Source organism: Mustela nigripes, chromosome 15 (genome assembly GCF_022355385.1).
Source record: "Mustela nigripes isolate SB6536 chromosome 15, MUSNIG.SB6536, whole genome shotgun sequence".
In the NCBI taxonomy this organism is placed as follows: domain Eukaryota; kingdom Metazoa; phylum Chordata; class Mammalia; order Carnivora; family Mustelidae; genus Mustela; species Mustela nigripes.
Window position 1 is genome coordinate 70,304,878 of NC_081571.1, and position 223,629 is coordinate 70,528,506.

Consider the following 223,629-nt stretch of genomic DNA (forward strand, 5'->3'; position numbering starts at 1 on the left):
TGGAGACCACCCTTCTCCTTTAGGGCTCTATGTATTTGACCATTCTGGGTGCTTCATGTTGGGGGGAATCCTATAGTATTTGTCCTTTTTTTTTTTTTTTTTTTTTAAAGATTATTTATTTATTTATTTATTTGGCAGACAGAGATCACAAGTAGGCAGAGAGGCAGGCAGAGAGAAAGGAGGAAGCAGGCTCCCCGCTGAGCAGAGAGCCCAGATGTGGGGCTTGATCCCAGAACCCTGGGATCATGACCTGAGCTGAAGGCAGAGCTTAAACCCACTGAGTCACCCAGGCACCCCAGTATTTGTCCTTTTGCATCTGCCTTATTTCACTCCAAGTACGTCCTCAAGGTCCACTCAAGCTGTAGCGTGAGACTCCACAGATTTTTCCGTCATCCTTTTGACATTTTTCTGGGCTTTCTCCTTTCCTCCATGTTCATCCAGTTGTGCTAACCATGGATGACTCTGTTGATTAAGAAGTTTATTCATGGGGGGCCTGGGTGGCTCAGTCAATTGAGCATCTGACTCTTGGTTTCAGCTCAGGCCATGAACTCAGGGTTGTGAGATCGAGCCCCACATGGGGCTTCACACTCAGCGCAGAACCTGCTTGAGATTCTCTCTCTCCCTCTGCCTCTGCCCTTCTCCCCAGCCTTGTGAGCATGTGCTCTCGCTCTCTCTCTAAAAAAAAAAAAAGCTGATTCTTTTCAAAGGGGGAAGCAAGAGAATTGAAGATAAAAAGGTATATTGAGGTCTGAAAGCATTGATGCATCAGCGGAAATAGGATGGAGAGGGAATGGCAACACAGTACAATTGGGGGTGACAGAAAGAGACACGCGTCACCATGGCCCCAAGAACCTTCTGAAGGGAGAATCGTCTTTGTCACCTGTTCTGCCTCCAAGTAAAAAAATGGCCTTTTAATTTATTTTTATTTTTAAAATATTTTAAAGGAATCTCTATGCCTAATGTGGGGCTCAAACCCACAACCCTTGGGTCAAGAGTTGCATGCTCTACTGACTGAGCCAGCCAGGCCCCCCACGAAATTACATTTTTAAACTGATCTGTTCAACCTCTAATAATTCTGTAGTATTTTCAATTACTACCTCTCTCAGATGATAAAAACCTACTATTTTTGTTGCTGATAAAATGTTACAGACTCAAAAAACAAAAACAAAAGGCCCAGTCCAGGGTGTCCAGCATTATATCAGAAAGGGCCATGCTCCAGGGCTGGCCACAACAAATCGCAATATTGCCCTTCTTTTACTTAGTCCAAAGCTGACCCTGTGTTTGTTAATACGTTGGGTGTTAGGAAACGGGTTTTTGTTGGCCTCTTATTTCTAGTGATGGATATTAGAAAGTTGCTACAGCTTGGGGATATTAAAGGAGTCTCATGTGTGTGCACCAGCTGAGACAGCTGGAAAACACCACCTGTACATCTACCTGCCTTACGTGAACGTAGGAAAAGTATCCGCGGAAACCTCCAGTTTGCAGCTCTAATGGACAGGGCTGGTGGCTCCCTATGTGCAGCCATCCCAAAGAAAAGGCCAGCAGTGTTGCCTTGGCAAAGTTGTTCAAGTGAGGGGTGCCTGGGTGGCTCAGTGGGTTAAGGCCTCTGCCTTCAACATGGGTCGTGATCCCGGGGTCCTGGGATCAAGCTCTCTTCTCAGCAGGGAGCCTGCTTCCTCCTCTCTCTCTCTCTGCCTGCCTCTCTGCCTACTTGTGATCTCTGTCTGTCAAATAAATAAATAAAATCTTTAAAAAAAAAAAAAAAAAAGTTGTCCAAGCGAATTCTTCACAGAATTGCAAGAATATGTAAGTTGGAATTCCTATGTATGGGTAACCCTCAGCCAGCTCATGCTGTGTTATAAATAGTTTCCTGACTTTCCGTGACTTACAGTGATCAAGGCTTGAGGTATATTGTCTGTAGGTCAACTGAGGTTCTGCTCTTCCTTCCACAAGCATTCCTCTCTGGGATATACTGGTCTCAAGGCAGATGGCAAAGAATGATGGAGGAACCAGGGGAAGGATCTTAAAACTTACTCTACTTAGAAGCAATACATATTGCTTCGACTCACCTTTCATTGGCCAGAAACCATATATGTCCAAGCTGGAGCTTGCTGGCCAGTAGTAAGGAACAGAGACAGAAATGCAACCGAGTAATCCCACAAGGTCAGAGAATGGGGAGTGGATTGAGCTGCAAAAGTGGCCGCATGAACTATGTTGTACCTTCTTTGCTAAAAACTGTTTACCCAGTAAATATCTGTATCATTTTTTTTAAAGATTTTATTTATTTATTTGTCAGAGAATGAGAGAGGGAGAGAGAGTGTGAATGTACAAGCAGGGGGAGTGGCAGGCAGAGGGAGAAGCAGGCCCCCTGCCAAGCAGGGAGCCCAATGTGCAGCTCAATCCCAGGACCCCAGGATCATGACCTGAACCGAAGGTAGACGCTTCACTGACTAAGCCACCCAGGTGGCCCAATATCTGTAACTTTCATCCTAATTTTGCAATGAGGCAGTGTGGTGGGGAGTAGGGGGTTAGGAAGTTACAAAGTACAAAAAGTACAAACTTCTGGTGCTGAGATAGATCAATCCCAGGGATGTGAAGTGCGGCACAACGACTATGGCTAACCGTACTGTGTTGTGTATCTGAAGGCTTCCAAGAGGGAAGATCTTAAAAGCTCTTACTGCAAGAAAACAAATTTGTAACTATGCGTGGTGATGGAGTCTTGTTGGCTTTCTTCTCTCCCCCATCTCTTCTAGCCCATTTCCAAGCCCAGAAGTTTCTACTGGCAAACTGCTTCTCGACTCTACCTCCCCCTCTCTCACACCACGTAATCTGGGCTGCCATCATCTTCTGCCTATGGAACCAAACCGTCTTCTCAAAAAAGCCTTGTTTCGCCGTTAGTTGAAAGAGGATCTTGAAAACCCCAAGAGATCTGTTTTTGGCCATAATTTGAAGAGCTTAAAATGTCACTATTTGGAATTTGTGATTTGAAGGAAGAAAGGATTAAACACGGTCATGCTTTACTCAATAATTCCAAGTTAAGTTCCTGTAAAACATTTTAAATACACAAACACACACAAAGATGCATAAACACAGCTGGGCGCTGAGGGTGTAGTTTTCACTGGACCAACTGTTTAAGGGGGGTGTTCTGGGTCTGCTGCATTGGAAGGGAGAGGAAGTAGTTCTGGGCTTTCCCGGGTGACCTGGGGGGGGGGGGGCCACTCCCACCCCAGAGGGTGTCTTGGGATTCTGGTTCTGGTATCCTCCAGAACCTGAAGCAAACTAGAGAGTGGAATTCTCTTCATCCATCATCTGCCCGGTAATTCTCAAACAAAACCCAGAGTACCCTCAGCAGAGACAATGAAGCATAAACAGATTTCTTTTCTTCCTGCCTCAATGATTGCAATTTGATACCACTTTTCTCTTGCCTTCAGCAGACAGACAAGACCATGTCAAGCAGTGTAGCAGGCATTAGAGTAAATGAACATCTCAAAGTATAAAAATTGTTGCCTTTGGGTGGCTCAGTGGGTTAAGCCTTTGCCTTCAGCTCAGGTCATGATCTCAGGGTCCTGGGATCGAGCCCCGCATTGGGCTCTCTGCTCAGCAGGGAGCCTGCTCCCCACCCCCACCCGCCTGCCTCACTGCCTACTTGTAATCTCTGTCTGTCAAATAAATAAATAAAATCTTAAAAAACAAAAACAAAAAAAGAAAAAAATTGTTGCCTTTTTATTGTTGAAAAAATGTAAACCATGCAAACGAAACCATCACTTTCATTCTAAATGAATGGCATATCACAAGTCAACCAAATGATAGCCAGGATTAATTTTTCTTCAGGGTCCCTATTTCTGATCATTATTACAGCCTACAATACTGTTCAGTTGTTAATGGAAACAAAAATGTTTAAAAATTAATTTTAAAATATGAAAGGGATCTATAAGTGGTCCATGCTGCAAAGCCAATTGCTTTTTTGCTTTTATCAGCATATATAAAGAAAGGAAAAAAGAAAAAGCCGAGTCATGCTGAGTACCACTCATGAACTTCCTTTTCTTTCTCCTTTTCCTTCCTCTTTTTCAAAATAAATACATCATTAAACTGATAACCTGAAACAACCCCCATCAAGCACCTCCCTATCCTCTTTAATGCGTGTTAATCAGGGGCATTTTGTCCGGGGACAGGAGAGCAAAATCCAGTGCTAGCGATCCTGGGTGCTTGCTGGGGAATGAGCTCTTGTCTGGGCATTACTGCTCCGGCAGCATATCTGACAGGTACAGACAGAACAGAGAGGAGCGGAACGTTTCAAGGGCTTTATGAACTAGCTGTGGGTAAGTCAGTTCAACAGTTCAAGAGATTATGCCTTCAGTTTCCCCTTTCTACAAAATGAGAAGTATTAGAGATAACTGGGTGACCGGTCCTTTGTGGAGCAGAATCAGACAGACCTAGAAGCACAGAGAACAAACTGATGGTGTCTAGAGGGGGATGGGCTGCGGAATGAACAAAATGGGCGAAGGGGAGTGGGAGATACAGGCTTCCAGTTGTGGAATGGCTAAGTTATAGGAACAAAAGGTCCAGCATAGGGAACATCATCAATGACATTGTCAGTGCTGATGGTGACAGATGGTAGCTACACTTTAGTGAGCACAGCATAAGATATAGAGAAGCGGCTTTTTTTAAAAATTGTATTTAATTAATTAGCATATAGTGTATTATTAGTTTCAGGGGTAGAGTTTAGTGATTCATCAGTTGCATAGAACACCCAGTGCTTGTTACATCATGTGCCCTCCTTAATGCCTGTCACCCAGTTACCCCATCTCCCATGCCCCTCCCCTCCAGCAACCCTATTTTTTCCCTAGAGTTGAGAGTCTCTTATGCTTTGTCTCCCTCTCTGATTTCATATAGAGAAGATGAATAACAATGTTGTATACACATGAAACTAATGTAACATCGTGTGTCAACCATATTCAAATTTTTTTTAAATTAAACGACCTTTTAAAAAAACTTTTTTGTGTATGCAAAGTCTCCTTGGTGTTCCCTTCTTCTTCTTCTTCTTTTTTTTTTTTAAGCAATCTCCACCCCCAATGTGTGGCTTAAACTCACAACCCCAAGATCAAGCGTGGCGTGCTCTACCTGCTGAACCAGCCAGATGCCGCACCTGCAGTTATTCGTATTTTCTTTCTTTCTTTCTTTAAAAGATTTTATTTATTTGACAGACAGAGATCACAAGTAGGCAGAGAGGCAGGCAGAGAGGGAAGCAGGCTCCCTGCTGAGCAGAGAGTCCAATGCGGGGCTCGATCCCTGGACGCTGGGATCATGACCTGAGCTGAAGGCAGCGGCTTAACCCACTGAGCCACCCAGGCGCCCCTCCTCTTATTTTCTCCATAAGAAAACTCAAGTGTCTGTGGCTTCAGGGCTAGGGAAGTGGCAGAACCCTGGTTGGAAAGTAAGTTATGTGATCCCAAAGTCTGCATTATTAACCTCTACTCTTTACATTGCCTCCCTGTTCTCAGCCTTCATTCACTTCCTTGCGTCATCATTCTGTCGGTGTTCCTTCTCAGGGTCCCCAGCCCTCCGTCGCTACCTTTCTGCTGCCAACCCAAGCTTGCAGAAGAGCGGGACTGAGCGACAGCCCGTGGTGTCTTACTGGTGCGTGCTGCCACCTGGTGGCCGAACAGGGCAACTGTACGGACCAACGGTACCTCTCTTTGGGAGGCTTAGTGCTTTATTTGGGGGTAACAACAGAGCTCTCTAGCCGATTTTTTTTTTCTTTTATTTAAAGAGAGTAACATCAATATGAATTTTCTCAACTAAAGTTGTGTTCCCGAATTCACATGTCAGTGGAAATAGAAAAGGGGAGATCGGAGGAGCCAAAACATGGCCAGGAGCATTTTATCATTCACATAAGACTGATGCCTCTTTTCCTGGCATTAATCAGGGACACAGAAGTACAATCATGCTTGAGGTATTGGGATATAAGCAATTCTTCTATTTTTTTTTTTTTAAGATTTTATTTATTTATTTGAGAGAGAGAGACAGTGAGAGAGAGCATGAGTGAGGGGAAGGTCAGAGGGAGAAGCAGACTCCCCGTGGAGCTGGGAGCCCGATGCGGGACTTGATCGCGAGATTCCGGGATCATGACCTGAGCTGAAGGCAGTCATCCAACCAACTGAGCCACCCAGGCGTCCTGATAGTAGTAATCTTAGAAGAACGTAGCATTGTGAGAATAAATCTCCGTGGGTATGTATATTCCCAATTTCAGTAAACGCCAAACCTAAGACAGGACTATGGAAACCCAGTTACAAATGTGCTTATCCTTCCTAGCACATTGGATAGTGTTCCGTGACTCTTCCATGGGAGTCGTGGCCTCTGCCTGGGGCGATGATTTCAGGACAGTAGGAAGGTGCTTTGTTCTCTCCAAACCTTTGGTATGTGATTGTGAATGCTAGGAATGCCTTTGATGGAGACCAAAGCTGTCTGTCATGATGTGTGTTTGCTATATTATTTGGTCACAGTCCCTTCTGCTACAGAAGACAAGACAAACAAGCAAGATGCACAAACCTCCCATGTGCTAGGTATGGATAGTACACAAGAAAGTCACTTGTGAAGTATTAACAAAATGAATGGGATATATTGAATATAGCTGGTAAGCTGGCAATCTGAAAGCTAGGCTGAAGATACATAGAATAAAAAGAATATATAATAGGGGTGCCTGGGTGGCTCAGTGAGTTAAAGCCTCTGTCTTCGGCTCAGGTCATGATCCCAGGGTCCTGGGATCGAGCCCCGCACCGGGCTCTCTGCTCAGCAGGGAATCTGCCCCCCCCATCTACTTGTGATCTCTGTCTGTCAAATAAATAAATAAAATCTTTTTAAAAAGAATATATAATAGAACAAACAATATTCATCATAGATAGAAAGACAGAAAAATCAAGTTACCATGCTTGCTCTAAGCTGCCAGCTGTGATGTGTTCATGTTGACCACACACCAGGGATGCCCAGGATTGTCCCACTGTGGCCCCATATGTGGCGGAGACAAAGTGCAGTGCTGTTCAACAGGCTAACTGGCGGCTTCCGCTGGGGCTGGGTGCGCATGCCCCGGTGTTTCTGATCCAGCAGGTGGCATATGGTCCCTTGCACCTGCTCTCTGTTGGGCCGCTTGCTCTAGTGGCAACCCTGGTCCTCACATCTATGCTTCCAGGAGGCTGACGCAGACCAAGGGTGGGTGGGTGGAGAGAGAGAGAAAGGCAGGTGCAGGAGCGCAGAGGAACTTTGCGTGAGCCGGGATTCAGGCAGTGTCGTCCATATATCCCCTTACACACTGTCCCGCGCCTCTTGACTTTTCAGACCATGAGTCTGTCTCCTGGCCCCTAGGGCAGCTCACCTCAGAGGCACTCTTGGAGGCTACCACCACATTCCAGGTAATTACCTACACAACTAGTACAAGTAAGGGTTAACCTGTCGGAGCACCAGAATTTCTACACAGGAGGAACAACAGGATAACAATTTGTCGGGGAAAAGAGGCCAAGGGACCGTCTTGAAGGTGCATTTATTGGCAGATGCACTTTTTTATCCAGAGTGGTGGCGGGACGTGGGACAGCTTTAAATCACTGAGTCACTGAGCTTGAAAACCTTTATCCCTGGGAGGGGCGCCCCCAGACTTAAATCCACGCAAATCCACAGAAGATAACAGGTTCCCCCACCCCCTGGAGAGCAGCTTGGGGCTGGCGGGGAGAAGAAGAAAAGAAGGTGTAGGAGGGTGTTGATGATGGGAAAAGCCACGAAGGAGAAAGGAAAGGGTAAGGGGAAAAGCCCATCGTGAGGCTCGCACATGACTCGGACGTTTATCAGATGAGAGGTTGCCCTGACGGCTCTGGGCTCACAGGACCCTGGTGACATCTCGAGCTTCCCGCCAGATGGGACCGCGTTTGAAGACAGAGATGAGGCTGTGGATAGGGTATGACTGACTAGGGGGGCGCGGGGGAGGGGAGCAAACCATTGCTGATTGTCATATGAGCCAAGCGCCCCGCTTGCTTTCCACACGCCCTTAGAAAGGACACTGGGCAGGGGATTGTATCTGCCTGGTTCGCAGCGCCCGGGACAACCAGGCATCACTCCGAGAGCCTCACTGAATCGTCTCGACAGCCCTGAGAAGATCGGCTTTTCCTTCCCCGTTTTTAACAGTTTAAATAATTTTGATTATGAAATGAATCTGTGTTGCTGAAAGCTGGGCGGGGGGCGCTGAGGGTGATGTGGGGGAGAGGCCGGGAGATCGGGACAGGTGGTGCCCGCGGGGTGCTCGTCCTCTTCCTGTGACCCAGTGCCCAGCTCGGGGAAACTCCACAAACGGCACACCTCTGTTCGTTTTCGGATAGTCTGCTCTGCTTTCATAATAAGCTACAAATAGCCTCGGACAATGAAGTGTTGAATTACCGTTGGGTGCAGCAACGCCTCTTTGGGCTACATACACCCAGAAGGATGGAAAGTGGGGGCGTTCCTGGAAGCATCACCCATCGGGGCTGAAGCATGGAAGCAAGCCAGGTGGGCACTGACGGACAAACAGATAAACAAAATGGGCCACATCCAGACCATGGAATAGTACTCAGCCCCAAAAAGGAAGGAAACTCGGACATATAACATGGATGAACCTTGAGGATGTTATGCTTGATGAAGTAAGCCAGACCCACAAGGACAAATATGGTGTATTTTCTCCCTCTCTTTCTAGAAGATTTTATCTATTCACTTGAGAGAGAGAGAGAGAAAGCAGGGGGAGAGGCAGGAAGAGAGGAAGAAGCAGACTCCCCGCTGAGCTAGAAGCCTGACATGGGGGCTCGATCCCAGGACCCCAGGATCATGACTCAAGCCCAAGGCAGACACTTAGCCATTGGAGCTACCCAGGCGCCCCGGTGTATTTTCTCCTATGAGGGGTGACCAGAGCAGTCAAATTCGAGCCAGAAAGTAGAATGGTGGTTGCCAGCAGCTGGAGGGGAGACACTTACGGTTTAGTGGGCAGAGTTTCAGTTTGGGAAGACGGAGCCTCTCGCTTATAGTGCATTGCTGCCCACGGCTTGACAGTGGGACCTGCATCAAATGCTAATCCATCTCCGTTTAATATAAAATTATGTTTTTAGCTTCTAGGCTGAGAGTTGATTCACTACAAACTAATCAAGAAAAGACAGTTCCAACACCAAATGATGATATGGTTATGAAATTATCATCCAAAATCCTGTCTAGAATTTACTCAAATCCGTATTAATTTAGAAAGCTGTGTGGAGAGAGGATGAGGTTTTGACAAGTCGCTTGGAGATGACGATTCATTTTTCGGAAGGAGCTGTCCAGGGGTACAAAATATTGAACTAGCTTCACATTTGCTTTGAAGGAACTTTAATCTTCTTAAAGAAGCCAGGAAGTTTCTTAGGGGAAGTTAGGGAGGTTTGCTGTGAGGTAGCAGGTTGACAGAATTCACGCCGCAACTCACTTTGCTTCTTCGTCGGTGCTGGGAGGTGTAGACACTGCGTATAGTTCTGGAGTAATCTTACCAGGGTTCAGTCCTAATGGGATGCGTTGGAGGGGTCAGCCCGAAGTAAGTAAGGTCCAGAGATGTGCTAACCAAAGAAGAAGGAAAGAGGTCTGGAAGGTGATTTTTAAAAAAGTTGGGGGGCACCTGGGTGGCTCAGTGGGTTGAGCCTCTGCCTTCAGCTCAGGTCATGATCCCAGGGTCCTGGGATCAAGTCCTGCATCAGGCTCTCTGCTCAGTGGGGAGCCTGCTTTCCCCTCTCTCTCTGCCTGCCTCTCTGCCTACTTGTGATCTCTGTCTGTCAAATAAATAAACCATTAAAAAAAAAGTTGGGGGCACCTGGGTGGCTTGGTACGTTGAGTGTCCAACTCTCAGTTTCAACTCAAGTCATGATCTTTGGTTCATGAGAAGGAACCCCGGGGCGGGCTCCACATTCCCCATGGAGTCTGCTTGGGATTCTCAGCTTCTCCCTCTCCCCACGCCCCTCCCCCTGCTTGCACACTCACTCACTTGCTCGCTCACTTTCTAAAATAAATAAATAACATAACATAACATAACATTATATATATTTTTTGAAGTTAATCCCAGACCCATATAGACAAACAGAGTCAGACACCCGGGCCAGGTAACTGATAGCCACCAAGAATGCCAGTTTGGAGAGAGATGTGGAACCACAAGGAAGGGCTGAATACAAACCTTTGGGCCACTGGTGCGTGTCAGAGCAGAGCCCAAATGGGGACAGCCGGACCTTCCCTTCGTAGCCTGTCTGAGCTACTCGTGATCGGACCCCGAGGTTCCGTGCGAGGCCCTCTCCTGCTGTGCGTGTCCGTTTCACAATAAAGAGAAGGGAGAGTGCACCGTCTGTGCGCGAGGCCTGGGGCTTGCCGTGTTGTCTGTAATTGTTCCTGCCGTGGCCGATCTTCAGCGTGTTGTGTTTCAGGTAGGAGCTGGAGGGGACACCGGTTACTGCCTCAAGCTCTGCCTCTTCTGACGTTGCCGGGTGCGTGCGGCAATGCGTGGTTTGGGGACAGAAGCCGGCTGAGTTGGCGCCCCTCTGCTCCGCACCCACCCTCCTGGGGACGTGCAGGGGGAATGTACCCAAAGGGTCTCCGGGTTGTGTCTCCCAGGGCAGATTCGGGCAACAACCAACGTCAAGAGAACCAGCCCCACTCATGCTTGTCTGGACCTAGAAGGATCTTCCCTGACTTTATGGCCAAGGAGCATCCTCAGAAAAACTCCTAATTTTCTTTGTTTATTTACAGGTAGAAAGGCCTGAATCTTTGTGTCTTGGGTAAAGGCCAGATCAAACGTTTGAGTCGCTACTCATGGTGGCAACATGCCAACTTGAAAGCGGGAAGCCCTGGGCAAAGCCGCGGGCTGTTTGGAGAACCCCGTTCAGGGCTATAAATCTGGTTCTTTCTGTGGAGGCCTCAGACTTACCGAATAAAGTGACAAATAATCCAATAACACTTTTTAAAATAAGCCACTACAATTCCAGATGACGGTGCTTTGTTAATTGACCCCCGTGCTGATGGCTTTAGCTGACGCCCATCCAATTTCCCACCTAGAATGGGGCCATGATATCCGCTGGAAAGCCACTTTAAACGAGGGTGGCCAAGTGAAAACACAGTTGGCCGGACAATACATTTTACGATTTCCTGCAATAAAACCATAATCGTGGCTTGTGATCACATTACTATGAAATCAGAGAGATAGATACGGGACATCTACCTCCTGATTTTAGATAATTTTCAGTGACACAGAACAAGAAATACAGTTATTATCGACCACGAGTTTCGCTAAGGGATTTGTCCAGAACATGCAAAACACCTCCTTTTCTCCCCGTATCTGCGCCGGGTCAGCATCTCAGCCTTTCTCAACCTGACTTTCTTACGAACATCTGCTGGCAGTGGTATCGTGAGCAAAGGGCTTAAGAGCTTGATTTTTACCAAAGTCCAAGTAGAGAAAAAATTTTTCCAGGTAATTCAAGACCTAAAAATGAAAGTCTCTGTCTAGAGATCCGCTTTCTTTCCGTTTGCAAAGTCCTCTTCTCTTACCGATGCCGAAGAACACTGACATTTTATTGCACTACGATGCCGTGAAGAATTGATAAACTTACTCTGAAATGCATGTAAGGAAATAAAGGTCCACCGGAATCAAAGGTTTTATGGTTCTGAGAGCTTTCTTGAAGAAATTAGGTGTGGCAGTGAATATTTTTAAAAATGAGAAAAGAAAGCACAACAAAATACTGGGAATAATAGAAATGTAGGTCCCTTTCTTGTAAAATGTTTTTTTCTCTTTTTAGATTATATTTATTTTTATTTATTTGGGAGAGAGAGAGACAGAGCAGGTAGGGTGGGTGAGAGGCAGAGGGAGAGGGAGACTGAGGGGCTCGATAGGGTGGGAAGGGGCTCCCAGGGAGGGGCTCTACACGGGGCTGGATCCCAGGATCCTGGGATCATGACCTGAGCCAAAAGGACACACTTAACCATCTGAGCCACCCAGACATCCCCCAAAATCAATCCTTAAAAAGGGACGGTGGGGATGTTTGGGCCACTGAGGCAGGCTCTGGGGCGCGGGACTTGGGTTTCTTTCCTATGCAGACCTGGTGGCTGGGGAGAGTCTGACGGACTGCTTTGTTCCGAGGACGTGAATGTCTTGACACCCAATTCTCCGTAGGCATTGCTACTGTTTCTATGATTTCCTATTTCTTCTCCCCCAATATTTTACTTTGAAAATTTTCAGGCCAGAGAAGTTGAAATTATAACAGAAAGAACACCCAGACACCCCAACCCTCCTCATCAAATATCCACATTTTCTTTTCCCCCACTTAAAAAAAATTAAATTCATTTAATTAACGTATAATGGATTATTGGTTCAGAGGTAGAGGTTAACAATTCCTTATTCCTTAGATAACACCCAGTGCTCTTGACCTCACGTGCCCTCCTTAATGCCCGTCACCCCCGCCCCGCTCCTCTCCAGCAGCCCTCAGTTTTTTTTCTTCCTATGAGTAAGAGTCTTTCATGGTTTGTCCCCCTTTGATTTCATCTTGTTTTCCTCTCTTCCCGTATGATCCTATGTTTTGTTTCTTAAGTTCACATTTCAGTGAGATCATATGATAATTCTCTTTCTCTGATTGACTTATATCACTTAGCAAAATACGCTATAGTTCCATCCGCGTCGTTGGAATGGCACGATTTCATTCTTGTGGTGTGCAATAGTCCATTATATATACCACATCTTCTTATCCATTCGTCTACCGATGGACATCTGGGCTCTTTCCGCAGTGTGGCTATTGTGGCCATTGCTGCTATAAATATTGGGGTGCAGGTGCCCCTTGGGATCATTGCATTCATATCCTTGGGGTAAACACTCAGTAATGCAGTTACTGGGACGTAGAACAGTTCTATTTTCAACTTTTTGAGGAACCTCCATGCTGTTTTCCAGAGTGGCTGCACCAGCTTGCATTCCCACCAACAGTGTAGGAAGGGTCCCCTTTCTCCACATCCTCGCCAACACCCGTCGTTCCCTGACTGGTTAAGTTTAGCCATTCCATCAACAACATCTTGCCTCCTTAGCTTTATATACTAATTTTTGGAACCATGGGAAATTAAGCTGCAGATGCACATTTCATTCCTAAATACTTCCATCCACCTAAGAACAAGGACATTTTTGTATGTGACACACGGACACTATCACACCCGGGGAACCTACCACTGCCATGCTAATGGTGTCAATATAGCCTAGCATCGGATTTTCTGGATTACCCCATAAGGTCATGTGCGGCTTTAAAAAAAGAAAAAAAAAAATCCAATTCTTGATCTAGTCAAGGATTCACATCATGTTTAGTTTTCATGACTTTTTTTTTTTGAATTTTTTAAAAAGATTATTTATTTATTTATTTATTTGATAGAGATCACAAGTAGGCAGAGAGGCAGACAGAGAGAGGGGGGGAAACAGGCTCCCCACTCAGCAGAGAGCCCAACATGGGGCTCCATCCCAGGACTCTGGGATCATGACCCCGGCCGAAGGCAGAGGTTCAACCCACTGAGTCACCCAGGTGCCCCATGACTTTTTTTTTTAAAGATTTTATTTATTTATTTGACACAGAGAGAGAGACAGCGAGAAAGGGAACACAAGCAGGGGGAGAGGGAGAAGAAGGCTTCCCACGGAGCAGGGAGCCTGATGCAGGGCTCAATCCCAGGACCCTGGGATCATGACCTGAGCCAAAGGCAGACGCTTAACTGACTGAGCCACCCACGTGCCCCATGACTTTTTCTTTTTTTTAAGATTTTACTCATTTATTTGAGAGAGAGTGTGCATAAAAGAGTGGGGGAGGGGCAGAGGGAGAAGCAGACTCTGCTGAGTGGGACCCCTGACATCATGACCCGAGCTGATGTCAGATGCTTAGCAAGCTGAGCCACCCAGGGGACCCTAGTTCTCATGACTCTTAAGCCCACTTTCACTCCGACAGCCCTTCTGCCTCAGCCTCACACACACGTACGTGATGTTTGATCTGCTAGAATTTAAATTAATTTTATATCTTCAGAAACCAAAGACAAGCAGTAGGTCCCACCTAAAGATTGAAAATTTTTAAGGTATGAGCCCGTGTGTTTCATATTAAAGACTTTTTATAATATACAATTTACCATTTTTTAATAAAACTGATGTGCTCTAAGATGCTTTATTGAAGGTTAGCTTTTAAAAAAATTTTTTTCCAAAAAACTCACCACCGACCCCCAAAATACATCTGGCTTTATTAAAATTTGTCCAAAACCATCATGTTTTTTTTATCTATTAAAAATATATATGTATATACAAAGTCTTTCTGATAAAACAATAAAAATTATTTTCTATTTAAAAAAAAAACACACACACAGAGAGGGGACTTTCCTACCAGATGTTAGGATACATATAGAAGCAGAAGTGATAAAAACAGGGTAGTGCCTACAGAAGGATACACACCCGGAGCAGTAAATTAGAGAAATGGGCCCACGTGCAGACAGAAGAACTTAATATGGGATGAAAATCACAACAATCATGAAAAAAGGTGTGGATGCCAGGTTGGGAGAAGAGAGAGGAAATGTCTCAAACCGGTAAAAGGGGTGTCTCTCCAGAGTGTACCAGGAATGCCTGCAAAATCAAAAGGAATCCTAAAGGAAAAATGGGCCAAGTCAGAAGAGGAAAAACTAAAAGGAAACAAAAAGTTAAAAGCGTGCGAGAGATGCTCAAACTCAGGTTTCAAATGAATGCAAATTGAAACAGGGGCTCCCTTTACACCCTCATCTGGCAAAAACGTGGACATTGCATAATGCTAAGCGTGGGCGGGGATGTAGGGACACATAGAAACTCCCGTGTCATAGACAAGAGGAATGGGGATTAAAAAAATAAAATAAAATCAGCTAGAGAGCAGCTTCCTAGAGGGTAAAGAAGATGTTACCTACACCCGTGAAGGTGTAGGACTAGCCCAACGTTTCATCTAGTAAGAAAGCAAAGGGAATCCTTAGAGGCCAAAAAAAAAAAAAAAATGGGAAGAAGTCACAAACACAGAAAGGCCAGTCAGCTACCCTGAAGCTCCTTGGTTACTGAGATTTTAAGTCCCAGTTGGCCATACCTGGGGATCCTAGCACTATGTAATACTGTAGTCAGGATCAGAGAACTCTGCGTAAACTTGTTCCCACCCCAAAGTAATAACTATAGGGGAAAAAATTAAAAAGCATTGCTTCACCATCTCCATCATCATCTCCATCACTGCCCTCCTGGGTCATGGTAAGGGAATGTCCTGTCTCAACCATGGGTCTGAGAATAGGGGCAAACAGAAGTTACTTGAGAAGTCAGCCAACATTCACTTGCATGAGGGACTAGAATTCACACTTACTGAATGGCTAGTCAAAGATGATAATTTAAAGTACTCCTGGGGCACCTGGATGGCTCAGTTGATTAAGCATCTGCCTTTGGCTCAGGTCCTGATCTCGGGGTCCTGGGATCCAACCTGCTTCTTCCTCTCCCTCTCCCTGCTGCTCCCCCTGTGTGTTCCCTCCCTCTCCCTCTCTCTGTCAAATAAATAAATAAAATCTTTTAAAAATAGTAACAAATAAAGTAGTCCTGGGTTGGGGTGACTTAGTGGCTCTGTTGGTTGTCTGCCTTCAGCTCAGGTCATGATCCTGGAGTCCTGGGATGGAGCCCCCACGTCAGACCCCCTGCTCAATAGAGAGCCTGCTTCTCTCTCTCCCTCTGCCCCTCACACCCCTGCTCATTCTCTCTCTCTCTCTCTCTCTCTTTCTCCTCTCAAATAAAAAAAAAAAAATAGTCCTGGGTTGATAGCTCACCTAAACAACAGGAAAAAGCAAATATAAATTCTATCAGAGGGAAAAAACAGCCAACTCAGGCCTCAAAACATGTCCATGAAAAAGTTGCCAGGAACATAAGCTTATAATCATAAATCACAAAACATGTGTTTTTAACAAACCACCATGAGTGAGAAGGTCAGTAGAAAAAAAAAAAAAAAAAGACCAACCTCCCAAAACTATAGATATGAGAATAACGAGATACAGAATATAACTTAAGTATCTGGCATTTGAATTATGACTAAAGAACAAGAGATTAGAAAAAGGAATCAGGAAGATACAAAAAGGATAACATAGAAACTCCAGACTTTTTTTAAAGGATAGTATTAGAAATTAGAAACTCTGAATCAATTAACAGCAAATTACATGCAGCATGGAGAGATAAAGTCATCAAAAATTTTAAAGAGAAGTTAAGAAATAGGACAAACAAACAAAATCTTATCAAAGTTACAGAAGGAAATAGAGAAATAGTAGTGGCAGAAGTAAGATCTGCAGAAGGAAGGAACCAAGAGTTTTCCAGAATTGATGAAAGATAAGAGTCATTAGATTTAAGAAGTTCAGTAAATGCCACAGGAGAGTACCAAAAAGTTCATACTTAGAAAGTCAAACCAAAACTGCTAAAACCAAAGAGAATCTTAGAATCAGCCAAAGGGAAAATAAGAATTAATTTACAAAGAAATGACAAATCCAATTCAGGATTTCTCTACAACAAAAATGGAAGCCAGATGAAAATGGCATTCTATCTTCAAAGTTCTGAGTCAAAAAAAAAAAAAAAAAAAAAGTCAACTTATAGCCGTATACCCAGAAAAATTATCTACCAACTCCAGCACAGAAGATATATTATCTGACAAACAAAACTAAGGTAACTACCAACAGCTCCTCTCTAAGAAAACCTCCCCAGGATAGACCTTAGGAAGGAGAAAAATAGTAAACTCACAAGGAAGTTTTGAGAAGCAAAATGGAATAGCAAGCAAAAAAAGAAAAATGACATATACAGTACTAAGTGTGGGGCTAACATATGAGGAGATAAAACTCTAATTTATGGAACTAAAAATCAAACAACATAGAAATAAATAACGTAGCCCAGAAGAGGAGTTATTAATATTAAAATGTCTTAAGGTCCTTATATTATTCAGTAGGAGAGTAAAGACAATGATTGATTTTATTTATATGTATGCACTAAAATTTCTAGAGTAACTCTTAAACAGTACAAATAATGTGTAACTTTCAATTTAATAGAGTGGAAAAATTGAAATGTGGAAAAAACTCAAAAAAAAAAAAAGAAAGAAGAAAAACAGTATGTACAGTTGATCTTTGATCAACAAGGGTTTGAACTGAGCAGGTCCACTTACCTGTGGATTTTTTAAATAAATACAGTAGCAGTATTATAAATGTATTTTCTGTTCCTTATGATTTTATTAATAATGCTTTCTTTTCTCTCGCTTACTTCATTGTAAGAATACAGTATATGATACATATAGCATAAGAAATATGTGTTAACTGTTTATGTTATCAGTAAGGCTTCTGGTCAACAGTAGACTATTATTTACATTTTGGAGGAATCAAAAGTTTTATATGGATTTTTGACTGTGTGGAGGCTGACACCCCTAGTGACCATGCTGTTCAAGGATCAACTGTGTACATCAGAAGAAAATCAGAAAAATCATATATTAGGTAAAATAGGTGTTAGATTGAGTCCTAAGTTCAAGAATAAATCTAGCATGGGGCACCTGGCTGGCTTCAGTTGTTGGAGCACGTGGCCCTTGATCTTAGGGTTGTAGGTTTGAGCCCCATGGCGGGTGTAAAGATTACTTAAAAATAAGAACTTAAAAAAAAAATCAAGCAAAAACTGTAACAAGACTTAAAGTATATAATTTTACTGAAAGACACTAAAAATGGGTTAAATGAAGAGACATATGATACTCATTGTGAGGAAGACTCAACTTTATAAAGTTATTTACTTTCTTCCAACAAACGTCCCAGTAAGCATATACATGTATAACTTTTTTTTTTTAAGATTTTATTTATTTATTTGACAGAGAGAGAGAGAGATCACAAGTAGTCAGAGAGGCAGACAGAGGGGGAGGGGGAAGCAGGCTCCCTGCCAACAGCTCCTCTCTAAGAAAACCTCCCCAGGATAGACCTTAGGAAGGAGAAAAACAGTAAACTCACAAAGAAGTTTTGAGAAGCAAAATGGAATAGCAAGCAAAAAAAGAAAAATGACATATACAGTACTAAGTGTGGGGCTAACATATGAGGAGAGAAAACTCTAATTTATGGAACTAAAAATCAAACAACATAGAAATAAATAACGTAGGCCAGAAGAGGAGTTATTAATATTAAAATGTCTTAAGGTCCTTATATTATTCAGTAGTCTCCCCAAGCAGGGAGCCTGATGCGGGGCTCGATCCCAGGACCATAAGATCATGACCCAAGCCAAAGGCAGAGGCTTTAACTCACTGAGCCACCCAGGTGCCCCATACATGTATAACTTGATAAATTTATTCTAAAATATGAAAGGCACAGCGGAGGTAAAAAAAACAAAAAAACAAAACAAAACAAACAAACAAACAAAAAAAACAAAGGCTCACTCTTGAAAAAGAAGAGCAAAGTAAGAAACATCAACAAGACCTCAAGAAACTTTTATAGAATTAGAGTAATTAAGGGATTATCGTGTGGTACAGGAACAGACAAAATAGATGGAACAGATTAGAGAATCCAAAAACAGGTCATGCAATTGCTGTTATCTGATATGGCTACAAATCTGTAGAGAAAAATGAGACTGTTTAGTAGGGACAGAGAAACTGGGTTCCCATATTAAAAAATGAAATAGGTCCTTAAATCATAAAACAGAAAAATCAATTCTGGATGATTTAAGAACTTAAATGTAAAAGCTGAAACTTTGAAATAGGAGTAGAGGATAATGAATTTGGTATCTCTGAGGGGTATTTCTGAATCAAGATCTCAGACGTAAAAATCATTTAGTGAGAGCTTGATAAATTCGACTACATTAAAATTCAGAGTTTTATTAAGTAGCCAAATAAAGACAAAACACAAACTGGGGGAAGATATTTGCAACATGAGTAATCAGTGAAAGATTACAATCCAGGAGCACCTGGGTGGCTCCGTTGGTTATGTATCTGACTTCGGCTCAGGTCATGATGTCAGGATTCTGGGATTCCTCCCACTGAGCATGGAGTCTCTCTCTCCCTCTGCCCATCTTCCACTCCCCGACTCATGCTTTTGCTCTAATAAAGAAAATCTTCTTCTTTTTTTTTAAGTTTACTATCCAGGATATATAGAGAACTAAAAATAAATTATAGGGGCGCCTGGGTGACTTAGCTGGTTAAGCATCTGCCTTCCACTCAGGTCATGATCCCGGGTCCTGGGATCGAGCTCTACATCCGGCTCCCTGCTCAGCGGGGAATCTGCTTCTCCCTCTCCCTCTGCCTGCTGTTCCTGTGGCTTGGGCTCTCTCTCCTTCTGTCAAGTAAAAAAATAAAATATTTTGAAAAATTATAAAAAGCCATGCAACTCAAAGAATTACGTGAGTGAAAATGACAAATGTCTTTGTAGACGAAAACACAAGAACCGAGAAATACATGACAACATACTCAGCTTCATCATTAATCCACAAATACAAAAGTCATCCTAATGTGATACCTTTACACTCATCAAAGTGACCAACCCCGCCCCCAAAAGCCCAGCAATTCTAAGAACATCCCAATACCACATGTTATGAAGTAAGGCAATGGGACTCACCTACATTGGTAGTGGGATGGTAACCTGCTAGAATTTCTCAGTAGGGCAATTTAGTACTGTCTATAAAATTGGAGGACTAGTTCCCTCTTATTTCCGACTCCCTAACAGTTCTGTCTTTAAGATTACCCTGGATAAATTCTTGTGCAGGTGCATAAAGAGAAATTCAGGGGTACCTGGGTGACTCAGTGGGTTAGAGCCTTTGCCTTTGGCTCAGGTCATGATTCCAGGGTTCTGGGATCGAGCCCTGAGTCAGGCTCTCTGCTCCTCGGGTATCTTGCTTCCCCTCCTCTCTCTCTGCCTGCCTCTCTACTTGTGATCTCTGTCTGTTAAATAAATAAAAATAAAGTCTTAGGGCGCCTGGGTGGCTCAGTGGGTTGGGCCGCTGCCTTCGGCTCAGGTCATGATCTTGGGGTCCTGGGATCAAGTCCCGAGTCGGGCTCTCTGCTCAGCAGGGAGCCTGATTCCTCCTCTTTCTCTCTCTGCCTGCCTCTCTGCCTACTTGTGATGTCTCTCTGTCAAATAAATAAAATAAAAAATCTTTAAAAAAAATAAAGTCTTAAAAAAAAAAAGAGAGAGAGAACCTTTACACCTTTTCCAACCACTGTTGAGGGGAAGCAAATGGAGGTTCATCTCCAGGAAAATGGATAAATTGTAGTGTATCTGTTTAATGAAGTGCTATTTTTCAGCTGTACTATTTAATGAGCGACAGCTACATTCTCACGGACATAATGTGTGCAAAAACAAGGTTACAGAATCCGTGCGATATGATTGCATTTGTATGAAGATTCAGAAGCATGCGAGACTAAAGCAATTGGTCAAATAAGCCTTCACTGTTACTGTATAATTTGTACTTTGTAATATCTGGTTATTGCATGGTTCGTTAAGCTTCAGGCTAACAGAAAATTAAGCATTAACTATGGTGCCAGGGGGAAAAAATCTGCGAAGTCAAAACGTTTAAAAATCCATCTGCAAGTTTTTAGTATATCTCCGTGTAGGAAATTGGAGAGATCATCTTAGGTTATCTTTAAAATGCCGTCGGGGATGCCGACTTCATCCTGAATTCCGTCCTCCCGCGGGCCACCCGAGCCTGACATGCGGTCCCCTATGCGCGTTAACTGGCCGTGACACCTGTCTGAGCGCCAGGCGCCCGCTGCATGCCTAGGCCACCAAAGTGTGCTGTGTGGACGCTGTCACTGCAGAAGGCAGAGCGACATGTCCAGGGCGCAGATCTCAGCGCTGGTGTTCGGCGTCGGAGGGTTTGGAGCTCTCGTCGCGGCCACCGCCTCCAATGAGTGGAAAGTGACCACGCGAGCATCCTCGGTGATAACGGCCACTTGGGTTTACCAGGGTCTGTGGATGAACTGCGCAGGTAACGCGTTGGGTTCTTTCCATTGCCGACCGCACTTTACTATCTTCAAAGTAGAAGGTAAATATAATGGCTTTGTTTGGGGGTGCAAGTAAACTGTCACTTTTGCCCTCGCTGTGCCGAAGCGGCTGCATCCGGCCGGCTGTTAACTCTGTGAACACTGAGCGTCTCAGTCAAGGGCCGGGCATGGCCTGGGAGGGGGTGACCAGTCTGAACGTGGCCCGAAGGGACGTCATCCCCGGGAAAGGGGATCAGGCCACGGCTCTTCTGCAGATAACGACTGCGTTGAGGGATAGACTCCAAGGGACAGGCTACAAGTGGCTGTTTTATGCGTCTATTCTTAAAGATTCATTGATTTATTTTAGAGAGAGAGTGTGTGTGTGTGTGTGAGTGTGCAGGGAGGGGGGACAGAAGGAGAGAGAGAGAGAGAGAGAGAGAGAGAATCTCAAGCCGACTCCCTGTTGAACCCCTGAGCACAGAGCCTGGAGCCTAACGTGGGGCTCGATCTCACCACCCCGAGATCATGACATGAGATGAAATCAAGAGTCGGCTGCTTAACCAACTGAGCCCCCAGGCGCCCCGCAGAAATGACTCTTTTAAAAGCTCTTTTCAGTTTCATGGAGGGTTTTATAGACAGGTATGTGCACATCTAATACACACACATATACACATGTACACATACCTATTATCAGTGAATCCTATGTTATCCCATATTCCTATATTTCCTTGGCCGACTGAGCATGAGGTACTTACACACACGAGCAGAAGCGTAGACGAATATTCATGTACATATTTAGGGCATTAGGAGCTTATGACTGGAAAGACAGTGCTGAGGAAAGAATTCTGTTTACAGAGGGGTTTCTATTTTTTTTTAATCATATTGAATGATAACATAGCAGAGCAAGAAGAATTTCAAAAGTAGCTCATGAACTTTACCTTTTTGTTACTTGGTATTATTTATTTTAAAAAAATGTGTAAGCAAGCATTCATCATTTCACCTGTTAGAAACTCTATTACAAGTATATGCTTCTTAGAGAGGGAGTTTTTTTTTCTTTAAAGGCATTTTCATACCTCAGGATACCTCCAGGGAAACAACTGTTTGCTTTCATGTCGTTATAAGAATCACTATCTGCCTCTGCTTTCTGTCTTTTCGATGTGTTTGCAAATCTGCCGTAAGCTGTGGGTTTATTAGGTTAAAAATCGCCCATTGATATTTTATGAAATAGAGTCTTTTCGCAGCCAAATGGCAAAACTGTACCTTGGCCCCAGTAAAGAAAATGAAAGAAAATGTTAACTAGGAAGTTACTAAAGCATAATGTTTTATGGGATTTTGTGTAAAGTATTCACGTCATTAGAGCACAATTCATGCTAAAGAATGAAGAGAGAATATTTAGTTAAAGTCAGGAGAATTCTAAAGATAAGCAATGGACGGGGCGCGTGGGTGGCTCAGTGGGTTAAAGCCTCTGCCTTCGGCTCAGATCATGATCCCAGGGTCTAGGAAATAGAGCCCCGCATCGGGCTCTCTGCTCAGCGGGGAGCCTTCTTCCCTTCCTCTCTCTCTGCCTGCCTCTCTGCCTGCTTGTAAATTCTGTCTGTCAAATAAATAAATAAGATCTTTAAAAAAAAAGAAAAGACAGGGCGCCTGGGTGGCTCAGTGGGTTAAGCCGCTGCCTTCGGCTCAGGTCATGATCTCAGGGTCCTGGGATCGAGTCCCGCATCAGGCTCTCTGCTCAGCAGGGGCCCTGCTTCCCTTCCTTCTCTCTCTGCCTGCCTCTCTGCCTACTGTGATCTCTCTGTGTCAAATAAATAAATAAAATCTTTAAAAAAAAAAAAAAGAAAAGACAAGCAATGGACATGTTCAGGCTCAGAGAGCCCACTTAGGCGCTCAAATAACAAACTTTCCTGAACAGCCAATCAAAGAATCAGGGTTATATTTCTTATAAATATTTATATTTATATTGTAAATATTTATGTTTATATATATGTATTTATATTCTAAATATTTATATTTACGAGTCCCAACGTGTAAACTTACTTTGGGCTATTTCAGAACTGCTCCTTCTCCTCTGGAAGGTTTCGCTAGGTACAAAGGAAAATTGTAGAAGGAGAGGAGGGTTGTGGGGACCATGGCGCTGTTCCGCACATCTCTGTGGTTCTTCCTTCTCCATGGCCTCTGTGGCCCACTCCCATCTTGGGCAGCACGTGAAAGTTATGTCACGTGGGTAAGTGTAGTTCTTTGTTCTTTACTAGGTTCATTTTTTTTTTAAGGAGAAAAAAATTTTTTTTAAGTAATCTCCATATCCAATGTGGGGCTCAAACCCACAACCCTGAGGTCAAGAGTCACATGCTTTACTGACTGAGCCAGCGAGGCACCCCTACCGGGTTCATCTTTTTTTTTTTTTTTTAATATTCTAAATCTTTTTTTAAGTTTTTTTAAGATTTTATTTATTTATTTGACAGACAGAAATCACAAGCAGGCAGAGAGGCAGGCAGAGAGAGAGAGAGGAGGAAGCAGGCTCCCTGCTGAGCAGAGAGCCCAATGCAGGGCTTGATCCCAGGACCCTGAGATCATGGCCTGAGCCGAAAGCAGAGGCTTAACCCACTGAGCCACTCAGGCGCCCCTTTAATTTTTTTTAAAGGAATTTATTTATTTGGGAGAATGAGCAAGAGAGGGAACACGAGCAGGGAGAGGGAGAAGTTGACTCCTCTGCCAAACAGGGAGCCTGAAGCAGGGCTCGATCCCAAGCCCCTGGGATCATGACCTGAGCCGAAGGAAGACACTTAACGTACTGAGCCATCCAGGCTCAGCCCCTTGGTTCATCTTTTAAAAAAAAATTTTTTTTGTCTTATTACCCTTTGTTCTGTATTCCTTAATGAAACCCAGCTATTTGAAAAATTGACATTCAAAGTTAGCTCCAAAATGGCTAAAGAACAGTGGTAAATTTCCGTAGGACTCCAATAGCTGCTTCCCCAAATGTATCTTAGAAAACAGGGAGTAACATATTCCAGTTACTATATAGTTCCCCCCTTAAAATTTTATCCACCTTGATTCTGCTTTTCTAGATTAAAGATAATGCGTTCTCTATCTGCTGTGTCCCCTGCACACAAGAGGTAATTTGAAAATACGGTCCACGGACAATGCTGTGATGAGAACATGTAAAATTAATTTAACATAATCTCTCCCTGTTCTTCATCCTGAATCAAAATCTTTATAAAACAAATAAGTTGCTACAGAAATCTATTTTCAATACCAGGAACACTGATTCATGTTTCCAAAGGAAACAGGGGCTCACATCGGGGTTTCCTCATTCACATGGAATTGTTGCTGCTGATTTTCCTTGACTCTTGTTGGAAAACAGAGCAAGGGGGGTGTTGGGACAGCGTGCCAGTGGGCTCTCTGAGGTCACAATCATTCCAAATCAAGAACAGAACTCAGAGCCAGTGAGGAATGAAAATGGATATATCGCGTTGGAAAATAAGGAACTACTTAAGCCTGCGATGTCAGTCTGAGACAAATCTTCTTAGACTTAGGTGAGATTAAGTCTCCTCGAAGAAAGAAAAACAGAAAATCTTTGAGCTGCCAGGGTTTTCGTTTGTTTGTTTGTTTTGGGCCTTGCTGTTACGTAACCTCACTGCCGGCGTCATACCTTCTTGCTACGACCCCTCTCGGATGTCTCAGTACAGCTGTGGCGTTTTAGGGACTCGTGTAGGTTAATAGTGACTAGAGTCTTGAAAGATTGGCTGTGAGCCAGACGGTCTCTGACAAGAAGCATTTACAGTTACAGTGAAAAATACAGGCCTCTTTGACGATCGTTCTGTGGAATGAATTTGAGGAAAACACCCCAGGGACACTTTTAATTCTGTCCCCCTTGTGGCCTGCCAGCTGCTTGACTTGATTTCATAAAGCCTGTCCGTGTCCTGAGGTACAGGACCCACCACGGGCTATATCTCTAGTTCTGTCATGTTTTGTCCTTCTCTCGTGTCACCGTTAATAGCGGAATTTCAACTGTGAAAGCCAAATGTCTCTCCGAGGGAGGGAAGCAGTCATTTCTGACAGGGAACGCTGGGTTCAGAAAGCATGGCTACAAGGAGCGGCACTGGGGTCACCTCGAAGACAGGGACCCAGACCATGAGGTTCTCCTTGTGCTCCTGTCACCCAGGGGGCTCTGGATATTTGCAACATGGCTGAACAACAAAATAGTGAATGAGACAGATGGTTCCTGATGAGGGCAAAACTGTACTCATGGAGTGGTGTGACTGGAGTGATTTAGGATATGGACTCAGGCAACAAAAAGGAAGATCACTGAATTGTGATTCAGCAGACCAAACTTCAAACTCTGACTTTTTTTTTTAAGATTTTACTTATTTGACAGAGAGAGAGCACAAGCCGGGGAGCAGCAGAGGGAGAAGCAGGCTCCCCACTGAGAGGGAACCCAACATGGGGCTCGATCCCAAGACCCTGGGATCGATCAAGGCAGATGCTTAACCAACTGAGCCACCCAGATGCCCCAAACTCTGACTCTTTCATTAACTAGCTGCAAGACCTTGACTTTGCCAATGAATCTCCGTGTCTCATTCATAAATTTCTTTCTCCATAAATTGAGAGCTGGACTCCCAGAGCCCCTCGAAGTATCTTCCAACCTGAAGTTCAATTCCAGGGCTTTGCAGGGCTTCACCACCTTGCGGTAGTTCACGGAAGAATTACAACTGTAAAAGGCTCCTTTGATGTAATTTCTCATGAGATTAGTCCTTCTTTTTCTCCCGTTATCTATTATCTTAGCTGGCTTCCTGTGTTCCTGTTTAGAATCTTATCTGCATCTGGGTGGAGATAAGTTTAAATGACCTCAAATGACTCAGTGAGTAATGACCAAGTAGAGATGCCAGGATTTCAGTGGAATGAAACCAAGCGCTGTTCTAGAAGCCGGCAGTCAAATGCTGGCTGCCTGCAGGAGCGTGGACCTTCTCTCCTCCCTACCTGTCTCCTCTACCTCTCTCCCCCCCACCCCCATCCCCTTAACAGTCGTGCCATAGAAGTGGGGGTAAAAAGAGCACCTGGGTAGTTCAATTGGTTAAGCGTCTACCTTCGGCTCAGGCCATGGTCCCTGGTCCTGGGTTCGAGCCCCGCATTGGGCTCCCAGCTCAGGGGAGAGCCTGTTTCTCCCCCTGCTTCTCCCCTGAGCATGGTCTATGTCAATAAATAAATAAAATCTTAAAAAAAAAAAAAAAAAAGAATGGGGGGGATAAAGGAATGGCATGTGCTAGGGAAGTTTTCCGAGGATGTTTATGCACATATAGAGAACAGCTGGGAGCCATCCGAGGTCCTAACCAGATTTCTTGCTGGTTGACATGTGTGACTTAGTCTATGATTAGGTAACAGTAAACACAATGCAAACAGTGGTAATAAATAGATGAAAACTAATTACCTTACCAGTGAGGGAAAACTGACTTCAGTAATTTAAATCCTTCCAAAATATTTCACAAATAACATGTTTCATAGATCTCCGCACTCTTGGAAGGCATTTCCCTTTCATCTCAGGAGAGGTATCCGTTTGCTAAGATTCTGACTGCTTTCTGAGATTCAGTTTCATTCGTTAAAGCTGAAGCTGGGGAGCCTGGGTGGCTCAGTAGATTAAGGGTCCTGGGATCAAGTCCCATATCGGGCTCCTGGCTCCTCGAAGGAGGCGGAGAGCCTCCTTCTCCCTCTGCCTGCCCCACCCCCGCTTCTGTTCACTCTCTCCATCTCTCTCTCTGACAAACGAATAAATAAACAAAATCTTTAAAAAAGTAAAATAAAACTAAAGTTAATTTTAATTTCCAGTTTATTTTCTTGCCATATTCCAAGTGCATATACAGTTATTTAAAATCGTATAGAAAAACTCAAGTTTCGTCTTTGGCAGTTTTTACCCCCGAAATAAGCCCAAGAAACATTTGACATGTTTTGGCCCCAACAAAAAAATGACATAATTTCATATGCATACTGATGATGAGATAGGTGAATTGTATTTTCACAGTAGAATCTGGCACCATGAGCCACCATAAAATTGTCTCTCTGCCAAGAGCAATGGAATGCGTAGTGCCGGTAGGTGCCCATGTTGTGGTGAAGATGGCCCTGGAGCCAAAGCAGCCAGGATTCGAGAATTCTACGTCCCTAGGGTGCAGGGTGTTCCTTCCTGGAAGCCACGGAGATTTCCGAACACTGAATCTCCATTAATAGTCTCCCTGGGGCCAGAACCTTATCTGATCCATCTCAGTGTCCTTGGTGCCTACCGCTGGGGCTGGGTCCTAGAGGCCCTCGAGAAAGGTTTGTGGATGGAACAAATGGAAGACGTTGTTCATGGAGTTAAATTGCAACATTTAATAGATGCAGAGGGAATCTCCTATCGTGTCACCAACTCTGCCAGAGGGAGAAGGCCCTAGGGAGGTGCTTGAATGGAGAAGAGCCCTGCATGTTTTTTATGAGATGCAAGAGGCATTTTTCAAGACACATACTGATTTTTTTTTAACGATTTTATTTATTTGATAGAGAAAGAGCCCGAGCACACAAGCAGGGGAGGGGCAGAGGAAGGAGAAGCAGGCTCCTTCCCTGAGCAGGGAGCCCAACACATGGCTCGATCCCAGGACCCCAGGATCATGACCTGAGCAACAGCACTAAATTGACTGAGTCACCCAGGCGCCCCAAGACACATACTGATTTAGAGCCTTGCTTCTTCAACGATGGTCCTCAGACTAGCCGCATCTGCATTACTTGAGAGCTTACTAGAAACATGGGATCTTGGCTCTGCACAGACCTACTGAATCAAAACCTGCATTTGAACAACATCTCCAGGTGTCTCTTATCAGATTAAAATTTTGAGAAATCCTTCCTCTTTAGGGCTTGGACTTTGGATTTAATGGACTCACTATTTACTAAATAAGGGTTTTAATTTCCCTGGGCTTCAATTTTCTTACCTGCTAGATGGTGATTAACCAAGATAGCAGAGGAAAATGCGTTGTTCAATGCCAGGCAGAGACGCTCAGCAGAGGGTAGCATTCATCCCTGTGAGTAGGTCTTTCAGCGCCGAGAGACGCCAAGAGAGCTCACATCTCGATCGTGGTGGGGGTGACTATTACTTTTGTTCCATCAATTTGTTTCCAGCCAGAACCACTGTAGCTGCTTCCTGGGATCTGAAGCCTGGAAGACGGGAGCCTCTGAACCCTAGGTCGTATTTATGATATTGCAAAGAACACTGTGCTCACCAGACACACACTGTTTATGCTTAGGATTTATTAGACCCCATAGGGTGAGACCGGGCTGCATTCCGAAGTCAGGTTCTCCCTACGCATGTGGGGATCTGTTCGTTACAACTGTCACAGGTTGCACCTGCTGGAAATGCAGAGAAAAAAAATCCACTTTCTGCTCGCCTCATTGAGAAAGAGCTGCACCAAACCAAGGCTAGGCAGCCAAAAAAAGGATAAAGATTTACTCAAATATTGCTAGCCTCAAAGACTGGGAAAAACTCTGTGACAGTTTAATATATTGATTTGAATCACATTCACATTTTACAAAGTGCTTTCACGTAATTATGTTTTTTCAAAAGATGGCAGTCTGTAGCCCCCATTATGTGGGCAAAATCACTGAGGCTCACAGGGGAACGTATTTATAGCTTTGTATGGTCGTCTACAGATTTTTGAGGGAAATATTCAGCATTTTGTACTAGCTCCCAAACCGGTTTGAGTCCCAGATCTGCTGCTAATTTTTTTTAAAGCATTTATACAGGTTTTTGGAAAATAAATCAGTTTATCATATACTCAAATGTATGCATGACTTTCTCATAGGACTTCTTTCTTGGTCTTCTGTAGTTTTTGTTTTCTAATAGAGCGTCTCCTGCCCTCTTTAGTCCAGATTTTATAACTGCATTTAGGAAAGAGATCTAATTCTATAGCATTCTATTGCTTGGTGAAAATAGGTCATTATTGCCATTTCTGGCAGAGACGGTTGACAGGAAACAGGACAGGAAATGATGTAATGATTCCAGAATTGTGTATTTCCCCTATGCCCTGCTGTTTGGGGAATGACCTTACAGCTAACCAGGAACTTGCCACGAATCCTTGTATGACCTTGTGTAAGTCACTGAAATTCACTTTGTTCCCCTTTCTTACCTACAGGATGAGGAGGACGGGATGGAGGACATCTAGTTAATACCTCAAAAGTTTGTGGAATGATCAAGAAACATAGTCCTATTACACGAAATAGACTTTTGTTGTTGTTGTTGTTGTTAAGATTTACTTGTTTATTGGAGGGAAAGAGAGAGAGAGAGCACGAGCAGGGGGAGCAGCAGAGGGTGAGGGAGAAGCAGACCCCCTGCTGAGATCATGCCCTGAGCTGAAGGCAGACCCTTAACCATCTGAACCACTCAGACACAGACTAGAATGTTTTAAAATGTACCTGGGGGCGCCTGGGGGGCTCAGTGGGTTAGGTGTCTGCCTTCAGCTCCGGTCAAGATCCCAGGGTCCTGGGGTCGAGCCCCGAATCTGGTTCCTTGCTGGGCATGGGAGTCTGCTTCTCCCACTTCCCCTGCCTGTGTGCTCACACATACACTCTCTCTCTCTCCTCTCTGTCAAATAAACACTAAAATATTTTATGAATAGATAGATAGATAGATAGATAAAATGTTGGGATCTGTTTTAGTCCAGGACAGTAAGACACACAGACCCAGAATGCTGTCATGAAGGAAGAAGTTTTTAAACTCACAGACCCCTAGAAGCTGGAGGCCGGTTCCCCACACCGGGCCACTGGGGAAACCCCAGAGCCAGTGGGGGTGGCAGGAGTGAGAGGAAACCCTGGCCAACACCTTCACTGTGGTTTTCCCTGGGAAGGCTCAGCAGGTTCGGGACTGGCTAGCCTGAACCACCTCAGCGGGCTCTGGGGTAGGGGCTACATGGTCTGTACCCGGCCCGGGCGAGGGAGGGGGGGTGGGATTGGGGAAAGGGGGGTTTGGGACCCAGGAAGAGGCTCTCGTTGTGTGCAGGCTTGACAGAGAAGGTAGTTGATAGGTGTGGGTGTTGGGTGTGTTGATTTGCATTTGAAAGGTGACGTGATCATTAGCCCTGGGCTGGGGGGCAGTCTGGGGATGCCCAGAGCACAGCGTGAATTCTCCTTTGGTGTTTGCACAGGTAGGGGAGCGAGGCGAGTGCTGGGTTCTTCCACATCTCCTTAAGGCTTCACTTGCTCGTCTAATCTTCAGGATTTGTTTTCTCCTGTAAATATTTTGTGTGGAAAGGGGTCGGGTTTATTTTTCACAGGGTTCACTGCTCCTTGGTCGGCTTGTTGCCCAGCGGACCATACGTACCACAGATCAGCTCTCTCCAGTGTCCTCTGTCCCTGCCTTCGACGACCTCCCCTCCCCGGGGAGACACACTCAGAGGACCCTTTCTGGGGACACCCTCTGCTGGAGCTGGTGATTTCAGAGCTCCCTGCTGCTCTGCCTTTTTCGGCCATTCCAGAACATTCAGAAAGCTCTACTGCTCTTCAATGAACTCGGGATAATTAAGCTGCCTTTCGGGGAGCCAGCTGGTTTCCCAGTTAGGCTTTGGCCAGGTTTTTTGTATGTATTACAGGAAAAATTGATTACCAAAGGTTGACAATTTGGCAAATGGCTGTGATGTTGTATTACAGCTACAAAGGAAGCCTGTGGGTAGTTAATTCAGTTAGTCACTAATGAGTGCCTTCATCAAAGCATTCATTAGGTTCCTGGCACAGAATATAGGTCTGGGGACGCAGTGAGGAAAAGGAAAGAAGCCTGTCCTCCGTGGGTGTGCTGACAATCATTTAGCGGACAATCAGCTCGGCGTGGTAAGTGCTACCTGGTGGTAAAGTTCAGGGAGCAGGCGGGCTTCCCAGGAGAACTAGCGCGGGGTCTGTCTGGAAAGACGGGTGGAAGTTGGCCAAAGAGAGAGACAGGGAGGGCGTTTCAGGCTCCGGGACTCATGCGGCTCGCACTTATTAACTGCCTGACTCTGGGCAAAATGTTTGACCCAGGAGCTCCTCCATCTGTAAAATGGGAATAATATCATCTCCTTCAGAGGGCGGTGGTGAGAATTAAGTGAGTCCCTCTGTGTAGAGCGTGTAGAGCCGTGTCTGGCCCGAAAGGTAAAGGTCTCAGAGCAGGAGGGGACCGAGGGCCTGAGCACCCGAGGGAACGGCATTGTGTAGGGGCTCAGAGTTGTGTGGGGAGATGGGAAAGATCAGCCTGCAGGTGTCGGGAAAGGGGAGCTTGCCAAGGGACCTTTAAGCTCTATGAAGAAGTGTTGACACTGTCTTGGAGGAGCTGGTGGCCCGCGTTTTCGAGAGATCCTGCTGTATTTCGTGTCAGAGCCAGAACCAGCGGGGCAGCAGGGGAACAGCCAAGGAAGATGGTTAGAGGCAGAACTGGTGAGCTCGCAGTGGAGTGACCTGTGAGGGATGAGAGGCATCAAGGTCGGCGCTGAGCGCCCCTTGCTGGAGACTTGATGAGCGCTGACAGAAAGTTCCTTGCAGAGCAGGTGGGAAGGTTAATTCCATCTAAGGTACCATTAATCGTATGAGAATGTCAGAATGAGGAGGGCAGTAAGCCCCTGCCTCCTATATTCTGTACTTAAATTGCATAGTGCTGGTGTCGGGCACCATATTTTAAGGGATGTGGACATAAACCACATTTGCTGATTCTAGAGGACGGTGACGTGGAGGATGAGGGGTTCTTGAGTTAAATTCACATGGGCAGTTATTTTTACTTGGAAAACAAAGAGGAAGACTGTGCTCAGGAGGGGGAGTGGGAAAGAGACAAGTAGCACCATTGGGTAAACTTTGCTATGGAATCAGATTTAGGGGCACTATGAAAAAGAAACTTCTTTGAGAGCGGCCCCAGAATGGAGGAGGTTGTCTCAGAAAGAACCGCCTAGAGGGGCGCATACGTGGCTTAGTGGGTTAAGCGTCTGACTCTTAGTCTGGGCTCAGGTCATGATCTCCGAGTCCTGAGATCAAGTCTCATGTTGGGCTCTGTGCTCAGCAGGAGTCTTCTTGAAAGTCTCTCTCCCTCTCCCCCAACTCTTGCACAGGCTCTCTCTTAAAAAAAAAAAAAAAAGAAGAAGAAGAAGAAAAAGAAAAAGAACTGGCTAGACGTATCCAGGGGAGGCTAATGATTCTCTGCTAAAACGGTAGTCCCAGAACTGGTTGGGAAGATAGAATAGGTCATCTCTAAAGCCATTTCTAGTTTGAAATCTGAGTTCTGTGAATGTGTCAAAAGAGAAATATTTCAGCACCAATCTTCCTGATTTGCTATTGACTTAAATACTTTTGGGCAATGCTCGGGCTCTGTGCTGAGCACTTGGGAACACAGCAATAAAGAAGAGACTTTGTCTTTGCCCTAGAACAGAACACTGTTTAAAGTAGGAAATGTTATATATGTTGTATTAATGTTATTGTATTTAAACCAACGTATTAATATATGTTAGAGTGAATTTAATTAATATATAATTCACCATCTAAATTGATGTTTTAAATGGTCCTGAGCAAACCCAAGGGATGCCACCTAACCCTTGCCAGGGAAGGAATGACTTCTAAGTCCAGGCATAAAGCTAGAGTGATGGAGGCTGGGGGATAGGAGAGATCAAGTCCTTCCTTTAATTAAATTTCTTTGGATCAATATTTTTGGTTCCCATGTACCAAATATAGTCCCTGTATAAAAACTAGACCAGCCATCCTGTTGGGAGACTGATTTTCTCCAGAACACAATATGTGGACTTTTGGCAAGAGAGGCAGAGGGAAATTAAGGCTGTTTTCTATCTTACTATAACCAGATGTTCTCATTTAATCCACCAGCAAATACTGAGCCAGTTTTATCTGGGAGTTTCAGCCCGCTCTGCAGGACTCCTACGACTGTCCCTACTAAACTGATTCTCTGCTGCGCGAGACCCTTCCTTGGCTCTGCGCCCTGGCTCTGCTTTGCTCGGCTCCCAAGTTCCTGGAGATCAGCTGATGCCCGCTCTCCTGTTTGAACTTGGACCTCAGACCCCTCGCTCTGTTCTGCGGGCTAATGTTTGGGTTCCAGGCAGTGGATCTGTCTTAGTCATGACCTTCCTGCCTGCTCTTTCCAGCCTGCCTGGCTGCTCAGTCCTGACCCACTGTCTTTCCTGATCCCCAAGCCCTGGACTCAGTTGATCTTCCTCCTGGTTCTGCTCCCTCCCCAGAACGTGCCCTTCTCCCACCCTCTTCCCCAGGAAGAACTACTGCAGTAGGTCTGCAAGCTCCTAGTCAGCAAACGGGCGTGCAACCGTTGGGCGTGGCCTTGGTAGGGGGTGGAGCCGCCAAGAGGGACCAGCAGACGCTATTCTAGAATTATCTGGGATCCATTTAGATCATCCGGGGAAATACCCATGTCATCCTACTGACAACCAGCCTCTCTCCCCGATTCAAGTTGGGACCGGCGGAGTTCTGAGCCTGACCCGTAGGTAGTGCTCTTCCCCTTGAACGTCCTATGCCGGCTGCAGCTCCGACTCTTTCCTGCAGGGGGCGCGCGGGTTCTCGTGGGGGCAGGGACGGCGCCTCCGCTTTGCGCTGCTCTTCCTGCTTCTGCTTCCCGCGCCTTTATTAAGGCTTCCTAGGACGGGTGGGGGTGGGGAGGGGTCGGCCCTTGCCCAGGGCGGCGAGCCATCCAGCCTGTGGTCCAGCTCCACTGGGGTTCTCAAGCCGATGCCCACTAGAGGGCTCACACCGCGTGGGCGCCCCCGTGCGGACGCCGCTGGTTCTGCAGGTGACCTCGCGTCTGCGCCATCCTCGCCAGGCAGGCACCTCTGCACATCCTCGCTCACGCGCACAGACTCACGTTCACCGTGCAGGGACACACGCACGGCGACACCCCTACGCCCAGGGGCAACCGCAGGCCCCGCACCAAACGCCACCCCCACCCCCGCTCACCATGCAGGACGCGGCACATACCAGCCGCCGCCGCTGGCAGAGTCCGAGGCCGGACTTGGAGACCAGGGTCTTCACGGACAGAAATGCGGGTCCGCAGGGCCGTGGTGGAGGGTGGGGGGCTCCGTGGGTTAGGGCTCCCACTCTTGATTTCGGTTACGTCATGATCTTGGGGTCGTGCGATGCCGCGCTGCGTGGGGCTCTGCACTCGGTGTGGAGTCCGGCTCAGATTCTCTCTCCCTCTCTCTGTCCCCCTCTCTCTGCTTACGCGCGTGTGTGTGTGTGTGTGTGTGTGTGTGCACGCGCACAGGCTCTTTCTCTCTCAAAAACAAAAAACAAAAAATGTGGATCTCCTGCACAGAAACGGTTGAAGATTTCTGCTCCTCAACACCAGAATAAGGAGCATTTCACCCTGGAACAGGGTCAGCAGAGAACATTTAGTTTCTGCCCTTGTCCTTACACAGCCCGGGAATACGAACACCCGCCATCACACGGTCCTCTTTGTCCACTAGGTGGACTCGAAACCGCCCTGCCTTCTTCCACATCTTCTCTGCTTGCTGAGTGTTCCCTCAGGTGACCTCTGGGGTCTGGCGCACACGGAGTCCTCCATCCCTCCTTTCCTGGCCTTCCCCCTCCCCTTTCCCCCCATCTTTTCAGAGCGCTGACCTTGAAGCTTGACTTCTTGGCCAAATCCCGGATCTGCCCTTAGTAGCTGTGTGACCTTGGTCTATTACTTAACCTCTCTGTTTCAGTTTCTGTATCTTTAAAATGAAGCTGATGATAGTATCTTCCCTATGAGAAAGGTTAGAGGAGGTGATATATGAGTTAGCTGTTATTGTCATGTGCTCCAAGCTACAATTCTAGCCTTCTATTTATTTTTTATTTTTAAATTTCATTGAAATCCTTATTTCTTTTTTTTTTTTTCTTTTTAAAGATTTTTATTTTTTTTTTTCAAGGAGGGGGGGGGGGGGGGGGGTGGGGGGAGCACAAGCAGGGGGAGTGAGAGAGGGAGAAGAAGGCTTCCCGCAGAGCAGGGAGCTGGATGTGGGGCTCCCTCCTGGGACCCTGGGATCATGACCTGAGCTGAAGGCAGAGGCTTAATTCTAGCCTTTTAAGACTGTTTGGAATCCTGACTTGGTCATCTTCATATTAGTCACTCTCCCAGCTTAGCATCTTCTAAAAACCTGCAGCATATTCCCTGTGGTCTCTGTGGGATTCCTTCTGTAGAGATGAAGACACCCGCCACCCTCCCCCTGCCCTAGAATTCCAAATTTGGGAGGATGACCGCACAGCCTCACTTCCTTGCTTTTTCCAAACTGTGGACTCCAGGCTTTCACGGAGCCTGCCTCTTTGGAATTCCGTGTCACTTCCCTTGTATGTTTCCGAGACCCTCCCTCCTCCTGACTTTCTCGCTTGTTTGGAGGAGACCACCACTCAGCTGGCCCCCTAGGCTGAAAGCCTGGGGTCACAGAACGCTCGCCTGCTGCTTCTTCAGAGCTCACATCGGGTCAGTTGCCGAGTTCTGTAGATCCCACCTGCACCGCTCTCCTCTTCTCCTGGTGGGGAGGAGCTCCTTTTTTTTTTTTTTTTTTTAAGATTTTATTTATTTATTTGACAAAGAGAGAGATCGCAAGTAGGCAGAGCAGCAGGCAGAGAGAGAGGCGGAAGCAGACTCCCTGCTGAGCAGAGAGCCCAATGCAGGGCTCGATCCCAGGACCCGGAGATCATGACCTGAACTAAAGGCAGAGGCTTAACCCACTGAGCCACCTAGGTGCCCTGGGAGGTGCTTCTCGTCTGGGCCTCAGCCTCCAGGGACTCCCTGCTGAACTAGATTGGGACCAGACATTAGAAAGACATGACTTTCTGCTCTGCCACTTGCTATAAGCAAGGCGATCCCAGGCTGCCCCAGAAAACCTGCAGAGGCCGAGCTTGGCCAGCTTCATCCTGGGCTTTATTCAGGTTCCTTCACGGAGCGCTTAATCTATGCCAAGCCTCACACTACACAGCACCTCATTTAACCCCCAGAGTGACCCTCTGAGGTAGGCTCTATAGTCACATTCATTCTAGAGCGGAAGTGACCAGAGTTTAGAGAAGTTCCGGAACTTGCTCAATTTCACGGCTAAGGCGGCGGCGGTGGCAGAATTCAAATGTCCGTCTGTGGCTCCTGAAGCCAGCAGACTGCCTACCCACCAAGGACCTCGTGGCGGGTTCCTGGCGAGAGGAACGCCCCACAGCCGTGCTCACGTCCTTCCCAGTCTCCCTGCTGCAACCAGATTGGACTTTATGCGGAATCTTTTTCCTCGTCTGTGCCTCTGCTCACGCTGTTTGTGGCTAATGCCTTTCCTCCCTACCCTCTGTGTCCTCCCTCTAATCTCCACCTCAGAGGCCACCTCTCATGCAAAGCCTTTTTCATCTTCTAACCAGAAGGGGCCTTTGTCTCCGTCCACGCATGTGGCACTTGGTACTTCCCTTGTTGTGATGTTGTCTCTCTGGCTTGTGTTGCCGTCACTCATGCACTTGTCCTCTCCCACCACGAGCTTATAAACCCCCCGAAAACAGAGACCGAGCAGTGTTTCTCTATCCCTTGCCTAGAAGGGGGCCCTGCACTAAATCTCCACTGTCTAGGTGCATGCTGAAAGAGGGAATATTTTGTTGGCTTGAATGAATTGCAAGCCTAGGACCACAGGGGCTGGTTCACCAACCCTGGTGTCGTAACTGAGTCTATCTGGATGGTTGCCAGGCCCACATTTCTCCTTCCTGTCTACAAGCACAGCGTGGGAGAAGTTGTAAAGCATCTTAGTAAACTGCTCCAAAATGACTGGGTCCAGTACGGTGCTTCTCGCTCTCAGGAATCATGCTGGCTCCTGGTGGGGGCTTCTTTGCTTAGGAAGCACTTGAACCCATCTCTTCAGTGATCTATTTTAGAATTTACCAGGCTGTTGCTACCCAGCTCACGGGGGCAATTTCTGGCATGTACCGTTTTGAAATCTGGGACCTTTCCTTAATCCCTAGGCTTCTCTCCGGTCTTGTTTTCCTTCCTTCTAAGATCACATCTGGCCCTTTCCTTCCGATGTTCACATCATGAAAACTCTTGGGACCATTCCCAGTGTTTCTCCTGGACCGTAGAAAACAGCCTCCCTTGGAGAGGTGAGCTGAGAAATCAGAATGTGATAAAAATGACTCTGATTATTCTGATCACTTGAAGGATTTTCTGTCCTCTGAGTGGTTCTGGGCTGAGTCCGCCTCTCGGTAATTAATGACTTTGAGATATGGATGTGGCTGCTGGTCTTGTCCATAAGTCATTCAGCCATGCATGACCACAGTCAGCAGAAAAAAACAGCCTCTCTAGCTCTCATCGGCCGGATTCCGAAGAGGGGCCAGACCGCTGGCCATTTCTGCTAGGGCTCAAGTCTCTGTGTTACGGGCTATGCAGTAGAAAGTGCAAGGTTGACATAACGTGCCATTCCCTGAAAGGAGCCTAAATTATAAGCACCAACTTTCTCTAGATAGCCGAGTGCCATTTGGGTTATCTGTGTTACAAAACAGGTCTGAGGATGATTGCTTTGGAAAAAGTCCTGCTTTTAGGTGTCTTACTTTAAGTCGCGACGAGGAGTGGAAATCATTTTCTAACAATAAGTTATTTCCTTCCTGGGATTTTTTTTTTTTTCCTGTCAGGATTTTCCCCAACCACACCACACCCCCAGTTTCACTGCCCCTCCTTAGCTTCTTAAAATACTTGGGACGATCTTTTATTACTAACTTAGCTCACGGGTCTTCTCTTCCAGTGTATAAATCTTGACTCTTCCCGTAATCGGTATGCATGTATGCAGGTATGTTATTTCTTACTCTGTAACCTCTCTTAGCTCTCATATCTTTGGTTTTATTTTTCCCATGTGTAAAAGTTGTGCTCTGTACTACAGCAAGCTGTGCAGACCGATGCTATCATTTAATGTTTATGCCCCAGTTCAAGTGCAGCCCAGGCAGGAACCAGACTTTTTCAGGGGCCCCGCTCTCCATATTTCTGACGGTTCCTGCTGATACTGACAATGATCTTCTCAGCTACCTGCTGTTATCCTATGTTTGCTATGGGGATATGGCTTCTAGAAGAGCCCCCCCCCCCCCCCCGCCCACCTCTCCCAACAACGCTGCGGGGCATAGGCTCCTCCCACTTAGAATTCCAGGGTTAGCCGTTCTCCCTCAAGGTCATATTTCCACTACTGCTGGCCTTGGATGTCCCTGTCTCTATGCTGTCTCCTTCTCTCCTCCTTGTGTTAACTGCAGAGAGACTGTCCCAAGGATCCCAAGCCTGGTTGCAATTTCAGTTCACCTGTGGGTAGGTGTTTCCCACAATATGCGAACTCAGCCAGGATGGTGAAGTCAGGATAATAGTGGGCCAGGACCCCGCAGTCCTCTCTGATACTTCAAAGAAGGCTGATCCTGGGACCGGGTCATGGCCTCAGGCTCCTCTCTCTCTCTCTCTCTCTCTCTCAATCTCTCTCCCCACCCTTTTTGGGGATTGATTGCAGGCTGGGAAGGAAAATAGTGCCCATTCTGCAGTCTGGCCTCATCTCAGAGGTTCAGGGATGATGGTAGTAGAGGGGCGGTGTGGGCATGTGGACAGACAAGAGGGGGTGTGGGGATGTAAGAAGGCGGTCCGGTGCCAGTTCCTTTCAGAAAACTCAACTCCAGTGAGAATTTGAGAATGCGAATAGGTATTGATGGCAAAGATGTTATCCAGCTCTGTAGGCACTATGCAATTTTCTTTTTTATTTTATTTTAAAGATTGTATGTATTTATTTGACAGACAGAGATCACAAGTAGGCAGAGAGGCAGGCAGGGGTCGGGGGCATGCTCCCTGCTGAGCAGAGAGCCCGATGCGGAACTTGATTCCGGGACCCTGAGATCACAACCTGAGCGGAAGGCAGAGGCTTAACCCACTGAGCCACCCAGGTGCCCCTCCACTATGTGATTTTCAAGTGCAAAGGGATATTTGGGGGGCAGGTGTGGTACCTAATTCCATCCCCCCCTCACAATAAAAGTTTGAATTCTAAGCCTTCAACTTCAGTTTAAAAAAAAAAAAAGTCCTTTTACAGAAATCCCTGGCTAGCTGATTTTTTCTGCTGGTGGGACTTTCCTGCTGTCCCTGCCATTTGCTCTGAACTGCCTAGTCCGTGGAGCCACCCAAGAAGTTGAATATTCTTTGAGGCACCAGGAGGGCTCAGTCAATTAAGCAACTGACTCTAGGTTTCAGCTTAGGTCATGATCTCAGGGTCATGAGATCGAGCCCCACATTGGGCTCCACACTCAGTGGGGAGTCTGCTTAAGATTCTCTCTCTGCCTCTCCCTCTATAATAAACAAATATATATATTTTTTTAAGATTTTATTTATTTATGTGACACAGAGAAAGAGATCAGAAGTAGGCAGAGAGGCAGGCAGAGAGAGAGGGGGAAGCAGGCTGCCTGCTGAGCCGAGAGCCCGATGTGGGGCTCGATCCCAGGACCCTGAGATCATGACCTGAGCCGAAGGCAGAGGCTTAACCCACTGACCCACCCAAGTGCCCCAATAAATAAATATATCTTAAACAAGTTGAATATTCCCATTTCTGGAGGCTTTGATGATTCCTGGGCTCCCCCGTATCTTCCATACATCCTTTTATGGTTCTTGGACCCTGTGTTCCATGCTGGTTCCTGGGAAGTAAACCAGAGGCCCCAGCTCAGGCAGGCAGTGGCCTCATTAATACTAGACAGGTAATTCCTCCCCACCCCCCAGGGACCAGCAAAGCCAAGGGGCTGCAAGAACATGGTTCCCTTGATTTCCTCTGCCCTGGGCCTCCGCTAGTTCTCATCCCCACCATGAAGCCTGCGATCTCCTAGGACACCTGCTCCCCTCCCCCATGCTTTCACTTCTTTGCTGTATTTGACAATAATTCTGACTATTAAAGGAATAGCGCCACAATTTTTTGTGCTCTTCACAGTACAATGACTATAGAAATGACAAGCTCTTAAGTTTGATCTGCATTTTTAACCTTTTCTCCATCATTTTCTTAAGACTAGAAAATAAAAACAATGAACTAAGCCTTGGTTTGTAGCATTTGCCAATGTCGGTGGTATAAATGGTATAAATACTCCTCTTGGGGCAGTTTCAAGCTACCACAGGACGTCCCTGAACATGGAGTTGGAAAGATACATCTACTGGCACACAGGTGTGTGGATATAACAGACCTAAAATCCTCAAGAGCATAGAGAATGATTTAGGAAGAGGAGTTTTTAGTATTTCAATATAATTTATTTCATTGTATGTTCAATATAATTTATTTGTCTTCAACACAATTTATTTCATTGTATGTTCACGTATTTCTTTTTTTTTTTTTAATGGCTGTGTTTCAAAACAGGCATGCAAAATTCCTGAAAATGTAACAATTGGCTCTCAGAGCTCGTATGAGCCATTCCAAGTCAGCCCCAGCATAGGGCTGGTCACGGGTGCACGTGTTCTAGCTCGCCTGCTAGACCGCAGATCGAGGAGGCAGGTTCCAGCCTCTAATTGCCTTTGTTTTCACTTCGGTGTCTTACACGTGTCAGGTACAATATGACAACAGGGAAGCCAGCGAGAGAAAATATGCTTCCTCCTTTGATTCAGCCTCATAGGTGACCAGACGTTTCCTATGGCTTCAGACTCTCTCCTATCCCTAGTAGATTCGCTTCGTTTCTCCTGCTACGTTTTAACTTCTTAAAGCTTGGAACTCAATCTTACTCGTGGTCCTGGACCGCCGGACCGTAGGCCATACTAGATCTCATCATTTCTTGATCTTTTCAACGGTGGAGAGTTCACCTTTGTCCAGCCAAAATTCACCTCACTGGCTGGGGGTCTTTCAGATTCTTCCCTGTCCAGACAGCCCACTCTTTCTGTGTTTCACATTTGGGAAGTATCTGTTCCCTTCTCTTCTCACCTTTCCTCAGACCCCTCTCTTAGAACTCAGGTCGTGCTCTCCTTGAGAGCTTGGACCTTATTCTTTCTATCTTTATAATTCCAACAAGTAACCGAGTACCAGAAGAACAAGACTGATCTTGTGCAAAGTGCTGGCTGGATGGATGGATGGACAGCACTGAGGGGGGCGTCAGAGCTCACCAGTCACTGATGAAGCAAGGACTTTCTCTCTTTTTGGTCCTTAGCACTGGATCCAATATTTCTCTTAGCCAGTGCAGGAGAAACATTAATCTGTTCATTCATTCAACAATATTCATTGTTCAAGGCACTGGAGATGCAGCAGGAAACAAGACCAAGTCTTTGTCTTCATGGAGCTTAGGTTCTAGTGGGCACAGGAGGACACGAGGAGGGTGCAGTGGGCTGAATGTTTGTGTCCCTCACCCCCAGATTCATATGTGGAATCCTAACCCCCAGCGTGATGGTATTCGGAGGTCAGACCTTTGAAAGGTGGTTAGGGAAGAGATTTGAAGGGATTGGTGCCCTTACATGCCAGGAGCTCTCTGCTCTCCTCCATGTGAGAAGTCTGCAAACTGGAAGAAAATTCTCACCAGAACCGACCGTGCTGGCTCCCTGACCTCAGAATTCCAGCCTTTTTTTTTTTTTTAAGATTTTTTTTTTTATTTATTTGACAGATAGGGATCACAAGTAGGCAGAGAGGCAGGCAGAGAGAGAGAGGAGGAAGCAGGCTCCCTGCTGAGCAGAGAGCCTGATGCAGGGCTCGATCCCAGAACCCTGGGATCATGACCTGAGCCGAAGGCAGAGGCTTTAACCCCCTGAGCCACCCACTGAATTCCAGCCTTTAGAACGATGTGGTATTTCTGTTTATAATCCATCCTGCATGTGGCACTTGGTTAAAGCAGTGGAAATGGACTAAGACATAGTGACAGCAGAACAGCCCGTTACATGCCATGGAGGCCCTAATCATCCTGTCCGCATGGGTGTTTGCCGGCCTTCCCTACCTTAACCTTTTCGGGAACATTCCATCATGGCCTTTTGCTTTCTGTACTGTGTTTCATTGAATCTTAAAGAACTACAGTCCGACAAACAAGGAGCCAAGTTTGGGGCAGTGATGGATTAAATGGAGATTTTCTCAATGTATTTCCGGACTATAGGAACATTTGGTTCTCCTGGTCCATTAGTTTTTACTAAAGGTAATTCTTCCTAAAGCTACATAGGCTCGTGGCAATGCTCAAAGGAAAATATATACTTGTTCTACTGTACTGAGGGTGATTTCCTACGGCCCCTAATGGAAACATATGTCTTAAACATTCTCTTCTGTAGCCTACTTTGGCTAGTGGCCATGGATTCAATCCAACCAAACACACATACTCACCCAGCGATGCCGTGTCATCTGTTAGCCTTTCCCTTCACAGAATATTCAACATCTTCTTAAAGGTGCAAGGAAATTGTTCATGTCTATTTCTTTGTGAAGTCTTTTTTTTTTTTTTGAAGTTTTTTTTATTAGATTAAACACTAATATACGTGGAATTTAAACTAATGATAAATTTTTAATAAAAAATAAAATTCTAAGCTTCTGGAAGACAGAAACAGCAACTTATTTTTCTCCTCTATTGCACGGTACTTCTCTAGCTCAGAGCATAGCAAAATAAGGGCTCTGTAAGTTCATTTGTTGGATGAATGAATTTATTTATTCATGAATAAATTCTTTATTCATGAATGAACTTATTTATTCACTCATTACTTTTCTCCCTTTCCTTGCATTTTATCTGCTGTTTTCTTTATTCTTTTGACTCAGTAATACTTTTCATATCATTTTCAATAAGGGAGTTGAATAAATTCATATTGACCTGAATTGAAAAGAGAAATGGAAACAGACAGAAAATCTTTAGCAAATTGGACCAAACCTCTCCCAGGGAGTTGCAAATTAATCCAGTGAAATGTTCCGGATGTTTTGGATGAGGGAATTCTCTCCCAGACAGGTCACACTCTCTCACTAACCTCGGGTCTGGTTGAAGGAAGATCCCTCTAATCCAAAACATCCTGCGACTTTAATTTAATTATGAAACAACATGTGAAGTTGGACTCCAAGATGACTTGTAGAAAGTCTCTGGCTTGATACCTAAAACAGATGCCATTTAACAAAATAGGAAGGACATCGTCAGGCCAGACCGTCTGAGACAGGTGCAAACAAGCTAGAGGAGGCTGATTTTTACATGATGTTAGGAGCGATGAAAGTGTGTGTCATCTGGGGTTAAACTTTAATTTCACATCCTTTAAATATAAACTACACTTGCTGGTAGGCAGACCATCTAGCAGGTAGATCATCAAGCCATCTCTACTCACTTGCCTTAATTTTTTTGGTGGGGGCGGGGCAGAGGGAGGGGGAGAATCCCAAGCAGGCTCCATGGCCAGCACGGAGCCCCAGGCGGGGCTCGATCTCACGATGCTGAGATCATGACCTGAGCCCAAATCAGGAGTCAGATGTTTAACAAACTGAGCCACCCAGGCACCCCTCAATTGCCTTACTTTTTGAAATGCAACTTGTTTTTAGGTTCCGCCAACTCTTTTTTCTTATCATTTACATTTCTCTAAGTGTCTTAAATTTGAAGGCAGGACAGAAGCAGAAGGGCAGGCACATAAAGACGGAGCGGACGTCCGTGCTTGCAAGCCATGCAGAGGCCTGACCAGGCCACAAACAGCAGGTCCCAAACCAAACACATCATGTTCCCGCACAAAAACACGTCCTGTGTTTGTGCTGCTGTATACCTGCTCCTGCCTCTCGGGAGCATTTCAACGTACCCGTCTTGTCCAGCTCTATTGTTGGCATTCGTGTGTTTGCCTAGTTCTTTTTTTTTTTTTTTTTAAAGGTTTATTTATTTATTTATTTATTTGTCTGAGAAACAGAGAGCACAAGCAGGGGGAGCAGCAGGCAAAGCAGGCAGAGGGAGAAGCAGGCTCCCCACTGAGCAGGGAGCCTGATGCAGGGCTCGATCCCAGGACTCTGGGATCAGGACCTGAGCGAAGGCAGCTGCTTAACTGACTGAGTCACCCAGGCGTCGTGAAGACTCGAGGAAGACTCCATCCTGAACCTGGAAGAGGACAGCAGATTCCTGGGGATTACTCTGGTTTCCTGCTTAAATGGGGGCTCAAAACATATTTGTTGAGCTAGATTAAATCCTTATAGTTTCACAAAACTTACAAAATCTGCTTCTGATAAAAAACCACCTTGTGCCTTCTGGAGTTAGTTTTGAGGCAAATCCTCTTCTTCTAAAAGGACAGCTGTGCAGTTCAGGGAAGACCAAAACAAAGGTGTCTGGGGCTCTGTGTTTTGCACCTTTTTAAAAAAGATTTTATTTTTAAAATTTTTAATGTAATCTCTACCCCGAATGTGGGACTTGAACTCATGACCCCCAAGATCAAGAGTGGCGTGCTCCACGACTGAGCCAGCCTGGCACCCCTCTGTACGTCCTTCATAACATTCCTGACCTTGGACTTGGTCAAGCGCATACAGATGTAGGGGGATTTCCTGTTGCTACCACTGTTTGTTCTATTCTACTCTGGCTTCAAATACTCTGCAGGTGGAGATTACCCTGGCTCCCTGGGGATGCCACTAGCCTGGAATTTGAATGGTTTCCCAATAAAAATCCCTCCCAAACAGGAAAGGTAGCCTGGATTTGTAGTCATGGTCTCTGACCCTTTTCTCTCCTGATGACCTCGTAGGAAGCCAAGCGCCCTAGACTGAAGCCATTAATGTAGAATATTCATGGAGATCTCTCTCATCTCATAAGGGTCTGATAAAAATGGGACAGTGTATGAGTTAGCCATGGTCAGAAAATCACTGTGTAACAAACAACCATAGATCCTCTTGGTCAACAACCACAAAGATTTATTTTCTGCATCTGTGAAGTTTTAGCTGGTCTAAGCTGGGCTCATTTGGACGGCTCTGCTGATCTCTACTGGGTATCTCATGCATGTGGGGGTCTCCTGAGGGTTGGCTGATCTTAGGTGGGATTGGTTAGGGTAACTTAGTTTTTCCTCTACTTGCCCACCCCCTAGGACCAGTGGGCTACCTGGGCATATCTTTTTCATGGCAAAAGCACAGCAGATGTCTGGATCCCATAGGTGGTTTTATAAGCCTCTCCTTGCATCGTGTCTTCCAGTATCCTATTGTCTGAAGCAAGGCACATGACTGAACTCAGAGTGATAGGATGGAGAATTGCACTCCCCATTTTGATGGAAGGAACTGCAAAATGAGGCATCCAAGGGCTTGATTATAAGAAGTCACAAACTGGGGATGTCTGGGTGGCTCAGTGGGTTGGGCACCTGCCTTAGGCTCAGGTCATGATCCCAGGATCCTGGGATCAAGTCCCGCATGGGGCTCCTTGCTCAGTGGGAAGCCTGCTTCTCTCTCTCTGTCTCTGCCTGCCGCTCTGCCTGCTTATGCTCTCTCTCTCTGACAAATGAATAAACAAAACCTTTAAAAAATTAAAAAAAAAAAAAAAAAGAAGAAGTCACAAACTGGAGCCAACCATGCAACATGTCACAGTTGGAATATTACTTGGGCAGTGACTTCCATTCAGCTCCTCTCCTTTCCGGATATTTTGCACAGAACACTTTTACATGTGGGACTTAAACTCTCTTACCCGGCTGGGCCCTTTCCCCTCCACATCCTTGTAAAATGGTCACAAGCTCCCCAACATTTTCATGTCATCCATGATAAACATAGAAAACATTTACCCAGGCCTGGGATTTCTTATGGGTTGGGGAAGGATGCCAGAGGAGCTGGGGAGACCTTACAGATGATCGCAGCTGGGGAAACAGTTGGGAAGGGAATTGCAAGGGCAGGAGGGTCACCAAATATCTCTTCAGGGGACTATTGGATTATGGTCCTTTGCAAGACTGGGTTTTCCTGCAGGGGCGAAAGCCCTTGTGCTTCTAGGCTATTCTACAGTTCTGGGAAGGCAGAAATTAACTTGCGGAAAACTGACAATAATGCTGGCGATTCTTGCCCTTAGCAATACAAGCAACCCCTGCTCAAGGCAACAGAAAAGAATTCTGTCGCGTAAAGACTATGAAAACCAGTCTTAACATCTTACCAATTTCTCCACACACTAATAACAATAATAATAAAAAAAAAAAACTCACGGGTTAATGATGGCCATTTAATATTAGCTTGAGAGTCCCGATTTGACCTTTTTAAAAATTACCGTTGAATACGACATTGCCGAGTTGTTTCAGGTTCCCATCCTTGTAGTCACTTCCAATAATTTCGTTCATTCAGCCTGTAAAGCAGTGTGTTTAACTTTACCAACCCCATAACTGGCTTTCTTGGATCTTTCTCTAAGTATTTTTTAATGAGTAAATAGCTTTCTTAAAGGTGGAGGCTTTGGCATCATAGGAAACCAAGAGGCTGAGAATGAGTCTGTCGGTAGCCCCGAGGGCCGAGATCCGGATGGTTCCCTCACACACTCTGCTTCACAGAGGGCTGGGGGCTGCTCCCGAGACGGATCAGTGCCCACTGATGGCTCAGCGCAGGAGTCGGCTTCTAGGTCAGGACACCGGGAAGTATTTGAGGCATTAAATGCTCGGAAGAGAAGATGCAAAAACCAATAGTGCTCAAATAGGCCGAGACAGCAGCCAAACTGTAGCTAGAGGAGAAGAGAGGAGGGTTTGAGAAGCAGGGGAAGGCCACCAGGAACGGGGGAAATGGAAGCAACTTGGAAGATTCTGTGAGCTCACGATTCAGAGCGTTTAACCCTTCGGTTCCTGCGAGGTGTGCCTCTGACTGAACGGAAAAAAACAATGCATGGGTTCGGGGATACAAAAGGGAAATTCCTAATCGATGCCTGTTGCCCTAATCATGGAGGGTGGACTGCCTGCTGAGGATGGGGCCTCCCCAGTCTTTTTGTCTGGCTAGCTGGTGCTTCTGAAATGATGGGACTCAAAATGGTCTTCACGGGCGCCTGGGTGGCTCAGTGGGTTAAGCCACTGCTTTCAGCTCGGGTCATGATCTCGGGGTCCTGGGATCGAGTCCCGCATCGGGCTCTCTGCTCAGCGGGGAGCCTGCTTCCTCCTCTCTCTCTGCCTGCCTCACTGCCACTTGTGATCTCTCTCTGTCATATAAATAAATAAAATCTTAAAAAAAAAAAATGGTCTTCAGACAGGCCATGGCCTCCAATAATAGGCCCCTCTCTGTACTAGCCCGCACTGCCTCCCTCGGCTCTTTTGTCCATGGAAGCATCTGAGTTCGCATCCTTGACTCATAATTGTATCTCCAAGCACTTTTTGAAACCAGCGGCACAGATTTAATGCTGTAACATTATTTACAGCAGTTAGCCGGCGCTGAATTGAGTTCAAACCCTGCTCCTGTCTCAACAGTCACCCTTTGGCAGTGACCCCAGAATACAGGCCAATGACTTATTCTGCTAAATCCTTTATTTTGGCAACTCCCACACAGCACTGTCTTTGCTTTGTGCCATCTATATGTTTACTTTTTTTTTTTTTAAGATTTTATTTATTTTGTGAGAGAGAGCACGCGCACGTGAGTGGGGGCAGAGGGAGAGAGAGAGAATCTCCAGCAGACTCCACGTTGAGCGTGGAGCCCCCAACACGGGGCTCACTCCCAGAACCCTGAGATGACAACCTGAGCTGACGAGCCATCCAGTCCCCACTCTATGTTTACCCTAGATGCACAACGGCTGAAGTTGTCCGAATGACATTTCATTCTGCTGCTGTTTTCAACAACAAATCCAGCTCTTAAAAGAGAATATTTGTCCCTTTAACTTGGTTATATGAAATCCTTTAGAGGCAAATCCTTTGCCTGTAAGTGACAAACATAATAGTCGAAAGACAGACCCCATGATTTACCAGTCTCGGACGTCGTTTGAGATGGTTAATACTTCCGTGGCCCATGCACCGTGCTACATACGTCATAGGTATTATCTTCTAAAATTCTCATCCTATGTGTTGGGTTCCTAATTTCAGAGGTGAAAAAACTAACACTCCCAAGACTTAAAGTTTTAAGAACTTGCCTACAATCACACAGCTAGTATTAAGTCGAAGTCTGAGACATTTTCCCTCAACTTCCAAACCATCCAAAGGCTTCTGAAATATGTCACCAAAATACTCATTAATGATGTAGCAGGTGAATGATTATAGACTTTATAGGCAGCAAAGAAGGAACACATACACGTCCTAACTTCAAGAGTTTACTCTCAACACTCCTCTAAGATCTTGGTAAAGTCATTCTTTCTGTCATTGTTCATGATCAAGGCAGATTCAAGGAGACGCTGGCAGATTCAGGAAAACATTCTTCCCAGTCTCAAACCCTGGGATCCACTCACCTTCTAGCCTAAGGGTCTTCCTTCTCTACTGTTTGTCATCAGCTATGGTCAGAAACCATCTAGAACAGGTGTTCTTTTTTATTATTTATTATTTATGTTTTAATATAATGGGCATGTAGCCTAACAGGGGTTTGAACTCATGATCCTGAGATTAAGACCTGAGCTGAGATCAGGAGTCAGATGTTCAAATGACTGAGTCACCCAGGTGCCTGTAGAACAGGTGTTCTTAATCTGGGGTCCATGAATGTGGATTTTGTCAAATGCTTTTTCTGCATCTACTGAGGTGATAATGTGATTTTCGTCTTTCATTCTGCTGATAAAATGCGTTACGTCAGTTGATTTTCTGATGTTATACCACCGTCGCATCCCTGAGATAAATCCTTTTGGTCATGGTGTGTAATTCTTTTTATTATTTTACTATGTTTAAATTGTGGCAAAATGTATCTCATACAACATTTGCCACGTTTAAGCTTATAAGTCTTATACATTAGCTGGATTCAACTTGCTAGTATTTTGTTGAAAATTTGGGGATCCATTGAATATAGATATTGGTCTCTAGCTTTCTTCTTTCTGTGATGTCTTTGTATAGTTTTGGTATCTGGCTGTATAAAATGGGTTGAGATGGGTTTCCTCCCTTTTGGTTTTTGGAACAGTTCATGTGACAGGTGGGGTGGAACTTGATTATGATGGGCTTAAGGTGTCAAAGCAGGGTGTCTCCGCGTTTTACCCCAAGGTGATGAAGAGCCATGGGACCTTATATTACCGAATATGCATTTCAATAATTATTTTTTAAAAATCACTACCAGTAAGGAAATACGACTTTAAACAAATGGGAACCCTCTTCATGAGATAGAGGAGGAGAGCTAAAATCTTGTAGTTTAGGAGCAAATGGAAATGCATTTGTAATAGACAAAAAGGGATATGGGCACCTTGAAAATAAGGCTAGGGCACCTGGCTGCCTTGAACCTGTGACTCTTGGTCTCAGGGTTGTGAGTTTGAGCCCCGTGAGGATGTAGAGATTACTTTAAAATAAAACTTAAAAAAAAATATATATATATATATTATATATATACATATATATATATAATATATATATATATCTCCAAGGTAGAGATCACATTTGAAAAAAGCACTTACTTATAAAAAAAAACTTATTATGAAAATAGTATACAAAGTGGAGAAAATAGGATAATGAGACCCCATGTTCTAATGATCTATTTTTCAACAGTTATCAATACAGGACTACTTTATTTCTTCTGTGCTCTCTCTGCTCCTCAGTCTTACTGCAATCCCTACTAAATTTTTTTTCTTTTTTTTAGAGAAAGGGGTGGGGAGAAAGGGGGGGGAGAAAGGCAGAGGGTGTGGGAAAGTGAATCTCAAGCAGGTTCCATGCGCAGTATGGAGCCCAACATGGGGCTCGATCCCCTGACCCTGAGGTCACCACCTGAACCAAAATCAAAAGTCAGACACTCAACTGACTAAGCCACCCAGATGCCCTCTGCTAAATTATTTTTAAGCATCAGATATTGGAATTATTTTATTCATAAGTATTTCAACCTCTATGTGAAAAAAATAAGGACTTTTAAAAGCGCCTTCACATTTATAGTATTTTTCCATAACACTATAAAATATCCAGGTAATGTTCTGAATAGAGCTAGTTCCCTCATGAAAGTGGTTTGGTTTTTTTTTTTTTTTTATAGGTAGTTTGTCTAAATCAGGATCCAGATAAATCTCCTATATTGCATTTAGTTACTATATCTCTTAAATCTCTTTTAATCTACAGGTTCCCCATCCTTCCTTCTTCTTTATGCAATTTATTTGTTGCAGAAAAATAATTTCTACCAGCCTGTAGAATGTCCCATACTCTTTTTTGTTGTTGATGATGCTATTTCTGTGGGGAGGTATTTCCTAAAACCATTTGCCTTGATCCATTATTTCACTAGAGTTTGCAAAATAGAGCTTTTCCAATTCTAGTATCCCTCTGTACTTATTAGTTTGAATTCTTCTTCTTTTAAAAAATGTTTAAAGATTTATTTATTTATTTGACAGAGAGAGAGAGAGATCACAAGTAGGCAGAGCAGCAGGCAGAGAGAGAGAGGAAAGCAGGCTCCCCGCTGAGCAGAGAGCCCGATGTGGGGCTCGATCCCAGGACCCTGTGATCATGACCTGAGCTAAAGGCAGATGCTTAACCAACTGAGCCACCCAGGTGCCCTTCACATAATTATTTTGTCTTTCTTTTTCTTTACCAGTTTTTAAATTTTTTATTTATTTTTTAAAGTATTCTCTTTTTAAAAATTAAAAAAAAAAAATTTAACTAATCTCTATACCCAACGTGGGACATGAACTCACCATCCTGTCAGGACTGTGAGATCAAGATCTCTACCAACTGGGCAGCCAGGTGCCCCTCCCAGTTTTCAGAATAATGAGTTGGATTCCCAGTTTCCTTCAAAGCGGTGTGTGTTGTAATTGTATGAACTCACAGATGTGTTTCACTCTTTTGCAGTCATTATTCTTTTTGGTGCTGAAATCATGTATTCTCTGGCCTATGGTCTCTTCAGCTTGGTTCCTAAGTCTTTCGGGCATGATTCTGTGGTCTTTGATAACTTCCTTGCTTGCTGGAATGACAAGATAGTCCAGGCTCCTCCCTGACCCTAAGGCACCCATTTCTCCAAGGAGCTCTGTTCTGTCTCGTGAAATGGTATTTAGAAAACACTGTCTGGGTGCTAAGGGTGTTCATTGTTATGAGTTAGTCAAGTCATCTAGGTCTTTTCAACAGACAGAGCTAAGAAATAATTTTTTAAAACTACAAGTACATATATATTCTTACTAATATTTCTAATTCAAACTTAGAATAAAGGGTTCTGATCTGGGGTTTTATAACTAAAGGGCTTTATATCTTTGTCCCCCCTCACTGAAAATCTTGGCACCTAATTTAAAAATACTTAATTTCTTTTGCTACTAAATCTATTCTTCTTTCATAATAACATACCTTATTATCCAAAAATATCATAATATCAGGAGGGAATCATGTTAAAAAGTAACTACTGAAAATCATTTGTGATTTCTTTGCAGTTTGGGGGGTTGTTTCTTTTTTTCTTTGGTATATGCCCTACTAGGACTGTACAGTCCCATCGCTGCGGTTTAAAAATAGAAATATTTTAGAAGTCCAGATTCAGCAGACAGCCAGGGAGTTTTAGCCAATACTGAAGGCAGAAATGAGAGCTTATGAGCTGAGTGCTGTAGCCAACTATTAACTCAAGTTTCTATTTATCCGGGGAAGGATAGGTACATAATTATATTTACAATAATTCCTTTAACTTAACCATCAGTATTTAAGAGGAGTTTGACCTTTGCTAATGATCAATTACCCAGCTGACTGAGAGTTAATTTCACTCATGAGGCTGGTCTTTAGGAGGAAAGAGCAAAGTCCTACAGCCAAGGAGTGTTAGTGTGCTACTGAACCTTACAGGTCACCTGATTCAGTCACCTCTGTTTGCAGAGGAGGAAACCAAGATCCACAGAGTCTGGTAATCTGGCTAACGTGGCACAGCTGGTTAGTAGCAGGGTGCGACTGGAAACCATCTGCCATCCCAAATCCGTGACGCTGCACCCCGCTCCCTTGCTCTCCTGTGTGAATGCCGAAGGTTATGGTCATTGCTGCAATAAGCAAGGGAGATCTAGTCTGAACGTTTAGCCTCAAGACTCAAGATACTCAATAAATGTTTGAGAATTTGCTCAGTCATTTGGTAAATAAATATTCAGTAATCGGGTCGGAGTACATAGTGAGACAGAATTTATGGTCCCCTTTTTGTTTTTGCTTTTTCACTTGTCCAGTAATAAACTGATGAGAACATGTATCTGCATGTATCTGGTACAACGTGAAGACTGAAGACAATGTCAAACATTTAAAATGATTTTCCCACAATCTTTTATCAAAAAACAACACATTACCTTAACATAATTTCTACTGTCCTGATTATTAATGTTCCTTTGGATTTATTTATCTAATTCCATAAACCACGACCACATACAGAGCACTGGGCTTAAGAGGATTTTCCAACAATTGGAATCCAATGTTGTTACTGTGTTGTGAATTGTTATCAGAGATCTACAGAGGGAATTCCTGCAGAGGTCAGAGAAGGGGATGCATTGATATCCAGTGTCCTTTCTAACCCTGAGATTGGATGAGAAATTTTCTTCTGTAATTTGTGTGATGTCCCAATGACCATGGCTTGTTTTGGGGTAGAGAGTAGTAACCATTTATACAAAGACACACAACCTGTGTTTCCCTCCAAGCTCAGTTCTGTTTACAACATTGCCCACAGAGACAACATATCAGAGAATAAGAGGAAGTGGGCCCTTTGGGGAGAGTCTCCATGCCATTCTCATCTTGGGGGCCCTCCTCACAAATGAAAGGAGAGGCTTTGTGGGAATCACAGCAACTTGCCGTTAGCCATGCACTTCCTGAGCTGCCAAGTTCTCTTCCTTCTCTCTCCAGCTGTCTTCTGTTGAAATCATACACGTCTCTTCCATACCCTCCTTCCCCCTGAGTTTTATTAGCTCAAGGATAGTTCCTAGCCCAAGGATAAAAGAAGCAAGTGGACTCATTTGGAACTTGGAAAGTTATTTGCCTAAAGCTGGCGAGTTTTCAAATTTCTCCAGCAAATACTTGAGTCCCTACTGTGTGCCTCGCTCCGAGATAGGTGCTGGGGGTCCAAGAAGGAGACTCTGGGGTGTTCTTCCAGGCTAGCAGGGGAAGGAAGAGGGAAACGGAGCAGATGAAGGAAAATTGGTGAGGGGGAGGTCAGGGAAAGGGAGGCTCCTCATCTCATGGAGGAGGAGGAGGAGTCTTGCTGGGCAAAGGGGTATTTCCCTTTCCTCCCAAAAGGCGAAGAAAGAATTAGTCAATAAAAAGCAGAAGAGGGGCGCCTGGGTGGCTCAGTGGGTTAAGCCGCTGCCTTCGGCTCAGGTCATGATCCCAGGGTCCTGGGATCGAGCCCCGCATCGGGCTCCCTGCTCAGCCGGGAGCCTGCTTCCCCCTCTCTCTCTCTGCCTGCCTCTCTGCCTACTTGTGATCTCTGTCTGTCAAATAAATAAATAAAATCCTTAAAAAAAAAAAAAAGCAGAAGAGAGGGCTGCATGGGTGGCTCTGTCCATTAAGTGACTGACTCTTGATTTCGGCTCAGGTCTCAGGGACCTGGGATCGAGTCCCAGGACAAGCCCCATAATGGGCCCCACACGCAGCTTGGAATCTGTTTCTTTCTCTGCTTCTTCTTCCCCCAATAATGCGCTCTCTCTCACTCGCTCGCTTGCGCGCTCTCTCTCTCTCTCTCTCTCTCTCTTGCGCTCACTCTCAAATAAATAAAGTCTTTGGGGAGAAAAAAAGGTGAGGGAAACTTCCCAAGCAGGGCAAAGTCTAGTCCAAGGGTCCAGAACAAAAGAAAGCTTGGTAAATTCAAGGACCTGAAAGAGGCTGAGACCTGTTGAGCGTAGGCTGGAGAGGGAGAGTGTCTTGAGGAGAGGGAAGCAGGCACCAGGTGGTGGAGGGGCTTCTCCCAGCACCTCTCAGCGTGTTCACAGCATTTCCAACCTGACCTGTGGATATATTCTTCAGTCCTAAAGGAAGTCTTTTCCAGCTTCTTAAATGGTGTATCAAGGTTTCTTATTGAGAAGTTAAAAACCAACATTTGATGGGATGCCTGAGTGGCTCAGATGATTAAGCGTCCGACTCTTGATTTGGGGTCGGGTCATGATCTTAGGATCTTGAGATCAAGCCCCATGTGAGGTTCTGTGCTGAGCGTGGAGCCTGCTTGGAGTTCTCTCTCTCCCTCTGCCCCTCCCCCACTCATGCTCTTTCTCTCTCTTTAAAAATACACACACACACACACACACACACACATCCAAGAATCAAGAGACAAAAGATTAAAGGCTAAAAACCCCTCACATCGTTAACTTCTTCAGACTAAATTTTAAAAAGATAGGATACTCATTACTACAGGTAATATGGTAAATCTGAAGCAATGGGGTTCTAATTCCGTTGACAGAATGCTTATTTTTAAATATTGAGATGTAACTGACATGTAATATGTTTCTGGTATGAAACATAACAATTCAGTATTGGTATATATTGTGAAATGATCATCACCATGAGTCTTATTAACATGTACCATCACACAGGTACACAATTTTTTATGGTAAGAATTTTTAAGATCTTAGCAACGTTCAAATACACCCCATTTGCCCAACCCCACCTTTAGCAACCACCAAACCTCTCTGTATCCACAAGTTTTGTTTTGATCTTTGGCTTTTTTTTTCCCCCCCCTGGGTGGGAAGTTAACAAAATGTTTTTAAGTTAAGAATGCGAGGAGAGAAAACCGGGCACCATGACCACAAGAATTGAGCCTGACAATGGTAATCATGGTGCTTGGAAGCCCAGGCTTCCTGTGTGCCTTGGGCTTCTGCTTGGGACACTCCTGAGACATTAGTATGTATTCCCACGGCCCCCTCCCCCCAGAAGGGGATCTAACAGAACACATTAGAACAAGGGCTGAGGGAGAGGTGGACAACGGGCACCCCAGGCTGCCATAACGCCCAGGGATTCCCAGTGATGAGGAACCATCAGCCCTCCTGTCGCGATTCAGTCTAGGTTGAATAATAATACCAAATTCCATACATATCCTGTTTCACTACGTTCTCATTTTTAAATTCCGTTGATCGCAAACTTGAGTGTCTATCAGAATCCTCTGGAAGGTGTGTGAAACCTGGACCCCACCCCCCTGAGTTTCTGACTCAGGAGGCCCGGGCGGAGGCCAATGTCTGCATTCGTGATGAGCCCCCAGGTGACACTGCTGCCGCCGGTCCAAGGACCGCACTTTGAAAACTCCTGATGAATTCATCCCACAAACACTGTTGAAGGGTCTGCTCTGTGCTGTTCAGCTTTGGAGGACACAAGTTCCTGCCCTCAACGGGCTCACCCATTCATGGAGAAAACAAAGGAAAAGAAAGAATGATGACATAATGTGACAGAAACTGTCTCCAGTGGAAGGTAGCAGGGTTTCCGATGGACACTCGGAAGACGAAGGGGTAGGTGAGGGCAGGTTAGCTGGCACAGAGGGGCATGGGCGAGAACCAGGGGGAAGGAGCCACTTGTTCACAAAAGGAAGCAGCCCCCCCCCGGGGCTGTGTCTCGGTGGAACTGGAGAGGGAGGTGCGAGTAGACAGCAAGCAGGGATGAGAAGGAAAGAGATCAGAGACCCGTGCAGGACTCTGGGCTGGGGTGAGACCCTATCGGATTGCCTTTGGGAAGAGCATTCTGGTGGTGGAGGGGATAAGGAGTTGGGGGACAGGGTGGTGTGGAGACCATTTGGTGGCGCAGTTGTGAGAGAAGTCCTGGCCGGGCAGGAGCAGGCAGGTGGAGACGGTAAGGCTGCTGGTCTCCTGGGGAAGTATTATGGGGGTAAATCCCAAGGCCTGGTAGAGAAGAACATTGGCTTGTAGGACACCTGAGTTTTGGGCTAAGCGGTCCAGGACACACACCCCGCAGCCCATTCCCTGCTCTTTCACGTTCTCCAGCTTCATAGGGACAGGCGACAGGGACTATCCAAGTGATTATGGAAACTCCTAGTGGGAGAAGTAACCCGGTTAGAAAGACGGAGTGTCTGTAGCTTGGCGGGCGCTCCAGCCTGGGCTTCTGGGAGGCTGAATGTATTAGTTTCCTATGGCTGCCATAACAAACGCCACAGACGGGGTGGCATCAGCGACAGGAATGTGTTTTCTCCATCCTGGAGACCCGGAGTCTGAAGTTCCGGAGACCAGTTCTCCGGGAGGGCTGCGAAGATGCGCTGCTCTGTGCCTTTCTCCCAGGGTCCGCTGGTCTGTCGACGCCCTGGTGTTCCCTGGCTTGTAGACCCAGCACCGCCGTCTCTGCGATCCTCCTCACATGGGGGTCACCCCGTGTCCAAATCCCCCCCTTTTTTTGAATTTGTTTATTAGAGAAAGAGAGAGTTAATGAGCAGGGGGAGTGGTAGAGGGAGAAGCAGGCTCCCCACTAAGCAGGGACCCCAATGCCGGGACTCGATCCCAGGACCCTGAGATCATGACCGGAACTGAAGGCAGATGCTTAACAGACTGAGCCCCCCGGGCGCCCCAAATTTCCCTGTTTTATAAGGACACCAGCCATACTGGGTTAGGGTCTGGCTAATGACCTGATCTTAACTTATGACATCTGCATCACTCAAGGTCACATTCTGAGGCAACAATGATTGGCAATTCAACGTTTGAATCTGGGGGCGGGGAACACAAGGCATCCTATAAGGGGAGCTGACACATGGGCTGATTCCGCCCTCTGCAGAGCGGCTAACAGTTAGGAGGGCCTGAGCCTCCGCGATCGCCATCAGACCCCCCAGCCGTTCACAGGGATGGGGGCCAGAACCCGGGCCAGGCCCATCTCAGCTGTCCCTCTGCACAAGTGTCCTCCTTGGGCTTCCCTGCTCCTCTGGGAGCCCAGGGGAGGGGCCGGCAGGGTTTGAAAGGGTTTGGATGCCCTTTGCCCCCAAAGGTCTCGTGGCCTCTGTGAGGCTGTGCTGCTTGCTGCCCTGTAGGGCAGGGGCACCCCGACGGGAGCTCCAGAAGGTGGCCCCTTGTCCATCTCACGTCTTCCAGTGCCATTTCTGTGGGTGGGGTCTCGGCTCACTGTCCTCGCGCGCTCCCGCCAGCCCAAACCCACTCGTCCAGATCAGGGGAGGCTGATTTTTTGTTTGTTTGTTTTGCCTGCCAGGGAGTGGGGGGAAGAAATGCCGTACCTCACTGTAGCTTGACTAATGTTGGATGCCTGACGTTCTGAGGGGGGTGATTGGTCTTCTCTGCTCACTGCAAATGTCTGCCAGCTTATCCCGGGCCCCAGCCACCCACCTTCGGTCACCTCTCCCCATCTCTGCGTGTCCCTCCCCTTCTGGGAGTTGATGGCAGGAAGATAGAGGAGAGAAGGCAGTGTCTTGGGAGATGCAAAGGAATGATAAAGTGACTTGTCCCAGGTAAATATGGCATGTGGATGGGTCCACACGCTGGACACACAGGAATCCTGCAGGATTCCTGCAGGAAATGCAGGCATTTGGTGGGACTTTCGGAGCGCAAGAGGGAAGTCTGAGTTGGGGGTCAGGATAGGGAGGTTCGGAAAGCTAGGCTTTTCCAGGGAGTGTGTGAGGGGCAGGGCTGCCCCCCCCAACAATGGTGACAATGTGAGACCGAGAATGGAGGATGCCAGCCACCGTGTTGGTGAAAAGGAGCTTTAACGCCGAGTCTCTCCTTGGTCCTCACGGTGACACGACAAGGTCAGTGAAGCAGGTCAAGTGACGGAGTCTCAGGGAGGCCGAACCTTGGGCAAGCGCTCCTAGCTTCTGGGTGGCAGAGCCTAGTCTTCAACGCCAAGTTCCGACCATTTCTCACTCCACTGGTTCATTGATCCCTCCTGGAGTCACACACGGGGTTTTTTTTGCGAGTGTGCAGGGTCTCGGTCCACACCGCGGGCAGCGTGGTGGGGACCCGAGTGGAGGGACGCCAGGATGGGAGATGAAGCCAGCCCCTCTTCCCGCTGCAGCAGGAAAGGCGGAGAAGGGACACAGGGAACAGTGGCCAAGGCCCATGAGCAGAAAGAGGCCGCGGTCCCACCGACCCTGAGGCAGGTCGTCCGTGCACCAGCAGGGCCAGCACCTGGGAGCGCACTTAGATGCGCAGAATCTCAGTGAATGTGAATCTGCTGGGGACCAGTACCCCCAGGGGACCCGTATCCTGTGCAGATATGAGCAGCGCCGGCACCACCTGCAGACAGACTCTGGACAGATGGAGAAGAACGTGTGGCTCCTTAGGCACAAGGCTTCTTGGAGGCAGCCTCTGGCAAGGAAAGCCAGCGGCCACTTGGGAAGCAATGAGATCTTTTGTCCACAATAGCGGTTCTCAGGGTGGGCTGCGGGTGGGGGGAATCACCTGTGGTGCTTAAAAAAAAAAAAAAAAAAAAATTGATCCCTGGGGCGCCTGGCTGGCTCAGCTGGTGGAGCATGCGATTCTGGATCTCAGAGCCCTGAGTTCAAGCCCCATGTGGGGCGTGGACCCTACTTAAAGAAGTGCAAATAAAGATGAAGGCACTAAGATTTAAAAAAAAAAAAAAAATTTTTTTTTGAAAGTGCTGATTTCTGCCTCCCCGCGCCCGAGACTCTGACTTGGTGGAGAGAACAGGGCGCTGGGATTTTACAGAGCTCCCGGGGGACTCACGTGCGCAGCCAGGGGCGACCCCCTGCCTTCCGCCGTGTTTAAGAAGTAACGGACCACACCTGGGCGAGGAAACTAAACAGATCATCGGCGGCTCCAGTGCAGAACCAGGAGCGTGTGTTTGGGTGTTAGAGGGTGGGGCTGGGGGGAAGGGGGCGCTCGCTCCGGCCGCCCTTCCTGCCCTTGGGCTCTCCTGGCGCCTGCACCCCCCCCCCCACACCCCATCCGTCCGCGCTCCTCACGCGACGCCTGGTTTCTGCTTCCCCCTAGTGGTGGTTTTCGGCATGGCACCGCCGGCTCGGGTTTTGTACAAATCGAGGCGGTTCGCAGCAGGACCTGAGCCCGCGGGCGGGACTGCGTGGTCTGCCCCAGCTGCTCCTAGGTCCCCTGCAGGACCCGAGCGGTCTCACCTGCCCAAACCTTTGCACCGTGGCTTCAGCACGAACTCCGTTTGGGTCCAGAGGGCCCCTCCAGGCGCCCCTAGCTCCTTTTGCTCAGCGCTGTGCTTTGACTCCTATACTTTCCTTTGCAGGGCAGCCCTCACGTGTGGCAGGAGGACACCCTTGAACTATTCTAGCGGAATGCTGCTCCCTACAGCCTACAGCGGGATGGGGGCTGGGAGCGGTCTCCTGTCATATTTTGAGGAGCATTTTCACTCCTTCCTCTTGTCTCCCCTGAAGCTTCTGGCTCACTCGGGCCAGCTCCTCTCTGCTCTGTCTTCACTACGAGCGAGCGCTTCTAGAGTTCATGTGTGGATCAGAATCAGCAGGAGGAGCTGGCTGGAATGCAGCATCCCAGACACCAGCCCCAAGATTCTGATTTTGGGGGGCCAGGGGAGGGTTACAAGTGGGGCCTGGGAATCTGAATTTTTTAAACAACCCTGTTGTGGTCCTCAGAGCACACTTGGAGAAGCATTCAGCACAGCTGGCACTGACATTTGTGGGGCCCAGATCAAGAGCATAAAGGAAGGCCCGTACTATATGTTTAAATATTTATAAGTTATACATCAAGCTAACAAAGAGTCAGATGTACCTTCACAATCCTGGCAGGCTAGGATTCCTGGAGTCTGGAGCTCTAAGCCAGAAGGTGGGCAACAGAGAGCCTACCCCAGTGCCTGTTACTCCCCCCATCTCTTCCCCCTCTAGCTCTGACCCTCTTTGTGCTCTGATGAATCTACTGCTTAAGCAAGAGGATGACCAGGTGACCTACCTTCTTCCCACCCCATAAACAGCTGTATTTCAACCACCTATCTGGCAAGAGATGGACCCAGGGAGAAGGTCTGCTTTGGCCCTGGAAGCAGGAATTCGAGAGTTCTAGGTACTCAGAGTATGGCCTAGAGGGGGGAGGGGAGCTCCAGGTAGACACATCTCCTTGTCCTTGGGAGGGTGTGGCCAGAGGACCACCCAAGCAGACCTCTCTAAACCAGTGCTCTTCAAACCTTAATGGGAGTAGGAATCGCATGGGGTCTGAAGATCTTGGATCTGTAGGGTCTGGAGCACAGACCAGGACTGTGTGTTCCTAACGCCTCCAGGCAAAGTCAGTGTTGCTGGCTCATAGGCCACACTGAGAAGAGGAGATTTCTAGGGCAGACTGGGCAAGGTTTTTCTGTAAAGGGCCAGGGAGTAAATCTTTAGGCTTTGTGAGCCCCATGTTCTCTCTGCAGCACAAAGCAGCCATAGTCAAAATGGAAATGAAGGCTCATGGCCATGTTCCAATAAAACCTTATTTATGGCCACTGTAATTTGAATTTCATGTAATTTTCCTACAGCATAAATCCTTCTTCTTTTGACTCTTTCAACCAAAAATGTAAAAACTCTTCTTAGCTCATAGGCTAAACAGATAGTGGGTCAAACTTGGCCCCAAATCTCTGAACGATCATGATGTTTTAAGGTAACCCAACGCCAACATCACACCTAACAACAATTAGCAATGATAATTTAATAATTAAATACCCTTTAAGTGTTCGAATTTATAATTGTCTCATAAAAGAGAGATTCACCACCATTCTTTTTTTTTTTTAAAGATTTATTTATTTATTTGACAGAGAGAGATTACAAGTAGGCAGAGAGGCAGACAGAGAGAGAGAGGAGGAAGCAGGCTCCCTGCTGAGCAGAGAGCCCGATGCGGGACTCGATCCCAGGACCCTGGGATCATGACCTGAGCCGAAGGCAGCGGCTTAACCCACTGAGCCACCCAGGCGCCCCTACCACCATTCTTAAATACAGAATGCCTGTCTGATCTGTCTTTTCACCTTATCTCCCTAGTAACTCCATGGCTTGTACCCATGGTGGTCATACCAAATCTCACCAATAGATGGCACTAATAATTGCAACATTTGCTAACCTCCCTTGACATTTACAAAAGAGAGAAAACATTTGTATGCAATTTACAATTACAGGTGAATAGAAGAACACACACACAAAAATCGAAAATAGGCTGTTTGCTCTGTGTAACCTGTATAAAACCTCAATATATTCCAATTCGAAGGAAAAATCATTGATGTCAAACAAACTCTCAATTTGTTTTAAATGAAGAGCGAACGGCGAGCCCAGGGCTCTATATTGAGGCTTATTGCTACGGTGTCAACATTTTCAGTGTTAAATCATTGAGGCCACTCATGTTTTTATATTCTTCTGCTCACAAAAAAAAGTAAACAATCTATTTGCACAGTCAATCCGTGCATGGAATATTCATTGCCAGTGGGCTACTTGGGTTGTATTAAGTGTGCGCACCTCTGAGCAAAAGAGTTTCTTTCCCAAACTTCCTCTAGAATGTTCTGAAGAACCAGGAATCGGGATGTGCTATGTGGATGGAATGTATAGAGCCCCCTCAGCCGTGCGATCTTACGAGGCAATCACACAGCAATTTGACGGTGTTCTGTGCACACGTGCCGTCATTCCGTCCGCAATCTCCCCTTCTTCCCTCCACCCCTACCTACCCTGCAGGAAGCATAAACTATTAAAAATATCTAACTACTCAGCTCATTCTAATTAACATTTCACTTTAAGGACACAAACCCCAAATTGTGCACTTACTCCTCCCCTTTTCTGTCCTTTCGGTAACTTGGGCACAGTTACTGCAAGATCTCGCCCAACTGGGCCTTCTCTTTGAGGTCACATCTTGTAATTCCCTAGAAAGAAATCAAGACAGGGGCGCCTGGGTGGCTCAGTGGATTAAGGCCTCTGCTGTTGGCTCAGGTCATGATCTCAGGGTCCTGGGATTGAGCCCCACATCAGCCTCCCTGCTCAGTGGGGAGCCTTCTTCCTCCTCTCTCTCTGCCTGCCTCTCCGCCTACTTGTGATCTCTGTCTGTCAAATAAATAAATAAAATATTTAAAAAAAAAAGAAATCAAGACAATGTTAGGACATCCGTCCATATTAAGTTTCTAATGGGCATCACTGATGGCTCTTTCCTGCAGATGATACAATCATTCTGAGATTTATTTGTTTTCCTCTTCTCCTATATTCAAATTTACACAATTTGGTAATGGCCTTTCTGTTCTTAAAGTCAGATCCTCTGTCCAGGGAAGGCCCTAAACTTTTCTCTTGAAAGTTAGCTCTCACCAGATTTACCTGAGAACAACTACCTTGTAGTAGATCTCCCCACTCACCTTCCCCGATGTTTCTGGAATAGCTAGGCTCTTCTTCCTCTTCAAGAGACACTCACGGCCTGCGCTGGATTTCCCATCTTGGTCTGTGCTACTAAACTTTCCCTACACCAGCTGCTTCTTCTTCTTTTAAAGATTTTATTTATTTGACAGAGAGAGAGAGAGACAGCAAGAGAGGGAACACAGCTGGGGGAGTGGGGGAGGGAGAAGCAGGCTCCCCACTAAGCAGGGACCCCGATGCCAGGACTCAATCCCAGGACCCTGAGATCATGACCTTAGACGAAGGCAGACCCTTAACAACTGAGCCCCCCAGGAGCCCCCCTACACCAGCTTCCGACTTCACGGGAAGTTACATTCACCTGGAAACAAGCGCACCATCGTTCCTGAGGCGTTTACCTCAGGAGCACCTTCCAGTGTGTTCTGTGAAGTATTCCTAAGTGGGGGATTTCCATAGTCAATAAAGTCTGAGAAGCAACTGGTTAAACAAATTAAATGAGTTTCTTTGCTGCAGGACTTTCCAGAGCTTGTGATTTCCTGATAGTCATTGTGAGTTCTTTCAGACAGGGAGCAAGTAGAGAACATTTCCCGAATTGATTTGGTTAAGGAGCGCGCTCCCCTGGGTTAGTCAGCTCAGGTCACTCTTACAAAATCTCGCAGACCCAGTGGTTTAAGCAGCTGACACTGATTTCGCAGTTCTGGAGGCCGGGAAGTTCAAAGTCAAAGTGCCAGCAGTTTGGGCTCCCGGTGAAGGCCCACTCTGTCTTCTCAGGGTGTCCTCACAGGACAGCGAGGGGAAGCAAGCCTCCTCAAGGCCTAATTGCTCCCTCGAGCCCCATCTTGAAGGACCTGCACACCAAGCGTTGGGGCTTCAACATGGGAATTTTGAGGGACGTTCAGTCTGTAACACCCGCTTTCATGTTTCTCGCCATGTTGTCTACAGTGGACTGTATGGAGTAAATCCTGGGACACACACTCCCCAGCGAGCTTTGGAATCAGACCCCCGGAGTCAGGAGCCAGGCCACCTGCTTTCCCTCCTGGCTCCACTTCCTAGCTGGGGGCCTTTGGATGAGTTTCTCCAACTCCTCTTATATTATCTTTTTTTTTTAACTTTTTAAAATATTATTTATTTGAGAGAGAAAGAGTATGAGAGAGGAGAGGGTCAGAAGGAGAAGCAGACTCCCCACCGAGCAGGGAACCCCATGCGGGACTCGATTCTGGGACTCCAGGATCATGACCCGAGCTGAAGGTAGTCACTTAACCAACTGAGCCACCCAGGCACCCAATATTATCTTTTTTTTAAGATATATATATATATTTTTTTGGACAGAGAGACACAGAGAGAAAGGGAACACAAGCAGGGGGAGCGGGAGAGGGAGCCAGGATGCGGGACTCCATCCCTGGACCCTGGGATCAGGACCCCAGGCCAAGGCAGATGCTTAACGGACTGAGCCACCCCGGTGCCCCCAATTAATAAACATAACTAATAATGAAGAACAGTTTTTATGAGGCAATATTTGATTTCAGCTTAGGCTGCATGCTGGATTTCACAGTCAAGTCTGGGTCAAGCCTCTACTTTAAATCCCGGGCTCCCAGAGGGCAGTGCTGTGCTGGAGAAACAAGAGGGGCCACCGCACCGTGCCAGGCATCTCAAGTGGAGGGCAGGGAGACGGGGCCACGGATCCTGGGGCCAAGGCTCGGTGCCAGCCGCCACAGCCCTGGCAGGAAACGGAACTGTGAGTCTGCAAAGGACAGGCCGGTGGCACCACGGGGGCAGCAGGCCTGCCCATCACCCCCACCCCATCACCCTCCTGCCCTGTACAGACGCATGGGTCTCGTTGTAAATAACAGGGCCGTTCACGCGTCTTTGATCGGGGACAGCAGTCACCGGCCGTAGGTACCTGACCCGATCGCCCGAGAACAGGGAAACTCCCATGCAAATGTTCCCTCAGAGTCTCAGGGGTGTAAGGGACCCTTTATGTAACAAGGGACTCGTGCCAGCCAGGAAACCCAGTGCTCCAAACCTGTTCAACATTTTTGCTGCCAAAGAGTAAGCTGCCAAACATTTTTTCTCTCAAAAGAAAACAGGCCACCGAATGAATACGGGATGGAGGAGATTCTGGGAGGAAAATCAAGAGAGGGAAGGGATGTCTCTTTTCTTTTTTTTAAAAGAGTTTATAAATAATCTGAGAGAGGGAGAGACAGAGTGCACCAGTGGGGGGAGGGGCCGATGGAGAGAGACAAGCAGACGCCCTGCTGAGCAGGGAGCCGGAGCCTGACCCTGGCTCCGGCGCCTGCTGGATCCCAGGACACTGAGATAGTGACATGAGCTGAAGTCAGATGCTTAACTCGCTGAGCCACCCAGGCACCTCGAGGGAAGCGATATCTTAAGAAAATGTAAACGATGCTGAATTTAAATTGAGAGGATAGTGAACTTGAATATGTTTTTAAAAATCCACCCCAAGAGAGAAACAGAAGGCAAGCTGATTTTTAAAAAACCAACCAAGAGAAAATTTTACAATCTGAAAAAGAGATTCTTTGTTGGAGATCCTGGGAGCACTCAAGGAATTGTGGAGTCAGGCTCTTCCCGGGAAAGAACTTAAAAAGTCAGAGTGATGGTCTGAGGCAGGTACTTCTTTGGAGCTCACAATCCAGCTCTCATTGCCTGACATCATCAGTGCCTCCCCCGCCCCCGACCATTAGTATTTTACTGAAATCTCACCTGTGCACAGAGCCGATCTCGAGATCCTTGATACTTAAATATTCCTTAAGTAGAATCAGAGTAGAAAATGTTCCAGGGGTGCCTGGGTGGCTCAGTGGGTTAAAGCCTCTGCCTTCAGCTCGGGTCATGATTCCAGGGTCCTGGGATTGAGCCCGCATGGGGCTCTCTGCTCAGTGGGGCGCCTGCTTCCTCCTCTCTCTCTCTCTCTGCCTGCCTCTCTGCATACTTATGATCTCTGTCAAATAAATAAATAAAATCTTAAAAAAAAAAATGTTCCAAAGAGAATTTAAGCTTCTTTGATATGTATATGGGTGGTACATTTTTTCCCTTTATATAAAAAAAAAAAAAAATCAGTTGGAGTAAAAAAAGCATGTAAAATTTTAAAATGACCATTTTAAAAGTCATGTTTAAGTGTACAGCTCAGTGGTGCTGAGTATTCATGCCTTTGTGCAACCCAGCTCTACAACTTTTTTTTATCTTGCAAAACTGAAACTCTGTACCCGTTACACCCTCACTCCCCACCCCCGCTTCCCCCAGCTGTGGCAACCACCAATCACCATCTGTAGGTCTCTCTGAATTCGACCGCTCTAGGGACCCCATGCAAGTAGAATCACACTACATCTGCTCTTTCATATATGGCTTCTTTTACTGAGCATAATGTCCTCAAGGTTTATCTGTTCATCTATTTCCTTCCTTCTAAAAGCTGAAAAATATTCCATTGTATGAACACACTTCCCTTCATTTACCCATTCATTGCTCAATGGACTGGGCAGAGCATTTTATTTAACAAGTTCATGAAAATGTGTGCTGTCCTGCTAAGAAGGCATCACAAATCACCATCAGCAGCAGGAGCCCTACGGTGACTATGCACCCTGGAAGGCCCTGACAAGCACACCTGAAACCTGCAGGAAATTTGACATTAGTAAAAAGTTTCCCCGAACCAAATATCTCCTCACCCACCTACCATTCATTCATTCATTGTAACTGACTGCCTACTATGTGCCAGGCACTGTTCTAGGACTTGAGGATACACTGGTGAACAAAACTCATGAGATCCCCATTCTCATGGAGTCTACATTCTAAGGGGAATGGGGAGACACAATAAACGAATAAATGAAAAAGGTATTTGAGGCAATAAGGAAAAGTGTGGAGGTGACAGCACAATGCGTAGTGAGTGAGGAGGTGGGGGGTTGCTGCTTAAGAATGGAAGGTTGCGGAAGGACTCTGTGACGAACAACCTGAATGGCTCAGAGAGGTTACTGTGCAATGAGCAAGGACAGCATGCCTTAAAGAGGGAACAACAAATGCAAAGACCCTAATGTGGTGTATTTGAGGCCAGTGCAGCTGGGGTTCGGTGAGGGAGGGAGGAGGGGGGATAACAGGGGCCAGTTCAGGTACAGTTTGTAGCCAAGTACAAAAGGATGCATAATTGATGTGTGGAGGAAGTGAAAGGAGGGGCTCTTTGACAGGTGGAGGAAGTACGTTCTGAGGGAAAGCATTGTGTGTTCTGGAACAGGAGTAATTGCTGTGAATGGGGTCAAGGTTGAACAATGGTCAGTGAAAGACAAACTGCTGGATAGTTGGGTTGGGACAACTGTAGCAAGCTAAGGAACGGATTTGAACCTTATCCAGCTCAACACTAGGAATGATTAGAGATTTTTAATTAAAGGAGTGATCCTATTTTTGTTTTAAAAGTGAACTTGCAACCAGGATGGATTAGAATGGAAGATAAACATCATCCTGCCAGGGAACCAGAAGAACCAACCTAAGCCAAGAGATAAGATGAAGTGAGGCAGATCCTAACAAGGGCAGATTTAGTTTGTCTTCTTGAGGAATTGACGCTTTATCCTTATAATATGACCCTAATCATCTCTAGTAATTCCCTTTGTCTGGAAACCTTCTTGGTCTGAAATCAATACAGCTACCTTAGCTTTCTTATGATTAGTGTTTGCATGGATTTTTTTCCCCGTATTTACACTTTCAACTTGTCTGTGTATTTATATGTAAAGTGCATCTCTCATAAACAACATATAATTGGGTCTTATTCTTTTTAAAATCTAGTCTAATAACCTCTGCCTTTAATTCAAATGCTTGGTCCATTTACATTTAATGTAATTACTGATATGGTGCGGTATAAGTGTATGTCTTGCTGGAGTTTTCTTGATTTCTTCTGTTTCTTGTTCTTCCTTTCCTATCTCCTTTTTGGTTAATTGAATAGATTTTAGTAGTCTATTCTAATGGCTCTACTGGGTTTTTAGCTATACTTTTTTTTAACACTTATTCTAGGAATTACAGTACATATCCTTAACTTATTACAGTATACTTTTAATTTCTATCACCTAATGTAAGAATATTTATTTATCTATTTATTTATTTAGTGCAAGTAGGAGGAGGGGTGGGGGAGCGAGAGAGAGAATCTCAAGAAGACTTCCAGCTGAATGTGGAGCCCAAAGCTGGTTTTGATCCCATAACCTGAGCAAAATCAAGAGTAGGACACTTAATCAACTGAGCCACCCAGGCACCTGTCACCAAATACAAGAACTCCGTAAGAGTAATCTCTCCCCACTGCATCCTTTGTGCTATAGTATTTTTCTTCTGCAGAAATTATAAAGCATAGATTTACATGGTACTTACCAAATTTCAGAGATGAAGGGAAAGGTGAAGTTTAGCTCAACTCTTGGGTTCCTGACTTGTGCCATTGTCTGCAATTCATCTAGGAAAAAGTGCTTTAAAAAATCATCACTCTGACAGTATAAATGAGATCACAATTACAGTAATATTTCAAATCTCAATATTCTGCTTCCCACCTGCTGGATTATGGAGAGTCTTGTCTTTTGGAAGTTCCCTCTGCTCACCAATTTCAACCCCAGGGAGCATTTTCTTTCTCTAGAAATTTGCCCTGATGCTCATAGTGTGCGCCAGCTTAAGAGCATGTTTTAGGTCAGGGAGATGCATATTTTCCAGTGCACTCTAGTCAGTAAAAGGGGTCTCTCAACAAAGAGCTCATGCTCTTGCACACACACTCTCTCAAATAAATAAATAAGATTTTAAAGAATGTATCTTCATATAGAGGCAAACAAAAGGCCGCTGTAAAAAGGGGTGGTTATGGAAACTGCATGGAATTACAGGAAAATGCACATGTTCAAATACACCTGGGTATAGAAATTGGGAAAACACTTAAAGAAAGGTTATCAAGAAAACCAACAAAGTAAACAAGGAGGGTTCTTGAAGAAGTATGGCCACGAAAGGAGAGAGAGGATTTCCATTTCCAGTTCACGTGTAAAGAGCCTGGAAGTCACCACTCCTCCTAACAAGGAAAAAGCTGAACACACTGAAAAATCAACAATTTTTCTTGGCTCCATAAGAGACGGGACTACACAGGGCAAATCCTATGTCTTGCAAGACTGGAGAGACTAGCAGGCCAATGCGGGGAGTGCCAGCTTCCTGGAACACACACTCAAGGAGCAGAAACCACTTCAGGAACCAGTACTCAGGCAGGAAAATCAGAAATTTAACTGAGGACTTGCTGGAGGCTCAGCGCAGACAAGTCTGAGAGTTGAAAACTCCAGGGGGACCCACTCATGACAGGGCCCCTGCAGTTTTGTGAGATTTACTTCCAGGAGCTTAACCACATTCCCACAGTAAATGTTGGAGAAAAATCCCCTCTTGCTTCCAGTACAGAGAGGGGGAAAGAAGAAGCCATTTTGAAATACATCAGAACACTTAGTCCTTCTCCTTCCTCCTCCTCCTCTTCTTCTCCTTCTTTTTGAAGATTTTTATTAATTTGTCAGAAAGAAAGAAAGAGAGAGCACAAGCATGGGGAGCAGCAGGCAGAGGGAGAAGCAGACTCCACTGAGCAGGGAGCCCGATGCGGAACTCGATCCATGGACCGTAGGATCATGAACTGAGCTGAAGGCAGATACTTAACCGATTGAGCCACCCAGGTGCCCAACATTGAGTTTTTCTTAACAAAGCCTGCACTCAGTGGAAACTAGTTGACCAGAGCCTACCCCACTGGGGCATTATCAGAAAGGGAAATAGAGTGAACTATGTATTATGGTAAGATATGGAAGGCCATATGTGGGCATACTTACAGACAGAAGAGAAAGAGCATTCTCTTCTGTCTGCCTATATTTTTAATTCTCCCACAAATCCTCTGCAAGAAATACTAATCACGTTTACCAGAACACGATGTGATCTTCACACATTCTTTAAAAGCCTCCATTTGTTTATCTGTGTAAATCCCTGTTGAATATTGTTACATCAGATATTCTCACCAATTTCAAGGTGCCAAAAATATAAAATCATATTTTCTGGATTCATTTCTCTAGAAATTTAGCACAACCCATGAATTTGAAAAAGCAGGCATTGTTATAGCCAGGTGGTTTATTCCCAGCTTTGATGCGTAGAAATCTAAACAAGGGATATCTTGTGATGAGCGCTGTGAGGTCTTCTGATCGTTGACTGACTCACTTTCTTCAGTGCATTGTCATCAGCTCATATTAGTATAAATACTGTGGTCTTTGGAAGTTGATTTTGGTTCCAGCCTGGGCCAGTGTCCTTTTTGTGGCTTATCTGAAGGATATTTTTGGTGCTTAGAGAGAAACCAAGATGGCAGTTGGCAGCAAGAGAAGCAGATACCATTCAAAAGCTCTCAACTATTTGTAGATTATAGCCACAACACATTTAACACGCTAATGAGGGAGTGGGCAAAGCACATGTTTGCAAAGTGAGGATGACCGGTATGAATGCTTGAATTAAATATAATTGACACATCTGTGACTTCACTTGTGGCCAGCCCCATCTTTCAAGGCACCCTCTTAAAAGGGGGCTGAGTTCATCCTTGGCAGGGAAGGCACAGGGAACTCGGCCTCACTGCCTAGAGTTTCAAAGGATGTTCTCCCTTGCTAGCCAGCCCAGGGGGTCTCTGTAGCTGCTGGTGTGGGTGTGTGGGTGTGTGTGCACGCACACATGAGGAGCCTACAAAATGTTAGGATAATCTCTGTCCTTCCCCACAAGTCCCTCCTGCCACATTGACCTTCCCTTTCTGAACACACAAGAACTATGACAGAGTTTTCTTCAGAAGGGTCGGCCAGATCTCAAAAGAGCAAGCCCACTCGGTATAGGAAGACTAAAAGGTAGACCTTCGTCCTTGAAAACTCAGGCTTCTGGAAGGAAGGTGTCCTCCTCATGGATGTTTCTCTCTCGCACCCAATCTTTCTTGCGTTAATCTCACTGTTCATCTTATCTCTGAAATCTCAAGTTTTACATCCCATCTGCTGCTTCTCTCAAGAGACTCCACTCCCTTTGCCTCCTGGGGAAGTTCTGCCTTCTCAGCCCCACTTGGTGTCTGAAAAACCCCAAAGTCTCAAGCTTCAGCCCTTGGTTAATAGCGGCTCTTCTTGCTCAGTAAAGAGGAATATGGACCTGGTCCTGTCGGCGAAGACAAGGGTCAGTGGGCCAAGTCCAGTGCAGTCTCCCAGTAGCTGATTTCTTTCCCGTTTTACCCAGGAACAAGAATGTCTTGCTAACAGGAACACTTTTATCTTTTCCAAAGCAAGGAAACACCAGTTTCTTACGAGCTGGGCAGGGAATCTCACATTTCCTTGGCACAGTAAACTGCCTCACTATGATATACTCCCAGGTCCACCATCTCTCCACACCCAGGAGCACTGACATCCAGACCACCCAATGCCAAGCATCATTATGGGAAGAGATGGTCATCGGTCTCATCTTGATGAAAGGCATGGGCTAGGTTCCACCAATCTTGTTAGAAGATCACTGGAGGGATGCCTGAGTGGTTCAGTTGGTTAAGTGTCTGACTCTTGATTTCAGCTTCGATCTTGATCTCAGGGCTATGAGTTCAAGTCCCATGTTGGACTCCATGCTGGGCATGGAGCCTACTTAAAAAAAAAAAAAAAAAAAAAAGGAGAAGCTCACTGGAGAAACCAGGTCAAATCTCCTCTCCCCGCAAAAGGGAGGTGAGGGGAAAGGGAGGGTTTCTATGCCACAAACGCAGCACCCCCCAGAAGGTGACATCTGTGTTCTCTCCCAGCTGTCCTCTCATACAGATGTGTAGGGTCAAGTCTGAGGCCATAGAGCTCTTGAAATGGAGTTTTCCAGCAGGGTGTGGAGGAGGGGGCAGGTCTGTCCGGACAGCGGCGAGTACTCTACTCCTTATTTTCTCCCATGGGCCCCGGACCTGATGCCATCCTGTCACGTATGCTCGCAAACCTCATCACAGCGTTAGTTACCCCAGTGAGCAAGACTGTCCATGCGCATTAAAAACACGTGTATGGGGGGCGCCTGGGTGACTCAGTGGGTAAAGCCTCTGCCTTCAGCTCAGGTCATGATCCCAGGGTCCTGGGATCGAGCCCCACATCGGGCTCTCTGCTCAGCAGGGAGCCTGCTTCCCCCTTCCCTTCTGTCTAGACGCCTCTCTGCCTACTTGTGATCTCTCTCTGTCAAATAAACAAATAAAATCTTAAAAAATAAAAATTTAAAAAAAAAAACTTTCTTCTTTAAAAACAAAACAAACAAACAAACCAAAAAAAACCATGTAGGGAGATGTGTTTGCCTTTGAAAACACCCAAGTCTCTCCATTGGGAAAAAATGCTCCATCAAGCCGGATATGAATCTTAGCAACTATCCTAATTTCTGGCCACCTTCTGTGGACGAATGTTTGAGTCGAGGGAAGGCTAGGGTTGGGGCTCATGTTAAATTCCACCCCCTTTATTCCCACACCCTTTTCTACATCAGTCAGGAGTGTGGTGCAGGGAGGTGTGTGGTCTCACGAGGGAATGAACCAGGGCTTGAACCCAGAGCAGCCGTTAAGAAGGTCTGACTCTGGGGCGCCTGGGTGGCTCAGTGGGTTAACGCTTCGGCCTTCGGCTCAGGTCATGGTCCCAGAGTCCTGGGATCGAGCCCCGCATCGGGCTCTCTGTTCAGCCCGGAGCCTGCTTCCCTTCCTCTCTCTCTGCCTGCCTCTCTGCCTACTTGTGATCTTTGTCTGTCAAATAAATAAGTAAATAAAAATCTTAAAAAAAAAAAAAAAAAAAAGAAGGTCTGACTCTGCATTTGGCATTTGAACCTCCAACTTTTGAAATGCCACCAGAGTATTACTCCCACCTTAAAAGACCACCAGAGACGTGAGTCAAAGCCAAGCAGCAGGGGTCGTTTATTGCAGGTTCGAACCTGGACCTCTGCGCTGCTCGTTGCAGATAACGCTGAGAGGTCTAGAGCTGGGTTGGTACAGGGTTTTTATAGACTGATACAAACAAGTTTCGGGTAAGTGGGGCTGGCCAAGTATGTCTGCTCAGCCCCACAATTGGCTGACAGTTTGCTCTGGCACACCTGGCGCCAGCGGATTGGTTCAGGGGGCCCGCGCGCGCGAAACAAGCAAATGTTCCTACAGAAGCAAAACTAGCTGGTTAACAGGATAAAAATGCACTTCTAGCCAGGGGGGTTCTTTTGGTCTTTCATTCCCCCCTTCTCTCAGGTGCCTGAGGAGCCAATCTTGGGTCCTTGGTTGTCATCAGTGAGGTCGTCATTGTTGCCTAAGTCTAGGGGCTGATACTGCTGTCTTAGGAGCATGATTTGTACTGTCTGAAGGCGTTGATTGATAAAGGCCACCAGACGATTTAAAATACATGGGCCAAAGGTCAGTAACAGGATCAGAATACAAAGGGGTCCTAGGAAGGAGGATATTAAGGTGGTCAGCCAAGGGGATGAATTAAACCGTGACCGGAACCAACCTTGCCCAGCTTCACGGTCCCTTTTCCGTTTTGCCAATCCTTCCCGTACCGTAGCCACCGAGTCTTTAACTACTCCTGAGTGATCTATATAAAAGCAACATTCTTCCTTAAGGGCAGCATATAAGCCACCTTGTTGGAGGAATAGGAGGTCCAATCCCCGTCTATTTTGGAGGACAACTTCTGCTAATGAGCTGACAGACTCCTGAAGTTTAGAAATGGATAATTCTAATTCCTGTATATCTATACCAATGGCTTCTCGTAAGTACTGATAGTGATGTTGTTGTGAGATTAGGGCTGATGCCCCGGTAGCCACCCCGGCGGTACCTAACCCTAGGCCTAGCATAAGTGCCAGGGTTAGGCTCACGGGTTCTCTTTTGGTTCTATGTAACCCTTCTTCCCAATATGACATTAAATCTTCATAAGGATGATAGATTAAGCGAGGAATCAGGTGGACCATCACACAGTAGTCTGCACTTCGGTTTAATGCTCCTGGGTGGATGCATGGAGTTATCCCACTGGCGCAGGCCCACCAGGCATCTTGGGGAGGTATTACATATTGCTCTGTGTTATTTATAGTAAGGTTCTGACTACATAAGTGCATGTGTTCAGGCGGGATCTTTCCTACGCATGTCCCCCGGCCTCGTACGGCTGCTAAGGTGAGGCGGGGGCTTTGACTTGTCCACCGGCACATAGAGGGTGCAGATGATAGATTATAACCTCCTGGAGTGGCCAGTCCCTTGTAAAAAGGGGGCGCTATGTCATAACATAGCCAACAGGACTCAGTGGCATTGAGATTAGTATAATACAGGACTTGAAAGGCATATTGGATCAATTTAAGTAGGTGGTCTTTGGGGTTTCTTGATCTAGGTTTTTCAGTACTTATTATGGGCTGTTTGGTGGGGCTTGTGGGGAGTGGGAAGATTATGGTCCGATTGAGGTCCGTTTGTGTTGCCCCGTAAGTGGCAGGGCTCTGGGTGACAACTGTTGGGCTGGGCCTGGGTGGAGGTGGTGGGGCAAGTACGGGGTTGGGCCCTATGGTAGCTTGGTAACACTCGATTGAGAGTCTTACAGTGAATATTGCCCCTGGGTCTTGGTAATTAAGCCTCGAATTGTCATAGAGCCTTAGACCCCATGTAAGACCTACTGACCATCTGTTATCTGCTCGGCCAGCCTCTGTGAATTTTAGAGTTACCTGAATGCCCCCTCTGTGTCGATCCCAGCCTATGGTTTTGTTCCTCTTAAGGGTAATTAGGTCATCTTTGTAAGGGGGGGTCCACCAGATCTCACCAGTGGAGACACAACTCCAGCTGGCACAATAATAGTAGGCCGGTCCCCCACATTGGTATGCCTTGTGCCCCTTGTGGTATCCTGGGCAGACATAGAAGAATTGTTTGTGTAGTTGTAGTCATGAGTGCCATAGGCTTGTAGGGTTGGGAAATAATTTGGTTAGGTCAAAAGTAAGGTCGGGGTACCAGGTCTCCTGTGGGGCGACTTTTGAGAGGGAATATACAACCTCTGCTGTAGAAAGACTTGTTATTTGCCATGTGAGCTTATAGGGCTGATGGGGATTATCACTGCCATGAGGGGGGTCTATGTTAGCCATAAGGATGTGGGGCAATGATAGGCAAAGTAAGACTACAGATAGGCTCTTCATGGTGATTGCTGAGTGGGAGATTTGCGGCGTAGGGTTAGTTTAAGAGGATTGTCCTTACTGTGGTCCATGGTCCAACTGACGTCCTGGTTGGGTTTTCTGATGAGATCTGACAGTGGGTTGACTGGCTTCGCGTGGGTGTGGTGTATCCAGGTTGCTATGCTGTCTACCTTGATGGCTGTAGGGGTAGTCAGGATAACCTGGAAAGGTACCTTCCAACGAGGCTCGAGGGTCTCGGCTCGGTGTCGCTTGACAAGAACCCAATCTCCAGGGTGGAACTGATGGGGTACAGACGGAGGTCCTGTTGCATATAAGTCCCTTAGTCTTGGCCAAATACGTTTATGGACTCATTTTAAAGCTTGGAGGGAGAATAAAAAGGAGTTATCATGATCTGACTGGATAAGGTCAGTTCTGAGTTTAGGTATGATGGGAGGAGGCCTACCATACATGATCTCATAAGGTGTGAACCCCAGCTTATATGGGGTGTTGCATACTCGATACAGAGCGTAGGGGAGCAGAGCCACCCAGTTAGCGCCAGTCTCCATGGTCAATTTAGCAAGGGTCTCTTTTAAGGTTCTGTTCATTCTTTCTACCTGTCCTGAACTCTGGGGTCTATATGCACAATGTAATTTCCAATTAACCCCAAGTATGAAAGCCAGACCCTGACTTACCTTAGAGACGAAGGCTGGCCCATTGTCTGATCCCATCATAACAGAAAAGCCATACCTGGGCAGAATATCTTCGAGTAGTTTCTTTGCCACTACCTGTGCAGTCTCATGCTTGGTTGGAAAAGCCTCAGTCCATCCTGAAAAGGTATCTATAAACACCAGTAAGTACTTATAGCCATATTTCCCAGGTTTTACCTCTGTAAAGTCTATTTCCCAATAGGCTCCCGGCAGGGTTCCCCTCTCTCGGGATCCGGTTGTAGAGGAGTGTGGGCAGGCGTTTTGAAGTTGGCAAGCTGCACATCCGGTGGAAATTCTTTCTGATTTTTCAACGATGTTTCTGATAGTTAGTTTGGATTGTCGCATAACGTCCAGTAGCCGTCTGGAACCTAAATGAGTTGTTTGGTGAATTCGCTCTAGAACTTCTTGTCCCATGGCTTCGGGGAGGATGATGTTATTTTTCTCATTCTCATCACGCCACTAGCCATCCTTAACCTGGGCCATAGAGAGTTTACTCATCCATGCGATGTCTTTTTCAGAGTATTCCGGATGGGGTGGCAGTTCTCGGGGTCCCGGGTTGGGTAGTTGTATTGGTAGCATCGGGACTTTGCTGCAGGCTACTTGGCAAGCAGTCTGATCAGCAAAATTGTTTCCCCTAGAGACTGGATCGCTTGGTTTTTGGTGTCCAGAACAGTGGACTATGGCCAATTTCTTAGGGGCCCAGATGGCTGCTAGTAAGGCCAGAACTTCGTCCTTGTCTTTGATGTCCTTTCCCTCGGCGGTGAGTGATCCCCTCTCCCTATAGATTGCCCCATGGACGTGGGCCGTAGCGAAGGCCTATCGGCTGTCTGTATATACAGTCATCCGGAGGCCTTGCCCTAATTTGAGGGCCTGTGTCAGGGCGATTAGCTCAGCTTTTTGCACTGAGGTGCCCGGAGGCAATGCACCAGCCCAGATAATTTCTGTCTCTGATGTGACTGCGGCCCCCGCATACCTTTGTCCTTCGCGGATGAAACTGCTGACGTCAGCGAACCAAACGACTTCAGCGTCTGTTAGGGGATAGTCCTGCAGGTCTTCCTGTAGCCCATGGACCTGGGCTAAGATGTCAATACAGTCATGGAGGGGAGCATCCAGGTCTGGGTCAGGCAGTAGTGATGCGGGGTTGAGGGCCTGAGGGGAAGTATAGACTATTCTCGTAGGATTGAGCAATAGTCCCTGGTAGTGGACCATGCGAGCGTTGCTCATCCATCGGTCAGGGGGCTGTTTGAGGATGCTTTCAATGGTGTGTGGAGTGGTCACTCGTAATTCTTGACCCCGTGACAGTTTATCAGCGTCCTTTACCATCAAGGCGGTGGCTGCTATCATTCGGAGGCAGGGGCCATCCTGCTGCTTCCGGGTCTAGTTTCTTTGACAGGTATGCTATGGGTCTAGGCCAGGGACCTAGATGTTGGGTCAACACCGCCTTAGCCATCCCATTATGTTCATCCAAGTATAGGTGGAATGGTTTGGATACATCCGGCAGTCTTAGTGCCGGGGCTGAGAGGAGGGCCTTTTTCACCTGTTGGAAAGGCCGTTCTGCCTCTTCCGTCCATTCAAAAGTCTGCTGAGTTTTAGAGGCTACGTACAGGGGTTTGGCCATCTCAGTGAAGCCCGGTATCCATAATCGACAGTACCCTGCCGTCCCCAAGAATTCTCTTACCTGCCGTGGTATAGCAGGTCGGGGAATGCGGAGTACAGTGCTCTTGCGGGCATCGGTGAGCCCCTTTCAATAAGGTGTCCCCCTTTCAATAAGTATCCCAGGTACATTACCTCAGACTTGCAAATTTGGGCCTTTTTCGCTGAGGCCCGGTACCCCAGGTCGCCGAGAGCCTGGAGGAGGTTTTCAGTTCCTTGGAGGCAGGCCTGTTGGGAATCTGCAGCTATTAAGAGATGATCCACATATTGCAAGAGTGTTATATCAGGGTTTTGCTTTCTATATTCACTTAAATCCTCATGGAGGGCCTCATCAAACAGGGTGGGCGAGTTTTTGAACCCTTGTGGGAGGCGAGTCCATGTCAACTGTCCACATATACCTCTCTCAGGGTCTGTCCATTCAAAGGCGAAAAGATCCTGGCTCTTGGGGGCCAAGGGCAAGCTAAAAAAAAAAGCATCCTTTAAGTCAAGAACTGTTTACCATATTCTGGTGGGCCCCAGGGCACTGAGGAGAGTATAGGGGTTAGGGACAGTAGGGTGTATGTCCATAACCTGTTTATTAACTTCCCTTAGGTCTTGTACAGGTCGGTAGTCCCCGCTATTGGGTTTACGCACCGGTAACAAAGGTGTGTTCCAGGGCAAGTGACAGGGGCGTAGCACCCCTGAGTCCAGGAGATGTCTAATATGTGGGGTGATGCGCGATTTGGCTTCCATGGGCATGGGGTACTGTTTGACTCGGACGGGGTCAGCCCCAGGCTTTAGCGCTATGAAGAGGGCCGGCCGATGCCTAGCCAGCCCCATGCCTCCTGTTTCTGCCCAGGCTTTAGGGAATCGGTGAAGCCAGGACTTGATGTTGAGTTCCTGGGAAGGGGGGGTGGTTTGGTGGAGTAGATGTTCGTCCTCCAAACGCATTGTGAGTATTGATAATAGCAAGGTCTGAGAGCTAGTTACCGTGGGGCCGTCGGGTTGAAAATAAATGTGCGCTCCCATCTTGGTGAGTAAATCTCTTCCCAACAGAGGGCAAGGGCTATCAGTGATGATGAGGAATGAATGAGTTACTCCTCCTGTACCTAAGTTAACAGTCCGTTGAGTTGTCCAAGGGTACATTTTAGTCCTAGTGGCTCCCTGGACCCAGGAAAATTTGTCTGAAACTTCTCCATGGGGTCTGGTCAACACTGAATGTTGGGCTCCGGTGTCAACCAGAAATTGTACAGGATTTCCCTCCACTTGTAGGGTTACCCTGGGCTCGGGGAGGGGATCCGAACCCAGTCCCCTCTATTCTGAATCTCGGGTAACCAGAGTGGGGTTGGGTTTCGTTCCCCATGGTTGAGGTCTACGCTTATTCTTTCTGGGGCAATTACGTGCCCATTGTCCCTTTTCTCTACAATATGCACATTGATCTGGGTCCAGATTGCGTAGGAACCCTTGGGCTTTTTGAGGTTCCCCTCGAGGGGTTGATTCTTCCTGGACAAAGGCAGCTAGGACTTTGGACATTTCTTTTGTTACTTTGAGTTGCTTATCCTCTGGGGTATCTCGGGCATTATAAACCCGTTGTGCAATGCGGAGTAGGTCTTGAATCTGTTTGCCCTCTAGGTCCTCTAGTTTCTGTACTTTCTTTTTAATGTCTGGTGCTGCCTGATTTACAAAAGACATGACTACTGCTGCCTGATTCTCAGGGGCTTCAGGATCCATAGGGGTAAACTGCCTAAAGGCTTCCATTAATATCTCTAGAAATGCTGCTGACTCTCTGTCTTACCTTGCAAAACTGCATATACCTTGGCCAGATTGGTGGGCTTGCCGGCAGCAGCCCTGAGACCCGCCATTAGAGTCTGGCGATAAATGAGTAGCCATCCCCTACCTTCTGCCGTGTTGTAGTCCCAGTTGGGCCTGGTTAAAGGGAAACTCGCATTGATGAGGTCTGGATTCACGGTTGGTCTGCCATCGTCTCCGGGAACCAGCTTCCTTGCTTCCACCTGGATCCTCTCCCTTTCTTCGGTAGTGAATAGGATACGCAAGAGCTGTTGACAATCATCCCAGGTGGGCTGGTGGGTGAACATGACGCTATCTAGAAGGGCTATGAGATCTTTTGGATTATCTGAAAAGCGCGTGTTTTGGGCTTTCCAGTTGTAGAGATCACTAGTTGAGAAGGGCCAATATCGGAGTCGGGGATTACCAGTATCATGGGGGGGGGCCAATCTCTCTAAGGGGCAAAGCCACAGTTGAATCTGCCGGCGAAATGGATTTTCTCTCTGAGTGCGCTCCCTAGTGTGCCCGGCAGGGCCGTCAGTCCCTCCACGAGCGGCAGGGACCGCAGCAATTGCTTCTGGACCTTCTGCTTCAGGGCCCGTCCTGGCGACTTCAACCGGGGCGGGCACAGGGGGAGGAAGCTCAGCCGCAGTGGCGGCTAGGGGAGGGGTTGGATAAGGGGGCGGATCTAGGCTAAGTAAGTCTTGACTATCAGGGAGGATGGGCGGAGGGGGTGCAGAGGGGACACGAGGTCCTCGTGCTTCTGTCCGCCTGGCTGCGAGAACCTTGCAGCTTTCTGGGAACAGAAAGGGGGCCAACCAAGGGGGGGCGGTTTCCACAAGATCCTGCCAGACTGTAATGTAAGGGACTTGGTCTGGATGTCCCTCTTTACCTGGGAGATATACCTGAGCCTTAACCTTAAGAATTATGGGAAGGCAAAAAGTGCCTTGGGTGGGCCATCCTACTCCAAAAGTTGGCCATTCGGAGTGGCAGAAAGGGATAAGTCTTGATCTCTGGATATCCAGGCTCAGGTTATTGCCTCTCGCCCGAACATCCTTAAAGTTAGCTAGGAGGAGGGAGAGCGGGGTACTGAGTTTGCCCCATTAGACTAGGTTGTTCCCAGATCAAGATAATAGTTGAGAAGAAAAGGAAGGCGCCTAGAATAGGCAGAAAGCGACAGAGACACCGGTGTAAGGGGTGCGAGACGAACGAGCAGGTGAGGAATTCGAAAGGGCGAATTGAGGGTGGGTGTTCCAGTTCAACCAGTCCGAAGGGGTGGATGAAAGCTTTTGGTGGCCTGGGGGTAGGAGCTAGGCAAGTTTCATCCTCGGAAGGCGAGAGGAGGAATTCTTTTCCTCTGTCCGCCAGGGTGAACCTGAAAGTGACATGGGTTAGGAGAGTGTGGGCAGGATAATTAGGGAAAGAATTTCCTCCAACCTGGAGGGGCAACTGTTAAGGTACAAGGGACCAGGGGTGTTCAGAACGTTAGGATTCTCATAATTTGTTTACTCTCATATTATTGGCTCATTGAATCTGGTTTTAGCTCTTAATACCTATCTCTTATATTCCCTCCCAATATGTACGATGTCGCAGACAAGGGGAGGGGGACCTTTCAGGTGCTGTCCTGCTCCCGTCCCTCGCGGGAACTTAGGAGCGTCTTAGCTAAGGTCTATCCGTATAAACCCCGGACCAGGCTACTCCATGCAGTAGATGACTGTTACGCCGTATGATGCTCCGTGAGACTCAGGGTGCAGCCCAGTCAGACTCCGTAGCCAAAGGCGGTGGAGCCACACAAACACATTCATACAGTCAGGCATTCCTCAGATTCAAACGGGTTAGACACCCTCCCCTTAAACAGAATGGAACCTTCATAACCAGTACAAGGAACATATAACCACATTTAAAGACATAACATGAAGACATACATGAAGACATACATTGTTGACTTCCGAGGTGGGACTCGAACCCATGATCTCTGAGAGGCCCTGCCGGCCCCCGAGGTGGGACTCAAACCCACGATCTCTGAGGGGCCGTTCCCGCCGCGCACGAGGGACGTCTCCGTCGGCCAGCTGGCAACCCTATAGCGCGTCCGCCAGGGCGTATTTGCCAGTCACCGCCCTGGGACTCTAACCCAGGTCCTGGGATTCTAACCCAGGAATAATCACAGAAAGGACAAAACACACAGTCAGGACATAAGAACAAAGCATACGAAAAACATAGAGACAAAAGACAAAGCCGGCTTTCTTACCGATCGGTGGCAGCGACCCGTTGACTAGTTGTCTGGTGAGCTTGAAGGGGAGATCTCGGTGGGACCTCCAAATGAAATGCCACCAGAGTATTACTCCCACCTTAAAAGACCACCAGAGACGTGAGTCAAAGCCAAGCAGCAGGGGTCGTTTATTGCAGGTTCGAACCTGGATCTCTGCGCTGCTCGTTGCTGATAACGCCCAGAGGTCTAGAGCTGGGTTGGTACAGGGTTTTTATAGACTGATACAAACAAGTTTCGGGTAAGTGGGGCTGGCCAAGTATGTCTGTTCAAACTGTCAACCAATCAGCTCAGCCCCACAATTGGCTGACAGTTTGCTCAGGCACACCTGGCGCCAGCGGATTGGTTCAGGGGGCCCGCGCGCGAAACAAGCAAAGCAGTCTTACAGAAGCAGAAGCGGCCAGTTAGCCCGCGCGTGAAACTAGCTGGTTAACAGGATAAAAATGCACTTCTAGCCAGGGGGGTTCTTTTGGTCTTTCACTTTCGGTGCCCTTGGCAATTATCCTCAGTTTCTTAGAGATAAACCTATTCCATAAAGAGGTTGTGAGAATGACTTAAATGATGTGTGTCAAGCGTCTGGCACACCCAGAACTACAAATGGGCAGCCTCGTCCCCACTTCCTAGCCCCCCAACGTGTTTCATTTCCTCCTGTGAAGCTGCTGGCCTGAAGCCACCACGAACGTGCTTGTGGCTCCGTCCAACCTTACTGCCCCTCTCAGCCTCTTCTCTGCGTCAGGACCATTTGGCTCTTCTCTGCGTCAGGACCATTGATGAAGCAATCGCCATGAAACATGTCATCTTTGTCTTTCCAACCCTGACACTGCAATGCCACACAATTAAGCCAAGTGCTTAATTACACTTAATTACACTCCATATTGTATGCCTCCTGCATCCACACTCAAGCGACCTTCCCCAGCTACAAGGAAAATCAAGTTGAGGACAAATAATTATGCAAATACATTTTCAACATCAACTAAGTGTCAGGGAAAGGAGACACAAGACCAAAGAGGACATGGTTCCTGCCGTGTAATAAGAAATGCTGACGGGGCGGGGCGCCTGGGTGGCTTAGTGGGTTAAAGCCTCTGCCTTTGGCTCAGGTCATTGATCCCAGGCTCCTGGGATCTAGGGCCACATCAGGCTCTCTGCTCAGCAGGGAGCCTGCTTCCTCCTCTCTCTCTGCCTGCCTCTCTGCCTACTTGTGATCTGTCAAATAAATAATAAATCTTTTTAAAAAGAAAGAAAGAAAGAAAGAAATGCTGATGGGTACCCGATTGTATGACAGCACAGTGATTCAAATGTACCCAAGTGCAGAAGCAGGGAGCCCAGAGAGGGGTCGGGAACAGACCCCTGGATCCGTCTGGTGTCATGGACAATTTCTTTTGAGAGGTGATTCTGAGCCATATTCAGAATGAGTAGGATTGAACAAAATCATGAAGCAGGTGCAGAGCTTAGGGGAGTCTGGTGGAGTTCCAGGCTAAGGCACAGGCCGTGCAAATGCACTGGGGCGCAGCACAGGGCGGCAAAGCTGACTGTCCAAAGAGCAGGACTGAAGGGTGGCTGTGCGGGAGCTGAAAGTGTTGTGGTACGGAGTCAACCACCCCTCAATTAGACAGAGAACACTCTCGATAATGCGAGTCACGCAACAAGGTTTATTTCCAACTAGCTGGGGTCCGAGTATCTGCCCGGCGCAGCAGGTTTCAACAAGGACCCTGAGCACTCAAAGCCAAGGGTTTATATAGCATTTTCAAGGCACTTTTTCATAGCGACATACATATCTTGCACCCCACTTTGACAGTTTAACTTTGTTTAACTTTTTGCCACCCCGGCGTCACCCTGGCGGTTAAGTGAGATTCAGGTTTAGAAGAAATTTAACTTTATTTACATTTCCTTCTGCCTCAGTCTCCTTCAGTTTTATGGTGGGGAGGGCGACCTTAGGCCTTGAGGAACTGAGCCATTCGTCTCTGGAAATTGGGCCATTGAAAAAGAGAGCCTTTTTGTTGTAAATCACCAGGACATTTGCAAACCAAGGGAGACTCCGGTCTAGCAGGATTGTGATCTCTGCAAGTGAACTATTTGTTTTTCTTTAACATCTGGTCCCTGTGGCACCATCGCCTACCTGCCCTGGTGGTATATGATTAAGTTGTTTTTTAGGTTTTAGCTAGTTTCTCTTATCTCAAGTCACATAGCCGTGCGGGCTGGTTAGGGATGCTCAGTAAAATTGGCTTCCCGGCCTTCAGGATGGCCATTCTTACGCTAACCCACTCTTACAAGAGAAATCCTGAGACCGGAAGAGTGAAAGAGCCTGTTTGCCGAGGTTCTGCGGACTGATATGAGGAACTTAAACTTTATTGTGAAAAATTCTAGAAAACTTTTGAAGGAATGCGGAAATGACATGATCGGATTTGGGCTTTCTAAATACGACCCCACTGTGGAGCAGAGGTTGGAGAGCAGGCAGGCTAAAGGCCCAGACCCCAGATAGGTAGGAAGTTTCTGTGGGACTCCAGAGAAAAAGGGGTAAGAACCGGATGTAAGGCAGCGGCTGTGGAAATGGGGAACAGGTGCTAATGACAGTAAGTCGACAGATGCGATGTCGACAGTGAGGGAAAGAGAAAGAACCAAGATGATACCTGTAAAGTTCTTTCCCGCGAGACAAACACAACACCAGGCAAAGTGGGTGCAAGGCAAGATTTATTAAAAACACTCTCCGGCGAAGTTTCAGGGCTCAGGAGAAGGGGAGCCAGGAAAGATGTGCCGGGAGGAGGTGGGCACCCTCGGGTGAGGTTCCTCGACTCTGGAAGGCAGAGTGGCGGGAGTCGCGCCCAAGGCAGGGAGGAGGGGGCTTTTAAGGGGTCTCGAGGGGAGCTCAGGGGTCTTTTGAAAGTTTCCCTTATTCGGATATCTCGCCTGCTCCTCGGGATCCCATTGGTCCACTGGAGCCCAGGGCAGGGGTCTCAGATTCCTGCTTGTCAGGGTCCCATTGGTCCATGGGAGCCCAGGGCGGGAGGGTTTTCAGATTCCTGCTTGGATCTTTGTTCTCCTGTCCGAGCTCAGGTCTTGTGGCAGGAACTTTCGCCATCTTAAGTAGCCCTTTCCGCCAGCCCAACAATACCAAAGTTTTTATTTGGGCTAATTACTTAGAGGATGATAAACAAGTTTGGAGTGCAGGAGAAGAGGCAAGGGTTGGGGGAGAGACCACGAAGTCCATACTGGATGGGCTAGGTCTGTCCGATGGTGGCAAGTATATGAAGGTCTGCCACACCTTGTGGCCAGTCAAATCTGGACATGTACACCCTACAGGAATCAGGCTGAGGGGACGCAGCTGACAGCCTTGCTGTCAGGAGTAAGGCAGTAGGAGTAAGGCAGACTATTACCAGATGTTTAAAGAAAATTGAGTGTAATGAGATCATGTCTACCTCAAGACAGAGGGGACCAGCAGGAGTATCTGTAGGCGAGGCCAGAATTCTTTAGGAATTGTTCAGAATCTACTCCAAAGACATATGAACCAAGGGGTCAAGCCACAGAGCAAAACCATAGTAATTTTAGTTTCATAAAAACATTAGGAGTAAGGCAGACTATTACCAGATGTTTAAAGAAATCTTAATTCAACCCCTCTTATAATACACAGCTCTGAGCGACTCTACCCTCACCTGAAGATATAAAGTTCCATGCTTTGTGCAGCCATGGTGCTCTCCTGCTGCTTCCTAGGTCCTGCACGTATCTTTCTGGAAAGTCGTTGTGGGTTTTCAGGTTGGGGGAGAGGGCGTCTGAGCAGTAGCATCTGTCATTTCTGGGGTGTAAAAGCTCCCAGTTGGGCACGTTGCAAACCCCCCCATAAACATGTTGTGAATGGCCTCTCAAAACCCCTAAAATTTTAGCAACAGGAAAGCCTTTGCAGTGGGCTTCAGCTCACAGCTGCCGAAATGGATGGTCTGGCTTACAAGTGACGGCATCTCTCAACAGATGAGGTTGGGAAATTCCTACCCCTTCTGGGGTCGTCCTGCCTCTGAGCAGGTGTGTGAATTCCTTCCTCACTTTGCCGTTTGGCAGATCTTTGTATTTTGCTCCAAGAGTCTAATTCTTGGTGCTATCCTCGATTAGAGAATGTTTGTTCCCTGTCTTCCCAGGTTGGTGGTAAACCTCTTAAGGGTAAGGATCTTATCTCTAAGGGGTGCCTGGGGGGCTCGGTGGGTTTAAGCCTCTGCTTTCAGCTCAGGTCACGGTCTCAGGGTCCTGGGATCGAGCCCCGCGTCGGGCTCTCTGTTTGGCGGGGAGCCTGCTTCCCCCACCCCCCGCCCCGCCTCTGCCTGCCTCTCTGACTACTTGTGATCTGTCTGTCAAATAAGTAAATAAAAATCTTAAAAAAAAAAAAAAAAAGGATCTTATCTCTACACACAACTGATTCTGGAACATTTGATTGACTTTTTATTTGTTAAGCCCTTTCCTGCTTTGCCCTGTCCTAATCTTTACTACGCCCTGCATTTAGAATATTATTTTTGTGGCTTAATAATAATAACAATATGTGTGAGAACGTATACATATTATCTGTGATAGGTTATGAAAATTCAACTATGTTTATAGTAACGTAAAAAGTCTTTACCCAGTCAAGAACTCTTTCAATATTGATAAACTCATAAATTATGCGGCTAGGAAATTTATGTGATAAGATACGCAAGTGTGTTGGAAATGAGCCTCTGTGACCGACTTCCCTGCTCTCAGAGGCAAGTTATTCAAACCTCAGGCCTTTAAGTATAAAACAAGGGTAGTAAGAAAGCTTTCAGGACATTGGAAAGGCCGCATCAGCCAAAAAACTTAAAGCAGTCAAACTCTAAAATAAAAATACCCTATGAGTGTGACGTATTTGTCAAGCCTAAGAATTTTTTAGAAAATAAAGCATTTTGCACTGCACGGTTCACTTTTTAAAGCTCTAAGATTCTTGGAACATCTACAAAATTTAGCATTTGACAACCAGTTTTGCAAGAACCTTGTCCAATCTTTTCATACATCCGAAAGTCAGTCAGCTGTAAAAACCAAAAACAGCATTAAGTAAAATAAGATACTACAAATACAGATTAGTATCATTTGTCCAAGCTACTGGGGGATTTTCTTGAGGTAAAAACAGCAAAACCTACAACAGAGGGGCAGAGAACAAAAAGGAAAGAAAAAAAGACGCCTGAAACAAGATTTAGGTCTTCCAAACCTACGTCTGTTTATTAACAGAAACAAGTGTTGAGAAACTTGCGTCATCTGAAGGGAACTGGCTTCCCAGAGAAGCGTTCCTTTGTGTAGGAGTTTTCTGCCGGAGGCCTGGGTGAGAAGAAGAGCTGAGGATTCCTCTCCGTGGTGTTCAGACCCAGGCCAGGGGTATAAAGAGGAAAAGCCATTTAATGTCAAGATTCTCTCCTTCTCTCCCTCTCTCTTCTTGCTCTCTTGTAAATGGGAGCAATGTGTTGGGTCAACCCATCACAAGGTCTGGAGGAAGAGAGATGGGTAAACCAAGGCCTGGTGAGTGTTTTCCCTTCCTTTGAGGTAGGCGATTTCATCCAAAAACGATCACTTCATTTCTGCCACTCAGATTGCTGTCCTGGAAATATCCCCCCGGGGCCCAGGGCAGCAACAACCCTGTGCCGTCCACTCCCGGACACCTGGTGCCATCTTCTCTCTGCCACCTGTGATTTCAGGTGAGCTGGGACGTGGTGTCCCTACACCTGGGTTTCATGTCCTTACAGGCTTACTTGGAAGAATGTGCTGAACCACAACGCAAAAACTTTAGCTCCCTGCACATCCAGGTTTTTACCAATGCCTCCTTCTCACTCAAGAAATCTTTTATTAACTTGAATTTGGAATTTTTCTGTCATTTGGAATTTCTGTCAATTTGGAATTTTTCTTCAGTAGAAAGACCCTTATAATCCAAAGTCAAGAGCTTCTACGTTGTTCATTACTCAATAAGCATTTGCCTACCCGCTATTTGCCAGGCACTGTGCTGGGCAGTGGGCACACAGCGGGGGGTGGGGGGAAGGAGAAATTTACATTTTACATAACAAAAAGCAGGATCTGCTTATTTTCTAAGTAACACAAAGGCTAGAAATCCTTTCACTGAAGGAGTTCGAGCTATAAACTCATTCCCGTTCGTACCATACCCCGTCCAGCTCTCTCTTCCTCTGTGCCCTCCTTAGCCAATACCTTGTCTCTTTCTTGGCCTTCTGAATTTTAAAAACAGTGCATATGAGGGGGTTTTTTTCCCCCCGAAGTAAGGAAATTAAAACAAAATTTTAAATATAGAAAACCTAAGAAAAGAAAAGGGCTTTGAAAAAGAGAACTCTTGTGTGTGAATGAAGCGCTTACTACTAACTCATAAATACTTTTTAAATTTTTAAAAATTTATTTAAGTAATTTCTGCACCCAGTATGGGACTCAAACTCACAACCCTGAGGTCAAGAGTCACATGTTCTTCTGACTGAACCAGTCAGGCACCACAGCTCATAAATACTTTTTAAAAACTTACTGCACTGTGAGGAATCAGGCTGAGGTTGAGATAGACCATCCCGCATAGACCTGACATTCCGGTCTCTGTCCATACAATTTAGAGACAAACAAAACAACAAATGTACAAACAAATACACACTATTACCGCTTTTCTCGGGTGCCAGACAGCGAACAAGCAGGCATGTGCGACACACAACAACACCCTAGAACCTGGACCAAGCTCAGGTCTGCTGACAGGAGCTGACTGTTGATCTCAGGACTTCTGCCAGCTCCAGCACTCATGCTGGCAGCTGAAAGGAAAGAGAGGAATGTTGTCCTCTTCACACCACAGAAATGAGCAAACACTAGCAGTCAGGGATTCCCTCACTTCCCTCAAGAGCCAGTGGTTGACCAACATCTCGCCATTGATCATGGGGTAGAGGAACTGGGTGATAACATTTAATCGGAAACCTGAAGTTTGAGAAGGGTCCAGTTAAACCCTCCAGACCAAGGTTCAAGAAGTACAAAGGCAGTAAACAGGGGAGCCGAAGAGTCTTCTATCACTTGTCAGCGAGTGAAGAGGGCTAGAGACAAGAGAGTGATGAGGGGCCCAGCCCACGAGGTGCCACGAATCACGTGATCCCGGCAAGGAGGCCATTCCGGTGTCTGAGGTGTGAAGTGTGTCACATGGACTCATGCAGGGGAGGCACCGAGACGAGGGGAGCAGACAGCAGGGGACAGACTGTAGAGGAAGAGTGACAACTTGTACCCATTACAGCACTTTTCAAGAAAGGAAAGGGCCACACACCAGAGCAGAATGGCCACTTTTTGTGGCAGGAACGTGAGTCTCTCCATTGCCTGAAATGAGGCTCTGAGTCAGCATCCCTGAGGAAGAGGAGCCTGGAGAACTGCAGAAGCCTTGGGCTCCCCTCAGAGCTTGTCTTCTCTATTGTGTCAACCAGACCCGTCCTTTGGATTGGAAGCACCCGAGAAGAGGGGGTCCCCGTGTGACTCCTCTGAAGCCAGCTTGTGGGGCACCCACGTGCAGGGGACAGGACCACCCACTGAAGCCCTGGGCCTCGGCCACTTCAGAACAGAAGTTCTTTCTAGTCCTTCACTGAACTCGTGCCCATTTGGCTCCCAGTTAAAAGTCTATGTTCCTTCCAATTTTCTGACAGAAACTCAGTTCTTTTCTTTCTTTTCTTTGAAATGTAGGCACTGACAAGGTGCCCTCAAATCCCCACAGTGAGGAGACTTACTTGCAAAACGGATGTTGAGCGTTTTGCTCCAATAACCGAAGTGATTTCTTTGGCAATTTAATTCTCGTGGTCCTTAGTGGCCATAATGCAGACGACCATGGGTCCTATATTGGTATTTGACCCATTTTTAAATATTCAGCTCAACAGAAGAAAAACAGGTCAAGGAGAGCCTGGAGTTTGATGTTTTTTTGTTGTTTGTTTGTTTTGGGTGAGGAGGGTTTGGCAGGGTGTTTAGGGGAAGATTCTGTAGTGGTGTTTTTATAAGGCTCTTCTTTTCAGGAATACTATGGAGTTTTCTGAGAGTCAGATCAGTGCATTCTTACAAACTATGGGAATAAGTTTGTAAGGTGACAGATGGTAACTACCTTTGACATGGTAAACACATTGTAGTGTGTAGAGTTATCAAATCACTATGTTGTACACCTGAAATTAATATAATATTGTACGCCAACTACACTTCCCATTAAAAATGAAGAAAACAGAACTATTGGATGGAAAGGAACATGGCAGGCATCCCAAGCTGGCCTATTTTTAAAAGTTTTTTAAAAAATGAAGATGTTTTATAATTTCAAAATAATATGTGTCGAACTATCCAAATAAAGAATTGTTGTAAACGTATACAACTAAGCAGTAGGAAAGTTCGAGAACCTCACAGGGATAGGATATTTGTGTTTCAGGCACTGTGTGAGACATGATATTAATACAGTATCATGTGTTGCAATAATATAGTATACTATATACTATATATATACAATAATATAGTATATACAATAATATAATATAGTATTCATGTGTTTCAGGCAGGGTGTGGGACATGATATTAATATAGTATCATCCCAGTCTACACCTTCAGACAGATTAAACAGTATTATATAATGCAGGAAACACTGTGCCGGTCCTCCCCTCTGAGAACTTTAAAGATCATTTAAGGCAGAAAGGATTCACAGAGAAGGAGCAGTAGATCTCAGGTTTGTGTTGCCCAGAGATCTGGATCCAAGCCAGAGAGGACCTTCCAGGAAATGCCTGTGTTTCAAGAGCACATTACTTAGTGAATGCTCTCAAGCTTTCCTTTAAAATCAAAAAACAAACAAACAAACAAACAAAAAAACTTCCTCTGAAATCCGAGAGGATAATGTTTTCACTAAAAATATTTACAAGGAAACGGGGAAACTTCAATGATTGCCGGGAGAAAACCAATTTCCGAAAACCCTGAAAGCCTCTATTATTAGGGAAAACAGATGCTCTACCGAGCTTCTGGTTCCTCTGCCTTCCCAAAGACTTGTTTGGGGTAGGGTGGGGGCAGCAAAACCTGCGCAGCAGGGAACAGAATGACTTTAGATCTCGGTGCATGCATAGGGGGATGATGAGGGAAGCAATCCTATTCTCTTACGGTCTTCACACTTACATCATGAATCCTGTACTACATAAATTAAGAAATTAATCAGGACTTACGGTGGGTGGGGAGGTTTCTTCCTGCCAGATACAGGACTAACCGCATCCACCAACCACTGGCAATGTTTAGGCAGAGTTGCTTGTGCTAAAGCCATTCTCCCTCCCGATCTCCTCCCTCTCTCCTTTCCCAGCTTTTTTCTTGTCTTGCATGGACTTCTGCTGAGCACTTACTCCCATGCTAAGCCAGGGGTTGGAGATACAGATGTAAATGAGGTGACCCTTGCCCTCTGGGGGCTCTTCTCACAACAAACAAATAATAGGAAGGAGGTGGGATGAAAACCTACTGACCTTGGGGATCTGGCCGGGGGAGAAGGGGGCAGGGGAAGATTTTACTCATAGAGTCCTGGATCTAGTCTAACACTCAGAAAAATCAATGAGCTAAGTCCCAAAGCTCTGTCTTAGATCATATTGCTAATTATTGACATGAGCACATTTACCAAACCTGCACTTACTGATTGCAGCCATTAAGGGGAGGGGGCGGGGCGGGGAGTGCTATACATTGAATGTCTGATTTTAGGAAGTACAACTTGCCAAAGACTGCTCTGAGACAAAGTATCCACTCAGCGGAGCCTACGTAACTCAGTTCTACTGATGTTCCCAGAGCTATAGATCTGTCGGCTGATGTTGGTTCCAAGAAAAATATTTGGGTATAGGCTATGCTCTTGTGTCCTATTTCTGACAATAATTAAATAACTTGATCAGGGGTCGAGGCCTCCGAGAGCGTATGACAGCCATCAGTAAAGCCACGTGACCCTGGGAAACCTGGTTAATTTCTCCAGGAGTCAGTTTCCTGGAGAAGGGCTGAGCTGGGGTTGGAGAGTATCACGCATGTCAGGTGCTCCGAGCGGCTCTGGGCCCATCCTGCAAGCTCACTGGAGGGGAAGAGGCTGGGGGAGTTATTTTTCTCTTGCCAAACAAGCAATCTGAAGGTTGGTAGCCCAGGGCTGGTCCAGGGGCTCGAGAAGGCAGAAGCAAGGTCTCGGTGACTCTGGGCCTTTCTCTCATGTCTTGTCCCAAGAGGGTTGCTGCAGCCACTGATCTAGGCTGTTCGCTTTAGGCAGGAACGTCAAAGTCTGGGTTCTGTTAGTTGTGTTTTGTTTTAAGATGTATTTATTTCAGACTAACATTCTGTTAGTCATGTTCCACTTTATCACACCAGATCTTCATAATCGCCCCGGAGGTAGAGAGGGGAGGTATTATCTCCATTTTGCAGATGTGAAAACTGAGGCTAGAGAGGCTAGATTTGTCCGGGGCTGTATGGTAGTGAGGGGCAGAAACAGGCTGCTAAGTCAGGCTACCATGCTTCTTGCTCTTGGTTCATCGCTCTCTCCAGAACACCAACCTGCCACGGGGGACAACAGTTTGTTGGAGGCACATGAATGTGTTTTAAGGTAGAAAATAAAGGGTTAAGAGAAAGCAGTATCATTAAATGTAAATTAAGATAATGTGCTGTAAAATATTCAGAGGATCTCAGTGTCTAGGTGAGATGGAAAGCTGGGGGAAACGTTAGAGAGTAAGAGGGGACGTAAGTAAATAAGAGTGGTGTATGGAAATCCTCTGTGCAAATCAGATATGAAAAGCAGATGAAACTCTAACATGCAAAGAAAGAGTTGCTCTTGGGACGCCTGGGTGGTTCAGTTGGTTAAGCAGCTGCCTTCGGCTCAGGTCATGATCCCAGCGTCCTGGGATCCTGGGATCGAGTCCCATATCAGGCTCCTTGCTCAGCAGGGAGCCTGCTTCTCCCTCTGCCTCTGCCTCCCGTTCTGTCTGCCTGTGCTCGCTCTCTCCCTCTCTCTCTCTGATAAATAAATAAAATCTTTAAAAAAAAAAAAAAAGAAAGTTCCTCTTATAATTATGACTGTGTTTTCCTTCAAGATGTCGTTTGAGGAATATACCATATGAGTGTGTACATACATGAACAGACATGGCTCAGTTGAGTGTATCCTTGTGCCGTGAGAGACACAATAGTTAACAAATTCAGACATGATCCCAGATTAAGCATTCTAGATCAGTAAAAGCTTTCAGACCATGTAGATCAATTTATGTAAAAATTCTGTATTGGGTTTTTCCATATTGTATATTACATATATGCTACATTTGATATAATTTAAACTTTTAATGTTTAAATACCTATTTTCTATCAAAGGACCTGACAATAACAAAACTCATTTTTGTGTATTATTTTATTTTATTTCTTTTCAGTGTTCCAAAATTCATTATTTATGCACCACACCCAGTGCTCCATGCAATACATGCCCTCCTTAATACCCACCACGAGGCATTTAAAATGGAGTGGGAGAGTGGCGCCTGAGTGGCTCAGTGGGTTAAAGCCTCTGCCTTCGGCTCAGGTCATGATCCCAGGGTCCTGGGATCAAGCCCCACATTGGGCTCTCTGCTCGGCGGGGAGCCTGCTTCCTCTGTCTCTCTGCCTACTTGTGATCTCTGTCAAATAAAGAAATAAAATCTTTCTAAAAATAAATAAATAAATAAATAAAGGGGCGGGAGGAAGATGCCCATCATTGTTAGAAATCATCATAAAAATTAATCTTATTAGAAATTAAAGTTTAATTGAAGCATTTCTTCAAAGATAAAAACAACTAGCATGATAGAATTACGGATTTGTAGTCCAAGAGAGCTGCCTGGATCAAAGTCGTGGTTCTCTTCTTTGTTTCCTCATCTGTAAAGTGGGAACATATCAAATTTGATACGGTACTTAAAGTGCTTAACACAATGCCTGACGTGTAGAGAACATGTAGTATTAGTAAATTTTCTTATTTCAGTAACTGGATTTTAGCTTCTTTTATCTTTATTGTATTGGCAAAAAAAAATTTTTTTTTAATATTTTATTTGAGAGAGAGCGAGCATGCGTGCGCACAAACGCACAAACAGGTACAACAGGAGAAGCAGCTCCAGCCCAGTGCAGGGCTCCAACCCAGGACCCTGGGATCATGACCTGAGCCGAAGGCAGACACTTAACGGACTGAACCACCCAGGCACCCGGCAAAAAAAAATTCTAATATCGACATTAGAGTTTTTATTTCAAAGCTTTAACATTTTTATTAAGGTTAAAATTCCAAAGCGTGTACCTTCTTACTCAAACACACAACTACTGAAAGCATGCTAGGCAGAGAAATAATTTCACGGACCTAGCTTATAAAATTAAAGGGCAACATTATTTGTCTAAATTTCAAAATACAATTATTTTAATGTACAGAAAAGGCTTTAGAATTTAAACTTTGTCGTCCATCTTTTAAAAGTAAGAAACCTAGACTCATTCCCATTATGAGACTGAACACCCTATCCCTACCTTGGCTGGCTGCGTCCCAATGCTTGGCTGTGCTTAAACCCAGTGGGCCACCATCTTGACCTCACAGTGGTAGGGTCCCTAAGAAACTTTTCAAACTGAGTGGATGTGAAGCTTCAACCAATTTCTATTACTTTATACAATGGAGGGAATTCTGTTCCAGGGACAGTCACATCTCCAGAGATTTCCTTTAATCTCCATAGTAAACACCAGAGCTTTAAGCTTCCCAAACTACAGAAGCTTTTAGCTCAAACATGAAAGACTTAATTCCTCAAGAACCAGCAGCTGCACAGTTCCTCTTCTTTTGGAAGACTCCTTCCTCTGCGAAGGAAGGGACTGGAAGCGACAGGTTAACCTTAGGCCTTTGAAGATTTGGAAAAGCTGGAGGTAAAGTCTTGGAATAATTTTGACCTAGTTTGGGCTTTACGATACCATACAATTACACATGATTGTCCTACCATTTTATTTTAGCTTTTTAGAAAGTTAATTTATTTTTTGTATCATCCTGACACCATATTCATACATAACAGGATCCAAAGACGTCCACAAACTGCATTTGGTGGATATTCCTCTTAAAGTTTTTTGAACTTATACTCATTTCCCCCACTTTTTTTTTTTTTTTTAATGGCATTCATTTGTTGAATAAGGCCATTTGTCTTTTAGAACATCCCACATTCTGGATTGTTTTGCCATTCACGTAAATTACACAACCCCCTTGGAACTGGTTCATGTGTGTCATGTGGTATGCAGAGCTATTACATTTCTTTCTGCGTGGCTATCCTATTGCCCCAGCAGCATTTATTAAAAGATTTGCTATCTAGGGGCGCCTGGGTGGCTCAGAGGATTAAGCCTCTACCTTCGGCTCAGGTTATGATCTCAGGGTGCTGGGGTGGAGTCCCGCATCGGGCTCTCTGCTCGGCGGGGAGCCTGCTTCCTCCTCTCTCTCTGCCTGCCTCTCTGCCTACTTGTGATCTCTTGTCTGTCATATAAATAAATAAATAAATAAAATATTTTTAATAATAAAATTAAATTAAAGATTTGCTATCTGGAATCAAGAATCAATCAGTCCATCCATCCATCCATCCATCCATCCATCTAACCATCTATCTGATGTGTTTTCTGGAGTAGTGTTGTTGGGGGTGGGAGCTGATGGCCAAGAACGAATTCTTGAGCTGTCTTTGGTCCAAAAAGGTGATTTTATTAAAGCACGGGGACAGGACCCATGGGCAGAAAGAGCGGCTGCCCTGGGATTATGTGGAACAACTCAAATTATATACTTTTTATAACTACAAATGATATACTTTGGGGTTGGGGGGAAGTAAAGACAAAGGGGAAGTTCCAAAAAGATTCTCATACGCTAGAGAAGGCTCACAGGATACTGGAGACCTGGCTATTGGGAAGCTGAGGTAGTTTTTCCCTCTTAGCAAAGCATTAACATTAAGACAGTACGGAGTGAGTTTCCTGGAGGATCCATCTACTCTGCCTGCCTCCAACACTTGTTAATGGGTTGTAGGTTATAATTTGGGGGCACCTGAGTGGCTCAGTGGGTAAAGCCTCTGCCTTCAGCTCAGGTCATGATCCCAGGGTCCTGGGATCGAGCCCCATGTTGGGCTCTCTGCTCGGTGGGGAGCCTGCTTCCCCCTCTCTCTCTGTCTGCCTCTGTGCCTACTTCCGATCTCTGTCAAATAAATAAACAAAATCTTTTAAAAAATTTATAAAAAGTTTTTATTAAAAATTTTATTTAAAAAAAGACATTTTATTTTATTTTATTTTGCCTTTGTTCCCCCCATCATCTCCATCTATCTTTCTCTGTGCAGGACTGTTTTTAGGCTCTGCATTCCTTCCTATTGGACTATTTGTCTAATTCCACTCTGTGCTAATTCCTTTGTATTTATAATGAATATTGTTACCTTGTAGAGTAAGGAGTCCCAGCTTGGGGCTTCTTTAAGAGTATCCCGGCCGTTTTGGACTTCTGTGTTACTATATGCATTTTAGAATCAGCTTGTCAGTTTCCACAACAACCTGTCGGAATTTTTATTGAAGATAGAATTGAATTTATGAAACAATTGGAAATTGCCATCTTTATAATATTGAATTTATTTATATTAATAAATATAAATAAATATTTATAATATTGAATCTTCAAATTAACGAACATGACGTATGAATAAGTATAATCCTCAGACTCAGGGAAATGGGGTCTCTGCCATGGACCCCAGTTTAAGGTTTTCTGTGGATTGTGCCCCTTTCCCATGGACTAGAGTCTGCTGAGTCAACAGGATAGGTCACTCAGAGCTATCCCTCCCTCTCTAGACTACAAACTGGATATCAGGATCCTGAAATTCCCTGCCCGAATGGCTTCAAACCCACTTCTAGGATCTGGACAGCCCTTAGGGTATCCTCCTGAAACCCACCCACATACGCTCATGAAATTCCCCTCCTGGTGCAACATAAGGTGGAGCCAGGGCTGGAAAGAGCCATGGGATTAGGGAGAGAGAATCTCAGTCAGGCTGTGTGCTGAGCACGGAGCCTGACATGGGGCTTGATCTCACAACCCTGAGATCATGACCTGAACTGAAACCTACAGTTGGACACTTAACCAGCGGAGCCACTGAGGCACCCCCGTTTACTAACTTTTTTAGTGGAGTTTTAGGAGGAGATGAATGTAAATATGCCTGTCTATCATATGTGTACCCAGAAGTCTATCTTCTCGTTTCAAGCACTGAGCTAACATGGCCAGTCTGTGGTCAGTGTCTATCACCATATGGCTGTGTGCAATTCTGTGTTTCCAAAGGCAAAGGATATCTTAATCCAGTAGCAGTTCTAGCCATTCACTCTAAGAGGAAAGGGTATTCATAAGGGAAAGTTTGGTGCTCATCAACTGGATTCGAAGTGAATGTGCGCTGAAAGACTGACTTCTAGATTCAGCAGCAACATGGAGATTTTCAGATTCTGTGATCAAGTCCTGTGATCTCAAAGTGTGTTTGAGGGGCGCCTGGGTGGCTCAGTGGGTTAAGCCTCTGCCTTTGGCTCAGGTCATGATCTCAGGGATGGAGCCCTGTATCTCAGCGGGGAACCTGCTTCCCCACCCTCCACCCCCACCCCACCCCACCCCCCCGCCTCTGCCTGTCTCTCTGCCTCCTTGTGATCCCTCTCTCTGTGTCAAATAAATAAATAAAATCTTTAAAATAAAATAAAAGTGTGTTTGGAGGCTCCATGAAGCACTTATTTGCATACTTTGTTCAAAATCTTTTTTCTTCGCCGCCCCCCCCCCGTGTGACCGTTTCTCTCGAGTATCATTATATGCAAATGAGTCACACATTTTGGTGTCCAATATTTCTTGGTTTACACATACAGTATGAGCAAAAATTTAAAAAAAAAAAAAGTACCAGCTAAAGGAAGCCAAGAGCTAGATGAACGAACTACCTGCTAAAAAATTAACTTCAGATAAGATACTGGCAATGAGTAAGATCAAATAGAAATAAATATGAGGACTTGCTTCTCCCAAAGAACTGATATCCAAATTGAGTGACACCAACTCTAAGGAAAGGGAGCATGTCCCCACCAGTCCAGTGTGGAGACTCATGGCAGCAGAAACAAGAACAGACACCATAGCAAAAATCAGTCAATGAGATTTAACTGCGTTCATGGGCCATTTTATTAAATGGGTAGTTGGCAAGAGGAAAAAAGGTTCATTCAAGAAGTTGGTAACTCTGAGTTCAAGAGGGGAATTAGCTGGGTCATTAAGACACCACACACTGATCTCTAGAGCTTGAACATAGCTTGAATTGATTGTTTACAGAGAATTAGAAAAGGTGCCAACATACATGGTTGATTGATGGCCAGTGGATGTTTTGTTTCTTTTTGAAACAAAGCTGGAAACAAAGTTTCCTGCCCTCCCCCCCACACACACACCTTGAATGTGAAACTGGTTGGGTCAGTGAGATATGCCTACCCACACCTAGTTTTTTCTAAGATATATCTTTGTGTGACTATGATCATATAAATCCATGCTATTATCTGTAGGTTTCTAAATCGAAAAATAGTAAAAATAATCAGGAGAAGAACATTCCACTGATGCTATTGCAATCTCTTCTTGCTTTGGGTATGGATTTATTTCTTCTCCCTGTAAGTCAGGAGTACTTTCTTTTCCAGTGATTAGGAACGTTTTCATCAGAGCTCCTGAAATATTTCTCCCATGGCAAGCGAGTTTTCCAACTAATTGAAGTGAATAAACACGCCTCTTTCCAAAGAATGTGCCACGTTACATAGAAAACAGGACTTGAAAGGAATTGTTAAGAACCATTAGCCTTATTAACATGTTTTTTTTTGTTTGTTTGTTTGTTTTTTTTGTCAAGGGCATAGGGAACTAGTCCTTCGCACAGAGTTCTTAGCTTTTAGGTGAGTCTGCCCCCAGGCTTGAATGACTTAGTCACCTGGCTTTCCTGTAACTCTTATTATTTTTGGCTTCATGAGGCGGCATTCATGCGCGAGTGGTCCTTTTCCATTTCCCAAAAGTCTTTTGTAGGACACTGCGAGTCTTTTTTCTTTCTCCACTTCTCTGCATGAAGTGTGCCAAAACCCCTGGTTGTACTCAGGGCTGATATACAAGTAACGGATACATTTGATATTTTTCTATTTTTTTGTTTAACATTATGGTTTCTTGGTTTAGCAAAGATTGCTCTCCCTCAAAACTAACTTCTTATATATCCGATCACTTGATACTGCTTCTAATAATTATGGTAAAGAAACCATTGTAAATTGTCCTAGAGCCAGTCAAACCCAATATAAGTGTTATGGAAAGTCACTTTAGTATTTAAAACACTGAGTTTGTTATACTTAATTTAAAAAAAAAAAAAGATACTCAGAGTATATAAACTTCATGTACTGAAACACCAGGCCACATTCATATAATGATATTTAACGTACACCGACACCAACTAGAAAGAAAGATCGTCACTCTGTTCACATTTCTAAACACTCATACTTGTTTATTCTTGAAACTAGAGGGAGGAGAGAGCATCAAAAAGTTTCCACGATGCCCCATGAATTATTTAAATCCATTTCCTGTGCCGTGAAATCCCTATGACATTTCCAGAGCTGCTGTTTATTTTGGGATGTGAAGGATGTTAAAATTCTTTGTGCTTAAACCACAACATTGATGAGTGGCGTGGGACAAAGACTCAAGGCGGGCAGTAAGTGTCCGGAGGATCCCTACCGGAAGGAAAGAAGCTATTGAATTACCGGGAGCAGGCAAGTTCGCAGGGGTTGGCAAGCTCAGGGGAGGCTGCGAAGAAGACTGACACCCATTGTTCCTCTCACCGGCTTGAGTGGATTTGGTCTACAGCAGCAGTTTTCTCTCTCGCTACCTTCATGAAGTGCACAGACCAAACACCAAATCACACAAAGGAGAATGTTGATACGCTGGTTGTCGGCTTGCCCACCGAGAGGAACACCGGCTTCACAGATGCTCAAGGAAAACACCTTGTGTTTGTCAGCTAGCCCACACCATATATGTTTTGACTGTCTGTTTTTACTGAAGTGTTTCCTTGAAATTCACTAATCTTGACAACATCCTATCGTCATAAAAACAGTCTAAAAATGACTTTTCTTCCTTCTTTCTCTTTTTCTTCCTTGCTTCTTTTTTCACTCAGTTGTATTTGACATGAACATTATGAGAGTTTCAGGTGTACAATGTAATAATTCAATATGTGTTTGTGCAGTTGACCCTTGAACAACAGGAGTTTAAACTGTGCAGGTCCATAAATAGGTAGGATTTTTTCAATAAACACAATATAGTACTGTCAATGTATTTTCTCCCCCCTATGATGCTCTCTCTCTCTCTTTAAGATATCTAGCCATATAAATAGATAGATAAGATTTAATCGATCTATCTATCTATGATCTTGTATATATATATAATCTATCTATCTATATCTTATCTATCTATCTATATCTTATCTAGGTAGATAGATAGAATTAGAAAGAATTAGAATTAGAAGCAGTATCAAGTGATCAACCTGCGCCAGTGGCAGGGCAGGGATGGGGCCGAGGAGAGAAACTCAAGCGGACTCCATGCTGAGGGTAGAGCCTGACTCAGAGCTTGATCTAGGACCCCGCTGACCTCACGACCTGAGTGGAAATCAAGAGTTGTATGCTTAACCAACTGACCCATCCAGGAGTCCCCCTTATGATTCTCTTAACAACGTTTTCATTTCTCTAGCTTATTTTATAAGAATATGGTATATAATATACATAACATACAAAATATGTGTTAATCAACTGTTTTGTTATCAATAAGGCTTCCTGTTAACAGTAGGCTGTGAAGTTTTTCAGGGATCAAAAGTTGTAAACAGATTTTTGACTGCACAGGCATTGGAAACCCTAACTCCAGCATTATTCAAGGGTGAAATTATCACCACAAATCTAGTTAACATTTGCCTCCATAAATGGTTTTCTTTTCTTCTTCTCTTTCATATTTCTCTTTCTTTATGAAATAAATAAGTGAAGGAAGGAAAGCAGGAAGGAAGGAAATCATTAATCTAAGTTCATGTTCTAAAGTCCCTGAAATACCTCTTGCCATTCAGCCACTTTAGACTCCATTAAGAGGAAATGGGTTATCTTTATTAAAATATAGTGAACTTCAAATTGGGATATAATAGCAGTAACATAGCTCTTTATTTTGCACTTTTGAAGCCCCCTTCATGTTCAAATAAGAAATCCAATTTATTCAGGTAGCAAGATAAATGTAAAATCCTTGAAAGAGAGAGAAGTTGATTGATACTTTAAAGTTACAAGTTCTCCTTTTTCCTAATGGGCTATTAGAACCCATTATATCCCATTATATCCTCCTTATGAAAGTCTCATCCAGAGTATGATGTGTAAAGGTTAAATAAGGAGATGATCTTCCAGAAAGAAACTTCTAGGGGCTGCTGGGTGGCTCATTCAGCTAGGCATCTGTCTTCAGTTCAGGTCATGATCCCAGGGTCATGGGATTAAGCCTGGTGTTGGTGTTGGGCTCTCTGTTCAGCAGGGGGTCTGCTTCCCCCTCTCCCTCATTGTGCCTTCTGTCTCTCAAGTAAATGGATACAATTTTTTAAAACAAACAAACAAACAAACAAACAAACTTCTGGATGTCAATTGCTCTGTACTGACATATTTTTTGTCCCGATAGATGGACCTGCACGTACACAAGTGTATATCCAGCAAAGGCACCAATGCAATTTAAGGGGAATTTAAACAAATGGTGCAAAATACCTCAGAGTCTATGAAAAAATGAGCCCTGATCCCTAACTCTCACCAAACACAACATTAATTAGAGGTACATCATCGGCTTAAATATAACAGCTAAAATCATGAAGATTTAGCAGAAGTTATAGGGGCATATTTTCATAACTTGGAGGTTGGCAAAGTTGTTTCAAATAGGTCACAAAAAGCAATAACCAAAGGGAGAGGAGCAAGTAAAATGTTAATGGTAGACTCTAGATGGTGGGTGCAATATACAGGTATATGAGTCAGCTTGTGCTGCTATAACAAAATTCCATATACCAGATGACTTAAGTATCCAAAGTTTATTTTCTAACCATTCTGGAGACTGGAAGTCCAAGATTAGGAGCCAGCATGATCAGTGTTTGTGAGTTCCATCCTTGGGTTGCAGACGGCCACCGTCTCACTGTGTGCTTACATGAAAGAGAGAGAAATCACTCTTCATCTTCTTTTAAGGCCACCAATGCCATCAGATTAGGACCCACTTTTATGACCCCTTTTAAACTTTATTACCACCTAAAAGCCCTTTCTCCAAATAATAGTCACATTGAAGGTGAAAGCTTTAAAATAAATTTTAGAAGGGGACACAATTCAATTCATAGCAAAGGGTGTTCACTATAAAATTCTTGCAACATTGCTCTATATTTATACCTTTTCATAAGAAAATGTGGAGAAAAAGGAAGACATTAAGAGAAAGAGTTGGTCTTCCAGTGATCTTTAGATACACCATTTTCCTAACACTATTTTTCAGAGTTGTTGTCTGCTGGGATTATTTTTAATTTGTTCAATCCATTAAAAAATAAATCAGGTTGGTACTTTTGAGCATCTTCCGGGTACAGAGGTATAAGGTAGAAGGGAAGAGCCTTGGGGTGCCTGGGTGGCTCAGTGGGTTAAAGCCTCTGCTTTCAGCTCAGGTCATGATCCCAGAGTCCTGGAATCGAGCCCCACATCGAGCTCTCTGCTCCGCAGGGAGCCTGCTTCCCCCTCTCTCTCTCTGCCTGTCTCTCTGCCTACTTGTGATCTCTGTCTGTCAAATAAATAAATAAAATCTCAAAAAAAAAAAAAAAAGGAAGAAGAAGGGAAGAGCCTTAGGTCAAAAAAAAAAAAAAAGTATTCATTGAGCACTCATGATCTGTGCACCCTATGAGATACAAAGACATGGAAGACCTAAGTCTCTTTAAAAAGGTCTTACCTGTAGGGGCCATACTGTCTTTGGGCAGCTCCAACAAATGGAGAAAAGTTCAGGTCTATAGGCAATCCAAGTGAAGGATAAATATCCAGGGCCCAGCCATGCTGATGGCGAGCCCCAGTGTGATGCTTCCCTCCATACTCACTTCCCTCTAACTCCCTCCTACTACAGGTCCCTACACAGTCTGCGGGCTGTGTCTGCAAGCCTTTCCCCTTCCACATGCCTGAGTATCCCCCCTCATTCAGCAAGCCCCAGACCCAGCTTCCTTCCTCAGAGACATTCTCCCTGACACGGAGCACAGATCAGCTTCTTTGTTATATAGCTTCAGAGAACAGTAGTTCTTTTTCGTGAGTATGGGATTCGGTTCATAATTATATGGTCACTGGAGGGATCATTTGAATGATGAGTAATCTCTATTAGATTCTAAACTCAATGACACGTAAACTGTGTTTCCTTTTTAATTCCGTTCATATCCCCAGCAATTCACAGCATCTGTTGTGTAAGAGGTAACACAGGAAAACACATAGAAACTGTTAGATTGTTCATTTGGTTTTTTCCATTCTCAATAGGAAAGAAAAAAAAACATATTGCTATAACCACATAAACTACTGCCAGGATAGCTTGTTAATAAAATAAATTTATGAAAGATTTTTTCTAAGTAAAAAGAAGGAAAATGTTTGTAGAATTATAGAATATTGGGTTGGAAAGGAGATTTGGGGTCATCTGGTCTACCTGTTTAGCTATATTGTCAAATTTATGAATGTCTCTAGTAAGTCTCTTAAAAAATAACTATATATATATATATATATATATATATCAAACTGTTAAAGAATTGAAATGAAATCAACTCTGTATTCTTTAGAAGCTGATTATTATATAAAGCATTTAGAAGAATTCTTGATTCACAGTAATAATTACAGTACTTATTATTGGTATGAGCAATGTTACCAGGAAACCTCCAATTGGCAGTGCATTATTTTAAAAGAACACAGACTTCAGACCTAAAAACCCCAGGATTAAGCCACAACTCTGCAACTCACTGGGTACGTGGCTTCGAGCAATTCATTTAATATCTCTAAGCCTTGTTTCTTTTTTTTTTTTTTTCCTCCTGGCATTCAATGAGTGGTAGTCAATATGGTTATAATAAAAACCACAGTGAGGATAAATCAGATTCTATGTTTACTCGCAAAGAGCTCACAGTCCAGTGGAAAAATAGGTGAAAACTCCAATTCTGTGTAGTAGATGCAACAATGGAAGCAGGCCACCAAGAAGAACAGAGAGTAGCTCTCTCACCTGGCCTGCTGGAGGAGGAATGACTTTTGTTTAAAAAGTTAATGAAAAGCAATTCTCCAGACAGATTGAGGAAAAAAGACAATCTGGGCAGGGGAACACTGTGAAGTGGTTTTGGTATGATCCCAACAGAGTATTCCAAAAGTCAGGTGTGGCAGAAGATGGGCAGCAGATCCCGGGGTATGTTGTATGTCATGATGAAATTCATGGGTTTCCCACTCTGGGTGCTGGAGAACAAGTAGAGGGCTTTACAAGAGAAACAATCAGATTCATCTTTTAGGAAATCACCTGGGGAGTCATATGGTGGATGGCCTAGAGGGGCGAGGCGAGAGGCGGGGAGACCAGTTATAAGGCCATTGTGAGAGTGGAAGAAAAGAAGGCCTAAATCAGGAAGAGTCTTGGAGGCAGGAGAAGTGAGAATGATTCAAGAGATGGTTCAGGAATAGAGTCAGCCAGATGGGGTGACGTGGAGTACAGAGATGTGAAGGGTCCAATGTGATTCACCATGAGTCATGACTGGAGCGCCTGGGTGCCTCAGTTGCTTAAGCATCTTGTTCTTGGTTTCAGCTCAGGTCCTGTTCTCAGGGTTGTGAGATCGAGTCCCCGTCAGGCTCCGCACTCATTGTGGAGTCTGCTCAGGAGTCTCTCTCTCCCTCTGCCCCTCCCCACCGAAAAATAATTAAATCTTTAAAAAAAAATAATGACTCGTGACTTGCTGGTAGAGTGGGTAGACAGAGAGATATTCCATCAGCCAGGATGGAGGATATAGAAGGAAGAAGGAGACTCTGGGAAGCAGAGGAAAGAGGAAGTGAAGATGAGCATTTGATTTTGGACATAGTAAGTGTGCGGTACCAAGGAGCTCGCCAAGAGAAAGGAGATATCGAGCAGGGCCTGGGAATTGGGGCTGGGTAAGGGAATTCCATTCGGGAGCCATTCAGGAGAAAAAAGAAGAAAATTTTCAAAATATGCCCCAAGGTATCTTTAAAGATATTTGTGTAGTTCCCTAAATTGGAAAGGAACAAATCCTCTGAGATCTCCTTCATCCAGGCAGAAAGTTCACCCAAGGGACAATCTGTCCCTACCCCTACAAAAATTACAGTCTCAGGAGGAATATAAGTGCTTACTACTGTTGTCTAGAGAAGACTGTTCCTAAGAAGCACTACTTTGTAATCTAACATTGGGCAAAAATCCTAAACAGATTTTGATTTAAAAGGAAACTGTAGATTCCTAACGCTGGGTCTTTCCTATGGCCCTTTTTATGCCTCTCGGTGGCAAAATCTTTGCTTTGCCGCTTCCTAGTATTATCTTTACCATGCCTCTAACATCTGTTCTTTTGCCTTCTTTCCCACGGTCTTTAAAACAAAACTGCATTTATTTTTGAGCCATCGACTACATTTTTTTAAAGTTCACACTGAAATGTCTTGACAATTGTTATCCAAAAGAGGGCGCAAATTTCTCATGAAATATAGTGCCGTATTTCACAAAATGTGCTGGCTCCTAGTAGTATTTAAATTTCACAGCTGCTGTAATTTAATGCAGAAACATTATTTCTGTGGCATATGCACATGAATTAAGTCCCATTGTGTGAGTGCTAATTAAGAACCTTTGGCGTCTTCAAGAGCCGTTTCAGAAAAGAGCCAAGCTAAGTTGGAGCCAACATTTTTCTATTTTGGGTAGCCAAATCAAATCAAGATAGGCATTTTAAAATTAAACATTCAATGGAATTTAAAAAACCCAGTTTGTTTACAACCTTCTAATTTTAGGGTGTATTTCCATTCTACCCCGGCTCAAAGAACAATTCGTGAGGAATACAGTTCAGACCTTGTTTGTGGGCGGTTAATAGTGAATCTGCGTTTTTTGTCTTGTTTTGATCACAGCTGGAATTGTTCGCATTTTTTTAAAGATTTTATTTATTTATTTGACAGAGATCACAAGTAGGCAAAGAGGCAGGCAGAGAGAGAGGGGGAAGCAGGCTCCCTGCTGAGCAGAGAGCTCAATGAGGGGCTTGATCCCAAGACCCCGGGATCATGACCTGAGTCGAAGGCAGAGGCTTTAACCCACTGAGCCACCCAGGAGCCCCATGGTACATGACTCTTAAAGACTTGCCACATTCACTGGTATAAAACCCATGATGAAATCAATTAGTTTAGAAAATGGATCTGATTTTATGAAAGTTTTTAAAAATTTCAGTCAGAAACATGTAGCTGGAAGAAAGCTATCGCATTAGACAAGGACTTTAATAATATATAAAGGGAAATGGGCAATAAGGCTAACCACGAGACAGCTTAATTTTATTGATGTTATATTTTCTATTTTTCCGGTATATTATCATAACAACACTTGCATATTCCTTTTTTTTTTTTTTTTTTAAGGAAAACTGTGAAAATAAGGCACTCATTGTTTTGAGCTCAAGTGTTTATGATTCTTTTGGTTCTTATTCAGCTTTCAAAGGATAATCTGATTGTTTAATAAACATTTATCTTTAAGAATTGTCTACCACTGAAATCCAGCAGGATACATATTAAGTTACGAGAGAGTACCTCTTAGTTGTTAGTCTGGATTAGATGGGAAACACGTGGCATATTTGAAAATATCAGAAAAAGCTAAACAAAAATTAGGTGCTGGCTAGTGCTTCTGCGTGAGAAATGATATTAATTATTAAAGTTGGCTCCCTTTGTTACCTGTAAAAATATCATCAACCATAACTTAAGAGTGTGAGTAATTGAGTTAAACTTTGTGTTTGCTGGAATATTGCTTTCCATAGACACTAACAATATCAGTTTACTACCTATGACACTTTTTATTTAGAACTGAAAGTGATATGCAGTCCTTCTAAATGTTGAAGGTTTTCTCTCTCTCAAATAAATAAATAAAATCTTTAAAAAAAAAAAAAGTAAAGTTTGGAGGTTTTGGCACCTAGGCTTTTTTTTAAAGATTCTTTTAAGTTTATTTATTCATGAGAGAGAGAGAGGCAGAGGCAGAGGGAGAAAATGCAGGACTCGATCCCAGGATCGCGGGATCGTGACCTGAGCCAAAAGCAGATGCTTAACCCACTGAGCCACCCAGGTGCCCCACTTGGGCTCTTTTGAATGTTATGTTTAATAAGGCTTGTTCACAACCATGGGCATAGGAAGCTCCTTGCAGTTGACAAGTGTGGGATTTGGAACACCCATTGGAAAGGCCCCATGGCCCTGTGGCCCCGCCCTCACAGTGGGAACTCAGCAGCTGTCCATGATAAACCTGGTTCCAGCGGTAATCTGCTGTGGGACCTTCCGCAGGTTGCTTAATTCCAGCCTCGAGAATAAACACTGACACATACCCAGCATAGATCTAAGGGAATCGGGCTGTTTGCCCATAAAACTGAAAACTCGCTCTGTCTTTCCTTCCTAACATCTGGGACAGGGAAGAGCTTGGAATGATGGGGCTGTTGACTACTGTTCTTTGCTTCCAACTAAAAGAGGCAAATATAAGCTAGTGGCCATGAGTAGGAGGGAGTGGGGCAACTGGGGTAGGGATGAGCAAAAGGTAAGCAAGATTGGAGAAAGAAGAGTAAATCTCTGGAGGTGGTGAGGGGGATTTCTCGGTGTTTCTAACTCACCTGCGGGTTCCCGGTGTGGATGGACCACATTACACTCCAGTCACTTGGGTTCCGTTCGAACCTTCCTTTCTCTCCTTATCCCTCTTTCCCTCTGCCTCTCCCGTTCCTTCCTGTTTCCCCTTTGCCAACACTGTTGGAAGGGGAGGAGGAAACAATATCCTCCTCTTGAATTTTTTATTTCCTCCTTCTAAGTTTAGAGCCAGGAACAATTCTACAGAATCTCTTCAACCCATTCACAATGGGCCAAAGTAAACGTAAATTAACAAAGTAGTCACAGCTGGTACTGGGGGCCAGGTCCTTGAAATGCCACTCCCAGGCTACTTCCATACCTCGCACCCAAATTTGAGGACAAAAAAACAAAACATGACCAAAAAATTTCCAACACTGCACTGACTTTCCGTTTTTCATATGTAAGAATGATATTCTATGTTTGTTACTTTACAATCATGGGAATTCAGACAGGAGGAAGACGTGATTGTGTTTCAACTCCATTATTTCATCTACGCAAGGATTATTTGATTTAGAATATGAATGTATGTGCTTTAAAAGTTAGTTTTAAAATGTGGTCACAGGGATGCCTGGGTGGCTCAGTCGGCTAAGTGTCTACCATCAAATCAGGTCATGACCTCGGGGTCTTGAGATCAAGTCCTACATTGGGCTTCCTGCTCAGCAAGGAGCCTTCTTCTCCCTCTGCCTGCTTCTCCCCCTGCTTATGCTCTCTCTCTCTGGCAAATAAATAAATAAAATCTTTAAAAGATAAATAAAATAAATGTAGTCACAAATGTGGTTCATCTTTGGCCCTACTTGGCCTGAAATAAAATACCGTACTCCTTGAAGTATGCATATTATATTCTGTCAATAATGAAAAAAAGTTGTAAACTTAAGAGTCATAATCATAACCATAGTTTTTTTGGATTTTTTAGAAACCATAATCGCTAAGGACCCCCTACACATCTGTTCACTGGTTAGGTTAAACAAGCACTAGCATATATGTAAGGGGGTCTCATATCCACTCTTTGGAGAAGTCTCCTGCCCTGAGACCAAGAGTCAGCCAGAGCTTCCCAGGTGGTGAGAAGAGTGCCATTTCAACTGGGGAGGATTGTGGAGATGTATGCTACTTAGAGCTGAGCTTGGTTTTCCCTAAATCAGTAAAACCAAGTGTCATGAAAGTCAAAATTAATTGGGTGTTGGGAACAAGGATACAAGAAAGTGGTGATTCTGATCTGTGGGTCAAGTTGCTAAGTGGCAATTCCTACTACACTACAGGTAGTTAACTCAGCTTACAAACAGAGCAAAGCAAGGGCACGTTGGGGGCTCAGTTGGTAGAGCACGCAACTCTTCTTTTCCAAGATTTAAAAAAATTTTTTTAAGATGTTATTTATTTACTTGACAGACAGAGATCACAAGTAGGCAGAGAGAAAGGGGGAAGCAGCTCCCTACTGAGCAGAGAGCCCGATGTGGGGCTCTATCCCAGGACCCTGAGATTATGACCTTGGCTAAAGGCAGAGGCTTAACCCACTGAGCCACCCAGCTACCCCAAGATTTTTACATTTTTAAAGAAGATTTTATTTATTTGAGAGTGAGAGAGAGAGAGAGCACCAGCTAGGGGGAGAGGTATGAGGGGAGGGAGAAGTAGACTCCCCATTGGGCAGGGAGCCTGAGATGCTGGGCTCAATCCCAGAACCCTGAGTTCAGGACCTGAGCTGAAGGCAGAGGCTCAACTGACTGAGCCACCCAGGTGCCCCAAGATTTTTTCATTCTTAAGTAATCTCTGTACGCAACGTGGGGTTTGAACTTACAACCCCAAGATCAAGAGTCACATGCTCGGGGCACCTGGGTGGCTCAGAGGATTAAGCCTCTGCCTTCGGCTCAGGTCATGATCTCAGGGTCCTGGGATGGAGCCCCACATCGGGCTCTCTGTTCTGCAGGGAACCTACTTTCCCCTCCCCCTCTGCCTGCCTTTCTGCCCACTTGTGATCACTTGTGATCTCTCTCTCTCTCTCTCTGTCAAGTAAATAAATAAAATCTTTAAAAAAAAAAAAAAGAGTCACATGCTCTGCAGACTGAGCCAGCCAGACTCTCCAGGCATGTGACTCTTGATCTTGCGGCTGTGAGTTTGAGTCCCATGTTGGGTGTAGAGATTACTTTAAAAAAGCAAAACCAAAAAAAACAGCAAAACAAATGAAAAAAACATACTGCATTTTCCTAATTTCATATTGTGTGCTTCCAAACGCTGTATAGGAAAATTTTTTAATGACGAATATATTATCTATATATGTATGTACAAATGGGTTTTGAGAGACAAAAAGATCAATCATTTGAGAATTAATTTGATCATTTGAAGTATAAACTAAGGCCCCATATTTGCTGCAAGAGTATAATTTGAAGGAATATGACTTTCTCTTCATTTAAAGATTATTTAGTTGAAAGAATAAATAAAAAGTTAGACATTTACAGGTAGTTGAGAGTATGCTTAACATTCCATCCAATATTGTAAGTTGTCCTTTTTGAATATAAATTCAATGACTATTTATCAAATGTCCATAGTATTGTATATACAGTTTTATAACATCAGTGCTTTTTAAAAAATTAAGTAATTTTTTTTATTTTTTCAATTAACATGTGACGTATTATTTGTTTCAGGGGTACAGGTCTGTGATGCATCAGTCTTACACAGTTCACAGTGCTCCGCATAGCACAGACCCTCCCCAGTGTCCATCACCCGCCACCCCCTCCTTCCCACCCCTTCCACTCCAGCAACCCTCGGTTTGTTTCCTGAGATTAAGAGTCTCATAGTTTGTCTCCCTCTCTGGTTTCATCTTGTTTCATTCTTCCTTCCCTTCCCTTATGATCCTGTCTTGTTTCTCAAATTCCCCATATCAGTGAGATCATATGATAATTATCTTTCTCCAGTTGACTTATTTTGCTTAGCATAATAACCTCTAGTTCCATCCACGTCATTGCAAATGGCAAGATTTCAATTTTTATGGCTGCATAATATTCCATCATATATATACATATATATGTATATATAATCTTCTTTATCCATTCATTTATTGATGAACATAGTTCATCATAGTTCATCTTTCCATCGTTTGGCTATTGTGGACATTGCTGCTATAAACATTGGGGTGCATGTGTCCCTTTGTATCACTACATCTGAAACTTTGGGGTAAATACTCAGTAGTGCAATTGCTGGGTCATAGGGTAGCTCTATTTTCAATTTTTTGAAAATTGAAAATTGATCCTCCATACTGTTTTCCAGAGTGGCTGCACCAGCTTGCATTCCCACCAGCAGTGGAGGAGGGTTCCCCTTTCTTCACCTCCTTGTCAGTCTGTCATTTTCTGACTTGTTAAGTTTAGCCATTCTGAGTGGTGTGAGGTGGTATCTCATTGTGGTTTTGATTTGTATTTCCTTGATGCCGAGTGATGTTGAACACTTCTTCATGTGTCTGTTGGCCATTTGGATGTCTTCCTTGCAGAAATGTCTGTTCATGTCTTCTTTATAACATTAGTGCTTTAATTTATTTGATCTTATCCCTTTCACCTGGAAATTAACATGAAAATAATGGGAATTTTTATTATTTGCTTTTCTCCTCAACGGTATACAAAATCTAGAAACTAAACAGAATATCATTCATGTTACTTAACCAAATTTCATTGGCTGCTTTATGTAACATGTCAAAAAATTACAATATAATCTTTCATGTAGTGTTTTGATTGGGAAACAAAACATTGGTTAACTCTATAGGATTGCATGTGTGGATGAATTGCATGGTGGGGAAGGAGTTGACTTAGGGCATATTTGTTTGTCAGAAAGATTTATGTCCCAAATCCTAGAGGTGTGGCAGTTTGTAATAATTGCAGGCAAAACATGACATCAACTTTGTTCTTTAGATCTTTTTATTAATTCTTTACAAACCCTAAATCAACATAGAAACATCTATAGCTTTGAACCACGAAAAGAGGTGTGTCTGTTAGGTCTGCCGTATTATCAGCATCAATTCAATTGTTACTTCCTTTCTTTTCATGTTACTATTCAAAAGTCATTTATAAAGATGACGCTGCATTAACCTGAAACGAAAACCTCCTAGCAATATACTCGTAAATATTTTATCGGCACAGATACATCTTGGAGGAAAACCTGTATTGAATATGACAGTTTTCAACTTCTAAGTAGTCAAACCATGCTTGTAATTTCGATTTTTCTTCTGCACTAAACTTGGATGCTTTTTCAAATTTACTATTTTTGAAGAGGAGCATGCACAAAATGTTATTCCCATTGCTACGGGTACTGCAATATTCACTTTATACTCAACATACATTAAGAAATCCCTTATGGATTCTGATTTCGTCCTCTACAAAATGTTGAATTAAGTAAGTTTTAAGTGCTTTCTAACTCCAGCATTTTAGAACTATAAAACATGTGTGCCATCGTTTTTAAATGATACCAAACTAATTATTTTAGTACAAAGTAAAATAGACATAAATATAGAAGAACTATATTGTTATAGAATTTTTTAAAAAGGTTTTATTTGAGAGAGAGAGAGAGAGAGCAAGAGCTGGGGGGAGGGGCAGTAGAGGGAGAAGGATGAGCAGACTCCCCGCTAAGCAGGGAGACCAACATGGGGCTGGATCCCAGGACCCTGGGATCATGACCTGAGCCGAAGGCAGAGGCTTTAACCCACTGAGCCACCCAGGCACCCCCAAAGCGTCCTTTTTTTTTTTTTTTTAAGATTTTATTTATTTATTTGACAGACAGAGATCACAAGTAGGCAGAGAGGCAGAGAGAGAGGGAGGAGGAAGCAGGCTCCCTGCTGAGCAGAGAGCCCGATGCGGGACTCGATCCCGGGACCCCGAGATCATGACCTGAGCCGAAGGCAGCAGCCTAACCCACTGAGCCACCCAGGCGCCCCAAAGCGTACTTTTTAAGCCTGAAGCTCTCCCTCAGCTCTGGACTTATATATCCAACTTGGCTCCTCCTCCTCCTGGAGGTCTGCTGCGCGTTGGAACTCAGGGTCTGTGATACTGAACTCTTGTTTCCACCGCTCAATCTGCTCCCTAAGAGCTTTCCTCATCTCAGGAAACAATCTGCCCTTCCAGTGCCTGAGGCCAAAGCCCTGATGTCTTCCTTGACTTCTACTTTTCTGTCATACTTCCCAGCCCGTCAGCAGCAAATCTCACCAGTTCTAGCTTCAAAGGAGACCCAAAATGCAAAGTCTGAGCGTCTCTCACCACTGCACTTCTACCCTCTTGGTCAAAGCCACCGCCGTCACCCAGCAGGGTTATGGCACTAGCCTCCCAATCGGCACCCTCGTTCCTCTACAGACCTCCCAGTTCTGACCGATCCCAGAACGGAGATTGGATACTTCTTCTCACAAAACCGGCCGACGTCTCCTCTTTGCAGTCAGAGTAAAAGCCAAATTTGTTAGGATTTACAGAGCCCTGCATGAACTGTTGACACCCCACGCGTATACACATTCCCAAACACATCAAGAGGCATGCGCACACACAGACCCACAAAGACACATGAACACACAGATAAGCACACAGTAGAGACAGACACAGACCCTCAGATGCACACATGGGCCTACAGCGTCACACACACAGACCCGGTTCTCTCTCTGTCCTCATGTCCCACCACGCTCCCCTTTGCTCCCCCTGCCGCAGCCGGGCGGACCCCTCCACTGTTGCTCAGACAAGTCCCAAGTGCTCCCTGCTCCGGGAGTGCTCTGCAGAAAACCAGCCAGATGGCTAGCTCCCTCTTTCCTTCAGGTCTTTACCCAAAAGTCATCTTCTCAGGGAGCCCTCCTCTGGCCATCTAACTAAAATTTAAAAGCCAGCCCCCCCCCCCCCCCCCACACGTGGTAGAATGCCCCCGGGCGCACTGTCTTAATGTCTTTCTCCCTAGCATCTATCGTCTGATACACTAACCATTTCTCTTACTTACTCTTGCCCCCACCGATGGAAGGTGCGCTGTGTTCCGGTGGAGATTCGGAGATTCTGTCCATTTCACTCGCCGCATCTACAGGAAAGGACACCTGGAGTGTGATAGGCCCCCAATAACTACACTTTGAATTGTTTCAATGAATGCATAATGCCGTGCTCACCATGAAAGCAAAAACTGAGCCAACCATATAGCTGTTTGAGCTTCTCGAGGCAGGGAATCCTCAGCTCTTACAATGGCTTCCCCCAAGCGCTTGGAATCCCCAAATGTCAAACCGGCCGCCTGGCTGTAACTTTTTCTAGCCACTGTTCCCGCAACAATCATTGGTTCCTCCCAGGTTTCAGGGATGTTCCGCAGTTGCTGGCTGCCTCTGCTTTCTCAGTCATATCCTCAAAGGGGCGTTCCACAAGTTCTGTGGCCATTGGGGATGCCCTCAAGCATATGGGAGAGGAAATGCAGCACAAAGATCAATGGGCAAGAGAACTTGCCTTTGGGGCACATCAAGCAAATAAAACATAATGTTGGGGCGCCTGGGTGGCTCAGTGGGTTAAGCCTCTGCCTTCAGCTCAGGTCATGATCTCAGGGTCCTGGTTTTGAGCCCGGCATCAGGCTCTCTGCTCCGCAGGAAGCCTGCTTCCCCCTCTCTCTGCCTGCCTCTCTGCCTACTTGTGAGATCTGTCTGTCAAATAAATAAATAAAATCTTTTAAAAAAATTTAAAAATTAAAAAAAAAACAAAAAACAAAAAAACCAAAGGGGCGCCTGGGTGGCTCAGTGGGTTAAAGCCTCTGCCTTTGGCTCAGGTCATGATCTCAGGGTCCTGGGATCGAGTCCCGCATCCGGCTCTCTGCTCAGCAGGGAGCCTGTTTCCTCCTCTCTCTCTCTGCCAGCATCTCTGCCTGCTGTGATCTCTGTCAAATAAATAAATAAAATCTTAAAAAAATAATAACGTTTGGTTATAAGGTGCTTCTCGTTACAAGTTTGTTTTGCTTCCCTCCTCATTCCACACATACATATAAGCTCATCTGAAAAATTCTTTGTCATCTTTCTTTTTTTTTGAAGATTTTATTTATTTGACAAACGGAGATCACAAGGAGACAGAGAGGCAGGCAGAGAGAGAGGGGGAAGCAGGGTACCCACTGAGCAGAGAGCCCGATGTGGGGCTCGATGCCAGGACCCTGGGATCATGACCTGAGCCGGAGGCAGAGGCTTCACCCACTGAGCCACCCAGGTGCCACCCAATCCAGGTTTTAAAGAGAAAACATCTGAGGCGCCCGGGTGGCTCAGTCAGTTAAACATCTGACTCTCGATTTCAGCTCAGGTCGTGATCTCTGCGTTGTGGGGTTGAGCTGCAGGTCGTGGGGTTCATGCTCAGCAAGGAGTCTGCTTGGGATTCCTTCCGCTCCCCCCCAACTTGCATGTGCGCATGCGCAAGCTCTCCCCGAACTCAATATATCTCCAAAAAAATGAGAGAGAACACATCTTCCTCTGTTATTACACATTACTCTGGTTTCCCTTTTACTTCCGTCTCTTTGTTTCTCTGATACACACACATCTGCCTCCCTGATATCTCAGTGCAATATTCCAAACTTCTCTCATCATCAGGTAAGAGGAGGTAATGTCTGGAATTTTTTTAGTTACGTTTTTTTTTCTTTTTCTTGTCTTTTTTTTTTTTAACATGGAACGCTTCGAGAATTTGTACGTCATCCTCACACAGGGGCCATGCTAATCTTCTCTGTATCCTTCCAATTTTAGTATCTGTGCTGCTGACGTGAGCACTTACGTTTTATTTAAACAATCTCTATACCCAACGTGGGGCTTGAACTTATAACCCCGAGGATCAAGAGTCACGTACTCTTCCGACTGAGCCAGCCAGGTGCCCCTGGAATGTTTCAGTATTTGTATTTTTTTTTTTTAAATTTTTAAGCACATATCTTTAAACGGCTTCAGAATTTGAATGACTAGGATATCATTTAAACAAATAAGAACGTGAACTTTGGAAATGAAGAAACTTGGGTTTCAGAGTAATATAATAATTATATAGTCAGATGGAACAAGTATTGCGGATGTGAAAAAACAAAAACAAAAAACAAAAAACATCCCGCCCTGCTGTCGGTGAGCCCATGGGATCTAACCCTTCCAGAAACAACTCAGAAGTACCTAGTGAAAAAGGGAAAAAAGCAAAACCAAAAACAAAACCCTTGCATTTTACATCTGAATGGGACCCTTTTCCTTTGTTTTATTGCAGCGCACTGTTCTTTAGCTAAGATGGGTCCCAAACGTCATTAGAAAACAAAATAAACATAAGAAAGACAGTCCAGAGCAAGGGGAATTCCTTACACCACAGAAAACCCCCAATTCAGGACAGTGAGAGAAAAGGGCTGTAAGGGAAAATTCTTGAATTCTAACGAGCGTGGCACAGGACCCAAAGCATGGAATAGACAGAACAGAGTACTCCAATGAACTTTTTATAATGTGTGTGTGCACATGCATAGACGTACATACACATGCGTGTACATTTCTTCATCTACACATGCACAAACACGCGTACATTTCAAGAAAAGTGTTGCAGAAACCAACTGTGATACAATGAATCAGCATTGCCTGGGACATCATTAAACAGCATGTGATGAACTCCAGTTCATCTCTTAAAAGACTTATCGCACGATGAAATTAAATAAGGAAATTATTATTAAATAAGGAAATTAGGTATCCTGTTCAAATACCTCTGACTATAAAAGCCACTCTCTGAAAAATAAAGATAAAAACAAAGCATCTAGAATTGTGTTGATTCATTTTATGTCTGTATTTGGTCATATACCCAGGGATTTTTTTTTTAAGATTTTATTTATTTATTTGACAGAGAGATCACAAGTGGGCAGAGAGGCAGGCAGAGAGAGAGAGAAGGGTTAGGAAGCAGGCTCTCCACCGGGCAGAGAGCTTGATGCAGGGCTTGATCCCAGGACCCTGAGACCATGACCGGTGCTGAAGGCAGAGGCTTTAAACCCTCTGAGCCACCCAGGCGCCTCTACCCAGTGGATATTGATGGAATACACAACTTCACAGAGTTGTGTTGGTAGGAGGCAACATAGTACAAAAGACTGTGACTCTAGGACCAAGCCTGGCTTCCACCACCTCCTAGAGTAAGTGACTTCACCTGTCTTTTGTTTGGTTTCCTCATCTCTATCTACAAGGGAATGATAACAACCCACTTCATGGGGTTGTTACTAATTGGGTGACTGTACCTAAAAGGTACCCATACAAGTTTTAGTAGATAAAAGTAGAAGAAAGCCTACATTTTGGAAGGAATCATCATCAATTATTTGCTTCTGGGTATGTTTCTGTAAGAATTTGCATTTTTGACCCTTAAAGAATTCGTTGTAAACATCCAATAATGTTTGCCATGAAGCAAGCCAAACAGTAAACATGGAGCTCCTGTGTACTTTGGAATACATTCTCACCAGTTGTATCTAGAGGACCGCAGAGAGGGAAAATCTCTTCCTATGTAACGGTCACTGGAATGTTCTGCTTCCCCCCTTACACACACTCGTGGGAAGGCGAGGGCTGTGGACGCAATCTCCATCCTCTCTTGTGCCCATCCGTCTCCTTTTTCACTGCAAAGATTCTCTTCCCAACCACTGTTTGGTGGTCCCCTGGCCCCCTCCCCTACGTTTCTGTTCCCCTTCTTCTGTCATGTAACTGTCCATCCTGACTTTCAACTGTTGTCTAGTTAAATTTCCTACCGTTGCCACACTTCCCTTTGGACAACCCCCCCCCCCCCCCCCCTTCTTTCCCTTGGATTAATCTCCCTCTTGCTTCCTGGCTTTTCTCCCTCTGCTCCTGCATCAACCTCTTCTTTGTTGACACGCTACCAAATACTTTCTCTTGCCTGATTCCTCGTTTGCCTTCTGTCCCCTACATCACCCCGCTTCATTAGCGAATCCAACTACCCTGCTTTAATCACGTTTTTCATAAGCAAAAATAAGAATTGAAAATAAAATAAAATAAAATCATATTATCTTCATGCCCAACCCCTCCCCCGCAACACACACACCTGTACATATACAGTCCTTTCAATAAAGCAAAGGAGCGAGAGCGATGGCAGGAAATGGTTGATAGAAAAGAAAGCATGGGGGCACCTGGGGGGCTCAGGGGGTTAAAGCCTCTGCCTTCGGCTCAGGTCATGATCCCAGGGTCCTGGGATGGAGCCCCGAGTCGTCGGGCTCTCTGCTCTGCAGGGAGCCTGCTTCCTCATCTCTCTCTGCCTGCCTCTCTGCCTACTTGTGATCTCTGTCAGATAAATAAAACTAAAAAAAAAGAAAAGAAAGCATGGAAGACAGCAAAGGAAAATGCTTGCCTTTCTTCTCTCCTTGTTGATTTGGTCTATGGCTGGTCAAGATCATTAGGAATGAGACTCAGAGACTTTCAGAGCTCCAAGTGGTCTTGGAGACCATCAGAATAACTCCTTCATTTTATTAATTAGGAAGCTGCAACTCAGAGGAAAAAAAAAAAAAAAAAAAACAACCTGACTTGTCCTAAACATACAGATTTACTTGCTGCCCAATCGGAGTGGGTAGGACTTATTAGGATTCATGAGATGCTTATTGACTCGCGAAATACAACCAACCGATCTGCAAGCACGCACGGGAAGATTCTAGCATCCCTGAGTGAGAGTCCTTTCTGGCTGGAGGGGTATTCATCAGGACAGCTGTGAGCTACTGGGGGCCAAAACTTACCCCTCCAGAGGATCAAGAGGAATCTAGATGGCCCCAAGTACCTCAGAATTGGGAATGAAAGCATTTTTTATATTTAAATTCAATTAATTAACATAGAGTATTATTAGTTCCAGAGGTATTCAGTCATTCATCAGTCTTTTACATCACGTGTCCTCCTTAATGTCCAACACCCAGTTACCCTCCCCTCTCCCTCCCCTCCTGCAACTCTCCGTTTGTTTCCCATGATTAAGAGTCTCTTGTGGTTTGTCTCCTTCTCTGATTCTGTCTCGTTTCATTTTTCCTCCCTTCCCCGACGATCCTGTTTTGTTTCTTAAATTCCACATACAAGTGAGATCATATGATAATTGTCTTTCTCTGACTGACTTATTTCACTTAGCTTAACACTCTCTAGTTCCATCCCTGTGGTTGCAAATGGCGAGATTTCATTTTTTTTGATGGCTGAGTAGTATTCCATTGTCTATATATATCACATCTTCTTTATCCATTCATCTGTCGATGAACATCTGGGCTCTTTCCATAGTTTGGCTATTGTGGACATTGCTGCTATAAACATTCAGGTGCACATGTCCCTTCGGATCACTACATTTGTATCTTTAGGGTAAATACCCAGTAGTGCGATTGCTGGGTCGTAGGATAGCTCTATTTTCAACTTTTTGAGGAACCTCCATGCCATTTCCCAGAATGACTGCACCAGCTTGCATTCCCACTAACGGTGTAGGAGGGTTCCCCTTTCTCCACATCCTCACCAACACCTGTTGTTTCCTGACTTGTTACATTTAGCCAGGGATTTAGTGCATTTTAAATGTAATGCAGGAAAAACAAGTCCACAAAACACATGTCACCAACTTGCAACAAGTCCATTGAAACATTCTTCTTCTTTTTTTTTTTTTTAGATTTTATTTATTTATTTGTCAGAGAGAGAGAGCACAAGTGGAGGGAGCAGCACACAGAGGGAGAAGCATGCTCCCCAAAGAGCAAGGAGCCGGATGCAGGACTCGATCCCAGAACCCTTGGATCTTGACTCGAGCTGAAGGCAGAGGCTTAACAGACTGAGCCACCCAGGCGCCCCCCCACCCCGTGAACTGTTCTGATACAGTACAGCCTTAGACAATACCAAATGCCAAAATAAAAATACTGTTTCCTCATAATTTGCAGAAAAATTATATATATATACATACATACATATATACACACAAATATATGATTAATGATGCAATGATAAACATGAGTGTTCATTCCCATAATACTCCTATCACTCTGTAGTAGCTTTCCTGCTAAGCAGATTATAAATATCATAGAATTTGCCTCGATAGAATTAGTGTAGAGCATTAAGATAAACAGAGTCTTAGGGAAAATAGAAGGAAAAAGAACACAGATATGCTATTTTACTCTCTTAGTATCGGCATTAATGTCTTCTCTAACATGGTGTAACAGTATTTGGCTTCTGGGTAGTTGTTTTAGTTAATACTACTTTATCAGAACTTAGTTTCTTCCCAGCTGATTAGCAGCACCCACCTCCCTTGCGTCTAGAAAGGAGCTAATGTCTACTGAAACCAAATTTGATGCCTAGAAAATCCTTGAGTTAAGAGGCACACCTGTGTTGTTTGGCAGGTGAGTTGAATCTCAAGAATTTCTCCAAATCTCCTGTTAAGTCGGCTAAACTGGTTTCACTCCTATTAAACAACCCTGGGGCAGGGGGTGGGGGGAGTCCTCTATTTATCCTTAATAAGCATAATAATGCCAAAGAAATAACTTCCAATGCTAATCTCAGTGGTGTAGGTCTCAAAAGGGGAAAAGTTCAGAATATCTTTCAGGACATTCGATGGCTCCTTGTCAAATTTATTAATTTATAGATAAATTAGTATCATCATATTGGAAAAAAATCCACGGTTTTTTGTAAAGACCAGAATACTGTTAGTTAATTAAGATGTTACTTTGAATAACTTGGAGAAACAACTTTTTAGCTGTATTCACACAATATTCAAAGAATGGGGGCACCGGGGTGGCTCAGTGGGTTAAAGCCTCTGCCTTCAGCTCAGGTCATCATCCCAGGGTCCTGGGATCTCAAGCCCCACATTGGGCCCTCTGCTCAGCAGGGAGCCTGCTTCCCCCTTTGTCTCTGCCTACTTGTGATCTCTGTTTGTCAAGTAAATAAATAAAATCTTTAAAAAAAAATTAAGGATAGATCATCATGAATAAGTAAATAAAAATTTCAGTGAACTGAATCCTGAAGAAAATAAGGAAGCATTTATCAACGGAAAGGTACTCTGTAAATAGGTTTGCAGATTAACTGCAAAGGTTATCTGGGAATCTATAATCTTAAAGTGAAATAGACCATTTATTTAGAGATTTTTTAAAAATTTCTATCCAGTCTTTTTTTATTTTTTAGATATTCTTATGTTGAAGTATGTTGTTGCCTAGTCTGAGGTTTCTTCTGACTGAACAGGTTTTGAAATATATAGAATATAAGACGTTTTAAAATAGATGCTTGATTCATTACATAATGCTCTTTAGGTACTGAAGGAAGTTAACATTTTCATCTTTTGGTCAGGCACTTGTGGGTTCTAAAATAAAACTCTTTGGCAATTATGCAGGACGTGCCAGGGAAGAAAAAGAAAGAGTTTAGGCTCTCTAACCTCATACAACGGACAAAGGATAAAAGTAAAAGAAATGAATCAAATCCACAGGCGTGACGACCCTAGTCTGTTTCAGCAGGCAAAGGAGCTAATAGCATTGCCATCCAGGTCTTAATTTATGGATCCCTTGAGGTATTTTCAACTGCTTTGAAGTTGAAATTGTGGGCCACAGTCTCTTTTTTACTCTTTTACAGAGTAAAAGAATATTTCTTTTTTCAAAGTTTTCAACCAAGAGATTCATTTTCTTTCTCTCTATAATGCACACCATCTGTTTTACTAAACTAACAGTTTATAGCCATATATATATATATATATATATATATATATATATATGATATATATATATATATCTCAACCAGTCAGAGCTGTGGTTCCCAGCCTGGTTATACACTTATACACTAGAAGCTTTGGAAAACTCACTCCCGGCATTACCCCTAGAGATTCTGGGCTTCAATAAGTGGTCTGGTGATGCAGCAGAGAGAAAGAAAGTCTTTCTTGGAGTTCCAAGTTGGAATTCTTGGAGGATTTTTTTTTTTCCCCTCTGGAAACTATGTTGAAATGGTGATCCAGATTCATGGATTCTTTTTTTAAGATTTACTTATTTACTTATTAGGGGCACCTGGGTGGCTCAGTTGGTTGAGCCTTCAGCTCAGGTCATGATCCTGGAGTCCTGGGATTGAGTCCCCCATCGGGCTCCAGCTCCACAGGGAGTCTGCTTCACCCTCTGACCTTCTTCTCTCTCATGCTCTCTCTCTATCTCAAATAAAAATAAACAAAATTAAAAAAAAATTTACTTATTTATTTTAGAGAGAGACGGAGAGAGTGAGCCCACATGAGTAGGAGGAGGGGCAGAGGGTGAGAGAGAAACCACAAGCATGTCCACCGAGCATGAAGCCTACACAGGGGCTCGATCCCAGGACCCTGAAATCATGACCTGAACGGAAATCAAGAGTCCACCACTTAACGGACTGAGCCACCCAGGCACCCCTGGGTTTATGGATTTTTTTTTAAAAAGATTTATTTATTTATTTATTTATTTGACAGACAGAGATCACAACACAAGTAGGCAGAGAGGCAGGCAGAGAGTGAGAGGAGGAAGCAGGCTCTCGGCTAAGCAGAGAGCCCAATGCGGGGCTCGATCCTAGGACCCTGAGATCATGACTTGAGCAGAAGTCAGAGGCTTTAACCCACTGAGCCACCCAGGGGCCCCTTATGGATGTTTTTTAAAGTACAATAGGGAAAGCTACATAATCGGTTAAGTAAACATTCAGGGGCTGGTCTAAAACACCAAACCATTCTTCATAGTTCTTTTCTTTAAAACACACAATGAGCTTTGATTCCAAACAATGAAATCTAGAACCAACCTATTATTAAATTAGGAACTGCTTGAGTCTTCAGAGCACAATACTATACATTTTTGTGTGTCAAATGACTCAGGGTTTTTTCTGGAAGAAAAAAAAAAAAGAAAGAAAGAATCAATAAATTTAGTACCTGCCAGGAGGAAGACACGAAGAGACTGTCAAACAAGGCTAGAAATAAAGTACAAAACCCAAATACATGCAATTTTGAATTTTAGGAAACGCCATAGGGAATGTCCTGGTTCATGATTTTTTGTGTTTTCTGAATAGTAAACTGGGTTAGAAATAGATCAGTCAGAAAACAATATGGCGGAGAGACCCTAATGGAAATACACTGGAGAGCAAGAAAGAAGGTGATAAAAGCTCATTAAAAGGCAAATCATACAAAAGAATAGTGGACAGTTTGTAGTCAATAGAGAAAGGTGATCTATTCGAACAGCAGCAAAGATGAGAAGGATGAGGGGTACCAGGTGCTTCCCAAACTCTTTTGAAGCTTGACACACCGGAACAAGGTGGGACCAAGAGCAGTACAGAAGTGGAACCATGTGTGCGTCCCACCGTGTACACACCATCTTCACCCTTATTCCCATTCGTACAAAGCATGACACGACCGTGCACACACAACACAGCTGCCGGGGCTGCTGCCTGGCTCCAGGGTAGGACTTACCTTGTATTGTCTCAGCACAGATGATGGCATTTAGGTGGAAGAAAAAGAGACAGGGTTGAGGCGCTTGAGTGGCTCAGTCCATTAAACATCTGCCTTCTGCTTGCGTCATGATCCTGGAGTCCTTGGTTTGAGCCCTGCATCAGGCTCTCTGCTCAGCAGGGAGTCTGCTTCTCCCTCTCCCTGTGTGCCCTCTCTCTCTCTCAAGTAAATAAATAAAATCTTAAAAAAAAAAAAAAAAAAAGGAAAAGAGGTTTGAGCTCATTACACAGAAAAACTTTCTAAAGGGCTGTCAAACCAATACACAACAAAACCAGAACATATGCACTGAACCCCATCGGCCTGAAATTGTAGCATGAACCAAATACTATCTCAAGAAATAGACTAATTGGGCTGAGCCTGGAATGTATCCTAATGGTCTCCAGCATCCTTCCTAATGTAAATTTCGATGATTCTATAGTCCAAACTTCTCTTTTCTTCACAGACATCTAATCACTTCTACTTTCATTCTGTACCAATTTGGTTGAAACAAAAAGTGACAAGAGCACACTTATGGTGATGAGCACTGAGCAATGTATAGTGTAGTCGAATTCTATACTGTATAACTGAAACTAATATTAACACTATATGTTAATTATACTGGAATTAAAATTTAAAAAGATATTAAAAGACAGTGACAAAGAGGAATTGAGAAACTCTTCACAATGAGTGAAAGTGTGACACAGAGGGTTAGCAACCAGCTTTATTGTAGAGGACTGATTTACAGGTTTTTAGACCTTTGGTTACTTTTGGCAAGAAGTGAATCTTGAAAGCTCATACCAAGAACCGCAAGAACTTTAAAGGGACAAATAGCCCCATAATAAAGCCAGCGTCTTTGTTCTCTTATTTATGCCCAGATTCGTGACCTCAGAAACTGAAAGGACAACTTGATCTTTATGTTTAATTCGATACAGCAATGAAGACACGAATGAGTTTATTTTTCATTCAGGTGCAAAAGGTGGCAGTCCCAAAAAATAAAGTAAAACAAGATATGGAACAGTGTTCACTGTGACAGAGCCATCCGCTGATAGAACAGACTCGCAGAACTGGGAGCAAGACCGGACGTCCAGGGAAAATGTCTTAACTGCTTCTCCTACGCGTACTGCTCGGGCACAAGCAGGCCAGCCTTGAGGCTGGAACATTCAAGATCAAAATGGCAAGGAAGGCTGCTGCCACTGAGCTTGCGCGCTCCACGTCCTGCGGTCTTGAATTTAAGCCTGTGCCCCACACATCTTAGGATGACTTTTTGCATATCGCGGGGCCAAAAAAGAACTGCAGAGATTTAAGGGCAAGGCCTATTTCAAGCCCAGAACTGCAGTGGTCCCTCCGTGACAGGCTGAACAGGGTCACGCAGAGGAGCGTAGCATGAAAACCTTTAGAGTTCAGCAAGCCTAGGGCTGCGGCGTGATCTGGCAGGCCGTGTCCTTTCCGAAGGCTTTTTCTGCTCTGCTTTTGCACTCCAGAAGCCGAGCTATTTGCCAGGGGTAGGACGGGGGAGGGGGAGGAGGATGGAGGGGGAGGAGATGGAGGGGGAGAGGGAGGGGGATGGAGGGAGAGAGGGAGGGGGAGGAGGGAGGGAGAGGAGGGAGGTGGGGGGGCACGAAGCGGGCTGTCCACATCCTGCTGCCAGTCTGTCCAACAGGATCGCCGCTCTCCAGGGTCCCGGCCCCGAGATACCAGGGCTGGGGGCGAGGGGAGCGCAGGCCACGTTTCCCCCAGAACCCCCGACCCTGGGCGCCGGGTCAGCTGGCTGGAGAGAACCCAGGCAGCGAGCCTAAGAGCTCCCCGCCAGCCCTCTCCGCCCCGGAGGGAGCGTCCTGTCCTCGGGCCCGTGCGCGCCCCCTAGCGCCGGTCCGCGGACGGGGCGGGGCGGGGCGGGGCGGGGCGGAGCCCCGGGGCCGGGAGCGCGGGGGGCCGTGGCACCCAGTGGAGGCGCGAGCGCGAGCGCGAGCGCGGCTGCAGCGGGCGGCATGGCGAGCACGGCCTCGGAGATCATCGCCTTCATGGTTTCCATCTCCGGCTGGGTGCTGGTGTCCTCCACGCTGCCCACCGACTACTGGAAGGTGTCCACCATCGACGGCACGGTCATCACCACCGCCACCTATTGGGCCAACCTGTGGAAGACGTGCGTTACCGACTCCACGGGCGTCTCCAACTGCAAGGACTTCCCCTCCATGCTGGCGCTGGACGGTCTGCATCCCCTCGGCCCCTGCCCCCGGCCCTCGCTCCAGCCCGGCGGGGCCGCGGGGCGCCCTCTTGGCCCTCTGACCACCCCCTCCCCGGCCGGACTCCCTCGGAGGCCCGGGTCCGCTTTACCCCCAGGGCCTGGGGGAGCCGCGGAGAGCCCCATGCCCTTCGCCGCCGTGTCCGGACGCGTGTCCCGCGGGGGCGCCTGCCGGAGCCCGGCGCCCTGGGGCGGGAGAGGGGGACACTCCTGGGGGGGAGGGTGGGCGACTCAGGAGTCCGGAGGGGGGTGCGGAGGGAAGCACCTTTGCAGTCCCGAGAGTCGAGGACACGGTTGCGGGATCCCCATCTCTCGGGGACTGTTAGGACACGGAGTGACGCTGGTCCCCTGCACCCAGCACTCCCCGAAAGAGCTGGATCCTGAGTAAAGTGGTATCATCCACATGTCAACGCCAAATTTGCTTGTCCTCAACTCCCTTTAACCGTTTTGTCAGTTCTTTTAAAAATAGGCAAGGGGAAATAAACATATTGCGGGGAGTGTCAACCGGTTCCCGCCTCTCCCCAACGGAGAAAGAAAACAACCCCACGCTTCAACAAATGTGTCCTCCTGGGCTTTAATGCTTCCTCCAAGTTTTAGACAAATAAATAGCCCTTGCCTGTGCCGCATTGGTAGAGAATCCTGGCTAGCAAGAATCTTGTGCCAGAGACTGCCAAGGACTGTGTCGGTGCCTCCCTCATTTGCTCTCCGGGTCTCTCTCCTGCGGTTCTTTTGTAGATCGTTTGTTTTCAGTTGTGTTCTCTATTGTATTGACTTAGAGCAACAGGTAGATGGTCACATAGAAAACTGGTGTTTTCGTTTATTTTTTATTTTCTTGAAGATTTTATTTATTTGACAGATAGATCACAAGTAGGCAGAGAGGCAGGCAGAGAGGGGGAAAGAGGCTCCCTGCTGAGCAGAGAGCCTAATGGGGGGCTTGAACCCAGGACCCTAAGATCATGACCTGAGCAGAAGGCAGAGGCTTAACCCACTAAGCCACCCAGGTGCCTCTCTGTTTTAGTTTTGGGAGGAGTGGCTGTCAGCCCAGTTACCATGACTGCTCAAGTTCTAGGTTCGACAGGACTCAGTAGATCCAGGCACAAATTGAAAGATAGTCATTTGCATTACCTCTAGTTTCGAGGTGTTTTCTTTCCTTCTTTAAAAAAAAAAAAAAAGGGTTTTGTTTTATTATTCCATGACAGGTTTTTATTTGCATAACTGACTCCATAAAAGACAATAATTAATTCCCCTAACACAGTGTTTGCCACGAAAAGCAAACTGTTGCTCAATGTGGTATTTGATGGAACCTCCACAGACAGGCGTACGTGCCTGGTTTTAGATGGGTGACACCCAGGTCTTGGTCTGTTGTGTAAAAGTAGTAGCTGGGACACTGTTGAGGCCCTAGAATTACTGGTGAATTTCCCATGCTCTGTACAGCACACATTCAGGTAGATGCTTTGAACAGGCAGGCTCTTGTTTCTGTGGTTTACATTCGGGAATTGGGGATTGATGGTTACTGTCCTAAGTGCATCCTTCTGCTGTTAACTGTGCTGTTACCTGAGATAGTGAGCCAGATCCGATCCCAACAATGGTGTTGTCGCCTTATGAGAGTGCACTTAGCATGGAGACTTGGGGGGCAGGTTGGGTAGAGAGGAGGGAGGGGGGTATAGCCCTCAGTTGTGAGGTTTTGGAGAGAGTTGAGGTTGGAGAAAAAAAAGGAGTGACATTAATGTACAACCCGACTTGCAAAATGGCCTTTCATGTGTGCTCACGTGTCTAGGAAATGGCTTAAAAAAAACACAAATGACTTCGTACTCCCTGTTGTTCTGCAGTATTCTAAAATTAATAGCATACCCTTCCCAGCCAGCACATATAGAAGTAACTCTTTCTAACAACTGCATAGGGTGCATAAGTCTGGACAGACTGGTTTGCCTAACTACTTTCTCCTTGTCAGACAACGGGCCCTTTCCAGCGTGTCGTTGGTGGTGGTGCTGCACTGAAAATCTTAATATTCATCTCGTTGTGCACTTGTGTATTTCTGTAAAGTAGATACTGAGAAATGGTACTGTCAGGGGGTAGATGATAACATTTTAATGTTCGGTTTATAGTGCCAAATCGCAGTCCACCAACAACATATGAGGATGCCTGTTTCTCTGCATTCTCACCACTACGTTTTTCATCCAGCATCATAGGTGACCTAGTATCCTGTTATCATTTTCATCAGTATTTCCCAAGTTTTTGCCAATGATTTTTACCACTTTATCATGTATTTATTGACCACTTTCTTTCTTTCTCTTTCATACATTGCCTGTCTATATCTTATGCCTACAGTCTCTTGTTTCCTCTCGATATAAATGATTGGGTTTTTTGTTTTTATTTTATTTTTATTTTATTTCTTTTTAGTGTTTCAAAATTCATTGTTCATGCACCACACCCAGTGCTCCATGCAATACGTGCCCTCCTTAATACTCACTACCAGGCTCACCCATCCCCCCACCCCCCTTCCATCCAAAACCCTCAGTTTGTTTCTCAGAGTCCACAGTCTCTCATGGGTTGTCTCCCCATCCGATTTCCCCCATCTCACTTCTCCTCTCTATCTCCCCATGTCTTCTGTGTTATTCCTTATGCTCCACAAGTAAGTGAAACCATAGGATAATTAGCTTTCTCTGCTTGACTTATTTCACTTATTTCCCGTCCATGTTGATACAAATTTGGGTATTCATCCTTTCTGATGGAGGCATAATACTCCATTGTATATATGGACTGTATCTTCTTTATCCATTTGTCCGTTGAAGGACATCTTGATTCTTTTCACAGTTTGGCAACTGTAGCCATTGCTGCTATGAACATTGGGGCGCATGTGGCCCTTCTTATCACTACATCAGTATCTTTGGGATAAATACCCAGTAGTGCAATTGCAGGGTCATAGGGTAGCTCTATTTTTAATTTTTTAAGGAATCTCCACACTGTTTTCCAAAGTGGCTGCACCAACTTGCATTCCCACCAACAGTGTAAGAGGGTTCCCCTTTCTCCACATCCTCTCCAACACTTGTTGTTTACTGTCTTGTTAATTTTGGCCATTCTAACTGGTGTAAGGTGGTATCTCAATGTGGTTTTGATTTGAATCTCCCTGATGGCTAGTGATGATGAACATTTTTTCATCTGTCTGTTAGCCATTTGTATTGTATGTCTTCTTTGGAGAAGTGTCTGTTCATGTCTTCTGCCCATTTTTTGATATGACTATCTGTTTTGTGTGTGTTGAGTTTGAGGAGTTCTTTATAGATCTTGGATATCAGCCCTTTGTCTGTAGTGTCATTTGCAAATATCTCCCTCCATTCCATGGAAAGTGATTGTTTTTAAGATTTTATTTTTAAGTAATCTCTACACCCAATGTGGGGCTCAAACATACAACGCCAAGGTCAAGAGTCATAGGCTCTACCAACGGAGCCAGCCACGCACCCCTAAATAATTGTTTTTTAACTTTATTTCTTTATCCACACAGTTTCTACACCCAGTGTGGGGATCAAACTCACAACCCCAAAGATCAAGAGTCTTCTGACTGAGCCAGGCTAGTGCCCATAAATGATTTTTTTTTTTAAATTTTGGAGGTCACTCCTGGACTTGTTATATACGTTACGATCTCAGCCCATTGCTTGGCTTTACATTTATGACACCTTTTCTTATACAAAGCTTTGAAATGTGTACTATGATCAAATTTGTAAATTTCTTCCTGCCACCTCTGTCTTCTGTGGCTTAAGACAGCATTGCCAGAGTGTCTAGCCTTACTTTTCTGTGTCTCTCAGAATAACATCTTGGGGGGTTTGATCACACAGCTTTGTTTTCACGTAGAGGAGTCGATCTCCCCCATCCTACAAGCTGACCTTCCCGGAGCAGGCCCCGCCATAAGGTGTCTGCGCAGTATTCCCCAGGGCAGCTGCATCTGGTGGAGGCTGGTTCTGAGAGGTCCAGCCAACATCGCACGGCCCATTGGACTCCCTGACACTCCTTTGAAGGGGCAGAGAAGGCTGCATTACCGTAGACCTTGGTGACCGCAGGCCTGAGCAAGCCAGTCCTCCCCTTCAACCAGGCAGAGGCTCTAGATTGAAAAAAGAATCCAAGAAGGAAAAGAGAAGGCCCACAACTCTCTCCAGGCAAAGAAGGAGCTTCTTAGGCGGAAGAAGGAGCTTCTTGGGTATAGATGATGGTGACGTTTTCCCCAGTATCATCCCTGTAAGGAAAATCAGACCCAGAAAAGCTCAATGTGTAGATTCAAGTTTACATTAAGACGCCAACTCCACGTTCTGGTTAGTGCGATGGAAGGGAAGCTTTGGTGAGTTTCGTAAAACTCACCAGACGCTGTTTGTACCGTTCATCTTGCGAAGGAAGTGCTCTTAGCCCTGTTTTACAGCTGAGAACACTGAGGCTCCAGAGAGATAAGGTCATGTAATCAAGTCGCACAGAAGGTACATAAGTAGAAGATCCAGAGCGGAGCCTCGGGCTCCCTGCCTTCCTCCCATTTCACTCTTTTTGCAGAGGATTTGCAAAAGCCACACAAAGCTACCCACATGAGGAAAGCTCATTGTTTTTTCTCCCCCATCTCTATCAGCTCACAAGAGTGCTACCAGGGCGTTGTCTCCACCAGGTAGATGTTTTCACTTTTGCTCGTTTGAAATGGAAAATAAGGCACACGTCATTTGGAAATCACTTAACTTTTAAGGGACACCTTGAAGGTTTCCTCCAGCGGAATTCGTGAACTTAAAGTCTCTGTATTTTACTAACTGAAAATTTCACGATGGAACAAGCTGGTGATTTCTGTTTATCTCCAGCTCCCATGCCTCTCAAAGCGCCGCACGGTCTTCATCTAAGAATCATTTTCAGCAAAGTTGTTTTTAGTACCTGCCATCTATTTGTGTTAGTGGGAATGTCTGCCATTTCTTCCGAGAGAGTTAACTATAAATTATACGGCAGAGAACTTCTAAGTAAATATGTTCATGCCTCAGCACTTTAATGTGTTAATTAGCTATTAAAGGTGTCAGTAAATTAGACCTGTCAAAAATAATGGCCTCCTTGACTGGGTTTTACTACCACTTCACTTACTTGCAAGTTTTGCCCTCTGGAACTGTTAATAAGCAAAGCTGCAGAGGTTAGCCTTGCGAAAGATAAACTCTGGAGTTTGTTGGAACTCACCTGAGGCCTGCGTCTGTGGGTGTTTTAAGGACTGGTAGCCCCAAATTTACACAACCCAGGCTTACCAACACCTGGAATCCATCTACAGCCAGCAGCCAGGGTGGTCTTTATCCTGCGGAGAATCTCGGTCCCTATTCTTTGTTCCCTCTAGCCAATGATTGTATGGTCAGGTGCCTTCCTTTGTTCATACAGCAAATTAGCAGTTTCCCCACTGCTGTTGGAGGCTGGAGACAGCTACCTTTCCCTCCAGGTCAGGGTTCTTCTGGTGGTTACTGAGCAAGGACCCAAGCTCATCAGGGATAGTATTTCTCCTCTCTTGCTTGTGCCAGGAGACCAGTCCTGCTGCAGACCTGAGGGCCGAGACAGGAGAACAGGAAGAGAACCTCAGAAAGAAGTTCTAGGAGGAAACGGTTGAATACAGTTTAAAGACTCATGGTGTTTTCATATGAAGTCAGATGAAGGATAGAATGCACCACCAGAGATTCTTGCCCCCCACCTACATCTGGGAAAACTCATCCTGTGTTCTAAATGATCAGATTGTAGATTTCGCCTTTTGCCAGCCTCCTGCTTCTGCTCATCAAGCCCGTATGATTGCGAAAGTAAATGAAGTTTTCTAAGATAATATTTATGCATATCTTATGGAGGCTACCTCTCATACAGACTGTTTTCTCTGCTTCTTGATTGCAGCTAGTCAGCTAACATAACTCTAGACCAGAGATTGTAATAAATCTCCGGAAAAGAAAAATGAAACCACACTGTCCCAGGAGCTCCGGTGGTAAATGATGAGCCAGTTGTGCTTATCCTGATAGATGTTCTCCAGTCTTATGAGGGGCTAAGGGCCTTCCTCTCCATCTGTGCTTCTGCCTGCCTCTCCGCTCCCCAACGCCCCCCCCCCCAGGTCTGGCTGGGGGACTAAGGGTGGAAATTAAAAAAAAAAAAAAAAAAAAAAAAAACCTGGCTCAGTCTTATGCAGCAGAGACCCAGATAGCCTTGCAGCATTATAATTGCTACCCAAATAAGCCTCCTTTGTCCTGTTGTGCTAATAATAAATTTGTTTTGCTGTTTTTGATAACCTCACTACCAGCAGAACTATTTTGTCTGTGGAGTTAGTTCACATTATAAAATAGAACGTTGTCACTGCTGTCTACCTTCATGGAGGTCTAAATTTGTTGGAATTAAATGGAGCACTTTCAGAGTACTCTTCAAAACAGATCCTAGCAATGGAATTGAGGCTTAAAATTTCATTTCAAAGCAACGTGAGCTGGAAGTGACCTGTCAGCCTCATTTCTTGAATTTATAATTACCGCGGTCTTAGAATTATTACTTACCGTAGGCTTTCCCTGGGTACTACCAATAAATGACTTGCTGTATTTATGAATCTTTTCAAATTAGAAAACTTAATTCCATATGTAAGCCTGACGTACTCCTATGTTCATTTACCCAACAAGCATTTACTCACACCTGGTATATGCCATCGCTATTTCAGGTTGAAGTATGGCCCTGTTTCAGGCTGAAATGAAAATGACCTTCTGTGCTTAAAATGTATGGGTTTAAATTCTGTTAATTTAAAATTTGTTAGTGTCTGGACAAAAGCCACGTCGAAGTTGACCCCCACCGTGGCTCTGCAAGTAAGAACAGGTGGTTAAGAAAATGGGTGGTGCCAGGAAATGATCAGGCAACCCAATAGAATGAGGTTTTGGGGGGCTTGGAAAGCATCTATTTATATGTATGTAGTTAACTTCATAATGATGGAGTATTCTTTTAGTAAACAACTCTGCTTTAAAAAAATTTTTTTAAATTTTATTATGTTATGTTATTCACCATACAGTACATCATTAATTTTTGATGTCACATTCTGTGATTCATTATTTGTGTATAACACCCAGTGCTCCATGCAACCCACGCCCTCCTACATCTGTAGGGCGTGGGTATGAATGCCTGGTGGGTATGAACCCACCACTGGGCCAACCTATCCCACCTCTCTGAAACCCTTAGTCTGTTTCCCAGAGCCCATAGTCTCTCATGGTTCCTCTCCCCGTCTCGATTCCACCCCCCCTTCATTTTTCCCTACCTTCTCCTAATGTCCCCCATGCTGTTCCTTATGTTGCACAAGTAAGTGAAACCATATAATTGTCTTTCTCTGCCTGACTTACTTCACTCAGCAGAATCTCCTCTAGTTCCATCCGTGTCGATGCAAATGGTGGACATTCATCCTTTCTTATGGCCGCGTAATATTCCATTGTGTACATGAACCACATCTTCTTTATCCATTCGTCTGTTGTAGGGCATCTCAGCTCTTTCCACAGTTTGGCTATTGTGGACATTGCTGCAGTGAACATTGCGGTGCATGTGGCCCTTCTTTTCACTACATCTGTATCTTGGGGTAAATACCCAGTAGCACAATTGCTGAGTCATAGGGGAGCTTTATTTTGAACTTTTGAGGAAACTCCACACTGTTGTCCAAAGTGGCTGCACCAGCTTGCATTCCCACCAACAGTGTAAGAGAACAATCCTGCTTTTCTTTTCTTTTTTTAAATTTTTTATAAACATATAATATATTTTTATCCCCAGGGGTACAGGTCTCTGAATTGCCAGGTTTACACACTTCACAGCACTCACCAACAATCCTGCTTTTCTAAACCCGGTTTTCCTCTGTGTGCACCGAAAATAATAAAATGTCATTAAAATACTTCTTGATTTAGACTCATCGTGGTTTCTGATGGGATTCCAGTTGGTCTCCTTTATGGGGTCCCACTAATATCAGAATACCATGCTGCCCAATTATAAATTTTTATAATCTCAAAACCATGAAAACATCCATCTCAAAGGTCAAATGTGCAAAGGAGGAGAAGGGTTGAGACAGTGGCAGACGATGTTTCTTACAGAGAAGGATTTTGTAGTCAGAACAGGGTGGAATCTGTTTTTGTCTCTTCCTGACTCCTCTCTGGCGTATCCTGTAACCTCTGGTGCCTCTGTGTCCTCACCTGTGAAAGTGGGAATACCAGCGCTCAGGGGCTCTCTCCTGAGGATTGTGCACACCCTGATCCTGGAAGTGTGCTTTCCTGGCTTGCTTGTTTTATGATGATGTTTTGTTTGTTTGTTTGTTTTTCTTTTTGTTTTTGTTTTTGTTTTTTCCAGAAAACAGAGCGATCACTCAGAAGGACAGTGCAAAATGGGGATTTCTCCCTGGACAGCCACATGTTTTCTGTTAACGGAGATGTGACCTATTCTAATTGCAGGTTATATCCAGGCATGTAGAGGCCTTATGATTGCTGCTGTCAGCCTGGGCTTTTTTGGTTCCATATTTGCTCTGTTTGGAATGAAGTGTACCAAAGTCGGAGGCTCAGATAAAGCCAAAGCTAAGATTGCTTGTTTGGCTGGGATTGTATTCATACTGTCAGGTAAATAGTAACTTTCTCCCAAACGAGGTACTTCACGATGTTAATGAGAGGACACTAACCACAATTCTTTCTTCTGATACTTTGTAGGGTTGTGCTCAATGACTGGTTGTTCCCTGTATGCAAACAAAATCACAACGGAATTCTTTGATCCTCTCTATGTTGAGCAGAAGTAAGTACTCTTCTCAGTCTGTCTGTTTCTAGCTGGCAGGAAATGTACGCAGATTTATCTTCTAAATTAAGTTACATAAATTCCTTACGTGGTGCCTGAAAGGGAGACAGGCTGATCAGCAGTGTTCGATGACATCATTGCAAGAGTAAACACGTTCTGTGCTGCATTGGCAAAAGATGCATCTAATCACTGCATGGATGTCACGTAGGGTCTTGTCTCTAAAGAGCTCAAGGCATAGGATTTAAAATTCTAAACGTCATCCACTGGACATCATTCATCTGGGGTCAAGTAGAGGGAAAGTGGAAGAGATGTGGGGGCAGGGGAGGAAGAACTAGGTTGTGTGCTCACAGGAAATGAAGAGCTGGCTTTGACCGATAGCCATCCCGATTATAGCTGCCAGCTGCTGGCATCTGGGCCAGGGGCCACCACGGTTTCCGATGCTCATCTGGAAACCGCGACCATGCTCCTGAAGATTAGGGGTCTGTGAAGGAAGTATCACTTTTTTCATTTTTACTTAACCTTTTATTATTATTTATTTTTTTAAAAGATTTTATTTATTTATTTGACAGAGAGAGAGACCAAGCAGGCAGAGAGGCAGGCAGAGAGAGACAGAGGAGGAAGCAGGCTCCCCGCCAAGCAGAGAGCCCAATGCAGGGCTCGATCCCAGGACCATGAGATCATGACCTGAGCCGAAGGCAGAGGCTTAACCCACTGAGCCACCCAGGCGCCCCTTTTCTTAGCCTTTTAAACTAGCTCCTTGATGAGCTGCAATTAATCAGCCTTTATTTTAAAAAATGTACATGATGCAGGGTTTAAAAAAAAAAAAATGCTCCTGTAGTGGTTAGACACCACCCAGTTGTGACCGGTCTGGGTTGCAGGTGAGTGGTTTGGCATTTACAGATGAGTTTGTGGGAGGGGGTTGGCTTTTAACTATGGGCTATTGGTTTTTATAGTTTCCCTAGGCTTAATTCTTTGCCTTGGGAAAACCCCAGGGATACCAAATTAGAAACAATGATATATGCAGTATTTTGTCTCCCACAAGAATATGCCCACAGCTGGGCTGGTGATGCTTTCAGTCTTCAGGTCAACCGTTACTGAATTTTCCAAAAAAGTTACTAAAATTGCTGGCTAGGTGTGCATTCCTTTTTTCTGGTGGGTTTAGAATCTTCAGGGAATTGATTTGTTAGTTCTGTCTTTAGTGTCTGTCTTTTATTCATAAATAACAGGTGCTTAGATAATGAAATAGAATGAAAATAGTCACTAATACCTGTTGAGCCCCTACCATGCACCAAGCAGAGCATTGCAAATATTCTCTTATTTTATTCTTGCAACAATCTTAAAAGTAGGTTCTCTTGGTGCGACCTTTTTGAAAATGGATGTGTGCAGTTAATGTGTACAAGGGAATCTGGACTAAACAAGTACTGTCTGATTGAACTAGGATTGAACTAGGAGTCAGACCACACAGGCTTGCTCTAAGACGCGTGGTTTACAATACTTGATTTCATAATTTTGGTGACCGTATCCTATACATATTTTTTCATCATGGGAGTTTCTTTTCGTATGATTTTAATAACTATTTTAAATTTTATTAAATGGGAAACAAAATAACTGTTTTGGACCCCAATATAATTTTTACACTTCTGCCTCTGTTGGAAAAATGGGTTCTGATTTATAAATTTTCTCCTAACTAATATTTGATCATGAGATTTGTACAAGTGTGTGTGACACCAGACATTGAGACGAAAACTCAGACCGTGCTCCTGGAGATAGGAAGCATGTTAATGATATTTAAATGAAATATAATTTTCCTCAAATGATAGATTTTTATTTCAGGCTTTGGTATCCTAAATATATAACAAATTTCTCATGATTTACTGTATTAAAGAAGTTGCTCGTGTTTTTGGACTAACCGTTCTAATTGTTCTCTTTGTTTCCCTGACAATAATTAAGGATGTCTTTTTCAGAATCTTAAAAATCATTTTCGTCCTTTCTCAGAAGGTCAGGACTAATTCATATATACCCTGTAATTTAAGTCTGTCCTTTGTGCGATTTTTCTTTCCAGTACTTGCTATATACTCAGTCACCTGGTTTTGTGCCATCGGAATTTCTGATTTTCTTTTAGATTTTGGTTAAACTCTGTTCAGTGATTATGGCCTCTGAGATGTTTTCTTTATTTCCACATTCTTGGTGCAACCTTGAACGACCCCATTCCCTGTAATAATCTGTCGGCATTCCTCTCTCTACCTGCGCCTGCTCTGTCTACACGCTCACCTGTAAAACCAGGATAATAATGGCACTCTGCTCGTAGAGTTAATGTGGGAATTTGGACAGTGTGTGTATATGCTTAGAACTGATTAGAACACAGGAAACCCCGGGTACCCTATTACTGTAAGGCGTTAGCTATTATTAAGATTGCTTTTAAAATTATGTGTAGTATTTAAGATGTGACTTGTCTTTATAGATGCTTTGATTAGCTCTCTTCTGAAGTGACTTAAAAATATAACACCTGCATTTGGCAATTTACCTCACGTAATTAAAAACACAAGAGCGAGGCACTTTTTGAAAAGCAACAGGGCTTATAAACCGGTAATATTTACAAATAACAGCCCCTTCACACAACACACTGAGAGAAAATATAAACTTTACTAATTATAACCGCTGCATATTGAGAACATGTTAGCTCCTTGAGATAAGAGCTCGCTCACGTCTGTATCTCCGACAGTGCCTTGCGCAAAGGCAGATAGTCCATTCAGATGAAGGAATGACAAAGCCCTGAGAATTGTAAATGTGACCAGATTCTGATTACCCATCATGGTAGAAAAGAGGCATAAAGGACAGGTGACATCTTCAGGAATTCACAGGCGTCTCTGAAACAAACTCCCTTCTCGAAAAGCTGGCAAATCAACCCTCTTGGCTTCATCTGTTTTCCTCTTATCAACAGCTTGAGTAGAGGACAGAGAGTTGAAAATGAGAAAGATTAAGAAGCTAGAAATTGGCTCTCCACACGAAATTCTTTTTTTAAATTAATTATTTTTATTAACATATAATGTATTATTAGCCCCCGGGGTGCAGGTCTGTGAATCGCCAGGTTTACACACTTCACAGCACGCACCACAGCACATACCCTCCCCAATGCCCGTAACCCAACCGCCCTCTCCCTAACTCCCTCCCCCCAGCAACCCTCAGTTTGTTTTGTGAGATTAAGTCTCTTATGGTTTGTCTCCCTCCCAATCCCATCTTGTTCCATTTTCTCCTTCCCTGCTCCCCACAACCCTCCACCCTGCCTCTCAAATTCCTTATATCAGGGAGATCATATGATAATTATCTTTTTCTGATAGACTTACTTCACTCAGCATAATGCCTTCTAGTTCTATCCACATCATTGCAAAGTGGCCAGATTTCATTTCTTTTGATGGCTGTTTAGTATTCCATCACATTAATATACCACATTTTCTTTATCCATTCGTCTGTGGATGGACAACAAAGTTCTTTCCATAGTTTGGCTATTGTGGACATTTTTGCTATAAACATTCGGGTGCACGTGCCCCTTCGGATCACTACATTTGTATCTTTGGGGTAAATACCCGGTAGTGCGATTGCTGGGTCATAGGGTAGCTCTATTTTCAAATTTTTGAGGAGCCTCTATACTGTTTTCCAGAGTGGCTGCACCAGCTTGCAATCCCACCAACACTGTAGGAGGGTTCCCCTTTCTCAGCATCTTCTCCAACAACTGTTGTTTCCTGACTTGTTAATTTTAAGCCATTCTGACTGGTATGAGGTGATATCTCATTGTGGTTTTGATTTGTATTTCCCTGATGCCGAGTGATGTGGAGCACTTTTTCATGTGTCTGTTGGCCATCTGGATGTCTTCTTTGCAGAAATGTCTGTTCATGTCCTTTCTTGATTGGATTATTTGTTCTTTGGGTGTTGAGTTTAAGTTCGTTATAGAATTTGAATACTACCCCTTTATCTGATATGTCATTTGCAAATATCTTTTCCCATTCTGTCAGTTGTCTTTTGGTTTTGTTAACTGTTTCCTTGGCTATCCACACAAAATTATTTTTTTTTTTTTAAAGATTTTATTTATTTATTTGACAGACAGAGATCACAGGTAGGCAGAGAGGCAGGCAGACAGAGAGGGGGAAGCAGGCTCCTCGCTGAGCAGAGAGCCTGATGCGGGGCTCGATCCCAGAACCCTGGGATCACAACCCGAGCTGAAGGCAGAGGCGTTAACCCACTGAGCCACCCAGGCGCCCCTCCACACAAAATTCTTAAAGTAGAATCTTTAAAGCAAGATTTTGATTTGGCCTCAGCCGGCATTTGCTAGAATTTCATCACCGGGGCCGGTGACTTAGTTTGTGCATGAACTTAGGGATGTATTGGAGAATCGAGGCTAAAGGCAGGGCAGCCCTAGGTGGGCTGGGGTTTGGAGAGTATGGCTGCAGGAAGGTTCTGACTTTCGCTGGCAAGAGTAAGTTCCTTGAGTTCAGAAAACATGTATCCCCTCACTGCCTAGCACCGGGCCTGGTGAGTGGAATTCTGATCTGTAGAACTGATCCTTTCAGGATCAGGGGGAAAGCTTGCCGTGGTCTCCCCCCACGGTGGAGAGGAGGGAGGAAAGCAAGAAGACAGGCACGCTCACTCCGCTTCCCTTCCTTATCTCATACCCTTCTTCCTAAAACCAGTTACCTCCAAGTCACCGCTCCCCCCACAGCCCTAGAAGGCATGGCTGAGGCACAGGTGTGCGTGTGTGTGTTTGATCTTCAGCTAGGCGGTGAGCTCTAGTTTCCATCTCCGGTGAGCAAATCGTAGCCCTCCCACACCTACCCCCTAAAACGCACTGGGAAATGGTCCGGGCTCAGAACCTAGTTGTGTTGTTGTTTGGATTTCCTTAGGATGCTGTGCTATATTAATTGAATCCTCTGTGGATTTCCAGGACATTCCTATGTATGGTCTACCCTGGTGGCCTAGTTAGAAACACATACCTAAGCTCATCAACAAAGTTCCTACTCCATTCCTACTGTGTGCGAGGAACTCAGTAGGCACTTTATGGATGAGAGAAAACGAGTGGCTTCAAGTGTAGCTGGAGAAAAGATCAAGGCGGTAGCCATGCCCCCCGCATCCTGCTGTCTGTTCTGTGGCTTTGCATTCCGAAACCTGTCCTTGTTGGGAAGTTCTTCCTCCCAGGCTCCCACACTTGACACATGGCAGTGTTTAAAAGAGTTACATCTGACTGTGGTCATGTTCTGCTTTTCCCCCCTTTCCCCCCTTTTGTTTGGCTTCTTTGCTCTCATTCAAGTTGTAATTATGTTTCATGACATGACAGGCTGGACTCCCACAAAGCCTTGAAAACGATTTCCCAACTCTCTCCTTTGGGCTATTTCAAACCAACTTCCTCCTTTTTATTAAAATAAAGCCTAACAAATCCAAAAAAAGTCTACCTTCCTGCAAGGTTATGGTAACTGGTACCCCTAGCATGATTCATCCTACTAGGGCATGAAATTTAAATCAGTTATTCCCCCCACCACTTTGTCGTCCAAACCATGAACTTCCTAAAGGTCTTGATTTGTTTTCTTAAATAAACTGTTCCAAGAAAGAATTTATGGACACAAAGAAACTTCTTTTCAAATCCCTGCAAGGTTGGAGCATTGAACCATTGCCCTAATTGAGGAAACAGGGCGTTGTAATCTTAGATTTATTCTCTTTTAGTACACGAGATTTATTGTTAATATTTTGGCTCAGATAGTCTCACATTTGGGCCTTATCCTCCGGGCTTTCTTATTATTTTCAGAGTATTTAAAACCATAGATGTATTTATCCCTTGCACTCACTTTTGGCATACATTACGTTTCCACCTTAGGGCTTAAGCTTTACTCAGGTCCAGGCTTTTCACCACTGTGGTTATTTAGTCGTTAGAAGTGAACAGCTGTCTACGCTCTGGTCAATTCTCTCTTCTTGTTATCTGTCCCGTTCAACGAACAAGCGACAACTCAAGGAGTCCCTCTCTAAATTACACATTTCCCCGGGTGTGTTTCAAAGGAATATCGATCTCACTACGTGACCTTGCCAAGATATTTGACTTCTCTCTTTTGTCCTCATTATAACTTAATGAATTATGGATGTTTGTTTATTTAAGCATACTCCACTCATGAGATTATCTGGAGAGTGGATTAATATCGGTAAGCAGCTCACAGATTCTCGGACAAGGGGTTCCATGGATGTGTCAGATACCACGAACAGAAACAATTCAGCAGTTAAATATGAAGAAGGGTGATTCCATGCCTTCCCTGCGTTTAGGAGGAGCCCAGGCCGCTTCAGATCGCCACAATGGCTCTGATGCTTTTGGCAGGCTAGTATGACTTAAAAATACACTTGGAAACCAAATGGGTTTTGTTTTCACCAACCTGCACCTAAAGTCATGAACCCTGCCAGCTTGCTGTGGTTTCGGATGACTCTGCTTTCTGCACCACCACCCAACCCCCCAACTCCCAGGACCCCTTCCCTCTCCTCACATACTGGCTAGTTCCTGCTTATCCTGCATGACCTGTGTCCTGGGGAGGTGCCCCCCTGTGTGCTTTTGTTCATCGCCCACACTTGCTGCTCCCTCCCCCAGGCCAGACCAGAGCACCTCCAAGCAGAGACCACCTCTTGCTGATTTTGGAATCTCTTGTGCCTAGCCCATGCTCCGTGACATTTGTAGCAAGGATGGGCCGACAGCAGTGGTGTATGACTGTCTGTCTGCCTGCATCTCTCCTGCAGTGGAAAGACCGAGTACGTTTGTGGAGCTAGGCCGAAGGGAGTGGGGATAGGATGCACGTACTGTTTCAGTGTGAGGACCTGGATCCCGTCCTTCGGGCTGCCTGGGAGTAAACCCCAGCTCTGCCACTTATGCGTCGTGTAACCTTGAAGAAGAGCCTAATCTTTTCTGGGCCCCGTGTTCCTCGTCAGTAATGCGGGGATAATAAATAAATATTCAGTGATTTAGAACCGTGCATCAGCGCACAGTAAGGACTCAGTAAATGTTAACTCTGATTTTTAAGGATACTGATGCTTAGGCCGAGTACCTTAATGTCACTATTCCTTACTTTATGTGGTATGTTGAGGTTAGCCACAGAGAGATGGGTCTTAAACGCTGGAGACATTGAAATGATATCATTGAAGTGGTAACGCTTGGCTCTCAGATAGAAGGCATTTGGAAGGGGACCTAGCATGGAACCATTTAAAAGAAATAAGGGTTGAATAATTTCTTCTTTCTTCCTGATCACCTTGGTCATAGCATTGAGTTAGAGACGGGCAACTGCTTGAAACTGTCCAGTGCACAGACGTTCTGGAGGCCCTCCTCATGAGATCTGTCCTGCATACTTCTCCCCCAACACCCGGCTGATTCTAAACTGCTTCCAGGCAGCCTGTGGACAATTCTGAATAAAATGTGGGATACGTGTTCTGTTGACTCAGGCTTTTTGCTGCAAGTTCATCTATGTATTTTTTTCTCAACCCAAACAAATACACATACCCATCTGTGCACACACAGATTCTTGACCTGTGCTCAGTGACGGGGGCCGTGCCCTCAGGGGTCCCAAGGCAGCGTCAATTGTTTTAGGAATTTCCTGTCTGGAATCACAGCCCCTTCTGCCCTGTCCGTTATGCAGACTTCATGGTTGGTGTGCAAAGTTGTTACTGTACCGGCTTGAGCAGTAGGACTCAATACATCATTTCTCACCTGAAATCAAAGAAAACCCAGTAGACCCCACACTTGTCCATATGCATGGAGCTCAATGGCATAGATATTGCCAAACAATAGATTTGGGGGTTTTTGTTTTTGAAAGATTTTATTTAATTATTTGTCAGAGAGAGAGAGAGAGCACAAGCAGGGCGAGCAGCAGGCAGAGACAGAGGGAGAAGCAGGCTTCTCTCTGAGCAAGGACCCTGATGCGGGACTCGATCCCAGGACCCCGGGATCATAACCTGAGCCAAAGGCAGACGCTTAACCCACTGAGCCACCCATCCTTCCCAACAGATTTGTTTTTGAAGTGAAATATAAAACTTTGGAGACAGGAGTTACTTCTAGATTGTAAGTTAATTTGGCTAATATTAGATTAAGTTACACTGTGGATTTTTTTTTTTAATTTCCCTGAATACTTGGCAAGAATTGGACTTCTGTAGAGATACTCACTGTGCACTTCACAGGATGTTGGAAGGGGAAGGCAGCAGAGAGGCGAAGAGGCAGTTTGCAGGCCAGCTCCTGGTCTCATCCTTGCTCCTCTGGGATCTTTAGGGAGATGAAGTTGTCTGTCTGGTTAAGAGCTCTACTCCCTCCTGCTTCTCCATGTTAAGAGGATTGAAGAAGAAACATATATTCACCACAGTAGCATGTGGTATGTCACCAATAAGTGTTACCCGTTGTTAATATATGCCATTTGTAGGATTCTGAACAACCTTGTTGGTGAGTCATAATACAGAGAAAGATAATGCATGCTTGTCTGTTTTAATCTGGCCATAGAAGAACAATTTAGAATTGGCATCCCCCCCCAAAAAAATCAGTCTTTATTTTGTGTTTCCTAAATATAAGGATTCTCCATGAAGTTTCCATGCTAGTGGATGCTTATTATTTAAGTTACCCCTTCCTATTTTAGCCAGCATTTGGAAGGCACCTGCTACTACTTTGTAAGCCTCCTGGGAAGCCATGGGTGACGAATCCTGTGGCATCTCACAGGCCGTGGGAAGGAACTGTTCTCTGAGGGGTTTGTGGAAGGGAAACCAGACTGGGCCCAAGGCGGGGAGACGCATAGGCTGGGTGGGCACCCCACAGCCCATCCCAGTAGCTGGCCCCCAGAAGAAGAGTGTGGAATAATGGGTGTGTGTATGTGTGTGTTTGTAGATCATACCTCTAGAATACTTCTTTCATATAAAATCTATTCATGTATTTATATAGACCTTGGATTATATAAGCCTTTGAGCTGAAGGAAGTTTACGTGAGGTGGTCATCTTTAATTTAATTTAATTTAATCTTTAATTTAATTTAATTCCATACCGATGGAATTCAATTTTAAAATATTTACATTGATAATATATGGTATACTTTCTAAACTCTAAACACAAGGAGAGAGAGAGAGAGTGTGTGTGTGTTATTTTCAGGTAACTGGAATATTTATTTTGGCTGCTACCACTCCTGGTGAAAATGAGGAGTAGGACAATATATTTGAAGAAACACATTATCTTAGGTGTCAAGGGCTTGGACCCTAGCTCTGTGACTTTCAGCAAGGTCATGTCACTCGTCTGGGGGTCTTAAAGGAGAAGACTTTTTTTTTCATTCACTACCCAGTTTTTGTTTTGCCGGAGCTGCTGCGTTTTCTTTTTTTTTTTTTTCCAGTCCAACATGCCCTGATTTTCATTACTACACTCACCTCTTTTTGTGTGGGGTGAGAAGACAGCCTGAGGGGAATTCAGAAGAAATTCCATACCCTGGAGCTTGTGAGCCACGGAGAAGGCAGTGAGCCGGGGAGAGAGAAAACACCCTCCTCTCTGGAATGACAACTAGAAAAGTACATTGCTCTGATTGTATTTTCTCAGATTGATAAAATCTTTTATTTAGCTAAAGTATACTGTAAAGGGAAGAAAGAGAGGTGGTGAAGGGCTCAAGCTTTGGAATCATGGTTCTGGGCTTTAAATCCTGGTTTGACTGTTTACTGAGCTGAGGCCCGAGGCATGTGGTTTCATCTCCCTGAGCTTCAGTTTCCTCATTTGTAGAATGGGGTAGCAATACCTCTCTCTCAGAATTAGAGTGAAGATCGAATGTAATTATGGGAAGAACGAAATGTTGACACACACACACACACACACACACACAAATCCTAGTACAGTGAGCTGATGCTAATCGTTGCTATTGTTGTGGGCGTTTACTTGAACCACATCTCTGGATCTGAGAGAACAGATAATGTTTACTGGGCAAAAGCATGCTGTTCTGATGCTGCTGTTAAATTTCATTCCACTCTGCTGCTGCTGTTTGCTTAATATCTGCCTATCCTTGCGGGACTTGGAGATCCTTGAGAGCACAGCTGTATCTCTCTCGTCCACCTCGAAATACAGGATGAGCACAATGCCTGGCATGTTGTTTCTGTGCTGGTGACCCCAGTAGGCTACACGAGCACTCTGGGGGTGGCCGATAAGTCATGACAGGGGTTTGGATCCAAGGAAAATGGAAAGTGGAGGTGCCAATAAGAGATGTTCTCCATTCCATGCCTTTAGATTACCATGAAGGTTACAGGGCTGAAATATGAGTTGAAGTGTGAGATGATCAGAATTAAGGCCTCCAGTGTGCTACCAGGCACAGCCAGGTGTGTGAGAATAATTTCACCCAGTAGTGTGGAGGACATCTGAATGTGTTCAATCTTTGGGGGGAGTTTTTAAGGAATTAGTCTGTGGTTTCATTTCTCTGGATGGAAGTAAAGTTTTTCCCTGTTTACTAAATTTACATTCCATGGCATACATGAATTGAAGTCAGGCAATTACATACATGAATTGAGTAGTCCTGTCAACTGAGTGGATTTTTTTTTTTAAGATTATTTATTTATTTATTTATTTGACAGAGAGAGAGAGAGATCACAAGTAGGCAGAGAGGCAAGCAGAGAGAGAGAGAGGAGGAAGCAGGCTCCCTGCTGAGCAGAGAGCCCAATGTGGGACTCGATCCCAGGACCCTGAGATCATGACCTGAGCCGAAGGCAGCGGCTTAACCCACTGAGCCACCCAGGTGCCCAACTGAGTGGATTATTTGAGGTACTCCAAAAACAATGTTTTGATCCATGAAACGAAATTCTGTCCTCTCCTTGACAATCATGGATCTGTCTGGTGCTAAGCAGATTTATAGCTTTCCAGAATAATGAGAAAACATCCACAATCGTGGCAGCCCAATAAAGAGAGCATGCTCTGAGTGGGGAAGCTGCTCTGGGGCCAGGAGGGCATGGTTAAAAAAAGAAAGACCCACAATAGAGCACCTGAAATTTGCTGATCTTCTGAGTTGTAAGAGTCAGCTTCTTAGCATTACCCAAAAAAATGAAGAAAGATTTCTAGGCAGAGACTAAGCTTCCCAGTGAGTGTCAAAGGAGACAAGCTCTGGAACGAATCTGAGTGAATATTATATTGCTCTCCCTCAATCCTGTCTCTCAGTAATACCAGCCAGTTTTTGCCAGATCACGCACACTGATAGGTGTGAATTTGAGTCCCTGCTGAGTTAGTCAGCTCTACGTGTCTTTTCACAGAAGGAAGAAGAAAAAGTCTCTGCGAGAGAAAGGACCAAATCACAAAAGCCAGCTTGTTAAAAATTGCTGGTGTAGACATGGAGTCTCTCAGAGACTTCCGCTCTGAGCTGGTACTATTTATTGTTTGTCTCTGACAGAACTCACAAGGAACTCAAGTGGAAATGATATTTTTCTTGGAATAGAGTCTATATCTACAGATTTAAAGAAAAATGAAAATATATTTAAAAATAGGAATACACAGACCAGTTTTTTTAGCCTAAGACAAACCCATGATTCCTCAGGAAGTTTCCAGATGAGCGTAAATGAATATAAAGGCATGTTGCGACATTTGACCTGCCTGAGTAATTTATCTTCTGATTTGTGACAACACTGTATACACGTTTGCATGCTCCTTTGAGTGAATTCACAGTGCTGAGCCATGGCTTATGATTTCTATCACCTTTGCCGTTGATTGACTATTATTAATAATTAGAAGCTTGTTTTTAATCAATTGTGGTAGCCAGCACTGGAATCCTATTTTAGAAAGCTAAATATATTTTTAAGAAAAACCTCTGGCTATAGCTTCAGGGGCTAGTTGCAGGAAGAGTAATATTAAGGCGTAGTATCAGGAGTGAAGACTTGCCTGAACTCTAGGAGGACAAAAAAGAGAGAAAAACAGAAAGTATCATTAAACGGTAATCCCACGATAATGTTCTCCAAGTAGAAATGTTCAGTGTGCTCACTTGTGACTGTTTTTGCATGACAAGGGGCGTTTGGTACCAGCTTACTACTGTAGCACTTGCAGAATTTTGTTTGTTTCTTCATTTTAAGATTTTACTTACTTATTTTGAGAGAGAGCATGCGCACACTTGGAAGGGCAGACGGGGAGGGAGAGGGAAAGAATCTCAAGCAGACTCCACTTGGAGTGCAGAGCCTGACATGGGGTCAGTCTCGTGACCTTGAAGCCATGACCTGAATGGAAACCAAGAGTCAGACACTCAACCGAGTGTGCCATCTGGGCTCCCTAGGACTTTCGGATGTTTTAAAGAGGTCGGATGACCCGCGCTTAACAACCTGGAAGGCACTCTTCTTTTTTTATGTGCATGACTGTGTTCAAACATCGTAAAAGGGCTGATTGTGGAAATTCAGGATATTGTTTAATGAAGGCACAGAACAGAACTCACAGAACTGTGGATTTCACGCTCTTGGCCTGGTCAGCTCTTTTAACCAGTGCATCTGAGTCCTTTGGGGCCAGTTTTTGTGTGCAGTTTGAGGGTGTTTTGTTCCCCTTTATAGCAATCTTCTGTTCTTGGGAGCATTTCTTGGTTTCCAGAACATAGTTAGTGCTCTACTACAGGGTGAGGTCTTATCCCCTGATTGTTCTGCTGAGGCTCTGCCTTGCTTCAGTGACCCCCTGGGTTTCCCAGAAAAGGCAACACAAGAGTGAGAAAAGAAGGGACCCCGGGGCAGCAAATGCAGGCTGTGAAAATGCCACCGTAGCCAGATCTGCAAATGAGCAAGTAGACCCAACATTCCTAATCTTCAGTGAGTGTTGCTCCTAACTTCTCCCAGCTGGCAGTCAGGGCCACTCTTCCGTCACTGCTGTGATTCACACCAGAGAGCCTACCCCTGCCCGGCCAGGAGTTCAGGTCAGTGACATGGCATGTAGAAACAAACGAGGCAAAACTCAGGATGGGCCCAGGCAGGACATGCCTCCTGCTTTCAATGGTGCAGTATGGCCTTGAGACCTAAGCCTGACCCTCCGCGCCTGGCTCAGGGGACTGGCTGTGGAGGGAGCCTGCCTTGGCCCTGCCTTGGCCCTTGTCACCCTCACTTCTGACTTTCCTGTCTCAGCCCTTCTGCAGATTCTACGTGACCAAAAGCGACCCCTTCCACTTGGGGTCTCCACTTCTTTTTATCGCCATTAGGTTGGGGGTAGCGTCCATCAGTCGTTGCCTTGAGACAGAAATCTATGGGCCAAAAAAACTTGAGAATCACTTCTTTATTTAAAAAAATCCCTATTCTTCAGAATAAGGATAGGCAAACATGAAAACGCACAGCCCTAACACTTTGGTATACTTTTGTCATTCCTTATTTGTTTTTCTGGGTGAGTGCTCTTCCCCTAAAAAGATTTCCTCTAGTCCTCCACAGCAAAAAGTGATTTCCTTTTTTGTTCTCCATAGCATCATTTGTATCCTTGGGTGGGGACCTGTCCAGTGCAGGAGCTGACTTGTGTATCAGGTGGATCTTTGCATCTGCTCAAGGCATCAGCAGAGTGCTGTGGATAGCCAGATGGCAATCTGTCGCTAAATGATGTTATTGATAAGATAGTTCTGTATCTAACACTGACTTTGTATGGTCTCTGTAGAGGAAGAACGTAACTTTCTCCCCCCTCTACTCTCCTGGGCCCTATAAATTAGACTGACAAAAGACAGATTAACGGGAGAAAAATAGAGTTGGTTAACACCCACATCATGGAGACCTGTAGGAGTACTCAGTGATGAGTAACTCAAAGGGCTGGTTAGAACTTGGGCTTATATGGCATCTAAATAAAAGAACACAAGTTCAGAGAGAGGTGACAAGACCAGAGAAAAGGACTTTGACCTTCTGGGGCAGCAGACTGTGGGAAGGCAGATCTATGGGGGAACTAATGGAAGATATGGATGGTTAGTTGAGTTTGTTATGAAGATCCCCCTGGTGTCTTTGTGTGTCCGCCTGGGTGGTACTGTTGTCTCTGGTGATTAACTTCTGTCCTTCCTGCTAGGCAGGGTAGGGGGGCTGGGAGGGACATCTTTACAAATCCATGTCCTGCTTTAAAACAAATGGGGAGGGGCGGAGAGCTTTTCTGGTATCTGCTTCTCCGCTGCTGCCTTCAGCTCAAAATAACCCTCATGCCCCAGTGGCCTGTTTGGGGGTGGCATATTCTGCCGTCCTTCAACACCTCATACATGATTTGCAAAGAAATGTTTATTGAATTGAATTAAACTGAAAGCAAAGGGAACCCACCATTTTCTGACCAGACTCTGCAAAATAATTTACCCTGCGCAGTGGACCAGCTAGATGGAACATTCTGGGAGCTTCAGACGGGCCTAGAGAGAAGGTACCAGCTGAGCCGGGAGGCCTGGGCTCCTCAGCTGGCTTTGCTTCTGCTTTGCCTGCAGGGGTCATCTCTTCTTCCTTTCGGGAAGTCAGAAAGATATAATCAAGAGGTGGCTAGAAAAACACGTCAAGGGAAGTTTAAAGTGTTATAAAGATATAAGGTGTTGGTACTTAATGTACTAGCTGCGGTAATAAATGTTTGCGATGAGCATTTAGACAATCTTGGCTCCTTGGTCTTAAATACTGCTTATGCCCCGCATACGTCCACCGTAACACCTGTACGCACTCCCTCGCAGGTACGAATTAGGAGCAGCTCTGTTTATCGGATGGGCAGGAGCCTCGCTCTGCATCATTGGTGGAGTCATATTTTGCTTTTCAATATCTGACAACACCAAACCTCCCAGGTATGGAAAAGAGACAGGAATGACCTGTTAAAATTATTGCTGGTGGGGCAAGTTAGAGATCGTTCACATGATTCTCAGAAATGTCCCAAAACTAGGATTGGTAAAAGTTTGGGACATATAGTGAAGGTAATATTAAATAAAATCAATACAGTGAATAGAATATACAGTTAAAGTGAATTTAAAGAAAAAACAAACCAAAAAACCCAGAGCTTTACCTTCTTACACTCCAGAGCCATTTCTGTGAGCAGAACTATAGGGCTTCCTGCGTAAACTTCACCGTTTTTATAATTTACATATAATTTATATATTATATATATTATATTTTATAATTAATATATAATTAAAAGCCTCATCACTTTCACATAGAGAATCCTGACGAAGGTCCTTCCAATCCCCAGGGTCCAGGAAGATGGGTTTTAAAAGAGAAAAACTGAGCAGATGAACAAGCCATGCGTTTCTTCTGCTGAATTCGCACTAACTGTTCAGAAATGACAGTGAGACAGTTGGGTGGGTGGGGAGTGGCGGCGCGAGAGAGGAAGAGAGAAAGCCCACTCCCGAGTCATCAGGGTAGGTCTGAAACTGCTGGGACAGAAGCAGGGGGTGATGGTTTCTGCTCTCCGTGTACAGGAGGATCTACCAGACTATGTTTTGCTTTGCAGGATGGGATACTCCTACAACGGGGCCACGTCCGTCCTGTCTTCTCGGACAAAGTATCATGGCGCAGAAGGAGATTTTAAAACCACAAACCCCTCCAAACAGTTTGATAAAAATGCGTACGTCTGAAAAGCACTGCTGTGAGCTGTCTCGAGTTATTGTACAAGTGAACTGTTCACAGAATGAGCCCCCTCTTCGAGGCTCTCCTCTAATTCACACTCCAAACTATTTTTAAAAACATGAATTTGGAGAATTTGCTGATTGTGTGGATGTCTATGTTCTAATCATTTTCTGTTGTGGCTTTCTATAAAAAAATAAACAGGTTATTTACAGGATTTGTACATATTTTGTACATTTATAGAACGTGAGGAGAATTTAGCACCAGCGGATCAAGTATGTGTAACGGAGCCTTCTCGACCATTCAGACGTGACATGCTTTGTCCCCCATTCCTGGTTTCTCTTCCTTCCTATATGAAACAGAAGGTGTGTAAGGAGCAGTGTCTTATGAGCAGTGTGGGGGAAGTCTGAGGCTGTTCCTCAAAAGATGTTTGGGTTGAATGATCAGGTTACTGGTTGTGTCGTGACGACTTCTAGTTTCTTACACCTGTTTGTCACTACTGTGATTCTCAGTGACCGCTCAAGGAAAGGCTAATGGGGCCAGGACATTGCCTGGCACGTCCACCTTAAAGAACCGCTTAGGCTTCTCTGATACAGAAAGCAGATTGAGGGCTGGAGTGTCAGCATGAACCTGGCTAGAGACGCTGGTCATGGTTGACTCGGGGAAGGATTCCAGAGCCTGCGTGGCGCCTGCCTTGCTCACAGTGACGGGTGAGTTCCGACGTGTCTCTCAGGCCCTGTGTGCACAGCCACTCTGGGTAATGGAGAGACCTACCCTTTTTCAGAGCACGTAAGTTGCCCCAAGGGGTCTCTGAACAGCGTGAAAGACTTAAAAGGGAAAAATCACGTTATTTGGAAGATGCTCAGTGGGAAGAAGAGGAAATGAACAAGTTTGTTACTAAAAAAATGATCTCTGTATTACATATATACATATATAATATGTAAAAATATATGTGAAAATATATAAATATGTAATATATAATTAAAATAATATGAATATAAGATATATATTATATATAATATTTATAAATATCTCTTCTAGGGATACAAATGCAATGAAAGCCACAAGGGGGTATATTAGGTGCTACAGGCCAATGTGGGGGGCAGGATTTTATGGGTGTGTGTTTAGAACCAAGTTTTTTTATTTCAAAGATGTGCTGAAGGTACTAAAGGTAATGTTTAGATTGTACTGAAGTGTTCTAGCTCCTGAAGAATTTAGGGAGAGGAGGGGGTGGTGAAAACACAGAAAAGCTCTGTTGGGAACCACTAGCGTGTTAGCTGTGCATCGGTGAAGGGAAACACAGGATGCAAAGACAACTGAAAGGAACCACATCTCCGAGGACAGCAGGGTAGGTTGAAAGAGAGGAGCTCAAGGAGTGGCTTTTGCAAAACAGACGGGCCGACTTAATTTAAATACTGGGTTTGCATAGCAGAGCTCAGCCCATTTCCGCACCCCTTTCCACTGAGTGTGGAGACGCGGAGCAGAGACCCGGGTAAAGCTTGCTCTTTTCACCTTCTAGTTGTATGGCTTTGGGCAAGTTACTTAATAATTCTACATTTCTCACACCTTCAGGATGAGGATTATGATAAATACTGTTTCCCAAAGTTGTTCTGATTAAATGAACAAATGATGCATGTTAAAAAAGCAAAATAGGGGCGCCTGGGTGGCTCAGTGGTTAAGCCGCTGCCTTCGGCTCAGGTCGTGATCTCAGGGTTCTGGGATCGAGTCCCACATCGGGCTCTCTGCTAGGCGGGGAGCCTGCTTCCCCCTCTCTCTCTCTGCCTGCCTCTCCGTCTACTTGTGATTTCTCTCTGTCAAATAAATAAATAAAATCTTTAAAAAAAATAAAAATAAAAAATAAAAAAGCAAAATAGGGGTGCCTGGGTGGCTCAGTCTGTTGGGTCAGGGCTTGGGTCGTGATCTCAGGGTCCGGGGATCGGGTCCCATGTCAGGCTCCAGCTCAGCGGGGAGTTTGCTTCTCCCTCTCCCTCTATCCCTCCCCTGCTCATGTACTCGCTCTCACTCTGTCTCAAATAAATAAAATCTTAAAAAAAAAAAAAAACACAAAATAGACCCATATACATCAATAAATATCTGTTGGAAAAGTGACTGAAAGAGTCCAGTGGCCTGTCTTCTCAGGCACGGTGTAGCTCTGGTGTGTTGCTCATTTCTCTCCTCCTATATGGAAATTTGATTTGGCATTTATTAAAGTGCTTACATAGAAAGTGAGTGCATGTCCATCAAACGGCCCCTGTGGGAAGTGCTGAAAATGTGCAAGTGGACAAGTGAAAAGGCCCCTTGGGGGAGGCGGGGGAGGGGCAGAAACACAAATGATTGTGGCTTCAGATCAGGACGTCGTGTGGCACAGCTAACAGGGCGAGCCGGACCTCCCAACAAGGTAAGTTTAGCTCCGAACTCATCCTTAGTAACTCAGCCGCAGTCCCAGTGAGGTAAGGGAGGGCTTTACTTGAAAGGTTGGCGAACTGAAAAGAGATCCAAGACCCAACAGACTGTTAGTTAAAATGTTACTTTTGGAGTGTGGGGGGTGGTGGGGACAGAGTACAGACAGTACCACAAAGTAAAAAAAAACAAAAAACAAAAGACAGCTTCTATGAACTTTCTGACCACTGACAATTGTTAGGAACAGAACTAATTAGTTTTGAGGTATTTTATAATATGGGTGGGCATTTGAAGAGTGGGGAAAAAACCCGACATACACGTATGAGTCCAGTAATGTCTCAATCTTTGCATATTCTGATAAATTAATTGACATTGAAAACAGCTACATTTTATTCATAAAATATCCAAGGTAAAGACTATACTGCAGAAATGGTATTTAACGTTCTAAAATAATTGTTTAATAACAACATGCTTACAAGGGCTCAAGTCGGAGTATGGTGCACATACTTCTGGAAAATGTATTTAACTTAGCCCAGCTCTATTTTTATAATTCTAAACTTATTTCTATATGAAAAATAACCAATCTACTCTTAAGATTTCACCGATTCCACTAATTCAATTTTAAGCGTACTAATGGAATTTTATAATAAAACACTTCCAGTGTGAAATGGACATAAGATATATTAAATAAAAAGTTTTAATTCAAACCGAAACCTGCTATAAGTTTTAAAAAAATTCACTTAATAATTAGTTGAAAAAATACACTTAAACACTAGAGTACTGTTCTGAAGAAAAAACTTTTTATGACTTCAAATGACATATTAATTTTAAGCAGCAGAAGTCAAACACCTCTATATGCTTCAAAATACTGTTGACAATTTTTGTGTTCCGATACTGAGTTAGGTGCTGTTATAGAGACCCTTGTTCTTGGAATCAGCTTCCGTGTCCTTGTGGGAAATACTGTAAGGCAGGAGCGGGGGGGTGGGGGTCTTGTGGGCAGGTCGCTGGGAACCTGCCGGTGTCTTCACCTTGACCCCCTTGAGGTGGTGGTTACACATCTGAAGAGTCGCTCCAGTCGGTCACTGTCACTAAGCTGCTTTTCAGGGTGCTGGATTCATCTTGAAGTCCTGTGGAAGGAGAGAGAGGAGGAGGAAGAGGAGCTCCAGTGATCAGACAAGCCTGTAAAAATCCGTCATTTGTTCCTCAGTGTCCAGGTCTGTTGGCTAATCCTCACGCCCCCGACTCCCACAGGCTTGGAGGAGGCTACAGGGCCACGAAATGGCCACATCTCCAGGGAACCACGAGGGACCCTTGTCTAGAGGCTTCCACTCAGCATCTCTCCTCTGTATCCAGCCCAGGGTCAGGATCCTTAACCGCGCTCAGGAACGTTCTGTTGCTACTGACTCTTGAGTGACAGGTGTGAAGAAAGAAGGAGAAAATTATAATAAGCCAAGGAGGAACTAAATGGTAGATATGGGTTTCCCAGGGTCGATGGGCTTCACTAGGAAGCACAGATAAGCTAGTGATGGGCACCATGTGAGAGCAAAGGCCCGGCTCACATTCTGGGGGAGAGGAAAGATGACTTGGAGAGCAGACGCAGCAATGGCTCGGCTTACAAAGTGATGTGGCGAGAGATCTCGCTGAAAATGGGAAGGACAGGGAGGTTTGCGCATATAATTTAAAGTAACAGATGGGGCGGGGCGCCGGGGTGGCTCAGTAGGTTAAGCCTCTGCCTTCGGCTCAGGTCATGATCTCAGGATCCTTGGATTGAGTCCTACATCGGGCTCTCTGCTCGGCGGGGAGCCTGCTTCCTCCTCTCTCTCTGCCTGCCTCTCTGCCTACTTGAGATCTCTCTCTGTCATATAAATAAATAAAAATCTTAAAAAAAAAAAAAAAAGTAACAGATGGGGACAGGAAAACACCGAACAGGAGTCCTGAGAGCTGTCCTGAGAGCAGAAAATGAGCCACAACCCCATCTGTCTTAGCAAGACATCAAGAGTTCAAGTCTAGGGGCACTTGGGTGGCTCAGTCATTAAGCATCTGCCTTCGCTCAGGTCATGATCCCAGGGTCCTGGGATTGAGGCCCAAATCGGGCTCCCTGCTCAGTGGGAGGCCTGCTCCTCCCTCCCCCACTCCCCCTGCTTGTGTTCCCTCTCTTGCGGTCTCTCTCTCTCTGTGTCAAATAAATAAACAAAATCTTTAAAAAAAACAGTTCATTTCTAAAGTTGATGAGCCTGGAATCTGTAGTCTGACTTACTACCAAGAGACGTGGTGGACCTCGGGGTGCCACACAGACCCGAGGGCGGGCGCTGCAGCTAGGGGAAGGGCGCAGACAAGCCCTTCTAGATGACCTTTCACCACGTGCAAGAATTACTTTGACAAAAATTACAAATCACATTTTATAATTTTAAAAACGAACTATACTGGGAGTTAAGTTACTGGACTTAGCCAGACCCTAGCACTCATCCAGGAACAATGTCAGCGCCTCCTCTCTAATGCATCCCACTGGCTACAGTGTTGCAAGAGAAATCTTTCCTCAAAGAAAATAAAGGGAAACATTTAATATGTAAACAGATTAACACAGGAAGACTGCCAGAAGAATGGCCCCATTCCGGTGTAAGATCAGAAATTTTAATTTCCGCGAGGCACCTGCATGTGGAGAGTAACTGTATGGGCATTTTCAGAAATAACATTAAAATTTAAAGACCAAAGTTTTGGTCCAAATTAAATACACCCGGGTTAAAGGACTCTGAAGAGGAGTAAGTGTGCACAAAGCATATGGTATTTGTTATACCAGCAGCATTTCTGTCCGATGCTGTTTCAACACAGTTTCGTTAGGTATTTTTAAAGAGGACACGAGTAACTGGAAAACGGAGAGCGCTTTAAGGCGCTCGAGCCGCCAACCTTCTGCATGTGGCCCCTTCAGATTAGATGCGCCCCAGGCACTTGGCACTTGAGTCGAATTTGCCTCATTCTTCGCAGGGAGAGGTTCCTTCCGTTCTCTCCCAGTTTTCTTGCCCAGAGATCCTTCCTCCTCTGAGGACGAGAGGTCCCAGTCGTCATCATCCACGTCCGCGCACTGAAAGAAATGCACAAAGGCGTGAGCGTTTCTTAAAGACGCGGCGCATGCGGGCGTCCCTTGGTTACTCTCTTGGCCAGACAGGGCCACTGACACCGGATGATCTGAAGCTGGGGAACCTCGGAGATTCCATGTCTGGTGATTTCTGGAGGGCAAGGAAATGGATTTGGAAATCTGCGCTTTGTAGGACGACAGAACCACCTCCTTGTTTCTTGCCTTGGAATTTCCATGTTTCCTACTTACTCTACCAGCCATGACTTTAGAAAATCTCGGAAACACTACGTTGTAGCAGTAAAGCTGGGCTGGTCCACAGGCAGGAGCTCTTACATCCGGGATAATCTGACCTTGAACCTCAGGTCAAAGCTGCTGGGAAGGTGTTGGGGACTTTCCTCCACTTTGGGAACAGAGCTTGGGCTCTGTCCTCGTCTCTCGGATACCTTTCTCTGCACACTCCAGCTCCCAAGTGGGGCTAAGCCCCCAGAAGTCCCCATTTTACTGTCAGGTCCTGCTGTGGACCCGGAGCCGAGGCCCAGGTTCTAGCCAGTCCCAAGCATCTGGGTGCAAATTCGCTAATACTTGGCCGCGTCAAGCCAAACACGTGATAGGAGTTTGAAAACCTGTAAAGCCTGAGAAGCACGAGATGCCTTCTTACCCACTGTCGTTCCAATATCCTGGATTCTCTACAGAATAGAAAGAAATGCAACCATCCTGCAGACAAGGTACGGTATATATCTCAGCGGCTGCCACTAAATATCTGTTTGACATTTTGCTACAAGAAGTACAGTTATTAAGGTATATTTGTTAAAAGATGAATCTCTCTGTATGTTTAGCGAGCAAGAGTGATTTTACCTTCAGTTCTTCTTTTAATTCTTTTTTGATGAACGCCTCAGCAACGTTAATCCCACCAGCTGGCTTATTCACATTTCTGTGATTTGAAACCGTCTTTTCAACCTTCTCCGTTAGTGTTTTAATGGCGGTTCCTGTGTGACCAACAGAAAATAGGTACGGTTTAAAAACTATATATATCTTTTCCGATTCCAAAATATCTTGAACAAGTGACTTTGAAAGAGTCTGAGCATTACAGATCATCACGTTTATTAAATTAAAATCAATTGATATATTTTGGGGGTTGAAAAAAGTTATATTAAGATGTATAACTCTTTTTAGAAAAGTCATGATCCCCTAGACCAGAAGCAGTAACATGTTCTTTTTTTTAAAGAATTCATTCATTTATTTGAGAGAGGGAGAATGAGAGAGAGACAGCATTAGAGGGAGGAGATCACAGGGAGAAGCAAGCAGGCTCCCCGCCAAGCTGGGAGCCCGATGCGGGACTCGATCCCAGGACCCCAGGATCATGACCTCAGCTGAAGATGGTCGCTTAACGAACTGAGCCACCCAGGTACCCTAAGGTTTCATTTGAAATCAAAGAATGGTGGTCTCATTCAAGCTGTGGTCAGAAACTTTAATTTCAGTGAGGTAGTCTGTAGGAGTAGAATATTCATGGGGGTATTTGCAAAAACAGTACTACTTTAAAATTAATTAGTTATATCTTATGTAATTATATAAATCTTATGTAATTATATAAATTATATAAACAAAAACAAATTTTATAAAATTATATCATTATAATTATATAAAATGATAATTATATAAATATAAATTGTATAGAGTACAATAAATGAATTCTATCTGATATGTTTAAAATATATAATTTTTGAACTGCATTAAACAGAATTTCTTTTTTTAAGAAATTCAGCCCCACTTCTCTTTAGCAAATGGTCAGCAGCCGCATACTTGGCTCTTCTGCTCCTTTAGAACCAACGCGTCTCCCCAGGCGGCCCGGGGTCTGAGAGCAGCCCTTCTCACTGACGCCCAGTGTGTGCGTGGGTTGCGTCCCTCCACGGTCATAGGATGATGTTCTCATCCCCAGTATCTCACAAGGTGACCTTATTTGGGGAGAAGGCCTTTGAAGAGGTCATCAAATTCAAGTGAGTTCATGAGGGTGAGCCCGAATCTGGTACCACTGGTGTCTTTATAAAAATGGAAAATTCGGACACAGATGCATGAACGGGGGAGGGTGATGGTCCCCTCCAAGCTGAGGACAGAAACTTAGACCAGATCTTCTCCGCATGGCCCTCACAAAGAACCAGCCTTGCAACCCTTGATTTTGGCCTTGTAGCTTCTGGGATGGAGACAAGAAATTTCTGTTTTGAGCCACGAGACCTGTAGTACTTTGATCCTACAGTCCTAGGAAACGAACGTATCTAGGCACCCCCAACTGCTTCGACTCCTTCCACCTGAGTGTCAATTAGCTGCTAAGCCCTGGCCGTCTTCCTTAGGCAGCCGTGGCTTCTGGGTTAGCCCCCTTTTCCTTGAGCACTTTCTCAGCCTCTCCTCCCAGTGCCTGGTGCCCCCACCCCGCCCCGGGGAACCACTGTTCCCAAACAAAATTTCCAGAAGGATTTTTAATGACCAGAGCTCACCTGCGGGCTTGGGAGAAACATCGGAGTCCTCGACTTCACTTCCCTCGGTCCAGTCCGTGTCGCTTCTGACCGTGTTCTTCGCAAAGGTACACCTGTTGCTTTTGGAGGACAGCGCAGGAAGCAAGTCCGGGGATGCGCATACCTGGATGATGTCATCACCGTCCAGCTCTTCCTCCGAACTGAACGGAGGGGTCCTAAACCAATGAAAACCCAAGGATTTGGGGGAAAGAAATCTTTTCTGTGGTAAAACTACCCCATCTTTTAAAATAGCATCATTACTTATAATTTACCTCCACGCTGCACTTTCCGGAGCGCTTTTATAGACTCAAACCCACTTGTTTCATCACATGAATTAGCACCCCATTTTAAAGTGGGGGGGATGGGCTGGTAGGGGGTGGGCATTAAGGAGGGCACTTGTTGCAACGAGCACCGGGTGTTGCAGGAGGTCACGAATCACTGGATTCTGCTCCTGAAACCAGTATTGCACTGTATGGTAACCAACTAGAACTTAAATAAAAAATTTAAAAATTTTTTAAATAAGGAAATTGTCTATGCATAATGTACATATGGCCGACAATAGTAGGTACACTTGGAAATTGCTGGGTGAGTGTTTTTTTAGCCACAATTAAAAAAGAAAAATTAAAGGTATTTAAAAAAATAAAGTGAGATGTTCATAGCAGTGTTCATTCATTCAAGAATATTCTTTGATCACTTAAATTTTTCCAGACAATGTTCAGTCATACTATGTCCCATGAAATAAGGTTCCTATGAGATTTTTGTACCTGAAAAATGCTTTTGAAAGGTCAATCATCTTATTGTCTCCATTATAGTCTATTTATACCATCCTTATTATCTATATAATTTATTTTGTCTCTATTATATATACACAATGCCTCAAGAAGAGATATTTATAGCAGTAATACCTCCAGAAAAAGTCGATGATGAAATTCAGTTATGATAAGATTAGTTTTACTTATAATTAATAACAATAATGTACCCATAATTTATTAAGTCCCCACTAAGTGTCAAGCCCTGAGGTCAAGCTCTTTTCTTTTCTTTTTTTCTTTGTAAAATATAAATCTTCTAATTTTTATTTATTTTACTTTTTTTTAAAGTAGGCTCCATACCTAATGTGGGACTTCAACTCATGACCTTGCAAGACTTGTGTGTTCCACTGACTGACCCAGCCAGGCACCCCTAAATCCTTTTCATATATCCTTTATTTATAGATCTGTGTTGTGAAAAAGGCAGCATCGCCCCATTGAACAGATAAGAAAACAGGCCTAAACAGGTAAGCAAGTGAATCAGTGGTACAAGTTCATGAGTGATGGATCTAGGATCCTTAGTATCCTAAAAGGGCCCAGGAGAGTAAGGTCTAGAGCCATTCTTGATGTCTGCAAGAACATCTGATTATACTCTCAGGGATCCAGCCACTAAAAGATGACATCATTCTTTGAATTCATCGTGCTTATTGAAAATCATATTGACACAGAGAGGGGAACAGTGGAAATGACTGGGGGTGGCCCCACTGCTTAGTGGGGGCCACAGGGTGATAAGGGCTATTGACTTAGAGAATCTGATGAAGACACAAAGACATGTCACAAAGGAATAATGAATGGTGACAAATGAACTGCCATGTTTAATAGGGTTTTAGTTAATCACAGAGCACATACCAATTTACAACAAAACGAATGTTCAGGGGAAAGAGCTTTTTAAATGCCCTCTCCCACTCCCAAGTACTCACGTAATAGTTGAAGACTTTCTGGGAAGATTATCTTCTATGATATTTTTCTTAATTCTAAAACACAAAAGAAAACGATTTCTAAATGGCAGAAGCAAATAATGTAATTTTCAATATAAATTTCTATGGAATGGGTAATTTTTCTTTTTGAACATTTGTTAAAGAGAATAAGCTACAAGAAATGGGCTGATACCAAGGACAGGCAGATAGGAACTGTATGCGTGGCGCTCTGCTGGGGCAGACGTTACTGTGGGTAGAATGTCTGCGTGGCCCTACAATCCATGTGTTGAAGTCCTAACCCCCCAGGGACACTCTCTGAAGGTTGGGCCTTTGGGAGGTAACTATGTTTATTAAAGGTCATGAGGCTGGGGCCCTCAAAAGGATTAGTGTCTTTTTAAGAAGAGAAAGAGGGATTAGACCTCTCTCTCTCCCTGCCACAGGGGGACACAGTGAGAGGGTGGGCCATCTACCAGCCTAGAAGCAAGCTGTCACCACAACCTCACCACACGTCATGCTGATTTCAGACGTCCAAACTCTGAAAGTGTGAAAAAACAGCTTTCTGTTGTTCAATCCACCCGGTCCATGGAATTTTGTTATAGCAGCCCAAGCCGACAGGGATAAACATGAGTACAAACATTTTAGGGTCAAAAATACTCACTTTGGGACAGACGTCCTATCAGTAAAAACAGGTCTTTGCCTTATCAGCTGTCTGCTTCTGGGAGGAAGCTGCACGGCCTTGGGTATCTCTCCATTGGAAAGGGTATCCGCTTGAGGAACGTACTTATCTGGAACGGTACCATCATTCATGAATCTCCATTGCCTTCGCGATCCGTGAGTGAAGAGCACAGGAAGATGCTACCATCTGTGCTGGCTCTTGATACCAAAAAGCTCTTGGCTTTAGAGTCCACATGACAGGCTTTTTTTTTTTTTTTTTTTTTTTTTTTTTAGATTTATTTATTTTAGAGAGAGAGAGAGAGAGAGAGAGAGCAGAGGAAGGGACAGAGGAAGTGAGAACATCCAAGCAGACTCTTGCTGGGCATGGAGCCCGATGTGGGAGCCGAAACCAAGAGTCAGATGCTCAACCCACTGAGCCACCCAGGCGCCCCACCCTTTTTTAGTATTAAAATTAAATCCAAGACTCAACCTATAACGGTCCAAACAGTACGAGACTTGCCAATGAAGTTCCAAAGTCCACAAACTGTTTAAAATTATAAAAGGCAACAGGACTTCTTTCCTATGTACAGAAATGACATGGTGGCCAGTGACGGGCTTACCTGAGGTCAGTAAGGTTCTCTCCTCAATTTTACAGCTGACCTCATGTTCAAGGAAGTCTCGAATCTGCTGAATGTTGGGTATGTGTCTCTCTCGTTCGTGTCTTGCTGATTCCACGGTTCTTAGCACCCTGCTGAAGTGATCGCTTGGAATTCCACGTATATCCTGAGGCAATACAATGTTAAGCTTATTAGCCTGGGACATTCTCCATCTCATGAGCGTTTGTCAGCATCAACGGTGCCGACCTTGTCCTCACTGCTGCATCCGAGGGAGGGGACGCCCCGACATAGAACACAGCATTCTGGCCTCAAGAGGAGCTCCCAGGGCAGTGGGACATAGAGGGGGTGTGTATGAGTGCACGGGACTGGTTAGTGGTACCAGGCGGTGAGCGCCAGGACCGAATGCACAGAGAGGGGTGTGGTGTGTGTGTGTGTGTGTGAGAGAGAGAGAGAGAGAGAGACCGTCTAACCAATAATGCAAGCTGGGCTGTCAGGACAGAATGAGTGCACAAGAACAGAACAGACATGCCTTCTTCTCTTCTCTGATCCTCTGTATTGAGAAAACAAAATACAACACAACCAGCGAACGTTCCCAAAATGAATGAGCTTACCGCATTAATCCCCAAGGTTTCCAGCTTCTCTAGCAAACTCTGCTCCAAGACGTTCCTTATTTCCTTGGTGAGGGAGGGGTTACTCTTCAAAGCTTTCCTTAGGTGGACCTTGCTTTGATTTAATTTCTGTTCGTTCTCCCTTCCTGAAATAAGGTTTACAAAGTGTGTTAAAATTTTAAATACATAAAAGCTCTAAGTAGAAAATGGCAAAACACCGCTTTTTAAAATAGCAAGCAAGCATTTTGTAATGTGATAAGGTTTTTGGATTGTTTAATCATTTATATGGTGCTGAAGTATCACAACTTTTAACAGTATCTTAAGTTGGCCTCAAAACATCGTCTTTAAAGACTCTTTCTTGGGCACCTGGGTGGCTCAGTCATTAGGCATCGGACTTCAGCCCTGAGTCAAGAGATTGGGGGTTGCTGGGATCCAGCTTGCATCAGGCTCCCTGCTGGGCGGGAAGCCTGCTTCTCCCTCTTCCACTCCCCAACTTGTGTTCCCTCTCTCGCTGTCAAATAACTTACATAAATAAAATCTTAAAAAAAAGTACTCTTTCTTGACCCCTTAACTGCATCATTATTAGATGAATAATGTAAGAGAAAGGTCTCTGCAGAAGCACAGTAGAAAAAAGGAGTTCTTTGGACATTCAATGGTCCATCCTGAAATTATTTTACTACTTTCTGAAGAATTCATCTTGCCTAAATCATTAGAATTTATGTATCATTTTTGAGGAAGCCTGATTTCTATTAAATAATGAAGTTTTGATTTAATAAGTTCAGTAGAACTTATTAATTTGATATTTTGAAATTGATATATTTGAAATCGGGAATTTGAAATTGATACAAAATTTCAAAGTGTGAAATGATCCCTCCCAAAATATGTACCAAGAAAAAGAGGATAAAGAGAGTGTTAGGAAAAGTATATTCTGTTTAAAACAAACCATCATTAAAAGCAAAGGAAAAAATAAATGGCCAGATTCTTCTAACTTTTCCTTCCCTGTTCCTCTTTCATTCCCCCACTAGAACGGGTGGCGTTCAAGAGCATTTGGGGAAGAGGAGTGACTACATGACCCTGGATGGAGTCCTGTGTCCAAGCAGAGGGAGGGCTTGATGGAAGAGGCTCCTTCCTGGGTTGTTCTGACCCTTTGTGAAGGTGCAAAGCCAGGTCTGGGAGAACACGATGACATTGCTGTCATTTGGAGTCTTTCCCCGAACAGGAGCGTTTCACCCCCACAAGGGTGGTGCCTAGTGCCTGTGCCGAGCTGGTCTGGGGCTGCAGGGCCCCAGTGTCACCCACCCCGCTAGATGGGAGTTGGAGGGACCCACGAAGTTCAGACTGACAGAAGATCCACAACAAAACGCCGCAATGTCTCAGACTTTCTCTAAACTCTCTAAAATTCCAGCAGTAAAGAATAGTTCTGTTCATGAATCCACACTTTTGCTGAGGGCAAAAGTAGTTCAATGAACTGCGTGTACATTAGGTAAGAGGAAAAATCCTGCATGTTAATGCTGTTCTATAATTTAGAACTGTGGTTTGAGAAACCGAAATTACAAAATTTTGTAGGATTATGCATTAGTAAAAAAAGTAATCCTGAATTTTTCATTCTCAGCATTCATGCTGCTTTCTCACCGATGTTTTCCAATATTCTGGAGCCACCTTAGAGAAAATGCTTCTGCTCCTGGTGGCTCAGCTGGCCAGGCATCTGGCTCCTGATTTTTGGCTCAAGTCATGATCTCAGGGTCATGGGATGGACTGAATCTCCGCTCAGTGCAGTCTGCTTGTTCCACTCCCTCGTGCTCCTCCCCCCCTCACCCCTGCCCCACTCACACTCTTTCTCTCTCTCTTTCAAATAAATAAAATTTAAAAAAAAAAAAAAAAAAAAAGCACTTCTGCCTTGGGAACAATACAGCAAAATCCGGAGGGCTTAGCTGCAGCCGTGGCCGTGTTGCAGACTTTGGTGACTGGCTGGCATTAAGTGTAGAAAACCATCTAGGGTGAGCAGCGAGAAGAGGTACCAAGAGATTGCCCAGGAGTCATCGTGCTACCACAGGAAGAGACACAACTCCCGCCCTGTTCACACAAAGGGAATTTTCGGGCCAGTGCCCAGGATATAAAAAGAACTACACAGAAGCACAGCCAGAGAGACTCCAGGCTCTGTCTGCTCCCCAGGACCCGGGTCAAGAGAACTGAATTTGTTTGCCGACTGGGTTGGGTTCACCCTCAGCCCTGATGATAATAAGCTCCTTCTGGTGACTGAGTTTCCCAAAATGACTGCAAATTAAACATTTCCCCTATTCTCAAATTTGCATTATATGTTGACGCTTGCTTTGGATTCGTTTATGGATAATGAGAAAACTCTTGGTAGGAAGGACTCTCACGAGGCTGGGGCTGGTCAGGGGGAACCAAAAGAAAGAATGTAGAATGGACAGGAAAAAAAAATGAAGTTTTTAATGTAAAGGTGGAATTCATTGCTGGAAAGCTAATCACAACGGAAGATTTGAATCAAAGTACGTCCTGCTCACCAAGATCAGTAAGACAACGGTTTCCCAGGCAGGTGGTCCAACATACAGCAGCCCACACAAGTGATCATTTCTAGCAGACGCACAACGTACCAGTTTGGGTGAACAAATAGTTACAGCACAAACCAAAGAGTGAAAAACAAACCCCCAAAAACAATTTCTGAGTCAGAAGGGACATCAAAATCTAGCAATCAGTCTTCTCATTTTTCACATGAGAATGAGAAAACCAGAGCGGTAAAGACACTGCTCCAACCCCCCCGCCCAAGTCCTGGACCAGCCTGCCTCTGTCCCCTTTGTTCTGTGCAGTAAACTGTGGAAAGCTGGAAACCTGGGCTTGAGTTCCAGCCCTGTCACTAATTAAGCTCAACAACTTGGAGCACGCTCCCCATCCCCCTGTGTTTTGAGTTCCTGAACAATGAAATGGCTTCCGAGACCCCTGCTGGTCCACATTCTAACATCCTATAGAACGGCAAGGTCAAATACGCCTCTCCAGGATTGTCAGAAGTGTTAAGGATGCAGAAATGGTCATGCACGCTTCTGGGTAACAGCCCCCATGCTGTGCACGCCATTGCCAAAATCCAGCTGTACAGGCATCATCTGCAAAATGTTAGCCCAGCCGAGGAACTTTCTGATGGCAATTTACGTGCTAGCGGCTTGCTGACTCCACAGAGCTCCTGAAGGACTCGTGGGGTCACTGGCTTCTGTAACAGCCTGCTGGGGACTCAGGCCGGTCTGGCTTCAGCTCTTGTCTCTGTCCCACTAGAGCTGTGTCTAAACACGTGGAGGGCGGCAAAGGTTATTTTCTTTCCCAGTCTGGTGCCCTGCATGTGGCAACAACAAATGAGGGTGTTTGCTGGCAGTGATCCCAAACTCACACCTTATGTGGACTGGGGAGAAGAATTCTACAACGCAGCCAGAAGGATGTCGGGGGTCTAAGTGGGGGCCCCGATGGGTGACAGTGGACTAAGTGAGGATGGTCTCTAGGAATCTAACAGACTTGTTTTTTTGGTTTTTTGTTTTTTTTTTAAATGAGTGTAAACTTGAGACTCTGTATACCTTCCTGGCGCATTTCATGGATTCTGCTGAAAATAAGATATTTGGTGTTCCAGACATCAATAAATAACATGTAGGAGGGAAAAAGCATATTACTTGAAAGCGAATGGAAAATAAACATTGCACAGATACAATGGACGTGCCTGAGTCACGTCTCAATTTGTAGCCCTGTTAAAAATAATTTGGGAAGGGGCGCCTGGGTGGCTCAGTGGGTTAAAGCCTCTGCCTTCGGCTCAGGTCATGATCTCAGGGTCCTGGGATCGAGCCCCACATCGGGCTCTCTGCTCAGCAGGGAGCCTGCTTCCTCCTCTCTCTCTGCCTGCCTCTCTATCTACTTGTGATCTCTGTCAAATAAATAAATAAAATCTTAAAAAAACAATAATAATTTGGGAAGGGATGCCTGGGTGGCTCAGTTAGTCAAGCCTCTGCCTTCGGCTCACATCATGATCCCAGGGTCCTGGGATCGAGTCCCACATTGGGCTCCCTGCTCAGCGGGGAGCCTGCTTCTCCCTCTGCCTGCTGCTCTCCCTGTTTGTGCTCTCTCTCTGACAAATAAATAAATAAAATCTTAAAAAAATAATTTGAAAAAAGTCGTCTAGAGAACACAGAACTTATAACAAATATTAAGAATTTACAAATTGGAATGTGTTGTTTTTAATTCTCTTCCTAACACAAAGGGTAAAACCTGAGTTCATACAAATATTAACAATTTGCTTTCTCCTAAAGAGATAATATAGGGTGTCAATCCTTATCATTGTTAAGGAGAAAATGATGGTAAACAGATTCAAGTATAATTGTTTCAGGATCTACAAGTCTGGCATCAGGAAATACTCTAAATAATGTGCAATGATTTTCACAAACTTCAAAGATTAATTGACAAAAAATAATTTTGAGAGCTGCTGAATAAAATGAATAAACCACAATGACTTTAATCATCTCCCCAAACCTTGAACTGTTCCCAAATTTCACCATAAAGACATTATCCAGGGGTCCCTTGGGTGGCTTAGTCAGTTAAGCCTCTGACTCTTGATTTGAGTTCAGGTCATGATCTCAGGGTGGTTGGACCAAGCCCCTGTATCAGGCTCTGCACTGGGCATGGAGCCTGCTTAAGATTCTCTCTCCCCCACCCCCCATCGACCATGTGTGCACTTGCTCTCTATAATAAATATATCTTTTTTTTTTTTAAGACATTCTGCCTACAAATATTCTACATTGGGAGCTTAAACATGCTTTTCTTGCTATTAAAATAACATGGAAACGGGCAGCTCACCCTCTCATTTCACAGATTCAGGGTGTGAGAAAGAACTCCTATGCTAGGAATATTTTTGTCTCATCTGGCGCACAACGCATATGTGTTGACTTGCCCTCTGACTAGAAAATATCTGCATTGACATAAAGACTTCGGTTTTTTTCCCCAAGTTCCCTAACACAGGAAGGTCTTAGTCACATGCTAAGAATACAGTAAAGCAGGGGAAAATATAACAGCATATTAAAGGAATAAGATAGTAGAAGACTACGGATGGATTGAAAACGTCATCCCCAAACCTAAATGTCTTCCCTAATTGGTGTGACAAAACCACTGGATCATCAATTTCAAGATTTGGGTTTTAGCATCTCAATAGAATCTATGCAGGTAGAAACCCTGAGTGAGCTCTTGGTTACCTTTTTCTTCCTCTGAAAGCTCTTCTATGGTTTCCAGTATGTGCGATGAGAATGCCTGCTCTATTAACAAGGAAAAATAAGAATAGTACAAACAGGACAAACAGCAAAGTAAAATTAGTTTCCCTTCAAACAATTTTGAAAGATACAGTTTCATGGTATTTTAATCATGCCTAAAACAGCAGAATTTGCTGGGAAGAAATATGGAGGCAGTCAGTTAAAGCTGGTCCCTTTTTCATGGTATCTGCTCTTTCTGTGCATATTCCATTAAGTCACACCCCCCCACCCCAGGGAAATTACATTTTCAGATAATTACATCATTTCTCACTCAGCAACCTCGTGCCTGATGGGATTCTTTTAAGACACAAGGTCACAACTGCAAAAGGTCTTCTTCACTTATCCCCCCCGCCACAATACTTTCCTTATAAAATATTTTGATGAGGTGGCTAAAGAGGAAATTAATTAAACTATTTCAATTCCCAAAGATTAAAAACATGATGAAATGCCAAGGCCCTGGGATCCCCACTTCTCGCTAGCCCCTAAGGTCTTCAGGTGGGAGGACCAGGATGGTGAGAGAACAGGTCAACCCAGGGTCAGCAGCAAGATGAGGACCCCCTTCTTAGACACGTCTGTGTCCCCAAACCATGCTTCACACCTCCTTCTGCTCCCAGAAAGCCACCAGGGCAAGGCTGTGGACAGATGACCCGTGAACAGGGGCTGTTCGCAAACCCACCCCAGAACAGTGCCCTGGGGGGGTGGGGGTGGGGGCGTAAGGTCTCTCAGTGACTTCCCAGGTAACATGACTGAGGCTCAAGGAAACCCGTGGGCAGCATGGATAAAGCCAAGCCCCATCCCATGAAGAGAGGGGAAGTTCCTTTTGGGGAAGGTCAAGTTTGGGGGGTCAGGAAATCAGGCTTTGAACACTGGGATAAAAAAATGCAACCGGAAGTCTAGCCAGCAAGCGCATGTTTCACTCCCCTTCGGCTTGGAAAGTGCCACAGGGCACCTCCCCAGGGAGCTCTCCCCCTGTGCCTACAAGGTGAAGGCCATTTCACTCCACACCAGACCCCAGAGTGGGTAACCAGTGAGGGTAGTCACGGCCAATAATTACTGAACGCCCACCAGCTTGTCGGGCACAGATCTACGTGCTTTGCAAGTATTAGCTTAGACTTAATACCTCCTACTTGGAAGTCTAAGCTTTTAATTTGCCAAAGCGTATTTCTGATACTCTGTTTTAGGCATCTACAAACACACACACACACACACACACACACACACACACACACGTATATACAAATAAATAAATATATACTATATTTAAGTACACGTAAAGAGGCTCTTCTAGCTTGTTAGCGACCTAGTCAATCTATCTAACACAGAGTGGGAGAAAAGCGTTTTACACTGCTTTCCAGTGAATGTTTGGAGCATGGCTTATTAGAAAATAACCCCACTCAATTTTGAAACATGAACATGATCTCACAAAGAAGCATTTAATTCTATCCATGCACAACTGCTGAACATCAAAAATGTGCTTTCAAGTGTGTTATTCAGCATCGAGATTTTAAAGTTATAAAGGTAATAATAAAAAAAAACCCTGTAGCTATGTGTGGTAATGAATGTTAACTAGATCCTGTGATCATTTCATGATATATATAAATATGGAATCATTGTGCTACACACCTGAGTTAATGTTATAGGTCAATTTTATCTCAATAAAAAACTTAAACAATTAAAAAGTCAAGTTATACAAAGAGCCTACTTACTTGTCTGAACTGCTAAAAATAGGGATTTTAGGAGGATAGCTGATTTCAGTTTTTTAAAAGTCACATGATTTATATTTTATTGCCCTTTATGGAAATGACAAAAATAAAGTTATGAGGAAAAGCTCTATAAAATCTCCCTGAACAATCATATGCATCTTTGTTATCATTATAAGGACAGTCCTAGGACTTACTTGAGTGGAGACAAAACTTCAAAATTGTGACCTTTGGTGCTGTCAGGCAGAAGGTGGGGTTCTGAGGGGTGGGGAACCTGGGCTTCTACTATACAGGCTAAGGAAATGAGAGCCACCAGACCCCAGCTCTAACCCAGCAGATTGACGTCCAGTATGGAGTGAAGGGCCTGCCGTTATCATGCTTTCTAAGCCACGGGCCCAGCCTCCAAATGACCCAGCTCTTGTCTTACGTTGAGATATCCAGGCTGAGCTGACATACTCTCTCTCTGAACTCTCCAGAGGCTTCCAGAAAAATCCTTATGTCAGTCTCCTGCCATTACTTCTAGAAGATGAACTCCCAGGTCTCTACCAGCCCTCCCTGGCATGGGCTGGCTGTGCTGGACTTTGTCAGCCCGACCCCCGAAGCTAACACTGGCTGACGTGCTTGCTCACTGGCTCCGGTTCCAAAGCGCTGCTTCATCTGACCTTACCACAGCCCGCTGAAGCAGCCATTCCTGTTCTCCCCATTCAGTAGGCAGGGAAACCCAGACCTATGGCTTCATGAGTCACCTGTGAATCCAGACTGCTTGCCTCCCTTCACAGTTCAGGCCCTTGGCCACGAAACCGTACTGCCTTCCTACTGGCTGTTTCTGGGTTTGTCTTCTGGACTTCTCTAAATGGCATTGTCTCGTGAGCTCATGGCGGTCTTGACCCTTCCCTCGCCCTTGCCCGAATCACCTGCACCTACACCTTTCCAACAGTTCCACGGAACAACTGGTATGTCTGCCCCCTCTTGTCTCAAAACCTCAACCCCAATTCCTAGGTGAAGAGTCTCACAGAGACCCCCTCCTTGATCCCCAGCTGGCCTGTCTGGTTCAGTTCTTGGAGTACACTCTGGTGGGGCTGAGCTTCCCCAAGCTCCGGCTCTCCAGCCTGGCCATGCCCAGCCTCTCAGTGGCTACATCCTGCCCAAGGATGGCCCGAGCGTCTGGAGGCTGGCACCCAGGGCTCACTGCGAACAGTCTCAACCAGCCACGCTTCCCTCAGATCTCTTCTGCATACCGTATGCTCAGCCAAATAATTCATCTGCACCACTTGTTCCCTTCTAGTGCTTTCCTCTGACCTTTGGCTTCTATTTTTTGCTTTGTCTCAGTGGAAAGGAGCAGCCTACACCCTTGAGCCCTCCGTGGGGCAGCCCACATCTGGAAACGGATGGCTCTATCCAGGACAAGTCTGAAGAGCCCATGCCAGCTTTCCAGCTCCCGGTGAGATCTGCAGAGGCCCCCACCACAGTGGGTCTGGGCTCCATGTCCCCTTCTAGCCACTCCGGCCTCTCTCACAGGGGTTGTCCAAGAACACTGCCCAACAGACCTCCCGCCTGCAAATCTCCGCCTCAGAGCCGGTTTCCCCAGGGAACCCAACCGAAGACAGTGAGCAATCATGACATTTTTCATCATAAAGAGCTTCATCGAGCTCTAGAAGGAACAACAGGAAAGACTGAGAGGTAATTGGGTGAAATAATATTGCACAATACAGACTAAGGCTCCCTGCCCCCTGTCCCCCTGCCCCCACCCCCTACAGCTGGGGTCACTGCCATGGCTGTGGGGGGGAGCAGGTCAGCGGGCCCCGTACAAGCCTCCTCCTTCCTCCTGCCCATTGAGATGCTCACAAATCAGCTCAGATCCCGATCCAAAGGCATCAGGCCTCATGCCAGGTCTGGCTGGCATTTAAAACTAGCATTTTAATCCCAGCAGATGCCAGCAAGGGGGCATGGCTGTTCACGAAGCCCAGCTCCAATCAGGACAAAGTCCATAAGGAACACAGTGCTTTGAAACTGACAGATTTGTCAGGACTCTTGGATCAACTCCAGACGGCGAAACGTACCTACTATAGGAGTTCTTTTCTGGGTGCCACAAATAGGAAGCAAAGAAAATGTAGTCTTCTTATATTGTCACACAAAAGGCTAATGATAACAAAGTAGCAAGAAACAGAAAAAGAAACTCTAACACACTGAAGTACAGAGAAGTGACCAGCAATGTGTTAGAAAACTCAACTCTGAAAAAGAAGGCAAGAGAGAGGTTTTTGACCCGACATAAAGAATACGACTAGGGAGTACTTGCCAGGGGACTTTTTCTTGCCTATTCAGTATTAAAGCAAATTTACATCGGTCCCACACATATTTTACCTCTGTTGCTGGTCCAGAAGGAGGACACGTGCATGTTCTAAAGACCTATAAATACTAACACCCAGTAAGTGGGGAGTTTAGGCATTACATAGTGTGAACACACGCTTAGGGGGTATTGACCTAAGTGAAAATGACCTCAGGAGAAAAAGTAAGGGGCACCTTCATGAGGCTGTTCAGTGAACAAAAAGGGTGGGTACAGAAGGCCATGCTAATGTGAAAAATATTTCTGAACACACAGAGTCCCACTTGACGGACCACCATCGATTTAAGTCTAACTCAAAGGCTAAAGAGCAAAATGGAATGAAGTAATCATTTACATTCCAGAAGCATTTATAGGTAAGACAGAAGAAGCTTGGTCCCCCCCTCCCATCTGTAGGCAAACAATGGACTAAAAACATACTTACAAAAACTGTAAGTGCCTTAACACTATAAAAGTAAAATATGGCGACTGATATTCACCTATTGGCTAGATCACGTGATTAACAATGATCACCCTCGCACCCTGGTCTAGGAACTGATTCCTGGCAGCGGTTTCCTCCTGAGGCTCCCAATTTTCCCTTTGGTTTCCGTCACATGTCTTTTCTAGATTTTTCCAACCAATCACTGAAACTGTTTGTTTAAAAAAGGTGACTTGCTGCCGCACTGAAAGTTATAAAAACAGTCAGGTATGCCCTGTGGCATGTGCTGGTTGGCTGGTCTAGTAGAAAATCACCTTCTTGCCCAACACCTATCACTCTCCACCCAAAATCATACACAATCAAAGTACCACTCAACATTAAAATCTCTGCTTGTAAGTCTAGCAACACACATTTTTTACTTTATGACTTTGGTAGGTATCTACAGTTTATGATAAAGGGACATATGAAGACAGCAGTATTATCAGCTTCTCCGCATACACTAAAACGTCTTCTGTTTTGCATAGTTACCCCACAGAAGCACTTGTAGTTAATCAGTTCTCTGACTCAGGGCAGAAACTGCACATAAAATGCTGAGACTTGGCTGACTTACCGTGGGCCATTGTAAGACCTGATTTAGCATCCACAGTCTGTACGGCCGAGGCACTCACTGAAACAGCAGAAAGAGAAAAAGCTCACAGCCTTCCGTAATGAAAACATGAGCATCTCAACTTCATGATGATCGAGTCCTCCTCAAATTAGTCAAGCTACATACAGATCATAAGGGACAAATGTTTCAAATGACGATCACCAGCTAACCTAACACTCTTTGCTTTATTAAAATATAATTTGCTCCTTTAAAATATATAATTCAATATAAAATATACAACTTTAAGAATACAATTAGTATAATAAGAGTGGTGCAACCATAACCACTACCTAATTTTAGAACATTGTCATCACACGCGCTAAAATCACCAATTAGCCGTGACTCCCCACGTCTGCCCCCACAGTGGACCCTGGCAACCACCAATCTACTTTCTGTCTCTATGGATTTGCCTATTCTGGACATTTCATACAGAATGGACTCATACTTTGTGGTCCTTTGTGACTGGCTTCTTTCACTTAACATCACGTTTTCAAAGTTCATCCACGACAGCCTTAGCATGCAGTTTTACTAATTTTTTAAGATTTGATTTGTTTGTGAAAGAGAGAGAGAGTGAGCACACACAGGGGAGCTGCAGGCAGGGGGAGAAGGAGGCTCCCCGCTGAGTAGGGAGCCTGATGCGGGGCTCAATCCCAGGACCCTGGGGTCATGACCTGATCCGAAGGCAGACGCTTAACCGTCTGAGCCACCCAGGCGTCCCCAGTATGCAGTTTTATGGCCAAAGAACATTCTACTGTATGATCAGACCACATTTTATACATCCACCCATTAGCTGATGGAAATATAGGTTGCATCCACTTTTTGGATGTTATGAACACTCATGTCATGGTTCCTCTCCAGACCATGTATTTATTAGTTTTCTCTTTCACTAGCTTGTTACAATAAATCTTTAATTCTACTCCTACTCTGAAAACTACTGGCCGCAAACCTCAGCTTCCTCCATAGGCATACATTTTTGTCTTTATGATGATCACCGGCAAAGGTGTGCATAGGTTGTAGCTATTCTGGAAATGTAAGACCCTCAAAGCCATTTGCAACTTACATCATCTAGATCGAGGTTTGCAAAAGTATAACCCATAGGACATATTAGCCCACCACTTGTCTTTGTAAATAAAGTTTTATTGGAACCCAATATTGTTCCAATATTGTGCCAAGTCTAATTAAGGTATGAACAAGAGCAATTTAATGTCTTTTAACCTTCCCATCCTTCTGTGAAATGTATTTTTTTCCATAAGATATAAGCCCAGCTTCTACTATTCCTTCAGACCTACTCTTGGGATTAAACTTCCCTTCCCTCCTCACAACTTTTAACCTCTTCAGGGTTCCAGAAACAACATCAAGAGGCCTCCAGAAGTCTTGGTGGGTCAGTCGGTAAAGCATCTGGCTCTTGATTTCGGTTTGGGTCATGATGTCAGGGTTCTGGGACAGCCTGTGAGGTGGGCTCCTCCCTCAGCAGGGAGTCTGCTTGAGAATTCTGTCCTTATCCTTCTCCCCATGCCCCTGTTTTCTCTCATAAACAAATCTTAAAAAAAAAAAAAAAAAAAAAAAAAAAAAAAGGTCTCCAGAAGCACTTGAGAAGACTGAGTAGTTAAAACCATTAGCATTTTCCAGTCAATTGTTCCAAATTCCCAAATCTGCTCACCAACGCCCTTTCATCACTGCAGTTCTGGGCCTATATGAATGGTCCTGTCACTCAGGGCCCAGCCTCAACCTGGACCCTCCCCCGGTACCTCAGATGCCCATCCACACACATGTCCTCTCCTGCCCAGGACCGTCTGCTCCCTAGTTTCCTCCACCCTTCCACTTTCCTGAATGGAATAATAAAATAATAAAAATATCTCAACTATTTAACTATTATTAGGGAAACAACCTTTCCATTTCGACACTGTCCAGATGATGTCCTTGTGGATTACAGCCAAATCTTTTTTTTTTTTTTTTTTTTTTTTAAAAGATTTTATTTATTTATTTGACAGAGGGAGATCACAAGTAGGCAGAGAGGCAGGCAGAGAGAGAGAGGAGGAAGCAGGCTCCCCACTGAGCAGAGAGCCCGATGCGGGACTCGATCCCAGGACCCTGAGATCATGACCTGAGCCGAAGGCAGCAGCCCAACCCACTGAGCCACCCAGGCGCCCGGATTACAGCCAAATCTTAACAGCTCCAAGAGACAGACGTGCTGAGTCCACCTCAGGTGAGCGGCTGACAGAACATTGGGTCAAAGCCTGCAACCCCGAGTCTCAGTGATGCTGAAATGTGGCGGCCACCACAAGGTCACGTCGTCACACAGCGCCATGCCTTGGGAAACCCAGTACAAACTGAAGCAATGCCAAAGAATTTATAGTTGTCCCTTGATTAGGTGAACTGAGACATAATAAGTACGGCTAACCAAAATCCCCACAAAACCACAAGGATATTTACAGTGTTGGGTTTTTAGATCTAGGTCAAAGTCTGGAATCAAAATAGATCATCATGTAATCTCCAAACACACTGGTTTTTGAAGGCAAGGCTCTAAAAATAATAAGTTGTCTATTGGGTTAGCACTTCAAAAGTATCTTTAGAATCCTGAGCCTTTTATAGAAACTTACTAGGTACAGCTGGGGCAGTTGGCTTCGATTCGAAAGTTTGCCAGATTACAGGATTCCCTGAAATTTAAAAAAAAAAAAAAAAAAAAAAAAAAAAAAGAAAAAGTTAATGACCCAAATCAAAAGCTATGGGTTATATTTTGTCAGCACTTATCCTAATCTTTTCCCCCCAGAAAAAAAACAAGCAAAATTTACCAACATATGGTGACTCACCCAACTGAGTAAAGATGTTTAACATAAATCCTTATAAAACTTTTTCCTAAAATTATTATCACTCAAGTATTCATGCTGAGTAATTACACAGCTTTTGCTCACTACCTGAACTCAAAATTTCGAAGAGAAGTTACAGGGAACCTCAGCCCTTCCCAAACCTTTATCTCAAAACAAGGACCCGAGTATGTGGGTCGTTGAACTCCCTCAGGGGCCCCCTAGAGACAAGGAGGAGATCCAGCTCACACAGCCATTACCAAGCCCCTGTCAGTGCCCCCTCAAGTAGACAAGGATCCTTTAATGACCTGAGATGAGCAGGAGTCTTGGCTCCTGCTCTGAAAGGGGGTTATTTGAGAGGGGTCCAGGCAAAGGCGAGCTGTGGGCATTACTGGGAGACCCTGCATGCACTTCCGGGTGCAGCCTCCCTTCTAGACTCGCTCCTGAGGGAGAGGAGACGGGTGGCCATTGCCCCCACAGACAGTAGACTGGATGTGCCCCCTCTATGCTTAGAACAAACTTTTATCCCCCAAGTGCCTCAGCTGACAAGCCAACAACCAGCCCCTACAGTACTTTGGAGTAACTGAGGCCAGGGTCGTTCACAATGGCGCATCCCCGCGAGTGCTCAAATGAGCCTTTTATACATGTTCCCCCATTTCATCCTCATACAAAGCCTGTAATATGGTTACTCTGAGTGCTCCAACTCCACAGCTGAGGAAACGGAGGCAAGCACTCACAGGGCTTCACTGAGCCCCGTGTGTCTCCAGACCTGGTGCTTTTAGCAGTCACTCCCCCGCCATCACTCATCAGTCCAGAGGTACGGTTACAAAGCATGGATTCTGTGCCTAACAATATTCTGATAAAACCTAGGTGAGACCATTCAGTAACAGTCAATGTATTTAAAAATTCAACTCTCTGGATCAAGGTGACAGATCTCTCAAATTAAAATCACCACTGGAATGCCATGTTGGTGCCGCCAGGGGCCCCACATTCTACTGAGGGAGGCTACCTTACCTCCAACACTGGGATCCTGGTCCACTTACCTTTGGGCTCACTGACGCTGTTTAATGGTTTACTGGTAAACTCTTTAATCTGCAAAGAAAAACTGTTTTGGTTTTTTTGTTTGTTTTTGTTTTTTAGTGATACAAGTTTGAAACCAGATGGGGACATACCGATTTCGGGCAGATACTGTATTTAAGTAAATCAACCTTTTCAGGAAGTCCTCCAAAGACAGAGGACAGATGGATTTTAAAGATACAAAGGCAAAAACTGTATAAAAGTAGCCTTTGGATTGGGCTGCTTCTCAAAGTAATCTCAAAAAGAAATTTTTCTCTACCTTCAAGTTTATTCTAAATTCTAACTGAACAAATTTTTGCTCTTCACAGTTAAAAAAAAAATACCTTGAAAAAATTATCTTATTGGATTTACTTTTCCAAACAACCACAGGGAAGAAAATATTCTACCTCCTTTACCTTATCCAACTTACAAATGCTCTAAAATAAAACAGAATGTTCTTTGATAAATTGCACTGCTTGAAGAAAAACAGTGCCAATATGGAGCCAAAAATACCTGTTGTCTCTGTGTGATAATCAGTTCGTTCTGTTCCTGGAGTCTCTGCCCTAGCTCTTCTATCCTTTTCTTGTAGAAAACATTACTTGCATTGAGATCGTCTATCATGGAGGTCCGAAGTTTCTCTATATGTGACAAGAGCTGGAAAAAAAAAAAAAAACACAATGAAGGCATCTGCAAACCGCATGCGCAATGTCTCCATCCCGCCATCTGTACACACACACCCCGTGTTCTTTGCTGGCCTCAGATTATCTGTGCACTTCAAGTGACCGCATACATCTTTGGTAACCGTGTACCAAAGCCTCAGCTTTACAAGGGCTTCACTTGTGCTCCCGGGGAGCTCGTGACCCAAGACACAGCACTGAGAAGGTGAACGACTGCGTGCACTCGAGCACAGCACAGGACACACCGCCAGGATGAGCACTGATCCAGCATCGGGGCGCTCCCACTGAGGGGCCATAACCCCACACCATCCTGCCCCTCAGGTGCGCAGAGAGCCCACCTTCCTTACTTGTAAGTCCAGTGACTAAGCACAACCTCAATAAATCCTTGCTGAGAAAAAGAAGGTGGAAGAAGGGAGAAGGGATGGGGAGGGGTGCAGAGAACAGAAAGATCCAGATGCATAGACAGATCCGTCCTCAGAGACTTCGTGTCGGAAAAGATCCTAGACTGCACGTAGGAAAAAAAATTCAAGAACGATTTGTTTTCAGTGATTTAGGCAAAGATTCTTAGAACAATTTCAGGAGTCACTTACACAGAGGGGGAAAACCCGGGTCACTGGAGCTAAGCACAGTCCCAGCCTGGAAGAGCCTGGAAGTGGAGGTGACGTGCGGACCGAGCAGGGCAGGTGGTGAGGTGCCTCAGTGGGCAGAGTAGAGAGCGCGGGCGAGGCAGCCCCGCCCGACCTGCTCGGTTCTTCCCAACAAACCCTCATCAAGCACTTCATCCTGTTGTGTCCACACCACAACCTTACGGATGCACGTTCTGACTCCACAGTACAGAAGGGGGGACTCGGGTCCAGACAGCGTAAAGCAGATGGTCCGAACTCAGACGGCTGGAGGGGAGGAGCCCAGACTGGAACTTTCCAGTCCGGCTTCAAAAATTACTGCTCTCAAATTTAGTGACTAAGGCATGGAACATCTTAGTAAACAGGACTTTCAAACAACCAAGAAGCCCCCCAGACCTTAAGAAATAAGTCGTCAAAGGGGCTCCTGGGTAGCTCAGTATGCCTTCGACTCGGGGTGTGATCCCAGGGTCCTGGGATCGAGTCCCACATCGGGCTCCAGTCCCACATCGGGCTCCAGTCCCACATCGGGCTCCCTGGTCAGTGGGGAGTCTGCCTCTCCCTCTCCCTCTGCGTGCCTCTCTGGGCTGGTGCGCTCGCTCGCTCTCTCTCTCTCAAATAAATGAATAAAATCTTAAAAAAAATTTAAAATTAAAATAAAAAGAACCTTTCATAACCTAGAAGATGTCAAGAATCTCCCCCAGGAGAACACTGTTAAGAACCCTCTCTACATTTTTACAGACCATGGGAAGAGGGCCCTAAAGCAGTTTGAAAAAACACTGAGCTAGAAAACAGAAGGAAAAGCCTGTGAAAATGTCCAGGGCTTAGGGTGGAGGTTTAGGACTGACAAGTCAGTCCAGACCCTCCAGAGGAAAGGGACACAGAAAACACTAAGGGAGAGAGCAACCTTTTGGTACTGGACTCAAGAATTGACAGAAATCACAGAAAGGAGTTTGCAGAAAGAGGAATGTGATAGTCTAAGCACAGGATAGCCAGAAATTATTTCCGAGAGTTTGTGGCCCTCGAGCCCATTTCTTGTGACCTCCTGTCCTTTCAAGTCCCTGCTCTTTCTCTCTGCTGGAGCACAGGACTCTGCCCTCTCCCTCTGTTACGTGAGCACCCGACAGCCTCCCAGCCTCCCTGGAGTCTTCTGTCAGGTCAAAAGGGCATCCCATCATTTATCTGTGACTCCCTTTGAACTCCTACCAATATTATTAAAAAAAAAAAAAAAAAAAAAGATTGCCAGGAACCTAGGTAAAGCAATAAAAAGTTGGCAATCGCAACTTCCCTTAAACAGAGAAACACAATATGTGCATTGTAGGACCAGTAGGCAGCAATCATGTGGAATAATTAATAGTTAGGTCTCAGGCAGAGATTACCAAACCTGATTGAATTCTCCCCTCTGTTCGGGTTTAAGAGAAATTAAGGAAGAAGAAAGCAGCTTCAGAGCGAACAAAACCAGTAGACAATGGAGCAGCGTAGCCTAGCGGCAGCGCGAAACCCCCACACCCCCAGAGCAAGGGGGAGGGGGCGCCTCACTCAGAACCAGGGAAGGCCTCTCCCCCCTCCTCCAACCAGCCACCAGGCGGTCCTTCCATCAGGACTTGTGGTAGCCAAGCGTGCAGATCGGCCACTTGCGTTCTGTTCCTGCCAGAGGGCCACTGAACCGACGGTTCCCACGCCGGTCTGGGACACCCGAGGCTTTAAAGGAGCCAGAACTGAACACCAAGCCCTATTCATCTGGAAGCCCGAATTCTGTCCCTAAGTACCAATGCTAGAAGACGCCTTGGAGGATTAGGGTAGAACGTCAGACGATAAGGACAGTGGTTCAAACCGTGGAAATCATCGGGGGATCTAGTGCCCCCACCCCCCCGTAATACACACGCCCCACCTGAGACTGAATCAGGATCCCGGGCAGTGAAACTGGGGTGTGTGTTCTGGCAAAGAGCCACTGGTCGTTCTGAAGCCTGTCCCAGGTTGGGAACTACCACCTTAGAACCTCTCCAGGGGACGCCACGTTTCCCCAGAAAAGCAATGGCTGAGTTGTCACTGCCTGTTCGTTCCCCTTGCGAGCTGGCTCAGTGCGTGACAGAGGAGCAACGCGACGAGGCTGACAAGCAGGACCCCGAGTTTAGGAGGTTCAAACCTGCAGTTATCCCCACAGACGACTCTTTGAACCTGGCTCTTCCAGACCAGACCCTACACGCAGCATTTCTCCACCCAGAAAAGCAAGGTTGAACGCTGCCCTTGCGGGCCGACTAGCCACCCTCCGTGTGGATTCCGCAAATATTTAATGAACGCCAATCATATGTTGGGTAGTTTAGTCGTACCCAAAATACAACAGAGAACGAAATACACGGAGCCCCTTCTGCACGGGGCTAGGGATCCGGCTGGAGACACACACAGTAAACAAGTGACTACATCATCAAAGAACCACATGAGACCATGTGGTGGGACCCGTGAGGGAGGTGGCTACCTACTTCCATGGCGTCGGGTGACCTGGAAGCCAAGGGCAGAAGGGGCTGTGGCAGAGAGAATTCTACACGGCCCTCAAGTCTGCACCCCCAGAGCACATGCCCTGTATAATCCCTTTCCCTTGGCGGAGTTAACGAACTGAGTGTTCACGCCGCTCTCCACCAAATTCATAGCTTGAAGCCCTAATCCCCTACATGGTGGTTTTAGGAGGCGGGGCCTTTGGGGGGTGATTAGGTTTGGATGAATTAGGGTAGGGTCCTCATGATGGGATTAGTGCTCTTAGAAGAAACCAGGGGGCAGGCTTTCCTTTTCTCCCTGCCCCTGAAGACACAGAGGACAGCCATCGGCCACAGGGATCTCACCAGGAGGTGAACTGCCCAGCACCTTGACCGCGCCACTTCCCGGCCTCCAGAGCGGTGAGAAAGAAATGTCCGTTGTTTAAAGCCACCAGCGTGCGCAGACCAAGACATGGGCTGGCTGGGATCAAAGATGTGCTCCAACAGCACAATACGGCAAGCGTGCGCAAGGGACTTGACAGATGGAATCGAAGTCCCTTGTCCGCTGACTCTGAGTTCAGGAAAAGAAAGATCGTCCTATGTAGGCAGGTCTCATTCAGGCCAGCCTCTCCCCTGCTGGCCGTCACGAAGTCAACAGCCAGGTACTGAGCTGTGGAGCTAAGGGTCCTGATCCTACGGTGAGCCTGAAGGAGCCACATGTTGCCTATAACCTGCCCAGGCTTGGTTTGACCCTGAGACCTGGATGAGAACACAGCCAGTCGGACACCCCGAATGCAGCTGTGAGACCCCGAGCACAGGACCCAGACAGGCACCCGGGTGACATGGATACTGTGAGATAACCAGCTGCTGGGAATGTGCGACACCCACAGAGCAGCCATACAGAGGGAAGGAGCCAGGCGCGTGGAGAGCAGATGGAAGGAAAGCCCAGCAGCAAAACCCCTGGTGGAAAAAGAAAAAGGTCAGCATGTTCTCGAAGTGACCAGAAGGCTCTTTTTTTTTTTTTTTTTAAGATTATTTATTTATTTATTTGAGAGAGAGACAGTGAGAGAGAACATGAGCGAGGTCAGAGGGAGAAGCAGACTCCCCATGGAGCTGGGAGCCCGATGTGGGACTCGATCCCGGGACTCCAGGATCATGACCTGAGCTAAAGGCAGTCGTTCAACCAACTGAGCCACCCAGGAGCCCCCAGAAGGCTCTTGTAGGCAGAAAGAGTTAGGTCCGGAGAGAGGATCGGGATGGCCGGCTGCCAGAGGGACTCTTCTGCTCTCCGGAGAGCAAACTGGGAAAGGGGTAGGTTGGAACTGGGATACCAGTTGCGGGGGCCTTTTAGAAAGGGCAGGGGCTCGGTGGAAGGGAAGAGCAACGGAAAGGAAGTGGGCAGAAGCACACGGATGCGACACACACGGAAGGCCCTGCTGACGGCTGGGAGCCGGGCACGGACGGGCAGATGGGGCTCACGGCGGGCACCGATCGCCCCGACCAAGATGACACTGGACAAAGATGACATCTGAGACCTGTTAAACTCAGGAAGCCCGGAGATACCAGGTCCAAAGCTGGCTAGCCCCTCCGCAGCTGAGGGTGGTTTAGGCTAGAGAAATGAACAGGGGCCCTACACCCACACACACCTTACATCACCACACGAACTCTCTGCTCCATCCCTAGAGCCCCAGACTATGAGAAATACATGCCTGTTCTTTGTCAGCGACCTGGTCTACCGTATTATGTCATAGCAGCCAAACAGGCTAAGACACAGGGGACACAAAGGGCTACAAAATACATACAGAGTGAAAAAAGAAACAGAAGTTTTCCTATCCTAAAATCTCAAATGAAAGTACTTTAGGTTTTCTGCACCAGCGTGAACACTTCCCCATTTAGATCTATGTTACTCTAGGCTGAAAAGCAGTGTTATCATCAAACTGTTTTCATTAAAATGATTTTACCATGCACAATCCCTGCTTTGCTTAAAAAGTATCAAGATGGCTACCCTAAAAGATGGAAAAGTCAGAAACGATGTGTTCAACAAGGAAGGAATCACTAAATAACTTACGAAATATCCTTAAGAGCCTTCTCCAGCCATTAAAACATCACGATTTTACCTTTGATCTCTCTCTGTTAAATAAATAAATAAAATCTTAAAAAAAAAAAATCACGATTTTGATGACTATTTTAAAACAGGAGAATGTTTGTGATATATTAAGCAAAAAGCATGTAAAGTTATAAGGCATGATTCCAGATTTGTAATACTATGCGTATGGGTTTCCATATTACAGAAACACAATATTTACGGCATAGAACACAGACTGAAAAAAATTATAACAAAGTCGTGCCAGGGATTATTGAATTTTAAGTAATTTTATTTTTTATTTTTATTTTTTATTTATTTATTTTTAAAAATATTTTATTTATTTATTTGAGAGACAGACAGTGAGAGAGAGCATGAGCGAGGAGAAGGTCAGAGAGAGAAGCAGACTCCCTGTGGAGATGGGAGCCCGATGCGGGACTCGATCCCGGGACTCCGGGATCATGACCTGAGCCGAAGGCAGTCGTCCAACCAACTGAGCCACCCAGGCGTCCCTTAAGTAATTTTATTTTTTAAAAGATATATTTATTTGAGAGAGAGAGAGAGAACGAGCAGGGGGAGAGGCAGACTTCCCCCAACCCCCCCATGCGGGGCTTGATCCCAGGACCCTGAGATCATGATGGAAGCCGGAGGCAGATGCTTAACCGACCGAGCCACCCAGACACCCCGAATTATTAAATATTTTATAATTAAATTATAAAATTTAAATTTTGCTTCACATTTCTCCACAAAGTCTATGAAGCAGACAAAGACTACCTTTGTGGTAGAGAAATAATATATATTCTTTTCAAAAATGACCCACTGACAGACCATTGCCTTCTCAATCTTACCCGACCCTTCTCTTTCTTGTGTTCTTGATGAAGAGCTTGAACTCGCGCGGTCCACTTGCTTTCCTACAACACAGGAAAACCAGAGGCATTCACGTGCAGCCGCAGCAGTAAAATCCACTTGAAATGCAAGTTTTTGGTGGGTCCTATGGAACCCAGTTACCTCCCTGGAGACATTGTAGAGGCATTTTTTTTTTTTTTTTAAACTACAAAGACTCAAAAACGTTTAAACACATTTGCACTTGGTTTTCATCTTAAACTCTATGGCAAGGGTCTGCAAACATTTTCTGCTAAGGGGCTATTAGGACAACTTTAGGCTCTGGGGAGTCACATAACTCGATCTTTACTACTAGCAGTAGGAGAACATCCATAGGTAATACACAGTGGGCATGGCTGTGCTCTGAAAAAATTACTTTCAAGAATACGCGCTCATGTGCCAGTTTGAGGAGCTAAGAGACAAGACCGAGGTTTCTGAGGCCTGCAGTTCTGATCTGACACCAGAGCTCACAGGAAGGAAACGAGAAATGTAGGCAGGATCTTGGGATTTCATAACTGGGTCCTTCAATTCCTGAGACCAGCTGGTGGGGAGCAACTATCAACAGCTCAGTAGGGGACATGATTCCTGGTCTATTACCATGTCCCAGGGACGTCACTGCCGTGGCCCGCGAGGGGAGGACTAGGGGACGTGCTCTGCCCTGAGCCGGAGAAAAGCCAACTTAACAGTGGAGAGTCCCCCCCGCAATGGGTATGTGAGCAGGTCCCGCCTGGGGGACTACAGACAGGCAATCACCCAGAGTCCGAGAGAACACTCTGGAAGAGGTGTCCCCCAGCTGAAGGAGTCAGCCAGAGGTCCTGAAACTCCAAGAAGGGCATGACAGAGAAAGCCACAAGGGCCAAAGCAAAACCCAGAAAGCCGTGTTTGGGGAGCCATGAGCTCTCATGTCTGGTGCAGCGGGGACCTTCAGGTAAAGCCAAGAATGGTGGGGGATGGCGCAGGGTCCAGATCCTCAGGGACTCTGACGACCGGTTAAGGATTCCAGACTTGGAAGGATAAGACGGGACAGTGACGCGGTCAGCCTGGCTGCAGGATGGAAGGTGGACTGCGGGGAGGGAGGCAAGACATGGGCGGCAAAGTATGCAACAGGAGCAGTAGTCTGTATTTCAAAAACACACTTCCTCTTTTAAAAATGTTACTGGTTTTTGTTTGTTTGGGTTTTTTTTTGTCTTGTTTTGTTTTTTAGCAAAATCCTGAATTCCTAAACTTGGATCTCTGTTTACTTCCTGGTAAAAAACAATGTTCCCCTAAACTAGTATGACCAAAATTGCCAAGCTGGTTATGGAGGGCCACTATAATTAACTTTGATAAATGAAAAAGACCACCAGTACACCAACGTAGCCTTATATTTAAGCTCTAAAAATTAAGTTGGTGCTTCAGCGTGTCTTTCTGTGCCTTTTGAAAGTGAGACCTACATCTGAAATATGAAAAATAAACTCTTAAGGTAATCCCAAACAATTCAGGGTGCTACCATATTAGCAAAAAAGGCAACAATTTTGCCAACAGTTCTAGATCTACATCGATTAGTCAATCAACAAGCATCTAATGAACTCCCGTTATTAGGTATCCGGAGACAAGAAGAAAAGAGTCAGCTTCATGGCCACTGACAGACAAATCCCTTTTCTGTAGGTAAGGCCTGCTGTACACTGCTTCACTAATTAAAATCAGGCCCTCCGGCAGTGACTACCCGCGGGTACATACCTGGCTGTCAAGAAACTGCATCACATTTTGGAAATCTTGGGGATACTGAGGACGTTCTTCTTTAAATTCATGGGCATCCCTTAACGTGCCTATGTTGGACTTGATCTGCATGTTGGACTTCTGGATTTCTGACAGTTGCTAGAAAATAAGATACAAACCGACTGGTGTGGATGTTTGTACTTCTGTAAGATGGAAACAGAGAGTGAAACTGGGGAGCAATGGAGCCACTGTGAAATCTGCCTGTCCTACTGGAGGCTCCCTGTGCTTCTCCTACTTCTCTCACCTAATGGCTTTCCAGTGTTCTCGCCACTGCCTTCCAGTTTTCCAACAGAACGTGTATGGGGTGAAAAAGGGAAAGGAAAAACCCAACTTTCTAATCTTGTACCAGGGGTCTTACATCTTCTGATGCGCACATAACGGATGCCAGGAACAGAGGAACTGGGGGCAGCTGCTTCTCACGATAACTGGGTGCCAAGGCCAGCCTCATTCAGCAGGTGAGAATCCGTGAAGGACGTAGGGTTTTTTATTCTTTCTTTCACTTGTTATGTTATTCCCCAGGTCACCACGGGAAAAACCCCCAGAAAAGCCACAGAAGGTAACATGTTAACTAAAAAAATAAAAGGGTGGGGAGCATAGCTTTCCTGCCTAACTCTGGGCTGAACACAGCAACTTCTTTTCAAACGGTACAGCAGGAAACGGGGGGTGGGGGTGACTTTTCACTGGCGGAACCTGACAGACACTACCTCAGCCAGGTGGCCAAGGTCAACACTAACAATCACATATCATGAGGAGAGTGGTCTGATGTGATGAAAACTGTATTTTAGCTCTGAGGATTTCATTCCTCAAACCCATAAGCCCAGTGTAGGCATGAGAAGACTATGGGATAAATTCTCGTAGAGAGAATCCTCCTGACAAGTACTCCTCAAAACTGCCCAGGTCACCGAAAACAAGTCAGAGACACTACCCCAGATAGGAGCCCAAAGGGACGGGACAACTACATATCAGGCAGCATCCCGGATAGGATCCTGGAACAGAAAAGTGACATCACCTAAAAGCTCAAGAAGCTGGACTGAAATACGGAGTTTGGCTAATACTACTCTATCAATACGGGTTCCTCAACTAAACAAATGGGCCACACTCATTTAGGATGCCAGTAGTATGGACAACTGTGTACAGGGGTAGGCCAGGAGGATTTCTAAGACATCATCTGTACTCTGTACTCAATTTTTCTGTCACTACTCTAAAAATGGAGCTTATTGTAAATAATAATATTAAAAACCAACTATAGCTGAAAAAGGCCAACACCCACAAGTGGTCCCCTGATGAACAGACAGAGGAAATGTGACATGCATGCGATGGGACATCAGGTGGCAATAACAAAGGCATGACACGGTGGGACAGAGACGTCCCTTCCTCATGACGCAGATGAGGCTTGAAAACATGGCACTAACTGGGAGCAGCTGCTCACAAAACCTCACATGTTGTATGCTTCAATTCAAAGGAAACGCCCAAAATAGGCAGATCTGCAGAGGTAGAAAGTAGATGTGTGGTCGCCAGGAACTTGACGGAGGGAGTGCTAGTGGGCGCAGGGTTGCTCCCCGGGAGTGATGAAATACTCTAAAAGGATTGTGAGGGTGGCTGCACAACTCTGGGAACATACTAGAAACCACAGAACTGTATACTTGAAGTAGGTGAGTTTTATGGTCTATACGTTAAATCTCAATAAAGCTGTTTTTTTACCCAAAAAAAGTAGGAGTGGTAAAAATAAAAGTCCCATGTTGGACAAAGTCCCGACCCACTATTTTCCTGGGGGCAGGACCATGGAGGGACTTTCAGGCAAAAGAACTCTAATTAGCAGCTTATCATAAGGGAAAAAAACGAGTCTGGCCTTGATGCAGATGTGAGAAGCCAGTTTTTTCTTTTTGAGGGGGTAAGGGGGGAAGAGAAAGACTCTTAAGCAGGCCCCGCTGTGCCCAGTGGGGCCCAAAGTAGGACTCAATCTCACAACCCTGAAATCATGACCTGCGCCAAAATCACAAGTCAGACGTTTAACCGACTGAGCCCCTCAGGCGCCCCTGAGAAGGGAGTCTTAAACTGACTGGTACCGCAATCCACCAGTGGGTGATGCGGCACCCCACTTTGAGCCACAGTTAGGAGTGCAGCAGGGGCCCCCGGGTCATGCGTGGGAGAAGAAACCACGGACAGAGAAATGACTGCCTCAGAGCCCTGATGCTCAGGACCAGCAACAGGCAAGAACAGCTGATCCAACGGGAAGTTGGAAGCCCTACAAAAAAAAAGACACAATGTGCCATCCACTTTTATCTCCCCTCAGCTTTTAAACTGGCAAATTACAACTTAGAGAAAAATGGAAAGGACAGTATAATGAACATCCATTTCAATTGTTAACATTTTGCCACATCTGCTTTATAAAGATATGACGGGGTTGGCAGGATTTTTCTGTCAAGAGCGGAACAGTGTTCCGGCTTCGGGAGACACACAAGGTCTTGGTCATGACCACCCAGTCTATGGGCCCCGCACAAAAGCACAAGGGACAAAATGTAAGGGAACATGTGCGGTTGGGTGCCAATAAAACTGTATTTGTGGACATGGAAATGGGAACTTCATGTAATTTTTGTGTCATGAAATACTCTTATGACTCTTTCCAACCATCTAGAAATATTAAAACCTTTCTTAGCTCGCTGGCCATACAAAAATGGGTGGCACGCCAGACTCAGCTCACAGATCGTGGTTTGCCAACCTCCGTGCCAAAGTTCCAGGTGTTTTTAGAGAAGGCCCTCCTTAGCCATATTCCAAAAATACCCCTCCATTTTAGTTTACAAAGCTTGTCCCCTAGAGGGGGCTCAAGGATCTTGTTTTCTTTCCCCAAGGGTGACTCATGACTGAGCTGCCCATCCAGTTCAAGTTATTCTTAGAGGGAAGGCAATGGCCACTGTCACAGAGTTAGAGGTCCCAGCCCAGCAAGGCGTGTCTCTGTCTATGCGTGTGACCAGGGCAGTGTGGACCAAGGTCGCTCCCACAGGGGATGAAGGCCCAGCAAGGCGTGTCTCTGTCTATGCGTGTGACCAGGGCAGTATGGACCAAGGTCGCTCCCACAGGGGATGAAGGCTCATTTAGCCACATCCTGCTTGTTCAGACCTCCGGTCCTCCTCACTGACCAGGCTGGAGATCTGGAAGGGAACTGGTAAGAGGTTCTACTTCTGTTCTTTCTGGGTTGGCTTCCACAATGGTGACCTGTGTCAGCCTTTCTAGAAAGTTCCTTCGGAACTTTGAAAGCTTCAAAACTCACGGAAGGGTTTATGGTTTATGGCTATCTAAACCTCACCAGCTAAGAAAAGAGAGACCCTGTTCTATGATCTGACCAAAGGTACTAAATGTATGAAGTGTTCTTTTTTTAAGATTTTTTTTTTAACTTTTGGGACACCTGCATGGCTCAGTCAGTTCAGCATCTGCCTTCGGCTCAGGTCATGACCCCAGGGTCCTGAGATTAAGTCCCACATGGGGTTCCTTGCTTAGCAGGGGGCCTACTTCTCCCTTTGCTCTTCCACTCCCCCTGCTTCAACTCTCTCTATCTCTCTAACAAATACATAAAATCTTTAAGAAAAAATCTTTATTTTTAAGTAGTATCTCCCCCCAACGTGGGGCTTGAGCTCGCAACTCTGAGATCAAGAGTCCACACCCCAGTGACTGAGTCAGCCAGCTGCCCCTCAAATGTACCAAGTGTTCTGCACACGCATTTGGGGCCAAAGTTCCCACTCTCAAAGACAACTTCGCTGACTTGCTCTGTCTTCTGTGTGTCTCGGGCTCCCTCACCACTCTCAGGAAGAGGGGTGTCTGGGCACAATGAAGCAATTTCTAGATCTGCTGGCCATAATACCATTCTAACACCACCTCTCAAGGCAACAACCCTACCCCTACCGATATTGTGAGGACTTTTTGGCTTAATACTTACATATTCTAATGCTGAATTCTTGGAAGTCAATTCTTTAAACTCCTTCATAAACATTTCCTTGACTTTTTCCATTTCACCAACCAGTTTCTCCTTTTCTTCTTCCTTCCATCTATCAAATAACTTGAGAAATTCTTCCTCTTTTGTTTTTTGCATTTCATATTCCTGAAATTATTTTAATGCATGGCTTTAAAAGTTCTGATATGAAGCAAATACGTAAAATTTTAAGTAAATGGACACACCTTCACCTCCAGTGTGGCAGCTAATATTGTGTGTATCATTTAGGTTTGCAATCGCACTTCCTATCCTGGCCATGTGCACAGTGATTTTTTTCTAAACCAAAAACAGCACACAGCATCCTTCTGTCCTTATATCTCTTAAAGTACAAACACAGATGTGCAAAGTCTCAAGAGTAGAGTTCTGTGATCTATGAATTTGCATAGCAGATATGCAATAATATGTAAAATGTAAACATACTTTAAAAGAAAATGTCTATTGAGCAGAGGAACCACTCTCAAGACTGTATCCATTTAGAGAGAATAGCCACATTGCATCGCGCGAAAACACAAATTCATATTTATACAAGCTAAATTCAAGGTCTAGTCAATCAACCTTTGATTTCTCAATGACTTAAAACTTTTTGGCTTTTTACCTAACTGGGGACTTAACATGATAATTAAACTCAGTCTGACATAGACAACACTGTACGCAACAACCCCAGAACATACCATCTTGCTAAATGCACATGGAAGATTCGCCAGGATAGACCATACATTAGGTCATAAAAGATTCTCAGTAAACTCTAAAAGACTGAAATCATGCTCAGTGTATTCCCAACCATGACAGAATGAAGCCAGAAATTAATAACAGAAGAAAAACTGGAAAATTCATGAATACTTGAAAATTAAACACTGTATTCTTGGGCAACCAATGGGCCAAAGAAAAACTCAGTATGACAAGTAGAAAATATTTTGAGATGAATAAAAATCAAAACACAACATACTGAAAATAAAAAAAAAGAAGCTAAAGCAGTGCCCAGAGGGAAATTTATAGCTGTAAATACCTACGTTAAAAAAAGAGAGCGGGATCTCAAGAGACAATGAAGGTTATTATACAATATTCAGGAGACCAATCATCAAGAAGATAAAAGAATTGTAAATATTTATATGTCCAATATTGCAGCACCAAATTTATAAGGCATATACTAACAAAAGAAAAATGAGATATAAACAGCAACATGGTAATCATAGAGGACTTTAATACTCCTTAGACAGGCGATCCAAACACAAAATCAACAAGGAAGCACAGATCTGAATAACGCTACATACAAAATGGACCCAACAGACCTACATTATCCAACAGCAGCAGAATTCACATTAACATGGAACAGGATAGATTACACGCTAGGTCACAAAACAAGTCTTACCAAACTCAAGAAGACTAAAATTATGTCAAGTATCTTTTCTGACCACAATGGTATGAAACTAGAAATCAGTAACAGAAGGAAAACTGGAACAATTACAGATACATGGAAATTAAACAATACACTCCTGAACAACCAATGGATCAAAGAAGGAATCAAAAGTGATGTCAAAAATATCTCAAGATAAACGAAAATGGAAACACAATGTACCAAAATGTACAAGGTGCAGCAAAAGCAGTTCTAAGAGGAAAGTTTACAGCTAAAAATGCCTACAGCAAGAAAAAAAAGAAAGATCTCAAATAAACAATCTAACTTCACACCTCAAGATCTAGGGAAAAAAAATTAATCTCAAAGTTAGCAGAAGGAATTATAAAGATTAGAGCATAAATAATAAAATAAAGAATAGAAAAACAATAGGAAAGATGAACAAAACTGAGAGTTGGTTTTTTTTTTTTGAAAAGATAAACAAAACTGACAAACCTTTAGCTACACAAACCGAAAAAGGACTCAGGCAAATTATAAAGGAAAGAAGAGACATTACAACCGACACTACAGAATTACAAAGGATGGTAATAATCTACTGCATACAGTTGCATGCCAACAAATTGGACAGTCTCAAAGAAATGGATAAATGCCTAGAAACAGGCAACCTAACAAGACTGAATCATGAGAAGAATAGGAAATCTGAACAGACCAATAATGAGTCAGGACACTGAATCATTAATCAAACACCTCCCAACAAAGAAAAGCCCGGGACCAGAGGACTTCACTTGTGAATTCCATCAAATGTTTCAAAGGAACTCATACGGGTCCTTCCCAACATCCCACCGGTTCAGGACTCAGTACCCTACCTTGGAGAACCTGACGGCGTGGGCGTGCTGGGCAGCCTCCAGCTGAGACCTGGTGAGCTGCAGCTGCTCCTTGAGCATGTCAATCTCACTCTGGAGCTTATCAGTCTGTGCTTTTTTCTTATACTCTGTTGCAACAGAAACATGCAGTTAAAATACCACCTCTTCAGAAACCTAGCTGAAAACTTATGGGGTACAGCCTCATTGATAAGATAAAGACAAAGGAAAGTGCTCTGACTTGGGCTACTACTACTTTTTCATGCCACGTGAGCCAATTTTTGCTCGTGAGTGTTTACTTGCAGCCCTTCACCTTATGGGGCGCCAAATTACTTGTAGCAGATTATTTCAGCCACTGTGTTGGATTACCCTCTAGAGACAGTGTGAGAGCCCATTCAGGGTAAGCTAATGGTAACAAAGAATAATCCTGAGCTCTTCTTGGAGGTGCCAGTCTCAAGAGAAGAGAAGCCAATAGCTTCCACTACAGGTAGTGCCATATTGGAAGTCTCTAAGGTCACTGTCCTTCTGGCTCCCACCACACACTCTCCTGAGAACCCCATCGGTGCTAAGACAAGCAGAGGCTGGTATTCAGAATGCAAACTGGGGCCATATGCTGTCCACAGGGCCAAAACGAGGTACCAAAAGGTTGTAAAAGGAAGCAACAAGTGAAGGGAAGGTACTTATTATGTACATGTACTTACATGAAGATGTGCACATGACTGAATGGATATACATGTGTCTGTGAGTGTAGACATGAAAGGTATGGAAACCAAAGTAGAAAGTCAGAATCTCAAAGATGACCTGAAGAAATAATACTCATTTCAGAGTCTGAACCACTCTCTGAAACGAGTATGAGATAGAATAAGATACTGAAACAGAAGAGAAAGAAGGTCAGTTTCACACTGAAGAATGGTAGTTTAATTAAAATACTTAATCTTCCCAATTTCTCCAATACACTGCTAAACTCTTATCAGGAGTCCAGGACTTACTAATGGAATTTTCCGCTGTTGGTAGTGTTTATACAAAGCTTAGCTATTTCCTAAATAAATCTCTTTGTCTGAAATAGGCAGGAATGGAAACAGACTGGCCCAAAAAGGAGACTAGAGCAAGCACTTAGGAACAAGCTAGCAGCACACACATTTAGATGCTAAAAGCATTTAAGACCATAATGAGAATTTCTGTGGGTTACCAGTCTACAGGCAGTCAGCAGAATGCTTTGCTCAAGGAGAAATGAGGCCTGGCATTTATTTTACCTTAAGAACGTTTATTCCTGGATAAGCCACAGAACCCCTGCCCTCTCTTGCTTCTTTAATTTCCCCTCTATACATAGTTAATTCACGTCAAGGATCCAAACACACTTTCGTATCTCCCACATCAATGGAAACAAAAATTCTCCCTTGGTTCCACATTTCCCTCTAGACAATGCTCATGTCTCTTGCTGTCCCTCCCAGCAAATGTTACTGACCACCTGCTCACCTGACTCTCAGCTCGGCTCACTCCCTCTGGGCTTCTGTCCCCACCAATCCACTGAAGCTGCTATGTCAAGGTCAGCAGCAGCCGTCGCAACAGCAATAACCAATCCTTGGTCCTCAACTCACTCTGTGCTTCAGGAACTTTCAATAAACTGACCACTGCCTCGCTCTTGAAACCCATGTTTCCCTTGGTTTCCATGACAACACACTCCCAGCTTTCCCTCCTCCCTCTGTTAACTACTCCTCACCGCCCTCAGCTGTGCTTCCTGAGCTCCCCACGTTGGGAGAGCCTGAGGGCTGGCCCTCGACTGTCTTCCCTTTCCTATCTAGGTGAGCTCCTCCAGACCAGCTCTGCAGCCTGGGCCTCTCCCTTGACCTCCAGACCCCCCACCTCCCCACTTGGATGGCGATCGTATGTGTGACTCGAGTTCACCCTGACCAACACCAACTCTCATTCGCCTTCCTTCCTCAATCTGCTTCCGCCCCTAGATCCCCATCTGAGTCAACACCGCCGCCATTCACCCAAACATCTAGGACAAAACCCCAGGACTGTCTTTCTTTATCTCTTGCTCTCATGCCTCTGCACTCTCTTTGTGGAACAGGTCCTCTCCATCTTCACGTCTCTGGTCTCCCTGGTACTGTCCCAGTCCCACTGCGATGTCACTCGCCTGGGCTACTCTGGCAGCCCCCTCACTCTTTCACCTGCTTCCACCACGGCCTATGCTTTCCACCAGGAGCTATTCACACTCCTGGCCAGCCTGGGGCGGGGTAAGGATGCGGGGTGTTAATCCACAAGGTCCCACGTGACCCAGTCTCCTCCCCGCCCCCAACTGTCTTGCTCCCTCTACTTCACTAACCTTCTATCTGTTCCTCAAACGTGCCTGTGCCACCTCTCCCTCATCCCCACCCCCCACCCCAACCACAGTCGTCGCTCCCTTTGCCTGGGATACCCATTTTCCAGATTTTCCCCAGGCTGGGCCCCTCCGCATCATTCTGCCTGCGATCAGCTAGCATATCCTCAGGGACGCCTTTGCCAACCACCCCAGCCCATCCTCCTGCTTTATTTTCTTTGTTGCATCTGCCACATCTGCAAAGAACCACTTGTTTATTTGTGTGAGTGCGTCTCCTCCGCCCCTCTTGACAGACCCCAGGCCTGGTGCCATGCACCGCACCTAGTCGGGGCTCAAGCGTTCCTTAACAAATGAACAAAGACTATAATACTTTCTTGTCAAAGATGTGCAAAGCTGCGCTGGACCACGTCTCCCTGAGAAAAAGAAACAGGGACCCGAAGGAAAACCGATCTTTGAGGCTGAGCCTGTGACTTACCGAGGTGAGAATCTTCGGGGTGGCGCCGCTGAATGTGACTTTGTAGGAAAGCTTGGTTCATAAAGGCCTTGTCACAGAAATGGCACTGAAAAGGAGAGAGCAGCGAATCCCAGGGTCAGTCACCAGTGTCCTCCCACCTACGTTCCATTAAAATTGGAGTCCCTGGGGCATCTGGGTGGCTCAGTGGGTTAAAGCCTCTGCCTTCGGCTCAGGTCATGATCCCAGGGTCCTGGGATCGAGCGCCACATCGGGCTCTGCTCAGCGGGGAGCCTGCTTCCCTTCCACTCTCTCTGCCTGCCTCTCTGCCTACTTGTGATCTCCGTCTGTCAAATGAATAAATAAAATCTTAAAAAAAAAAAATTGGGGTCCCTAAAGCACCAGCTCTGGGGAATTTTCTACCCCCGTAGGGATATGTAAAAGCAGGACTAAAAGGACAACTGTAAACCGGGGTGTTGTCCCCAAACAGTGAAAACTATCTCTGGGCAGCCACGGTGGCCCAACCCGGTGCTTCCAGGAAGCCGGGTTAAGGCTCCCATTAGACAGGTGCTTCCTAGCCGGTCACCAACTTGCTCGGGACACTCCAACCATGCCGATCTTCTCTCTGTCCCTCAAGCAGGTCAACTTCAGCCTCTGCCTGAATCTTCCCCAGACCTTCCCCGCTGGCTCCTTCTTGACCCTCCCTGAAGCATCTTCCACACGGGGGAGGAATGGCGCGACCTCTACCAGACCCTCGCGGCCGGTCCTCCTGCCAGTCACCGTCCCAACCCGCTGTCTTATTTTCAACATTGCACATCTCACCGATTACTATTTCCACATGTACACACTTCACGTGTTTATGGTCTCCTGCCCAATGCCTCTGGGTTCCAGAACATCCTATTCCTGACGCCATGAGCTCTTGTCGATCTTACTCATAGCATTATCCCCAGCCCAGCATTAATAAATGACTGAACACATGCTTAGAAATGTTTAGCTTCCTAAATACATTTTACTGGGGGGAAAAAAAAATCAGTGCTACCAATATCTCCATTTTCCACTTTAACACTGATTCAAATTTTAAGCAAAAACTCAACTTGTGGGACGCCTGGGTGGCTCAGTTGGTTAAGCAGCTGCCTTCGGCTCAGGTCATGATCCCAGCGTCCTGGGATCGAGTCCCACATCGGGCTTCTTGCTCCGCGGGGAGCCTGCTTCTCCCTCTGACTCTGCCTTCCACTCTGTCTGCCTGCGCTCGCTCTCGCTCGCTCTCTCTCTGACAAATAAATAAATAAAATCTTTAAAAAAAAAAAAACAACTCAACTTGTGGGGCGCCTCGGTGGCTCAGTGGGTTAAGCCGCTGCCTTCAGCTCAAGTCATGATCTCAGGGTCCTGGGATCGAGCCCCACATCGAGCTCTTTGCACAGCAGGGAGCCTGCTTCCTCCTCTCTCTCTGCCTGCCTCTCTGACTGCTTGTGATCTCTCTCTGTCAAATAAATAAATAAATCTTAAAAAAAAAAAAACAAAAACCTCAACTTGTTTCATCGTACCTGTATTACTCTGAATTAAACCGTGAATATTAAATATTTTTATTTCTTAGTATTTCAGAGTCTATCTCTAAAAGGGATTTCTTTTTACACGTCATAATAGTATTACTCCACCTTTTAAAATGTGAAAATTATGGGCACCTGGGTGGTTAAGTGGGTTAAGCCTCTTCCTTTGGCTCCCGTCATGGTCTCGGGGCCTTGAGATCAAGCCCTGAATCTGGCTCTCTACTCAGCAGGGAGCCTGCTTCTCCCTCTCTTTCTGCCTGCCTCTCTGCTTACTTGTGATCTCTCCCTGTCAAATAAATAAATGAAATCTTTAAAAAAATATAAATAAAATGTGAAAGTTAATTCCTTAATGTCAACACATTAATAATATTATTTTTCTCCAATATTTCACATACTGCCTTAAGAACAAAAACGTTGCAGTGTTTTGTTTTGAATCAGGATCCACATAAGGCCATATCCTGCAATGGCTCATCATGTCTCTCAACTCTCTTTTGATCTAGAAGTTGACCCTCCATCTCTCTTTTTCCCTGCAATTTGCTTGCCAAAGAAACTGAACATGTGTCCTATGGAGTTTCTCCCAGTCTGGATTCTGCAGTTTCATCTCCAATGTGCTATTAACCTATTCTATTCGCACACAGTGTTGCCTTACTCTGAATCAGGAAACCTACATGGCAAGCTCTGATTCTCTTTCCCAGAAAACCCCCAGGATGCCCTATTTCCTGGCATCGTGTTTCAGGGAACCTTGAACGTATCTTTCCAGCCTTCTCTGCTGATGATGAGTGCTTGAGTTTCCTCACAATACTTTAGGGACTGTCCTCCTGACTCAGGGGTCAGTGTGGGCTCTAACGTTGTGCACAACCCTGGAGAAAGGAAAGGATGAAGAAACCTAAAATATGGGGCTTTTAATTTCTGAAAATGGAAAATAGGTATTTTAACTATTTGAGTAATACAGAAAAGCCAGGGTAAGAAGGGGTTCCTACTCCCAAAAAAAGAAGCCTGACATTGTGACTGCATCAAGATGAAAAACTTCTGGGGTGCCTGGGTGGCTCAGTCCATTAAGGGTCTCCCTTTGACTCAGATTATGATCCCAGGGTTCTGGGATTGAGCTTCATGTTGGGGCTCTCTGTTCAGTGGGGATTCTGATTCTCCCTCTCCCCTGCACCTTCCCCTCACTCATGCTCTCTCTGCACGCTGTCTTTCTCTCAAGTAAATAAATAAAATCTTTAAAGTAAAAATAAAATTAAAAAATGATGAACTTTCATATGACAAAAACATCAAAACAAAGTTAGAAGACTTTCAGTTTGAACAACTTGAAAGTTGCCATTCCATACTAACAATAAGTAAAAAGCTGAACAGACTAAAAAATCAACAACTCTTCTTGGATCCATAAGAGGAGAAGACACCGGGCAAACCACCACCTGCAAGCTTGCAGAGACAGACATTGTACTGGAAGTCGTTGTTAATGTAATACAGCAAGAAAAGGAAATAACAAATACAAAGAAAAAAAAAAATACAGCCTAGGAAGGAAGACACAGAATTTTCTTTGTTTGCAGATAACACTAATGTATATAGAAAATCCAAAAGAATTGACCAAAAAAAACCCTTAGAACTAATAACAAAGTATACTACAAGTTGTAGGATATAATGTTAATATACTAAAGCCAACTTTTGTATATTCCAGTAATGAAAAATTGGAATTTGAGATTAAAAACACACTACCATTTACATTAACACCCCCCAAAATGAGTACTTAGGTATGAATCCAACAAAATATGTACATGATCTATATGAGGAAAGCTTCAAAGTTCTGAAGAACAAATCAAAGAAGAACTAAATAAATGAATGTCCATGTTCATGGATAAGAAGACTCAATATTGTCAATAATTCTCCCTAGTTTGATCTTTAGATTCAAAGCAATCCCAATCCAAATCCCAGCAAGTGATTTGTGAATAGCAGCAAATTCATTCTGAAGTTTGCTAAAAAACCCAGAATAGTCAACACGGAATTGGAGGAGAACGACAAAGTTGAAGGACTGACGTTTCTCAACTTTAAGACTCATTACTTAAAACAACAGTAATCAAGACAGTGTAGTACTAGCTAGAGAACAGACGAACAGATCAATGGAGGAGAAGAGAGAGCCCGGAGACAAACCCTTGTGAATATCACCTGATCTTGGACAAAGGAGAGAAAACAATACAATGGTTTGTTTGAAACTACAAAGATAGTTTATTCAACAATGGTGCTGGAACAACTGGACATCCACACGCAAAAAAAATAAAAATAAAAAAATAAAAAAAGGAACATCAGCACAGTCTTCACATCCTTCCCAAAATCTAACTCAAAATGGATCACAAACCTAAATGTAAAATGTGAAACTACAAAACTCCTAAAAATCAACATAGGTGAAAACCTAGATGACCTTGGTGATTTTTTAAAATTTTTATTGTTTTTTAAAGATTTTATTAATTTATGAGAAAGAGAAAGAGATGGATAAAGAGTGTGTGCAGGAGCAGGGGGAGGGAGGGGCAGGCGGAGGGAGAAGCAGGCTCCCTGCTGAGCAGGTTGGTGGTGGGGAGGTGCATGGGGAATGAATTAGGTCACAGCATTATCAGAGGCATATTTTAAAGTATGTCTCTCTGACTGCAAAATGCATGCTTTTGCTACCCCCAACATTCATCTCCAACTCCAAAACACTGAAAAACTGCAGAAATTCACTGGCAGATTCCCAAATCGGCCTGGCGTGCCAAAGCATGGAGAGGAATCTAAGTCTTCCCATTATGAGAACAAAAGTTCTTCTTAGAATGAGTCTAAGTCCTGTTATGACCCATTGGTATTTTTAATTTTTTTTTAAGGATTTTATTTATTTATTTGACAGAGATCACAAGTAGGCAGAGAGGCAGGCAGAGAGAGAGTAGGAAGCAGGCTCCATGCCCGATGCGGGGTACAATCCCCGGACCCTGACATCATGACCTGAGCCGAAGGCAGAGGTTTAACCCGCTGAGCCACCCAGGCGCTCCAGTATTTCTAAATTTTTAATTAAAAAAATAATTTGATAGACAGGTCATTGGTACGCACTAGCCTTTACCCATGGCCACAAGACTTCCCCAGCTGTTAGTGGTCTCTTATTTAAACACAATTTAATGACTGAGGGGAAGGTCCAATAGCTATTTCAACAAAACCAATCGCATTTCTGCAAATTTTATCATAAGCCAAATATCCCCAAACACAGGAACCTGAAGTTAAAATAATTGTAACACCTTAGAACCCAAGGCTAGTTTATGCGTCAACTTTTCTTAGCAGCAGTCTTGACTTCCCCTCCCGGAGTCAAGCACAGCAACAATATTCAGCTCCCGGGAAAGATGTAAAGATTTGCAGAGATCACAGGGAGCCATGGTTCAAGAGAAATCCGCATGCACGTGTCAGATGCCGTTTCCTCAGACCTCCTCATGCCACACATGCATTAACTCATGGAATTCTCAGAATAGCCCTAAAAGGTATCCCTACCACCAACGTTCTCATTTTCCAGATGAGGAAACGGAGGTTCAGGACTTGCATGGTGGAATACGTTGGATTTAAATCCACGAAGTCTAACTCTAGGACTGTCACCCTACAGGGCTTAACTGCTCAAAGACACCATCTAGAGCCCCCCAAAGCAGCAGAGTGTATTTATACTACACGGAGTAGGAAAAAGTGGTCTGGTCTCCTCTACTTTTTCATGGTCACACCTGGCACGCGATACACCTGACATTGTCATTCAGGGACTCTGCTGAGTGGCCGAGCAGACAGGTGTCACTCCATAAAAATCAGCCATTACCTTTATTTATGCATCTCATTCACACTTGAAAATCTTTACTAACGACTATTGCTACGGTAACTAAAAGAATGAAAAAACGTTCATAAATCTTAAAATGTCTGTATGCTATAGGTTTTAACATTTCACGGATTATGGCCAAAGCTAAAATTTTTTTTTAAGATTCATTTATATATTTGAGGGAAAAAGAGAGAGAGAGAGAGCGTGCGTGTGCTCACGCAGGCTGGAGAATCTCAAGCAGACTCCCCACCCAGTGAAGAGCCTGATGCAGGACTCAATTTTAAGATCCCGGAGATCATGACCAGAGCCGAAACCAAGAGTATGGTGCTCAACCAACTGAGCCACTCTAGCGCCCCAAGCTGAACTATTTTTAATGTCTAAACAGAATCCATTCCATTCATTGTATAATAAATATATTTATTAAAGGCCATATCAACACTATTTGTAAATAAATTTATGAAACAAATAGGCAATGAGCAACATCAGTTGTTATTTGAGGGTTATACCTCAGGGCTGTGTACCCAAGGCTAACCACTAAGGCTTTCTAATGATATTCTCTTCTAACTGTTCACCTATTTTTTTTTAAAGGATTTTATTTATTTATTTGACAGAGAGAGAAAGCGGGTGCACAAGCAGAGGCAGCAGCAGGCAGAGGGAGTGGGAGAAACAGGCTTTCCACTGAGCAAGGAGCCAAATGCCGAACTCGATCCCAGGACCCTGGGATCACCACCTGAGCCGAGAGCAGCCACTTAATGGACTGAACCACTCAGGTGTCACAACTGTTCGCGTATTTTAAGTATACTTCTCCCAAGGCTTCTATGGGTTAGCCCTAAGCACTAAGAACCACACCATTATCTATGCCTACGGCCAGTCTTCCGCAATCACTCACACCATTAATACCTAAGCCTACTGAGGCTTTTTTTTTTTTTTTTTTTTTTAATAAACTCTACACCCACCATGGGGCTGAAACTCATGACCCCAAGATCATGAGTCCCACACTCTACCAACTGAACCAGCCAGGCGTCCAACTCACTGAGACCTTTTAACTCATATTTAGCCAAAGTCACTATAGTGTCAGGGAATGAAATCAATCTTGTCCGCCTGTTGCTTACTTTAATATCTTTTTTTTTTTAAAGATTTTTATTTATTTATTTGACAGAGAAAAATCACAAGTAGGCAGAGAGGCAGGCAGAGAGAGAGAGAGGAGGAAGCAGGCTCCCTGCTGAGCAGAGAGCCCGATGCGGGACTCGATCCCAGGACCCTGAGATCATGACCTGAGCCGAAGGCAGCGGCTTAACCACTGAGCCACCCAGGCGCCCGCTTACTTTAATATCTTTACCAAAGATATCTTTAACAAACATTGTTGATTTAAAAAAGTACATTGATTTTTGTTATACTAAAAATTACAATATTTATTTGAGCTCAATGTCTAACCCATAATAGAGAGTAAAGGCAGAAAAGCAGGAGGTTTTACTCTTTTAAATCCTGTTGTTTTAGTAATAAAATATATTTTAAATACTACCCATTCAATCAAAACACACTGTTGTCTTATATCACTAATATTGTTATAGTAGGCAGTGTTCTTGTTCTTAGGAAATATACACACTGAAATATTCAGGAGTCTGAAACTCACTGTCAAATTGTTAAAAATAATAGTATGTACACAGATACTGAGTAAATACAGCAAAGGTGGCAAATGTTCATAACCGGAGAATTTGGGTGAGGGGTTTATGAAGTTCCCTGCGCTATTCTTACAACCTTTCCGTAAGTTTGAAAATATTTTGAAATAAAATGCCCATAAGTTTCATCATACCACCTCATCTGGGGCAGACCTCATCAGCAGTTTGTAAAAGGTTTATTCTTCATTCCATCGATTAGAAGAAGGATGCAGTTTCTCAAACCAGCATTTAGAAGGCTTCCATAAAGCACCGTGGACACAGTTTAATTATTAATCCCGTGGTCGTCTACGGAAGGTAATGAACCATGTCCCCTGTTGGTTACAGTTACTATTTTGCTTAACTCTTGGGGAAAAAAGCGGGGCCGGCAGTGATCTAGAAAAGGGCTCTCCATATCCTGGCCAGTGGGGACCCGGGTTTTTTTTTTTACTGGTTTATGAATCGGAATCGCAACGCGCGGTCCCACCTGGTAATAGCTGGCTTTGGCCTCGATCATCAGCTGCTGGGTGGAGATCATCTTCTTCCTGCGTTTACACTCCTCCTTGAGCAGCTTCATCTCCCCAGCCTGCTTGGCGAGGAGCTTCTGGCTCTGCTCGCTCTCGGCCACGCTCAGGCGCAGGCGCTCCTCCAGGCCGCGCAGCTGCGACGTGAGGAACTCCTGGGAGTGCAGCAGGTACTCGATGGTGAGCTGCGCCAGGCGGATGAGCTTCAGCAGCACCGGGTCCACCCCCGACTGGCAGTGCGGGCACTTCTCGTCCTCCAGCTTGCAGAAGGTGATGTTCATGATGTTCTCCTGCAGCGTCAGCACGTCCACCGCCCCCGCCACCTTGTCCACGTCGATGGCGCTCAGCCGCCGCCAGTCCACGCTCTCCAGCCGCGGCCGGAACTGGAAGAAGGGCAGGGGGCCCGACGCCGCGCTGTAGGGGCCACTGGCCATCGCGGAGCGCGCGCCCGAGGCAGCTGCGGGGGCGTCGGGGCCCTCCAGGCCGCCGCTGGCCAGCGGATAGTAGACGTGCTTCTGGAAGGGCTGCGGGAAGGAGACAGCGTGGCGGTGGTGGTGGTGGGAGAAACTGGGAGTCCCGGGAGCCGCGGCCCCCGCCAGCCCCACATGCCCAGGCAGCCCGATCTCACCGCTCTTACCATGCTTGGAAGCAAATCCGCCGCCTCCGCCGGCATCCGAGGAGGGGGCGGTCCCGTCTACCCGGCCCGGGCCGCCTCCCGGGCCGCCGCCGCCCCACCCCTCGGGAGCGGGAGAGGGCCCGGTCTCCCGCGGCGGCGGCGGCCTAAGGTCCGGGCGTCCAGGCCGTTGCTATGGCAGCGCCCCAGCCGGGACCTGGAGCGAAGGGCGCGCCTGCCCGGGAGCGGTCAGCGGGCGCCCAGGGCCCTGCGGGACCAGAAAAGACGTCGTGGGCGAGCGCGTCCACCGGGAGAGGGGAATCTCCTGGGCGCCGGCTCCCTGGGCCACTCCCCTCCCTGGCTCTGGGGCTGACGCTCCCCAGTTCCTAAGGAGTAGACAGCCACATCCCCCCCACCCCCACCCCCACCCCGGCACTGCCAGCCTCTGGTTATTTTACTCCCGCCCTCGCTCTAGGTTTTGAGATTAGAAATGCTACTCATCTTTATCTTTCACACACAACTTAAAAAACGTTAAGCAACAAAACTGTAAAATTAAATGGGATGGAGGGGAATTGGCTGCAAAGGAGCAGAAAGACACTTTTGCCGTGTAACAGGAATATTCTGAACTTTCGTTGTGCTGTCTGTTGATTACCTGTTATACACATTTATCAAAATTTATCGAATTGGACATTGACGATGAAGGGTGCATTTGTTTATTATACCACAATGAAATAGTTAAAAAAATTAAATTAGTAGCTCATTCTATTTGATGGGACCTCTTCTCAATTCCTTATACCCAAGACCCTTTTTAAAAATGGAGTCTTTCTTCCTCTATGAGTTGCCTACCTAAATATAAGATACTGATAGAAGTGCAAATGAAGGAATATCCCCGGATAGTAATACTTCACTTGTCTTTCCAAATGGATACACTCTCAAAATGTAAAGGTTAAAAAAAAATTATATGGAAGGGAACATTACCCATCAGCTTTGTACCATCAAGTTTTACCTTAAGAACTTGTGTGGCAGCTGCATTCTGTTATATGGAGAGGCTAAAATATCTCTAGCAGCAACTTGCAGGCCACAGGCCTTTCATTCTTGGGGTCCTTTGGGTGCTGCCCGTGGCTACCACAGGGATCAATGAGCTGAGGAAAAGCCACACATTCCTCAATCCACCGGGGAGTCCCTGCTTGGAACAACCATCAGGAAATTTTTTTTCTTTCCTAACAGCCAGATATGTGAATAGAAGAAAAGAAAATACAGTTCAGGGTAACTTAATGCAAAGTTGTAATGTCAAATATTTTTAGCACTTTCCAGATACTGCGAACTAGAGATAAAATCACATAAAAGCATCCAGGAAATTGAGAACACACTTCATATGACTTCACATAAACCGTACATGCAGTTAACTTTTAAGGGGCCTTTGGGGGAAAAAAATAACTATTAACCGCTCACTGCAGCTGGCATAAAAGACTTACAGACCTAGGTTCAAAGTTTGAGTCTTCCATTTACTTGCTGCTTGACCTAAAACAAGTTATGTCAGGCCCGGGCCTCAGTTTCCCAACCTGTGTAAGGGACGTCAGGATACCGACCTGGCAGGTCTGTGGGCTGTGGGCTCCATCCACCGGGTTGCAGGATCAGCGGGAACAAGGGCTGTGATTTCTCTTGCTCACCGTTATGTCCTCAGCACCTGGCAAAGTTCAGGCACAGAGAGCGTTGAGAATTTGCCAGACGGACACGTGGATAAGAATAATTGAATGAATTCGGCGTTTTGTTAAGTAAATGTCAGATCCCGGCCCGTATCCGTCCTATGTTCTCTGCCTCTGGCCTGTTACGAAGAGTCACCCATGCTCTGGACCCAGGCCCTTGGAGCTGAACGTGGGGGGCTCTCCGCGCGCCCCCACTGCGGTCGGAGGAGGAGGCGGCGCGCGGGGCCGGAGCGCCCATCTACGTTCGCTGCCGCCACTCTGGGCGCAGAGAGAGCGGCTCGGGGGGCCACCCTTGCCCCTGGGCTGAATCACGGCCCCAAGATGGCCGGAACAGGAAAGATGGGGGCACGCTTTCCCGTTCCCTCCGCCCCTCCGGCCGGGGCTGGGCGGCAGCCCCGCGCAGCGCCTCCAGTCCCGGGCGCACGGCGGGTGGCCCGCGGAACCCGCAAAGACAAAGGCCAGCTTACACGGACTCCGGGGAGGCCCCGGCACTGTCCCGGGGAGAAGGGAAACGGGGAGTGGGGGGCTGCCGCAGTCACGCCAGCGGGGTCTGCAGTGCCTGGGCTCGCGATGGGGGGAAGCGGGAGGAGACCCTGGCTACGCCGGCACAGAGATGCCGGGTCGGCCGCGGGCTCCCAAGGGCTCCAGGCGCATCCCGGGCCTTGGCTCACCCCAGCTGCGCGCTCCTTGGCGGGCGCCGGGCGCTGCAGGCGGACGGGCGGACGCTGGGGACCCAAACCCCAGAAGCGCTGCGAGCGCAGGCGGGGCCCACGGAGGCCGAGGAGCAGCCGAGCGGGAAGCGGCGGGCCGGCTCCTTCTTCCAGGGCGCAGAAGGAAGCCTGTCTGGTTTGGGCAAGTTGTGGCGCGGCCGGCCTGGCGCCTTTCGGGCCCTCCCAGACTCCCGGCCGCGGGCTCCTCGGAATCCCCCACCCCCCTCCCGCCCCCCTCCCCTGGACGATCTGCCTCCGGCCTCTCCGCTCTGCGTCCCAGCTCGTCTGGCAGCTGGGCGGGACCGTGCGCGTCTAGACCGCAGCGCAAAAATGCGCTCCGCCAATCCCGCCGTGGGTGCAGACACGTGGTGCCGGGGCGCGCTCTGTTGCTGGCGGGGGTGTTCTCCCCGGGAAGGCTTTTCAAAGAGAAAGCAGATTCAGTCCAGCCCTGCAGCTGGCCTGGCCCTCAACTAGCTAATTTACTATGGGTGCTTTATGTGAATTCTCTGCCAAGAAGAGATGCATTTTAATCGCAGAAGTCTTGCAGATGCAAGGAACCTTGAAGAGGCTTCCTGCTGCAGTTCTGCATTTGAGTGACGTGGAAAATCGGGTTAGGGACTCTGCCTGCAAGCACGCAAGGATGAATCCCACGTAGGTTTCCGCGTCCCCTTCGGATATTTTAAGACTTTATTTAGTTATTTGACGCAGAGAGAGAGACAGCAAGAGAGGGAAGGAAAGCAGGGGCAATGGGAGAGGGAGAAGCAGGCCTCCCGCTGAGTAGGAAGGCCAGTGCGGGTTTGGTCCCAGGACTCTGGGATCATGACCTGAGCCAAGGCAGACACTTAATGACTGAGCCACCCAGGCGCCCCAACTATATTTTTAATCTAAAATTGGAACACTTGGTTGAGAATTGGGCAAAATTCAGTATTTTAAAATAAGGAGTAACCCAGAAAGTATGGGTGTATCATTTTAACAACCATGAGATTGGCCCAGATTGAGGAATTTGAGTGCCTTGAGTACAAAATATTAGTGTCTGCTGTAGCAAAAGTTGTTTTTCACTTAGAAAGGGGTAACTACAGAATCTTTGCTGGATGGTAACATGTTAACCTAAAATGCCTTTCCTTGTGCTTCTCCCTCACCCAATCAACTTTGTCCCGTACTTGATTTAGCACAAAGCTTCAAACATCATAATGCTTTAGTAAGGATTTGTGTGAATTTCTTTTTTTTTTTTAAGATTTTATTTATTTGACAGGACAGAGAGATCACAAGTAGTGAGAGAGGCAGACAGAGAGAGAGGGGAAAGCAGGCTCCCCACTGAGCAGAGAGCCCGATGTGGGGCTCTATCCCAGAACCCTGGGATCATGTTGAAAGCAGAGGCTTTAACCCACTAAGCCACCCAGGTGCCCCTATGTGAATTTCTTTCTTTAGTTTTTACTTGAAATCATCAGGCCTAGGCGAGTCTTGGTAAGATTTTTAGACTTGTTGAATTTAAAATGCTTAAATTTGAATGTGAATCCAAGATCCCATAAAAATTCTCTAAGGTAAAATGTGTAAAGATCTCTAGGTAGAATCTTCAGGCATTATAAAGTAGAAGGGCCATTGCTTTGCGAAGTCTATACTCTGGAAAGCTTTGTGGTATGTGAGTGAGTGTGTGTGTGTGCAGGATGATGTACAACATTGTTTGACGATGCACCATTTGAGTTACTTGTATCCTCCATTCCGCATTGTCAGTACATTACCCCGTGTATGCAGAGTTGGAAGAAACAGGTTGACTTTGGCCTGGCACAGCAGCAATCATACATTCTTGATCCTTTCAAACCTCTTATAGCAATTAGCACAGCCCAGCAGGGAGTGGCTGTGATAATTAAATAATTCAATTTTATGAAACTATTTAGGGGCATCTGACTTTGGCTCAGGTCCTGGTGTCAGAGTCCTGGGATGGAGTCCTGCTTCAAGCTCCCTGCTCAGCAGGGAGTCTGTTTCTCCCTTTTCCTCCGCCTGCCACTCCCCCTGCGACTACCCCTGCTTGTGCTCTGTCTCATTCCCTCTCTGTCAAATAAATAAATAAAATCTAAAAAAAAGAAAAGAAAAGAAAGAAAGAAAAAGAAGAAGAAGAAGAAAGAAAAAAGAAAGGAAAGAAAAAGAAAATCATGAGGAAGGAAAAATACATTTACAGTACTGTCCTGTACTTTTTAAAAATTTTTTTAAAAGATTATTTATTTATTTATTTGACAGAGAGAGATGACAAGCAGGCAGAGAGGCAGGCAGAGAGAAAGGAGGAAGCAGGCTCCCCGCTGAGCAGAGAGCCCAATGCGGGACTCAATCCCAGGACCCTGAGATCATGACCTGAGCCCAAGGCAGCGGCTTAACCCACTGAGCCCACCCAGGTGCCCCTCTGCACTTATTTTTTTAAAAATCTGTGTATAAATGGACCTGCACAGTTCAAAGCTGTGTTGTTCAATGGTTAACTCTCCTCTGTCCAACAACAGAAGAACACGTGTTCTTCTCAAACTCGCATGGAACATTCAGGAAGATAGACCACATTCTGGGCCATCAAACACACCTTAACAAATGTAAAAGAATAGAAAGCATGCAAAATATGTCCTCAGATAGCAGAATTAAATTAGAAATCAATAGCACAAAGATAGCTGGAAAATTTCAAGATATTTGGAGATGAAACAACACAGTCCTATATAGTGCATGGCTCAAAGAAGAAATCTCAAGAGAAAAAATTAATTTGGAGCTAAATAAAAACAGAACTTACAACATTTGTGAGATGCAGTGCTAGCAGGGCTTAGAGAGAAATTTGTTGATTAGAAGCAAGTTGCTTTGGCTCACACCCAAGGGGGCAAGCACTCAGGTTTGCCTTTTGAAGAGAGGAACATCAGAGATTTCCGAGTCTGTATTTTGAAACCACCACAGCAACCATAACTCCCTTTGGTGGTTCCTGGTGGCCCAAGCAGTGAATTGCCTGTGGCAATTTCAACTTACAATTCAACTGTGTATAACTAACTCGAATCTGGAAGATAGGTTAAAAACAAATACAAGGGGCGCCTGGGTGGCTCAGTGGGTCAAAGCCTCTGCCTTCGGCTCAGGTCATGATCCCAGGGTCCTGGGATCGAGCCCCGAATCGGGCTCTCTGCTTGGCAGGGAGCCTGCTCCCGCCCTCCACCCCCCACTCCCCACCCCCGGCCACATTCTCTGCCCAACTCTCTGTGTATTAGTGATCTCTGTCTGTCAAATAAATAAATAAAATCTTTAAAAAATAAAAACAAAAACAAAACCCCAAGCCTAACCATCAAGGAAGGTGGCTCAGTCCTGGCCTTTGTGGTAGGCTGGAAGGGGGTCATACAAATCGAATAAGGACTTAGAGTTTCCTGACATGCCACCCTTTGGAGCCACATGATTCATCTATCACAACTGGGTGTTCACGAGGGTTGGGCTACTTCTACTGGAACCCGTACTTCCTGTGAGGATGACCAAGCTCCGTTTACCTCTGGTGGTTAGCACTTCTACGTGGGCACACACATCTTGAGCTCCCCCCCAACTCCTGAGATCTGGGAGTGACAGCTCTCACACCCAGCATTCCGAGTCTAGAGGAGGCTTTTTGTACAGAGCTGTCACTTCTCATGGGAGCCGGGTACAGAATTAGTTCACCACCCCTTCACGCATCCTTCCTGCTCTGCTGAGGCTGGGAAGTGAAAAACCAGGCTTCCCCGACTCCTTTCCAGCTCATATTCTAGAAGCAAATTGTTTTCTGCCAATTAGACACCCTCCTGAATGACATGAAAGAGAGATGTGAGACAGAAGCAATTCTCCTGCCACTCCATAGCCAAGGCTATGTAGATCAGAGCGTTGATAGGTAAAGGCAGCCACTGACCTAAGCGTGTCTAATCACAACTTTCAGCACTGCAAAGGGGTTGAGACAGTGGTAGCTTTTTTTCTTATCAGAGGATAGAACTCCAGAACTTCACGACTAGGGTGCTGCCCCACTCCATACCCTCCCCCATCTCTTTCAGTGATTTTTCAAGCATCTAGTTGCGTGCAATTATCTTACTGCTTAAACTATCTGAAGCGGCTTCACCTTCTTGCCATAAAGCGATACTGATACCCCTTAATCTATACTTCTCGTTACTAAAATGAGAGTCTATATAAAAAATGTGGTGAAGAGGGGTGCTTGGGTGGCTCAGTGGGTTAAAGCCTCTGCCTTCGGCTCATGTCATGATCTCAGGGTCCTAGGATCAAGCTCCGCATCGGGCTCTCTGCTCAGCAGGGAGCCTGCTTCCTCCTCTCTCTCTGCCTGCTTCTCTGCCTACTTGTGATCTCCATCTATCAAATAAATAAATAAAATCTTTTTTAAAAAATGTGGTGAAGAAGTTCCTAGACTCGGTAAGCATCAGCTATCCTACCCTTTATTCCCTCTTCCTCAAGTGTCTGAATTCCTCCTTTTATACTTATTAAGGGATTTCTGACTTTTGGGCTATAATTTGTTGTGGGACAAAGTTCAGTGCATGTTTACGTTGGACAAGCTTTCCCCAGCTGGTTACACTCTGAATGCATTGTCTCTGGGAGGTACCCATATTTGTACATTCCCCCGGATAGTCTATAGGGACCACGCTCCTGATCTAGCAACCTCAAAGTCTGTTCCCACATTCTTCCAATTTGGGGGGATATAAGTGAATTTCTACAACTCCTTCTAGGCTCCTAACTCTAATGTCCACATATTCAGGATTGCCTCCCCTTCCCCCTACTAAGGCATAGCTAGTTGCTGTTGCAACAGTGTGACTGGGCTTCGGAAGGAAGTTATTAGTTCTCACATGCAAAGGTGACAATGTCTCCTATCCTCCGTCAAAGAAAGCAGGGTGAGGAGTTACTTCAGGATGGTTTGAGATCTTCAGTTCCTTTATGTCAGTTCCTCTCAAACTCTCATCAGCGTCCCCTGGAGGACATGCCAACCCCCAGACAGCTGTGCAAGCCCCTAGAGTCTCGGATTTAGTAGGTCTGGGGTAGGGCTAGGAAATTTGCATTTCTTTTAAAATTTTATTTTTATTTCTTTGAACAAGAACGAGAGAGATCCCACAGGAAGAGGGAGAAGCAGACACCCCGCTGAGCAGAGAGCCCAGTGTGGGGCTCAATCCCAGGACAGCGAGATTATGATCTGAGCCGAAGGCAGACCCTTGACAGATAGAGCCACCCAGGTGTACCGAAAATTTGCATTTCTAACAAGTTCCCACAGGATGCCAGTGTCCTTGGTCTGGGGACCCGTGTGTCTCTGAGCTGTACTGTGTTCAGTTGCCTTTTCTTCTTGCCGGGATGCACTGCCTTCGGTTCACTTCTCCAACCTCCATATGAAAGACTTAGAAAGACTTGTGAACCCAACTCTCAAAATCAGTTTCTGGGTTTGGTTTGTACATCCTCAGTCTCACAGCTTTAGATTGGAATCCCTTTTAATTTTATTGTTGTTGTTGTTTGTTTGTTTGTCAAAGACAGAAAAAACTGAACTATCACCAAGGTGAAATTTTGAGATTTGATCTCCTTCTCTTGTTTTAAGTTATACGTTGAGGGGAGAAAACAGCCATCATGCCTGGTTGTTCGCCATCCTTCATCATTTAAATTGGTCCGTGCAGCAACTGCTAGCCTCCCAGAGCCCCAGTCATAGTGAAAGAACAGTGAATATTAATGGAATTAATATGGAATTAATGCCTGTGAACATTAATGGAATCTCACATTCCTTTGTTTCCTATTAGCCAAGTAACTCATTCCAAACACCCCACATTTCCCCAAGGTTGCCCATTTTCTGGCACCAATTTCCATAATAATTAAGATTCTTTGCTTGTCAATAACAGAAACCGATTTTGCTAACGTAAAGGGGTTGGGTGACTGGCGGGATAGTGGATAGCTCACATGACCAAAGGAGAAATCAACCAGGCTTCACGAAAGACAGTAACCAGGTAAGCTCCTCCCTTGAACTCAGGTCACTCCCACTGCTACAGGATCATTCAGCCCCTTCTTCCTCCAGTCCTTCAGAATTCCACTCCAGATTGCGATTCCTGTGAGCAGGCATGAGAAGGACCTAGTGTGGGTCACGAACGTGATGTGCTCTGTGGTGGTGGCAGCAGGAGGCTCCGTGATCAGGAAACAGTCAGTAGGTCAGTACCCAACACAACTCTGGGAAATGGTAGGGAGCCTTCCCAAAAGGAAGATACTCCAAGCGGAAGGTTAACATACCTAATACAGGCGGGCCGGCACGTTGCTTTCCTTTCCCATCCGTCATCTGCGGGGGAACCACCGCCAAGATGCAGGTTTTTGTGAAAACCCTTATGGAGAAGACCATCCCTCTTGAGGTTGAACTCTCGGATACAATAGGAAATGTAAAGGCCAACATTCAGGATAAGGAAGGAATTCCTCCTGATCAAGAGACTGATCTTTGCTGGCAAACAGCTGGAGGATGGATGTACATGGTCTCAAGACAACATTCGTGTGTTGAGACTTAGTAGTGGTGCTAAGAAAAGAAAGAAGGTGCCAAGAAAGAAGTCTTATACCACGCCCACGAAGGATAAGCATAAGAGAAAGAAGGTTAAACTGTCCCGAAATACTATAACGTGGATGAGAATGGCAAAATCAGTTGCCTCCATGGGGAATGCCCTTCAGATGGGTGTGATGCTAGAGCTTTTATGGCTGGCCACTCCCACAGACGTTGTTGTGGCAAATGCTGTCTGAGCTACTGCTTCAACAAGCCAGAAGACAAGTAATTGTGTATGGGTTAATAATAAAAGACATGAACTAACATTTAAAAAAAACGTCTAATATGGACAGTGTCAACTCCCCCCTTCAACACCCAGCTCTAGGACCTTTCTTTTAGGAAAGGTATCCTGGTGCTTTTCTTCAAAATATTCTCTCTCCCTAAACTGAAGAGTCAAGGTTTGAAGATGCAGGTATCACAGAACAAGGGATAACACCTTTATATTCCTTTGAATAATTTGGACTTTTGTCTCTCAGGGAGGTACATTCTTTTCACCAGATACAAGGATCCTAACCAGCTCAAGACAGGACAGTCACTGCTGCTTAGAAAAAGATAGAAGGTTCACCTGGGTGGCTTGGTTGGTTGAGTGTCTGACTCTTGGTTTTGGCTCTGGTCCTGATCTCAGGGGTTTGAGTTTGAGCCCGATGCCGAGCCCTGATGCCGAGCCCCATGTTGGGCTCCCCGAGGAGTCTGCTCAAGATTCTTCAACTCTTTCCTCTACCTCGCCTTCCCCCTGCTTGTGTTCTCTAAATAAATAAATAAAATCTTTAAAAAATAAAAGATAGAAAAACCAAACACATTCAGAGGAATTTTCCCATTCTTCTAGGGATATAAGCTATTGCTTGGTGTTTCGATCTTTCTTGTTCTCCTGCCTTCTAATTTTACCTTCACCTGGAAGAGTAAGAGGAGACAGGGTTCAGAAGCTGGCTTTGTTCGTTGGCCTATTCCTTGTGAAAGCCAGTCCTCCTCTCTCTCAAGGACACATCAAGTCTTTATTCCAAAGGGTAAGATGACTAACAGGAACAAATGCACAGACGAGAAGTCCTAGAGTGTTAGGCAACCAGAAATCATATGTGTTGACTTTCACCAGATTACACTGAAGTATCCAAACAACCCCCCAAATATCGTTATTTATGATAGAAAAGTCTGTTGTTTATGTTTTATGTTTGGGGCGCCTGGGTGGCTCAGCGGGTTAAGCCTCTGCCTTTGGCTCAGGTCATGATCTCAAGGTCCTGGGATCGAGCCCCACGTCTGGTTCTCTGCTCTGCAGGGAGTCTGCTTCCCCCTCTCTCTCTGCCTGCCTCTGCCTACTTCTGATCTCTGTCTGTCAAATAAATAAATAAAATCTTTAGGGAAAAAAAAAAGTTGTATGTTTGCTGTGGTCTCCTTATGAGACCCAGACCAAAGAAGCGGCCCCTTTCTGGGATGTGCTTTTCTTTTGGTAAAATAGCCAAGTCTCATATTGGTTCATAAAGTCTCTGAGAGACAATGAGATACCGAAAGTGGTAAACTGGATGAAGGGTATATGAGGATATTTTGTGCTATCTCGGAAACTGCTTAGGATATAGGCTGCCCCAATATCCGAAGATAGGGCATTCCTATAAAATCTTCTGTAAGCCGAAATGATGGAAAGCAAAGAAACAATTACATTAATTTATATGGAAAATGTTTTGAGTACTCCCAGACCCCCAAACTTACCTCTCTTAGGCTTTTCTAATACCTTAGAATGCATGTTGCACAAAACAATTTGAGATAAAACACCAATGCTCAGAGACACGTTACAACGCCTGTGGCTTGTGGCTGCAACGCTTAGTGTAGTGCTTGGGGAAGGGACCCGGTGACGTCACTCTTGCCCCCAGCGCTGCTCACTGCCTCTATGAAGGCTAGCTGCAAAACAGAGGCTGAATGCTATTTTTTGCTTTTTTTTCTCATCAAAGAGAGAATCCTCTCCCGATTTCTTTTGGTTAAACAGGTACTAATGTTGGTCTTTGGTAAAAGTGAAAGTGCATGTCATAATCATGAACTTTTGAAAGGACAGTGGGGTCAGGGTACATGTATAAATTTGTCTCATTTAAAGGCATTACATGGGTGTGTTGACTCACTCTATTGTACACCTGAAACTGAAAGTACACTGTATGCTAACTAACTGCAATTTGAGTTAAAACTTTAAAAAATAGTGAAGGAGGGGGCGCCTGGGTAGCTCAGTGGGTTAAAGCCTCTGCCTTCTGCTCAGGTCATGATCCCAGGGTCCTGGGATCGAGCCCTGCGTCAGACTCTCTGCTCAATGGGGAGCCTACTTCCCCCTCTCTCTCTGCCTGCCTCTCTGCATACTTGTGATCTCTGTCAAATAAATAAATAAATTTTTTAAAAAATAACAATAATAAAAGAAGTCCAGAAGGAAGCAGTATGAGTCTGTATACCGGCTCCTTGAAGTTAGTAAGTGTCCCCCCTTTTCCCTGCTCTCCGCAATTTTAGACATGTCCTGCCTCCTTGTGGCTGATGGTGGGTGCTGCAGTCCCCACAGTCACTGTCAATCCAGGTTGACTGCATGGAGGAAGTGGAGCGTATCTGTGTAATATTTACATGGAAAATTATGTCCAAATAAAGTTAGGAAAAATAAGCGATTTGTGTAAACACATTTATTTTTAAAATGAAGTTTCGATGATTATTTTAGCTAGGTATCATAATGGGGCTCCTGACAGTGATGAATCCAGCCATTTAGGGCTAGAAATTAAGGATTTCTAGAAGTCTGAAGGCTTAGACATTTAGGATTGTGACAAAAGGGATCAGCAAAGGGGAAAGAAGATCTAGTAATACGTGAAGCTTCGTGAGATTATTTTTCTCAGAGGCAAATATAATATGTGAGTCCAGAAAAAATTTCTTCCAGAATGACTCATAGGAACAGTATTCTGGTGTTCTTGGCATGGAAAAAAGGCCGATCTGTGGTCTTTATCCTTAAATAAGTTTTTGCTCAGTTGCCTTATAGCATTGAATGCTTAGTAATGACTAAACCAGTCCAGATCTTCTCTTATAAATGACTTGAACTTTCTGTCTGGCTGTCTGTAGTATTACTTCTTTTTCCTTAGAATTTGGCACATTCACCTGAATATGTCTCAAGAGTGACAGTTCTGAGATTATTTTTCCTGGCACAAAGTGTGTTCTTTGAAAGTACAGATTCAAGGGGTGTCTGGGTGGCTCGGTTGGTTAAGCATCTGCTTTGACTCAGCCAGGATCTAGGGTCTTGGGATTGAGCCCTGCCTTGGGCTCAACTGGAAGTCTGCTTCTCCCTCTGCCTCTCTCTCTCATGGGCTCTCTCTCAAATGCATAAATAAAATCTTTAAAAAAGGTACAGATTCAAGTCCTCTTGTCTTAGAGAACTGTCTTATGTATTGACTGATACATGTGTTCTCTTTCTGTATTTCCATTTCCTGCACTGGGAACTCAGAACTGTGTGTATAATTGGATACTGCTTGCCTTTCTTTCACCTTCATTTCTTTCTTACTAATCCTTATTTTAATAAACATTTTAATTGAGTTAAAATATACCTATGAAAACTGCACAAGTCATAAATGCACAGCTCATTGAATTATCAGGAAAGTAACACACTCTTGTAGCCACAACCCATATTCTAATTTTTAAAAAAGTTTTATTTAATTTCATTTTGCTTTCTTTTCTCATTCCTATTCTAGGTTATTGTTTTTTTTAAAGGTTTTATTTATTTATTTTTTTAAGATTTTATTTATTTATTTGTCAGAGAGAGAGAGAGAGCACACACAAGTAAGGGGAACATCAGGCATAGGGAGAAGCAGGCTGCTTGCTGGGCAAGGAGGCCCATGCAGGACTCAATTCCAGGACCTTGGGATCATAACCTGAGCTGAAGGCAGATACTTAACTGATTGAGACACACAGGCACCCCGGATGCCCCAGTTTTTCTAGGTTTTCAGCATGATTCTTCCAATGAAGTTTGAACTTCATTGCGTAATGGCTTCTTTTTCTCCCACACACATTTTTTTCCTGAGTTCTGTCAGCTTTCAACTCCCATTGCTATCTCTCCATTTCCTTCCTAAACTCTTTATCTCCACTATGTTCTTTTGATGTATTGCATATTTACAGGAAAGTGGTAGATACCAAGTATACACTATCTACAATCACACAATACGTGCAACATCTAAATTTGTTATGATCTGTGGTCCTTCACCAGACCAAAATACATAACACTTCCAATATATAGGATCCTGTATACTCTTGTCCGATAATACCCCTGCCCATAGAGAGTTTCCATTCAGACCTCTATCACTCTACATTAGGGTTGTTTCTTCTTGAACGTCTTCATATAAATGGAATTATTCAGTAAATAGTCTTGCGTATTATTATTTTTATTGGTGGTAAAACATATGTAATGAAAATTGATCATTCTAATTATTTTTAAGTGTATAGTTCAAGATCATTAGGTATCTTCACATTGGTGTTATGGTACATAGTCCTTTGTGTTTGCATTTTTTAAATCATTATATGAATGAGTTTATCATAGTTTTTTTTTTTTTCAACCCATTCTTCTGTTGAGACACCTTCAGGTTGTGGCTATTATGAATAAAGCTGCTATGACTATTATTGTACTAGGCTTTTGTGGACGTATGTTTTCATATCACTAATAACCAATAGCTGGGAATGAAATTGTTAGGTTATTGAGCAGACACAGACTTAACTTTTTAACACAGTAGCAAACAGTTTTCCAAAGCTGTTGTACCATCTCATGCTCACCAGCAACTTATGAGAGTGACAGGTGTTCCAGAAGCTTGCAACCCTTGGGATTGCGGATTGTCTTACATTTTAATGTAACGTGTAGCAAAGTAGTGGTACCTCCTCCAGGCTTTAATTTGCATTTCTTTGATGATAAATCATGTTGCACACTGTTTCATGTGCTCAGTGGCTACTCCATTCTGTCCTTTTCAATTACATAGCTTTGAATGAGCTGAAGTTCCCCTACAATCGTTTTTGTGGGAAGTTTGTATTGTGTCTGTTCCATACTGGTCATCATGTTTCTTATGACCCAAGGATTTGTATGAATTGGTCTAGGTTTTACTTCTCCCGTGCAAAGGGAGAGAGGTAACCACAAAGCTGATCATCCTGTGAAGTTTCTCTTCCCTCCTTCTGCCATGGTGGTAAATTGCATCCCGGAAACGATAGTTAATAGTAAGTGAGTCATGTTTCAGGTCCATATCTTTGGCCTCTTGGAATCAAAGTGTGTCCTAAGTAGCTTCTGTTGCCGACAAATGCATCTCATTCTTCTTGCTGCAACAAGATATTTGGGCTCTGCACTCTAAGAAATGCCTCTGAGTTGGAAGAAGTATCGTGTCACATTTTTTTAGGTGTGCATTCTAAAGCAGGCATCTCCTGTCTGATTCCTCTACTGTGTGGTATCCTTCCCACTGAGTTGGAGACCCAGCATGCTCCTACATTTTTCTAAGGTTTTAATTAGCTTTTCTGTTTCTTATTTGTTGTGGTGATGGTGGTGGCCTTGGGCGATTCCCAAGAAGGAAAGGAGACACTGTCCGGACACTACCATCTTCAAAGTAGAAGTTTTGATAAATATCAATTACCAAGTTAAAGCAGTTTGCTTCCATGTTTTGCTGAAATTATTTTTTCCTTGAAACATGAACAACAGCTATATTTTATTTAGGAATTGATTATATTAGAATGATTTTCATCCACCTGTTAACTTGATGTATTTCATTGAAAGATGTTGTGATGTTGATCTATCCTAGTATCCCTGGATCTCATCTTCTTGGTTACCTTTCATTTTTAGCTGCACGTATTTGGTTTGGAAATATTCCACTTCAGACTGCTTCATCCAGGGGTGCCTGGGCGGCTCAGTGGGCTAAGCCTCTGCCTTTAGCTCAGGTCATGGTCTTAGAGTGCTGGGATCAAACCCCACATTGAACCCCACATTGGGCTCTCTGCTCAGCAGGGAGCCTGCTCCCCACCCCCCCGCCTCCCTCTCTGCCTACTGTGATCTCTCTCTGTCAAAGAAATAAATAAAATCTTAAAAAAAAAGTCTGCTTTATTCATCCTCATAATTTACTTGATGATTTTTTTTCTTTTCAATTTAAGCACCAAGCCTCTTAAAATGAGTCAGAGAGATTTTCGTCTTTTAAAAAATACTCTGAAATACTTTGTGTAAAGAAGGAATTACAGTCTGTGGGGGCCAGTGGCTTTTTTAAGGAAGAGACCTATAATTACTAATTCACTATCTTCAATAGCTTACTCAGTCATTCTATTTTTCTTTTCATCTCTACGTTCAAATTTGGTGGCATAAAGACATTCAGTGTCTTATCTTAAAAATCAAAACATCTCCACCATGTTTGTAGTTATGTGCTTTTATTTATTTATTTTTTAAAGATTTTATTTATTTCTTTGACAGACAGAGATCACAAGTAGGCAGAAAGGCAGGCAGAGAGAGAGAGAGGGAGAAGGAGGCTTCCTGCTGAGCAGAGCCCGACATGGGGCTTGATCCCAGGACCCTGGGATCATGACCTGAACTGAAGGCAGAGGTTTTAACCCACTGAGCCACCAGGCACCCCACATATTTTTATTTTTAAATTAAATTTAAATTATTTAAAGAGAGAGTGAGCAGGGGTGGGGCAAGGGGCAGAGGGAGAAGGAGGGAGAATCTCAAGGAGACTTGGTGCTCAGCAGGGAGCCCACCCGGGCTTCATCTCAGGACCCTGAGATCATGACCTGAGCCAAAATCAAAAGTCAGCCGCTCAACCGACTGAGCCCCCCAGGCACTCTAGTGTGTGCTCCTTTTAAATTCTAGTGTGTCTTTTCTCGTTTTTCTTTTGTGAGTTGTTTTTGTTTGTTTATTTGTTTTTGTTTTGTTTTTTTGTTTTTTTGGTTTTTGTAAGCTTGCTCAATTTTTGTCTGTTTTGTAACTTTTGTCAGTAATGACCTTTTTGGTCTAGATCCCTCATATTTCTTTGCCACTCTCAATATAGTAATTCCTGCTCATTTTTTTTTCATTATTTCTTTCCTTCTGTTTCTTTATTTCTGTCTTAAAGTGTTTTAGCACTGAATGCTGAGCTGAATGCATCATTCATTTCACTTGCTTTAGGAGCATTCCACAAATTATGATAATGTAGCGTTTTCATTATCATCTTGCTTTGGGTAATTCGGAACTTTCCCAAGACTAATTTAGAGACAGGTTTTTGTTGTTGTTGTTATTCCTAAACACATGACTTGGAAAAAGTCTGTTTATTGTGGACTTTCATTTAACTGCACTAAGTCAGGGACATGAAACATATGATAATGATTCTCAGGAATTGGTACTTTCTTTGTGAACTTGGATTTGGTAGATTTTTAGAAGTATTCTATGAGTATTTGAAAAAAATGTCCTATTTGGTAGGCAGAGTATCCTCTCTCTCTCTCTCTCTTCATACAGAGCTGTTAGATTAAGAATTAGATAAAGCCCATTAAATTTTTGCTTGTATTTACTAAGATTTCCTAGGAGTTTCCACTCCCTACTAAGATTTTTGTATGTGCTTTGTCTAAGAGTTTCTGATGGTGATATGTTTTGAAATGTCTTCTATTATTAATTCTCTCACTGTGTTCTAGAGGTTGTTCAATCTAGTAGGTTCTGAGTGTGTGTGTGTGTGTGTCTGTGTCTGTGTGTGTGTATTTGGTATTTTCTGTTTTTGTTTTTGTTTTTTTCAAATTTCAGGGGCTAATCTTTTTTTTTTTTAATTTTTAAGAGTTTTATTAATTGTTGTGATGTATTAAATAATTCCCTTCACCCCAAAATTCAAGTCTGAGAGCCTCAGAATGTGACTTTATTTGGAAATAGGGCTTTTGCAGATGTAATTGGTTAAGAGGAAGAGGAGAGAATACATAGAAGCATAAAGGTGGAAGCAGAGATTAGAGCAGTGTACTACAGGCTAAAGGAATGCCAAGGTTTGTTAGGGGCCACCAGAAAGGAGGGAAAAGCAAGGAGGGTTTCTTTTCTAGAGCCTTCAGAGAGAGTATGGCCCTGTCAACTCCTTGACTTTGGACTTCTGGTTTCCAGAACTATAAGAAAATAAATTTCTGTTGCTTTTAAATAATACACTTTGTTGCAATTTATTCTGGCAGCCCTAAGAAATTGATACAATTATTTACAACTACCCATTCTCATTTTGTTTATTCCTGTTTTGTTCTGTACTTCCTTTCTTGTGTTTATGGATGTATTATATTGGATGTATTGTATGGGTGTTCTTATATATTATGTCTATAAAGCATCCTTAGTCTATAAAGTTGATTTCCTCTTATGTGAGCTTAGGTTCTATTGTTGATTTGTTGCCTGTCTTTCTTAGCATTACAGTTCTTTTTTTTTTTTTTTTTAAAGATTTTATTTATTTATTTAAGAAAGAGTGCACGAGCAGGTGGGGAGGGACAGAGAGAGAGAGAGAGAAGCAGACCCCCCCAACCCTCCCACTGAGCAGGGAGCCCATATGGGGCTCCATCCCAGGACCCCGAGTTCATGACCTGAGTCGAAGGCAGCTGCTTAACCGACTGAGCCCCCCAGCCACTCCTGTAACATCACAGTTCTTGATATGTTTTGAACTTTTATTTTGCAGTTCCATTTTGAGAGGAGAGGGAAGTTTTTGTTTATCTGCTTTCTTGTTTTTCCATTTTTCTTTTTTTCTGTGCTCACCCTCTCTTCTCTGCGCATCGTTGGTTCCAGGCTGATGTTGCAGAGCCCATCAGGAGCGGCTAGATTCCCCTTTCCCGGGTTTCTACAATTCCACGTAAGCGAGTAATCATAACAGAGCTGCTTGTGGTGGTGTTAGCGCCAGGGAGAATGCGGAGGCTGTCTCTTTGGTCCCTTCCTAGATCTAAAACATGGGCTAGTATGACCATGGCTTCTGCTTACACGTAACTTTGTGGGTTTTCCCCCCAAAACTTTTAGTCCAGGGAAATGTTTATCATGGCTTAGGCCCTAGCTAGGACCTTTTGTTTGCTTGCTTTCTCATTTTAGTTTCCATACCACTGCTCCGAATTTGAAATAGAGTCTCAACGAGGGAACCTTTTGTGTCTTCTTACCAGGTGGCCTTTTCAGAGCCTAGAGAGCTTCAAAAATATTTTAGGGGTGTCTGGGGGGACTCAGATGGTTAAGCGTCTGCCTTCAGTTTAAGTCCTGATCTCAGGATCCTGGGATCGAGTCCCGCGCCAGGCTCCCTGCTCAGGGCAGAGCCTGCTTTTCCCTCTCCCTCTGCTATTCCCTCCAGTTGTGCTCTCTGGCTCTATCCCTCTGTCAAATAAATAAATAAAATCTTAAAAAGTATATGTTTTAGGTTACACTATTTCATATTGCAATTGAGTAGAAATTAACCGAATGAACATAACCTGGTTACTCACCTGGTCCTACCCCCAATTATCCCATCTATTACCCTCCACCATACATGCCAGATGTGTTTGCCTCTCTCCACCTCCATTTCCGCTCTTCCCACCATACTTCAAGCCCCGGTCACCTTACATCCCGAATGCTGCCTAAACCCCATCATGTCAGCCCTTTGAGATTTCACTGTTCAGTAGAATAAGAGCAAGCCTCCCTTAAAGTGGCCTAGACAGCACTTGATGATCTAGTTCCCATCCTCCGCCTGACATCATGTCATCCTGCTGTCCCCCAAGGTTATCACATTTCAACGTGTTATTCCTAAAACACACTAGGAATGTTTCCAATTCAGAGCCTTTGTATTTTCTATTCCTCTGTCAGGCTACTAAACAGGCTGGCTGCTTTTCCTAAATCTGGCCTCATTCGTTGTCCTCCCCTGACCCCCACTCATCCGTAGTCCTATTGGCTCTGCCTCCAACACATTTTCCAAATCCTGCCACTTCTTTCCATCTTCACCATTACCATATTGGGCATAAAACCTTCTATCTGGTTAAGGCTTATTGACTATCAGGGTGCCCCAACAAACTCCCCAGTGCCTCTGAAGTTATGTGCAGTCATGTCACTAATTATGGCCAATGGAAATGTAAATGACATCTATCACTTCTGGATTCAAGCTCTATTTTTCTTTCCATGCCTGGGCAACCACAGGACACTGGCTATGTTTTTTTTTTTTTTTTTTAAAGATTTTATTTATTTATTTGACAGACAGAGATCACAAGTAGGCAGAGCGGCAGGCAGAGAGAGAGAGAGGAGGAAGAAGCAGGCTCCCCGCAGAGCAGAGAGCCCGATGTGGGGCTCGATCCCAGGACCCTGGGACCATGACCTGAGCTGAAGGCAGAGGCTTTAACCCACTGAGCCACCCAGGCGCCCCTGGCTATGTTTTTTACATTATTCACTACTTGTAGGGGGCTGTGCAGGAGTTGCCTTGTAGGGAGGGTCACGGTAACCGTGTTGGAATTTGTGTGCCTTGATTGTCTCCCTGAAATTCTGGTAAGTTGTATTTTCACTTTTCTGCAGTTCTAGTGTTTCCTCATTTCCCTCAAGACTTCCCTTTTGACCCATGGGTTACTTAGAAGTGTGTTGTTTCCAAGTATTTGGATGTTTTTCCTCTTACCTTTCTGTTACTGATTTCCAGGTTCATTGTAACATGGTCAGAGAACATACTTTGTATAATTTAAATTCTTTTATAATTGCAAATATTTTAAATTGGTTAAGGTTTGTTCTATGTTGTAGAATGTGGTTTATCTTGGTGAATGTTCCATGTGCACCTAAAGAGAATGTGTATTGGGTAGAGTGTTCTATAAATCAATTAGATTCAGTTGGCTGATGAACAATTCTTCTATTGATCTTCCTTGCTGATTTTCTGTCTACGCATTCTAGTTATTACTGAGAGAGGAATGTTGATGTCTCCAACTACAACTGGAATTTGTTTCTTTCGTCTTTCAGATCGGCTAGTATTTTGCTTCAGTTCTTTTGAAGTTCTGCTGTTAAGTGCTTATCATTTAGGATACTTAATCTTCTCATTGGATGGATTCTGATCCTTTTTCTTTTTAAGATTTTATTTTTATTTGACAGAGAGGGAGAGATCACAAGCAGGCAGAGAGGCAGGCAGAGACAGAGAGGGAAGCAGGCTCCCCGTCGAGCAGAGAGCCTGATGTGGGGTTCTATCCCAGGACCCTGAGATCATGACCCAAGCTGAAGGCAGAGGCTTTAACCCTCTGAGCCACCCAGGCACCCTGATCCTATCCTTTTATTATTATGTAATGTCCCTCTTTATCTCTGGTAATTTTGTTTTGCTTTGAATTCTATTTTGTTTGATATTAGTTATTCTAACATTTTTTCTTTTTTAATGTGTGTTTGTTTCCACAGCTGTGCAGAGATCTAGTACATTTTTAAAAAATTGTGGTAACAAATGGATAGCAAAATTAGCTATTTTATTAAGTATATTCACATTGCTGTGCAATAGAACTTTATCATAATGTACAATTGAAACAATAGCTCCCAATTTCTTCTGCCCTCAATCCCCTGGGGATCACCATTCTACTTTGGTTCTATAGGTTTGACTACTTTAGATATTAGTGTTCTTTAGATTAGTGTCTACATGATAAGTATTTTTCCATCTCTTTACTTTGTTTGTTTGTTTGTTTAAGAAGAGAGAGAGAAAGTGCACACACATGAGCAGAGGTGGGAGGAGCAGGGGTAGAGAGTGTGGGGCTTGATCTCATGACCCCGTGATCATGACCTGAGCTGAAATCAAGAGTCAGGCACTTAACCCACTGAGCCACCCAGCTCCATCCCTCCATCCCTCTACTTTTTTTTTTTTTTTTTTAAAGATTTTATGTATTTATTTGACAGACAGAGATCACAACCAGGCAAGAGGCAAGCAGAGAGAGGGGGGAGGAAGCAGGCTTCCCGCTGAGCAGAGAGCCCGATACAGGGCTCAATCCTAGGACCCTGGGATCATGACCGGAGCCGAAGGCAGAGGCTTAACCCACTGAGCCACCCAGGCATCCCTCCATCCCTCTACTTTAAAAAAAAAAAGAAGTTTATTGAGTTGTAATTGATATGATTTACCCATTTAAAGTGTACAATTAAATATTTTTAAGTATATTCATACATACGTGCAACCATCACCACTGCCTAATGTAAGAATAGTTTCATTATCCTCAAAAGAAACGCCATACACATTAGGAGTCAGTCCCTATTCTTCCTTACTCCCAGCCCTGAATACTACTAACTTTCTTGCCTCTATAGATTTACCTATCTCGGTCATTTCACATAAATGGAGGCATACATTGTGATCAGTTTTTCACTTAACATAATCTTCAAGGTTCATTCATATTGTGGCATGTATCAGTACTTTATTCCTTTTTTAAAAGGAATAAGTAGAGGAAGGAGCAGAAGGAGAGGGAGAAGCAGACTCTCCATTGAGCAGGGAGCCCAATGAGGGCCTCAATCCCTGGACCCCAGGATCATGACCTGAGCCAAAGGCAGACAGATGCTTAACTGATTGAGCCACCAAGGTGTCCCACTTTGTTCCTTTTTTATAGTCAAATAATATTTTATTGTATGGATCTAACACAGTTTATATACTCTTGTTGACAGACACCTGAATTGTTTCTCCTTTGACTATTAAGAACATATAATAACGGGGCGCCTGCATGGCTCAGTAGGTTAAAGCCTCTGCCTTCAGTTCAGATCATGATCCCAAGGTCCTGGGATCGAGCCCCACATCAGGCTCTCTGCTCAGCAGAAAGCCCGCTTCCTCCTCTCTCTCTGCCTGCCTCTCTGCCTACTTGTGATCTCTGTTTGTCAAATAAATAAATAAAATCTTTAAAAAAAAGAAAAGAACATATAATAACTAAGAATGTCTGTGTAACAGGATTTTGTGTGAAAATGCTTTCAATTCTCTTTAGCTGGAGAGGAATTGCTGGGTTATATAGTAACTCTATATTTAAACACTTTGATGTTTGTTTTCTAAAATGGCTGTGCCATTTTACAGTCCCAATAGTATTATGTGAGAGTTCCCATTTCTCTATATCCTTATCAACTCTTGCTATTGGTCATCGTGATTATAGCCATCCAAGTGGGTATGAGGTGGCATCTCACTGAGTTTTTGAGTTGCATATCTCTAATGGCTAATGATAATGGAGTATCTTTCTATGTACTTACTGGTTATTTATATAAATTCTTTGGGAAAATGTCTATTCATATTCTTTGCTAATTTTTAAAATTGGGTTGTTTTTTTATTGTGAGTTATACACACACACACACATACACACATACACACCATCTGGATACGAGTCCCATATCAAATGTATGATTAACGTTTTTTCTCCCATTCTGTTTATTGTCTTTTCATTTTCTTGATGGTGTCCTTTGGAGTATAAAAATTTTTAAATTTTTATGAAATCCAGTTTAATTTTTCTTCTGTACGTGAACTTTTGGTGTTGTATCTAAGAAGGCTTTACTGAACCCAACAATAAGAAGATTTACTACTCTTTTCTTCTATGAGTTTCATAGTTTTAGACTTTATAGTTAGGTCTATGATCCAACTTGAGTTAAGTTTGTGTGTGGTCTAAGGAAAGGGTCCAATTTCATTCTTATGCACATGATTATCCAGTTGTCCCAGCATCATTCATTGAAGTGACTACCTTTGTCCCACTGAATTGTCTTGGCATGCTCATTGAAATTAATTGACCATATGTAAAGTTCATCATACCATGTAGAGAGCTTATAATTGATTGATGTTATTTCTTTTATTATCCATGTTGACATTATCTGTCATTTAATTATTTTTTATAATATTTACATTTAATGCAGTTGTTTCTATACTTGGATTTAGATGTAAGGATATAATTTAGATATGAGATCTGGATATCTAGATATCTAAATCTATAATTTAGATATAAGATCTGGAAAATAATAATAAAGTCCTATGATTTGTGTTTTTATAAGAACTTCACAAGAAATCTTTTTAAAGACATTGACTATTAGAATTTCACTTAATTTAGAAAGTTTGAAGAGTTTACCCATTGCATATAAAACATATTATATTATTAGTTTCATATAATCAAATCAGAAGACATAGAGCTTTCCCTATTTTAAAATTTTTATTGAGATATAATTGACATCATTGTATTAGTTGTAGGTGTACAATGATTTGATACATGTATGTATTGTAAAATGATTATAAGTTTAGTTAACATCCATCACCACACAGTTACACTTTTTTTCTTGTGATGAGGACTTTTAATATCCATTCCTTTTTTTTTTTTTAAAGATTTTATTTATTTATTTGACAGAGAGAGAGATCACAAATAGGCAGAGAGGCAGGCAGAGAGAGAGGGGGAAGCAGGCTCCCCACTGAGCAGAGAGCCCAATGAGAGCCGGAGATCATGACCTGAGCTGAAGGCAGAGGCTTAACCCACTGAGCCACCCAGGGGCCCTAAAAGGAGCTTTTTTTTTTTTTTTTTTAAGATTTTATTTATTCACTTGACAGAGATCACAAGTAGGCAGAGAGGCAGGCAAAGAGCAAGGGAAACAGGTTCCTGCTGAGCAGAGAAGCCAGGACGGGCTCAATCCCAGGACCCTGAGATCATGACCTGAGCTGAGGACAGAGGCTTTAACCCACTGAGCCACCCAGGCGCCCCTAATAGTCATTCTTTTAGGGGTGCCTAGGTGGCTCAGTTGGTTGGGTGTCTGCCTCTGGCTGGGGTCATGATCTCAGTGTCCTGAGATCAAGCCCTCACTTGGGCTCCCTGCTAGCCAGAGCCTCCTTCTCCCTCTCCCTCTTCCCTGCTTGTTCACTCACTCTCTCAAATAAATACATAAAACCTTAAAAAAAAAAAAATCTGTTCCTTTAGCAACTTTCAGTATACAATATAGTATTGTTAACTACAGACTCCATGTTGTACATTATGTCCACAGGACTTGTAACTCGCCGTTTGTTTGAACCTTTTGACCACCTTCACCCATCCCCCCTTTCCCACTTTTGGCAACCACCAATTTGTTCTCTGTATCCATGAGTTTTTTTAGTTTACTGTAGGATCTCACATAAGTGAGCTGTACA

General features: G+C 44.8%; 2 protein-coding genes, 1 long non-coding RNA gene, 1 other non-coding gene and 1 pseudogene across 8 annotated transcripts; 2 read left to right on the forward strand and 3 right to left on the reverse strand.

Moving 5' to 3' along the window:
* The first annotated feature begins 20,574 nt into the window (after positions 1-20,574).
* CLDN10 (claudin 10) lies at positions 20,575-148,459 on the forward strand. Of its 3 annotated transcripts, none has more exons than XM_059377849.1 (5): positions 20,575-21,037; positions 132,403-132,564; positions 132,652-132,733; positions 147,363-147,470; positions 148,130-148,459. In XM_059377849.1, the coding sequence occupies exons 1-5, from the start codon at positions 20,824-20,826 to the stop codon at positions 148,251-148,253; spliced, it is 690 nt and encodes a 229-aa protein (XP_059233832.1). In that variant the 5' UTR covers positions 20,575-20,823; the 3' UTR covers positions 148,254-148,459. The 3 variants fall into 3 exon arrangements, with proteins under 3 accessions (XP_059233832.1, XP_059233833.1, XP_059233831.1); XM_059377850.1 differs by having other exon boundaries at positions 20,576-20,980; XM_059377848.1 differs by lacking the exon at positions 20,575-21,037 and adding an exon at positions 123,659-123,945.
* LOC132003019 (U6 spliceosomal RNA) lies at positions 113,995-114,101 on the reverse strand. Its single transcript, XR_009400099.1, has one exon. It is a non-coding gene; the product is annotated as a U6 spliceosomal RNA (small nuclear RNA).
* Positions 148,460-151,316: 2,857 nt separating the features above from the next.
* Positions 151,317-199,841, reverse strand: DZIP1 (DAZ interacting zinc finger protein 1). Of its 3 annotated transcripts, XM_059377498.1 has the most exons (20): positions 199,716-199,841; positions 199,042-199,602; positions 191,566-191,650; positions 188,774-188,898; positions 186,503-186,664; positions 182,533-182,670; positions 180,780-180,842; positions 174,594-174,734; positions 174,068-174,116; positions 172,821-172,877; positions 170,185-170,241; positions 165,062-165,121; positions 159,828-159,970; positions 159,220-159,382; positions 158,604-158,730; positions 157,949-158,002; positions 156,205-156,398; positions 154,571-154,701; positions 153,547-153,721; positions 151,317-151,769 (listed from the first exon to the last, which is right to left on the reverse strand). In XM_059377498.1, exons 1-20 carry the CDS (start codon positions 199,749-199,751, stop codon positions 151,693-151,695), a joined length of 2,598 nt encoding a protein of 865 aa, XP_059233481.1. In that variant the 5' UTR covers positions 199,752-199,841; the 3' UTR covers positions 151,317-151,692. The 3 variants fall into 3 exon arrangements, with proteins under 3 accessions (XP_059233481.1, XP_059233482.1, XP_059233483.1); XM_059377499.1 differs by lacking the exon at positions 165,062-165,121; XM_059377500.1 differs by lacking the exons at positions 165,062-165,121; positions 170,185-170,241.
* Positions 199,842-199,870: 29 nt separating this feature from the next.
* Positions 199,871-202,353, reverse strand: LOC132002495 (uncharacterized). The gene is made up of 4 exons (XR_009399914.1): positions 202,069-202,353; positions 201,281-201,378; positions 200,698-200,911; positions 199,871-199,959 (listed from the first exon to the last, which is right to left on the reverse strand). It is a non-coding gene; the product is annotated as an uncharacterized LOC132002495 (long non-coding RNA).
* Positions 202,354-208,403: 6,050 nt separating this feature from the next.
* Positions 208,404-208,859, forward strand: LOC132002858 (ubiquitin-ribosomal protein eS31 fusion protein-like; annotated as a pseudogene).
* Positions 208,860-223,629: the final 14,770 nt, after the last annotated feature.

What these genes read in the sequence shown, in the direction of transcription:
- CLDN10 (XM_059377848.1), top strand. Translation starts at nt 123,726, where the DNA reads ATGGCGAGCACGGCCTCGGAGATCATCGCCTTCATGGTTTCCATCTCC. An exon ending in GATTGTATTCATACTGTCAG is followed by an intron (nt 132,565 to 132,651) that starts GTAAATAGTAAC and finishes GATACTTTGTAG; the next exon opens with GGTTGTGCTCAATGACTGGT. An exon ending in GACAACACCAAACCTCCCAG is followed by an intron (nt 147,471 to 148,129) that starts GTATGGAAAAGA and finishes TTTGCTTTGCAG; the next exon opens with GATGGGATACTCCTACAACG.
- DZIP1 (XM_059377498.1), bottom strand. Translation starts at nt 199,751, where the DNA reads ATGCCGGCGGAGGCGGCGGATTTGCTTCCAAGCATG. An exon ending in AACTGCCCCAGCTGTACCTA is followed by an intron (nt 170,242 to 172,820) that starts GTAAGTTTCTAT and finishes CTGCTGTTTCAG; the next exon opens with TGAGTGCCTCGGCCGTACAG. An exon ending in GAAGGGGCCACATGCAGAAG is followed by an intron (nt 151,770 to 153,546) that starts GTTGGCGGCTCG and finishes CTCCTTCCACAG; the next exon opens with GACTTCAAGATGAATCCAGC.